The following is a 228,638-nucleotide window of genomic DNA, read 5'->3' on the forward strand; positions in this document are numbered from 1 at the left end:
GAAGATGAATTGCTGCGAAGTAATGAAGACAGCGTTTTCCGCAGGAGGATGGTAAGACGAAACCGGGTTTCACAGTGGTCTGGCAGACTTGTTTTTGTTCTGAGATCATTGTGAAAGCTGATTTTGTTAATAATTTCTGCATTTCGTTCGTCTAGTTAATGTGTCGAACTACGTTAAATAAAATTTCCGCACATCTGTCCTCGCCATTTCAACAGCGATAATTTAGACTTCTCATTCAACAGGTATTTTCAACGAGTTTTTTCTGTCTTTATATTTATTAACTTTAAAAAAAATTTACAATGTAAATGCAAGTTAATATTTAGTTAGTACTTAATACATTTTTTGACTTTTAATTTTTTACTACATTTGTTGCGTAAATCATGGCAGTAATGAAGTCTGGATTTAGATCATAGTTCTCATGGTACAAGTACGTTTGCTTTTTAGCCAGCAGATCGCAGCACCATTTGAAAACATCAGCTGTTACTTGTTAGTAAGCGAAAATGTAGGTTGTTACTTCGAAATGAGAGTAAGTATTAAACTACATTTTCTGAACTATGTTACTCATTACTGGTAATGAAATGATCTCTGTATTTTTATTTAAATGTCGATATGTTGACAGTATCTTAAATTTACTACCATTTCTTGAAAATTATTTTAATTGCTCATTTTCGAGGCTTTTTTTTACACCGAAATTGTGACGTTTTTGACTACTTCATGTCTATAAATTTTTGTTGACTTTATTACCTAAACAAATCTAAAATTGTTTTTTCAGTTCATAACTTTGCTTTAGATGATAAAATGTTAATTTATATAAAAGTATTTTAAGATTCTGTTTCATATAAGGCAGTCAATAGCTTGAATCCATGATAAATGATTTTCGTGTATTGTTTTTCGTCAGTAAATACACATGTGCTAATTACATTTTTTAATCAAAAAGTTGATATGTAATGTTTTAAGTGTTGTTGCATATCCTTAGTTCTACTTTTCTCTTATTTATTTTTCTTCTAATGTAACATACCTATTATCCTACCAAGATAATTTTTAAATTTTAATTTGCTTTCCTTATGAAATTAATAGAAAATTGTAATTTTTTACAATTTCTTCAAATTGTTGAATTCCTGTTGGAAGTGTACTGTGATTTTTTCGACTGAGTAAGCCAGTTTAATTTTTTAATAAGAGATATTTTTAGGTGTAGTTATTAACAACATTTTGATAAATATAAAATTACTACAAAAAATATTCAATAAAGCAGAGTGGAGTGGGTGATTCAGTATATTTTGTTTCTCTGTAAAATTAAATGAGTCTTAGAATTTCATAACAAAATGAAAACTAATTGCATAAGCAAGAGCAACCCTTTCATAATAAAAGCTATAAATTAAATTAAAAAGTTAAATATACATATATAAAATTAAATTGATAATAGATTTTAATTAATAATATCAGTTATTAAATATAATCATATACTGTTAGATAATGAAGTGTAATCAAACTTTGGATCTGTGTTACACATTATTTTGTTAGAATCCATGATGACATGGATTCAAATTATTTTGTGAAATCATTTTCTGAGAGTTAGTTGTGCAACTGTTACTTTGTTGATTATATTCCTATATGTATTAACCTTTCTGGTTGGTTCGCAAAAATATATTTGTATTTTATTTAATAAAAATGTATCTGTGTTGTTAAGATTTAAAATGTGTATTCGTTTTAATTTTATTTTCATTTTGATTTTGCAGCTTATATGAGATGATTTTTATGAACTTCCATGTATTCAAGAAGAAATTTCTCACAATTATTTTATTTATGATTAGATCTCATATCAGTAATAAGTAAGTAATGACATTTTTTTTACATTAATATTATTTTTCTGATATTTGTTTATGTACATAAGAACCTGTATATAAATTCATACATTCCTTTATACCAAGGATGAAAAAATGAATTATTTTAGGTTGTGATTGCCTAATTTTTTTATCTGCACTTTTTTAAACTTCTTGAAATGAACGTGCCTATGATAAAACTACGTATACCATAACTAATGTGAGTTGTGATTAATATTAATTTTTCTAAGTTTTTTCTGCTTGAAGATATCGCCATTTAAGCTTAAAGCATATGGAAATGGGATTTTGTAGCATATGAAAAAAATGCTGTGTCAGACCAGGATTCAAACCTGGGACCTCTGAATGAAAGGCCAGACGCTACCACTCTTCCCATGTAGATTAATCTCTTGATGCTTTATTTGTTGTCACAGAAGGCAATTTATGTGGGAAATTGTCTTTTTTAAATGATCTGATTAAGTTAAATTTATCCGTGAATGGAATACTTTTTGCCAATTTCTGTGTACACTGTACAATTAGCATGGTGCCGTTCATAATACCAGATGAAGCATTGAAGTTCCTTGATAGAGTGATAATTGTTCCCTACTTTTTTTGTTAAGTGTATGTGAAAGAAGGACAATGAGTCTTCTTACTAAAGCTATGTCAGTTATGTTTTTTATAGCCGTAGTGCAGTTTGTGATTTTATTATTTATTTTGGTGCTGTATACATTTTAAGCTTAGTGTATATAAATCGTGGTTAGCACGAATGTAATTGATTAAATTTAATTGTTTTGTTATTTATAAGCCTCTCTTCTGTTTAGCCTCCAAAACCACCATAAGGTGTTACTTCAGAAGATGAATGAGGATGATATGTATGAATGTAAATGAAGTGTAATCTTGTACAGTCTCAGGTCGACCGGGAATGGTCACTCATTTTCTGAAGTAATACCTTACAGTGGTTCCAGATGCTAATCAGAAAAAGAGGTCAACAATTTCTGAAATGTTGGTTAATTGTAACCCAATAACCTAACAACACTAGTATTCAAAGATTTTATAAGCCTGGTTTCATGATAATGTACTTTCGATTCAAAGAAAAAGTATTTACAATTAAATAAGTAATTATCATCACTAAGAGTGGGTTGCATGTTGTTATGTTGGCTGTAATTTAAAAATTTATTACATAAATGTAATAAAACCAATTTATTAGCGATAGCTCTGAAATGGTTTTTTTTCTAGAAGATGTACCTATGAAATAATATGTTATAAATGGCTATTAATAATTAAGTTTTTTAAATATAAATCTTATACGAGTGATTCAGGAGGAAAGGGAAATAATTTAGGAACTGATTCTAAAGTTTGAAACAAAGGAAAAAAGTTAATACAAACTTGTGTCTGAACACAATTTGTTACTGAGTTACAGCTACTGAAAAATAATAAAACATTGGGGATTACATTGTTTTTGACATAATTTTAATTGTATTTAATTATTTTTGAGAATCAAGTTATGTAGTGTTTTTGTGTTTATTGTACTCGAAAGTGCACCTACATTTTTCCAATCGAATCTAAAGTTAAAAAAAATGAAATTCTGCTTTGAATAATTTGTTTTGAAAAATATTGCGTCTCCTCGCTCATGCAGAATATGTTGGTATGATTTTTGTGTTCCAGGTGGGGTGGAAGAATTGAGACGTAGGTAACGTGGACAAGTAGATCCAAACCGTAAAGTATTTTATCGAATTTTTAGTAATCTTTGTGAGAATGGTATACTTCCCAGCACTTGTGTTTCTTATGAATGTCAACTGGTACGTTGATGAAAGGGAAAACATTCTTCAGGTATACTGCTTAGGCATACAGTAGCACATAAAAGAATTTCCACACAACTCAACATTCCACAAAGTACATTATGGAGGATATTACACACTCACAGACACAGTATCTTTTCATATTCAGAAAGTTTGACACCTCTGGCTTGATAACCATGCTAGACTGCTACAATTCTTATTAATAATACCACTAAATAATTAATATAATTACCACTAAATTCCGTTTATACTATTTTCAGATGAAGGAACTTGTACCTGTAAATAAATAAACAACACATGGAATTTATATTGGTGATCTAAAGAAAACTTATGTAGTTGAATCAAATTTACAGCAATGATTTCAGTGAACATTTGCTGTGACATGAGCAACAACCAATTAATAGGCCCTTTCATACTAGAAAAACTTATCATTAGGAGAATTTGTCTTAAATTTCTAAATAATGAATTTCTTAGTGCTTGAAAATTTCTCATTGGCGATACAAATTGTAATATACTATCAACTTTAATGGAACACAAACACATTTCACAAATGAAGTAAGGTAATTCTTAGATGAAAAATTTACTGGTAAATTGGTCCTCTAGATCACTGGGTTTCTTCCATATTACTATTTTAGATTACTGTTTATGGGGATGGATGAAATGGAAGGTATACAACCCAAAAGTAGACATGTGTGATGAACTGATAGCTTGCATTCTCGTTGCTGCTGCCCTCATGAAGAAACATGAAAATATAATTAGGTTGGTAACAGAAAATGTAAGGAAACGAGTTGAAAATTGTATTGATGTTAGTGGTGGAATTTTTGAACATTTATTGTAAATTAATACAGTATAAACCACAGAGCGTATTTTTTATTAAAGTAAATTAAAAGTATTTTAATTTTTCAGAGGTTACAATTTTACAAAAAACAGGTGTTTTTAATTTTTACATATTCACATCTTTGGTTAAGTTTTGCTTTTAATAATAAAAGTTAATTTTTTTTATAGACTTCTATTACATCAATTTTTCCAGAAGTAAATTCTCTACAAGTTTTGGTCATAAAACTTTTTACGCATTTATGAGTCATTTAACAAACTTTTTATACTTCGAACCTAAAAAAAAATATGTTTTTTGTCACCAAATTTTTCTGTTTTACGTTGGACATCATGAAAACTACAAATACAGATCTGGAACCTGTTTTGTTCGATTTTACAGATAAAAAAAATGTAAAACATTCAAGGTAAGGCCTTAAAAATTTCAGTGTGACTCATTTCACCGGGGTAGCTGAAATCTGGATGAAATTTTTGGCTGGCCATTACTCTATAACAAAGTGTTATCAAATGTACATTTTATGAATTTCTTTCTTCATTTCAAGCTCTGCAATCAGTTCACAAATTTTTCTTTTTCCCCTGAGTCAATCTGTATAATAGTGATTTTAAGATTAACCACCTCTATTATGTGTTTTTTCGTAGATATTTAGTTTAGGTTGAAGGAAATAGGTTGTGAAAAATGCAGTTTTCACATAGTTATTTTACATTGTTTTGCAGAAATTTGATGCAAATTACTAAAATGCTTGAAACTTTTATAAATAAAAGAATAAACATTATTATTTAGTTCATTATTATGGAAAATAAATTATTTCAAAAAATTAAGTACTTATTGGTTATCTGACTGCCATGTACAATCGTTTAACCTAGCCTAACATGTAAATTAATTACTACTTACTGATTGAAGCCGAAGTATAGTGTTCCATTTCAGCATTTCTCACCCACAGAAATGCAGTAGACATTCAGTTACAGAGGGTGGTTTTATAATGAATACTATTGCTTTCAGATATAGTAAGTCTAGAGCCTCAATTGCTTTACATGTATTACAGTCGTAAAAATAATTTAGGTAAATAGTGTAATGCAACAAATTAACGCAGTTCTGTCAAAAACATTACCCAATTGCCTTTACTTTATTGGAGAAGTCATCTTACTACATTGAAAATGTATTTAATGATAGTTTTGTCTTATTTATCTAATCTTTGTCGTAAGGTAATCTTATTTATTCTTTTAACTACTTTTTTTCTTGAAATGCCGTGAAAACCCAGCCATAACAAAATTTCAGACTATAGTAAGAATGCATGTTTCATATTTTACTGTCAGTAATTTTGTATTGGATTATTAAATTATTTGTTACAGTAAACATTGTAATGAAATTGCTGTTAAGAACTAAAAATTAATTGCACACAAGTAGTTTAACTGACAAAATCATATGTCTGAAATGTTGTACTCGCAACATTCTAAGATGCACCATATTGTGATGCCTCATTTTGATTGGAGGAACATAGTTAAAATTTGATAAAAGCCTTTTTTTTTTTTTTGTAATCATTAGATTGATTTTGTTATAACTTAGTCTTTGAATAGTAATTTAGGTTTAAGAAACAGTTGTTTTTTGTTTTTTTTTAGTACAACAGCATCCGATTTAATGTGAACACAGGGAATTTTTTGTTTATTTTTATTTTGTGGCCACACTGCTTGACCACACCCATTCTTTAAGCATCTGTAATGTGATATTATTGTTCTTTGATTATTTAGCAATTTTCATGTTATAAATAATTTTTTACGAAAACTTATTTCATATTTTATTACTAAAACATATTTTCATTTTTTTTTTCTGTGTGTCTTGAATATACTGGGTGGTGCACGAAATGGAAGACAAATGAAAACTGGTTTTTAAAATTTGCTGCACTGATCGCCTAGAAATCCCAAGTTGTGCTGCTGATTTTCTTGTTGATTTGATTGGGCTCCTCAACAGCATTGCTTGAACAGCTTCGACATTCTGTGGAGAATAAACATTGGCTGGCCATTTGCGCTTACTCTCAAATACTAAACTGTCATTGTTAAATTTTTCATAAAGACTATGTATTGTTTTAAATGAGGGCGACCACCAAGTTTCAAAATGTGCACAAAACAATCTTTGTGTAAGCATCACACTTTTCGTTATAAATCACAGTCTTTACATGCTGTTCAACAGTCAGACTTCCTTTGTCAGCCATCTTGGAACAATACACAAGCAGCACATTCAGAAACTAATATTCATGAACTCCTGTCACTTCTACCAACATAAAACACATTAATCATTATTAAGAAAACATATGTTGGATCATTTCGTGTGCCACTCTGTATAATAATGTACATAACACCAAGAGAGCTTTCAAAATTTGTTTCTCTACCAGAGAATACCAGTATGATACAATGACAAATAACTTGTACGTGTTATTGGACAAGGGACAATTTATGCTGTTTTAAAAGAATTTAAAGAAACTTGATCCTTTTTGCTTCAAAGGAAAGGTAAATGTGGCCATAAAAGAAAGAAAAACTACTCCAACACAGGATCAGTTATTGGGTACAAAAAGTAGTAAACTTGATCCAAACTTATCTGCTCTGAACTTAAATTGAGAATTAGCAGGCATTAAAACAGATTATGTGTGAAAACTGTTAGATGCTGACTTCTTGCAGTTGGACAGAAAGCTCATTAGCCAGCTATAAAGCAGCTTTTAACACCAGCAATGTGCAAAAAAAAGCTTCTTGTGGGCCAAAGCAAGTGCTAATTGAACCAAAGAAGAAAAAATGTTATGTTTTTTGACAAGTCATGTTTTTATGTTCAGGGGCAAAGGGTTCCGTGCATTAGAAAAGCATCAGTTGAAAATACATCACCAGCTGATATCCAACAATCAGTTAAACATCCCCAGAAAGAATGTTTTGGGATCGTTTCACATTTGAAGGCCCTTGTTTATTACTTCCAGTAGATGTTTTGTTGAAAAGTAATGGATATATCAAGATTCTGAAGGAAAGGGTTGTGACGCACAAGGCAAAATGGAGTGTTCCAAGATTTGGAGCCATGCTCTACTGCCAAAAAGGGAAAAATTTTTGTGTACTTGTTATTTGACAATGAATATTACACTAGTTTACAGTAATTTTTGAGTAGTGATGGTTTAGAAGCAGCAAATCTGTATATCATCAAAAGTAATCCATAATTTATAAAAATATTCTTAAAAAAAATAATTTTTAATACACCTGTATAAATAATTTTAATGATTTTTAATTATTTTGTGAACTAATTTAGCGTTGTTCTGAAAAAACTAAATTAATGTATTAAGCCGCTACTTTTCGTTTAATTTGGCTGTTTATTATTGTTTTATTTTATGTTGTGTTTAATAATAGTGTGAAAGTGCTGCTTCACTGTTTCAGATCAATAATGCATTAACTAATATTACATTATGTACTGAATTATAAAAATGTAATATTTCTTAGGGCAGCAAGTGTTATAACTCAATGGTAGAGCAATAAAAAATGGCCTGGCTTTTTTATTTTTGTAAAGTATCTATTTATTTTATAAAAAAAATTCATGTACTCAATATTTTTATTTATTACAAATTTTTTTATAATATTTATAAAAACATTTATTTACTTTGCATTGAAATGTTAGATTATATCTTTACTTACAGTTTATATATGTTTATTATTTGTTTACTTACAATACTCTAAAGACTAAAATTGAGTGAAAATGCTAATGCTGCATGCTTAAAACAAATGAAGAGATATCAAGTTCAGTTGAACTTAATTTTAAGTGCAAATTTGGATCAGGGTTCAGTTTATTATGAATTTTTCTTTTAATTATCATGATAGCAGTAAATACAGTTAGAAAAATATATGGCAGAAAATTGGATTAAAAATAATAATATTTGTTTGGAGAGTGATGGATATTAATTTTTAACCTTGAGCCAAAATTCATGCAATCTTAATTTTAGCAAATTCTTTTTCAAACCTCCATCACAAGATAATTCTACAAAGATCCTGTTTTGTTGTTAGTTAAGGTTACAGGATTGATATCTAGTATGAAATGGTTTTGTATCCATTGGAATTAAGAATAGTCATATTCTTTAAAATGTTCTTTGAAAGTTTCAGCAAGGATTAGGGAATGGTGTTAATGTTATTGATGAGATTGTCTTTCATTTCAGTTTTGTAAATGTCATAATATTTTCCAAATTTTGAAGACTTCAGGTTTTCATTTGAAACGCTTTTTTTTCTTCATTTTATATTTTTTTGATAATGGCTTTATTTTGTCATCTACTGAAAATTTGTTGTTTCACCTCCAAAATTAAATTTAAGTCATTGAGGTGATTGAAAATATCTGATAATTAGGCTAGCGTATGATTCACAGCTTGTCTGCCAATTGATGACACAGTTCAAAATCGTTATCCACTAGGAACCTGCACCTCTGAATGTAGGTCAAATAAGCTGCTTAGCATTTTTTCTTTAGAAAGCCATGTACCTCTGTGTGTAGCAGTAACTGGATGTGGTCACTGCCCATTTCAGAACAGTTTCGAAAATAAATGAAAGCTTAAAGCCTGAGATTTAATAAAACAACACCTTAGCAGCCTCCTGGAGAACATGGTTAAATTGTTAAGGTACCAATTTTATTACTAAAGCTTATCTGTGAATGCTGCATTGAGTATGCAAGTTAAAAATCACTATTTTTAAACTGAGCTATTAAATTCTTTTTAACTTTTAATGCCATGCTTTCAATTCTGTAGTGCATGGTATAATTTGATAATGGTATTGTATTTTGCTGTTTAGTTTAGCTGGCAATTCACCCAACATACAAGTCACCATATCTTTCACAGCAAGTTGTTACCTGCTGTGAAATTTAACAGCTGAAGTCAAAAATACAGTAGTGATTTTTTCACCATACAACTCAATGAGAGCACAGATACAAGAAATTATGCTCTAACTTATGGTTTATGTGCACTATTATTTTAAAATACAGTTAATGAGGATTATTTATTTTGATGAGCTACCAACATGAATTACCACTGACCCAAATATTCAAAAAGGTGGATGACTTCTTTGTAAAATATGAGGTCAACTGGAAACAGTGGCTTCTGGTCTGATGTTGCTTGAGCTGTAACAGGAAAATCTGGAGTTGTCACGAAAATAAAATCTGTTACAAAAAATTGTTAAGCTCACTAAGAAAGATGCTTCAACTGCTTTTTGAGTACTGCCTGTAACAGATAGTTTCCTATGTGTATTTTATCTCGTAACAATTGTTGAACAAAATAATCCTTCAATTTGTTTTCTAACATTGAATGTTTAGTACTAAGGTGCTATTTCTATAATGAGGTTTTATTTCTAGTTTGAAAATTCTCAAAGCAGATTACAGATTGAGGTCAAGGCTCAGTGTTTATATCTAAGGACAGTAAGCCCAATTTACTCAGGATCATATTTTATTACAACTTTTTGTCTTTTAGTAGGAAAAAGACATTGGTAACAATCTAAGTGATGTTGCCGGCAGCAAGACTGATAGCGATATCTTGTATTTGCAAATGGCTGCTCTGCCATGGCAGACTACTGGTACTGTGCAAACCAAAATTGTCGCATCCTTCTTTTTCTAATGACTTACTACTATCTAATCGATATGAAGACCTTCCGATGGAAGATATTACCGATGAAGTAAGTCAGAAAATGACTGAAGCCCCTGCCCATTGTTCTCTATGGCATTACTGACATACTAAAGCAATACAAGTTAATAGAAACAGTAGTAGCTTGTAGTGACTGTTGTGTATGACTTATTAATAACAAATGATTAGAAGTAATTTCAAAGGATGTTGATGATTACTAAAGGATATTTACATAGTCTGTAAGCATAATCTTATAGGCCAAACCTTTCTAAGAAAAGATGGAAGAGCATTTTGTATGGTACTGAAAAATTTGCATTACTTGATTCTGATGGAAGTAATTAAAGAAGAAATTGAGAGTTGCTAGCACAAAATCAGGAGCATAGTTGATGCCCATTTTTAGTGACAATGGAACCATTACCAACTTTTTTTATTAACATGTTCGCTGCAGTATGGCACATGTATATGCCATAATTGAGAGTTGGTGTGTGCTTGTCCTAGTTTGTGTAATTCCAGTACAGTGCGGAATGGAATGGAATACTTTTGACTTTAAATTTATTAATTTTAACTCCTGATGATGGCTTCCAAGTAAGCTGAAAGATCTAGAGTATATATCAACGTACTGGTAAGGTGGATTATATTAATTGTTAATTTATTAAATTTATATATGTATTACAGCTATAAATTTATTTATTTCAGGAGTGTAATCAAATTGGTTAACGGTCACACCAGGAAATAATAGAATTAAGGAGAAAGCCCGTTCTGTCATCAAAAAAGAAACTTTTTGTATTTTTTTAGTAGATATCATTAAAGACAACACAACATACTCTGTGCTAATGGCATCATACATTGCTTAAATGTATATGACCACAAAAGATTAATAAACATCCACCTAAAGGCAAAGGATAATAAATGACAGAATATGTAATGTGTAAATAATGCAGGATGCTGGAAATGCCCTCATTTCCAGCACAACGTAGCATGAACATGTATGTATGTTGTGAGAATGTAGCATATGGTAAAGATTTGAGTAGGAAAACAATTAAAGAGACTGCAGATATGAAAATTGATGTTTAAATAAGAGGATATAACTGGTTGGTATAGACTTTTTTTTTTTTGTTTGGGGGCGAAAAATGCCTGTGCGTTATCATCGCCCGGAATTTTCTTTAATAAAAAAGTAAAATAGCTCTAAAATAATAAAACTTACAAGGTTTAAAATTAATATAAATTATATAATAAAAATTTATTAAAACAAAAGTCAAAAAAGTGAAATAAAATTCAAAACTAATATCGCAGACAGAGTCATTAAAATATAAAAGCTAAAATAATTTAAAAAATAAACTATATAAAACTTACCTAATTCCGATAGGTTGTGCAAAAGGCTCCCTTCTCGGATAATAAAATTAAAGACGTAGAACCAAAAAAATCAAAATTGAAAGTAAAGGAAAAAATTATCAAAAACTCTTCTAGCATAAAAATATTAAATTTTTTGCAGTAACCTAGTACTATGCAAAAACAGAAACATCCGGTTCAAAATTTTGTTATTATTGTACGAGATGTTTCTGGGTAAATTAAATTTACGACGCAACGCCGCAAAACATATGCAGTCTATGAGAATGTGGTGCACAGTCATGTGGCAGTTGCATCGTGTGCAGAGGGGTGCACGTCCTCCTGACATTAGGTACTCGTGTGTGATCCTCGTATGTCCTATCCGTAATCAGCAGAGGACTACTTCCTCACGACATGATTTTCTGCAAGAGGAGTCCCATGGCAACACTGAATCTTTAATCCATCGTAGTTTATTATTGACAGTAGTCACCCAGTCACTTTGCCACCTTGCTCTCAGTGATTGTTTTACACGATTAATAAAATCAAAGGTAGTAACTCGGGTGGTGAAAGAAGGTTGAATACATACTTCTTTGGCAGCATAATCTGCTTGTTCATTACCTGGAATCCCTTCGTGGCTAGGGACCCAGCAAAAACTTACTCCTGTGTTGCGATTACTCAACTCAGCGATTGCATTGTAAATTTCAATGACGACAGGATGTTCGGAATAAAAGTTTTCTAACGCCTGGAGAGCACTACACGAGTCACTGCAAATAAGAATGTTTCTATATTTAGAATTAATGGTATTAAGAGCCTTATTTATAGCGAGTAGTTCAGCAGTGAACATGCTCGTAATACCGGGTAGGCCAAACATAAAAGTTCTTTCATTGACAACAATAGCACAACCAACGATATCGTCCTGTTTTGATCCAAGTATATATCATCGTGTCTGGTGAGAAACTCTGAAACATTTGCCGGAAAACAGTAGGTGGTGTTGATTGTTTTTTGTATGTCGTAAGGTCAAATGTAAAATTTACATGGTATAGAGATAGGGAAAGGAGAAGAGCACTGAACATCACACTCAAGAATCTGGAGTTGATCAAGGATAAAGGAATTCAGAAAAGAATATTATTGTTTACTTTCTCAAAATAAAATAAAATATGTTATTTTTTCAGTATGTACCGCCATGATCAGGATTTATGAAATGTGTTTTAAACAAGACTACTTAAAACGCTATATAATTTAATTTTTGTAGTTTGAAATTTTTCAATGAAATATTTGATTATGATTTAATCATAAAAAAAGTTAATTGCAAGTTAATCATAAAAAAAGTTTCAAAATTATAAACAGCGGAGTCTTGGTTTTTGATACTCAAAGAAATCCATTATATGTAAATGAAATTTTTTCCAAACTTTAATTGATAAAGTTCATTACTATCATATTAATCGCCGAATTTGCAAATGGATATCACATCTTAGTTTGAAGCTAAACAGTTTTATTGCCAATACTGTTGTTTCTTCAGTGTGGCCTAATAAGAACATGATATTTAAGCCATTATTATCAATTATAAGAAATGTTCACAAGTTTTCAAAAAAATTTTGAAAAAATAATGATTTAAAAGACTTGTTGAAAAGTTTTTAATTTTAATTATAATATTTGATATCATATATAAACTGCTAAAAGATTTAGAAATAGGCATTATGTGCAACAGTATGCCAGTATATAAGTAAAAAGGATTTTTTAATATTTTATTAGAAATATTTATTGGTTTTATATTATCCGCTGCAGAATGTATATATTGTAAATAGTGATCTAGGATGTATGAAATAATGAATGTTTTCTGATAGTGTTCGCTTGGTAACTGCTATGCAATAGTTCGTGATATTCCTTAATATGTTATGTTATGTAGTATAGGAAAACTTATAAATAATACTTGTTAGTTTAAGTATTATTTATTACATTTTAGATAATAATATGATGCAGTTTATCAATGTATATAGTGTTTAAAACTGTTTGACTAATATCTAAATTTTTAATTTAATTGTTGTTTTAATTTTTTTAGCTTTAATTCAGGAGGGATTTTTACACTTTCAAAAGTTATTAGTTTTTGTCATATTAGAAAGGGGATTAAGTGGCTTAGATTTATACTAAATAAACATCTTAGCTTCATGTTGACTTTTTTTAGTCACCTTACAGGATACAGAGTAAATATCCCTGAGTAGGTCTACAGGTATTGCTGGACAAATATGAAGGATACAGTAATTTATAATGGTTGCAATATAATATGGGTCAGTAATTTTGTTAAACACATGCTGCAAAAAACTGCTTTTCCTTACAATGTCACAGATCACCTAAGGTGATGATCAGGCTTACTGAAGGGTAGCCTTGTCCATCCTCAGAATTGTGTGGCATGTGGAAGTATTCAGTAAAATTATATCAGGTTAGCAACTTAAAACCAAACTGAGCAAGCTCAAACTGCAGTTATTTGAATGTCATTTTAAATGTTGCTGTTACTTATGAAACTATTGGTTGGGTATGTTACTATTCTTGTCTTTTTCGGAGATATTGTCGTAACCGTTCAAAAATTCCAGGAGTATTCCTAATTTCTTGAAATCCATTTTGGATTCTCAATGTTGAGTTGAATAAACAATAATATATAATCGTGGAACGATGCCAATGCGCCTACTTCAACCACGATCGAGTACCTCGTTTTAACTCCCTCTGCAGACCTACATACCACAAGGGCGCGAAGAAAACCAGTCGCTATGTACCACTCCTCGCGGATCATCCAGTTAATACAGATATCCAGAAAGGAATGTATTCTCTCAAGTTCCCTAACAGCTTGTGAATGTTCGACTTCATATCGGGGACAGACGTAGAGGACGTGGTCCACTGTATCATCAGTCTTGCAATCCGTGACTTGAATACACCAAACGAAACCTAGCCAAATTCGCCCGGAGAGAAATTATGTGTAATACTGATTGGGGGAGACCCATCTAATCGCACCTAAATCAGACAGTATAGGAAATATACCATGCGTGTAGCGGCCTGTGGGGAATTCGTGCCACTTGACCTGCTAAGACGCAAGGCCCCGGTCTTCAATCTCCTGCTTTCGTTCTGACGTCAATAAGTAATTTAACTTGGAAATATAGCATTTCTTATGTTCATTAGCCAAGATATCTATTGGTTTGACTGCGACTATAACAAAGACTGCCTCCCGTGAGACTGTTCTGTAATTGCCTATTACAGCCAGCAAGAGGAGTTGCTGGGATTTTATCAGACAAGCCCTCGAATGTGACAACTGCACACAGCGAGGTACGCACAGCCGGAGGCCTGATTGTCTTCTCGTCACTTTTCGCACCTCTTGCTGCTGCTGAATAGTTTATGCAAATGCAAGCAATTACAAAAACGCTGATTACAGTCCCCACTCTGAAAACAGCATATGCAGGACTTAGTCTTGCTAAGGCGATTAGTCCAGGTAGTACTTGGGCTAGCCAAGGTAAGGCTCGCTGCCCTACCTGGGCGAATCATTGCTTATTACAGGGTATTTACACAAGCATACATTGCCACTTCTTCTCCACGTGCGAAGAGGTTTTTGTAAAACTAAAACTCTATCGATTTACAAGACCATCTCTGAGGCAGATGCATGTCTAAATCAAATACCAGATATCAAGAAGGAACTCTCAAAAACGAACAAATCATGAACGCTCCATGCTTTTCATACAGATGCTGTTAAAGCCTTAGTCAAAATTCGAAACCGTGGAAGGAACCACTTGACATTGGTTTAAACAAACACCAAAGCAGATCCAAGTCACGGCTACAACTTTGATTATACACATCAGAAGGACCAAAGTGTAGGATAAGGTTGCGTCATTTTAATTCTCATTGCAAAATAATTCTTCATAAAAAAACTTCAGGTTATGTTAATCCTTGCCATATTCCAGCTATTAATATTCTTTACCATTTGTTTCAAAAATGGCCACAGTACATCTCAAGTAGTAGTATACTCTAATATAAAAACTTTTTTCTTTGATGCTTAATGATTGAAAAGTTATTTTTTTTAATGTTGCTCATGCTTTATTAACATATTTCTGATGTCTTTCATTTAAACCAAATGAAAGATACGCAATTTAAAAATAATTATACTGCACATTAATTATGAAGTAAACTATTTTCATTTCCTATTAATTTAAAAATATTGCCTTAGGACTGGTTAGGTTGAAATTAAATAAGGTGTATAACCTTGTATAACTTTTAGCCTGTGATCTGGATATTCAGTCATTTCTGAGAAAATATGATCTGCTTTTAAAAAAGGTACTAATAAATATAAATTTTTTACATTATAATTTTTATAATTAAGAGGATGAATATAAAGAAGAATGGAAGATAGAAATGAAATAAGAGCAGAGAATGTAAATTAGTACACTGAGAAAGTGAATAAAAATCGGTTATTATTTTTGCTAGCTTTCTTTTTTTAATTAAATTATTTGGTTTAAATTTGAATAAAAAAGCAAATATTATTTCAGTTTAATTCACTGGTATGTATTGAAATTACACTCATTTACTGATACTAATAAGCAAACTCAGAAATTTAGCTGAATAATAAGTTTTTTTTAGTTAAATTTGTCATTAATTACAAGGTCATTGTTCAATTTGTCGTGGAGTTGACGGATTTGAATACTAGATCGTGGATGTCGGTGTTCTTTGGTGGTTGGGTTTCAATTAACCACACATCTCAGGAATGGTCGAACTGAGAATGTACAGGACTACACTTCATTTACACTCATACATATCACCCTCATTCATCCTCTGAAGTATTATCTGAACGGTAGTTGCTGGAGGCTAAACAGGAAAAGAAAGAAGTCTTTTGACGGGACCCACCGGGTTGGTCTAGTGGTTTACGCGTCTTCCCAAATCAGCTGATTTGGAAGTCGAGACTCTTTTGACGGGACTTTCTAGCGATAACGAGATGGCTGCATGTTGTATGGAAACTTGTCTTTCTAAAATCATTTTAAATTCAGTCAAATTGAATGCTAATTGACTTACTTATAAATAAAGTATTATTTTAATAAATAAAATCTTCCAATATATAGTTATTAGCTGTAGTTTTACTATAACATTTAACGTATATTAAAGTATTACGGGCCGTATACTCGTCCGTTTGACTGTGATGAGATTCGGTGTCCAAGTTCATCCTTCGAACCCACCGGGTTGGTCTAGTGGTGAACGCGTCTTCCCAAATCAGCTGATTTGGAAGTTCCAGCGTTCAAGTCCTAGTAAAGTCAGTTATTTTTACACGGATTTGAATACTAGATCGTGGATACCGGTGTTCTTTGGTGGTTGGGTTTCAATTAACTACACTTCATTTACACTCATACATATCATACTCTGAAGAATTATCTAAACGGTAGTTACCGGAGGCTAAACAGGAAAATGAAAAAAAAAAAGGTTCATCGCTCGGCTCTACCCTGCGTTAATTGTTTTAATATACTTAATATTGTTTACTTTTATAAGACATTTTATTTTGCTTAAATTCGTATTAAATAAGTGATTTTATTGCATGATATAAAAGAATTGTAAAGAACAAATATGGCGGATGCAATACATTCGTAGTTTTGGTCTGTGTGGACAGCGATATTTTTATAGATATATATTTTTTAATTTTATTAATTTTCCTGGATTGTAATATGACGAGTTTTAATTTATTATTTTTTCGATTATTTAATTGTAATTAATGTAGTGAGATGGACCAAACGTAAATTTATTTTCTAGCCTAAAGCTATAAATTTAGTGCGAAGTGTTGTATTGAGTAAAAGTTTTATTTATTTTATTCTGTTAATTATAAACTTCGTGTACATTAAGTGTTTGGTGTTTCTGCCGGTGTATTGAGTCTTTACGTCTCAGTATTATTAGTTGTCAAGTTCGTTTATTCATTATTTATTTTGTTAAGCCCTGTTAGAAATTTATAAATCATTACTTGAAGCATAATACATTTATAAAGCAATAACTTGTAAAGAATTTATAATTTTATTACATTTTTATGTTTTGCAACTTATGTAATGTCATTTACATATACACGATTTTATGGTGAAATGATTTTACCTTGCCAGAGTAAAAAAAAAATTATTATATTTTAATTAAATTCATTCTTATTTTGTTGTAAGAATAATTCATGTTATATAGTGGTGTATGCCTACTTGCTGACATTGGGCTACAGTACCCATACGTAATGTTTTGTAGCAGTATGTATTTTATTTCTGTTATTTTTAATTCTTGAAAATTCCATTGAAAATTATTTTAATATTACATACTAGTTTCTTCTACAAATTTGACATATTCCCGAATTTGTGTTGACCATTGTGCCCTTCAACTTTAACATGTTAATTTTTACATATATGATAATGAAGAGGTAGGTTGTTTAGAAGTATAACAGACAATTATTTATATCTATGTAGAATATAAAATTTAATTTTTTCATGCTGTGTATATGTGTGCTTACGCAATCATTGTCAAAAATATAGTATAGATATAAATTTTAAGATATCTTAAAATCTTTTTTTCTCTCTTTTTTAAATATAAGTTTATGTATATTTTATTGTATTTAAATTATATATTTATTTATGTTTTCTATTTTACTTTATGTTGTAAACTCAAAATTAGTTATTAGTCAGATAGGAGTACACCTCGGACATTTTTTGTTGCCACTATATTTTTTTTAATAAAAAAGATTCTATTAGTTGAACATGAGTTACGGTTCACTTATAGACTTAAAAATTATTTGCTTGACTTTTTTTGTGGTGTGGTTGGTATAAATTTAATTGTTACTATTTATCTTCTTGATTTAAGTTAACATTACATTCGATTTTCTAATTTGTATGTATATATATCAGTTGAACTGATATATCATATGTTCTATAATCATATGATATGATATGATATCTATATCATATGATATAAGATGTGTTCTTTGTAAGGTGACATCAATCATTCAAATGACTAATAGCATAGAAAATGTAGTATAGGCTCTTTATAGTGACCATATTTCCATTTAAAAATAAATTCAGCCAAGTGTTATATGAATGCATTTAAGTATTGTCATACCTTGGTAATTTATCTCCAACCTCTCTTCAAAAAAGTGTAACCTTAACTCAACCTCTTGACAGAATGGATTAGCATCTGAGCATGTATCGATGATTCACAGAACTGGTTGCTGATTGGTTAGAACTGTGATAACACGCTCCTGACTTTAAAATTGCACAAGTCACCTGCTGGCCAAACCTGCTTTCCAACATTTTGATTTTTTTCTCCTGATACTAAGCATATTTCCTATGATATATTAAAGTATGAAAAGAATTAAATTGATCTAGTATTTGCGCAAAATTACTTAAAATAAACTTTCCATTCTAAATTCTAACGCATGTTGAATCATTAAAAATATAAATTTTCATTTAATAATAGTAGATGATTTTTAAAACAAAAGTATGTTTATAAAGTTTCTGCATTCAAAATAGAATAAATCAAAATATGTGTGCGTTTCTTGAAAATAAAAAGAAATATCGCGTTATAAGATAGATTAAAAATTTGTAAATAATAAATTACAGACTGAATATGAATAGAACCTGTCCCTTATTTTTTATGGTTTGTAATATATATTATTTAAAAAACAGTACATGTTACACCTTTTTGGGTCGAATGAATTGAGTCTTTTGATGGGATATTACACTTAATAACAAGTAAATATGAACTCCGTCAAAAGACGGGAACAGCACTCTAAGTGTTAAAGTACAATGATGTGTGATTTTTAGACATGATGGTGAGGAATAATTGTATTATTTAATAAATAGGGGCTGTTAATAATAAAATGGCCGCCACATATTTGTTTCTAGAAGTAACAGTTATTACTGATAATTAATATCAACTAATTAAAATACTATTACTAATAATAATAGTATCAGTGTTAATTAAGTATTTAAACATTTCACATATATAAACATACAAATGTTTAACTTGATCGGTAAGTTAAAGTATTTAATTATTATGTTTAATTAAATTTCCTGTTATACAAACATATTCAAACATTACATGTTTGAATTCAGTTGAATGGAAATTAGTTAATAGTGACAGGATTAAACTGGGGAAAATGCTTAGTTTTTCAACTACTAAAGTATTGTAGTTAATTTTTTCCCAAAGATGTTTTGTTTTCTTTACCTAAATAGAAGAAATATCTAAGTATTAAGAAATGAGATTTCTGGGATAAAATAGTATTTTTTCTTGGTGCTGCCCCAGGACACATAGTTTGGTAAATCAAATACATAAAGGTTGTAATATTTTGTTTCTGCTAAGCAAATGATCCCAGATATTTGGAGTCAGCATTAGTTTTGCAAGGTTAATTTTTTTGCTTTATGTCACCCTTTCTCTATGGCTTGTAATAGTTGATTAAAGATTAAAAAGTGAAATATTGATAGCAATTTTATTAGAAATTTTACAATTATGTTTCATTTAAGTTCTAAAATGAGCACATCGTTATTGTGTTACTTACATAAACAATTATTATTTTAAAATCAGTCTTAAAATAAATTTATTTAAAGAATATATCTCATATTTTTAATTTATAGTCAGGCTTAATTTATCCACTTGCAGACTGATAATATAAAATTAAAAAAAAGTATACCTTAAGCCTATACTAAAAACATGGCTTATCATAAAGATATCATATTAAAAATTATGATTTACAAAACTAAATAATAAATTACTATACATATGTAATAATTAGATCTAACTAACATTAAGTAAAATTTTTCTTTCTTTTATTTTTGTTTATATTTGTACGAATGATTAAATCTAAAATTCCTAAGGTTCATCTATAAATATACTTAAATAAAACTTAAAAAGTTATTTAATTTAATTAGATCTTAAACTCTATATGAGCAACATTCTCTAAATTATGTACGTTACTTATTTTTAATTTATTTGAGAATTATGGTACCTAAACACTAAATACTATGCGCACTGACTTATGATTTCTGCTGATTTTGTCTGACCATTTTGTTTAAATGATGGTGTTTGGTCAATGAAACTGTTTGCTGGTGGTGTTGTAGTAGCTGGTGGAGATGAATTAGGATCTGAATCTTTTATGAGATCATCTTTATCGATACTTAGTACTGGTATGGTATATTTTGCTGCCTTGTTAAATTTCTTTGGAAAAGAGGTATTTCTAGGCAGTGTATGTTTCTATTTGAACTCTCCATATGTGCCATAGGTTTGGGGTTCATGTCTAAGCAAGCTATAAATTTTGAAAATCTCTACCTATAAAGCAAGTTGTCGTGATTGACTGACTGACTGATAACTGATTTATCAATGCCCAACAAAAACTAGTGAAGATAAATTAATGAAAAATTGTATTCAAGTTTTTTTTATACTGTGTAAGTGCACATTAAGAAAGGATTTTTTTAAATTCTGGGTTTAAAGGGTTAAAATGGAGTACAATGAAATATACTATTTTTTTAATTTCTCAGTAACAAATGAAGTTATCAACTTCATTTTTGGCACGTGTGCTTATATGAGTGTGTGTGTGTAATAATCTTCATGTGAATATATAAAAACCAATTTTTAGATTTTTTGCAAAGGGATGAAGAAAGTTAAAAAATTTTGAAAAATGATTGCAAATTTTTCCCAATTCTGATTAGACAATATATTAAGTAGATTTGGGCTTGCAATTATTCTTCAGATAATTTCCAAAAGACCATTTTTGGTTTTTTTTTATTTTCGATTTTTTAAGGGATTTGTTCGTGTACTATTGGGATGCTATTGGTAGCTCAACCAATAGCCACGGTTACTGTAGTGCGACCCAGCTGGCTGCACCTGCCTCCAGTTACTTGACCAAAAAACACATAAGAAAAATAAGAAACAAAATATGATAACCTTCTAGTGGTGTTTGTAGGGTAACACTAAGAACCAGACTAAATATGGATTGATATAACTACTATTTTTAAGATGAAGGCTGACTATTTTGAAACCCACACTCTTCAAATCGCTCAGAGTTTTGGGTCCTGTACTGACTAAACTGTGCTTTGAAAAAATTTACCTACCATATAATGATATTTTTTGTAAACTGAACGAGGTTTAAGTTTTATTTATCAGTATTATTCTCACAAACATGAGGATATCGAAGCACATAGGGGGTCCTGGCTAGATGGTTGGGTAAGAAAAGTGAGCCCTGACCAGCTAGTTTTTTTTTTTTACAAAAAAGTAAATAATTGCAGTTAATTTATTCAGCCCAGTAAAAATGATGGTGTCTTTTCTTAATTTGAAGTTTTAGTCCAGTACCTTTGATTTCCTGCGTTAACTAATGTAAGAATTCAATTTTTATTTTAAGTACATTTTCATGAAATTCAGTAAATTTCAATCTACTGGTATAAAATATTTCTCCAGACTAAAGGAAATATTTATTAAATATAAGGGTTCATTATGAATTTGTGTAATTTTTAATTACTGATATGGTGATATGATCCAAATCTATTGCTTCTTAATGTTTAGAGACTATAACTGACTCTACTTCATTTTATAATGGTTATTTTTTTGTTTGGCATTTTTCTGGGTGAAAAATGCTTTGGCATTATCATCACCTGAATTTTATAATGATGAGTCGATTCTGTTCTCATATGCAATATTTTGATCAAGGACTTTAATATTTTTATAATATTAAGTACTATTTGTTGAAAGTTTTATGTAACTCACATCAAACTATGAAAAAACATCCCCTATTACCATCTTTCTCTATTTCACCATATTCTGTTTTCAAATAAAGTTTTGTTTTTATTAAACATTTTTGTAGCTGTAATTATTGTGATAGTTTCAGGAAAGACTTCTTACATTTCTGGCCTCAGAAAATATGCATTATCATATTTTTTTTGTGTAAATTTACCTTAATGTTTGGTTTTAAAGTAGCTGAATGATACATATTCAATATCCAGTGTTTATTTTCAGAAGTTTTATGACAAACCCGTGTCAATTACCACCAACAGTACGGTTAAGAAATTTATTCCCTCTTGGTTATATCAATCAAGAAATGTCAAGGCTAATCCACCCTTTGTTTTCTTCATTCATTGATCAGGGAAAGTCATCATACAAAATTTATTGTACCGATAATGTTCAATAAAAGTTATGTATATGAGAAATTTTGAAATCTAATGAATGAGATGACCTTCAAATTTCATCAGTAGTGATTTGTCTAACCTTATAAATTTCAGAGTTGGTTTCTTGCTTCAGTTCTTTAAATACAAGGAAAGATCATCCAAAACAATCTCTTTTCAGTCCGATAAATCTCAGTGTAGCTTTATTGAATATGTTTTATTAATTCTCACATTTTATTTATAAATATTCTTATCACCATATACTTTACCTATAAATTTTTATAGTGTGAATTTTTCTTGCGTTAAAATTTAATTATAATTCATATTTGGCCAATTTTTTTTATATTTTCATTAAATTTTAAACTCAAAGAAAAAAAGTAATAACATATTTAATCATAAAACTTCATGTTGAGCTAAACGGGAAGTAATTGAATTATTTCATTGGTGGAAGCATAACCAACAAGTGTAAATGCTATTTTCTTTCTAAACAGCTTTCATTTTATACAAAATGTCTAATTTCTCTCAGCTTAATTGTTTTTAATTATTCAAAATTGAATTTCTATGATTCTCACATTGCCTTTTATTCAGAGTGAAGACAAGTAATTCGTTAGTATTAAAATCCATATCAATCATCCATGTGAAGTTTTTGTTCTTAACTTTTTTAGAAACTTAGTTTATATACCATAATATACCACATAACCATATATATATATATTACCATAATATACCATATCTACCATATAAATCTTTAAGATGGGTAGTAGAGATCGGATTATATGCATTTGCACTTGCATATTAAGCCCATTTTCACCGGTTATTGCATATTTTCCTTAAAATCTAGTGATGTTGCATATTTTCACTATATTTACAATATTTTTCATTAAGGTACCTTGTTAATAAATGAAATCTTATGTTGTAGCTAGCCAAACCTATTAGCGACATACCTCTTAGAGCGCACTTAGCAGCTGCGAAACAATACCTCTGATTGTTTGTGTTTACAAAAGTAACAAAATATTAAATAATTGTTAATTATTGAATTTATCGATATGTTATTCAACTACTTACTAATTGTATGCTGATTTTGAAATAAAACTAAAAATTACTATTTTTTTTTATTATTTAAAGTTGCATATTTTGACACTTTTTATCCATATTTTAAGCATTTTTCATGCATATTTGCATGCATACTTCAAGCTTTTTATGTTGCATATAATCCGGTCTCTAGTAAAAACTAATCAGTCTGAAATCACTAACTAGCAAGATAAATACTGACACAACCTGCTGCAGGTAACTTATGGTATTTTAGGACTTCATGATCTGTAATAATTGTTAAAATTGGAGACAAAGAAATAATCTGAAATGATTCTTACTTTTACAAAATGATTTTGAATGAAGCTTAAGAAGTCCTTTGACTGACAGTCACAGGCCCAAGGATTGTTATATAAGGAAATTCGTTGTAATTGGTGTGCATTGCTTAAATATTTTATTGAGTCTGCTTCCAGGTATGTCATGTTGTTGTGGTCCAGTTCTAAGATCTATGAACAGAAAAAAAATAGTTTTTAATAAAATAATCATGTGATCAGTTGAAATATCAACTGATTGATGATTAATTCACCATTTAAACCCAAAACTTTTACACTGGGGTTTAAATTGGAAATTCTTCTTTCAGGTGAAAGGCTGAGATACTATAACTCCACCCCAGAGGTTCACGCACACACACACATATATATATATATAAAACAGGTATTTCAAAAAGGATCAATCCCCTTTGTCTGATGACATGAATTTATTACAAAGATATTAATGTTAATAAAATACTTATACATCAATATTCAAATTACCTTTAATAACTTTACAATAGATTTTCAAAATGATTTCCTGTGATCCCAATGCAGGTTCCTACACTTTTCATAACATTTGCACCCGCTTTTCGTAATGTTTGAAATTTCACTTTAAATATTAGCTTTCAATTTGTCAAGTGTATGAGGATATTTTTAAACTACACTTTTTAAATATTCCCAAAGAAAAACATCTGCTAGTGTAAGCTCTGGGAATCTTGGAGGCCATAACATTTAGACAATGCCCAAAAAATTCCCGTAACATATTCAGCATTTCATTAGCAGTATGACACGTTGCATTATCCTGCTGAAATCAACATTCTTGTTCGTGTAAATTTAATACGGCAATAAACATGATTTGTCGCTGAAATAAACACAGTCCAAAATTTCAATACCGTTGTCATCAATAAGAGAACGAAACCGACAATATTATAAACGTTTTCCACAGTATACTTCTTTCAGTTCTTAAATGACACCGATGCAATAAGTATGTAATTGTAATTTTTTAGTAGCACTGAAAGCTGTAAACAGTGATAGCCCAGTCAATGGAGATAACTTTCTGAGAGATCTTCTGGGTGAGCGAGTCAAACGTTCTTCCTAACCTTCCAGAACTTCTATTGTTAACAGTGATGGTTGACCCATACTTTTCCGATCATGTACACTTCTACTGTCATGAAATTTATTAATCAAACACGATATTGTCAACTTATTAGGAATTGAAGAGTTGGAAAATTTTATCTGAAACTCGTCTTTCACTCATTTGTAAGATTTATATGCACAATAAATCTCAAAAACACATATTTGTTCTTGGAAAACGACATAGTTAACATAATAGAGACAAACATATACCAGTGTAGCACTAGTGCATAAGAAAGACATTTCAACTGTTACAAGATTTCTACCTTGAATACGGTGTTGCCAGCTGTCGTATAGGGAGAAATAAAATTTACCTATGCATGACTTCTACTTTGTTAATTTTAGGGTTGCGTCCTTTTTGAAATATCAGTTACATAAGAAAGAACAAACTTTGAAAGGTATGGCTGAAAAGAGCTACTAATTGTACAAGAAACTCTCATGTGTTCAAAAAATAGTAAACTTCTAGTTTTGAAACTTTTTCATTATAAGATGTACTTTTTCTACCTTAAATAAATGTTAACATTCATTTTCTCATGAAATCTGAAGAAGTCCATAAAAAAATGGCGGTGCAATAACAAAGAAGTACCGTATTTTCCTTTTTTAAACAAATTAAATTTTTAAATATCACTAAAGAAAAATAAATAAATAAAGATATTTTCAAATATACAAGGTACTGCTGTTCTGCTTCAACTATTACAGGTGACAAACGTTTCCATAAATATTGTTGATGCCAAGGTGCTGACATAACTTTTAAAAATCGTTGTTCTTGATTATTAAATTATTTTTAAAACTCTGAGAAAATACAGTTAATATTATCTAATGAAATTTTCAATAAATATATTGGAACTAAGAGTTCACTTAATGAATTAAAAAATCCTTCTCAAGATGTTCATTAGAAGTAAATATTCCAACAGTATGGTATACGCCCAATAGTATAGTTAAAGATTTATTAATATTTAAACATTATTGTTGAGGCAGTTTTAGTCAGCAGAAAGATTAAAAATGTTTTTGAAATAAACCAGGTTGCTTCATATTTCTGAAAAGATGTTAATACAAACTTGTGAACACAACTAAAATTACACTTGTAGTTCTTAACGTAATCACTAACTTCTGTAAATGTAAAAGCATATTACGGTAGTGAAGATATTTTTGTTGGAGCTTGTTTGATCTCTCTCTTTCCCCCCTCTCACTGTGTATGTGTGTGTGGTGTGTGTGTATCCACAAATCTTCATTACTTAAAATAATTTTAGTACAATTTGTCTAATTATTGTATTTTATAATCAACAAATGTGAAAATCATTAAATAAAATATTTATTATTAAATGTGCAATCATTATGGCTACACTTAAAATAATTTATTCTGATACTTACTGTTATATTAGGCGATAAGCCAGTCAAAGTTATTTGTAAAATGTTATTTGAGGAGAGTGATAAAGTCGTGATATACTTAAAACTTCATCTAATTCTAGTGGCAGTGATGATAAATAATTTCTTGCTAAATATAGCTCAGTATGATTACAATTCTACACTAAATCGTATAAAAATGTTCCAAGAAGAAAGTTTTGAGGGAGAGCTTTTATCCTTAGTTCAGTGCAATCGATAATCAAGCCTTCATCTTGTGGACGGTAGAAACATTTACATTCTTTTGGACATATAGTACTATATTCGTTTATTATTTGACTTAATTCATATGTTAGAAGTTTTGATGGCACCGTATTCCAGTACAAACCTTCTAATTGCTTTGGTCCAGAACATGTTAGATTATTTGAAATGATATCAATCAAATAACTTCAAGATAACTTCTGTTGTTAGAGTTCCCTCAAAAAACTTTTTAAGGTGATAATTTCTAGTCGCATAATAATGGATTTCCAATCGGATTAATTCTAGCACTATCATTTTCTAATGTTTTGTAACGGTGTGAAGTTGATGAATTAGATTCATATTGTGCAAGTGCCAGTAATTCCATCGGCTGAAGATCAATCACTGAAATATTGTTGTATGATAAATCAACTGTTACATAATTCATCGAGCGAAAATGAAGATCATTAGCCTAAAAAAAAAAATCATAATTTAATGTAAATTTGTTAATTTATAAAAAAATAGTTTATTAATTTAAAAATATGACATAGAAAGACGTTCAGTCAGAGAAATATATTTATAATAGTAGTAACAACCACAACCTTATGAACGACCAGATTGTAATTAACACACAAGACTGTTAAATTGGAGCCATGAGAAAGCAAATAATGCCCTCTACAACACAGGAAGTATTTCAGTTCTCAAATCATCTTCATTAAATAATACTGATGTTATAACAAGTTACTATTGTTTAATTCTGAACCATACATTTTATAATATTTGGCTAAGAACACATTATCCTAAGTATTATAAGCGCTAATTACATTTTCAATTGAGTTGTTTTACTGAACGGTATTAAAATTGATAAATCGCTATTTAAATAAAAGATATTTACCAAGCTATATGCCTTTCCTCACACCAACAACCAACTCGATGATGTTTTAAGGAAAAATAATACTTTTTATATTGTGCCTACTTGTGTGCTCACAGATTGTTTTATCAAATTATCTATAAAGGATTATTTCTGTCCCTTAATTAGTAATGTCAATATTGCATTCAGTGTATATCTATTTTATTGCCAACTCTAATAAAAAATTCACTAGGCGATTCATAACTATCTCTGCTCATCTGTCATACCGTTATTCTTTAGCATTTTGATTTTATATTTTCTGTATACACAGTTGATTGTTTAATCTGTTCTAAAAATTTTAAGTATTAAGTTTGTTTTATCTTTTGTAATACTTATTTAATCGCTTATTTAAACATTGACATCCGGATAATTTATCTTTTAATTTAATTCACTTGATTAGTTAATAAAAGAAGTAGGGTTATGTTTTTAACTGACCAAGGCTTAGCTTTAAAGAAATTTAATAGTCTGCAGTATTTTTGGCATATTCAATTCCTTTATTCAGTTTATCGATAATGAAAACATCATTAATGTTATTTTTTTATGGATATAGCCCTTTATTTATTTATTTATAGAACTAGAATCTTTTCTACTGTTCGTATGATCTAAATGCTCAGGTTGTAATTTAAAACAAGGTTATAATATCTTATCTCTTTTACTTGTTAAAAACAAGAATTATTTTGACAATCGATTCAATCTGTAAAGCGGTTGAGACAGAAAAAAATATGAAAAATAAACTGCAGTTTTTTAATTTTATTACGTAACTCATAAGATTTAAATTTTCCTAGATCTAAACTAAGGTTCTCCTCATAAAACTGTTATATTCAGTTTCTGTACTGAATGAATATAATTCTTTATCTGGATGGTGAGCTTCATTCAAATATTCATATTTCCAATAAAACAATTTTTTGAAGTTCTTTTGTTAGAATAAATAATTATAATAATAATAATTTCTTAGATTTTTTTGAATCAAACAAATTGAATTTGGAATTTTCCTTAAGTTTTATCAAATTTGATTCCTTAATAAGGCTTTATTCTACATATATTATGTGTGTACATTTGTAATTTTTTTTTTAATGAAAAACATTAAAATAAAAATAAAAATGTAATAATGACCATATTAACTAATAAATTTTATTTTAAGTAAAGCACAACAAAGCATTTTAAAAGTTTGTAATAGTTCAAAATTATTTAATGACATTGTTATTTTTGGACCTTTGTATTCTCTTTCTCATTTTTTATCTTAAACTCCTTGTAACCTTCTCACCGCTCAAATACTTGTTTATACACACTGAAGTATGGGTTTCTAAAGTCACATGCTCAGAAGTGTATCTTGTTGCATCTATGAAAGATTTCTTCTTTTTAATCTGATTTACAAACTTAACAATGATAGGAATCAGGCCATTTTGTCCTGGTCACACCTTCAGACTGATATAGATATCAGTCATTTCAACCAAACTGGATCATCTACATTTTTACAATGTTCAAGAATTATGACAAAATTCTAATTTTTCTGTTCAAATATCTGATGTATTTCCAAAGTACTGAGTCGAGTGTATCGTTCAACATCTTCAACTTATTTCTGGGTCGTCTACTACCTTCAGTTTCAGTGTTACTATTCACTAACTAAATCATCAGTTTTATTTTAAAATTGGTCTCTTTTTTTATCATATGCTCTTTACGCATTTTTGTTTTATACCCTTTTTAATTAATGAAAGATTTTGATTGAGAAGCCCAAAACTCATTCCACCCTCTTATACTCGTATTTAAATAATCCAAAATAGCATTTAAATGATCCGAAATCATTAAATATAATGTCAAAAAACAAAAACATCCTTTTTTTTGCTGGTATTAATCCACTACATTTTCTGTTTTCCTGAGTATATTTTTCGTATCTCAAGTCTATATTTTCATTTTTTAAATATTCTAAACTATCTTTTTTCAACTTCTCAGATCGCATGGAGATTATCACTGCATCTTTGTTATAACAGGTGTTTGATATTTTGCAAAATAATATATAGATTGTTATTGACACCAGAAAGAAATTGCTACATACCAGAAATTTATTATTATTACCAAGGTTTTCTACCGGTTCTCTTTGTTCTGCCTAAGTTCGCTTCTGCCGATCTAAGAATTTCCTTTTTAACATTCTCCCATTCTTCTTCTACATGTTCTACTTATCTTTTTTATTCAGACCTCTTGCGATGTCCTCCTCACAAATCTTTTTTACTTCCTATACCTCAAGCCTCTCTAAATTTCACCGATTCATCTGACGCCTTTTCTTCTGGTTTTTAAACCCCTATCTACAGTTCAACACTAAATTATGGTCGCTATCGGTGTCTGCTGCAGGGTAAGTTTTGCAGTCAACTAGTTGATTTCTAAATCTTTGCTTAACCGTAATTATTAAAAAAAAATCTTTTTTAGTATTGACCCAAAATTATAAAAAAATACAGGTTTGAAAACTGTAAAAAATTTGAATATCAATTCTAAATAAATATAAAGCAATGAATAAATAATTTATATGTTTTTATATAGACATACACAGGGCCGCCCCTTGCTTTTGCGGGGCCCGGGGCAAATCTGAAATTGCAGGGCCCTTTCTAAAAATAAACGGTTTCAGTAAAAATAATAAGTAAAACAATTAACTTTTCAAAAATGTATTTAAACAAAATTGCGGATATTATAAAACAAAAAGTGTAAAAAACTTTTCTTAAAATTGTATCTTTGTTTTTATTTATTTTTATCTTAATTTTTTTTCAATGAACCTTTCGTTCGTACTATTTTATGAAATATTAATTTTGGCTTTTATTTCAGCAAAATCTTTTATAAAATCATAGCGATTTAATTTTTACCGTATTTCGTGCTCAATAGATAAAAGCGTCAGATTTGTTAGTCGTTCTTGTCTAAATTATTGTCAGTAAATAATTTTTAATCGATTTTAATTTAGAAAAATTTCGTTCTGCTGATGCCGTTTAAATCGGAATCGTTAACGATATTCTTAAACTAACGGCCAGATTTGGAAAAGAGTCGTGCGTATTTCTCAGCATATTCAAGCACTGTATTGGTGTTTCATTTTCATCATTAGTACAGACCGAACAAAAAATATTAATTTCTTCGTATAAATCGGTTCCATTTACATCACGATTTTTATCTGCCTTAATTTTAAAAATAAATCCACTCGAATCTTTTTAAGTCGGTCGTCTTTCATTGTTAATAATAGTGAAATATTATAAAGAAAACCGGAAAAATTAATATGATTTAACCAACTTTATCTGTTATAGTCAAGAAATAATTTACGTAGAAGTTTCTTTCATCCGCTCCTGCTCCTTCGTAATCAAATAAACGTCTACGGTTTTTTATTCGTTTGAAATGTTAATTTTTTGTAATAAATATTATTTGCTTTTTTTATATTTTAAAAAACCATTCTCCAAATTCTTTAAAAAATCTATCGACCCTTTTAAAAGATCGGTTACTAAACTTAAATCGCAATTACGTTTTTGTACAGTTCACTGTCAATAGTAATTCATACCAAATAACTGTAGATAAAACAAATTCAAAATTAACTGCGTGCTCAAGTAAGAAATCTGTTTTACTTTTCATAGTGGAATCCTCTGTCACGTCATTTAATTTTTCGTTAGATTCAGACAAGACTCGCTAACCAAGAAAATGTAATTTTTAAAACTATTTGAATGTAAGCATATCTAAATTTCAATTGAAGAAACATATTTTCTTCTTGAGGGGTTCATGATTTTTTTTTTGTAATTTCAAGTAATCCTCTGAGGATATTTGATGAAGTATATTTTAATTATAAATAATCTAAAACAGTATAATTTGATAAAGGGGAGATCGACTAGGAAACAAAATGTTTTACTAAGAAATTTGATTTTTTCCTCGATATACTTTCAATACTGCATAAATTTTATACTAAAAACGTCATTTGACAAAGGGGTTCAAATCTGACTCAAATTTTATTACTCGATATTTAAAAATTTTTTATATAAATAAAATATCATTTTTTATAGGAATAGAATAAAATAAGTGGACTGTGAATTTATTATTCTGTTAGCCATTATTGCTAATTCTGATGCACGGCTTACATACACAACTTAATTAAAAATATTTATTATTTTATTTAAATATGATATTTATTCGTTTACTTAATTGATTCTAACTAAAGCGCGCGCGCATACAGTATTTAATTCGCGCAGGTGTGACGGTACTAGCGGCAACAGTCGGCACTAACTAATGTAATTTCACAACTTGCACAGAACAAATTTCACTTATACCATCGGCAGATTGTTGTAGCTGTAAGGCTTAACGCACCGGGTACTGAATTAACCAAACGATCTAGTTCGAGACCCGGCCAGTTCGAATTACTTTTTTACACTTTAAATATTATTCATTTATTTAATTTTACCGCTCACCTGTGACGTCACAATATACTCTTATAGCAATAGTTTAGAGCATTTTTTGGGGTGGAGGTGCGATTTTGTTTTTATTTTTTTTTAAAGAAAAATACAATTTTAATTAGGTGAAATCTTGAGATAGGTGAGGGTGCTCTTGCTCTACAGCCTCGCCCCCTTCAGCTTTTAAGTTGAAAATTTAACGCATCAATGCCCCATATATAGAAGTAATCTGACCATGTTTGGTCAAAATCAGTCCAGTTGATCTGGTGATATAAGACGATTTGGAGGCCAACACCCCGAACTCACACACTCGTACATACGAACATTAACATTCGGAAAATTTCCATCCGGTTTTTTGGGTTCCGTAGATGCGAAAACGTCAAGATCCGGCGAAAACCGGATATTCCCAAATTGGACAGATTACGATACTTTTTCCTTCTAGAGCTACAGCTCTACTATAGCGTTATTTAGACGGGAAAGTAGAAGAACCGGTCAGGATTTTCCTGGATAGATCAAGGGATAAATACATAACCGTGATAAATTCATGAAAATGAGTGTCACAAAATATTTAATGAAATGAAAAAAAAATTAAAATCAGTTAAAAATTGTATTAATACTAAAAAAAAAAAAAAAAAAAAAAAAAAAAAAAAAAAAACAGGCGATTTAGTACAATTTATAACTCAGCATATAATTGTATTTACTATACATAACCTATCGGCAAAATGTTTTTATTTATTTATTTTAATTATTTGTTTAATTATTAGTGGAATAATTAAATCACATAGTCTGTTATACAACCATCATGTAACTAGGCTAAAAGGTAAATTACGTTAATGAAAATTAAGTTTGGTAACCTGATGTCTTGGCGGTAGCCTGTTATCGGAATTTCCTGGTAGGTTATTTCTATTTTCTATGGTTTGTCGAGCTTGTTGATTGATAACAAAGTAAGTATACTTTTATATTTTCAAAAAGAATTTGTTCATATTCTTAATAATTGTAATTTTTTGTTGACCATTATCTGTTTACTTGTGGGAGTTTGAAAATATTGGTAGATTAAATTTTGGAAAAGTATCACAGATTCACCTTTTTTTATTAATAATTTCATTGTTCAGTTAAGAGAGATTTATCTTAAATGTTATAGAGACGAGATGTAAATTAACAAAAAGAAATCACAATTTCATCTTTCTATAACCATTGTAGCATAGAAATAATAAAAAGTGACGCCAACATCGATTTAAAATTATGTAGTGTTATTTATCCAAACAATTTTATTATGTTAGCATTATTAAGTTGTAATGATTATTTTTATTGATTGTAGAACATATTGAGGCAACACAAATTTGTAGAATTAAATTAGTAATGTACTTAAAGTAGTCATTAATCTCTTATGTTCACCCAATGTAAAATTTTTCCTCAACTGAAAAAAACAAACAGTGTAACATAAACAATAACCTTTTGTTATTTTCAAAAATCAGTGCCACATTTCTGGGCTTTTCCCTGATGCTTTGAGATATACACAAGTGCCAATTTATTAGAAGGGTCTTCCTACTGATCCAGGCCTCTATTGGCTTGTAAGCGTAGTTCCTGGTTTGTACAGTGTGATCCAAGGTCTGATATCCAATAGGTTATTAGTCATTTCCCTTGACAAAAACCAAATTGATTTGGTTTATACTTAAAAGTATTAGACTGTGTTGTAAAATCAACTATTGGTGCTTTTGTAATAATAACAGTATGTGACCTTAGCAAGGCATTTGATGTAGTTTATTTCAGCCTTATTTTAAAGAAGTTCTGTTGTATCAATAGTAATTCATTGAAAGTCCCCCTGTCACTTCTAACCAACAGAAGGTTGGATGTCTGTGGGGATGGAACTCTAATGTTAAAAATACTGTTCTACAGCAGTTACTATTGCGTCTGTTTCACCATCATGTTACTGAAAATAAATTTTCATGTGTTCAACCATTACAGTTATAAGGAGATCAAGCCCATGAATTCGCAAATCCAATACAATCGAAATACAAAGAAATTTAAATATTAAAACAGTCATATTAATTGTAATCAGAAATAACTTCCAGGAAAGGATTATGGTCTCCAAGATGACATCTACATAAACTCACACATGTAACTGTTTACCATGTTCATGAATTCCAATGTGGTGCTGGTTTGTTCTTTTCGCTAAGCTCCATAGTCCTGCCATACATTGTATGTAAAAACCACTATTTGGATCAATGAAGTTGTGTAACTGATTTTACAGTTAAGTGAGTGTGGTTGCAGTTGGCATTTCTTATGCTGTTATATGCAGCCCACTGATCGGAATGGATAGTTGTTCCTGGCCTAATTTTTTCAACAATTATGGGTAGGAGAGTAGCTTCACTTGTGTCAGGAATGGCACACAGGAAGCATTTATTTGTTTCACTACATACGCCACCAAAAATCCATTGACTGAATTGTTGTTGCCCGCGGTTATATTAACTTTTTAAAAAGCGATTCATCTGTTAAAATATTCATGTTAGGATTACCAATTTCAGTTGGATTCCTAAGCAATTTCACCTCGCACACTTCGTAAAACATTATTCCAGTCCACCGCTGTTGTATGTGAAATGTGTTCAACTCCCTCTTACAAAAAGTAATTAATACTTGTCATTTTATAACTCACAATATATGAACAGCAATACAGCGGTGTAATCACAAGAAATGAAATTGCTACTAAACAACTTCCTCACTGACTGTAACTGAACTACTATCGTGATATCTGATTACCTAAATAGGATGTACTTATGTAGATAAGATAATGAGAGATAAATGTATTTATCAGTCAACAGCCCCTTCATTCTGACTGAATATCACTATCGCATAACTAATAAAGGTAAACTATAGTTTCAATAATAATAAAAACAAAATCTTGTGATGGGCATCTTCTGGAAAAGTACCCATAATGTTTAGATTGAGACTAGTGCAAAATTACCGAGTGAGACTAGACATCTAGATTTCTTTCTTAATCCCATTCTAACCTGGAAGTCTCTTGTGAAATATCTATGTATTAGTCACGCCATGTCTATATATCAGATTCTATTTTTTATTGAGAGTGTTGTGTGTGATCATGCTTAATCCCTTAAAGTATATTTCAATTTCAAATATATTTGAAATTATTAATTAATATATTTCAAATATAAGCTTATATTTCAACCTATTCCAGTGCCATATAATTTATGGAGCACATATTTCAGACATTCTTCCCTTGTTAAAACAAAAAAATTATTTTATACAAAAAAAAGTGATTAGAATTATGCCAAAAAAAATTGTATAAAGAATAATTGCAGATTTCTATTTGCATAGCTTAAATATTGACCATTGTTTGCTTTTTATGTGAAGGTGAATTCAGTTATATTTTCAGTTAGTTTATTCAGTTAATTCAGTTAAAACACATATGCTTGATACAAAGTACAGGGTTGGTCTTGATTTGTCAAAATTTCAGTTGGAAATCACTAAAATTAGTTGGTTTTGTGTTAGTATGGCTTTACTTAAACTGTGTGAGATTTTCAAGAACAACCTGGTTGTGCTTTTAAAAACAAATTGAGGACTACAATCATATTCTCCAGCATTTTTCTCCTGAGATTTACTATACTATATTCTGAAACAAATTGGATTTGAAGAGGATGAAGTTGTGTTGACCAAGTTTGGGCCACAACATACATTGAGGTTGGATTTCATATAAGACTAAAGCAATCTCCACTGACCTTTCTTATTCATATAACGTATTTGTAGGAAGAGCCTGTTGATCAAGCTGGTGCTTGATCGACCAGGTCAGCTATACCTAGTAGCGTCACATACCTAAAAATTTTCAGATTAAGTAATATGTTGAGATATACAGTTATTTGTTTTTATTTTTTAATTGTAGTAGTTACACAATTTATGTAATAGGCCCTAGGGCTCATTTCTCTCCCCATTGCTTTTTAATTTGTTTATTCATATAACTTATCACTGATGCTTTCAAGGAAGTTTGTTTATGCTAATGATATTTTTCTGGCCTATCAAAACTATGTACTCTTGAAGTAATAGAAAAAATACTTTCTCATGATACAGATTCTCCAAGATCTCTGTTCAAACTGCTACAATTCATTTCAGTTATATTATGAAACACTATTTTTGCATGAAATGTTTGGTTGCTGCTAGGCTAGACAGATTGATTCTTTTAAAAAAAACAGTGAGAAGACTGTAGCTAAGGTATGTGCAATAAATAAATTTAATTTTGGGGCTGTGAAACTAATAATGAATAATATTATTCTAAATACTTGTCCTAATAATGGGCATTAAAACAATAACTTTGTGAGCTTTCCTGAGGATTAAGTGATTGATTTTGATTCCCAAGATCCTTGAAGGGTTAAAAGATCTCCAGGTTGAACTTAGTTTAATTCTTCTTGATGAGTATTAACGTAACATGTGTTTGTTTTATTTATTTGGATAAATCATCTTTGTGTCAGATAAGGAATAATTATGTTAGAACATATGCGGTTGATAGTCTTATATCAAACAATTTTATATATATGTATAAAATAAACAGTTTTAAAAGTGTCTAAACAATTATATGTGTATATAAACAATTAAAGAAAAACACTTAATGTTTTCCCCCTTTTAAATTTCACAAATATTTATGCATTGCTTCATCCGTGAACAATTTTCTAATTTTGTAAATGAGCGTTATTTTTTATGTATGTGATCTGCATAATTAGATTTTGTTTTCCATATTGGTACTTATGTATTAACGCCACCGCAGCTAGAGCTTTATTTAAAAACAAGTAGTCATCGGATTTTGGTGGAAAATGGGCCGATATAGAGTTTAACATAGATTCAAAAAAGTCTCTTTATTAATTTTAATAAATGGTTATTTATATTTATATTTATTTTATAAATATAATTTAACCAAACTTAACTTACGCTCGCTAACCTTGACTAATTAACAGGAGTGTTTTGATTATTTAAATAATAAATAATTGCAATAATTACTGAATTTATTAAATAAATACTCAAAAATTACGGTGTTAATTAGTCAAGGTTAGCAAGCGAAGCAAGTGTAGGTTAAGTTTGGTTAAATTATATTTATAAAATAAATAACCATTTATTAAAATTAATAAAGACACTGTTCATTTTCCACCGAAATCCGATGACTACTTTGTTTTTAAATAAAGCTGTAGCTGTGGTGGCGTTAATACGTAAGTACCTTCATATTTATATGCATAAAAGTACTTGTTCTTGAAATTGCTTTTTAAATGAACTGTTAGTAATGCCTATGTAAAATTTATCTTACTTAACAGAACCGCATTTTATTTTATGTAAACCTGCCTTGTTATGAATGTTATTTGTTTCAGCTTTAAAATTATTTATCACTGTATTTAATTTTTTATTTCACGGTATGGGCTTGTACTGTACGTCATTTTGTAATTGTTTCAATATAGTGATTTTTTCATTTGGGTTTTTTGTTTAAATGTGATTTTTTTCTTATTCATGGGTTATTTTTTTCGTTATAGCCATTGTATTGTCTAAATATTTTAAAATTCTGTGAATTGTAACCCTGCAAGTTGAAATTTTTTGGTGATGTAGATGTATGGATTTCTATAGATTCTAACTTTAGTTTATTTTTATTCTTTTTTGTACTTAAATCTAGAAAAAGTATGATGTTATTGTTTTCTGTTTCTAGTGTATATGTATATGTATGTGTATATTTTTATGCAATCCATTTAATTTTTTTAAATTATATTGTATTCATAACCGATTTGTTTATTGTGTATTACTAAAACATAAACTGTGTATTGTATAAATAATTTTACTTTATGTGTATGTTTTATATTGTTAATTACTATATCATCCATGTTTTGAATGAATACTTCAACCATTATGCTACTTAATGGTGAACCTGTACGGAGACTTTTTTCTTTTGTGTAGTAATTATTAAAAGAAGAATAATTTTGATTTAAATTGTAAAAGAAAAATTGTTTGTTTAATAAGTAATTCATGCATTTTATTTTTTTAATTTCTTTAACTAAAATGCCATCTTTTATTATACAGACTTTTTAGTTATAAGTTTTCTTTTAATGGTACGGTTACAAATTTTGTATCAAGATGCATTTATGCAATTGACTAAAGGTCTTATTGGAAAAATATCTTTATAAATCTGAAAATGCTGCAGAAAATGGATTGTTATTTATTTATTCTTGAATTTATTTGCAGGGCCATATTTAACTTTGTTATAATTATCACTGTTTCAAAATGTTATTATTGCAATTTTATTATTGCATTCATCTTTTTTTGTGGTGACTGGAACATTTATTTGTCTGTATAATAATGGAATTAGTTTCTACATGTTTGTTTTGAATTATTGAATTTTAAGTTAAGTTTATTATCATCATCATTATCTTTTTGTCTTCTATTATTAATATTAATTTTTAAATTTTGTTTGCTTTGTCATTATGAAATAAATTCTTTTCATTTGGAAAAATATATAAATTATCTATATTTGTTCAATTTATATATATATATTCGTATAATAATTATGATTTAATCCTAATTTTAAAATATAATTATCATTTTTATTTAATGATATATTGATTAAATGCAAATAAGATTTGCCAAAATCATGTTTTATACATGATTGATATGGTTTGCTTTACAAAAATCGTTTGTTAATCACTTTTCAGCAACTGCAAAGCCAGGTATGTTGTGTAGACAAGTGCAATTACCGCTACCAGATTTTATTTTATTAGTCTATTTAAATTACTTATAATTATAATTTTAGCATGTTTATTTTTATTATTTCTATAACACAGAGTTTACTTAGTTAAAGTTAATTCAGTTTGTGAATTTTAAAAAGGAAAAAATCCGATGTGGATACCATATGACTTCTTTGTATGCTCATTAAATTACATATACACATTTTTTTAAAATGAAAAATACATAAAAGTTTATTTCGTTGAAACTTCTGATACTTTTTCATAATTTTTTTTTTACTTTTAAGGCTGCAAAGGACCACTTTAGTCAGAATAATTCAAGTCTTTTTTGCCGATCTTTTGGCCTTCAAGTTCTTAGCTTTTACTTACTCCCAATATTTAGTCGTTCTTAATGATCTTGCTTTACCAACCTCTTCTAAATAAATCCTTTTTGTATAATTTAAAGTTCTTACATTAAAGTTGGTATTCGGATCTTTAATAACAAATTTTAATTTTTCGGATTTATTAAGTAAATCTTCGTAAGTCAGATTTAATTCTTGCATATCTTCTTTAATTTCTTTGATCCGTAATGGCGGATTTTTTAAAGACCAAAATCGATCGATAATTCTCTTAGTAATGCTATCCTGCGGTAATCTTAACAAGTGTAAGCAGAAATAAATTCGCTTCTTTTTCATAGTATCGATTAAGGATTCCAAGTTTTCGTACAGAAATTTATTAGGTAATAATCTGTACTGATTTTCGTGTTTATATTTTTTGTTTATGCAGGTTCTAAGAATCCTGCGTTCAACTTTAAGCAAAGGTTCAGTCCTATTTTTCTGATTTAATCTAAATAAAGTCTCGCTCGCGTAAGTAATTACTGTTTAACCCCAGTTTTGTAATGTCTAATTTTAGTGTTAATCGAGAGCGATTTTTTGTTGCAAGTATTTTTGGTTACTTGTAGCACTTTAAATAATTTATTAAGTCCAATTTTGTTTTTCGTTACGATTACAAGTAATGATCTCTCCAAGATATTTAAATTTTTCTACAAGTTCTACTTTGTTTCCGTTAATATTCACTGAATTAATAACTAAAGGATCTATAGCCATCATTTTAATCTTTTCGTAAGTCCAATTTTATTCGCAAGTTCTTCTATACTAATTTGTTTTCTGGCTTCTGGGATACTATTAGCTAATAAAGCTAAGTCGTCGGCAAATCCTCGGAAATTTAAATTTAAGTTATTTCTTTTGTATCCTATGTGAATATTTTTTGGATTAATTTTAAACCATTCGCACATCAGAAATTCTAGTGCACAATTAAGGCGAAAGTCCGTCGCCTAGTCTCAATCCGGTTTTTATGTAAAAAGGTTCGGAAAATACGCCACGAAACTTCACTTTAGATTTTGTATTTGTCAATGTTAAACCGATCATATTTACCGATTTAGGATCCAATCCGAGATTTCTCAGAATTTTTAACATCGAAGGCCTATGTATACAATCTTACGCTTTTTTTGAAATCAATAAAAGAAATAATCTCCTGTTTTTGCTTCCTATTCTAAATATCTATAAGTAATTTGAAAGTAATAATTTGATCTGGACAACTGCGCCAAGGCCGAAAACCACCTTGGTAATCGCCTAGCTCGCTTTCTAGTTGGTCCGTAATTCTATTGTAAATAATTCTACATAAAATTTTATACGTACAATCCAATAACGAAATTCCACGATAATTGTCCGGATTTGTCTTGTCGTCTTTTTTGTGAAAAGGATGTGTAATAACTGTCGTCCAATGTTCTGGAAGTTTTTCGGATTCCCAAATTTTAATCTGAGAATTACGCAAAGATTTCTTAACTGATTCTCCTGCATTTTTCCAAATTTCTGCAACTGTTTGCTCTTCTCCGCTTGCTTTATTATTTTTAAGTTAAATTTTTTCATTTATATATATATTTTTTTATACAATTATTATTTATCATAAACATTTTTTTTGCAATAAGAGGTTAATAATTATTAATAAATCAATATATTTAAATTAAAAAAAAGGAGATGAAGTCCGATTCGAACTGACGTGCTTTCCCCTTGTAAGATCCAAATATTTCATTAATGAAAATGTTATTTGGCTATAACTCTGGAACCAATGAAAATAAATATTACTTATGATATATCGTTGAAACGCTCTCAACGAGGGCTTATTACTGCAGTTAAGAAAAAGTCCATAATCCAACTTTTTTGGGGTTTTGAACTTTTGTTAGACACTTTTGGTTCAGTCGATTGCAGTCAAAAGGGAAGTGCGTAACTAGATGTTACAACAATCCTAAATCCAAATTTCAACATCCTTCAGTTAAAAGTTTTTAAGTTATGCAAGATACATATGTACAGACTTCACACCAAAACTAGTCAAAATAGATTCAGGGATGGTCATAATTTGTTTTTTTTTATTCATCATCTAAGTAGATGTGCTGTTAGTATTATTTGTAAATGTTAAAACAAACTAATTTGTATTAAAATAACAATGCACAGATAAGTTGAAGAGGTCTATCTAAAAAGGGTGCATACAAGAAAACCATGTTTTTAGAAAACATGGTGTTAAGATTTGTAATGCTTTTAATTCATAATTACTGAATATTTGTTTTCTAGGCCCAAATGAGAGGTTGAAATTTACACATTTTTTAAATCATATATTGAAATTTACTTATTTTGATATAAAAAACTGCTGAAGAAAATTTATTTTCATAAACCTTTTTTTAGAGAAATGAACTTCTACCATGTTTTTATACACAGATGTTGTTTCTACATAGATGGCTACTTATATAGCACTCAACAATATTCGTTAACACAAAAAATAAGTACAGTATATATTATTATTATTAAGAAATATTTATGTTTATTCAGTATAAAATCAAATCATCAAAATATATATACATATACATTAAAAAAAAATTATCCTTGGTTGATAGACTGAAAAATGAAACAAATTTTCCTATAAAAAAAAGCAAAAACAGTAATTTAGCCTCTAACAATATAATCAATATTAAAATTATCTATACAATAATTTCATAATTTTCTACCATAGTTTCAACCACACTACATTCACATGAACCTTGAAACACTTGTTCAAACCAACTAATAGCTTGTGGTTCTAAAACCTTAACTTCTTGTAATACTTGTAACTTATAAACTTCTTATATTAGTCTCTTTTGATGCATTAATTTGAACTCTATCTTTCTCAGGTAACTGTTTGGGAATATCCATGACGATATATTTTTTCCTAAAGAATGTGAAATGCATAAATGTTCCGCTATAAGTTGTCACTACTACCAGTCCACCTGTGGGTGGAAAAGTCAACCTTGTGTATGACTGTACTTTAAAGACATAATCCTTCGCTGAAGGTTTTTTTTTCATTATGTTCTTAAATCTTTTTGACCATTTCTGTAATATTGGTGCACAATTTTTGACAACAAAGCACTTAGGGTTTTTCATGCAGCAGCAAGTAGTTTTACGTACTTGTCTAAGTTGTGAATTTTCTCTTCCTTTTTTTCTTTGAATCACAAAAACCAAAGTTGCAGTCACATCGGCAAAAAGAGTGCCTTCTAACAAACATATATGGGATTACTGTCACATTGAACTTCATTGACAACCAACTACAAAAGGAAGTGACCAAAAAAATTTTATTTTGTCCCCCTGCTCTATGAGAAAAGAGATGAATTTCTTTAAAAGAGTCACTGAATCTATCATTTACTGTGTTAAATAAAAATGGTAACACATGGTGTCAGAGTTTTTCTTTGTTTCAGTTTCCAAAAAGTAGTATAAGTTACTATCATCATTATGGCAATGTAAATTAAATAAGTACACCCACATCAGCCGTTTATCAAATTGTGATCTCATTAGTTTTAGGTAAAGGTAATTTTTGGGCAGTCAAACTCTAGCACAAATATCTGACTGTTATTCTCTTTACACTCTCCTATCAGCTCTTCCTTTTTTTTTTTTTGTAGGCATAATACTTTCTTAAATGTATTTCATATTGGACTTTACAAGTATCATTTGGGTTACTTAACAATTTAACTCTTGATTAGTTTTTTCTTTATAAAATTCTTTAAACATTTGGTACAAGTTTTTAGGATACATATAGAATTTTCAATATTTATTTCTTGAATAACGGGACTCTGTATTAGGAATAAGTGTTAAGTGTTCTTTAGCTAGATCCCAAACATTATTATCTATGAACAAGATCTATTTTGATGGGTTCCGTGTTTCTCTCCAAATGATTCATTATTTAGGATTTCTGCTGGATAATTTGTAACCTTTTCTCTGAAACTTGATAGAGACTATGTAAAACATTTTGACAGATAATTGTTTCTGAACCACTCATTTTTACACTGTACTTCCAAATATTTTCCCTTTTGCGTTTAGCACCTACATGATAAGTGAAAGAAGATTTACAGCGCATTAATCCAGCTAGTAGAACATCTTGCTGTTCTTTACATCCCTCACAAAAAAACTGATTGTACAGGATCTATTAGTTTTCAACATTTATTCTTTTACAGCATATTTCTTTACAATTGTCCAAAAGAACCTTAAATGGTGTGCCAGAATTTTTCTTATCAGAACAAGAAGTTCCTCACCTTAATATCTTTGTGTCGTCTTCGTGTTTTTTCGTAGACTAATTTTTACAGTTTTTTTTTTTCACTAATACCTACAATATCATTTTCATCTGATTCACCACTCATTTTTGAAAGAAACAATATCAAAATAAAAGCACAGTGAACTCCAACAATAAATATAAGTATAACCTCATAACCTACTACCTATAAGTAAACAGCATGTGGCACTGCTTACTTGATTTCATCATCCTAAAGTGAAATAAAAAGAAAATGGAATGAAACTTTACAGACAAACAAAGAAAGCCATGGAGAATCTAAAAATATGATGTCCTTAAAAAGGGAATATACTTGCATACATCCTTTTTACTAGACCTTCTCAATTATGGTTGAAGAACAGGTAATTATGCTGTTTATTGAAAATTTGTGATAATATTAAAACTGATTTTTTTTGCACTAAACTTTCTTCACATACTAATTTTATGATATGCTACAACAACTTTGACAGCATTATTGTAATTAATCTGCAGCAAAATAATTTATTATAATTATATGATATTGTTAAAAATTACGGTGAGAATTTAAGTTGGTGTTCAGAATTTAAAATTATTTTTTTACGCATCAACTACAGCTTGTAGTACTCTAGCATCTTGTAAGTGAATAAAAAAAAAATAATTTTTTCAAATAAATTAATTCAAAATAAAATATTTGATGAATGGGTAAATTATGATTGAAGAAAAAGATTGCAAATCATGGTGCAAGTAGTGGCAGTTATTCTAATTAGAACATGGAATTTTAAACATTTATCTGATAACAAGTTTAAATGAAGTTACTAGCTTGCAAATTCTGTCATTGATTATGGTTTATGCAATTTGTTCTTATCTGCAGTTTATTTGTCATTTTTAATTTGTTACTGTATGCGTTTTGTTTAGATATTTTATATTTATAAAAAATGTGATGTCTTTTTAAAATAATGTTCGATCAATAACACATCAACATAAAATTTGGAACTGAAAAGGGACTAGGTGTTCTACATAGTATTCTATATGCTTAATCTGAATATGTTTAAGGGTTTTTTTGTTTATAATAAGATATTTATATTATATCATCTAATTGACTAATTATCATATTACAAAAAATAAAAAAATAGATATACTATAATATATATATATTATATATAATAACATATTTATTTTAATATAATAACTTCTCCCTATAATATAATATTTTATTATATGTTAAAGTTTAATTAATAGATATGCTAATTAAAAAATTTGTTATATAACTATTACTTATTCTAGGTTATTTAAAGAAGGATATATTAAAATAAAATCTTTATTTATATGCAAACTGGTTTTTGTAAAAATAATCATACAAAATAAATTATTTAATTAAACGCATCAGTAATATAATTATAATTTAAAAAAAAAACTTAATTTAAATAAAATAATTATTTGGTAATGGGTTGATTTAAATATAACATCAATCAAATTAAATAATATTTGATTTATAATAATGTGTTATAATAAAAAAAGTTTTGTAATTTAATAAACCTTAGAAAGATAATAATATAATAATATTTCTATTTAAAAATATATAATTATTAAAAAAAAATCTCATGGTCTAAATTTTATTTATAAAAATAATTTTACAAATTTTTTTTTTGTTTAATTATCTATTTCTAAAGAATAAATTTATTGTTATATACTCTAACTATTTTCTTATTTATTTTAATTAGTTGAGCTTATTAGTTCCTTTTTATAGTAGTTATTGTTTAATTTCCGGTTGTGGGTTTTTACTATATTGAACCGTTTTGTTTTTTTTTTGCATTAAATTTGCATTTGAAGTTAGGGGTAGCTTCATTTGTCACTTAGGGAGGAAGACCTTTTTAAAATAATTATTATTTAAGTTTAGGAATTTTCTAAAGTTAATTTTAATTGAAGTTATATTTTTTAGAACTAAAAAATGTCCCTACATTTGCGGTTATACATCAGGTTCAAGTTAATTTTTTTTAGAAATTAGTTTTATTATATTTTTTATATTTTGTATTTAGGTGAAATTTATATAATAAATTTTTTTTTCTATTTAAATTTGTATTTAAACCAGAATTAGATACCCTGTTATTCTAAATTAATGTTGGTTTCTAAGGTATTTTATTGATTGAAATTTAATAGATCTGGCGATTTTAAATCTTTTTAGAGGAACCTGTGATTTAAATGATATTCCACGATTTTTTGTACCTTTTTTCTTGTATATCGCTGTCGTTGAGTGTAATGAAAATTTATTTTCTTTCTCTTTTTTTGGATTTATGTTAGGTCAAGATACACTTATAAGGAGGTTATTAAGGTGGTACATTAATTTTTATTTTTTATTTTTATTAATTTTTGAATTTTGGATTTAACAGTAATTTTTTTAAATTAATTTTTTGAATTTTGCTCTTAAATTATGTACATATCGCTCGTCACTCTCATAAATTGAGATAAGTTGTAACAAAGTAGATGTACTGGAAAGTGTATCTAGAAACGGATTTTGGTTTTTATTTATTTACAATAAGTATTTTTAACTGTTCAATTCAGTTAGGTCTGATAGTTTTTTTTTTTAGAAAAAATTTTTTGTTTCTTTTTTTAAAATTTAGTTAATTGTACTGTAAATGATAATTAAATTTTAATTTAGAATAATAATTATTTTAGTACCTTTTGTATCAGGGTTAAATAACTTTTTTAATTTATTTATTTTTCCTGAATAATGAAGATTTACTTTAAACTGTATTTTATTGTTGAACAATTACTTATAAGTTTTGGTTCGTTTTGAAATGAAATTCGTTTTTTTATCTAGTTATCTGGTAGTTTGGTTAATCAAGAATTTCTTTTTGCTTATTTATTTATATATTTCATTTTTTAAATTAAGTTCAAAAGTTACAACCCCTTAAATTTATTTGTTCCATCATTCGTGGAACAAACAATACAATTAAGTTAGTATGTCTACTTACATCTGATTTATATTGCAATGCATGTTGTAAACCTGTATTTGATACATTACAGTCAAATGATGTCATTTAATGTCAAATCAGACATGTCATTGAGTCAAGTAATAAGTAATTCAACATGATGAAATTTTCTTCAGTATGAGTTCAGCTCTTGGTATGACTTGCTGTATTCTTTATTTGTGGTAGTGGTTTTATCATAGAGACATATTATAAAGATTGTTTCATAAGTGATGCCATAAATTTAGGGAAAGATTTTTATGACAGAACAACTTTGGTATTATTTTATTGAAGATCAACCTGTTAAGTTTTGTGTGTGTTTTACACTATGTTTTATTGCACTCCTTGGTGAAACAATTTTATGAAGTATTTTAATTAAGTATTTTTAAAAACTTAATTAATTTTATAATTAAGTGTTTCTGTAATATTTCAGTTTACTTTCATTCATTAAAACATTTTGAATTTCACAATAAATAAAAATTGGGCTTGTAAAAATTCTCCAAATACTTTTTGTTAGTTTGCGGAGAATTCACGAAAAGTCAATGAAAACCAATATCGAATCTGCTGAAAACTGCTTACAAACATTATTTTGACTGTCCATTGGAAGACCAAGATAAATCCTGGGCTCCATCAAGTGCTATGTTAAACTAACCCTATGGTTAAAAGGAAAAAAATATTTGCCGTTTGGTATACCTATGATTTAGCGAGATCCTACTAACCATTATGATGATTGCTGTTTCAATTCAAACAATAAAAGCAGTATTGCATACCCAAATGTTCGTTCAACTATGAGACCAGTACTTCGTGGTGTTGATTTATCGATTCAGATTGTTTCAACTTTGTGGAAAGAAATGTCTGATTTCCCAGAAGGCTCAACCGATGAATCCTCACCTTCAATAGATATTAATTACATTTCAGAAGAATCAAATACTGAAAATCCCATCACACAAGCAGAACTTAGCGAATTAATTCGTGACTTGTATTTGTCAAAATGGCATGCAGAACTCCTAGGTTCATGTGTTAAAGAATGGAATTTATTAAACAAGGATACTAAAATTTCAGAAACAATTTATATAGAAATAGGAATTAAATTTTTCTGAAATACTTCAGAAGAGATTGTATAATTTGTTCCTGCCTTGATGTTAGGGACTAATGTCTGAACTGGACATTGAATATGTTATTCATGATTGTCGTTTATGTATATACTAATCAAAAAGAAGTTTAAGACTGTGAGTGTTGTTGCATAATTAGAATAAATTTTCTTCTATAATAGTAGCACATACTGTAAGAATAAAAGAAACATGTGAAAGTATGTCAAAAATTTTAAAAGCTATTAAGTGTGATGAATACTCATGGCGAATCACTGTTGACCTGAAAGCGATAGGGCTTCTTCTATCAGATAAACACTATGCAGTTAAAGACTAGTCAAAAAGAAATCACTTTACCCTAGTAAAGGAAAATGTTGTCAATATTCCCCTTGTCGAAGCAGGTCGTATTACTTTACCACCTCTACACTTAAAACTAGGCCTGATAAAGAATTTTGTAAAAATATGGACAGCTTTAAATATTTACCTGAGATTTTTTCACAATTAAGTGAAGCCAAGTAAAAAAAAAAGAGAATATTCATCTGGCCACAAATAAGAACATTAATTCATGAAAATATATTTTGTTATTTATTACCTTTGTTAAAGTAATTGTTATTGCAGCAATTTTTTTTTTTTTTAGTTATATTTTACAATTGGGTTTGATATATATAGTAAAATTCTATGTATGTGTATATTTTATGGCATGGAATGAAACAGTAAGATTGTTTGCTGTTTAGTTATGTTATTTATTCTCAGTTTTCATAAATAAAAGAAATTTATCACAGTTTTTTGTATTTTAATTTTTGATTTTAGGAACATGAGTGGAGGTAATTATTCTGTTCTATTACAAAAAATAAAAGAACGTGCCTTGGTGGAAAAGCTGAAAAAGTGTTCAATACAAAGTGGCACTACTCATAATGAAACTCATAATGATGAAACATCATTTTTTAAAGTTCCTCTATCTCCTCCACAATGGAGTTTTCACAACATTAGCAACCCAGTTTTGTTACAAAAATGTGACTCTTATAGAAAATATTTTAATTGGGCGCATGAAAAACTTAATGTGGTAAGGCTAATTTTAGAGAGAAAAAAAACATTTATTGTAATCTTCACTTTAGTGAAGATTACAATAAAATATAAATATATTTAAATAAATATGTTTAAATATGTTTTTTTTACTTCAAATAAAAGTATGTTTTATTCAGTTTCATCTTATCTCATTTTTAATTACAGATTTTATTTTTAGTGTTTAAAATATATTTAATATTCAAATATTATAGTTGAATTCTAGTGAATTTAGGTGCATTGAAGGTGATCCCTGTGTCTGAAAAGATAATAATGTTTGATCAATAATTAAAGATGTATTAAAGCATATTTTTCTAATTTGGAATTATGGGTCTTTTTTGTTTATAGATGAAGCTAAACTGTAATAATTCTAATTGTGCTTGATGAATTTAAAATTCATCAAGTTGGTTTTAAATATTAAAATCATGTAATGGATTATGATTCTAGACTCAAAAAGGTTTAAAGTGTTTAAATTAAACAAAACCTTTTTGTAATGGCTTTTTTATAATGGCTGTTCAGTCATTATACGCAGAAATAGTAAGTTATTATTTTACATAAAAGCTCATTGATTAACCCTTTATATGTAGCTGGTTGTGATGGGGTGGTGGTATCAAATTAATCTCCTAGAAATGAATTGCAATAATCTGTTATTAGAAGTACATTTCCCTCACTTATGTTTAGAATATGTCAAAGTAGAGATTTATAACTATTATGTTGTGTAACCTCAATGTTTTTCATTCTAAAATGAAAAGTAAAACATGTTTTATTTTATTATCTTCATAAAATGTGCTTTAAAATTATGTAAAACGCAAAGATTTAATCTTTTAAGAATGACAGAAAATAGACATGTAGAATCAATGTCTTTTACCCATTTACTGCAAATATCAAAAAATTTGTCTCTTAATTTCATAATATCTCCTCAAATTTTTTTATTGTACAATTAAGAATAATGTTTTTATATCAAAAAATTACATTATTTTGAAAAAAGCTGACAACACAGTTGTAGGATTTTCCCATCATGCAGCTTTTTTCTGATGCACAACTTACACACAACATAATTTAAAATATTTATTATTTTATTTAAATACAATTTTTTTTTTGATAATTTAATTCAATAATTCTAACTAAAGCGCGTGCATATTTCATTCACACGGGTGTGACAGCACAAGCGGCCACTTTAAATAAATTTTTATGCTTTAATTACTATTCATTTATGTAATTCTACCGCTTACCTGTGATGTCACAACTTAGCAGGTGACTACAGCATCTGTACATCAGTGTTACACTAGCACTCCTTGTGGTGAGAGGGTTACTAATGACGAAGTATACCCACTTAGCCATTGATTTATTTAGAGCAGCTTTTGGGGTGGGGGTCTGATTTTGCAAAATCTTTACTGGAAATACTTTGTTTTAATTTTTACCAATTGTGCCTAAGAAAAATAAGACCTTAATTAGGCGAAATTTCGACATGGAGATAAGTGTGGAAGTACCCCTGACCCATTAAAACTGGTTCATATAGTATTCCGCCTCTCCATGCCGCTGCTCTGCCCATGGGCTGACCAGAGGGATAGGCCTTGCTGTCAATCATTCTATTGTCTCTTGGTCCCAGGTCCCTTACCATGCGAGAAACGTGCAGTTCCTCTTTGGCGATGGTCTCCCAGTCTTTGCCTGTCCATCCCTCCTGCCGGCTGCCTGGCGCTCTTGCCAAAAGGGCACTGGGTATTATGCCGGTGACCACCAATATGGCAGGCTTGGAAACTGTTCGAACACAGAAGCGACTCCCAAGGTAGTGGTGCATTGCACCTGCACGAGCCGCTTTCAGTTTCAACAGGACAGAATACACCATGGACATCAATAATCACCGTCTGCTGGCCTTCGGTTCGTCGACATTTGCCACGAGCAGGCTGAGAGCGGTTATAGCTGTCACAGCTTTGTCAGCAGCTCCGAAACTGCTCAGCGAAGCTGAGTTTTCGGTCAGCCATCATACCGAGGTATTTTGCGGCCAGCTTGGTCTCTACAATCTTGTCCCCAACCCTCATGGGGGGGGGGGAGGATGTTGAAATGCTTCTTTGTTAGAACCATGATCTCTGTTTTGCTGAGGGCTAGACACTCCTGTTAAAGCCCATCAGGACTAGGAAGGGGGTGGTATAGTGACCAGAAGCATCATAAGGTGGGTGTCTTCCCCTATGGGGTTGGGATGAGGGTGAGAGACAACCCTTGGTCGTCCAGCCAGGCACTGACTGTGCATGGCCCAGCTGAGCCTCAGTTGGGCGCATTCTATGTTGTGGTTTGTGACAAGTAGTACAACGTGGTCAGCGTACCCAACCAAGGCCGATTCTTCAGGCATCTCCAGCCTCAGGAAACCATCATGGTGTTCCAAAGGGTGGGGCCAAAAATTGAACCCTGTGCTCCTGGTGTGATTGCGGTCCTACACCAGCCTGCCACGATCTCATAGATGAGACCACAATTCCTCAGCTAAGCATTCACCATTCTGAGGAAGTATCGAGCCACATGGAACAAAGTATCGAGCCACATGGAACAACTATTCCAGGGCCTGAATCATATTGATCCACCGTGCAGAATTGAATGTGTGTTTCACATCCAACGTAACAAGAAGGACCACACGGTGCAAAAAATTGTGGTGATTGTGGTCTTCTGCTCGCCGCCCTGCTTCAACAATCTCTTGGACTGCATCTAGGGTCGACCAACCCTACCAGAAACCATACTGGCTGGGTGATAAGCTACCTGCCTGATTCATTGCTGCAACCAGTCTTTTCTTTAACAGTTTCTCCAATACCTTCCTAAAGACTATGTTATTTTTTTGTTATTACTCAAAGAATAAAAAGTTGAGTCAGAAACCACATATACAAGCACGTCTAAAGTATGCTCTGCATGTTTCCTACTCAGGAAGCTGAAGTTGGCTGTAGATACAGCTTCACTCATCTCAGTTTTGTCTTTGTTCATTCCTTGTTTTCTTTTGATATTTTTCATAGGGAAATAAAGGATAAAATATTCAAATTATAAAAAATGTTATAAATTGTCATTTTAAAATACTCTAATTGTCTTCTATTTACTAGTATGATATAGATGTCAAGTGTAACCTGGATAAATTAAAATTGACTAAGTCTATATGATGACAATATAACATCACATTTTAAAAACTAATATTCTTGCCTTAACAAAAAGGAGCATATGAAATTGGCATTGAATTTTATAATCACTTGCCAGCTTTGCAATTTCAGAAACAAATTGTAAAAGCTTTGGACTAGGCTAAGATTAAGAGCTTTCTGTTTGTAATTTTTTATTTTTATTTAGTGGTGAAATTTGTGAATATAATAATAATCAGTACTGCACATCATTTATTTTCGGTTTCTATGTTTTTTGTGCCAGTATTTTAGTGTTACAATGAACCAAAAGTGTTGTTATATGTTACTGTTGAGACCAGCCCTGTCCAATCCAGGCCTGCAGGCGCCATGGTGCCCTTCGTTTCATCTTCTGACACCCGCACCCATTTGCCAATTTTTTATACTAATTCACAAAATAACATTATATTTTACATCTTAAAAATGATATAAAAAGTACATTTTAGCCGTTATATTTTCCAGTAGTTCAACAGAAGTAATTCTGCTGGCGACCTTTTTAATATGTGTTCATTTCTTTGTCATTGTTGTTGACAAATTCATTTCCTATATTTGTAATAGTATAAGTAGGTATAAAGAGATCCTCCTAGCAGGGGGTCTAGCTTGATAGAACAAGCTACCTAATTGTCACTCATCTGTTGGTCTGCCCTTCACTCAAGTCCTTAGCGTTCTTTGTAATAAATTTGAAACTGTCATATTTAAAACAGATGTTTTTTTTGTTTTTTTTTGAGCAAATGTTGCATTATTCACAAAGACACTGATATTTCAAACAGTTAGTTAAACTAATGAGAGTCATTTCTGGTCAGTTGTTAATAAATTTAAACCTAACAGTTTTAAAAGACAGTGAATTTTTTGTTAGGCTTGGTGCAAACATATTTCTAATAATTTGAAATTCCAATTACGTCAGGATTTGCAAGTATGTGAATATTTTTCACTGAAGATTGTTAAAAGTACTTACATGTCTGATGTTGCTGAATTGTGTGTACCTATTAGAATGGTTTTCTGTGGTTTTACAATAAAGGAAGAGTTTTTAAACTTGCCATTTCTTGGACAAACTAGGGGAGAAGACATGTTTAAATAGTGCGTTCTATAAACATGTTAAAATAGTAACTTTACATTTTCAAAGCTTGTTGGTACAAAAATGGATGGGACGCCTTCTATGCCTGGTAGGAATAATGGATTTCTATCTCTTTGTGCTAAGGATGAATCATTTCCAAAATTTATTTCTTTTTTTTTGTCTTCAGTCATTTGATTGGTTTGGTGCAACTCTCCAAGATTCCCTATATAATGCTAGTCGTTTCATTTCAGTATACCCCTCTACATCCTACATCCCTAACAGTTTGTTTTACATACTCCAAAAGTTGCCTGCCTGCACAATTTTTTCCTTTTACCTGTTCCTCCAATATTAAAGAGACTACTCCAGGAAGCCTTAATATGTGGCCGTAAGTCTGTCTCTTCTTATAACTATGTTTTTCCAAATGCTTCTTTCTTCATCAATTTGCTGCAACACCGCTTCATTTGTCACCTTATCCACCTATCTGATTTTTAACATTCTATAGCACCACATTTCAAAAGCTTCTAATCTTTTCTTCTCAGGTACTCCAATCATCCAAGTTTCACCTCCATATAAAGCGATGCTCCAAATGTATACTTTCAAAAATCTTTTCCTGACATTTAAATTAATTTTTGATGTAAACAAATTATATTTCTTACTGAAGGCTCGTTTCACTGTGCTATTTGGCATTTTATATTGCTCCTGCTTCGTCCATCTTTAGTAATTCTACTTCCCAAATAACAAAATTCTTCTACCTCCATAATCTTTTCTCTTCCTATTTTTACATTCAGTGGTCCATCTTCTACTACATTTCATTTTGTTCTTGTTTATTTTCATGCGGTAGTTCTTGTGTGGGACTTCATCCATACCATTCATTGTTTCTTCTAAATCTTTTTTTACTCTCTGCTAGAATTACTATATAATCAGCAAATCATAGCATCTTTGTCTTTTCACCTTGCACTGTTACTCTGGATCTAAATTGTTCTTTAACATCATTAACTGCCAGTTCTATGTAAAGATTAAAAAGTAATAGCGACAGGGAACATCCTCGTCGACTACCTTTCTTATTATGACTTCTTTCTTATATTCTTCAATTATTACATTTATTTCTTATCATTGCATTTTCCACCAGAAAGCTTTATGCGCCAAGGTTTTAAAGTTTGATCATGTCATGAAAGTTGTAACTCATGTGGTGAACTATATCAGATCATCTTTTACATGTCATCAATTGTTTTGAAATATTTTGAATATATCACATACTCAGTAAGATGATGTAATTATTCATCCAGATGTAAGATGGCTTAGTAGGGGTAAAACACTGGGAATGATTCTGTTGTTTGCTAGATGAAATAAGAGACTTTTCGAAATCTTCTCTCAGACCATATTAACGTGAACTTGATAATATAACATGGCTACTAGATTTACATTTCCTGGCAGATATCACCTCAAAATTAAACAAGTTAAATCTCAAATTTCAAGAGGAATATCATAATATTTCAGATATGATAAGTGTTATAAATGTGTTTGTAAAGAAAGTGAAGTTATGGATTACACATTTAAACAGAAATTCCCTTTCACACTTCCAAATTTCAAATAAATTCTAGAAACAGTCAGATCTTTCCTCTTATGCCAAGAATCTTGAAACTCTTGTGTTGGAGTTTGACAGTAGATTTAGCCAGTTTTCAGTACTTGAACCAGTGATAATTTTTCTCAATAATCCAATTACTTCCATTGACGTTAGTGAACTTGGAAATAGGTTGTGTAAAATATTCAGAAAGTATAAAATTGAAGAATTAGAAATGGAAATTTTAAATTTTCAAAAAGATCTTTCTTTAAAATCCTCATATGCAACATGTAGCAATATATGGACTCTGGTGGACAGAGAAAAATATCCTATTCTCCTTAGTGTTGTACTGAAAATGTATTCATGCTTTGGTTCAACATATCTTTGTGAAGTTGCATTTTCATCAATAAATATCATCAAAAACAAGTACTGATCATGCCTGATAAACTCCCATCTTGATGCTTTAAGAGCAGCTTGTTCCAGCTACACACCAAATTTTCCTCAATTTGCAGCAAGCGTGCAGTATCAAATTTCACATTAATTATGTGGTCAGTAAATATAATTAATTTCTGTTTCAAATGTTTTTGGTCGTTATTATAAATTACAATTATTGATTTTGTTAGTAGCAGCAGTAGTGTGGAGATAGTCAAAATTAATCATGGCACCCCCACAGCCTTTGTAATCATTCAGATGCACCCCTAGTTGTAAAAAGGTTGGACAGTGCTGGTTTAGACTAATCATAAACTTTAAGTATTGTAAATTCAAGCTACTTACATTTGAATTATTTAGGGTTAGAGTAAATATAATTGTAAAAATATTCTGAATCAGGGTTAGCTATATTGATGTTATCATTACAGTTTAATGATAACATCAAATTAAATTAATGATGCAAATTATTTCAGATATTGTGTTTATTGATTGAATTTTGTTTATACATTAAGCAGTCATTGATGGATTGGTAATCTTACTTTAATGTATTATTATAATTATCCATGCTTTCATTTTCTACACTCTTACTTATATAATGTTTCATTCATCTTGTCTTCCTCATTAAAATTTGTAACTAAATGACTAAAGTTGTATAGAAAATAAGGCCAAAGAGGTTTTCCTGATCATATCATTCAGTAGGTGCTGCTCTGCATGATCTGCACACAAAAATAATTCAACTAACCTCACACTTTTACTACTGTGAATAATCTCAGCCACTGGTTTTTCTACTTCTTACTAACTTAGAATGTTATTTTTCAGGGTACATTAGCTGCTTTGTATAGTGATCTGACAGAAGTAGTTTTTACATACTTATGATAATGATCACGTAAGTATATAATTTTTTTTAACATTTAGCATTTTATATTTTTATTATGACAGAAGTGCAATCTTATTTATGGATTTTATAGTGAAATTTCTGATAGAGTTTGTAGGTTCATTTATTTGAGGGTTAATAAAATTATAAAAACCATTAAATAACTTTCAAACAGTTCAAAATAAAAAAAAAATAATTTAGCAACTGCTCCTACCTTCAAAAACAATATTTTTTTTTTTTTTATGAAACTACAATAACTCAAGCTCTTATGGAAGGGAGCAACTCAAAACGTTTTAAATGGAATTAGAAGGGTTGTGACACAACCCTTTGTTGTAAAATGAAATTATTCATTAGAAAACAGTAATACGCATTTATTAAAGAAAGACAACATTACAGATTATTTATTACAAGAAACACATTAAAAGATTAAAATTGAATTATTGAACTTGAATGTTCATGAAATTACAAAAGAATTTTCTAGTTTTGCAAGAGATTTTTATGAACTTTTATAAATCTTTACTAGACATGCTTCATGCCTTCCTTGTGTACCCTGACAATGTACTAGATGGTTGTAAAAACTTAAAACTGCAGTTACCATTTCATTTTGTGGGATTTCATGAGCCTCTTGATAAATTTTGTCTTGAGGTTCATTAATATCATGAGGGACTGTTTTAATTACTTGATCTGCAATGTATTCCCCACATATGGAAAATTATCGTGGATCATTATCAGCTTTTCCATCATTAGGTCATAAAATTCAGTCAAAATAATTTCTGATTGACATAAAAATTTTATGGGATTTAAAATGGTTTTAATGCAATTCTTAATGAACTGATAATCAATTATTATCATGCTCCTGTGGACCTTCTCTTATAGATTTTTAACTTTTTGGATTTCACTTTTCAAAAAAAATTACTTCATGACTAGTGAAATTTCATCAGTAGCACTTTCAGGACTTACATATCTCTCTTTTTTCTGTTTCCTCTGGAACTAATGTAAGGTATTACTTTAGAGGATGAATAAGGATGATATGTATGAATGTAAATGAAGTGTAATCTTGTACAGTCTCAGGTTGACCATTCCTGAGATGTGTGGTATTCAAATACTGCCATGTGATGAGTGGTATTGATAGTGTTCAAATTCGTGTAAAAGTAACTGCCTTTACTAGGATATGAACCGTAAAACTCTCAACTTCAAAATCAGCTGATTTGCGATGATGAGTTAACCACTAGACCAGCCCGATGGGCTCAGGATTTCTACATCTGTTATCCTTTACTTTATTTTTTATTCTTTTATAGTTCTGCATACAGTTGATCTTATTGAAGTTCAAGTAGATAAATTATCATTAAATAAATTAGCAAGTGGTCTTGTGAGATCATCATTCCTTTACATACATGAAGTTGTTTGCTTGTATTCAGTAAGCTCCAATTTTCAAAGTTGCTAATAAAATTAAAAAATAATTGCGCCTGATACTTTCCAAATTACAAAAAAATACTTAGCAGACATTCAAATATGTGGGCATGAAGGCTAAACTGTTGGAAGTAAATAGATTATTTTTATACCTTATTTTGAAAAGTTCTTCTTAGCAACAGTAGTAGTGATGCAAAATCAATAGCAGTAAATATAAAAAAAGTATTACACATAAAAATAATAGAAAGATAATAACTTGTTGGCAACTATGTTCTTAATATGGGACAAGTGGCTATTTGGTGTTTTAACAATGCACAGTAACTAATTGCTGATACTTGTAAACTGTTGGCCAGTGTGCATGTAGACTAGTTATTGAAATCTTACTTTTTATATAACAGAGACAATGATACAACTATATACAATGGTACAAGATATGATAAAACAAATGAAATTTCCCTCCATTCATGATAGGTTTATCATCATTTCAAAACGTTTTTGATTATATGGTTTTTTATTTTTATTTTATTTTTAAAGTGATTGTTTTTAAATAATTAATTAAAAGATATTTGAATAAATAAATAAGTTTATTAAATAATTTTCGTTAGTTATAAACAAATGATTAAATATAAAAGAATTAACATTAATAAAAAAATTGTTAGTGCGTCAATAAGTAATAGTTCACATGGCTGGGTGCTTCCAATACTATTGAGGAGTTCTTATATATTCTTTCATGCTTTACAAATAAGTACATACCATGATCAGTTTTTATAAAAAAAAAGAAAAGATGCCATTGTATATAAACAATTTTGATGCTAGATGCACCATTTTAAAATGATATATTGTGAAGTTTACTAAGATAGACTTGAGGATTTTTTTAAGAGTCACAACATTACAGAATATTTAATTATGTTATAAAAATCCATGTCAAATGGTAATAGTAACGTAGCCACTGAATTTTGGGCAACAAGTTAACCATCATTTGGTTACAACCTATCAGGTTGCAGAATAAGTTAGACAGGACGCCAAGCTGGTCACATATTGTCTAACTAGCTTGGTGTGTGTGTATATACATATATATGCCAAGTATAAGCTGTATATATGTAAATATAAATAAAAATAAAGTTAGGTTGTTCATAATATGGGAATTGAAGAGATGAACACATATTTTTTAATTCATAAAACATCTCAAATTTGAATCATTCAAGATTAAAAATTACAGAAAGAAAAACAATAATGAAACATTTGAACATGATTTCTGGCTATATAAATTAAATTTAAATTATTAAAAATGCATAATTTTTATTTAAATATAGTTTCAGTGTTACTCTTTGGGTTGTAATAACAGAAAAGTAATTTATTTCAATGACCAACTAATAATATGTATCTACGATTTAATTATATTTTTAATTAATTTATTATTTAAAAGAAATTTCTTCTTGAACAAGCAGAAATCTCTATAAAAGTACTCAAAAATTAGGAGAATATTCTCCTAATAATTCCATTCCATTTATTCAAGTCTGAGTGAATATAATAAATATATATGTTCACTGTATTACTATGTACATATCTGCCAGGTTTCTAGTTTCCAGCTTTTCCATTTTTTATAGCTAAATCCACTTTTAATCCAAGTTTAATTTAAATTTCTTTATGGTTTTAATTTTTGCTTATTTTTCCTAAGGAGTCCCTTTGGAATAAATGTAAATTTCAGCTTTCTAGTTATCTTAGAAACAGTAATATCAGTAAATGATTTCACTTTGATGTGCTGACAAGTGTATATATTATATATTTAAGTGTATTTATTATAAATTTGTATATATTATAATATTTAATATATACCATGAATCTTCATGTTCAATATGTAATAAATAACTGTTTTTATTTTATTTCAGAGAATGCCTGATAGTACAATGCTGAACGGTAAGTTTTTAAGATTAATCCTTTTTTTTTTTAAGTTGCTAAATTAAATTAGCCATGCCATGTTCAGATTTGAACATCAGTTCAAATCCGATTTCATATACATATTTTCTTTTCTTTTTTTTAATGTAAATATATTGATTTATTAATAATTATTAACCTCCGATTGTAAAAATGTTTGAATTAAAATGAAACGTACTTAAAATTTTATTTCACTAATAACTTATGATTTTTTTTTTATTATTGAATTATTATTGTTAAAACATTTTTTTTACAATCAGGTTAATAATTATTAATAAATCAATATATTTAAGTTAAAAAAAAAGTTAAAAGAAATATATGTATATAAAGTCAGATTTGAACCGATGTGCCTTCTCCTTGTAAGATCCAGATATTTCATTAATTAAAATTTTATTTGGCTATAACTCTGGAAACAATGAAAATAAGTCCTGCTTATGATATATCATTGAAAAGCTCTCAACGAGGGCTTATTACTGCAGTTAAGAAAAAAATCCAAATCCAGATTGAAAACCCACTTTATTTAGAGGTCTGTCTGTGTAAACATTTTTGGCCCAGTCGATTGCAATCAAAAGTACAGGTGTACAACTAAATGTTACAACAGGCCTAAATACAAAATTGTAACATTCTATGTCTAATCATTTTTGAGTTATGCGAGATACATAAACATGTACAGATGTCACGCCAAAACTATTAAAATGGATTCAGAGATAGTCAAAATGGATATTTCTGTTGAAATCTGAAAACTGAAATTTTTCACGTTTACTACTTCCTTTACTTCATGCAAGGCAGTAAGAATAGGCTTTGTATCTTTATCTGTTTAATTTTTTTTTATATTAGTGTTAAGGTTGTTTATATTATTTTTTGGTCTACTGATGTACAGTTTGATTTTTACAGTTTTCCTGTGTGGTGTTAAGTTGCATGGGCTAGTAGGAGTTCTTTTTTTCTTGTTGACCAGTTTATTATACAAAATTAGTATTCAGAAAATTTGCATCCAAATTTACATATGTATAGTAATGTATGTTCATGTTGTCAAATAAAAGACATGACATTTTCAGATTAAGGAGTATGTCAGCTTGCTATAACAATAGCTTAGATCATTTATAAGTTTCTGAAGTCACGTTACAAAGAATTAAGGAAGGACAAATTCCATAATGTCAAGCTGTCTACTATACCTTAAAAATTTGTTGTTTCTTGAATGATTTGATGAGGATTCATGTAATTCCAGTTAGCATAATGGTTGCAGTTGACGTGCCCATTTAATTTTTGTCTCGTTATTGCCCCAACAATATTTATTTTAGAAATCACTTCTGTATTTTCTTTATGATATATAAGTAAAAGTCCTCATATAATTTCAAGTGTAGGTCTGAATCATTTTCTTGAAGAGTTCATAAAATCTTTGGTTTATGTGGTCTTAAATTTGTTTTAGAATTTTACAGTAGTTGTTATTCACTTCAAACTTTAGCTCTTTTCCTAGTTAATTGAATTTGTTTTTTCTTTAAAATTACTTGAACTGAAAGTTGTAAATATTTTTCATTACTACTATTGTTGGCCATTCAAGAAGTAATCAGCTAGTGAACCAGTTTGCTCCAAATCTTTTATATAAATTAATAGTATCTTGTGTGATGATACAGGAATCAAGAAAATGATTTATTAAATTACATTCACTTATGTTACGTTCTCAAAATGTTTATAAGCAAGCTTTATGCTGACCTCTGTGGCTTAATGTTAGCATCTCAGCCTTTCATGAGGAAACTTGTCCCAAGTTTGAATCCTGGTCTGACTTGTTTCATATAGTGCAAAATTTTCATCCCATTTTCTCATGCACAAGCTTTGAGCTTACATCTTGGTTTAGTCATGAAAAGAAACATGAATATGTTATTTTGTAATTCATTTTTGATTTGACTTTATTAACAAAGAACAGTTACAAAACATTTTGTTCACATCCTACACACTGCTGAATAACCGACGTTGTAAACTACACAAAAGGTTGTATGTAACTACAAGGTAAACGAGAAACTAGCTTGAGCCAAATAAAACTAGTCTTGTCAATTTTATTCTCAGCGAAATAAAAGATAATAGTACATCACATTTAAATATTTAGCTGCTGTTCGACTTTCTCCATACATTTAAAAGCAAAATAAATTTTATTCATTTATTCTCCGATAAAAAAAAGTAACAAAATTATGTTATTTTATAGAAATTCAGATTCTAATCTTTAATATTTTCTAACAATCATCACAATTCTCTGTAATATGTAACTTAATTTGTAGAAACAACTGTTATTTTAATTGTTTTGAGAAATAATACTTGTCTACATTACCTCTAAGACAGTATTAGTTCACAATACTCATAAAACTAGGCACCATTTGACAGCTGCTTGACTTAAAAATGTTGGTCTTTAAGCTCAATTAGAAATGAATAGAATTTGAATTATTATACATAGAATTTTTAAGGAAAAATAATCTTAGGAGTGTGTCAAAAAGTGAACATCATTTCTTACAAACTTTTATTACAAAAAACGTGTTTGCCTAGGTGCCTTGCGCATATTTTTTGAATAGGGAAGAGGAATTAGTGTATTCTCTGTCAGTTGGCACATATGGAAAAAAAAGTTTTTTTTTAACCTGTGTAGTCTTTGAGCTTCTTATTAAAGTTTCATTCAGAAATTTTTGTTTATAAAAAATTTATAAATTTAGGTAAATATTGTTACCTAACAGTATTAATATTATAATTATGTCTTTGTATTCAAATGATGGTGGTGATTTTCAAATTATTGTTTTCAAAAGATAGAGATGCTACCATGCTACAACAGGGATTTGGCAAATTGTTTCGTGTAACTGAATTTTTTTTAAGGTAGAAATACCATTTTAGTTTTGTTTGATATGAAATAAAATTAGATCCTTTTTACATTATTAAGATTCTGTTATTTATGTTAAAGACCCCCCCCCCCCCTTTAACCTTGGAAAAACTTTTCAACAGAAGGGATTATATAGTTTCAAAATGCATATTGCTGTAATTTTGGAGCTGTTCTATGATATTAATGTAAGCAAAACTGTTTCTATTGGCTTGTGTTCAGAAATCTTTTGTTTTCAAGTGATAACTAGTAAACATTATGCCCTTTTTTTCTACTCGCAAGTGTAAAATCATTCTAAGATTCTATGGACCCAAATTAAGCAGCAGATTTTATGGTTACTTATATCTTTTGAACTGAAAAACTGAATAAAACAGGCCTCAATAACTGTTAGGTTTTCATTAAATAACTTTGTTAAATTGCCAATAAGAAAATAAAAATTCTAACATTATAGAGAATTTAATTTTGAGAAAATCTGTGTAAATAAATTTAATAAAAAGCAAATAAAGTTTTAGAAATTCAACTTGTTCAAAAAAATTCAAATCAAAATGTGACAGAAAAACATTAGTTTTAAAGATAACAAAAACCTTCATAAAATTAAAAAAACTTGAATCTAAGTATTAAAATTTAAATATTCATCTCAAAATACATTAAACAAAATAAAAAAGTAATTTTTTATTTAATTTTTATTTAAAAAGTTTTGAAATGCTTATTTTTATGTACTGATGTACAGTCAAATTACAAAAAGTAGTTATTAAGGTTAGATAGTTTTCTTTTTAGTATCATCTTTGTTTTTAACTTGATGAATTAATTCACCACAGAAACTATGTGGGAATGTGGAAATTGAATTTTGTCGCATATGAAAAATATAAGGTCTAACCAGAATTTGAACCTGGGATCTCTGGATGAAAGGCAGAGATTTGTGGATTTTATTTATTATTTTTTTATGTTCATAAACAACATATATGATATTTTGCTGTGATTTGGCTGATGTAGAGTTACCTGATATAACAGAAGAGTTGTCAGCACAGGTAGTCAGAACATTCCAGAGAATTATGAAAAAGAGAGAATGGTATTGATGTACCTCCATGTTTGTTAGTTCTAACTTTTTCAAGTCCGATCATTCCTGACAGAATAAAAGTAGGTTACCTTTCTATTCGTGTACGATCATATATACCTAACCCCAGATTCTGCATCCAGTGTCAAGGTTTAGGTGGCAACAAAGGTGGTTGCACGAAAGAACAAGTTTGTGCATGTTGCAGTTGTAAGGGATATGACATCACATGCACTGAAGAAGAAACATGTGCAAATTGTAAAGTTCCACACTGTAAGGTCTTGAGAATGTCTCATTTACAAAGAAGAAAAATTTATTTTGAAGATCTGTACAGAACTGAAAGTTCCCTTTCCTGTGGCTCGTCGGGAATACAGAAAATCCATCTGCATGAGGAATCCTGTACAACCTGGTATTAGTTTTATATAGGTTCTCTCAAACAATATACAAAAAGAGAAAGAATGTGCATCGTGTAAAGAACTGACCAAATTGGTAGAAGCTTTGTCGTTACAAGTAAAGTCCCTTACATTATTATTGCAGCTTTGAGTACTGGCAAGAAGTAACTTTTGCCTGAAAGATTAATGGTGTTTTATCTAAAACCATGTCACTTGTTACACAATCACATAAATTTACTGCGGCAACAATTACTCAGCAAAAAACCAAGATCGCTATGTAGAGATCAATAAAAACATCACCTGGGATGGCATCTCTGTCCTCCCAGGCTTCGAAGTCCTCTCCACCATCTCAAAATCTCTATAACAATGTGGTGGCAGATGAAGGACGCTTCATCCATTTTAATTTTTTTCTTCAAAAAAAAAGTAAACATCTAAAAACCAAAGCTCATCCTAAGAGTTATGAAATCTCAAAAGAAAAACTGTATTGTATTTGATACATATGCTAAACAAAGATGCTATATATAACGAGAAAAATTATTTTTATGGCAAAAAATTTTCAGTGAAATGTCTTGTGGTCTTCATTCTTGCTGTGTGGCTATTGAAATCCTATTACAGGAAGAAAAATCCATTAACATGTATTACAGGAAAGATTAATACTTTGTCTGCAGAAGACTCACCTCTGCCCCATAATGAAGTGTCTTCGCAGCTATGTCTGCAAAAGATGCAACCATCGTACTGAGGGCAGAGGTCATGAGGGTGTACCTGTTTCCTACAGGAAATCATAGTAGCTCATGGATTCCGCTGGCCACAAATATCCCTGCAGTCTCACTAAAGATATTGGCATCATTTAACCTTCTCTCATCACAATGCTTCTTAGCCCTCCGCGAAAATATGTTGGTATCTGATTGCCTCCCTTCATAGTCTTATGCTACCTTCTTGTGAAAAAAATTTCAAAACATTACAGTATGTTAACGAGATTTAACAGATTCTGACAAAAAAAAAGTTACGATTGGATATTTTTATGCCTGTAACAACAAAAAAATTGAAACCGTACAAAAATTACGATAATTTAATTGCAGAATTTTTTTGCGCATTTCTACCGCGTTTTTTATTAGCGAATTTTTTTATTATTTGCGTTTATAAAACATAGTTTGCTGATTAAAAAAAAAAAATACTTTCAAGCAAATCGGTTGAAAGTTGGGCAAAATATGATGAAAAACCCGTGTCATAAATCACAGATTAATTAGCATATCAGTTTCGAGAAATTTTTATAGTTATTTATTTTTTCTTAGCGTTACATATAATGTAAAAAATTTTTTTTTAAATTATAAGACTTCCTAAGAGCATTTATTACGTGAAATTTTTTTTTTTACAACAGAATTTTTTTCTATTACACGCCGGGGGGGGGGGGGAATAAAGTTCATGAAACGCATAAATAATTACCCCAGTAATTACAAGCTCTTCGGTACAAACAACAGGTATTTTTTATGTTACTATGTATATAAAATCGTAATATATATTATATATAAAATAAGAAATTACGAGCGCGCACTAGTTTTTACCCCAACACATTAAAAAATCGCTATATGGGAGATTCCCCAAAAAAACAAAAGAATGAAATAGATGACACATAATAAATAACCTAAACAAATAAAATGAAGTAATAAATTTATAAATAAAAAGGACTTACTCCTAGTTGGTGATATTTTGGCGTGTGTGATACGTGAGAAAGCATCCGTACCTCACAAGCCACACACCTCCAGACTTATCTTACGCGAATGCCGTTTTCCGAGCACACAACGCATTGTCTAAAACTGTTTGTTCCCTCACGTTTAGGAAAATGTCTTGCTTCACAACTTTCAAGACGTTACAATTCACGATTTCTTACATAAGATCCACGTGCAGAAAATCCCGTAGGAAATGATGAAACAAGCCCTTTCAAAACCTCATTTCGAAACCATCTGAAGGATTGGTTCTTCTCCATCTTATTGACTGACTTGTAAGCCGTTTAAGCATTGACAAGGAGCATATCAAAAATGTAGAAAAAAAGTTTTTTCGTCCATTTTGTCATGCGCCTATGTAAGTAATAGCTTGAAGACAGACGATCAGATAGATCAACAGCCCCCATATAATTATTGTAGTCTACAAACATTACAGGTCTCACGACATTTTCTGTACCGCGAATTGTTACTCTGTATTTACCCTCTTCAGCAGGCCCATGAATAGAAGACAGAAGTGTTACCATTCGCTTGTCATTGAATAGAATAAAAGATATTCCATCCAGCGTCGTTCGACAGGCTAACCGGTGTCTGGTCAAACCTAATTGTTTACGTCTGTTTCGTGTGAATTCAGCTGGCATTCCAGCACGATTGGATCGAGCTGTTCCACAAGCTAGAATTCCCACATCTTTCAGTCGTCGATATAATTGCAGGGATGAAAAAAAATTGTCCATATACAAATGATATCCACAATTTTCATAACCTGCAATTAGATTGATAACTGTACGTTCAGTAATCGTTTAGTTTACATTTAGTTCCTCTCGTTGTCTCCCGAAATATACACTCATATCGAATGTGTACCCAGAATTATCGCAAAGTCTGTAAACCTTTATCCCAAAGCGCTTTCGTTTACTAGGTATATACTGCCGAAACAAGACTCCTCTACCCTTGTAGGCGCAGGCGCATAAAACCTCATCAACTACGATTTGTTGTCGTGGATTACAGAGTTCACGAGATTTCTGACGTGCAATTTCAAATATTTCGCGTACTCTCCAGAGACGGTCATAGTTACCAGTTTGCAGTTCTGATTCTATTGGTGGATCCAGGTTAGTGAAGTGTAAATACTTCAAAATATGTATTCCCAAACCAAGCGATATGGGAAACCTCGTCAGTTAACCAGTATTCTTGTAAAGTGTGTCTTACAGTATGACCCATTTCCAGGATGATTGCAAAGAAACGTTTCATCTGATCAAGACTAACGTCACCTTGAATTCTGTCCTTAGGTAATGGTCCATCAGGTCTACGGCTTTGAAAATACAAATTAGTTTGTAATGTTACTTTTTCAAGGATAGCCCCAAAAAACAACATAAATACGGCAAGCGGCGTCTGCCCATGAATACGGGGATCAGGAATATATTCAGGCATGTTCTGTAAATTCCTACGAAGCTTCTTAGGCCGACCTCTCTTACGAGGAGCGGATTTAGCCAAAAGGTCGGGATTCTTTACAAATGCACCTGGTTCCGGACCCGTAAAAGGCAAACTGTTTTGTGTGTCATATACACACTGTGTACCTATCAGTACAAACTAACCAGGGATTTCCAAGAACCGGCAGACGACCTTCTACCTCGAAACCTTCGTTATCTGTAACTGTTTCGTCATTTTGGGCCCGGTCAGTTGGATTTTCTTGTAACTCCGCCATGTCAAGTTCCTCATCTTGGAAAGGAAACTCAACAGCTGGTTGCATTTCAACATCCAACTGCACTGGAGAACGATAATGGATTTCATGAAATAGATTACCGTTCAGCAGGTGGATGTAGAACTGAACCAGCTACATTTATTTTCTGTTCCGTGTCAGTATCACTACTCGCTCGAATGACCTGGATCATCATCGTCGCTACTAAAATTCAGGAGATTTTTCCGAAAAATCGATACCCTTAATTTCAGTATTTTTGATGATGTCCAAGTCACTGTCAGTTTCGTCATAATCTGAAAGTCCTTCGTCAAGAGCAAACGTAATCTGTTCATCATTTATTGTCTGAATAAAAAAAAAATTCGCCAAATAAAAAAAAACGCCCAATATGTGAAAAAAATCGCACTGAATAAAAAAAACCCGATGTAATTTTGAAAAAAAAGAAGAAATAATATATTACCAACCGAACGATGGTATGCGGTAGTAAGAACTTACTGCAGTTGTACGCATGTAATAGTTGCGTGCACCCGTCCTCACACAATAAAGTAACATATGTTAACTGAAAGTAGATTCATAAACTACGTTTTATAAAAATTCCCACCACTTAAAAGGCTATTCAGATTGACAAAAAAACCATTTTTACTGTATACTGTTATTAATTACGAATCGTTATGTGTTTCATATTTGCCGATATCTTTTGTCAGAAAAGATATGTTAGACGTGAAATAAAAGTGACATATTTATGACCTCAATTTCCTTTTTTTTGTGTGTGCCATATAACATAATTTATAATGTGTTTCAATACATCGTTATGTTGCTAATAAAGGGTCCGCCACGGGAAACGTACGTTTTTTAAGTTGGTATTACGCATCCGGTAGGAGTTGGAGAGGGGAGCCAAGGCCAGCGCGTCACTCGTCTGACCTTGCAGTTTATGCTTGTTCATTGTTTAGTGTCCATCATGCCTCTTTGGAATGTAGAGCATCGCGTTTTCGTGTATGACAGTTTTGTGCGGAGCGGCGAATCAGTTACGGAAGTTATCGTCTCTTTCGTCGAAGGTTTAACGTTCCTCGGCATGGAGATATACCGAGCCGGAACACCATTTTGCGATGGGTTAATGCCCTTCGTAGTGGAGGTAGTTTAATGAAAAGGCAGCCACCGGGACCACGTCGCACAGTTCGAACTCCGGAGAACGTGGAACGTGTAAGACAGACTGTTTTAACTAGTCCAAGACGTTCAGTTTGTAGGCATTCAGCAGCAGTACGAATATCCAATAGTTCAGTGCGCCGAATTGTACACCGAGATTTAGGTTTTCACCCTTATAAAATGTCAGTTGTGCACAAGTTAACAGAGGGCGACTACCCACAACCTGCAGCTTTTGCTGAAGCGATGCTCCAAATTTTGGAAGATGAGCCCAATGCGATTTTGATAATGAGTGACGAGGCTCATTTTCATCTCAATGGTGTTGTGAATCGTCAAAACTTCCGATACTGGGCCTGTGAAAATCCACGCACTTTACACCATGAATTACCATTACACAGCCCCAAAGTTACGGTGTGGTGCGGCGTCGGGAAATTTGGTATCGTGGGGCCCTACTTTTTTGAGGAAAACGGGAATACTGTAACCGTAACAGCTGATCGTTACGTAAATATGGTGAAAACATTCTTGAGAACTGAGCTGAGACGACGACGAATCAATCTGCCAGATGTTTATTTTCAACAGGATGGAGCTACGGCCCATACTGCCCGAGTGTCGATGGCTGCTGTTAGACAAATGTTCCCTAATCGCGTTATCTCCAGATTCGGTGATTTGCATTGGCCCACTCGCTCACGAGACTTTACGATGTGTGATTTTTTTCTTGTGAGGGTATTTAAAGTCTTTGGTGTATGAAACCAAACCTCGTACATTGGCCGAACTGCGACAAGCGATAGAGCAGAACATCGCTCAGATCGATCGTCAACTTTGAGAGAGTGGAGGCTAACTTCAGAGAGCGTCTCCACATTTGTCAGCGTGAAAATGGACACCATCTTACGATATTATTTTTCGTATATAGGTAAGTCAAACTGCATATTCTCAGAAACTTATTTCTGCCAATAAATTATTTTTTAACCTAAAATAGTGGAGTGTCGTTAATTTGTAAAACGTCCGTTTCCCGTGGCGGACCCTATATAATAAGCAATTTTTGTAAATAATAAATAAATCCGTAACCGTCATAGCAATTATAATACACTAGTCACACACACACACACACACACACACAAGCACATTTCTGAGAAAAAAATGGTCATATTCTTTCTAGTCTAAATAATACATTTTACATCGTATAAACGTCGTTCAAATTTTATAATAAAACTGATTCCTTTCTGAATATAAAAAATAATAACCGACTTAGATCCCATATAAAATGATTTTGTAACAGCGTTTTAAAACTGACGCCGCACAGAGCCAGTTTAATGGCTACATGATCTGAAAAGGTTAATATGAATATGTGCAACTTATACCTTCCCCCAAATTCCAATATCAGTGAGGATGATCTCTCAATCTCTTTTCACAGATTCCTTTGCCATGCTTAATAATTGGCAATTTTAATACTCATCACTATTCATTGTGCTCACTAAAACCAATGGCATTCTTATTACCATGTTAATTGATGTGGCAAAGACATTTACGTAAATTTCACTAACATCATCTTACTGTCCTGAGTTTATGAGTTATAAGTTGCGGGTAGAAAGTTTGCCTTTTAATATCAGAGATTCTCAAAATTAAACATTCCTGTTTGATGATGAACTAAGGTATGCATTGAAAAATTCCAGTGACACTTCCCCCATAAATGATAATATCATGTTCATTATGCTATCTCACCTCCTGAATAGTGCATTATGACATCTTTTGTCTGTTTACAATAAAATATTCTCACCACGTGTTTCCACATTCCTGGTCAGAAGCACTGGCCATCCCCTTACTGAGACCTGTTAAAGATAAATCATACCCTTCCAGTTATCATCCTATATCCTTGACTAGTACGCTGTACAAGGTGGTATAACGAATGGTAAAACATTGTCTAGCATGGTACGTTGAGAAAAATACCCTAATTGCCCCTAAACAGTTTGGTTTCCACCAAGATAGATTGGTTATCGATCATGTAGTTGCTATTGAATCTGTCATTCAGAATGCCTTCCACTTCGTCCACGACTCATCGCTGTATTTTTCAATATTCAAAAGGTGTATGACAGCTTGGAGGAGAGGAATCCTAAATAAACTGCATCTGTTGGGTATACAAGGAGATCTAGCATTTATCAGGGTTTTGCTGAGCAGTCAGTTCTTTCAAGTTGAAGTTGTGGAGCAATGTTATCCAAATGTTTCACACTAGAAAACGGAATACCACAGGGAAGTGTCCTAAGCTTTACCCTATTTGCCATAGTCATAAGTAGTATAACAAACTACGTGCGAAAACCCATTATGTGTTTTTTATTTGAAGATGATTTTTCAGTTTACATACTCATAGTATCTAGAACTGTATGTATTGGTGAAAGGCTGCTCCAAAATACAGTAACCAATTTAGAATCATGTAAAATGACTGGTTTCATGTTTTCTCCAGAGAACACGAAATGCATCTGCTTTTCACAGTTCAGAGAACATGTTGCTCCTCAATTGTTCCTATATGGTGAACCAATTTAAGCATGCACGCAGGTTAGACTTTTAGGAATGTAGTTTTACCAATGACTAATGTGAGTAATAACACAGGAGTTGAAAGTGAAATATTTAACATGCTGAAAGTTTTATCTAATGCTTGGGGTGCTGATCGAATATGCATGTTGCACTTCTATCAAGCTCTGATCTGTTCCTGCTTAATCTATGAATGCATGTCTTATTAGTCTGCATGGGCTACCATTCTAAAGATGCTCAATGCAGCCCATCATTCATTTATCTGTCTCCCTACAGGCACGTTTTGCTCAAGCCCTGTGTTAAGTCTACTAGTGGACAATGGGGAGCCATCTCTTTGGAATAGATGGAACCAATTTATATACTCCCCCCGACGTGGAGTCTTATTCTTTAAGACTTTGGGGGTTGGCGTCCCCACGGGCCTAGCCTCTGCAGCTTTTCTTCCCACTATACAATGAGCTGCAGAACACTTTACATTATACACATATACTACACCAAGAACACTACATAAATTACAACATACACACTTACAATATTACACAACAACAACCTTTCTTTCTTTTTCCTGTTTAGCCCCCGGTAACTACCGATTAGATAATTCTTCAGAGGATGAATGAGGGTGATATGTATGAGTGTAAATGAAGTGTAGTCTTGTACATTCTCAGTTCGACCATTCCTGAGATGTGTGGTTAATTGAAACCCAACCACTAAAGAACACCGGTATCCACGATCTAGTATTCAAATCCGTGTAAAAATAACTGGCTTTACTAGGACTTGAACGCTGGAACTTTCGGCTTCCAAATCAGCTGATTTAGGAAGACGCGTTCACCACTAGACCAACCCGGTGGGTTACACAACAACAACCTACACTCATATTTCTTACATTTACACTCGGTGGTGTTGCGACATCTTACGAAACGCCAAGGTGGGAACAAATCGTGCCGATGGGTGAATGGCTCTACGTAATGAGTCTCGAACGATGTCCTCTGGGCACCAGGGCGAACCCAGTTGTATTTAGCTCTAGCTCCAGTACGCGTGCGTTCTGCTGGAGTGGTCCATTTTCCGCCGGTACTCGTTGGACCAAAATTTCAGTTCCAATAATAAACACAATGATGGTTGGTGGTTCATCTGAAAAAACCACCAAATCCAGTCTTGTGAAGAGACCTCGGGTCAGCTTTGTCTGACGAGGATAAAATTCCTACTGAAGAGAACCACAACTTGTTAGAATCGAATTATAAAAATATTAGATTCGTTGTTCTCAGAAAGAGTCAGGAAGGTGGCTCCCTTCAAAAGGTTTCACCTTTCTTAATAAACAAAACCATAACAGGTGCAAGTGGCTCCCCGAAGAATATCAGGAAATTACGTGACGGATCGATTCTGATCGAAACATTCAACAATGAACAGAGTCGATCTATCTTACGTCTCCGTAATATGGGTGGTATAAATATAAGTGCAGAAAGCCACAAAACGTTAAATACGAGCCGGGGTGTAATTTTTTGTGAGACCTCTTAGGTATATATATCTCTGAAATAGTTGATGAGCTTTACCAACAAGATGTTTTGAAGTGAAACGTATAATGAAACGGCAGAACTGAACAGAAGAACCGACACCGTCTCTTATACTAACATTCAATCTCCCTGTTCCACCAGAGAAGATTAAAGTGGGTTACCTCTCGGTTCGGGTACGAACATTCATACCCAACCCACGGCGATGTTTCAGATGCCAAGGTTTTGGTCACACTACAACATCTTGCACGAAAACTGAGATCTGTGCTCGATGTGGTAAAGAAGGTCACAACGACACTAACTGCGAAGAAAGTGCAAAATGTGCAAACTGCAGTGGTCCACATACAGCCCGCTCCCGAGATTGCCCAACTTTTAAAGAAGAAAAGGCAATTCTCAAAATCTGTACGGAGCAAAAACTATCTTTCCCGGCTGCACGTAGAAAATATAAAAAGATAAACAATTCACGGTACCTGGTTAAACCAGATGTATCTTTTGCCACCGCTACATCTAAACAAATTCCTACAAATGTTAATAATCAGCAGTGCGGATCCTGCAATGAGCTTAAAAAACTTGTTCAGATGCTTTCTGATAAAGTAGCTTCACTTACAGCCACTATCTCAGAGTTAACAAAAATGAATAAAAAGTCCTCCGTCGCAGTTAGTGAATCTAACAGTGTGATACATACGAAAGTTTCTGTTCCCAAAGTCGTACTGACACGAGTAGCGACTATCACAGCTGGCATTAAGCCACCTAATAAGCTCCCCGTAAAGGGAACCCACATAACTATCTCCTCTGGGATGTCAACTGCAGCATTCCATTCAAATAAATCTCCTCCACCATCACCTCATATACTTGAGGATATGGTTGAAGAACCACCCGACCCTAGGGTATCAGAGTTCCTTAAAATAAAAAATACAAAAAATAAAAACCGAATCACGTACAGCTAATTTTTATATAATTTCTGAAATTTAATTATTTAATTTTTTTACACTTATGAACATTATTCAGTGGAATGTTCGACGTATTCGGTCCCGCATTGAAGACATTAGAGTACTGGCGCACGCACATGATCCACTAATCATGAGTTTCCAAGAAACTCACCTTCTACAACATGACCCAATTACACTCAGAGGATACTTCTGTGAGAGATACGACTGCCTAGTAGACAGTAGGGAGAGTGGTGGAGTAACGATTTTCATGAAGAATGGGGTGTCTGCTACAAGAATTCAACTAACCACTGTCATTCCTGCTATTGCAGTAAAGGTCTCTATCCTCTTCAAATTGCATATCTGCAACTTGTATCTCTCACCGAACACTGAGTTCAGTGCTCTAGATGTCTCAAATTTCCTCACGCAAATACCATCTCCATCGTTAATAGTAGGAGACTTCAATGCCCATCATATTTCCTGGGGCTCAATCTTCTGCTCCACTCGAGGAAATATGATAAACAGAGTGAGACAAGACTTGGACCTTTGTCTACTGAATCATGGATCACACACATTCATGTCATCATCTGGTACTGTATCTAACATTGATCTCTCCATATGCTCGCCGAATTTACTCCCTCATTTTAATTGGTCTGTTTGTGATGACTTTGACGGCAGTGATCATAGGCCAATTATTATTGGTTTCGGTGTAGACTGCGAGATTAAAAGAACGCCACGGAGATGGATTGTTGAAAAGGCAGATTGGAGAGGATACCATAGAGCATTCCAATCGCAGTATGACGATGGAGCGAACATCCTCGACCAATATTCCTCTTTTACGTCCATGATACTTGAGAATGCCAACAGATATATCCCATAAACATCGGGTAATCCTAGACGTCCTTTCGTTCCATGGTGGAACGATGATTGTAAAAATGCTATTAGGAATCGACGGCAGGCACTATGCAAATTTATTCGTAGGCCTACAGCAGAACATCTAAATTTATACCGCAGGGCTAGAGCGGTGTGCCGTCGGGTATTCTTGAACGCTAAGAGGAATTCATGGACGAAGTACGTGAGCACTATCTCACGCACTACTCCCACGTCTACTGTATGGAAAAAAATTCGTGCAATTTTCGGATCACCGAAACAATCTATTGTCGGTCTTATTGATGAAGGAGAACTCCTTTCATCACCTTCGGCAGTGGCAAATAGTCTAGCAAAATCTTTCCGTTCGGTGTCTCTCACCTCATCATATAATAACGATTTTCAAAGGTACAAGATACAAATAGAAGTATTATCGTTAAACATTGGTGATTCGGTTGGTGAATTAAACACTCCATTCGTATTTGAGGAATTGTTACATGCACTTAAAAACTCACGGGACACTTCCCCTGGACCGGACAACATTCGCCTTTCACACCTTCCTAATTCGGCACTACAACAACTTGAATATTTTCAACGGTTTATTCTCCGAACAAGTCTTCCCAACCGTCTGGTCAGAAGCATTTATTATACCAGTACTAAAACCTGGTAAAGACAAAACCAACCCCTCAAGCTACCGCCCTATTTCATTAACAAGCGTTTTGTGTAAAATAACGGAGAGAATGGTAAACCGCAGGCTTACATGGTACTTGGAGAAACATGGCTTTCTATCGTCAGAACAGTGTGGTTTCCGACAAGGACGATCTTCCATTGACCATCTAGTGTCACTAGAAACAGCCATACAAAACACTTTCCTCAATCGCCAGCACCTCGTCGCTATCTTCTTCGATATAAAAAAGGTGTATGACACAGCCTGGCGACGTGGTATTCTTAACACTCTTAAATAATGGGGAATCAAGGGCAATATGCTTGCTTTTATCCGGGGATTCTTAAATCACCGAAAGGCTCGTGTTCGTGTGGATGATTCGCTCTTAGATAGAGTCATCTTGGAGAATGGAGTGCCTCAAGGTAGTGTATTAAGTGCCACCTTATTTTCTGTAGCCATAAACAGTATTACCAAATGTGTGCAGGCTCCTGTCTCATGTTCTCTATTTGCTGACGATTTTGCTATTTACATTGCAAGCCGTTCAACACCCACAGCAGAGAGACTACTGCAGAACACTATATCTCACCTTGAAGCTTGGTCCAGGATTACTGGTTTCACATTTTCAGCCGAAAAAACAAATTGTGTAGATTTTTCTCGGCTACGAAACGCTTCTATTCCGTAAGTTTTTCTGAACGGAGAGATTATTACTATCTCTACTTAGTCAAGTTTTTCGGTTTATTTTTTGATAGCCGTCTTACTTGGGTCAAACATTTAAAAGAATTGAAAACAAAATGTTCCAAACTTCTAGATATGATGCGAGTCCTTACTAACACCAACTGGGGAGCCGATAGGTCATGTATGATCCGTTTCTACTATTCCTTTGTTCGCTCCCGTTTAGATTATGGTTGTGTCGCCTACTCTTCAGCTCGTCAAACCGTGCTTAAAATGCTGGATAGTGTACATCATGCTTTTCTTCGGCTTGCCACAGGCGCGTTTAGATCAAGTCCTGTCGCAAGCTTACTTGTAGACTGTGGTGGACCATCACTTAAGGATAGACGAGACCAGCTTTTATTATGTTATTTTGCTTGTCTCAGAGGACAGCCAAATCACCCGGCTCTTGACTCAGTCTTTAGAAATCCTAATCTAGGAAAGTATGAGGACCATCCACGTCGTACTGCACTTGTAGGTGTCCGTATCCGGCGTCTGCTGCAGCATATAAATGTTGACACACCGTCATTCTTTCCTACGTATCCTTGCTCATATCCTCCGTGGAGAATAAACCTTACAAATTTTACTTTTGATCTTACGACATACAATAAACAATCAACACTACCTATTGTCGTACAGCAAATGTTTCCGTGTGTTCTCTCCAAGATGAAACCAGACGCGGTTGTATACACTGATGGATCGAAACAAAACAATACAGTTGGCTGTGCATTTGTTGTCAATGAAAGAACTTATATGTTTGGTCTACCCGGTATTACGAGTGTGTTTACCGCTGAACTATACGCTATAAATAAGGCTCTAAACATCATTAATCCTAAATATAGAAAAATTCTTATTTGCTGTGACTCGTGTAGTGCTGTCCAAGCCTTAAAAAACTTTTATTCCAAACATCCTATCGTCATTGAAATTTATAACGCAATCGCTGAGTTGAATAATCGCAACACAGAAGTAAGTTTTTGCTGGGTCCCTAGCCACGTAGGGATTCCAGGTAATGAACATGCAGATTCCGCTGCCAAAGAAGCATGTAACCAGCCTCCTTTCACCACCCGAATTGCTACTTCTGATTTCATTAACTATGTAAAACAATCACTAAGAGCAAGGTGGCAAGGTGACTAGACGGCTACCGTTGATAATAAACTCCGTCAGATTAAAGATTCTGTGTTACCATGGGACTCCTCATACAGAAAACCCTGGCGTGAGGAAGTAGTTCTCTGTCGATTGCGGATAGGACACACGAGTACCTGTTGACAAGAGGACAAGCACCTCTTTGCGCACGATGCAACAGCCGCGTGACTGTGCGCCACATACTCGTGGACTGCAAATGTTATGCGGGATTGCGTCGTATATTTAAACTACCCAGAAACATCCGTGGTATCTTGTGTAATGATAAAGAGGTTTTAAACCGGATGTTTCTGTTTTTGCGTATAGGGTTAATACAAAAATTTTAACATAACATAAAAATTTAATTACTTTAGTCCTATGTATTGTTTTTGTTATCCGAGTAGCGAGCATTTTACACTCCCTATCGGAATTTGTCAAATTTTATATATATATATATATTCTTATTTTTTTTTATGTTTTACAAATTCGTCTGTGATATTAGTTGTAAGATTTTTGTGATATTAGTTGTAAGACTTTAAACATAATAGTTTTAAGTTTTATCTCCTTTTTTAGTTTTAAGTTACATGTTAGTGTTTTTTTTTAGTGTTTTTGTTATCCAAGAATGGGCTTTTACACCCATTCCATATTTTGTTTCCTGTGATAGTAGTTTTAATTTTAATTTTAAGTTTTAATTTTATCTAACAGCTTTAATTACTTTTATTTATATATTTATTTAAAAAAAAATAAAATAAATAAAGAATAAAATGAAAATCCGGATGATGATAACGTTCAACCGTTTTTCGCCCTAAAAAAAAAAAACAAAAAAAAAACAAATGTATATACTCCTGTGTAGCTGGCAATAAGGTGCAACCAAATCATCCTACCTTTGATGCGGTATTCTCTAACTAGCATCTTAATGGACAGCAAGAACAGCCGAGACCATCCACTGCTCTGCTAGGCATCAGATGTCTGCACCTTTTCTTAGTTCTAGATATACAGTTACCTCCAGTTCTTACTGTTCTTGTTGTCCATGTTATTATCCCCTTGACGCCCTACTCTGGTTAATTACTGCTTTGGTTCTCGTCAGTATCATAAGAACACAAATCTGGTTATATAACGAAAAATTTATAATATTTTCAGTAGGGTGAATCCTAATATAGTTAGAACAAAAAACTTAGCCTTTAAACTTCATGCTAAAATTGACTTCCGGGTACCAATATGGATATGACAGGTATGTCTTTAAATTCAAATTGTGCTTGTGAATCTCAATTTCATAATGGAAAATCTGCAGAACTTGACACTAGAAACATCCAATCAAATTTGACTTTACAACATGATAGACTTCCCAGTAAGTGATATTGAATATTTTATGTAAAACAATAATTATGTTCTTATTTATTAATGGTATATTTCAAGTATTTGTGCAATTGATCATCTAGTTATTACAATTATTGGAATAGTGCTTCCCATCATTTTTTTTCTGGATGTCATTCTTTGCTGCTGTTATTACTATTCCACTATCAGAAAAAAATAGCAGTTGCTGTACTAGATATTAGTTTTTGTGGTTGATAATAGAACATGCATGTTTGGCCTTCCCACCATTTCCAGTGTTTCTTTGCGGAGTTGTATGCTATTAACAAGGCCTTAAATTACTCAACATTCCGACACGTACTTGTCTGTTCAGATCCCATGAGTGCCTTGCAGACGATTAGTGACATGATACACTGTTGTTGGTAATATATAGTCTGAAATAGTTATCAAAGACCAAATTAAATAATTAGTAGTAAGTAAAGTTCAAATTAAATTTTTAATTGGTAAGTCTGACAGTTATCTCTAAAATGACTCAATGTTACACAACTGTGAGCTTCTGGATCCCTAGTTATATTGGGAATTTCAGGCAATGAGTAGTGCACTGATCGTGTGGCAAGAGTTTTGTTTGCAGCTTCTTTTCACTAATTATGTTATTTCGGATGACTGTCTGTTTTCTGAAAAGGGTGATCCGTGATGAGTGGCAAAGTGAATAAAATGCTGCTATCAACAATCTTCTTCCAGTTATGAATACTAGGAAACATTGAGACGATGTTATCAAATGTTTTACAATTTCTTAAGGCTCTCCATTTATATTCAAATATTTGATTTTTACTACAGTTTGTTTCAGCTATCTACACCATTTCGCATTTGACAGATATTAATTTTATTGTTTTATGTAATATTTCATTGTGGTTTTATTTCTCTTTTAGCATACGCCATAGGCATTTTACATTTATGCTGTGTTATATTGCTGATCTTTACTTTTTAACTTAATAGTTAATTTTTAATATTTATTTATTTACTATATAAATATCGTGTCCGGGCACTGATGATGATATTTCTGTGCTTAGGAAAATAAAGGATCTGATTTTCTGTTACTGAAGCTTTATTTTTATGTATTTCTTGTTCTTTTAACTGTTATTGGGTCAATCCATTTGAAGTTGTAAGCAAGGGTGGTTGCTTGACCAATTAAAAAAAGTTAAAACTTACCCACTTGTTTCCTACATGTTTCAGGGCATTCAAAATTTTTTATTTATTTTTTATTCGTGCAGTTTACCTATAGCAGTCATTTTTGTTACGGTGCGCACTCTTTTTTTTTATGATTTTAAGGGCTTAACGAAAAACATCATAACTAACAAACTATTGGTCCTGGAAGGATGAAACAAAAAGTAATTTGTTCATACTTTCTCCAGGTAAAAGATTGGTTCAGTGGTTTATTTACTTATATCTCTTCTTTCTATAAGAAAATTACCAATAAAGTTGAACATAAAAAACTGTGAAATTTCACTTTGGTAATTTTCCAAGAGGCAGGGATGGCATATACAGTTTGAATTAATTTTTATATGTAGGTATATGTTAGTAGTTTTACCATAAATATTATTAATGGTGATATACTTACCCCTATATTTTTATGAATTTTTGAAAACTAATTTTTTTTTTTTAAAATTCAAATTTTGGCTTCAGATAACTGATAGAGCTGGTGATAAAATAGCCATATAAGAAGTGGAATTGTTGTGAACATAAAAAAGTGAATAAAATGTTATTTATATTTCATGGGCCCCATGAATGCTAAGGGTGGCCTTGCGAAACTGGCTGTATGCCAGAGAAGTGTGTGTTTTCATGTAAATGATTGGCCAGTTCTTTGCCACCCCCCTTAAATTCGTGGGGTTGCCCTGAAAAACTAGAATAAACCTCTCAAAATAAATATAAATGAAAAGAATCAAAATTGTAACATTTATCAGATTATTTTTGAATTATAATTTTATTATAATATTATAATTATAATAAAATTGTCCTGTACTTCATGAGTAGTATAGAATAAAAATCTGGGTGTAAAATAAGAGAATATGATAAAAAATTTACAGAAAACAGAAATTGCACAAAACATTAAAACAAAAGTGATAACAATCAGTATTTACAAAAATGTTATATAATGCTTCTTATCAAGATGAATGTATCAAACAACAATTTTCACCAAAATCAAAATAATATTTAATGAAATTGTATTTTTCTGACTTATATTTTGGCAAAATCTTTTATTAAATCATTGCCTAATTTTTCACATATTTAATTTTCAATGGACAGTAATGTTAAATTTGGGTAAATCCATTTGAAGTGTCTCAAAAAAACATAAGGTGGATGTTTGACCAATTCAAAAAAAAATGAAACTTACCCACTTATTTCCTACATATTTCAGGACTGTAAAAGTATATTTTTACTGTTTTACTTAAGCAGTTTACCTGTGGTGGCCATTTTTGTTACTGTGCGCACGCCTGTTTTTGTGTGCTGTTTTTTCCTGTTTATTTCTCAAGGTAAAAGATTAGTTCGGTGGTTTATTTACCTATCTCTCTTCTTTCTATGAGAAGATTACCAATAAAGTTGAACATGTAAAGGTGAAATTTTACTTTGGTAATTTTTTTCAAGAGGCAGGAATAGGATACTTAGTTTGAATTATTTTTTTTTATGTAGGTATATGTTAGTAGTTTTACCATAAATAACATTAATGGTGATATACTTATCCCTAAATTTTTATGAATTTTTGAAACCTAATTTGTTTTTAAAATCAGATTTTGGCTTCAAATAACTCTGACGGGGTTGTTAATAAAAATCTCAAATTTGCAGCAATGTAGTGTTTTTGTAGATGTTGATGGTAAAAAAAATGTTTCTTTGTATTGTACTAATAAAAAAGTTATAACCTCTCAAAATCATGAAAAACCTGTTAAAAGCAATACAATTTTGACTTACCAATCAAGTGCTCCAAGGGGATTTCTTGTCTTCTTTGCACTTTACATTTTTTTATATTTAGCCCCTTTAGTGTTGAAGTTGATGTTATCAATATTTTTAAAATGTTTTTTTTTTTTAATGGTAGGTCGTAATTTAATGATAACCAATACCAGTAACCTAATAGAATTTTGATTCAAAAATGCTTGTAAAACTTACCCAAACTGAGATATCAGTGGGTACCCTGCATTTTTTTTCAAGAATTCATTTTTATTTTTGTAAACACTATCGAAGAAAAAAAAAATTGTAGCAAAATTCTAATTATTCTTCATTGAAATAGGCTGTTTTTGTAGCAATGAAAGTTTATTATTTAGTGTGGTTAACCAACAACTGTGATATCTGATAATTCTTTTGAAATTGTGCAAGAACAATCTGTCATTGTAGTTAGTTAGTTAGTTAGTTGATGCAGGTGATACATCCAAAATGCTACAAACAGCATCCAATTGTTCAATGTTGTGATGTGGAGCAGTGTATTAATCTTGGTCTTTGCATTCATATAGTTATTTGTTCTGCTGAGAAAAAATACTGTTGAAACAGTTAACACAAAGAGAATTTCCAGGAACTAAATTTAAATTTGGGAAAATGTGTTCTTCAAGAGTATCTAATGTTATCTGAAGTATTTCAAAAATCATGCAAAATTGCCATGTCATTAGGTCTATGTTTAGGTTCGAACTCAGTCAGCAGCTATATGTTGTTTGTACCTTTTTATAAGATTTATTGTTTTATCAATTTATATACTAGTCACGATTCACAAGTAATTTTGTATACATCATAACCACTGTACTTATCTTTTTCATCAATATTTGTTAATTTTCATTTCTAAATTTGTTCTGCACTAATAGCAGACTGTAACACTATTTTGTTTTTTAATTTGAATTTAATAGGCTGGTTCCTACTGGATTCTGGGGTACGAAAGGATAAGACATCTTGATTAACAAATTGAGTGACATTTAATGACTAAAAAAATGAATTTGATTGTAGTTATTGAAAATGGATTATATACTTGCACGCATGTGCACACACACACACACACACACACACACAGCTCATGAATTCAACACTGCCCTTGTCTACAACGCTCACTAACTCCCTTCCAATCCACACCAACCTGCCCAATCTTCCCACTTCACACTAACCGAACACGCAATCACACTAACATACACATCCAAACGCATACACCCCAACATGCTGCCCACCTTGAATGCCATACCCTTAAACACACAAAATGAACAAAACAAATAATAATACATGATAAGATTCAAATAATTGTTTGTAATATTCTGGAATGGTAAAGGTTTAAATGTACGCCACTAAAACTTAACACTATGCCTTATCATCTTTAGGTAAAGGATATAGTTTGATGATAGCTCTCTTGATAATGCCTGTAGATGGCTATTCTAGCACACTTGTCATGTCTGTGATAAATCTGAAGAACTCTAGCCAATTGCCATTTGAGGGGGGGGGGGCAAATTTTTTTCTTTGACGATGACTAAATCCCCAGGGTTGAGATTGGGGGTATCTTGGTTCCACTTTGCACATTGTTGTAAGCTGGATAGGTATTCGGTAAACCACAGAGAACAAAAATGTTGTGCTCATTGCACCAGCTGCCATCTGGATAATTTGTTGATTGGCAAGTCTTGCAGACTGGGCTCCAGAAGGGCTGTAAGTAGAGTTACCTGTCAGGAAATGACTGGTGGAAGAAGGTCATTGGATGTAGGAGTAAGCAGACGGGAATTTAAACATGTCTCTATCTATGTAATAAATGTATCCACTTCACCAAAAGTAAATAATGCTGTGCCAACAATTCTCTTAAGATGATATTTAAGTGACTTAACAGCGGCCTCCCATAACCCACCGAAGTGAGGGGATCTGGGAGGAATGAAATGCCATGCAATTCCCTCACTAGAGACCAATTTCGCTAGTTTCTCTTGATGGTCTTTAGTCATGAAGAGCGTTCTTAGTTGAGTCAATTCATGGTTTGCACCAACAAAGTTTGTTGCATTGTCTGAATAAATACTTTCACATTTCCCTTGGCGAGAGATGAGGCGCTTTAATGCACCTAGAAACGCTTCTGTTGTCAGATCTTCAACTACCTCCAAATGCACAGTCTTCACGGAAAAGCAAACGAAAACTGCAATTTACCTTTATCGGGTTTGATCCAACGTTGCTGGATAGCACCTACATGAATAGGTCCACAGAAATCCACACTGCAGGTACTGAATGAACTACGAGGATTTAATCTTGACAGAGGCAGATCACCTATCAGTGGTATTGTTGCTTGTGGGTTTGCTCTAAAACATTTAACACATGACTGTATGATTTTACGGACCACGTTGCGTCTGTTTAAAGGCCAAAATTTCTTCCTTATGCAAGAAGTTGTGGTCCTGTATATAGTTGCTTAGTATGTTCTTGTTGTACAGTTAATTTTGTTAAGCGACCTCTTGCAGGTAGAAGGGTGCTTCTGTTCATAGTACAAATTTGAATTGCTAATTCTTCCTCCCACCTTGAGAAGTTGCTATTATCCACAAATGGATTTAACGATTTCATTCGACTGTTCTTGTTTACTTGCTTCATAGTTTGTAAATCATGTTACTCTGCTGAGAACGCATGTGTCTGAACAGTTTTAAGCAATACAATCAATGCATCCTCCAACTATTTCACTGACAAAAATGCTGATATTCTTCCATCAGATGATGTTCTGCAATTTCTGGCAAATCGGCGATAATATGCAGTAATTCTCAAATTTTTGATAAGTTGAAAATGATGTGATTAATTCTGGGGGTTCTGTTGATACTAGAACCGATTTGTTACACCTTTCAAGTGGTTCTTCCTTGTTGACAATCATTCTTTTAGGCCGCAAAGTTAAAGGTTCAAGCAACCAAGTTGGACCATTCCACTAAAGTTGGCTGTCTAAGATTTGGCTAAAACCCCTTCAAATTGAATCTGCTGGATTTTTCAACATGTCTCCATTGAAACTTTCTTGTTAAGTCATGGATCTGCACAACCCGATTCGCCACAAACGTTTTCCACTGAGTTGATGGCTATTTTATCCATGAAAGTGCTACAGTAGGGTCTGACTACAAACCACACTTTGTAAAATTATTTTGAAAAGTTGAAATTACCTTATGAATGAGTCGTGACAATAAAAGAGCTGCATATAGCTCGAGTCTTGGAAGACTAACTTTCTTAATAGGCACGACCCTAGACTTTGAACAGACTAGTTGTACCTTGATGTCTGAACCCTCACATAGGATGTAAACACACATATGCTGATTCGGAGGCATCACAGAACCCATGAATCTGGTATTCATGTTGTGAAATATTGTTTAATAAGCTCATTACAGAACTGAGTCCACTTTGTTTCGGGTGATGTTCGTTGGACTTCATCCTAACCAATCTTTAATGCCCACAAATGTTGCAACAATAGCTTCACTGACAGAATAACTGGCCCAATTAATCCAAGTGGACCAAAAATGGATGTGTTAATGGATAACACTTGCTGTTTTGTAATTTTTTCTGGTACCTTTATTGGTTTCACCAAAAAATGGAACTCATCTGCCGCTGGATTCCACAAAACCCGTAATGTTTTGATCATCTTCTGATCATTTGAATGAATTGTAGAGCCTGCATGTTGAAATTCCGTTGAACATTTTTTAGTAATTTGGCCTCATTTGTACACCACTTTTTCAATTCAAAATTTCCTCTGCTTAATAATTTAATTAGCTGTAATTGTAAAAGCGACACATCAGTCAGTGAGTCTCCTCCAGTGAGGATATATTCAACGTACCAGTCCTGTAGAACAACCTCTGAAGCTTCTGGAAATGCATCCTTCTCTTCTAATGCCAATTGTTTGGAGACATCGAGTGGCTAAAAACAGAGCTGAGGTTGTTCCATAAGTCACTGTTTTTAAACAGTATTTTGATTGGTTCTTCAGAACTTTTTCACCACAAAATCCATTGCAAGTTTGCATCTAATTTATGCACATTAATTTGTATATACATCTTTACGATCTCAGCTAAAATCACAAATCTGTGTTTTCCAAATCTGATTAAAATGGAAAATAGTTCTTGAACATTGGGTCCTACCATTAGGATCACATTAAGTGATAAACCACTTGACGACTTGCATGAACTGTCAAACACCACTCGCAATTTGGTTGTCGAACATGACTCATTAATAACACCTTGTTGTTGTAAATAGTAGACATCTTCACCTGGTTCATTTTCTTCTAAAACCTTCTCCATGTGTCCAAGTTGCTCATATTCATCCATGAAGTCTACGTAGGCCTGTTTCTTCACTGGATTCGTGCTCAGATTTCTTTCCTGCTGCTGCAGTCGTGTAGTAGCTGTGTCTAGAATTTCCTAGCACGTTTCTATTTTGTCTCAAAGGCAACCGGACAGTGAATCTGCCGGTATCGTCTCTGCTGAACATCTTCACACTGTTTAGCTTCTACTGATAGTGCTGGTTTGTTAGAACACTCTTCCACTTGTCAGAATGTTTGTAGTTGTTCATCAAGACTATCATCAACAGCCAAGTGACACACAGTCATCGATGATGATTCACAATTTTGTTTACGCTTTCCTGAAACTATCCATCCCCATTTGGTATTTTGCATACGTGCAGGATCCACTAATTTAAGTCTACCTTCACTTAACATTTCTAAGAATATTTCTGCTCCAATAAGCATGTCAACATTACTGGTTACATGAAACTCCAGATCTGCCAGCTCTATATTAGGTGGAAGTTGGAATTTTACTTTATCAATCTGTAGGAGGTAGTGGCTGAGTTATTTTAGGAAGAATAACAAAATTTAAGTTCTTGCAAAAATCACTAACTCTGGATTTAAATTTGCATGTAATAATGTACGATGCATTTGCAGGGATCTCACCAATACCAGTAATAAATGACTGAATTTTATGCTTCCTCAGCCCTAAAATGTTTGCCATTCTGTCAGTTACAAAATGACACTGTGAACCTGAATCTAATAAAACTCTACATAAATATGATTCTCCACGAGAACCGAAAGCTAATACCATGGCAGTTGACAAAATTACACTAGATGTTCTGTGTTGATCAGCTTTTTGATTGGATGCAGTGTATAGCTTGTTGGTTTTAAACAGACTTATTTTCTTGTTTTTTGTGCTAAGTATTGGGAGGTTCCTTGCTTTTTTGCTATAATACTCTTTTCTGTGTAGTGTAATAATGTGTTATGGGCAATAACTCTGACTCGCCTGGCACCCTCATGCCTGGACCCGTTGCATAAGACGACTCCTTTTCTTTTGTAGACAAAGAATTCTCATAACAATAACCGTTTTTTACTTTCTATGCACAATGTTTATGTACTTAACATGAAACTCACCAACATCCGGCACCGGTAGATAGACCATAAGTATGTTCAGCACTAATATTGGACTGTAACACTATTTTGCTTTTTAATTTGAATTTAATAGGCTGGTTCCTGCCAGATGATGGGGTACAAAATGATAAGACTCCTTGATTAAAAAATTGGGTGACATTTAATGACTAAAATAATCAATTTACTGAACACATTGAATTTGATTGTAATTATTGAAAATGGACTGTACATTTACACACACATAGCTCAAGAATTCAACACTGCCTTTGCCCACAACACTCACTAACTCCCTTCCAATCCACACCGTCCTGCCCAATCTCCCCACTCTAGTACTCTCTCTTCCACTGCACACTAACATACACATCCAAACGCATATGCTCCAACAAAATTATTACTAGTTTTATATGTTATTTGTGTACCAACTCCTTTTCTAAATAAATTTATGATTTTGTAAGTTTCAGGCCCTGTACAATTAAATAATATAAATTTTTTGCCCCTTTTATTAATATTCTGCGAACTTAAATCTGTACATTTATGCATAATTGATTATTCTTTTTTTTTGTGCATAGTTTGTCTACCATGTCTGCATTAACCATTAAATATTACTACTTTCTTTCTTTATTTAAGTTCAAATTCAAAATTTGTGCAGCTTATTGGTAATTTTAGTGCTCTATAGGCTGACAATTTTTGGCTTATCAGATTGTTTGATTTATTGTGTGTTGTTATATCCATGTTAGAAGGTTTCCTGTAAGTACTGAATTATAAGCTGTAACGATTTCTGGTTATTGTAAGGTCTAAATAATTAAGTATTTTCTTTTTCAAAAGTAAGCTCTTTATTTCTCTGCAAACTATTGGACTGTTCATATTATTAGGCTCATTATGTATATTTTTCTTATGTATTAACAAATACATCAGCATATTGAAAATGTACAACAACATTGTGATCTTTTCTCAAGATATTATTTATCTTTAAGTCCAATTCTTGCAAAAATATTTCAGATAATATATACTACTTTTTGGGTTCTCCATCATTGGTCCATTTTTTTGTTGGTAGATATTATTGAATCTAAAATAGCTTTGTTTTATGGTAATGTTTAACAGACTCATAATCTGTTTAATATAAGCCAAATTGAAATTATTGAATAACATACTAATGACTTCATCTGTAGGAAAGTTCATGTACATATTCTTTTTATCAAAGGAAATCATACACAATTTAAAATATAGTGATAATTGCATATTTAAAAAAAATTAAATCGGTATTACTTTTAACATTGAAGCTGCATTATAATCTCATATTTGATATCATTGTATTAGACCAAATTTAACATATTTATAAATTATTTAAACCTAATACAAAATTATAAAATTATTTGTCAAAAGATTTTAATAAAAGGAGGACTCTCAATTCAGTTAGTATATGTAATTATTTATTATTTCTTCAATCTCCCTCTATGAATCATGAGACTTTGCCGATGATGAGGGGGCTTAAGTGCCCAGTGATACAGACTAGCTGGACTGAAGGTGCAACCATATTGGATAGGTATCTGTTGAGAGTCAGACTAAGGAATGATTCCTGAAAGAGACCAGTAGTTGTTAAGGCCGCCAATCAAGAGGACTTAAACAGCCGTATCAACATCGCTCAATCTTCTGAGGACTGCACAGCTGAAAGCGATGGAAAACTACAAAGGCTTTTTTTCCAAGAAAATGTAACTCTGCATGTTCATGTAAAAAAGATGGAGGCGCCTTCCTTGGTAAAATATTCCAGAGGTAATCTAGTCCCTTGTTTGGATCTCCGAGTGGGGACTACTAACAAAGAGGACACTAGAAAATTAAAAAATGAAATTTTATGAGTCGGAGCGTGGAATGATAGAAGTCTAAAAAAAAGGTTGGTAGTGTAGAAAATTTAATAGAGGGAAATGGATAGATTAAATGTAGATGTAGAAGAAATAGCGAGGTTCAGTGGGAAGAGGAAAACAACTTTTGATCAGGAGATTGTAGAGTAATTAACTCAACTTCAAATAAAGGCAGGCAGGAGTAGGTTTCATAATAAACAAGAAGAGATGGAGGGAAGAGAGTACAGTATTTCAAAATGCAGAGTGATAAAATCATTGTAATAAGGGTAAAATCAAAACATAAGCCGACATTGATTGTCAACATCTATATGCCTACAAGTGCCAGTGATGATGAGGTAGAGAGTGTATACGAAGAAATTGACAGCGATTATTAAACACATAAAAGGGGACGAAAATTTAATAATAGTTTGAGATTGGAATGCAAGCATTGGAAAAGGGAAGGAAGGAAATATAATATGAAAGGAAAGGCCACTAGGCGGGTGGAATATATTGAAGAGTTATATGGAGGAAATGAATTAAAAGATGGTGTTATATAGGAAGAAGAGGAGGTTCAAGAGGATGAAAGGGGATAAACAATACTGAGATCTGAATGTAAGAGCATTAAAAGATTTGAATAGCAGAAAGACTCCTGGAATAGACGGAATACCTGCAGAACTACTGCACAGTGCAGGTGAAAAAGCAATAGATAGATTATACAAAATGTTGTGTAATATTTACAAAAAAGGGGAAGTTGTGTCAGATTTCAAAAAGAGTGTTATAGTCATGATACCAAAGAAAGCAGGAGGAGATAAATGTGAAGAATACAGAAGAATTAGCTTAACTAGTAATGCCTCAAAAATCTTTACAATTCTGTACAGAAGAAATGAAAGGAGAGCAGAAGTGTTAAGAGAAGACCAGTTTGGTTTCAGGAAAAGTATAGGGACAAGGGAAGCAATTTTAGGCCTCAGTTTAATATTAGAAGGATGATTAAAGAAAAACAAACTAAAATACTTGGCATTTATAGACCTAGAAAAGGCATTCAATAACATAGACTGCAATAAAATGTTCAGCATTTTTAGAAAATTAGAGTTCAAGTACAGAGATAGAAGAACAGTTGCTGACATTTACAGGAACCAAACAGCAACAATAATAATTGAAGAACATAAGAAAGAAGCCATAATAAAAAATGGAATCCGATAAGGATGTTTCCTACTACTGTTACTTTTTTAATCTTTACATAGAACTAGCAGTTAATGATGTTAAAAAACAATTTAGATCCGGATTAACAGTGAAGAGATAAAGATGCTACAATTTGCTGATGATATAGTAATTCTAGCTGAGAGTAAAAAAAGATTTAGAAGAAACAATGAACGGCATGGATGAAGTCCCACACAAGAACTATCGCATGAAAATAAACAAGAGCAAAATAAAAGTAATGAAATGTAGTTTCTACTACATTTCATTACTTTTTTACTACATTATTTCTACTACATTATTTCTATAATGTAGATGGACCACTGAATATAAAAATAGGAAGAGAAAAGATTATGAAGGTAGAAGAATTTTGTTATTTGGGAAGTAGAATTACTAAAGATGGACAAAGCAGGAGCGATATAAAATCCGAATAGCACAGGTGAAACGAGGCTTCAGTCAGAAATATAATTTGTTTATATCAAAAATTAATTTAAATGTCAGGAAAAGATTTTTGAAAGTATATGTTTCGAGCGTACCTTTATATGGAAGTGAAACTTGGATGATCGGAGTACCTGAGAAGAAAAGATTAGCAGCATGGTTTACAAAAAATGATTGAAAATACATAGGTGTAAATAAAAATTTAAAGAAAACTTTATGCATTTTGTTGTAAAACACTACTTGAATGCATTTGTATTGATTGTTTACTGGAATTTTTTCTGTTTTCATAATTTTTTTACAAGCAAAAATGAATATTACTTTCTTAAAAATTTTAAAAACTTTTTCAGCGAGTTATAATTTGTTTTATTTTATTTGTTGTAGATCCAAAAGATGCTGCTTCTAATTTTTCACTTTTGTTAGATTCTTATGCTAGGAATAATTATCTGAACAAAACTAAACAAATTTCTTCAACCGTTTCAGAAACAGCAAAATCACCATCTCCAGTGCATCCATTTTGTCGAGGGATATTTGCCAGTGAAGATGACCATGACCCTTTGAATGAATGTAGTAAAATTATTACAGAAGAGAGAAGAACAGATAGATCAGCCTCAAATAAAAATGAAATGGATAATCAAAATAATTCAGTTATGAGCAATACCAGGAATTTAAGGAAACGTAAACCAAAATTATCCTTCAGCCTATCACAATTAAATCGTTCTTCCTTAGATAAACTAAATTCCTGTAAGGAATTAAAAAATTGGTCAATACAAATTAAAAATACTAATCAACTTGAAGTACGTGGGCCAAATTTTGTTGTAAGTATTCATTTTTTAAATTTTATATCGTGAAATGTCACAAATTGCTTGCTGCACACTATCTCATTATGTTTTTCTTATAGTTCTGCTGTTATAAACCTCTTGAGGCACAAGAGGTGCCAGTCGATGTTTCTCTTATATGCTGTTTATTATACAGCATATACCAAATCCCTAGTGAACAGAGTGAAGGTGGCACCTTCTGTTGCTGAAATATCACCATTACTTCATCTGGGCTTTATATACCATATTGCAGCAGTAAGTCGGCTCAGTGTAGTAGACAACTGAAAATCACTTCACTCCTCACAATTCATAGTAACATGCATGACTTTTTAATTTTTGGGTGTTATTTCTAATAATATGCGACATTTTGTTTCATTGAAGGTGTGAGTCACCCATTTACTGGAATTCCTAGAATTATACTTTATACAAGATAATGAAATAAGTCAGCTGTAGTTGCTAATCTACTTCTCTTGATATTTTTCTTTTTACAACATTACTTTTTTTAAACTTATTTTAACCATCTTAAACTTTGAATTTCAATTTTCTGTTACTTAATTGAGTATTTATTAATTCTGGAATTTATAAATTGAATGAGAAAACATTTTTTCCTGGGCACACAACGAAGTATCATCATCAGTGCCAGATAAAATATTTACAAAGTCGATGTATATATTTAAAAGACACAATTAAAATTAATTAGACCTAAACAACAGTAATATAAAAACACAGATAAATGTATGTATACATAGATAGTATGATGGTTTATTTGGCATTTCTCCCACCACCACCCATTTGGTTGCCCTAAAGCATAAAATCGAATAATAGTGCCACAAACGGCTACTGAACCTTGAAACAGTTTAGCGGCTGGTGTCCTAACTAGCCTGCAGAGCTAAATGCTTAAAAGCATGAGCAGAATAAGCATGGAACCATACACCACTCGCTTACATTTCCCACTGCCCACTTGTCATATATCACTAAAATGGTCCAACAATGCAGCTTTCGCTGCTTGTGAGTGGTCAATTTTCCCCTAGACCTCTAAGTTCCAGGATGGCCTGAGTTCTGGCCTCCCCAAGAGCTGGGCAGTCGAACATCATGTGTTTATTCCACTGAACCATTCCGCAGATGTACAGCTCATCAGCTGCCAGGCAGAACAGACACAATTATTGGTTTAAATTTACATGGTTGGAGAGCACTTGGGCTCCCATTTTCCTTAAAAATGAAGGAGAAGCAAACTATCTCCCCCAGATTCTGTATAAATCTATACAAGGATCTTCCCATAATCATGGCATGCCATTCTTAATGCTACACTTCCATCATGAGGCTGTAAAGCCTCCTCTGCAGGCGGGAGATCGGCAACTGTTTGTAATTTAGAACCGGTACATTGAAATCATCATTCCGGTTTGGTACAGGCCAGGCTTGAAACTGCATCCCACCAAATGCCTCGGCCTCCCTGCCCCTTCGCAATTTCCACATGGCTGCTGAAACTTTTACTATTAAATCGATTGGAAGAGCCTTTACCAATATGGTGGTAGCCTCATAGGAGGTTGTTTTAAAAACACCAGTGCATACAATTAAGGCTCTGCGCTGGGCACTTTTTAAATTTTGAAAAAGTGTTTGATTTCTTTCCAACCTATGTGCCCAAACAGACACTGCATAAGAGGTCATACTTTCGAAGACATTTCGGTACATCATTTACAAATAACAGCTTGACAGTCCGTAATCCTTTCGAGCAATCTTCCTTGGCTTGTGCATCACAGGGACGGCGTCTGCTGCTACTTGCCAGTGTGGTTGCTAAACATAACTTCTTGTCAAACAAAACACCTAGGTACTTATGAACTCGAACTTGGCTGATTACAGAGCTTTTATACTCAATATGGGGATTACAACTATGATAATTTGTCTGCATCCTTGAGAAGCATAAACTTCATGAGCACAGAAATCTTTAAATTTGTAATGTCCATTCAGCCCTCTGTGGTTGACATTGCTGCCTGCGCTCGGTCTTCTAGATGCAGTCATGAGTTACCACGAACTAACAGGAGAAAGTCATTGGCGAAAGCCTGGGCCATGACCCCTCCAGGGAATGTCAGTCCCAAAAACCCATCAAATACTAGGTTCCACAGCAAGGGACCGAGAGTGGAGCCCTGATGGCTTCCCCTGATGATGGACTTTTCCACAAGTAGGTGCGCATCCTTAAACAGAGCTGTGCAATCAGACAGGCAGGCCATACTATGCCCTGCAGGGCTATGGGAATATTGTGGCGTTCTAACTCGTAGAGGACATAACATAAGGAAGGAAATGCTGCCTCTATGTCAATAAAAATTGCCAAAATATATTTACAGTTGGCACCTTCCACCTCAGCATGAGCATTTAAGATGTAATCCTCAGTGATAACCCTTTCATGAAGTACTGGCCTTGATTTAAAAGTGAGTTCATATCAATGTTTTGCCAGAGTCGTTCCACAACCAGCCTTTCAAGCAACTTGCTGATTGCCGACAAGAGACTGATGGTTCAATAACTGCAGCTCTCGCTCATCCTTTCGTGATTTTAAGAGCACCCTCACCAAAGCCACGTTCCAACAAGTCAAAAAGCAACCCCAGCTTAGGCATCCCAAGAACAGCCTGCCAAGCACCTCTCTTCTGACAGGCAGTAGATTATAGAAAATATCCGGGTCAAGTTGATCAGTCCCCGGTGCCTTTCTCAGGGCCATTCAAGAAACCATTTGATCTATATCTACAAGTTCCACAGCCTGTACGCCAGGGAATGGTGTCTCACTTGCCCTAATGCTGACTTCTGCCTCATCCTCCGGAGCTCCTGGAAACAGTATCGAGGAACGCCTGGTAAGTTGTCACAGGTGTTAAAGTGTGGTCACGACCACCAAACATACATCGAACACAGCACGTGCAATGGCTTTGGCCAGTAACATGACTTCGTGAGTGACTATTTGTTATTATACTCTAGTGTAGTGTAATAAGGAAAGTATTGTAATAAACAAAAGTTCATTCCTGGTTTTTCCGCAATTCTTGACATTTTGGCATTTTCGTGCAGGTGCAGTAGTTTAAGTGTTTTTAGGCATTATGTAATCACCACATTGCTGTCAGCGAGACTGTGTTAAAAATCATTGGGGTGTAGTTATAAATCCTGCCAATTGTGAAGTTCTATCAGTGATTTAATTTCTAAATGCAAGAGGACATAATGCTGCCGAAATTCACCTCAATTGTGTGAAACATATGGCCCGATCACAATGAGTTTAGGAAAAGTGCGGCACTGATATCGTTCAGTTTAAGACTGTTCAAATGTTCACAACGAACAGAGAAGTGTCAGGCCTAATGTCCAGACTGATGATCTTGTTGAACATATGAATGCAAAAATGAGAGAAAATTTTTGCTTTATGATTAATAATTTTTCTCTAGAATTTCCAAACGTTTTAAAGATAACATTGCTGAAAATCATGTCTGATACTCCAGGCTATCATAAACTGTTTGCACTATGACTGCTTCAAATGTTGAGAAGTGCTCACGAAGATCAAAGAATGATATCTGGATATGCTTTTCACGACTTTTTTTAACCATGAGGGATGAATATTTTTTCTCATATCGTCGCTGGTGACGATACCAGTTTCAACCAGAATCGATCCGTCGCGTAATTTCCTGATGTTCTTTGGGGAGCCACTTGCACCTGTTACAGTTTTATTTATTAGGAAAGGTGAAACCTTTTGGAGGGAGCCACCTTCCTGACTATTTCGAAGAACAACGAATCGAATATTTTTAGTGTTCAAGTCTAAAGATTTGTAGTTCTCTTCCATAGGACTTTTATCCTCGTCAGACAAAGCTGATCGAGGTCTCTTCAGGTCTATGCACAGAATACAAGTCTCTCTTTATTTTTATTCAGAGTAATTTTTATAGTATCCAACTTAATTTTTAGCTTATATTTTAAATCATTTGCTTTTTTTTGTACGAGTGTTTTGTAGGACTATCGGGGAGAGATTTCAGTCTAACAAAAAAAAATCTCAACGCGCTGTAGTTGCTACCTCTTGGGTGGTGTGGAAATGCAACAATAATATTATCATTATTTTTTTTTAACTAATATTTTTTTTTTTTTTTTTTTGCTGACTTACTAATATCCATCATCTAAGATTGCAAAATAAATAGACTACCGTATTGCGCGCCAGGGGTGACGTCACAAGATGGCGGCTGAACCACCGTCCGCCGCCGCCACCGCTGTCGTCGTCGACTGCGATTTATATACAACTTATTTCGCTTTATTCTGTAAACTTAATTGTGGGAGTATTATTGGTATTTTTAAATACTGTATTACACTCAGATATTTTTGTTCAATTACAATGATAAATTTGTTACTCACTTTCTGCAGTTGTAACTTTCTTAATTTGTTAATCTGTGTATGTATTTTATATATATATATTTTAATTAATCCAATTAATTTTTCAGAATTAATAAAATTACAAAAACTGTACAAAATTTGTCCTCATATTTTTTAAAATGCCATTTATTATCACTTCAAATAAAATTGTATTATAAGAAAAAATAAATAATATAATATACATAAATATAATTAAAATACATACATAAATATAATATAAATAAAATCTATTTAAAATAAAGAAATAATCTAAATAGATTATTTTTTTAATAATTATTATTATTATTAATTAGTTCTTTATTTCTTTGCTTTCTGTAAAGTCATTACAGAAAGCAAATAAATAAAATTTATAATATAAATTTGTAATATAATCTAAATAGATTATTTCTTTAATAATTATTATTATTATTAATTAGTTCTTTATTTCTTTGCTTTCTGTAAAGTCATTACAGAAAGCAAATAAATAAAATTTATAATATAAATTTGTAATATAATCTAAATAGATTATTTCTTTAATAATTATTATTATTATTAATTATTATTAAATATTATTTGCTTTCTGTAATGACTTTCATGCGATAGTGCTTGCGTAGGACTTCATCTATGCCGTTCATTGTTTCTTCTAAATCCTTTTTATTCTCGGCTAGAATTACTATATCATCAGCAAATCGTAGCATCTTTATCTTTTCACCTTGTACTGTTACTCCGAATCTAAATTGTTCTTTAACATCATTAACTGCTAGTTCCATGTAAAGATTAAAAAGTAACGGAGATAGAGAACATCCTTGTCGGACTCCCTTTCTTATTATGGCTTCTTTCTTATGTTCTTCAATTGCTACTGTTGCTGTTTGGTTCCTGTACATGTTAGCAATTGTTCTTCTATCTCTGTATTTGAACCCTAATTTTTTTAAAATGCTGAACATTTTATTCCAGTCTACGTTATCGAATGCCTTTTCTAGGTCTATAAACGCCAAGTATGTTGGTTTGTTTTTCTTTAATCTTCCTTCTACTATTAATCTGAGGCCTAAAATTGCTTCCCTTGTCCCTATACTTTTCCTGAAACCAAATTGGTCTTCTCCTAACACTTCCTCCACTGTCCTCTCAATTCTTCTGTATAGAATTCTAGTTAAGATTTTTGATGCATGACTAGTCAAACTAATTGTTCTGTATTCTTCACATTTATCTGCCCCTGATTTCTTTGGTATCATTACTATAACACTTTTTTTGAAGTCTGACGGAAATTCCCCTTTTTCATAAATATTACACACCAGTTTGTATAATCTATCAATCGCCTCCTCCCCTGCACTGCGCAGTAATTCTACAGGTATTCCGTCTATTCCAGGAGCCTTTCTGCCATTTAAATCTTTTAATGCTCTCTTAAATTCAGATCTCAGTATTGTTTCTCCCATTTCATCCTCCTCAACTTCCTCTTCTTCCTCTATAAAACCATTTTCTAATTCATTTCCTCCGTATAACTCTTCAATATATTCCACCCATCTATCGACTTTACCTTTCGTATTATATATAGGTGTACCATCTTTGTTTAACACATTATTAGATTTTAATTTATGTACCCCAAAATTTTCCTTAACTTTCCTGTATGCTCCGTCTATTTTACCAATGTTCATTTCTCTTTCCACTTCTGAACACTTTTCTTTAATCCACTCTTCTTTCGCCAGTTTGCACTTCCTGTTTATAGCATTTCTTAATTGCCGATAGTTCCTTTTACTTTCTTCATCACTAGCATTCTTATATTTTCTACGTTCATCCATCAGCTGCAATATATCGTCTGAAACCCAAGGTTTTCTACCAGTTCTCTTTATTCCGCCTAAGTTCGCTTCTGCTGATTTAAGAATTTCCTTTTTAACATTCTCCCATTCTTCTTCTACATTTTCTATCTTATCTTTTTTACTCAGACCTCTAGCGATGTCCTCCTCAAAAATCTTCTTTACCTCCTCTTCCTCAAGCTTCTCTAAATTCCACCGATTCATCTGACACCTTTTCTTCAGGTTTTTAAACCCCAATCTACATTTCATTATCACCAAATTATGGTCACTATCAATGTCTGCTCCAGGGTAAGTTTTGCAGTCAACGAGTTGATTTCTAAATCTTTGCTTAACCATGATATAATCTATCTGATACCTTCCAGTATCGCCTGGCTTTTTCCAAGTGTATATTCTTCTATTATGATTTTTAAATTGGGTGTTGGCAATTACTAAATTATACTTCGTGCAAAACTCTATAAGTCGGTCCCCTCTTTCATTCCTTTTGCCCAGCCCGTATTCACCCACTATATTTCCTTCCTTGCCTTTTCCAATGCTTGCATTCCAATCTCCAACTATTATTAAATTTTCATCTCCTTTTACGTGTTTAATTGCTTCATCAATCTCTTCGTATACACATTCTACCTCATCATCATCATGGGCGCTTGTAGGCATATAGACGTTAACAATCGTTGTCGGTTTAGGTTTTGAATTTATCCTTATTACAATGACTCTATCGCTATGCGTCTTGAAATACTCCACTCTCCTCCCTATTTTCTTGTTCATCACGAAACCTACTCCTGCCTGCCCATTATTTGACGCGAGTTAATTACTCTAAAGTCACCCGACCAAAAGTCGCCTTCCTCTTCCCACCGAACCTCACTAATTCCTACTATATCCACGTTTACCCTATCCATTTCCCTTTTTAAATTCTCTAGCCTACCAACCTTTTTTAAGCTTCTAACATTCCACGATCTGACTCGTAGAATGTTATTTTTTACTTTTCTGGTGACCCCTTCCTTAGTAGTCCCCACCCGGAGATCCAAACGGGGGACTATTTTACCTCCGGAATATTTTACCAAGGAAGGCGCCTCCATTATTGCTTTTGAAAATGCAGAGCCACATTTTCTTGGAAAAAAAAAACAGCTGTAGTTTTCCATTGCTTTCAGCTGCGCAGTACTCAGAGGACTGAGTGATGTTGATACGGCCGTTTAAGTCGTCCTGACTCACGCCCCTAACAACTACTGAAAGAGCTGCTGCCCTCTTTCAGGAATCATTCCTTAGTCTGGCTCTCAACAGATACCTCTCCGATATGGTTGCACCTTCGGTCCAGCTACTCTGTATCCCTGAGCACTCAAACCCCCTCGCCAACGGCAAGGTCTCATGATTCATAGAGGAGGTACTGTTGTTTAGGTCTAATTAATTTTAATTGTGTCTTTTAAATATATACATCGACTTTGTAAATATTTTATCTGGCACTGATGATGATACTTCGTTGTGTGCCCAGGAAAAAATGTTTTCTCATTCAATTTATAAATTCCAGAATTAATAAATACTCAATTAAGTAACAGAAAATTGAAATTCAAAGTTTAAGATGGTTAAAATAAGTTTAAAAAAAGTAATGTTGTAAAAAGAAAAATATCAAGAGAAGTAGATTAGCAACTACAGCTGACTTATTTCATTATCTTGTATAAAGTATAATTCTAGGAATTCCAGTAAATGGGTGACTCACACCTTCAATGAAACAAAATGTCGCATATTATTAGAAATAACACCCAAAAATTAAAAAGTCATGCATGTTACTATGAATTGTGAGGAGTGAAGTGATTTTCAGTTGTCTACTACACTGAGCCGACTTACTGCTGCAATATGGTATATAAAGCCCAGATGAAGTAATGGTGATATTTCAGCAACAGAAGGTGCCACCTTCACTCTGTTCACTAGGGATTTGGTATATGCTGTATAATAAACAGCATATAAGAGAAACATCGACTGGCACCTCTTGTGCCTCAAGAGGTTTATAACAGCAGAACTATAAGAAAGACATAATGAGATAGTGTGCAGCAAGCAATTTGTGACATTTCACGATATAAAATTTAAAAAATGAATACTTACAACAAAATTTGGCCCACGTACTTCAAGTTGATTAGTATTTTTAATTTGTATTGACCAATTTTTTAATTCCTTACAGGAATTTAGTTTATCTAAGGAAGAACGATTTAATTGTGATAGGCTGAAGGATAATTTTGGTTTACGTTTCCTTAAATTCCTGGTATTGCTCATAACTGAATTATTTTGATTATCCATTTCATTTTTATTTGAGGCTGATCTATCTGTTCTTCTCTCTTCTGTAATAATTTTACTACATTCATTCAAAGGGTCATGGTCATCTTCACTGGCAAATATCCCTCGACAAAATGGATGCACTGGAGATGGTGATTTTGCTGTTTCTGAAACGGTTGAAGAAATTTGTTTAGTTTTGTTCAGATAATTATTCCTAGCATAAGAATCTAACAAAAGTGAAAAATTAGAAGCAGCATCTTTTGGATCTACAACAAATAAAATAAAACAAATTATAACTCGCTGAAAAAGTTTTTAAAATTTTTAAGAAAGTAATATTCATTTTTGCTTGTAAAAAAATTATGAAAACAGAAAAAATTCCAGTAAACAATCAATACAAATGCATTCAAGTAGTGTTTTACAACAAAATGCATAAAGTTTTCTTTAAATTTTTATTTACACCTATGTATTTTCAATCATTTTTTGTAAACCATGCTGCTGTTTTACAAGGTAATTTTTTAAATAAAGTTATTGTTGGTAATTTCTTGGGTAGGGAGATATAAAAGTGTATGAGTCTACTTCTTGATCATTTAATGTATAGATATTATGAGTTTCTAATCATTTTCTCTCTAAGCATGCAGTCACCTGCCACAGACATCTAGTCTTAATATACCATTCCATGTTTCCATTATTAAGTACGGCTCCCTCATTTTTATTTTTATTTTCAACCTAAGCAATCAAAATTTTCTTCACTACATAGCTAAAAGAAAGACAAAAAATTACATTTGAGTTCATAATAGAATGAATTTTTTTCCATTATGCATTGCTAATCTTTTTTTTAAATGACAAATATTAAAACCGATTATTATTCTGCTGATTTCATGGTGGAGTGATAGCATTTTGCCCTTTCTCCTGAAGGTCTTGGGTTCGAATCCTAAGTCAAGCATGGGGTTTAAATTTCTCTGAACTCAAATGAGTAATTTGATATATAAATGCATTATACAATTAAGTAGCATCAAAAGCCAATTTCTTTCTTATGTAGTTTATATTATTAATTTCTTTGGTTTCTGGCTTTGTTGGTCTCTTGGAACTCTTCTTGACTTTAATTTAATATACGAATGACTTAATTATGAAAACTTTTACTATTTGTGTTGAACACTTAAATTTAAATAATTTATGTTTTATACAATTTTAATATTCATTTTTTTTGTGCTATTGCAAACTGTAATAATACTGAACTGTTTGTACCTTCCTGTTCAATTAGGAATAAACAGGCAATTTCATTATGAATCTGCAGAATTTCCAGAATGTTATAATACCAAGAAAATTAAAACATAATTTATTTAATACGGCATTATCATATATTGTTTTTAAACATATTTTTATGTAATTATATTATCTTATTTCTAAATAAAATTATATATTATTCTGATGTAAAATGGATTGAAATCAGTCCGTTCGGGAAGAAACTATGATATCAAATATTGAAGAAAATTTTTTTATTGTCTTCATTTGACTGGTTTGATGCAGCTCTACAAGATTCCCTATCTAGTGCTAGTCGTTTCATTTCGGTATACCCCCTACATCCTACAACCCTAACAATTTGTTTTACATATTCCAAACGTTGCCTGCCTGCACAAATTTTCCCTTCTATCTGTCCCTCCAATATTAAAGCGACTATTCCAGGATGCCTTATTATGTGGCCTATAAGTCTGTCTCTTCTTATAACTATGTTTTTCCCAGTGCTTCTTTCTTCATCAGTTTGCCACAACACCTATTCATTTGTCACTTTATCCACCCATCTGATTTTTAACATTCTCCTATAGCAGCACATTTCAAAAGCTAATCTTTTCTTCTCAGGTACTCCGATCATCCAAGTTTCACTTCCATATAAAGGTACGCTCGAAACATATACTTTCAAAAATCTTTTCCTGACATTTAAATTAATTTTTGATATAAACAAATTATATTTCTGACTGAAGCCTCGTTTCACCTGTGCTATTCGGATTTTATATCGCTCCTGCTTTGTCCATCTTTAGTAATTCTACTTCCCAAATAACAAAATTCTTCTACCTTCATAATCTTTTCTCTTCCTATTTTTATATTCAGTGGTCCATCTACATTATTTCTACTACATTTCATTACTTTTATTTTGCTCTTGTTTATTTTCATGCGATAGTTCTTGTGTGGGACTTCATCCATGCCGTTCATTGTTTCTTCTAAATCTTTTTTTACTCTCAGCTAGAATTACTATATCATCAGCAAATTGTAGCATCTTTATCTCTTCACTGTTAATCCGGATCTAAATTGTTTTTTAACATCATTAACTGCTAGTTCTATGTAAAGATTAAAAAAGTAACAGTAGTAGGAAACATCCTTATCGGATTTGGTCTATTACAGACAGTTTATTAAAGTAAATTCCATTTAAATGAATTCGTTTTATTTTTTTGTATTGTATAAGGATATATTACAGACAGTTTATTATATTCAGTTGAGGATATTAACGTCATACACCGCATATGGTGATAATTTATTTCTGTTATTTGCAACTGGTTATCAAATCGTTATATACACCACACACTATAATAACTTATTCCTTTAGTTACTCTGCACATAATAATAAACTAAATTTAAAGAAATAATTATTAAATAAATTAAAATTTTATACATCTGAAAATCGTCCGTCTTTCCTTATACAACTTATCAGCGGAAGTTGCAATCAAATAAAAATTAGTTGGAAAACAAGTTAATATTTTTTAAGAGATAAAGAATATTATTTTTGTAACAGATAAAAAAATATTATTCTAGACGTTATTCATTCTTGCGTTAACACTCAACCATAATGGAACGTTCATTTTATGATAGAGTACATACATTTTACAGGGTTACTAGACAGTAATAAAAAGATTTATACACCGTTATGGCCCCATATGAAAAACCCGTTACTTTCCCCCCTGATCCTAGCTATGCATGGGTTCAAGTACGAGGGTGTCGAGGATGTGGTCAGATGTGACTATTGTATACGCTTGTGGATGTGGGAATCAACGGACCATCAATATGTGGAACATAAACGGTGTATGCCATCTTGTCCGTTTTTCGGGTAACCGTCTAAAATCTAAAACGGTCCTTTTCAGGGCCACCCTAAACCCCCCGAATCGCTGCATATTAAATCTTTAACCGATCTATACATGTGCGAATCGATTATTTATTTATCATTGTTATCGATACGGCCGGTGCCAAGGCCGGGTTATAAGAGTGGTGAGGCGGGTAAAAAAACACTAAAGAAATAAAGATCCTTTTTATATTCCCTTCCATACAAATGAAATATATTTAGTATCACAATGAACACCGTTGTGACAACATCTAACGAGTACTACTCCATGAAATGGAGTTTACTTTTGTGTGTTACAATAACTTCATTACTAATTGCGGAATCTCGAAATCTAACATTCATCGAGACATATGGTGAATCTATAGGTTTCCCATGCAAAATCCCGCAAAAAAGGTCCATACCAACCATTAATATTTCAAAAGATTTAATGTCTCAAAGGTTTACATTCAGACCGATTTATGTCGTTTTACACCGATGTGATAAAGGCTCGGGATCTTGTCAACAATGTCAGGAAGTTAAATGTCAACCAGAAAAAGGCAGCGTTGAAAAAGTGACTTTAGAAATTCACATTACAGAAATGTTAATGAACAACAGCTTCATAACGTATTATAAAACCATTGTAGCCACCAATCATACTCGTTGTTCCTGTCAATCAATTGAGATCGCTATCCGATGAAATGTAAATAATAAATAAGGTGCATCTTACGATGGTTTTATCACTATAGCAATGAACGCCAAAGCGTCAATAGCTAAAGAGCTACACCGACAGGCTCGACGAAACTATCCTACAAGACGTGTGTCGAACTTAAGAATATCTCTGACCTTTTTCAAGCCGATCTTGTAGATATGGGATGGTACGCTAGATCAAACAAAGGCTATCGATACATATTGACGATGATAAATTGTTTTTCTAAACTAGCATTTGCCGTTGCGGTTAAAACCAAAACCGGTACGAAAATCGCTAAAGCTCTGAAACCCATTTTGGATAAACACAAGATGCGTCATTTTCAAACCGATTTAGGTAAAGAGTTTTACAATCCGTCGGTTAAACGGCTATTACAATCGTACAATATAAATCACTATTCCACACATTCGGATAAAAAGGCGTCAATAGTCGAACGATTTAATAGAACACTGGAAACGATGATGTGGAGAAAATTACCCGAACAAGGAACATACAAGTGGTTGGGATTACTACCGAAATTGATCACAAAATACAACAACACCAGTCATCGCACTATCGTAATGAAACCGAAAGATGTAAATAAGCGAAACCAAGCCGTCGTTTTACAACGATTAAATACTGTACTGTATCGAAACTCTACTTTACCAAAAGTCAATGTTGGCGATCGAGTGCGTATAAGCAAATTTAAAGACATTCGACAAGGGATATTTACCGAATTGGTCGAACGAAATATCTACATAAGGTACACGATAATACGCGTCCGTGTACTTACACGTTGATCGATGTTCACGGTGAGGTGGTGAGCGGTAAATTTTACGCTGAAGAGCTCACTAAAACTAACGTTACAAATAATGTGTATTTAGTCGAGAAAATCTTACAAAAAAAGGTGATAGGCTATTGTAAAGTGGCAAGGGTTCGATGGAAAACACAACAGTTGGATACATAAAGCGGATTTGGTGCGGTGAATCGATCAGTCATAAACATGAAGTTGGAACGTCAACAGGTCGGTAAAATTACGCTAGAAAACCTCGACGAATATACAGGAGCCGGGTGTGGAGAGGGAAAAATGACTCGTCATGGACCTCTTCTACCGAATACAATCAGATGTATTATCTGCGGACCGTCTAATTGCGGAAAAACAAATGTTCTATTCAACTTGCTGTTCTCGCCGGACGATTCAGAAATATTTACGTGTTTTCTAAATCGCTGTACCAATCGAAATATAAGTTTCTAGAACAAGTTGACCAGTGTTTCGGAGATCGGCTATTTTTCATTCACCGAAAACGATCATGTGATGGCACTCGACGAAGCGGAACCGAACTCGATAATGATTGTCGATGATGTAGCTTGCGAAAAGCAAAATAATATTTGCAAATACTTTGCGATGGGACGCCACAACATCGACAGCTTTTATTTGACACAGACATATTCCAGTGTTGGGAAGCACCTTGTGCGAGACAAAGCAAATCTCCTTCTTATATTCAAACAAGACGATCTCAACTTACGTCACATATATCAAGATCATGTAAATACCGATATGAAATTCGATCGATTTAAAAGTCTGTGCGGTGTTGCATGGACAAAGCGTCACGGATTTTTGGTTGTGGATAAGGAGAGCGATATCGACGGCGGACGATATAGAGTAGGCTTCGATGTTTTTGTAAAAGAGATCAGTCGATAACCGATAACAATGGCAAGCATTCACACCTACGAGAACGGTACGCCGTACGCTAACGCCATACGTTTTAGACAAAAACCGCAAAACAACTTGTGTGCCAAATATTTTAGCGACCGTCAGAAGTTTTGCGGCAACTACGTTTATGGTAAAGTGAACTACAGTGAAAATAAAGACCGACGATGTTGGCGTCATGTAAAAAGAATGAATCGTGACTATCCGTTGGTTGTTCTGTTGATGATTACTATCGAAGGCAAAATTTTCAATAAGCGTATATGGTTTAAATTTTTAGAAGAATGCGACAAGTATGAGATGCCTATCGAACTGGTGATCAACGATAAAAACATGTTCAACACAACGGTTCGACACGGATGGAACTTTATTTCAAGATTTAGACCCTCTCCGCTCGTGTACAAAAAGCCTTTATTGGAACTTCGGAACCGTCATGCATCTATGGACTACACAAACGTTTACATGCACATGTTGGAATACGGTAGTCGTCTAGAAGGAGCGAGATGTTGTATAGTGATCACGGAACGAACTATTCCGATCAGGTCACCCAAAACGATGTACCGCTTAGCGTTAACATACGGTAGAAAAGTTTTGTGGACACGGCTTACGGAGTACAATTTACCGATGAAGTACCGGAGACATTACCGGTAAGACGAGGAGGATTACCGTTCGACATCGTGAACAACAGGGCGCAGGCGCTCTTTTCCGGCGAGTTTCTAAACGAAGCGCTACCGACGTTGCGATTATACGCAACGATCGGATTGAGGTACAACGAACGACGCGAACTGTTTGAAATCCAAAACGATCTGCTGCGAAAATGTGGTGCGAATATGCAGGCGCGAAACCGGACGAATTTTGGTTGTTGAATAAGCTATCTGTTGCATTTACATTCGGAAGGTGACCGTCATCCGATCAGACGACTTTCCACACGGTACCTGACAAAGGTCCCACAACGCGATCACTCAACGGTTGTGGATATCGCGCTGTGGGTTGGAAATGTAAAAAGGGCTGTTGTCTTTAAAGACACAAGCACAAAACTGATGATACCGTCTATCGATCAGGGTGTGACGCAATATTACCGCGAATTGTGCAATACCAATCGCCGTCCGACGAGAATGAATGTTTCGTTAATCGATGTTATACGTTTTCTACGCAGAACCAAAAAACACGCAGTGTTCTTTAGATAGGTGGAACTAGGATGGTGATGTGTCGACTGTTTTCCGATCATTCGTAACCACGATGTCGAACAAGAACGAGGTCGATATGCCATCGTCGTCGTCGTCGTCTGCGATGTTGGTAATGGAAATCGATAGAATACGAGATTCGATTAAACGAAAACATCGCGCTATTACGCAAGGAATAACGGAATCGGAACAAGTTATGGAAAAGCAGTTTAAGCCTATTGTCGAACCGCCCGAGAACTTAATCAATCGTTTAAACAAAAGTACGATGTTAAAAAAGAACAAGAAGAGAATGCAAAGGGAGTGGGTGAAAAGGAGGAGGAGGAGGTGAAAGAGACACCGACGGTTATGAGAAGACTCTTTAAAACACCGCCGTCGGAAAAACAGTTCGTGAAACCTGTAGACCCATCGACACCGAAAACGTTGGGTTTTCGTGCAAAACAGTTCTTGGATCTTGCCGTAACGGATAAAGGTAAAAAAATAGACAACGTCTACGGAGTTAAAAACATTGACGATCAATGGATGATCGGAACAAAACCACTCCAGTGTAAAGGAAATACAATAGTTATCGACAACAAGATGTATAGCGGTTCCAAAGGTTTATATCAATTGATTTTTTTGAATGAACCTGTAGATTATACAACCAAAGATTTAAATAATTATAAGAAAATATTAGAAACTACTGAGGCGCATAAAAGTCAAAATACCGGTCGCATAATTTCCAGTCGATCGTTAAAGTACAAGAATATTATCAAAAGACTTTCCTCGAACGCATCTTTCGTCGGAAAGCGGTCATGACGACGAAAGTCCAATACCCGGATTGGGTCTGTTGATGAGAGCGAAGAAAACGGTTAGAACGGATTACGTTTACTGGGACGATCCGAATGAACTGTGTGATAGACTGCGACTTTTATTGGCTTCGAAGCGTGAGGGTCATACCGGTCATAATAACGAAATAGTTTCGATCATAGAAGAACTGCAAGAAGGCGGATACATAAAGGAGGGTAGTAGAGGAAACTTATTACTTTAAACAGTCTGAAGATGAGTATCGACAAGTTCGGACGTTCACGCGTTGGGAGTGCAACTACCCAACCACCAACTCGTATTGTTGAAACGTTCGAAAAAACCGCCGACGGAGATTTTGATATCAAAAAACGTCGTTTGTGCAACGTTGGTTCGCCTGTTGACGATGACGATGGTACAACATTTGGTTACGTTAAGAACAGTTCGTAAAAAAAAGCGAATTGAACAATAAATACTTACAATAACAATAAATCGACGGTTTCACCGATGGACAACAACGTACTCTCCTTTTCAAAGAGGCGATTGTGCGATATCGCCGATCCAATTGAAAAAAACAGACGTTGTAACTGTCGACTATTTACGGAAAAATCTTTTCGATAAAAACGAGATAATTAACGTGAGGATGCGTTATCGCAAATGCTGGTGTGCAAATTAATAGCACGGATCTCACTCCCAGGTCATACGTGGACAATGTTGGGTCAAAACAACGAAAATTATTGTATAAAGTGACAAATGGGATTTTAACGATTAAAAACGGTGTTTTGGATATCCAAAAAAGTGTTATAACAAACGCCATGCCGCCTCAAAAGTTGACCGACCTCGCGACTAAAGGATATGTCGATATAATGAGGGATGAATTGAAGGAAGAGTTGGCGGAAGAGTACGTAATGCATAGCGATCTAAATCATGTATTCTTAGCGAAGATTTTTAAAGACGATGACAACGCAGTCAGTTATCAACATAAGCGAATATGTGGTGACGGTGATCCTGTCGAAAAGACGGACGTCGTTACTCTCAACTATTTACGAACAAACCTTTTCGATGAAAAGAAAATAGTCGACGCTAGAGAATCTGTTATCACTAACGCTGGTATACCTAAGAATAGCACCGATCTCGCAACAAAGTCCTACGTGGACGTTATGGAATTACATATACAAAAATTGCTTACTACGACTAAGGGATATATCGATGACACACTATTTAGGTTTTACAAATTTATATTAAATTAACGACAACGCTAACAGAAACTTAAATCAACAAACGCTTATGAGTGTACTAACCGCTGACAATCATCACCAAAGCGATTCTGCAATCACAGATCTGAGTAGTAAAGATACAATGGAGGACGAGGATGTGACAAAAAATATGGTGCGTCCTCCGATCACTGATAAGACATTGAAGAATGAGGATGTGAATAAAAATATGGTACGATTGCCGAACACGGATCCAATGTAAGATGGTGGAATGTTGTTAACAAGTTCATTGTCTGTCCGACATGGCAAGAGTTAGGAGGTCAAAACGTTCTTCTTCTGTTCGAAAGGGTAAGGTGAGAAGATCTAAACGAATAGCCAGTCTTAAACGAGGCGGTGGACTGTTAACAACTCTAACAGCAGGATCTGCAGGAGCGTTGGGAACTTATATTGGCGATAAAGCATTAAAAAGTGTCAAAAAGATGGTGGGTACGGTTGTAAATAAAGGGATCTATTTATTACCGATAGAGTTATATATTCCGAGATATCATTAATGCGGACCGGGAACGAATTTAAAAAAACGATTAAAGAGAGGCGATCCCGGTGTAAACAAGTTGGACGCCGCTTGTAAAGAACACGATATCGCATATGCAACGTACAGCGATAACGAAAGAAGAGCGGCAGCAGATCGTAAATTAGCCGATAGCGCTTCGGAAAGAGTTAAAGCTAAGGATTCGAGTATCGCGGAAAAGGCTACGGCATTGGCGGTTACAAACGCGATGAAGTTAAAAGCAAAGTTCGGTGGCGGAAGAGTAAGAAGACTGACAAAAAAGAATAATATAAAACGTCTTGTTGAAATGATGAAACGAAAAGCGGGCACTGCAGGGCGAGGATTATACCTTAAGCCCTACCCTTTGACCGGATCGGGGATGGGTGGTAAAAAAAAATCGTCGCCGTCGTCTCCAATAAAGGGAATACCAGTGCGACCACTATCGAATATAGAACTCATGTTGTACGCGAGAAAGAAAAATATAGCCGATTTTCGAGGAGTCTTCATGTTAGACGCATTACCCACACAACCGAAGACCAACGAATCTGCGATAGTTAATCTTGACCGCAGTACCGGGCATGGAACACATTGAGTATGTTATAGAAAACATGGACGGATGGTGGACTATTTCGATAGTTTAGATAATTTGCGACCACCTAACGAATTGATGCGTTATTTTCCACTCGATTCGACTATAAATGTCAATTATAACGCCACACAGAGTATAAACACGGTTATCTGTAGACATTTATGTCTTGAATTTCTGAGTCGTGGTCCATCGGCCCACAGATAAACAACATGTTCTGCATAAGTGGAAATACGTCGTTATTACACGCTACATTCTTTCCGCCATTGGATTTGTCTGATGGTGATTGGGAATTGGCGTTGATAAATTTAACCACATACAACTCAACTCCAAATGTCGAAGAGGGAATCAACAACACATTTACTGTTGAACCAAAGAGACCTCAAGCCGATTAAGCTGACACTAGCAACCGGATCGTATGAAGTGGATGATATCGCTAAACGCTTGAGCGATGAACTCAAAGACAAAACCAAAATAGATTACTTATGCGTCTGAATAACAATACGTTAAAATGCGAACTTAAATGCAGTGCCGCGATCGATCTGACCTCAACGGATAGTTTGGCACCGCTGTTGGGGTTCGAGAAAACTAAACTGACGGCGAATATATGGCACGAGTCATCGAAGCCGGTCGCCATTAACAACGTGAACACCGTACGGGTCGAATGCAACCTTATACGAGGCTCCTATACGAACGGATCAGAGGGACACGTATTGCAGGAATTCACGCTAAGTGTACCGCCTAGTTTCACAATAATCGAATCGCCGAATATAATCTATCTACCGGTGAATACGAAGAGCTTAGACGAGATCGCTATAAAGTTTACCGATCAAGACGGAAAACCGATAAATTTCCGCGGTGAAACAATTACGGTGAGACTGCATCTACAAAGGAAAACGAAGTAAAAGGAAAGTCAATAAATGGGGTTAACCACATATTCGCTTATATTGATAACTGACTGCGTTGTCATCGTCTTTAAAAATCTTCGCTAAGAATACATGATTTAGATCGCTATGCATTACGTACTCTTCCGCCAACTCTTCCTTCAATTCATCCCTCATTATATCGACATATCCTTTAGTCGCGAGGTCGGTCAACTTTTGAGGCGGCATGGCGTTTGTTATAACACTTTTTTGGATATCCAAAACACCGTTTTTAATCGTTAAAATCCCATTTGTCACTTTATACAATAATTTTCGTTGTTTTGACCCAACATTGTCCACGTATGACCTGGGAGTGAGATCCGTGCTATTAATTTGCACACCAGCATTTGCGATAACGCATCCTCACGTTAATTATCTCGTTTTTATCGAAAAGATTTTTCCGTAAATAGTCGACAGTTACAACGTCTGTTTTTTTCAATTGGATCGGCGATATCGCACAATCGCCTCTTTGAAAAGGAGGAGTGTAATCGTCGTCTGTTATGTTCTCTCTTCTTAGCGTGCTGTAGAATGCCGTCTGCGGTGGAAGTTGGGTTTCGAAAAACTTGTTTACATGAGTCATGTATTCGTATGGGTAGACACCTTTTCGGATTAAGCAATCCCTTTTTGCTGGTAGCGGGAAGCAGGCGGTGAGTGTTTTAAAAACGATGTCTTTGTTCTGACAATCTTTTACTAAATTTTCTACAAGTTTTTCGAGGGACGACGAAAGGAATTGTAAAGAGTCCAAGAATCTCAATGGTCCGATGGGCAGTGACTGTAATCGCTCGGACGTGTTGGCGATACAGTTTATTTTGTGTTGGTCTTTGTATTTCCCCAAAGCTTGAACTATATGGTGACTATCGTATCCGCGGAGGTTATGGAAAAATACCGGAATATGCTGGGTGCGTTTACAATTTAAATTGCACTCGTTATGACATGCACCGAGAAACCGTCCTGTGGTATGTGAGTGATGACAACACGGTCGTCGTCGTTCAACTCACAATGACAAAGAAAACAATCGGTAGCCCTTTGAAATTTTTCAGTGTTTTCGGGAGTCATCACCATCGGTTTTTCGGTAATCATAATTTTGAGCAATCTATCGGCGTGTGAAACCAGTTCATCCAGCATCTTTCCAACGATATCTTCACCATCAGTTCTCGCACGGTAGACTACAGGATCTTCACAAATCTACCCTTCCTCATCGACGATTACATAGGCGTAACCGGACGGAAGATGATGGGGCTACCTTATCTGTGAAACTAGTGTTGGGTTTAGGGGTGGCTGTGCCCATCGGATGTACGAATGATTCAAAGTCTGCATACACCGTATACGGAACGTGAAGTGTGGACGAATAGTCGCTAAACTTCATTATGTATTCCTTTTGGTTGTACGGGTTGGGAAGCCTTACCCATTGTGCACCGTGTCGCTTACACTCGATCAGATGTTTCTCTAGATTTTGTACGGCAACACGTGGATTTAGTGAACTAAAGCGGTGCAAACAGTAAGGACAGTATTTACTAGCACAATGGGTCTTTGTGAGACCCGAAAGGAGTCGAGATAGTCCGTTTTTACCTGGTTTGGTATTAATCAGACAATAATGAAATTTTTCTCTAGTCTCCCCTGTAAGCAGCAATAGGTGTATGCAGTTGTCACGATCGTGATTTTCGGTAACGCGTACCGGATAGACACAATCGTTTTCCTCCTCATACCCGTAGACATTGACGCTTATTGAGGGATTTAACATCTCGAAGCGATCAATATCTTTTACTTTTACAGGGTATGATATCCCAGTCATATTAATATCACGCTCGTACCTAGCATACCACGTGTGACGGTAGTTACGACCTGTTTGGTCATGGAGGTATGCTAACACAGACCAGAGAAAACATTTCTGGTCATGTGGATTCTTTACGTTAATTATTGCCTCTCTTTTTAATATTTTGTTTGGAGTACATATAAAGGAGGAAGAAGCACCATATAGCGGACGGTAACGAACAATATTAAGGTCAAAAGAAATAATTTTATGCATTACCCATCCGCTACCGTTGTTGATGAAGTCATCGTCTCGACGATTTTTTCGATCCACTGTTCATCAACAACGTTGGTGTTCTCCACCATATTTACGATGGTTTTCGTACTTCCGTGCAAATAAACGTTGGTATATGACGTCTCTACTCCACCTTCGAGAGTCGTCTGCTTTATTAGTTCGACATTTACCGCAACGTACCTATAAAAAAAAAGGAAATACAAAAGTATTAGTATCTTTACAGTTGTAAAATAAAAACATATTGTTAATATATCAAACAGTAATTGATGATTGTAAATAGTTACATAATTACCATTTTACGTTGCCGTCGAAACATCTACCTTCTTCCTTCAAACGGTTTAGGATATGAGTCTTGTATCGTTGAAGTGTTGACAGAAGGTACATCTCATCGAACTCAGTTAGGTCCCATCGAAGACGGATGACATTATCATTAATTGCACGGACGACGACTGGATTAGGTTGCATTTTTGATGATACCTAATAAACAAAAAAAATATTTATAGTAACATATGTTTTTCTTTTAGACAAACTTAATAGTAATTTTTTTTTTTGTTTGTGTATTTCAGTGATGATGATTGGTGATGAAACATCATTTATTATTCAATTTTATATATATTCATTTTTTTTAATTTTATTATTTTTTTATTTATTCATATATATATTATTCAATTTTATTTCATTTATTATTTCTTTGTATTTATATTTATCTTTTTTTCAATTTTATTATTTTTATTTATTCATATATATATATATATATATATATATATATATATATATATATATATATATATACATACATTATTCAATTTTATTTCATTTATTATTCAATTTTATTATTTCTTTGTATTTATATTCATTTTTATTTAATTTTATTATTTTTTATATTAAATATTTCTTTTCTGTATTTGTTTTAATTTTTTTTATCATACCATGTCATATTTAAAAAAAAGAATTCTTATGTATTAAGACTTACCTTACCTAAACAGCACTCTTGCAAATAACACTCTTGTAAAGTAGTATTTTTCTTACAATAGATGTTCACTCTTCTAGATAACGATTTTGCAAATACTATTTTTTTTACAATCGACGTTCGCTCTTCAAAATACCGCTTTCACAAGCAAATAATACTTTTTTACATACGATGTTGACTATTCAACAGTTAATGAAAAAATGACTAAATGTTGCGAATGCTTTATATATATACACACGAACGGAACTGATTAAAAAAAAATATAACCGTTTTCTTTAATTATCCATTTCAATCCGACTCGGTTAATTTAAATTTGTAATAATGCTATTGTGAAATGCATAGTGGATTTATTCATTGAACGGCATGACAAAACTAAAGTTATTAATAATTGAGTTTCAGATTAATGTAATTTTTCTTCTAAGTCATGTGTAGCTAATTATTGGCTCCTTCCTGGAGTAAATAGGAATGAAACGGTAATTAGCTGCATAGGGCATTTTGGAAGATAGAGTCTCATTAGTCTGAAACTGGTTGTCAAACTTTATTTTACGCTGGTTCTCAACATATTTAGAAAATTATTTAAACTAGAATTCAGATTTTTAAAGGAAGAAAAAATTGAAGAGGTTAATGAATCAATTTTTTTTTCAAGGGAAATAATTGAAACAAATTTTAACTTTTCCCTTTTACAAAACAATTCAAAATTTATTTTTATTTGTGATTATAAGCTCAAGTTATGTCACTTAAACACTTCTCCAAAATTTTACTTATCTTTTGATCTCAATGTTTTTAATAAATACCTCATGTTAATTAATTCTTAACATTATATCTTCTCATATTTTTTATAGTAGATCATTCTTTCCATTACTAAATTATAATTAAGTAAGTGGAGGAAGGGAGGTTGGGTAAGATGATACCCTACCATCAACTCCTTACTGCTTGATGGCTTCACAACATAGTGCAGAGTAAGATCCTGAAAATTGAAGATTATAAAGTAAATGCTAATGGCCAAATGATGAAGGGCTTAACAAACCCCTGGCCAGACTTGTACAGTGAAAATATTCATGATGTTTCTTTAATATGTATGTTCTTTTAAACCATTGATTCTGAAACTTTTTCGCCCACCATCCACATTTAGAATAAAAAATTTTCTAGTGCCACCAAAATTTTAAACTTAGTATCTGTTAATAATTGCATAAGAGTGCATCTTAAAAACAGCAATTTCATAGTTGAAACTTAAATTTTAAGTAAGAGCAGTGAAAACAGATATTTAATCATATTTATTAGTATTTTTATTAAAATTGCTTTCAAAAAAATTACAGTTGTATCTATACAGTTTTTGTATAGATATAATTTGTATGTATAATTATATCTATACTAAATTACACGACAGTAAAGCAGTAATGACAGTAAGAGATGGTCTCTCACATCATTCAATTTTGCTCTGGAAAAATTAATTGAAGATTAGAATATGAAAATACAAATACTTGTAAAGAAAAAAAATGCAAAAGTAAGCATCTAAATGTTTACATTTTACCATTAGCTGATGACATGGTAACTTTGGATAAAACTTTAGATAGGAGAATGAAATTTCAAGAATCAGAAACGTGCAAACTAAATCAAGCTATAAATTTAATATAATGGGTTCGAATAATGAAAGTAGATGCAAACCATGAAAATTTCAGAAGAATCAAGAATACTTAGGTAAAGTCATTACTCTGAATGTTTAGAAAAAAAAGAAATAAACTGCAGAACACAAAAAAAGAAAAGTGGCTTTCATCTTAAAGAAACATAAAATAAAAAAATCCTTATTAAAAAACACATAAAACCATTGTTTTACCTAGTATGGAAGGCATACAGAACTTCTTAGGAAAAATCTAGTAATTGTTGAAATAATTATTTTAAGAAAGCTCTACTATGAAAACTCAAATATTTATAAAATAAGCAAATTTTGAAAAGTCATAGAATTAGAAGAAAAGTCATGGTAGAAAAAAACTCAAATTTTATGGTCACTTGAACGAAATGGATGAAACTAAATTAATAAAACAAATATGTAACTTTTTTTTAAAAAAGGGAAACCAAATAAGCAATTTCTCAATTGCTTATTTGGTTTCATCAATTGAAGTTCTCATCTTAAGATCTCAAATTATTAAATATTTCCAAAGAAATAATTTTTGATGAATTCTTTCAGAAAATTTGTGGGTGGAATCTACATTTCCAAAGAAACAGAAAATGAAACACGGTGACTGGACTAAAGAAAGGAAAGAAAAGTTTAGGGAAAAATGAAACAATTTGGAAAATAAAGAGCTCTGGACTATGCATGGGTGATCCTTTGAAGGTCTAATCGCAAACAAAAAAAAAATAAAAACAGGATACGTTATAACGTATGAAATTTAGTTGTAGCTTATCAAAACAAAACTGAATAAATCTGTTATAACACTCTTGACTATTGATTCTGTACATTATTTTATTTATTAGTTCACATCTTTTTGAATTGACAATTGGATTCACACATTTATACATTGAACTTCCCTAACCGAATGACTGTAATTACAAAATTTATTAGGAAAATCAAAATAAAAGATCTCAGGCAGATTCACTTTATAATTTCATCCAGCTTAAGAAGCCAAATTAAAATAACTTGATCAAAAAATCAACAATTTTTCTCATCTAAGACTTTAACTTTTTTAAAACTATAAAACTTTTTTTAAACAACAAAAGTAGCTTCTTCAAGACAAACAATATAGTACATTTATCTGAAAAAGTGTCTTCATGAAAATAATTTTATTTAAAAACATTTCATTACAACGAATAAACATTGAAAAGTATTTTTTTTTTTAATAATGATTGCCTTTACATAGTCATTTGCCGTTACTTTGGCTTAAGTTAATGTGTATTAACTTAAGCCAAAGTAACAGAACCACCCACGATCTTACCCACTCATGTTCCATTTACTTCAGCTGGTTTACATAATTCTATAACAGTAGTTTATGATAAAAAAATCATGAAGTGTTATTTATAAATATTATATTCACTAAAAAAAGTTTTCCCTGAAGTCTTATATTGTTAGAAAGCCTTATGGAATTTCTTAGGAAAAAATAATAAAAGTTGTAAATATACAAATATGTAAATACAGCATAGAAAGAAAAACAACAGGAAGTTTAGAAACTGGATTACAATGTTACAAATTAACGTTCAAGATTTTGTACCTAATTAAAAAAAAATTAGTTTAACATTCATTCTCAAAGTGGGTGATAATGCTCCCTTGTGAGCGCTGGAGGCATTCATGGGGCTCACATAAGATTGGGGGTGTGTTCAGGCGGTCAACAAAGGCAATGACATTAAAAAAAAGGAAAAAATTATGTTTTCCTGATACTTCAAACTAAAATTAAAAATACCTACTACGTACAAAAAATTTTTTAATTGAAAACTTTGTATAGATATAATTTGTATGTATCTACCGTTTGCCTGTGAGGAGGCGGATTGGCATATCGATGTGTCGATCACGTAACATATTCAAAGTCCTCAAGAAGGCAATTATAAGGGAAATCACTTTTTCTCTTTTTTCTGACTTCCTGTTCGTCCCAGACTAAAACCACTCAAGATCTCTACCGATCCGAGTTTCCGCCATCTCCTGACCGCAAATCCCAAAATATACTCCCCAAAAAAAATCTTCACCTAGCCAAATCCTTTTGTTTCTCGTTATTTTTTTGGATGGGGTATATTGTGACATGTGTCGGGTAGGTCATAAATGGTGTGAAAGCGACTAGAAACGGAAGGATTTGGCCTGGCGAAGATTTTTTTGTGGGGGGGTTTTTGATTTTGTGTTAAGGAGGTAGCGGAGGCCCGGATCGGTGGAGATCCGGGACAGAATTTGGTTTGGGACAAGCAGGAAGTGAGAAAAAGTGATCCCGCTTATAATTTTCTCTGTGAGGACAGCTGAAATTTTTCGTGTTCTAAACATCGATATACCGACTTGCCCCTCACCATCAAACGGCCTTTTAGAATCATCATCGTCGTCTTCTCCGAGCTAAACGACGTCTAATGTAGATAACTTTTTAAACAACATATGATGTTGCAACCAGACAACATCCAACCCCCTACGCATGGAGATCTAGCCAAGTTAAATCTGCGCAATATAAGCACCCTATGCATTATGCCGAATTTTAGCCTTCTAACGATATTCAATTGTAATAAATAACGACAGTCCCTTTATAGCACGCAAAATACTTACTATTTGCAGAGTGCTTACAGCACTTCCTAAGTGGTCTGCAGTTAACACAAGTCAGAAACACTGACTACGTAAGATACTGCTCTCGTCTATATCTTTATTCCTCAAAGTGGAAACACACTACCACCACCAGATTTTACACAGTTCAGCTGTGTGTCGAAAATGGCAGCACTTGTAAAAACGTTCAACATCTACAAATCCTTTGACCCTACACAAAGATAAGTCACTTGTTTTAACTAATTGTTTGGATTGACAGGCTAAATACTGACTAACACTAAACTCATTGTAAATTTTTTGAATGCTCCATCTGCTTGGTAATAAACTTAAAATATTAATTTTTTCCTGGGTTGATGTAACTGTTTCCATTTTATTGATTAATTCTTCATATTCCCTACCTAAATCTGCATGATTTTGTGGTACTAAACTGGTTTCTTCTGTAAAAATATTTAAATCAGAGGAATAATTTAATTTACTGGTAATTTACTTGGCTAATTTTAACTTTATTTTTTTAAATTTGTTCCATTGCACTGCTCAGTAATTTTTTAACCTTAATGGGGGAAATGCCAAGTGTGAACAAGCTTTATTCACCAACTCGACTATAACACATTGAGGCTCAAATATATCTTGGCATTCCAGTTTGGTTTCTGTATCATCTTGTAGTTTTTGTATTTTGTACTCAGTACTCTGCCTGGAATTAATGTTAAATTTGGATTGCTTGTTGGAAGTGTCAAAGATATTTCTAAAAGAGATTTCTTAACCGGTTTAGTGTGACAGCTAAATGGGTCAAGCAACTTTTCCCATTAATATGAAAATATTTAAATATTTGGTTTTAAATAATGTTTACAGATTTTTGTCACCTGTCCACATGTGGATTTTGGGGCCTAAAAATGAGACATTTTCAAAATCTTACAATTTGGCAGCCATTTTTTTTTTAGTGATAGCCATCACTATTTATTTTGGGCCCAAAATTTGAAAAAAAAAATTGTAAACATAAATTCAATAAAAATTACAAGATTTGGTTATGTAACAAAATGAATTTTGAGTACACTAAGATGAAGTTCTATTTTAATCTTTCCCAAAAGCCCTTTTTGACCTCTATGATGTAAATTAAGAATGCTACAGCTCGTGGAAAAAGTGATAAAAATGTCTGTTTTTATGTGTTGGCAAGTTAGAAAGTAGTTATTATTCAAGGAAAAAAATTGTTATAAACATAAAATAATATTTTTTGGCCACTACAAGGTGGGTAGTTATCATATACCAAATATCATCAAAATCAAAAATAGTGATGCAATAAATTTTTTTTGAATTAAAATGGAATACCCTGTTAATTATTGGGTTTTTTCTACCCCATTGTATTACCATTTTATACCCCATTGTATTACCCATTGTATTAGTGATGCTTTGAAAAGGTAGTAATACTTATGTAAGGAGAATGGTCTATCACTGTGCTCAAATTTTTGAAAATGGAGATTTATTCTCAAATTGAAATAGCTGACTACAATCTTACTAAAGTGTGCTGCTTGTAATACATAGTGTGTTTTTTAATCTAAGGTTTTTAATCTGCATGAAAAGTGTAGTTAAAATGGAAACTTTTCTCCTAGAATTCATGATTTAGTAAGCACAAGAATGCTGGAGTTGGATGTACAGATTTCAGGTTTTGTAATATATTTAAGAAAATCCAGTGGGCAATGCAAAAAGAATTGTGTTATGTGAAGAAGTTGATATTTCCTAGAGAACTTCTTAATAAATTATATGGATGATAGTGCACCACCACGCTTTAATATCAATAACTACCAATACTTGGATGATTACTTCCCTTAAAGATTTAAAATAAGATGTCATATTGTTTCGTTTTGTATCCAAATAAAATACCACGAATTGTATAAAAATTAAATTTCTCTGACATGAAACCTCAATTCTTTCTATTTCCCTTCATTTGTAAATTTCTCATACAAAATAAAATAAATTCTGTTAATTTTCTTATTCCTTGGCCTTCTCTATAACCAAAAAATGTATGTTAACTTTTAATAATACATATATAAGCTCTCTTACTAATGTATTTGACATGATTAATTTAGTTAAAGGTAGTTACAGTGCACTATGTTTTGTTTTTAGCATTGAACTGTAATTTTTTTTTTAAATTTAAATTCTGTTGTTACTCCTGAAAGGCTAGTCAAAATAAAAATAAATAAAATTAGGTAAATAAAAACACAAGTAAAAAAAACAGTAAAGTTATCAGGATATTTGTAGAAAATCACCTATAAAATTATGTCAACGTAAATGTCCTGTCAATTCGTTGATAGCCTGTCATTGACAGTTGAAACCACCAAATTGACAAGACATTGACATAATTTTATAACATATGATGACCAGCTGTTATGTTTTAAACAAATATCACAATTTTTTATAATTACATGTGAAGTTTTATAACTTAGCATCTAAAATACATCAAATCAAGCATAATTGCATATAATGCTTAATTGGGAATTTGGTGGTTCAATTTCAGGAAAGTTTCATCTTCTTTCTGTCATTTTTATCATAGATAAGAATGCTTTTTAGTGATATTAACATCACTAAATTCAGCTTGTTACCATCTTGTCTTCATATTTTGGATATTCATCATTAATATCACATAAATGTATTAAAGATATTGCGGCATATTAAGTTGTTTAATCCTGAGCAATATATAATATCACTTTATCATTTTCTTCAGAAACTGTTTTATGTTAATAAAATCGGCATTTCGAAACGAGTGTTTTATTGTTATAACTGCAAACAGTTCCAAGGCTTTTGAAGAATGTATATCGTTTGATTCAGGTTAAATGTTATTTTATCATCTTCTCTTGCTTCTCAGACACTTGCAACATTTTTCTTCTGTAATAGCCTTTAAGACATTTGGTAACACTTTGGTTCATCATTTACCATATACTTGTAGTGTTGGTAGGTAAAAAGACAATTTTAATTTGTATGAATCCTTGGGTGCCTAGAAATGCTGCAGAATTACCCAACAATAAAAAGACTTTTGTTTTTTTTTTTAATTTTTTATATTCACTATCCCATTCTTGAATTTCTTCTTTAAAATTGGGGCTGTCATCCAAGTAGATTTATAGTTAGTATTTCACAGGTAATGACCTAATATTTAAGTTCCCCATATTTTCCTATTGCTAATAATTACTATTTCTCAGTTCCCATCATATTGTCACTAAATAGAACAGGAATGTTATGCCTTGACAGTTTTCCACTTGTACTCCTTTTCATCTTTAAATTTTAATATCTGAAGCCTTAATCTTAAGCTTAATCATCAATTTTCACTTCAGATAAACTACTGCAACATACCTAAATTTCAGTAAAAATAGATTTAGTTTTGGAGATTTTTGAAAATTTTATACAAAGACCTATAAATAAATATAAAAGAAAACCCACAATTTAAGTGAATTGCATTTTGTAATTCTCGTAGCTCAAAATATAAAGAAAATTCGTTTCCCCCCCCCCCCCACTTAACAACATGCGACCAAAAGCAATACCATAGTTTTCCTAGAAAAGTCTGCAAAAAGTTTATATTTCATCAGCATAAAAATGTCTACTTCCTTACACATATTTTTCTAGGTAATGCACAGGTGACATTAACATCAACATCATTTGTTTTACCATTAATTTTGCCGAGTGTGAGGTTGTGATGTTCAAATCTGTGCAGCAGTCTGAAAAAGTTTCTATATGATTTTTTTAGTGTAAAATTTTATTTTAGTTTTTAGAAGCGAGCTATTAACCAGAAAATGTGAATTTAATTACTTCTGAAACTACTGAAAAACCGCCTCATTTAGATGATCGTAAACTGGTATTAATTTTCTTTTTTAATTATAGTTTTCATTGTGTTGTGGCGCACATTCAGTAATTTGTTCTACTGCACCACACTGTTTCTACCATGGAAGAAAACAAATTAAAAATCATCATACATCAACTTGTTTATTTTCCTTTTTGAATGTATAAATAATTAACAAATTTTCTATAGTAGAAAAATTTCACATTATTAGTCATAATCTCAATAAGATAATGTAAAGTATATGTGCTGTAAATGCTGAATTTACTGTTCTATTTTTACAATGCAAAAATACAGTAAAAACTGTATCTGAATCGTAGTACAATAGTAATGATAACGATAAAAGTAACAGTGAAAGTCAGATTGTACTCTGGTGTACTGCCCACTACTGTATATCACAGAGACTTAGTTCACTTGTCACAATACAATGATGAAAAATTACTTCACTGGCGAGAATTTTCAGTTGTAGATTATCTATGAAGTTATTAAACATGTTAAAAAATTCCATTTAACTAATAGCACGTAAAGGTTTGGAGGTTGGTGGTTCACTTTCTGAACATTTCTTCTTTTATACCTCCTTTTTATCATAGGCAAGAAGGCTTTCAATGACAATGTCATTAAATTAAGTAATTCAACATTTATGGCATGTGTGAAGAAATGGGAGGTGTAATGTGCTTCTGAGTTTCAACTTCCCCTTGTTTTGTAGCAAGTAAAGGAACTCATTTATAAAATTAATAGAAAGGAATAAACCAGCAGTTACAATCTAATGTTTTTATTCAGAGTTCAAATGCTTTTGTCATTAACACTTGAAAAACACCACTCCATTGATTCAAAAGTAGTTGTGGATATATATTTTTTGTTCATTACAGGAAAATTTGTCTTTTTCATTTGTACAAAAGAGCCTAAAATACATTGATTGATATCATAGTTATGAAGCGACTAGCTAGTTCTTTCATTATAAGGAAATCTTTTGTTAAGAAAAGTATCTTGTATAGAGAGAATTTTGCTACATTCGTAGTAGAAATAGTGTGGTGCAGTAGAACAAATTACTGAATGTGCGCCACAACACAATGGAAACTATAATTAAAAAAGAAAATTAATACCAGTTTACGATCATCTAAATGAGGCGGTTTTTCAGTAGTTTTAAAAGTAATGAAATTCACACTTTCTGGTTAATAGCTCGCTTCTAAAAACTAAAATAAAATCTTACACTAAAAAATCATATAGAAACTTTTAAAGATTCAGACTGCTGCACAGATTTGAACCTCACAACCTCACACTCGGCAAAATTAATGGTAAAACAAATGATGTTGATGTTAATGTCACCTGTGCATTACCTAGAAAAATATGTGTGAGATATAAGGAAGAAGTCATTTTTATGCTGATGAAACATAAACTTTTTACAGACTTTTCTAAGAAAACTATGGTATTGCTTTTGGTTGCATGTTGTTGGGAGTAGGGATGGGTGAAAACGAATTTTCTTTCACCGAACTGAGAAATAGTAATTATTAGCAATAGGAAAATATGGGGAGCTTAAATTGTTTTTAAATATAAGGTCATTACCTGTGAAATACTAACTATAAATCTACTTGGACGACAGCCCCAATTTTAAAGAAGAAATTCAAGAATGGGATAGTGAATATAAAAAATTAAAAAAAAAAACAAAAGTTTTTTTATTGTTGGGTAATTCTGCAGCATTTTGTAGACACTCAAGGATTCATACAAATTAAAATTGTCTTTTTACCTGCCAACACTACAAGTATATGGTAAATGATGAACCAAAGTGTTACCAAATGTCTTAAAGACTATTACACAAGAAAAATGCTGCAAGTGTCTGAGAAGCAAGAGAGGATGATAAAATAACATTTAACCTGAATCTAACCATATACATTCTTCAAAAGGCTTGGAACTGTTTACAGTTATAACAAACACATAATATTTAACACATAAAAACACATAAAAATTATAACATAACACAGTTATAATAAACACTCGTTTCGGCATGCTGATTTTAATACACATAAAACAGTTTCTGAAGAAAATGATAAAGTGATATTATATATTGCTCAGGATTAAACAACTTAATATGCCGCAATATCTTTAATACATTTATGTGATATTAATGATGAATATCCAAAATATGAAGACAAGATGGTAACAAGCTGAATTTAGTGATGTTAATATCACTAAAAAGCATTCTTATCTATGATAAAAATGACAGAAAGAAGATGAAACTTTCCTGAAATTGAACCACCAAATTCCCAATTAAGCATTATATGCAATTATGCTTGATTTGATGTATTTTAGATGCTAAGTTATAAAACTTCACATGTAATTATAAAAAATTGTGATATTTGTTTAAAACAAAACAGCTGGTCATCATATGTTATAAAATTATGTCAATGTCTTGTCAATTTGGTGGTTCCAACTGTCAATGGCAGGCTATCAACGAATTGACAGGACATTTACGTTGACATAATTTTATAAGTGATTTTCTACAAATATCCTGATAACTTTACTTTTTTTTATTTGTATTTTTATTTACCTAATTTTAATTATTTTTATTTTGACTAGCCTTTCAGGAGTAACAACAGTATTTAAATTAAAAAAAAAAATTACAGTTCAATGCTAAAAACAAAACATAGTACACTGTAACTACCTTTAACTAAATTAATCATGTCAAATACATTAGGAAGAGAGCTTATATATGTATTATTAAAAGTTAACATACACTTTTTGGTTATAGAAAAGGCCAAGGAATAAAAAAATTTACAGAATTTATTTTATTTTGTATGAGAAATTTACAAATGAAGGGAGATAGAAAGAATTGAGGTTTCATATTAGAGAAATTTAATTTTTATACAATTCGTGGTATTTTATTTGGATACAAAACAGAACAACAATATGACATCTTATTTTAAATCTTTAAGGGAAGTAATCATCTAAGTACTGGTAGATATTGATATTAAAGCGTGGTGGTGCACTATCATCCATACAATTTATTAAGAAGTTCTCTACGAAATATCAACTTCTTCACATAACACAATTCTTTTTGCATTGTCCACTGGATTTTCTTAAATATATTACAAAACCTGAAATCTGTACATCCAACTCCAGCAATCTTGTGCTTCCTAAAGCATGAATTCTAGGAGAAAAGTTTCCATTTTAAATATACTTTTCATGCAGATTAAAAACGTTAGATTAAAAAACACACTATGTATTTACAAGCAGCACACTTTAGTTCGATTGTAGTCAGCTATTTCAATTTGAAAATAAATCCCCATATTCAAAAATTTGAGCATAGTGAGAGACCATTCTCCTTACAAGTACTCCTTACAATTCTCCTTACAGTATTACTACCTACTCAAAACATTGTGATAGTACAATGGGGTAGAGAAAACCCAATAATTAACAGGGTATTCCATTTTAATTCAAAAAAATCTTATTGCATCACTATTTTTGATTTTGATGATATTTGGTACATGATAACTACCCACCTTGAAGTGGCCAAAAAATATTTTTTCATGTTTATAACAATTTTTTTCTTGAATAATAGACTACTTTCTAACTTGCCAACACATAAAAACAGCCATTTTCATCACTTTTTCCACGAGCTGTAGCATTCTTAATTTACATCATACAGAGATCAAAAAGGGCTTTTTGGAAAGAGTAAAAATAGAACTTCATCTTAGTGTACTCAAACTTAATTTTGATACATAACCAAATCTTGTAATTTTTACTGAAGTTATGTTTACAAATTTTTTTTTTCAAATTTCAGGCCCAAAATAAATAGTGAAGGGCTTAGGGTAACATGCCTGTTTTTTAAGTACTAGTAGAACTTATAAAAATGAAATTGGACTGTTACCGAGTGTCCTTCATTAAAAAAAATGGCTGCCAAATCGTAAGATTTTGAAAATGTGTCATTTTTAGGCCCCAAAATCCACATGTGGGACAGATGACAAAAATCTGAAATGTTTACAGCAATAAGTACTTTAAAACTATATAAAATTTATTTTGTTAACTCAAAAAGGTTGACAAGTAATGAAGCCATCAAAACCACTAAAAATACTGTTACTTCTAATTATGAACAATGTATCCAAAAAAATTCACAGCTTGTATTTATTCAGATAATAATGTAGACCTACTATACAAGATATTGCGATATGTCTGTAATGAGATAGTATATATTCTAGATAGTTTGTTACTTAAAGTATGACTTTAAGTAACATAACTCAAATTAAACACGAAATGCATGGACATGAATCTTTGCATAACCCTGAATGTAAACATTTTAGAAGGCTCAGTTACTGTTTTGATTTTAATGTATTTTGTTGTATTTTTGCTAGTGTAATACTGTGGTTAGGTAATGTACAACTGTTTATAAAGTGATTTTATTAGCAGTGAACTTCTCTTTTATGTGATATCTTTTATTTTTAATTTTATTAATTAGATTTTTATTTTAGCTGTAGAGAAACTGGGATAAGACAAAGTGAGGTACAATTGGTAGTTTTATAATTTATGCTAACTGTATTGTTATTGTAACAACCCTTGCATTTTATAAAAACGGATTATGGAATGTTCAATTGGCATTCACACTGAAACAGTATGTCACAAATTGACCTACAATAGAACTTCAATATTGCGTGATATTTTAGAGTTTACTGAACAGCAAATAACATTGATATCTTTTAAGGAGTGGATGTACTGAAACAAAAACTTATCTGTACTTTTCATAAAACTAAATATTTAGATAAATATTTTCATATTAATGGGAAAAGTTCCTCTGACCCATTTAGCTGTCACACTAAACCGGTTAAGAAATCTCTTTTAGAAATATCCAATAAGCAGTCCAAATTTAACATTAATTCCAGGCAGAGTACCGAGTACAAAATACAAAAACCACAAGATGATACAGAAACCAAACTGGAATGTCAAAATATATTTAAGCCTCAATGTGTTTTAGTCGAGTCGGTGAATAAAGCTTGTTCAGCACTTGGCATTTCCCTGATTAAGGTTAAAAAATTATTGAGCAGTGCAATGGAACAAATTTAAAAAAATAAAGTTAAATAAATAGCCAAGTAAATTAAATGATTCCTCTGATTTAAATATTTTTACAGAAGAAACCAGTCTAGTACCACAAAATTATGCAGATTTAGGTAAGGAATATGAAGGATTAATCATTAAAATAAAGGATAAAATGAAAACAGTTACATCAACCCAGGAAGAAATTAATATTTTAAGTTTATTACCAAGCAGCTGGAGCATTGAAAAAATTCACAATGAGTTTAGTGTTAGTCAGTATTTAGCCTGTCAATCCAAACAATTAGTTGAAACAAGTGGAATTTTGCCACGAATCGGCAAAAAGAAACCAAGTCACGTAACTGATGAAAATGTTATTAATGATGGATGTGTTGATTTACTGGCCGTATATGTTCCGCAGTATTGAAGAATACGACTGGTGGGAGCAAGATGAGGAAGTCATTTGACCTTCACCTGCAAGATGATTTCAATTCTGTTATAATATATTGTAAGGATAGTTTTACATAGTTCAACAAGAAAATGTAAACGTATGGTAAAAATATTTTATATAAATAACAGTATTTATAAAGAAAATTGAGACAAAATCAATCAACCAAAGTACGGTATAACTTTTTATATAAATAAGGAAATGCAACTGGATAAAAAAATTAGTGAAAGGAAATTTAAAATGGGTAAATTATAAATGAATTCTGAAGAAAAGTTAACCGCAATAAATCTAAGGAAAATAACAGGAAATGCTGACATTTTAAATGTTAACATGGGATGAAACATTAAATAATACTATGTCATCATTACACATCTTCCAATAATAAAAAAGGAAATTAATTCGTTTAGACTACTGATATATTAATGACTGTGAAAAATTAAAAATAATTATTGTTTATAATAAAGTTATGATTCACGATTACTAGTAAGGTGATAGAATTAATTAACACCTAATGGCAGAAAATGTCACAATGTAGTCAATCTTTACAAACTGGAAGCGAGTATTAGAGACTTTTGGTTAAGAGGATCCATCTTTGTAATATTATATTAATTATTGAATGGCAACATCAACAATAGGAAAAGCTGTAATTCACAACTTTGTAGATGTCAGATTTGATCTTTAATATTATTTTGAAAACAGAAGGCAATTTTGCTAATGTATTTCGTTCAGATCCATTGATTTAATGATTTATGAGTTTCTACCTGTTCTTTGTGGTGATCCATATCTACCTTTAAATGGGATATTAGCTTTATGTAATATTAAAAGAGAGTAACTTGTACTATCTTAAGCAAGAATAAGTTTTCGTAGAAATATCTGGCTGCAATTTAAAACTAATTATTTTCTGTTAAATATACAACAGAAAGTTATCCAATATAGCCATTGGTTTTAAGGGGGGGACAACTGCAGGAAATGTAAAGTGGTTTCACAAAGGTGTAACTTATCGCCTACAACACGGTTATAATCTTTGTTACAGACATCTTTGTCGACAGGCATGATGAAATATTATTTAACAGCTGTTAGTTAAATAAAATTTAATGAGTCTCATTACCCAAATTTGTAGAAAGTGATCGGTTAAATCTATTATCCAGTAAAAATAAAAGTTATTATCAATGACAGCGCTTTTGATGATTTTCATTAATTACAAAATTGTCTCATATGAAATCATTGTCATCCCTAAGTTGGGCAATCGGAACTGGTAATACCTATGAGTATTTTTTAAAACAATTTACAACACGGTAAATCCATTCTTAACATGTATAGTTCTGGATTTAAAAATTTTATCAGGAGATTACAAATGTTTTTATTCATAAAGTACATAACAGTTTTGCAGAATCTTAACATTTTGCGACAGGGACATAGATCTGAAATTGGTGAGTGCAATTTAAAGTTTTATTCTCTGTGATTGTCAGTTTACTTATCTGATGACTTAAAAAGACTGGTTACCACTACTGTGCCATCATTCAGTGGAAATGAAGAATCCTTTTCTTGGTATAAAGACTAACCATATTTTCTAGTTATATTTGAGAACGCCCAGTTTTATGTAATAGGTGTCAGTTATACTTATGCTGCTACCAGCATAAAACAAAACATAAGAGCATAGATTGGGGACAATAACTCAATATCCCTTCAAGGTGTCGAGCACCAATCCCTTGGGTTTGGGGTGCATTCTCATTGGTTCCTCTTTTTTCTCATTTTCGTTTTATTGATATTTCCTGAATTTTCAAGTTAAATTTATTAAATTAACTAACAGATTAAGGATATTGATATATTTTTGTAGCAAGTAATTAAACATAAATTGACCTACTCTTTCTAAAATAGTCTCTAGCTTGATCCCTTTCTTTTCTAATTTTTAATTTAAAACTTTTTTCTCTTTTAGTTTAGCTCAATCCCTTAATTTTTTTAGAAGACATCTTTAAAAGATTCTGAATTTTTCAGTTATTTTTTTCTGAGGAGGGAAAATTAAAAAAAAAACAGAAACCTGAAAATGAATTTTAGATGTAATAACTTAATAACTTGTTTAGAATAACACACAATTTTATATGACACTGCTTGCCTTGCGTTGATGTTCTTTCTGAAAATTAATTATTTTTTTAGGCAAGTTAAAGTCCATATCATTTCAATTCATCTATAAATTATTAATAATTTCAATGCACAAGATGCCAGAGTAAGGCTGACAATTCTTGGATTTATTTGCAATTGGAGATACATATTTAGTTTTAAAATAATTATACTTTTTTCTTTAAACCTGAGGGCACATGCTCACTGTCATAAATTAAAGCCTACCTGCGAATGAATACATCAATCTTAATGATATTATTATTGTTATTCCTACTACCTTCTTGCCTAAAATTTTAGAATCCTACCAAATTCTGATAATAAAATAGTATAATATAAAATAATCACTGCTTTCTTTTCCCATCAATATCTAAGCTAATTTTTCCATTTACTTTTGTGCAATAGTTTAAACTTCCTATTCTCTCAGCTTTCTTCTGCCTGTACTGGTTATATATATATATATATATATATATATTTATTTAGATAAATTAAAAATAATTTTTATTTTTTTACAGACTACATCTACAAAAGTAGTAATTTTTTAATACATTTCATTACTATTTCCTGCAATTAGTCTTTTCTTAGCTGTTCTGCAATTATTGTATTTTGTAAGTGCGTATAGTTTATCTTTGAGATCTTCTGCTTTCAGATAATTAATTCATTCATCCAGTAATTCCCATATACATTTATATGCATGGTTTTTAATTAACTTTTATTTTGCTACCACGTTACTTCATGTTTTAATTAAATTAAGATCTATAGTGTACTACTTTACTTTTTAAGAATGATTTCGTAATAACTTTTATTTGAAAAGTCATTTCTAAAGTAATAATTTCATTCTTATAAAACATACAGTCAGTAAAACGTAATGCACTCGCTTAGTCTCAGAGAAAGAAAAAACCCAAAATATGCAGCTGATTTGCTCATTACATTTGAATCTATCACCCAGATATTTCATAATAAGTAAATTTTGGTATACTCCATGACCACTTCATGTTACGTTTTACAGCCCATAATTTGATTCTGAGATTTGTTCCTTGTATTATACTCTTCTTTCACTTTACTTTGCCTTTACCACCAACAATATTTAGTCCTTTGCTGCATAGATAACATTTCAGTTCCCCCCTTCATATTGGATTTTTCAATACTTTGTTAAACTACTTGTTCTTTCCTCTCAAAAAAATTAACATGAGAATTGTTTTTCAAAATATTTTGCTGTACTGCTTGTGGTATGCTCATTCTAATTCAGTTGCCATATTTGCTGATAACTAAAAATTCTGCCTTCTTTCCATATTATAACTCAATCTCTAAACTACTCATTACTTTTTATTAAATTATCTAAGTGTATTCAACATTAATTATCACTTATGTGGGATCCTAGGAAAAGATGTTCTTTCTCCTTTCTCCATTTGTCATGGTCTACACCCATAACCTTACATTAGTCTTATATAGCTGAATTCTTATATACACTATTATTAACATATCTTTTTTACAGTCTAGCAACTTCATTGTTTTACTTTACCATTGTTTTACGATTTTACTTTTATCAACATACCTTTCACTTTTCTTTCTGAGAATATTCCACTATCTAGCCTACTACATTACTTCTAATAAGACCATCTTTTTTGGTTATCACTACTACAGGGACACCTTAATATTCTCATCTGTTGTTATCGATTTTCAATTTACAGTAGTTTTAACCACTGACGTTACTACCGGTCTCAGCACAGTTGAACAGACCCTTTTTTCAGGTGATACTTTACTATACACTGCAGTAGAGTAAAATATCATTTTGATATCATGGCAATTACATTTAAAAATTTTTTTAATCTACAACCATCAAAATTTTCTGAAACAATCAGGATCAAAATCCATTCATGTCAAATGCGGTTAGACTGATTCAGAACAAACTAATTTCAATGCAGATATCTAGTATTTACTAATATTTATTCAACCTTCTAGTTTCATAAATGTTTTCATCTGTTTTGCCATGTTGCAAGTACCTGATACAAATCCAAATAAATCTCTAGCTAGTTGGTTTTGAGATTTACGTAATCATCCTAAATTAGACTTGGAAGAATAGGTTCAAGTAATGGGACTATCTCAGAAAAAGCAAAGACCAACTATCAATTTGTAACAGACCTTTCAGCATGTTAAAATACAGACTACTTCAAAGAGTACAGATTTATTTTCTGGATTGTATTTGTTTGTCTGATCTTATTTATAGAAGTTTTATTTTGTAAATTAATTTAATTTGTATTTGACACTTACTACCAGATGATTAATAACACTATAGACAAAAAAACGTTTTTTTAATGTTTCTCTAAATATACATTTCTTGAATTGCTTTTTGCGTACATTACAGATCTGTAAATACAATTTTTCTATAACCCTTAGTTTTAAATTAATTACACTTCAAAAAAAATTAAGGAAAAATATAGTTAAAATTTTTTAAATTTATAATTTTGCATGGCCATCCCTGTTTAGAATGATTTCGCTGATGCTTTTCTTTTATAAATAGCCTCAGGCACATCCCGAAATAATGTCAAACAGTAATCGGCTAGCACGTTAGTATTCCATTTCCCATCACCGAAATGCCTTGATGGAAACGTTCACCATGTTCGTCACTTACATCTCTAAGGTTATCCGGAAAAAATCCAGATGTGAGTGGAGGAAATGTATTTTCAAAGACATATTACATCCCATAGCTGTGTATGAAGTAAGAAGTTGATTAGTAATATCGTGGTAATTGTCAGATTTTTGACAATCATATTTAAATGAAGCTCAAGCTGCACTTTCTACATTATTTAACATTGAGTTAAACACATCATCTTCGGTCAACTCTCTTATTTGAGGACCAATAAAATATTCCTTCTTTAATTTTAACTTCACTTACATTCAGAAATTTCTGCCTGATGTACAAAAACCCAGGACTATCCTTCATTGTTTTTACAAAATTTTTCATTAGTACTAGCTTGATGTGGAGAGGGGATAAAAATTTTTTTTTGGGTTCAACTAAGGGCTCACGAATAATATTTTTACAGTCATTTAAATATTGCTTAAAAATAACAATAAGAATATCAGTCATTTATATATTGCTTAAAAACAACAATGAGAATAGTTTTAATGCAGGTAATTTTATGCTTAGCAGGAACCATCTGGATGCAACAGTTCAAGCATAGGATTGATTTACTTCTGGTTTGGCTTTAAGAAAAACAAATACAAATGCAATCATCTTGTACTAAAAAAGCACTAAGAAAATGATTGTTTTTTCACAAACCATCAGTAGAAGGTTTCGTCACAGATAAGAAGAAAAGGAAGCTTGCATTATTTCATCTGCATTATTGATTTAAATAAACAGATCAGTTTTCATTAAATACAGCATCTACAAAAGCAAACTGACAATTATAGCCAAAATCAGAGAACGTCTTGAATTTATCAAAATAAAAGCAGAAATTTCTAGGTAAAAATAAATTTTAAGCCCATTAAATTCATGTCACTGAATCTATTCAAAGAGCATTGTATTTCAAATACAAGAAACATGCTATCTTGAAAGCAATGACAATTCAGTAATTCCTATTTCAATAATCGCTAGAGGTCAGCATACCTGTAAGATTCAAATGTTATATCATTATTTGCTGCAATAAACCACTTTCTGCGTTTCCCTATGGTCATTTACTTATGTTATAATGTTTTAAAATTAATAAGGCAATAAATGTGGTCTTTGACTGAAATTTTGATACACTTTTAAAGTTTTGAAACATGATTGCCTGAAAATTGTTAAAGCAATGAAAACTGTTACCTTCACTCAGAGGGAAAAACAATGAAAGCATACATAGAATCTGTTCATGTGCAAATTGATTGCTATGATATTTGGGATTGGTATGGTGTTTCATTGAATGACTTCATGCCAAAAAGAATAATAGTTATTGCACAACACTACTGAGAAGTGATGTAGAAGATGTATACTAAGTTATTCAAAATCAACAATAGGGGGCAACTGTGATATGTCATTTGCTAGAAAATTTTCAGTCTCCATCTGTTCAAATGTTAAAAGAATTTTTAATGATAACAAATTCACAAGTTAAAATAAACTGAAAGGTACTGTCAAGAAGTGAGTTAATGACTGATTAATTGAAAAGAAGTTGGTTGGTGATACTTTGAAACATACAGATTGCTGCTATACAAATACATCAGTATTTATTATGAGTATGTATTGGAGTAAGTTAAGCAATGTATTTTTACTTTAATTTTAAAATGTTATATTGAAAACGTTTGTAATGAAACAATCAAGTGCTTAAAATAACTTCATATTATTTCCCTTTCTGATGGAGGCAGTGTATATAAGTCAGTTATGTTACATAAATTTAACCATCAATGCAGTCTGTCTTGTACTAGTGATGTCATTAATGCACCTGAAGTGCCTTATCATAGTTGCCTTTCCTAAGTATAATAATTTAACATGCTGGTTACAGTAATTTAATGTGTAACAGGTGTTACTGCATACCTAACAATATGGCATATTAATATGAACTTGAAATACTAATTTGTTATTAGATTTTTATCAGTTGTACAGCAAAAGCAAATTTTAATATCAGTTATTTTTAAACTTACAAATATTTATATTTCATGGAAGATCATTTATTTTTTGTTAAAATTTTTTTTTAAGTGTGAGTTATTAAAAATATGTTATCTGTTTTTCATTTTCTTTTTCTTTTACAGGATTATGTACATTTCTATCTTCAGTATCAATAATGTTATTATTTGTAGTCCCTATACAAGAGTTTATGACAGCATTTCTTATAACTTTGATAGTATTATCAGGTGCAGCTATAGCTACTGTCAATACTGTAATGGTGGACCTCTTTCCAACTAATATGCGGTAATTAGCATTTATTAAATTAAAATCAATATTGTAATTCTAAAATGACTAAATAACCCTCAATCTCCAAGTTATGTTAGCCAATCAGTTTGATTCTTCTTCTCTCCTTCAACAATGAATTACAAAAATTCCAGATTGTTTTTGGTATATTTGCTTTGGCCTTGATTTTTTTCAGTTGTTCTCTCAACCATCATATTTTAATGATGAACTCTACGTTTTTATTATGCGAATTTAATCTCATAAGGATTATTCACATTTAGTGTTGCAGTATACATAACAAGAATGTCATCAACAAGTAGTACCTCCAAAATAATTTGTAAGTAATATCATGAACTATTGTGTTTTTAAAATTTTATATATCAGTTTCATTGATGTATATTATTTTATTGTATTATCTGAGTCCTCTGATAATACAATAATAAATTAAAAGTAATTTTGGTCACATATATCAAATTAGATTAATATTATATAATTTTTTTTTAATAGATCAAAATAACATAATACATTTTCTAGATATAACAAGAAAAAGTAAATACTACTACTGAAACTGAAATATATAGACGGTCATTCATTATCAATACTACCATTCATCAGAATTCAATTTCTAAGGTATTCAAATTAAATATATGTTACAACATTAGTAGAGCTTATGCCCATACAATAAAAATTATTGATTAAAAAATTAAAACATAAATAAACTGGTAAAGAAAATGGACAAATTGACCCTTTTAATGTTTAAAATTAAATAAATAAAAAAATGTTTAATTTTCCTGGCTTTACTCAGAAAGTTATGAAATTGCAGGTGGCACAACCAATCTTGATGTTTGGTGCCATGGTAGCGACAGCCGCACTTGGGATCATTCTTCCACTCTTTTAGCATAACGTTTGGCTTCATTACCTAACATCAAATGGGCCTGGGCCTTTGTAAAAGTATTGTGATGTTAATATTAAGATACATTTTTAAATTTAATTAAAATTTTTTAAATTAAATTTTTTTAATACATTTTTAAATTTAATTTTATTTAATTATTTATACCAGATGTGTAAATATGAAACTGAAATTTGCCCGTAGATGGCCCTACCTGTCAGTGTAGTTACTGTCAAACCGCATCATTGGCATTATTTTCTTTCTTTAACAGTTGACAAAGATTTTCAACTCACAACAATACAAGTTTCAAACAACAGCATAGTTTTAATTGGCGTTGAACAATTCGAGTTTTGTACCTATAAACTACGATTTGCGAACAATTTTCTGTTACCATTTAAAGAAAACTGCTGCAGAATTGCATCGAATGCTTGTTGAAACTTACAGTGAGAATGCTCTTGGTAAATCACAGTGCTTTGAGTGGCTTAAAAATTCAAAAGTGGCGATTTTGATGTGAGAAACGAAGAACGTGGAAGACCACCGAAAAAGTTTGAAGATAGCGAATTGCAAGCATTGTTGGATGAGGATGACGCTCAAATGTAACAACTTGCAGATCAATTAAATGTAACATGAGAAGCCGTCTCCATACATTTGAAAGCCATGTTAAAGATCCAGAAGATGGGAAAATGGGTTCCATATGAACTGAATGAAAGACAGCAAAAAAAACTGAAAAACCACTTGCAAAATGCTGCTTGCCAGGTACAAAAGAAAGTCATTTCTTCATCAAATTGTGACAGGTGATGAAAAGTGGTTTTATTTTAAGAATCCTAAGCATAAAAGATCATGGGTAATTCCAGGCAAACCATTGACATCGATTTCAAGGCGAAATCACAATAGAAAGAAGACAATGTTCTGAGTTTGGTGGAATCGGAAGGGTGTGATCGATTATGAGCTGCTAAAACCTGGCAAAACTGTTAATAGTAAATGCTACTAACAACAAATGATCTATTTCAAATGGACGAAAAATTACTTCAGTGTCTCCATACATAAATAAATTTATATATATATATATACATAAACATACATATATATATATATATATATATATATATATATATATGTGTATGTTTATGATTACGTATGCATTAGTTTCAATTTCTTTTTATGTGTTGCTTTATTGTTTTCTAGTTAGATTTTTAATTTATTTATTTATTGCCATTAAAAGTTTTAAGTTGTTTTTTACTTTCCCATCAAGATAGCGCTATAGCTCTAAAAGGGAAAGTATTATAATCGGTCCAATTTGAGTGTATGCAGTTTCCACTGGATCTTGACATTTTAACACCTAAGGAACCGAAAAACCAGATATTAATGGTCATATGTACGTATATTCTGTGTTGGCCTCTAAATTACTTGATATCTTCAAATCTACCTGACTGATTTTGACCAAACTTTGTTAGATTACGTCTATATATCAGACATTGATGCCATTAAATTTTCAACTTAAAAGGTCAAGGGGATGAGGCTGTAGAGCAAGGTCACCCTCAGTATGTCGAGATTTCACCTAATTAAGGTCATGTTTTTTTTAGGTACATTTGTTAAGAATTAAAATATAATGATATTAGAAAAAAAATTTGCAAAATTGCACCCCTCCTCCAAAAAATGCTGTTGTAGTCATCTGTTATGTTGTGACATCATAGGTGAGCAGCAGAATTAAATATAATAATAGTATTTAAAGTTTAAAAAAGTAACTGGGTCTCGAACTCGATTGTCTGGTTGACTCGGTATCTGGTACGTTAAGCCTCGCGACTACACAAGTCTGCTGACCATACAAGCAAAATGTTGTATGTAAGTTATGAAATTACATTAGTTTAGTTAGTGCCGACTGTCGCTGATAGTACCGCCTCAGACATGTGAATTAAATACAGTATGTGCCCGCGCTTTCGTTAGAATCATTGAATTAAATACTCTAAAAAAAATTATATTTAAATAAAATTGTAAATATTTTTAATTAACTTAGCTTGACAGCTAAAGCTACATTCCAGGAAAGTCCTATAACTGTGTTGTCAACTTTTTTACTGAATTTATTATTTCATTTATAGCTGTCATGATGTTTCTTATTGTTTTTATCTATTATATTTCACAGTTTACTATTATGTTATTTTTTGAGCCAGCATATGAATTTTCTTTACTGGTTTTAAATTTAATAATAAATTACTTTCTTTATTTGTAGTTTTGCAATTATAAATTTCTTTTCTTTATATATTTGTATTAATTAACATAATTGAATGTTTTCAATTAAATGCATATAAAAAATAAAATAAATATTTTTACAGAGCAATGGCAGGATGTTTATCATTGATGAGTTCAAGAGTAGGAACTGTAACAGCAAACATGATATCTGGAAGGGTTATTCATAACCACTGTTTGGTTTTACTCTCATTTACAGTTATATCACTTCTAGGTGAGAACATTACAAAATTATTTATTATGATTATCTTCTAACACTTAAAGAATAAATTCTTTACATTATCTATCACTGGCCAAACCACAGGTATAGCATTGTTAGTACTATACTGGAATCCTTTGATTACCACTGCTGATGAGGATTAAAAATAATTTGGATTCAGAAGAATGTATTAACTATATATAGTATATCTCCTTTAGAACGATATCCTTCTCTTTGCATTCTCTTAATCAAATTATACAAAACAATAATAAACAGAAGGGAGAGATTTATAGAAAATATCAATTGAAATGTTTCTTAAGACAGTGATGCAAATTAGGAATACTGTTTTGATTAAGTTTTGAACAGTCAACAGAATGTTCATAAAGCCTTTTCTCATAAATGTCAATAATAATAAAAAGTTACAACACTATTAAATGGTATGCCTGATATAACATGATTTAGAGTTGACTCCTATATTAACCTAATTAGTTCCTAGAAAGTGTGATCTTAAGTTAACACAGTTGTAAATTGAATTCTTAGCCTATAGCCATACTGTAGCACAGTGTTTCCCTACCACTAGCTGCAGATCCGCAGGGGGCTGTGAGAAATTGAAAGGGGTCCACGAGACATTCCATTTTCATTGAACTTTATTTTATCATGTGTCTCACACCTGGTATATTAGTAATGTACATTTCTCAAGGCTCTTGGTTTCAGTGAAATTTAACATGAATGTTGATACTGTTACTACTACCCTTGTGGGGAAGAGGTGAATAACCAACCCTTTGTGTAGATTTTTTCAAGTACATTTCCTTCTGGAAGGTCAATTCTATTTCAAACTCATGTCTGACCATTTATCTTATTCACTTCAGTGGCAAAGTGAACAAGCAGTATTATTTCTTGTAGTGAATTTTTATAATACTATACAATTAGTTTGTTTTTCTGCTTTTGATCAAATAATTGAGTTCGCAATGAAACTTGTGATTTTCAATCTTTTCACTATCTTATTTACATATGGATCAGAATTTAGTTAGGACATTGTGTGTGGAACAATAAATAAAAATGCTGAATTCAAGTCCCTCTTCTTATCTCTAAAAATGAGCAACCTAATACACTGGGGAAGATTTAATTTTACCTGCAATAACTTTAATTTATTGCAATAAAAGTAATAGCAAAGAACTTGTTTAGTGAAAAACATGCCTCATGACTTGAGGTGTATGATACCATAATTTGACATTTCTATGAAAAGAAAAATCGGATAAGATTGCTCAAAATATGAAAAATATTTTTCTAGATCGGTTACATAGTAGTGAATATTTTGCATTACAGTAGGGTGAAAGTCACAATATTTAAAATAATGCTAATCCGGTAGCTTTTGTGCGGTATACAGAATAAAGTAGCATATTATTGCTTTTGTATGATAATACAAAATTAAGATTTATGAACACTTTTTGTCCTGTGAATCAGTTCTCTTCATACAACTTGATAACTATGAATAAAGTTTCATGAGAAAAATCCCAGATCTACATCTGAAATTATTCAGTTTTGATTTGGATTCGTATGTCTGGACATACGGAAGTTGATGTCTGAATTCATAATATGTCTATCCAATATGATTATATTTTTCCAAATATCTCATTTATAACTAACTAATTGTATTATATTGTAAAATAGTAATTTGTAATGTCATTCTTATGATATATAAAATATATTTAAAAAAATTCATTTTTCATTTCATGGAGGTTGTGGAGAATTTAAGTGTTGCTACAGAGACATCAGAAAGGTTGGGAAACGCTGCTGTAGCAGACTCATTTGCCTACTTCTCTTTAATGTACTTTTTAGGTGAAATGAAATTACAGTTTTTAATGGAACATTTGTATCTGTATTGCCCAAGTTTACTATAAAGTAAGGTTTTGTGATATATTACAGCCTTAAAATAAGGCACACTTTTTTCTCTTCAGTCTGCAACAGCGTATATTTCTAGTAAAGACCTGTTTCTTTAACAATGAAAATCAAAATAGCTACTATTCAACTTTCTTCTCCATTTAGTTAATGTCTTAAAATAATTTTCAGCAGATAAAATTCCCATACTTGCATCTTCATCTAGTATTTTAACATTAAGCATTTAATTCATCTTTTAAACAGATCAAACTGCTGAAAAAAACATTTTTCTCGGTTTCACATCACTATTGCTTTATGGGAGAAACATTTAACACTATCTTTGAAAATGTAGCTTCCAGATGAATAAAAATAAAAGATGATTATATTTGATAATTAATTTTATTAAAAATTTGTAACAACTGTGTATGGTGAACTAAAAACTGTATGACACAATACAATGTAGAAGCACAGAAATCTTCAATTAAAAATGTTGGGGTAAGTAGTGCAAAAAGATTTATAGAACTGGTCAGGCAGCATTAGAAAATATATTTATTGTTTTCTAAATAATTTATCATTATTTTTATTTTAAGAAATTTGATATTTAACAAGATTAAAAATAAAATGATTAAAACAGTATTGGAATGCAATAAATACAGTTTGAATGAAGGGGAACTTTTGAATAAAGAGCTTCTGGTAATAAAATTATGTTGTAAATAAACAAGTCTATTCTTTGTGTGATCCATCATCTTTTTGTGTCACTCATAATTTTTTAATCAACAAAAAGGGGGTTATAGTGAGTGATCATAAAATCTTTACTTTTATTATCATTTAAAATTCAACTTCTCACCGAGCATAGTTTAACATTTCTTCACTGAAAATAGCTACATCTGTCATAATTACCCAGAGTTTTATTAATTTTATCTAATATAATGTATCTACATTGTTAAACTGATCCTATTTTTGACATTGCTTCATACAAAAAAGCCTCAACAGACTAAGTCCAGCAATCGCTATGATCAGAGTATTGTTATACCCAATTTATCTGTTCAAAAAATGATATATAGAATTCCTAGAACTATTAAAACTCAATGTAAGACAGTAAGCCACTTAGCTGGAAAATTATTCAGTTGAAATCATTCAGCTGAGATGCTGCAAAAGCTTCATGTCATATACTTCCTGGCTGTTGTGGAGAAAAAAATAAAAAGGAAAGATCTGATGACTCTTTTAGAGATTCCTTTCTTTTTTAATGATAAGAAGATTTTCTGAGCTTTATAGTTTACACAATTTATTATACTGGCTGTATAAATATGTATACATATATGTATACTGTATGTAGAATTTAGCCACATCTATAAATCATGGACTTTAAATAAAAATAATTTTTATCCCTGAGATTCAAAGTTAGTACAATGAAAGAGACCATCTGATTTCAAGGTTTCTTCTATCAAATTTCTTCTAGATTATATTTTATGTGGAACTAGAGGAGCAGCTTTATCAGACAGTCATCTATCAAGTCATAGTTTGATTTGTTCTGCACTCTCTTGTACTTTCAAATGTCTTAAATCAATTATAAGATCTAAAATGTCTGTAAAAATGGTCTAAATCCATAATTCTTCAAGACCAAATCTATGACACTTCTGTTAACATCCTATAAGCTGATATTTTAAAATTGTTCTTGTATACTTGTTTTACTCTTCTTGCCCTCTCTTGTTGAGCCTTGTTCACTAACAAGGCTGATTGTTCAATGCAAAAGATAGTGTTACCTCTCTTGTAAGCCATAATTTAAAAACAGCTGCCCTGCTAGCTAGTTAAAGGTGCCAACATGGCTTACAAAGGGAATCACAGTGGCAGCTGATCTGATTCACACATACAAGGAAGAAGAAATAAAGGATAAGAAAAGTAATGGGGAGGGTGAGAGAATGATCATCCTGCAGAAGGACTGTTTGGATTAGCATTTATCCATAATCGGAAACTGATTTCTTTTTGTTGTTTCTGATTAGTTTATTGTTTTGCCATGCACTCGATTGTGAACTAAAATTATAGATTTGGTCTTGTAGAATTATAGAATATTAGACCATTTCTTCAAACATTTAGATCTTATAATAACCAGCTATCTTATAATACCAGTTATGCTCTTACTTGCATTCATCTTAACAGTAAAAATTATAAAAACATTAAATAAATTACAGAAAAATATTTTATGTGTTTTTTAATAAATAAGTTACATTTTCACATATCCACTACCAATTGCTGTATAGATAAAAGTCTTTCTTATTTATAATATTTTTTAATTAATAAAATATACATTTTTTGTTTCAGGTGCTATTGTGCTAATATTACTTCTTCCATCCAAACCTCTTAATATAAGTGATAAAAAAGCTACTGAAACATCATAGAATTTATTAGCTGCTTCAAAACAGATTATCAGGACTAAATCACAGCTATATCTACGATTAATTTCACTGTTTGTTCATTTCCAATTTTTCTTGATGAAGGGCAGATGGTTTAAAAAATTTAAGTTTTTCTTAATTTAAATAAACAAGTACATTATCTCGTTTAATAATAATTATTGTGTAATATTGCAGCGCTCATTATTCTTCTAAATTTTAATTTTGAACAGTCAATAAAATCTGTTTGTGAATTAAAAAATGAAATTTTGTACTACAAAATTATGTATTACATTTATTATAATAAGAAATAATAAAAAAGTTAGAAATATTAAATTTGTTCAAATTCTTTATTTATCAAAAATTTTCTTTCAAGCAACCTTAGATGTAGTCGTTCAGAAACTGCATAACAACTGCTAGTAATGTGTGATTAATCTACTTAAAAGTTTGGATTGCAGGAGTGAGTCAAATGATTATGATTGAATGATTATTACTGCATAAAAAATGTAATTATCTTTGATTATTATTTTACAAGCTAGTGTCACATATGACAGTGAATGAAAGATTATACAAAAACAGGTAAACACGTAAACAAAGAAAATTTTTATTATAATACCTGTCTCTCCCAAAGGGTCAGTACTGTTATATCTATTATTAATTCTTTATTTTGTAACAAAATATGTACAATGAAAGGAGTCTCTGGAAATACATTACATTCCATTTTTTAGTTTTATTCATTTCAAGTAACTTTCTTCGCACTTTCAGCACTCAGTTGAAACTTGTAAACGTGTCGCATCTCAGTTACATTCCTCTTCTTTTTTTCAAAAAAATACTCTGTTTAAAAGTTATGTTTTCAAACAAAAAAACTTCATTCATTTACTGTTATCGAAAAATAAACATTTATGCCAGAAGCCAAAATTATCGGTAACTGAGCAATCAATAAGTAATAAATATCGATAAATCATGTATTCAAGATTGGCAAAAGAAAAAGGAATTACTGCTTGGTGCTTCTTCAGAAGATGATCGTTTTGTGGACCGAAATTAGGGAAATTTCCCGAATTAGAAAAAAGTATCTTCTTTTATTAAAGAAAACAGGGAAAAATGTCTTTCAGTTTTTCTGTGTCAATTCTGCGTCAAATCAACAAGTCTCACAACTTAACCATCGCCAATTTCAACAAAATTTACAGGATTGATCATATCTATAAAGTGCTTATAAAGTGCCTATAAAGTGCATATCTATAAACAGCTTCGGTTTCTCTATCGTTTTTTAAAATAAATATTTAAATATCAATCAGGTTTAAGGTAATTCTTGATTACAAATCAATGTTCAGCTGTTCTTCATGATTTTCTGGCACCATGAGATTATTAATATTAGTATAAACATGAGATTATAATCTACAAATTTTAGTTTAACTGTAAGTTTGCTCACAAAAAATGAATTACAAAACACATCTCACAGTTGGAAACAGCAATATCATCATGTCTTTCATCAATTGCTCCTTTACCAGTACTAAATAGAATGAAAAAGTGGTTGAACAAGTCATTACATTGTAAATTCCTGATCTGTGACTTCTGTACTATACAAGTCATGCGAGATAAAAGTGATACCATATAAAGTTGATTTCTTTAAATTTATGATGACACTATACAACCAGTCAATGTGATGAACAGAGTGAAAGGACCAATTTCAGGGCTGAATATCAGATATAGTTTAGTCAGCTTCATGCTGGTTTGCAATAATTTTTGTGGGAAAGGCATCGGGAAAACCATTAAAATATCCATTTTCCTCAGAAAACCTAACTATTGATGTTCAGTTTTTATTAAGATTGGCTCAGCATTTTTTTTGGAAATAGATATGTGTCATGTCAGGTTATCTGTTGAGTTATTACTCCTTCAGAGACATAAAAATATTAATTATTGTTATTATTGTGAACTAGATTCCTTGAGTTGATTGGAATCCCTTATTCCTCAAATAGATTCCATGAATATCGATTACATCTTTGAGCTTTGTCTTTATAAAATAATAAGGTAAAATTCTGGATTTATCTCTTAGGCTGAGACAATAGCTACTTTCTTAATGTCCCCTTAAAAGAGTGATATCTGTCTGTTTATGAAACTTATTTCCCAGGCAAATTATTATATTAAAAGCGCAACATACTAGACTTTGATATCTTGATGAATTAATTTACATTTCTTATAATTTAATTCACTGAATTTCTTCAGAACATAAAGCATAAAGATAGTTTTATAATTTATTTGTGAATTGAATTATGTGTGAACTTATCATTAAACAAATAATTATACTAATACTACTTGTAGACTTGTTTGTTATTTATTTGCAATAATTTAATAATGACTAAACTGGTAAGTTTTCTTTTTCAGCAATGTTAGAAGGAGTACTGATATGGAGGACATTTATCCCAGAATTTAATTCGAAATAGAATCTTCATTTTCATTAAATTAGATTGGAGAGGAAAGAGTAAATCGGTGAGTTTAATTTAATTATTATAATATATAAAATGTGCAACACAATAAATAAAAACCATTAAAAAATTAATGTAGAAAAATGGTAACATCAACGTACATTTAAGTGTCCAGCAGCTGTTAGAGAGGGGAAGACAGTTGTAACAAAAGATTAGAAGGGCTCTAAGAAAAAAAAAAATTCTAAAGGTTTTTTAAGTTCAAAGAAAATATTTAAAAGGATTACGAAAACTTGGGATTAATTCAACGCTTCTTGATTCTACAAATTTTTATTTATTTTATTATATTTAAAGGCTTAGCTCTATATCATAGTTTATAAATGTAATTAAATTACATTATATAAAAAAATTATTTGTCTTGAAGATCAATACAATATTAGTAATGAAGCGATTAATTTGGATAACATTGAAAGTTCCAAGTTGACTTCAAGTCTTTTAGATTACTTCATATAAGAGATGCAGCACATCCTGGTGGGTTTCAGTGTATCAAAGAGAGAAATGATCTGCTTAATTTTAAAGGGAAAATTTTTTAAGTTTTTTGGGATAAGAGTGACATTTACACTTACACTGTTGGGAAATTATATTTATAATCATCGATATTCTTTAGCAGAATTTACAAAATTTGCTGGAATATTATAATTTTCATATGATATAAAAATAACTTATAATATATAACTAATTAGTGTTAAGAGAATCAAGCTCATCAAATGAAAACACCTTTAAATCATTAATTCACTTTCAGGCATGATTTTTATTTGTAACTTACCTGTAAATTATGGTAATAAATAATTTACTTTTATCCGCTAAAAATGTCTGAACCTGCTGTTGTATGTAGAACCTGCTTTAACTTAGTTTAAAATTATATTTTAATAAATGATGTAATTTTGTCATTATAAAATTTTTAACAGTTAAGCCCAAAAATATAATTTTAATAGAACATATGAGATGAAGAAGTAATAATGATTTGAAAATGAATATAATCATCACAGTTTAATTATTAACTAGTAAAGAAAAATTCTATTTTAAACCAAACTTTTGGCATTTTGTAATGTTGTTCAGGACAGGTACAGTGGTGGGAAAATTTCTGTTATCACACCATAATTTCTAAAAAACAATGAAAACAAACCTTTCAGCTGCTGTTGATGTAACCTACCATCGACATAATCTGTCAGTTCCAATCTATTCTCGGCAGTCATATAAAATACACTTTCATGATTTATTATACCTTCAAATCTAACATTTTCTCTGAGATCATTCTGTTATTATGCAGCATTACTTTGTTCTTAGTAGTATATTAAATTCTTAATTTTACAAATATATTATTTTTCATTTTACCTTCAAATAACTTTCGTGAACAAAAAGAAAACAAAAACACAAAAAAAAAATAGGGATGTCGTGGTTGTAACTTTTATAATATTGTTACCATAAATTTATATGTAAATTACAGTACAATACTATTGTTAACAATAATTCCATTTTAGATTTTAATTAATTCTTCACTGTAGTTATTCTCTCTTTTTAGAGCTTAATTTATTGTTAAATTTATTACAAATGAAGCTTTATTTGTCACACAATTACTAGTTTATCAGAAAATGTAATAACTATATCAAATATCAAGAAACCTCATTAGAGAAATAATTTAAAAAATAACAAAAGTGGGACAGATAATATAGATAGATACATAGAACTTTTGATGGTAATAAATGAACTTTTATTCTGTTTTTCATATACTGAATCAGTTCTTAAAGTATGTTCTGCATTACCTACCCAAATGCTACTTGATCAGAGTAAGATGTGTATATTACGTACTTAAAATATCATACTCAAAAGCATAACTAAATGAAAGTGTATACTTATATTGCTATGTTTATTTTTGATAAATATTATTGTGCAGTGTACTGACGGGACAGCTTAACAGCAAGTGCACCATTATATTTATAAGGTAATCTAGTTTTTATATTTCCATTAGCAAACATGTCTTACAAGAGTAGTCATTTCCCAGTTTTTGGAAAATATTTTAAATTCTTTAAGATAAAAAAATTTCATTTTCAATTTTCTGAAATATTGGAAAACATTTATTTATACCAATAAAACAACTTAGTAGCTGTGGTATCAGTATCTGAAAAGAAAATTGCGTTTCAAGTCGTACCTTACAAATTGTATACAAGTAGTAGAAATTTTATCATTTACCAAAAATACACATGTAAATTTAGGTCCTCACTTCAAGATGTAGAGTATGGAGCGCCTCAGGGAAAATTTTTTGTTTTCTTTATTGTTTATTAATGATCTGCCGCAAAATCTTGAGCCATTCATTACAACTCTTTTCACAGATGACACAACTATATCTATTTCTAAAGATAATTAATAAAAATGGATTAAAACTTTCACAATTGCAGCTTTAAAAAATTTTCACTGGATGGATTGTAACAATGTAACTTAAAATAAGGATAAAACTGTCACATTGTGCTTCTTGGTTTAACATAACACTGCAGATTGTGTGGCCTGAATTCCCAATATATTGATAGTAATTTTGTTGTCCACAAAGCAAAACCTTTGGGTTTTTTAATTGATAAATTCTTGTGGGAACCAAAATGGAGTGAACAGATTTACTCTGAAGCATCTTTATAAAACACTAAGCTTATAATCATTATAGATTACTTTTATGCCTAAATATTTTCTCGTATAATATATAAAATCCAATTTGTGGGCTTTTTAAAAACATAACCTTTAGGATTAAAAAAAAGTGCTTTCAGATCATTATTGAGGCATACTTTATGAAAAAGGAAACTGTGTAATCAGTTACCCATCAGCTTATTTTACAATTAAAATATTTAGTTTTACAGAAACAACATTGTTCTGTTGATGAATTAAAAAAGGCAATTATATGATTTATCTGCGTCGACTTCTACAAAATAAAAATAAAATAATTTGTTATAAAAATCAACCTTACCAACAGTTTATATTATATCCCTATCGTTTTGGGTCATTTGAGCGTCATCAGGAGATAGTTTTTTTTTGTAATTAAAACTTTAAAATTTAAAACGTAAACAATAAGTAACAAAATATTATTAACAAAACAAGTCGTCATTGTACTAACTAGATAATCAAGTTAGGTGACTTGATAATTATTAATTTAAATAGAAAATCATCTTCAAATTTTATATGTCCCTTTATTAATTTATTGTTGTAGAAATATACATAATTTTTTTTTTGAGATTGCTGGTTTTATAAAAATCTTTGGAAAATCTAATATATAAATAAAATTATCCGAGCTGTAATTATGTATATTTTATAAAATGTGTTAGCATAATTAGATTTATCGAAACAGCCTTTCTTTATACTATTAATATGTTGTTTAGCTCTAATAGAACAAGAACAGTTGGTCATAACAATATATTGTAGACGGTCGTTTTTACGTTTTAAACTATACCCATCTTGTCTATCTAAGATATTTATTACATTATTTTATTAGAATCGCTATTGTGTATAAAATTTATATGTTTTAAAAAGATAACTTAAAAAGCAATAGAACTATAAATACATATATTTTTTTATATATTTTGTTTCTTTAAATTGAGATTATACCAACCGGGTTGGTAGTGATGAACGTGTCTTCGCAAATCAGCTTATTTCGTAGTCGCGAGTTAAAACTTTCAAATCATATTACTATATGATTTGTAATACTCAGTATTACTACTCATTATTTCAGAAGTAATACCCTCGGTGATTCACGGAGACTACAGAAAAAAAAATAGAAGTTAAGATCACGTTATATAGATTGTGTATATCAAAGTTTTTTCCGTGATTTTCATAACCTATTCTGCTTGTGAAATTAAAAAAATAAAATATTTTATTAAACAAGGCTAAAATGCTTCGTTTGTAAGTAACGGTTAATGAAAGATTTCGCTCGTGTTTCAGCAATCCCGGTGAAAGAGGTCGTACTGAAAATTTATAGGACAGTAATTAAGGGGCAGAATTAGTGATTTCTATGGGGTTTTTACCTTAAAAATTGAATAAAATAACTACCAAAACAGCATCTGCAATAGGTTTTAAGAAATCATGGATGAAAATCAATAATTTAGAGTAAAAAACCCTTTATTATGTTTCATCTAAAATAACTTTGTTAAATGGGTAATAAACACGTAAAACCTTTAAATAAAACTTTTAGAGAATGTAATTCTAAACATAGTGGTGCAAGATAAGTTGAATAAAACAAAGAAAGTTTAGAAAAATTAGAATTCAATTTAGAAACAATACAGTAGATCATACCTACCAGTTTATAACGAATATTCAAAACCAAGCCCACCAGTTTCAAAACCTCCCTTCTGTACTGCTTTTGTAGCTCTTTTTAGTACTTCAGGGCTATCCTTAAGTTTCTCAGCAGCATCTATAATGCAAACAATTAATTCCTCATGAGAATGTATTTTTGTTTTATATATGATATTTCTAATCTGTCCCTAAAGGTGTAAAAATCTAAAGGTGTTATATATCAAGTGTTCTTGGTGCCCTAAAATGTGGACCTCCACAACTGATCCATTTCTTAGTGAAATGAGTGATACATTATCCATTAGGTTTATTTATTTTATCAATTTTTTTTTAATGCAAGTATTTGAATGACTTTATATATCTTTGCAGATTTCATCAAATGTAGGATCGTCAAGACAGAGGGAGTACAAAATTTATAATTTAAGATCTGATCATCGGGTTCAGGAATTAAGGGGCAAAATTGTCCAATAACATCCATTTAGTTATTTCATATGGCAATCATAAACTTCATGATGATAAAATTCATAATTCAATTTTATGATGGCTGTGCCATTATATTGATCGATATTAATGTGAAGTTAATTAACAAACTTTAAAAATTAAAAGCGTCAAGTACCATAAAACAATAAAACTAAATGAAGTACAGTCACACTAAAAGAGAATGATGTGAAGTTAAAGCAAAATTAAGTAGGAACAAGTTTACAAGTTATTACAAAAGTAGATTCTATAGAAAGCCAAATGAATAAATTTAAAAGATAGAAATAATAAAGTCAATAGACTCCATATATTAGAAGGAACGTGAAAGACAAAGGATGCAGTGAACGGTATCAAGTTAAATACATTCATCAGAAACCAGCTAAGGAAGATCAATTGAAAGATACTGAGATATAGGAATGACAATAATTAAAGGAAACGGATGTAACCAGAAGTAAGGAAAATTTTAGAGAAAACAAACCTGAAATGAAATAGCAAAAGTGCATACGATAGCATTTAGGGTAGAAGAAACATAGCAAATGACTATACAGAGTGTATAGTGCTGGTAGAGAAAATAACCGATTTTTAAAAAAATATCAAAATTTGATTAAGCATTGAGAGACTTGAACGAGGAGCAAGAACTGAAATGTACAATCACAGTAACTATGTTGTGTACACAAAAGACATGATGAGACTTGTGTTGACAGTGTAAGATGAGTCTGCTGAAGTACCATCAAGAATTTCAATAAAGTGTTTTTTTTTCTATATAAAAGTAAAGAAACTTTACTTTTACTTTTACGAGAAACTGGTTTCTCGTTCTTTGTACAAGAAACCAGGAGCATCGGGATGTATAACAGTTTTAGTGATACCTAAAACTGTAGGTATTGTAAATACCTAATTAATATATAATTTTTGTCATCTGTATTTCTGTTTTTTTAACTTTTCTATCTGCTGTATAAAAACAGCTTCATTCCTGATGACTTAATATAATCGTATGAAAAATCATTAGGAAATCATTTAAATATAAAATTATTAGTAAATAATTATAAAATCAAATTGCAGAAAATCAATTTTTCAAGTAAAATGAAAAACACAATAATATATGTTTTTGAATCATGTTTTGTTTCATTATTAAGGGGCAGAATTTGTGATTTCTATGGGGTTTTTACCTTAAAAATTGAATAAAATAACTACCAAAACAGTATCTGCAATAGATTTTAAGAAATCATGGATGAAAATCAATAATTTAGAGTAAAAACCCTTTATTATGTTTGATCTACGACTTTGTTAAATGGGTAATGCAACTTTGTTAAAACATGTATTGTAATGTTTTAAATTCTTATTTGGAAATATTGTGTTGAAATTATTCATTAAGATTATAATATTTAGTTTTATATTATGTAAAATTAATTTTCTTTCGCCATTGAAAGTAATATTGTTAATTATTGCAAGTACAATATTTTTTCATATTTATTTGATTAATTTCTTTCGAATTTTGTTGTATGTTAAATTTATATTAAGAAATATTTTAAAAATATTTTATTACTGAAAAACATTTATTAACTTTTATATTCTTTATTTATGTAAATATGTTAATTGTTATTTCTTCTACAAAAGAAAAACTAAAAATATTTAAAGTGTTAATAACAAATATTTTGAAGAAACACTTTCACGTTGCCCAACAAATATATTTTAAGGAACTAAACCTTAATTTCTTGTACATCAAAACAATAAATATTCTTATTTATATTTTTAATCATAAATGTGTAAAGACAATTGTAAGATTGATGGCCACTAATGTAGTGGCCACTTCCTGACAAGAATATGTTCAAAAAATGAGATTTTTCTTTCTTAATTGATTTTATTTCAGAACATAATATAATTGGTAGAACTTAAATTATTTCTGATGGTAACGTTTATTTTTTTTTTTGTACAATCAATGTTTTAAAATATTTTTGATGTTCTGACCAAGGTTTTACCATGGTTTCCCTTGGTTGTAAGGCAAATGCCAGAACAGTTCATTTTGCTTTCATGGTTTGTGCTTAAATTTTTTTTGAGTGCATATTATAATTTAATCAGAATAATAAAACAATATTTGTTTTGTTATAACACAAATTTGTTCAAAAATATTTAATAATAATAATTAACATGTTATAAAACCATACAGGTAATTATTTAAGTCTATTTATTCGTCTTCACCTTGTATACATTTATTTATTTACAGCTTTTTTATTTGAGTAGGTACTCAAAATATAATATAGCACAAATAATTATACTTATCTTCATTGCCTACTACATCTAAAAGTAAATGAGGGGCAGAGCTTTCATCATTTGAACACTGTTGTGAGAACACCAAACAACTTTGTTTGACTTGCCATTGCATGTATAGTACAGTAGCGCTACATGAAAGATTAATGACTGTGTTGTTTACTTAAAATGTTACCGATAATTATCAATTCTCTAATCTTTTATCAATAATTGCTTTTTGTAGTAAGTAAACCAGGTTCATATACTATTCCTGTAGTTCAACCTTTATAGGCCCTAATGTGTTTTATTCCATAATATTAAAAAATTGATTGCGGTTAAGAAATGCATTTAAACCAAACCCAAATGAAAGAAATATCTTCATTTTGTAAGCTATATTGATTAAAATGAAAGTATTACAAAGGTAAATTTAATAAAAGTGAATTTATAATGTAGATGTTTATGTCACCAGAAGTATGCTGTATAAATTATGTTTTAAAATATTCACAACATTAATACTTAAATCGCTAGAAAATAAATTTTTTAACAACCCACTTATTATTTAATTTTTATCACAACTTCTAAATAAAAACAACTTCTCCAGCCACAATTATGAAAATGGATATTACAGCTAATAACTGATTTAGATGGTTTATTAACCCTACAATGCATGAATTTTCAAATTTAAAAAAAAAATGTGCAATTTATCGTAAAAATAGTTAAAAAATTAAAATTGGGTTTTTAAATTATTTAGAAATTTTTTTATATGGCTGACAAACGGCTCGCTACTTTATGCATTTTGAACCATCTATTAGGTTCTAAATTATTTATATGTTGTTTATACTGTTAAATTTCATTACAAAAATATTTTCTAATGGTAAATCATATAAAAAAACTATCATTTTCAGCAATGTAATTAAAAATATGCAATTTAATAAATTTGAAAAAATAAAAAACAAAACAAAAATGTTATTTATTTTTAATTATTTTTTCGTTTTTAACAGATTTTCGATGCCTATAATCAAAGACTTTAAGAAAAAACACTTTTAAAAAAATTAATACTCTATTTTTGATAAGCCACAAGCTAATTTTTTAAAATGATTTATATTGACATTTTTTAACATAATACTATCCATTAGCCAACACAATAATTATTCTCTAATCGCTTTACATTATCTTCACAAATAAACAATCTAATTATGTTCATCAGTACGACATTTCATAAAACAATTATTTTTGTTATTGAAGCACAAATAAAGTAAACACTGTGCACTTCACTCTTGTAAATCCTTTACAATTTGAAATTTTACATTTTTATTTTTTGATACGTACAGGCCAGTGTTCACATTTATCCAAACGAACATCAGCTGGAGTATCAATTGAAGATTTTAATCTTTTCTTTGCCGGAACTTCCTCTAGTCGATGTTGTATTTATACCAATTTTACATAATAATTAAGCTATCTCCAGACTGAAAGCAAATTATAACAGGGTTTTTTGTTTACTACTGGTACCTTTATTTTCTATAACTATCCTGTATAACAAAATATTTACAACAGTTATATCGATTGTATGATAGAACAAACTATAGTACCATTTTCTTGTTCTCTTTACAATTCATTAATTCCACTCCACTCGCGTGTTTATGTCACGATCACGTTTGGACAAGGTTTCGTGGGACTTTGTTTTTCTATTATAACGCACAACATTCTTCACAGGCTGGGTTCCAACAAATGATTAAAACATTGTGAAAACTTTATTATCTCTCCAATCTAAATTGGAGACTTCAGTTCCATCAACGCACCAACAAATTCAACAGTAGTTCCTCTTGGCTGTTTTTTCAGCTCTTTGAAGAATGCAGTTAGTTATCAGGTTACGATGCACCATGCCCAAGGATGGAATATCCCAAAATTTTTTAATTGAATTGTAGGGATTCTAAATAAAACATGATTATACATTGAATTTTTTACTCTTAAAAAGTAGAGTTTCTGAAAAATATAAAATACTTTGACGATCTGAAATAATAAATTTTAATTAATTGTAGGCTTCAATTGGAGAAGTCTCTTTACGTGTTTCACATCTGTGAAATTTTCAAAAATGTTGGGTGATAGAAAGAGTCTGAGTTCATATTCGTTTTCAGCATCAGAAAACAGATGAAAATCGTGTATCCCATGTTTGGAAACAAAAATTATGTTTATCAGTGTATTTAATATTAATATGTATACTCATATTTAAATGAATACTATTTATTCTAATATGCTATACACTAATGAGTGGTAAACATATTTTTGTGTGTGGGTATATATATATATATAATTTATTTATGAGCAAATTATTTATGAATGTATGCCTTTTTTAGAATTATTTTAACAGGCCTACCAATATTGAAATGAATCTTAAATCATTTAGCAGTTTAACAAAATATTTTCATGAAACACAGATTCAGAATTCACTGTTGCAACTAGAAATGATGAAAGCTGTCATAGAATTTATTCTTCCATTTCTTTTGTTTATCTAGACCGGTTTTTTATTCAAAGTATAATTTTTTTTCTACGATTTTGATAACGAATTTCAAATCCTTAAAATATAGATGAACCTTCTATTATGTTTCTTATGCTACTTATATATACTATCATTTCAACAGTTAGTGTAAAAGAATTCTAATTTTTCTTTTAAATGAATTTTTATAAATGCAGTAATTTTAGTGTATCGGTATTACTTGCATTTCATTTCTGGATAAAATTGAATCAAATGTTTTGTAAAACTTTTACGTTTGTTTTTTACCGTAACTTTTAGTAAGAAACTTGCGCAAACGTCCCTGCTATTGTGTACATATTGGTTTCAGCAAACTCTGTGTAATGAATATAGCCGGTCAATTAAAAGCAACTGACTCGCATATGTACAACCAAGATTGAAGTAAAAAATTCTGATATGAATAGATTGTGCAGTCTTCAGTAATTCATGTAGTTAACCGAGCAGTAATCAAAATAATATTTAAAGCACATGTTGGTATAAACTATGGGTGTAAGGAGTAGGATTAAGTAAAACTAAAAAAAAAAATATAACACACACACACACCTGCGTGCGCGCACCTAGATACGAAAACGCACATTTACATACCTTGGATTAGCGACAGAATTAAATATACTACATATTTTTGAAATTAAATATCATTTTTGTATAAATTAACCTTCACCTACATTAATAGTGTACATTTTTATTATTATAAGTTGTATTTAACTTTTTTTCGTTTTTTTCTTTTTATTTTAGAATACATTCATTACCTTAAATCTGAAATCATTTCAACCTCTGTGAGCAACGTACGTGTGTATGAAAACGAAAATAATTGACAATACTGTGTGTGTGTGTGTGTATATATATATATATAAATTTATTTTTCAGGTACACTGGTGAAGTACAAGTTCAAAAGATTGTGAACATGACTTTTTAAAAAAAATATTTGTTAGTAAACATTTGAATACTCGAATATTAAAAATATTTTAACATGTAAAATCAGTTTAACGAAAAAGGTATGCTAAATGTTTTATCGATATATTTTAATATATTTTATGATATATATATAATTTTATTTTATATATTTTAAGAAAGTAAATTAAATAAACAATATTGGATCGTGCCCTACCAGGAACTCGGAAGTCAAATACATTTTGAAATTTCTCAATAAAATATTTAGCATACTTTTTCGTTAAACTGATTTTACATGTTAAAATATTTTTAATATTTAAACATTCAAATGTTTATTAACAAATATTAAAAAAAAAGTCATGTTCACTCATCATTAGAATTTGTATTTCACCAGCGTACTTGAAAATTACATTTTCAAAATTAGAGTACTACAATCATATGCTTTATAAAGATGAAGGTACTGTTTTAAATTAACATTGAACAATATAAAAATTACTACTGTTTTTTACAATTATTAGTCATCTTGAGCAAATTTTACCGACAGTTCGGAGAAAAGTACTGTGTTACTTTCGATCGGTTGGTGAGTGTAAGGAATGAAAATAAATTTTCTTTACAGGTTAATGAGACAATTTGATGTTTGGTATGAAAAGTTTTGCCTTATGAGAAGAACAGTTATGAAAGGTACAAAAATATCATTCAATTAAATTGGGGTTTCCTTATATGTACGAGGTCTGTAAATAAAACAATGAGATCGGTTCAGAAAAACTTTTTATTTACAATCCACTTATACATGGACTCTTATCATCTTCTAAATAGATCCCCTGGGAAGCCTCGCATCGCTTCAAATGGTTTTCCCAATTCATAGCAGTGTAGGAACTCAAAAATCGGAATATCCTTCAAACGGTCGGTTAAATTGTTTATGTTTTCTACTCTTCCAAAATAGGGTGCTTTGAGGCGTTTTTTAAAGTCGGGAACAGTTAAAAGTTACAATAAGGGCTCAAGTCAGGTGAATAAGATGGTTGAGGAACTACAGGAATGTTTTTCTTTGTCAAAACTCAATAATTGAGAGTGCAATATCACAACAAGCACTGTGTTATGATGCAGCCAGCATCTTTGATTGCTGGTGTCACGCGGGCGACTCTTTTTCGCAGTCTTTCAAGAATTTCTCGGTAAACATGTTGATTTACAGTCTATCCTGTAGACAAAAACTCCTTATGGACAATGCTATTACTATCGAAGAAACAAATTAGCGTGGTTTTGATTTCTGATTTCCTCATTTTTTATTTTTTAGGACGTGGTGATTTTCAAGTGTGCCACTCCTTGTTCTGGCGTTTTGTTTCTGGGTCGTACTCAAATATAAAAGATTCATAACCAGCAAGATCGCATCACACTTCCACCCTATTTTTTTTTTTCAACATGAGGTTTTTTGGGACCGATTTTCCACAAACATTTTTCACGTCCAATTCGTTTGTCAAAATTTGATGGACTCTGGTACAGTTCAAATTCAATTGCTCTGCAATCATTCTGACAGTAATCGCCGATTGTACCGTGTCAAGTCTGTGATTCCCCTCAACATTGTCGTTACTTTTTGACGTTACCGGTCTTCCAGAGCGTGAATCGTCCGCAACTGATTTCCGGCCATCTGAAAATGCTTTAAACCACCCAACAATTTGGGCTAGTGACAGAGCGTCATCTCCATACGTCGTTTTCAATTTTGAAAAAGTCTCGGTAGCATTCTCACAGAGTTTAACACAAAACTTGATCGCACAACGATGCTCATAATTAGTATCACTCGGTTTTGTAACGCACAACAAAAACTCGTTTCACGAAAAGTTCACGTTTCACGTGGCAACAATAGACTAAAAATATTAATACCTAATATAAATCAGCTGTTCATATAAAAATATGTTTACTAGTAACTTTACAGTGGTTGCCACCTTGGCTGTCAAAAAAAACTAGTCTCATTACTTTATTTACAGTCGTTGTAAGGCTGAGGCTGCATTGGGTGTAATAACACAACATTTAAGTGATGTAAAAATCTATTGATTGAAGGTAATAGAGTAGATGAAAATGCTTGGACAATATTATTCAACATATAATTAAAGACGAAAAAAGCACGAGAAGCAGACAAAAGTTCAACAGACAGCAGCTTATCAGGTATTAAACAAACACCTTGAGGTAACAACTATTTTTTTTTTCGTTTTACTTGATGAAATTTTAATAAAGCAGTAACATATATTCTTAAAATTTTATTTTTAAAATAAATATATCATTTTATTACAATTTTCTAATCTTTGTATTGCAAATTATTTTTAATTCATTTTATGTTAAAACCAAAGAAAAGTGTTTTTTCTAGGATGGATTGTGCTGAATTAAATAAAATTAGAATCATCATACTGTAATGTTTTGGTATGCTGCACGCTTTTGTGAAACAAAATATAGACTGAATATCTTAAAATGAGGGCATAAAATAAAATTATCAATCTTTTGTAATTTGGTAGAATCAAATTCAACAGTCCCTAGCCTACTACTTTAACATATATTATTAGATTTCTTATTATCTTTGTTTAAATAAAATGAGTAAAATTATTTTATTTTAGTTATTTCACTTACTATCAAAAAGACATTTTCTTCAGAACATTATAAAACAATATACTTTTAAAAAATGTGTTGGTTCTTCATAATTCTAAATTTTTTCCCCAAACATTATCGTTTGGGAAATTACAATCTCAAAATAGCGACCCTGAAACCATCAATTGCATTTCTCTGTAAGACCTGATTTGATAAATTTTATTATACACAGTACCTCTACAGAATCCTGCATTCTGTTGGAAATCTCTATTTCAATCATTCTTTTGTTATTTTACATTTTGTATTAATTTTATTACTAAAAAAAAGGAAACACTAACAAAATTATAAACCAGGTTAAATGTATTGCTTCAAGTCCATGGTTATCAGCATAAATGCAGATTATTCGGAGAAATCTCTTAGATTTAGTTTATTGATTGCTGATTGCCAACAAATATCTTTTTGTAGGGGTGGGAGATTGATGATTATTTTATAGATTTACTGTGATAAATTAATCATCAACCTGGTTTGGGAGCTTGTGTGGGGGAATATGAGACAGAATTTTTGTAGGATGTGAAAAAATGAGCTACCTGACTGGAATTCAAACATGGGATCTTCCAGATGGAAATATTTAAAAAAAAAAAAGAAAGACACTATTACTCCATCATGAAGGTTGGTAATTAATTATGTGTTATTCAACTTGTAACTTATTGAAATTTAATCTTTTCGAAATGTTTTTTGGCATAGTTTTTTTAACAATTAGCTTAATGTACTGTAATTTTTATTTTGAAATCAGTACCCTAGTAACCAAACAACTGATTCTCATTTTATTTAAATAATTTTAATTCATTTAAACATGTTTTTCATTTACTTAAGGATAGTTAAAAATGCATACCATAAGATTAGTGAATTAACTATACAAATTTAATTAAAAATATTCTTGTGTAACTACAGATTAAAATGGAAATAATGTACACTCTCAGAACAAATTGAATTTCTACAAGAATGGTAAAAATCTACAAAATCAGAAATGCAATTAAAAAGAAAAAAGGATGAACAGTAAAACAATGTCAAGAATAAAAGAGAAATTTTCAGAACTACAATTACAATTAATATCCATAAGGAAAATTTCAGTATTATATCTTATTGAAGAGAAACTGGACAGATAAATAGATATTATTTTTAGTCTATATTAATAAGAATACAGAATAATAATATATAGTACTCTTAATTTTACTCAAAAACGTACAACAATATGGTAAGTTTTAAATTTTTTATATTTGTTCTGTATTTTACAAGATCTTTTAATCCATCCTTTGATACTAATGTAAGTAAAGATAATCATCTCATCTCATTTATTTTTTTATAACTGTAAAACTTTGTACAGTAAACTAATTAAAAATGAAAAATTTTACATCAGATTATAATGTGCAATCAGATAGTGTACAGCCTATTAAAGGATTAATCACACAGTTCCTTTAAATTTCCAAACCACTTTTGCAATGATAGATTGTAACATTTATCATATCTTAATTTTGATCATTTCTGGTTATTAGATGTGATTTTTTTTCATCAAAAGAAATTTGTTTGAAAAAAATTATAAAAAATAGATAATATATGATGCTAGATAATATGATGGAGAGATCTTTGAAATGGTATATGTATATATATTATGTATTGTTTTAACGTTTTGATTAAAAGTAAAGAGATAGATGGCTCCTCACATAGTAGTAAGGGCTCTTACTACTATGGGCTATTTAGGACTATTTAGTCCTATTTGAAAAAAAGGTAACTGAATAATAAAATAAATTGCATACCCAACATTTTTAAATATTTTCATTTTGCCTATATTGTAAAAAAATGTATCTAGGTAATTTTTATTTATTTTATATAATCGTAATTTTAATTACAGTTATAAATAATCTGTATTATTTTAATGTTTCTTAATTTTTTTGCAGATGAAAGAAGTATAACTGATGATCAATTAAACAAAAGACATATTTCTTCATTTAATAATAGAATTATCAATTTCATTGATAATACAGATTATTTAAAACGGTATGAATGAAAAGAAAAAAAAAAAAATATATATATATATATATATAAAGGTAATCACGATTTCTTAACAGACTATGTTCGCCTGAGAACTGGTAATGTTGTTAACTTATATTTGTTCCCATAAATCCATTCAATTACAATTAAATTTTATCAAACAAAGTTCATATATCTTATTAAATGTGTCGGGGACGTACATAATAAATTAATAATTACATGTGTTTTCTGTAATTTTCGTTTATATATATATGTTATTAAATCTAATACATATGCAGTATGAAATGTTAAAATACCATCGAAACAACTGAAACGTTTATTTAAAAATTAAGATTAACTTTTTATACAAAATGATAATGGAATACTGACCTTTTATGTTTTATTTTCAGAGGGTTTGGTCTTTTGGAGAGGACCCGACCCACCCGATAGGAGTTAGAAGACCCAATCAGGCGTACAGATGGGAGTTAGAAGACCTAACCCACCGGACGTGACCCACCGGACTTTATCCACCAAACTTGATCCTGCCGGACTTTATCCCCCGGACTTATCCACCGGTCTTTATCCACCGGTCTTGACCCACGGGACTTGACCCACGTGGACTAGGGCTTGTGGACACGACGATTGTGATGACTAGTTAGGCGTGCAGAGGATCCGATCCAACAGAGAAAATCTTTAATGTTAGTATCATTGTTAAAATTTTATTGTAATCTAAGGTTAATATTATTGTTGTTATTAGTATTATTATTATTCTCCACTATAGAGCTATTACACATTACCATCTTCAATTCACAAATATAGTATCATTAATACCTGAAAAAATGAAAACAAGTGATATGGGAAAATTAATCACACATTAGTTAAATCGTATTATAATTTATTTTGTATTAGAAAATTAAATTTAAAAAAAGGTAGCTGTATTTAAATTTTGATGGTATTTTAACATTAACAAGAATTCTCACTGAATACGTGTTTAAGAAAATTAATTTATTATGTACAAACCCTCAACACAATTAATAAAATAAAAATATACGTGAACAAAAAAAATACTATCAGCCTATAGATATAACAAAAAAAGAATTAAAAGTTTTTTTTTTAATTTCATGATAAATATTGTCTTTTCATTTTTAGTTTTACTGAAAATTTCTCTACATATATTATTCATAGAATTTAGTTTTTATTTTATTTTTGCTCTAAAACAGTGTATGTATATATATATCATATATATATATATCACAACAAATAAACATATATGTTATATATATATATTATATATGTTATGAATATAACATATATTATGTATGTTAGTATATAGATAATATTAATAAATAAATAAATACATATAGTGTTTAAAATGTGTTAAAAAAGATTGTAACATCACAGGCTGAAACAGTTATGCCCTTGTTAATAATAAATGAAGTAAGATCAAATCAGGATGAAAGTTTTTATTACATTGTTCTGCTCTTAGGGATAGTCTTCAGTTAACATAAATGTTTCAATAGCTGTTCAAAGAAACTCTTAAATGTACTAATTTTTCCTAATGTTCTTATTTAGTCACTACAATAATGTAAGTAGTTTTCATGATATGTCAGAGTTACAGTGGACTGCTCAACGTGATGTTTTATGTGCTAATTGCAATTGTATTTCGGCTTACACTCAAAGATTATGGAAATCTTAGTGCCACTTCCTTTAGGTCCCCTATTCTGCCTTGGATCTGTTACAAGGCCAAAGTAATATAACTAATTGTTAGGCCAGTAATATGCAGCTTATCATGAAATTGATTGTTGAGTAATTGAAATTGAAAAATCAGCTTTTAAACAAAAATTTAAATATATATTCAGAATCATTAGTAAGTAAGATAAAATCCACATTATCCATGTTGTGGTCACAGCTGGTTATAATAATATATATTCCTGCTTTAATGTGGGTAATTTTATCCTGGCATTTGGGAAAATCTTACTGTAAATGCTTTGTTATCACGATCTTATGCTAATTATTCTTGTTTTTGGATGGTTTTCAATATTTTGTATTTTGAAATTGTTAATTTTAATTAACAAACACGATAAAATATTCAATTTTTCAACTAGCTGCACAATTATAACGGTTTCGGTTTATTCAGAATGTAATTGTGCAAAAATAGGTAAAAAAATGTTGCTGTAGAAAATTAATGTAAATGAACCATATCCTTTATGAGGGAACTTCAGCTCCTCCCAATTGCTCTCAAAATGATCAAGTTACAGAGTCACATTTGCTAGAAAAGACTTGTATTTGTGACTGAAAATACTTAAGAGGATGAAGATTATGTACCATCTTAAATTGTAAACTCTGATTCAGAGAATGAAACACAAAACCTAAACCTAAAAGAAAGGTATTAATTAAAACAGTTATTGAACAGCAAGGTCGAAAATGACAGAGAAACATTGAACAGTAGACTTGTAATATTAGCAAACAGAAGTACTTAGCTGGTGAAAGCAATCAAATAAAAAGAGCAAAGAATTGGCTGCAAAAGAAATTAAGTCTCTGTATATGTGTAAAATGAACTGTTATCTAAAAATTACTGAGTTACAACGGAATTAAATTTTTAAGGCTTACTGGGTTTCAAGAAAGGATCACGAGTTAAAAACACAGTTCCTTACATCCTATATTGAAGTATGACTATAAGAAAGATGTATAGGTATGGATGGTACAAAACCAAAAGAAAATTCTTGTTATTATAGTTTAACATAAATGAAGTAAAAATAAGGGTGTGTAAAGTTATGTTTTTAAACATACTAGCTATATATAATACAGTCACTGTTAATGCAAGTAAAAAACAAGAACCTGGAGGAATTGTAGAAATAGACAAAAGAGGACGGCATACACCTGCTATGAAAACACCAGAGGAAATAATTCAAAATGTTATCCTGAAATATGAGATCCATTGTTCATGCTTGAAAACTAAGAAACTGTTAGAAACAATTAAACAATGTGAAACACAATTAAACAATTAAACACTGTTAGAAACTAAGAAACAATTATGTGCTAAAAATAAAAATAAGGTAGGTAGAGAAAAAGTATCAAAAAAATGGCTTTACATAAAGGGTGACTTAACTTGAGATGGTAAAAAAATTATTTAAGGTAATTATGAATTGCACCTTAAGGAATCATGGAAGTGTTTTGACCAAACAGTAAAGATACTCAAGATGCAAAGAACAGTAAATGTGTCGACAGCTGATTTACAAAAATGTTTATCAACACCACTGTTAACAAACATCTAAAAGTTTCTACTGCAGGACATGGTGGTAGTGAAATATCTTCTTGGATTCTAAGACAGACTGAACAAAACATTGCCAATTAAAAATCTGAAAAAGTAGTATTATGGTCAGACAATTGGTATGCCCAGAACAAAAATTTGGATATGTGTTTTATCTATATTTTCCGATATCCACAGATAAAGTTTATTAGTCATAAATTCTTGTTAAAAGGCTATATGCATATGGAAGCAGTAAATGTCCAAGCGCTGATAGAATGAAATAAGAAGAAATAATGAATTTTTACAGATACTGACACCTACGGATTGACAGCAGCTGGTTCGCCAATGTTCAAAAAAGTATCTTTGCAAAATGGAATTATATGATTTCAAGAATTTTAAATCATTGTACAGTAATACATTTCCATTTATTTACATGAAAATTTTCAATAAGCAGCCATTAAATTTCAGCAAGAAAATATTGTTGTATTAATTATAAATATGAAGATTTTGAGAAAGAATGACGTCAAGTTTCCAGATGTACTTGTTGTCATTAGTCGATCCGAAACCAATATCACAACTAAAATTATTTTTCTCAAGAATAAGAAATTTCTCATGTCTGGCTTACTAGGGAAAATTAATTATAAAATGGTGTTTCCAACTGTTTTTTTTATTAGGATATCAGTAAATATACTGTTGCATACCAGCTTGCCAAGCCAACATAATTTTTTTGGAGTTATTAATCAATTGGTTTGATGCTATTTTCTCTTTCATTTTGTTCTTTGCTGATTTTAAAACTGTAACTTAACTATGTTGATTCTTTAGAAAATTTAGCAAATCACATCCTCAATTATGTTTTATACATTGTAGTCTGACTTCTATGGCCTTTATCTTCTACGTTTCCCTGTATTGCTAAATTAATAGGCCAACCAACCGTCCTTGGTAGACTCTACAAGACTTTGCTGTAAACTTTTCTCTTCTCCAATTCACTCTTCATAAATTCACCACAATAAAGTGAATATTCAGATCTTAATAGTCTGTTCACCAGTGGGAATGGTTGCACAATGAGTATCATTATTCTCAAAGTAAGCAAATCTAATTATTATCTCACTTTGTAACATTTTTTCTGTGAAACAATGCCTGTTACATACTATCTCAACTCAGTGTAAGAAATAAAATAAATAAAAATCTCATGAAATAGACTAGAAGAATGAATATGTCATCACTTATAGATGGATTCAAATTATCACAACAAAACATGTACCAAAGTTCAAATACATTTCGCTGCGTTAAATGATTGCAGAAAAGAAGATATGCTTGGGATAAAGGAGGTTTTCATTCCATTTATGACAGGTGTACAAATAATTTCCATGTGTACCAGATCTGTAGCCTGGAGGTAAAGGACACCATTGCCATTGCCATTTTTGTCGAAAATGGGATGATTCATATAGTATTTTTGGCACTGTTTCCAGAGGTATACAACACTATTCCCAGTTGAGAATAATAAATGAGATATAGCTACTTTTAAAATGACTAAAAGTACAAATTTTACTGAGGTAAACACCAAGTGCAGATACACTGTATACCTGTTAGTCTTAAGTACATCATGTGCACATGGTGTTTTATATCTCTAACTTGTATCTATAATTTTGATGTGGCTAGTGTGAGATGAGATGAGTCACAAGGTGACATATGATAGAAGAATGAATTTCATAACACAATATTTATTTAAAGTAATTAATTTTAAGTCAATTATAATGGTATTCGTTTCATATTAGTTCCTTATCTAAACTTTCTAACATTCACAATTCTAATAATTTATACAAGTTTTTTTCTAAATAAATATTTCGTTATTATTATTTTTAATTTATTATTTATTAATAATAATAATAATAATAAATATTTATTCTCTTGAATGGGATATGTTTTGTTAAAATAATATTTATATTATATATGAGAGCCATTGTTCATTCTTGAAAACTAAGAAACTGTTTTTAAGTCCTGATTTAAATTTAGAGAAGTTGTATTTTAACAATTATGTACTGAAAATAAGGTAGGTAGAGAAAAAGTATCAAAAAAGTGGCTTTACATAGTCATATACTGTGATACCTATGATTTATACCTAGCAAAATTAAAGGTGAAGTAACTTCAGGTAGTAAAAAATTTACTTAAAGAAATTATGAATTGCACCTTAAGGAATCATGGAAGTGTTATGACCAAACAGTAAAGATACTCACGATGAAAAGAACAGTAAATGTGTTGACAGCTGATTTACAAAAATGTTTATCAAAATCACTGTTAACAAACATCTAAAAGTTTCTACTGGAGGAAGTTGCGGACATTAATTTCACAATTTATGACATGGTGGTAATGAAATATCTCCTTGGATTCTAAGATAGGCTGAACAAACGATTGCCAAATAAAAAACTGAAGGGTATTAAAAAAAAAAAAAAATTGCTATGCCCAGTACTAAAATTTGGGTATGTGTTTTATCTATACTTTACACCGAGGCTATATTCATATGGAAGCAGTAAATGTCTAAGTGCTGATAGAATGAAACAAGAAGAAATAATGAATTTTTACAGTTTCTGATACCTACGGATTGACAGCAGCTGGTTCGCCAATGTTCAAAAAAGTATCTTTGCAAAATGGAATCACATGATTTCAAGAATTTTAAATCACTGTACAGTAATACATTTCCATTTATTTACACGAAAGTTTTTAATAAGCAGCCAATAATCCTGTCATAATTTGTTGACATTAAAGTTCAGCAAGAAAATATTGAATTATTAAATATTTACCATCAGAGTGTCATCTGTTTTATCAAAACATAAGTAACTGCAGTGAAATAAATGATTTTCCTGAAGAAGAAAGTGATGAAGTAATTATTTATAATGAACAATTTAGTTGTACAGTAAATAATATTGCTATTGAGGAAATTATATTTTTTCTTTCTTTGTAAATTTTTCTTGAATGTCCTTAGCAATAATGTTGTATTACAACATTAAGACTAATAATAATTAGTCTTTTAAAATTACCTTTTTCTTTTCATTGCAACAGTGTTACAATATTTTACAATCTTTTTTAGAATCAGACTTCAAATTTCTTTAAATTTCCTTTTTTTAACTTTTTGTAATTTATTTTAACATTTTTTTTTTAATTTAAATATATTGATTTAATGTGATTGAAAAAAAATTTATTTATTCTGGAATTTCTGTTTAATTATATCTACTTTAAAAAGAAAAACATACACTGAAACATATATGCCCGAATTTTAATAAATTGCAAAAAATTCTTACCTTTTCATTACTACTCTCATGTTATCGGACAATATTTTCCCTAAATTGGAGTTGATCATTTTGTTTATTTGTTTTTGTCCCAATCATTTAATCGCTCTTTGGTTTGATATAATTCTTCTGATCTTAATTTGTGGACAAGTTCTCTAGTTTTCAAAACATCTATCATCCTCCCTTATTCTTTTTATTCTTTCCTTGGTCTTAATGATTTCTTCCTCTTCATATTTATAATCTTCTCTTAATTTTTATTTTTTCCTTGTTATTTTTTTTATTCTTCCCTTGTTCTTAACATTTTTTCCCTTCATTGCAATTTTTTGAGATTTCTTCGTGCTGTCTTCTTTCTTTTGTCAGTATTTTTACTGACAAATTTTTACTGACGGGATTTTTACTCTATCCTAATACTTTATGTAAGATTGCTGAATTAATAATTGAGTAAATATTCGATGTTAATAAACACTAATATTTCAGCAATTGTGTAACTGTCTACATTATTAAAGAACTGGAAAATTGTTTCCCACTTTCAAATGAAACAAGTTTAAATGAAGTGCAGTAAAAAATATGAATATAATTTAATAGGTTGTAACAAATTTTTTTTTGGGGTTTTTATTTTATTTTTTGTTGTTTTTAAAAGATTTGTGAAATAACTGATAAGCAACATTTCTGTTGATTCGTGAAAATTAATGAAACAAAAATTTAAGCGTATTAAAATCAGTATTAACTGTTGAAGGAAACATTTAAATTTTGAGTTGAGATTTGAACTCTCATTTAAAATCATTATCTGTTCATTAAATAATTTTTAAATTTCTAACTTGGTAGAAGGTTTATTCCTCTTTTAGTGATCAGTATTTTTTATAACCTTCTGAGAATACGTTGAAGTTTTAGGAAAGAATTTGAAACAAAATAAAACTATTCTTCTATGCACAAAGTCTTCTTCTATGCACCGTGGAAACTCCATGGACTTTGCCTTATAAAAATGTATTGGCTAAACAGTTTTTTTTATTTTATTAAGCTTTATTTACTTTTAAAATTCAAGAGATAAGAATGATAAATATTTTTAATAAAATAATTATTTTACATAATTAAGAAACATTTTAAAATGTTACTCCTCAATAATTAATTGAAGTAGGTAGTTAAAATAATTGTAACTTATTCAAAAACCACAGATGAATAACATTTTAATTCATTAACAAAAATGATATTTTATATTATTTGGGATAAAAATCGAAAATGAATTAAGTTTGATGATTATAAACAGTTTGATTTACACACAATAAATCTCTTTTTAAAAGTATGTGGGTCTACTTTTACTACCTTTGCGCGGTCTCCAATTCCTCCTATACTAAAATCAAAAATTTCAAGGCTGATCAAGGTTGTTCAAGAAACATTAATTCTGAGCTTCAAATGCTATTTTTCAATGTAATCCAAGCTGTTTTCTGTATTCTGCAATCTGATATATATTGGCTAATCCAGTTTTTGTATGTTTTTAACTACCTTGACCCATTCTGATTGCTATATTGTGTGACCATTATCATCCACTATATTGAACAGACTGATTAGGACATAGGATTATAAGATGATTTTTTTAGAACTGCTCAGATGGATACTCTATCCTCTTCTGTAACAGAGCACCTACCAAAAGTTTCCATACTACATTCAGCTTATTTTTCATTAGGGTAACTCCACATTTGAATTCTCTATCTGTATGGTGAAGTGTAAATTTACTCACCCATAAAAAGGTGTTGAGTAAGGTGTAAAGTATAGTAGGTCTTTGCTTTTTCTGAGATAGTCCCATTACTTGAACCTATTGTTCCAAGTCTAATTTAGGATGATTACATAAATCTCAAAACCAGCTAGCTAGAGATTTATTTGGATTTGTATCAGGTACTTGCAACATGGCAAAACAGATGAAAACATTTATGAAACTAGAAGGCTGAATAAATATTAGTAAATACTAGATGTCTGCATTGAAATTAGTTTGTTCTGAATCAGTCTAACCACATTTGACATGAGTGGATTTTGATCCTGATTGTTTCAGAAAATCTTGATGGTTGTAGATTAAAAAAATGTTTAAACGTACTTGCCATGATATCAAAATGATTTACTCTATTGCAGTGTACAGTAAAGTATCACCTGAAAAAAGGGTTTCTTCAACTGTGCTGAGACCGGTAGTAACGTCAGTGGTTAAAACTACTGTAAATTGAAAATCGATAACAACAGATGAGAATATTAAGGTGTCCCTGTAGTAGTGATAACCAAAAAAGATGGTCTTATTAGAAGTAATGTAGTAGGCTAGATAGTGGAGTATTCTCAGAAAGAAAAGTGAAAGGTATGTTGATAAAAGTAAAATCGTAAAACAATGGTAAATGTAAAACAATGAAGTTGCTAGACTGTAAAAAAGATATGTTAATAATAGTGTATATAAGAATTCAGCTATATAAGACTAATGTAAGGTTATGGGTGTAGACCATGACAAATGGAGAAAGGAGAAAGAACATCTTTTCCTAGGATCCCACATAAGTGATAATTAATGTTGAATACACTTAGATAATTTAATAAAAAGTAATGAGTAGTTTAGAGATTGAGTTATAATATGGAAAGAAGGCAGAATTTTTAGTTATCAGCAAATATGGCAACTGAATTAGAATGAGCATACCACAAGCAGTATAGCAAAATATTTTGAAAAACAATTCTCATGTTAATTTTTTTGAGAGGAAAGAACAAGTGGTTTAACAAAGTATTGAAAAATCCAATATGAAGTGGGGAACTGAAATGTTATCTATGCAACAAATGACTAAATATTGTTGGTGGTAAAGGTAAAGTAAAGTCAAAGAAGAGTATAGTACAAGGAACAAATTTCAGAATCAAATTATGGGCTTTAAAACGTAACCTGAAGTGGTCATGGAGTACACCAAACTTTACTTATTATGAAATATCTGGGTGATAGATTCAAATGTAATGAGCAAATCAGCTGCATATTTTGGGTTTTTTCTTTCTCTGAGACTAAGCGAGTGCATTACGTTTTACTGACTGTATGTTTTATAAGAATGAAATTATTACTTTAGAAATGACTTTTCAAATAAAAGTTATTAGGAAATCATTCTTAAAAAGTAAAGTAGTACACTATAGATCTTAATTTAATTAAAACATGAAGTAATTTTGGTAGCAAAATAAAAATTAATTAAAAACCATGGATATAAATGTATATGGGAATTGCTGGATGAATGAATTAATTATCTGAAAGCAGAAGATCTCAAAGATAAACTATACACACTTAAAAAATACAATAATTGCAGAGCAGCAAAGAAAAGACTAATTGCAGGAAATAGTAATGAAATGTATTAAAAAATTACTACTTTTGTAGATGTAGTCTGTAAAAAAATAAAAATTATTTTTAATTTATCTAAATAAATATATATATATATATATATATATATATATATATATATATATAACCAGTACAGGCAGAAGAAAGCTGAGAGAATAGGAAGTTTAAACTATTGCACAAAAGTAAATGGAAAAATTAGCTTAGAAATTGATGAGAAAAGAAAGCAGTGATTATTTTATATTATACTATTTATTAACAGAATTTGGTAGGATTCTAATATTTTAGGCAAGAAGGTAGTAGGAATAACAATAATATCACTAAGATTGATGTATTAATTCACAGCTAGGCTTTAATTTATGACAGTGAGCATGTGCCCTCAGGTTTAAAGAAAAAAGTATAATTATTTTTAAAATAATTAAATAATAAATAATAAAATTATTAAATTATAAACTAAATGTGTATCTCCAATTGCAAATAAATCCAAGAATTGTCAGCCTTACTCTGGCATCTTGTGCATTGAAATTATTAACTAAGATAATTTATAGATCAATTGAAATGAGATGGACTTTAACTAGCCTAAAAAAAGAATTAATTTTCAGAAAGAACATCAATGCAAGGCAAGCAGTGTCATATAAAATTGTGTGTTATTTAAAAAAAAAGTATTAAGTTATTATAATATCTAAAATTCATTTTCAGGTTTCTGTTTTTTTTTTTTAATTTTCCCTGTTCAGAAAAAAAACTGAAAAATTCAGAATCTTTTAAAGATGTCTTCTAAAAAAATTATCAACATCATGTAAAAAGAAAGGGATTGAGCTAGAGACTATTTTAGAAAGAACAGGCCAATTTATGTTTAATTGCTTGCTACAAAAATATATTTGTATAAGAATATTGATCTGTTAGTTAATTTAATTTAATAAATTTGACTTGAAAATTCAGGAAATATCATTAAAATGAAATATTACAAAAAAGAGGAACCAATGAGAATAAAACATTTCTGGAGGAGAAGATATCTTCTGATATGCATTTACATTAGTCAAAACGTTGACCATTAATATCCTTAATAAAACACCCCAAACTCCCTACAAATTCTAAAAGGGATTGGTGCTATACACCTTGAAGGGATCTTGAGTTATTGTCCCCAATTTTTTATGTTTTGTGTAATGCTGGTAGCAGCATAAGTATAATAACTGACACGTATAATAAAATAAGTATAATAAAATTGGGCGTTTTCAAATATAAATAGAAAATATGGTTAGTCTTTATACCAAGAAAAAGATTCTTTGTTTCCACTGAATGATGGCACAGTAGTGGTAATCAGTCGTTTTAAGTCACCAGATAAGTAAACTGACAATCACAGAGAATAAAACTTTAAACATTGCACTCACCAATTTCAGATCTATGTCTCTGTCGCAAAATGTTAAGATTCTGCAAAACTGTTATGTACTTTATGAATAAAAACAATTGTAATCTCCTGATAAAATTTTTAAATCCAGAACTATACATGTTAAGAATGGATTTACCGTGTTGTAAATGGTTTAAAAAAATACTGTTATTACCAGTTCCGATTGCCCAACTTAGGGATGACAATGATTTCATATGAGACAATTTTGTAATTAATGATAATCATCAAAAGGGCTGTCATTGATAATAACTTTTATTTTTACTGGATAATAGATTTAACTGATCACTTTCTACAAATTTGGGTAATGAGACTCATTAAATTTTATTTAACTAACAGCTGTTAAATAATATTTCATCATGCCTATCTACAAAGATGTCTGTAACAAAGATTATAACCGTGTTTGGTGAACTAGGAAAAGCTGTGTTTTCTGTTGAGGTTGTAGGCGATAAGTTACACCTTTGTGAAACCATTTTACATTTCCTGCAGTTATCCCCTTAAAACCAAAGGTCATATTGGATAAAACTTTCTGTTGTATATTTAACAGAAAATAATTGTTTTAAATTGCAATCAGATATTTCTACAAAAATTTACTCTTGCTTAAGACAGTACTAGTTACTATCTTTTAATATTACATAAAGTAAATATCCCATTTAAAGGTAGATATGGATCACCACAAAGAACAGGTAGAAACTCAGAATTAAATCACTGGATCTGAACGAAATACATTAGCAAAATTGCCTTCTGTTTTCAAAATAATATTAAAGATCAAATCTGACATCTACAAAGTTGTGAATTACAGCTTTTCCTATTGTTGATGTTGCCATTCAATAATTAATATAATATTACAAAGATGGATCCTCTTAACCAAAAGTCTCCAATACTCGCTTCCAGTTTGTAAAGATTGACTACATTGTGACATTTTCTGCCATTAGGTGTTAATTAATTTTATCACCTTATTTAGTTCCTTTTTTATTATTGGAAGATGTGTAATGATTACGTAGTATTACTTAATGTTTCATCCCATGTTTCTTTTAAAATGTCAGCATTTCCTCTTATTTTCCTTAGATTTATTGCGGTTAACTTTTCTTCAGAAATCATTTATAATTTACCCATTTTAAATTTCCTTTCATTAATTTTTTTAATCCAGTTGAATTTCCTTATTTATATAAAAAGTTAAACCATACTTTAGTTGATTGATTTTTGTCTGAATTTTCTTTATAAACACTGTTATTTATATAAAATTATTTTTACCCATATGTTTACATTTTCTTGTTGAAGTATGTATGCTTATACTTGCTTCCAGTTTGTAAAGATTGACTACATTGTGACATTTTCTGCCATTAGGTGCAAATTAATTTTATCACCTTACTAGTAATCGTGAATCATAACTTTATTATTTTTAATATGCTTATAATATTAGCTATGCTTATAATATATTATAACAGATTTGAACTCATCTTGCTCCCACCAGTCGTATTCTCCAACAGTGCGGAACATATACAGCCAGTAAATCAACACATCCAACATTAATAACATTTTCATCAGTTACATGACTGGGTTTCTTTTTGCCGATTTGTGGCAAAATTCCACTTGTTTTAGCTAATTGTTTGGATTGACAGGCTAAATACTGACTAACACTAAACTCATTGTGAATTTTTTTAATGCTGCAGCTGCTTGGTAATAAACTTAAAATATTAATTTTTTCCTGGGTTGATGTAACTGTTTTCATTTTATTGATTAATTTTTCATATTCCCTACCTAAATCTGCATGATTTTGTGGCACTAGACTGGTTTCTACTGTAAAAATATTTAAATCAGAGGAATCATTTAATTTACTTGGCTATTTTTTAACTTTATTTTTTAAAATTTGTTCCATTGCACTGCTCAATAATTTTTTAACCTTAATCAGGGAAATGCCAAGTGCTGAACAAGCTTTATTCACTGACTCGACTATAACACATTGAGGCTCAAATATATTTTGACATTCCAGTTTGGTTTCTGTATCATCTTGTGGTGTTTGTATTTTGTACTCGGTACTCTGCCTGGAATTAATGTTAAATTTGGGTTGCTTATTGGAATTGTCAAAGATATTTCTAAAAGAGATTTCTTAACCGGTTTAGTGTGACAGCTAAATGGGTCAGAGCAACGTTTCCCATTAATATGAAAATATTTATCTAAATATTTGGTTTTATGAATAGTATAGATAATTTTTTGTTTCAGTACATCCACTCCTTAAAAGATATCAATGTTATTTGCTGTTCAGTAAACTCTAAAATAACATGCAATATTGAAGTTCTATTGTAGGCCAATTTGTGACATACTGTTTCAGTGTGAATGCCAATTGAACATTCCATAATCTGTTTTTATAAAATGCAAGGGTTCTTACAATAACAATACAGTTAGTATAAATTATAAAACTACCAATTGCACCTCACTTTGTCTTATCCCAGTTTCTCTACAGCTAAACTAAAAATTTCTCTAATTAATAAAATTAAAAATAAAAGATATCGCATAAAAGAGAAGTTCACTGCTAATAAAATCACTTTATAAACAATTCTACATTACCTAACCACAGTATTAACACTAGCAAATATACAACAAATACATTAAAATGAAAACAGTAACTGAGCCTTCTAAAATGTTACATTCAGGGTTATGCAAAGATTCATGTCCATGCATGTCTATTCACTTTCGTGTTTAACTTGAGTTATGTTACTTAAAGACATACTTTAAGTAACAAACTATCTAGAATATATCCTATCTCATTACAGACATATCACAATAAAAATACAAGCTGTGAATTTTTTTGGATACATTGATCATGGTTAGAAGTAACAGTGTTTTTAGTGGTTTTGATGGCTTCATTACTTGTCAACCTCTTTGAGTTAACAAAATAAATTTTATATGGTTTTAAAGTACACAAAAAGTACTTACCGCTGTAAACATTTCAGATTTTTGTCATCTGTCTCACTTGTGGATTTTGGGGCCTAAAAATGACACATTTTCAAAATCTTACGTATTGGCAGCCATTTTTTTTAATAAAGGACACTTGGTAACAGTCCAATTTCATTTTTATAAGTACTACTAGTACTTAAAAAACAGGCATGTTACCCTAAGCCCTTCACTATTTATTTTGGGGCCGAAATTTGAAAAAAAAAATTTGTAAACATAACTTCAGTAAAAATTACAAAATTTGGTTATGTAACAAAAGAATTTTGATGAAGTTCTATTTTTACTCTTTCCAAAAAGCTCTTTTTGACCTCTATATGATGTAAATTAAGAATGCTACAGCTCGTGGAAAAAGTGATGAAAATGTCTGTTTTTATGTGTTGGCAAGTGAAAAAGTAGTTATTATTCAAGGAAAAAAATTTTTATAAACATAAAAAAATATTTTTTGGCCACTACAAGGTGGGTAGTTATATACCAAATATCATCAAAATCAAAAATAGTGATGCAATAAAATTTTTTTGAATTAAAATGGAATACCCTGTTAATTATTGGGTTTTTTCTACCCCATTGTACTACCACAATGTTTTGAGAAGGTAGTAATACCGTAAGGAGAATGTTCTCTCAATGTGCTCAAATTTTTAAAAATGGAGATTTATTCTCAAATTGAAATAGCTGACTACAATCGAACTAAAGTGTGTTGCTTGTAATACATAGTGTTTTTTAATCTGCATGAAAAGAATAGTTAAAATGGAAACTTTTCTCCTAGAATTCATGATTTAGGAAGCACAAGAATGCTGGAGTTGGATGTACAGATTTCAGGTTTTGTAATATATTAAGAAAATCCAGTGGGCAATGCAAAAAGAATTGTGTTATGTGAGGAAGTTGATATTTCCAAAAGAACTTTTTAATAAATTATATGGATGATAGTGCACCACCACGCTTAAACATCAATATCCACCATTACTTGGATGATTACTTCCTTTACATATTTAAAATAACATGTCATATTGTTGTTTTGCTTTGTATTCAAATAAAATACCATAAATTGTATAAAAATCAAATTTCTCTAACATGACCCTCAATTCTTTCTATATCCCTTCATTTGTAAATTTCTCATAGAAAATAAAATAAATTCTGTAAATTTTTTTATTCCTTGGCCTTTTCTATAACCAAAAAAGTATGTTAACTTTTAATACATATGTAAGCTCTCTTCCAAATGTATTTGACATGATTAATTTAGTTAAAGGTAGTTAGTGTATGATGTTTTGTTTTTAGCATTGAACTGTAATTTTTTTTTTTTTTAATTTAAATACTGTTGTAAAAATTATCAAAAAGCAAAAATTATCTTCCTAATTCTTATCATAATCGGGTATAAAATTCCAACCAATCGAATTCTTTGTGTTTTACCCAATCATAAGGTAAGAGCAATTCTTATCATTATCAGGCTCTAAATTCCAACCAATCGTATTCGTTCAATGGCATTCAACCTCCGTCAACGAGCATCGTTCGACCACAAAGAACCCATCGCCATCATAAGCCACATCAGCTGAGCAACCACAGCCGAAGAAGTGAATGAATTTCCACCACTCACAATAAGTGACTCAACACACTGCCCTGTTTGAAGAAATGATTGCTAAAATGCATCCTTTCATCAAACAGTACAGCAAGGTACTTCTGAACTTTTACTCAGCTGTTTACACAGGATTTACAGTTAAAATGGTGGGGTACAGCTCTATGATAATTTTTCTGCGCCCTTTGGAAACATACACTTCGTCTTGTGCACAGATTTCCCACCCCCGTGTATTACTTTAAAGCAGCAGCATCTACGGGCGATCATCAATCTGAAGACTTCAGGGTCAGGAACAGAGCTGCGAAAATTCCTCAGCACATGAAACTGGCTGCGAGAATATATCCCAGCCACTGGTAATGGACAGACGCCCAGACTGAGAATTCTAAATATACGAAAAATAAACTAGTTGTAGTTGCCAATAATTTAGAGGTAAAGTTATTTCTGACAAACTTGAAGTATGCAAAATTGACATGAAAGGAAGATGTGTCTTTAGGTCATCGTCCATGATATTGATGGACGTTTATTTGTGGAAGAGTTCATGAGGTATCAGTTAACTCAAATGGCAAAGGAGGCCTTCAAGATTGATTGTCAATTGTTATTCATGATGGCTAGGCGCAAGTCAGAGCGTTACAATGCTGTCTTCCAGGTCACTTTGAATCTTTGAGGTCCCGGGTTCGAATCCCAGTCAGGCATGGCATTTTCACACACGCTACAAATCATTCATCTCATCCTCTGAAGTAATGCTTAACTGTGGAGGTTAAACAAAAAAAAAAAAAAGGTCACTTTGAATCTACTTCATGGCGTCCATTTTGAGAACAGGTTGTGTACTTACTTATCTTCGTGTAGGATCAAAGAATTTTTAGATGTTGAACGTTCTTACAAGTGTTGCCATTTATCTCAAGTAGTGTTGTTAGTTATCAAGTTTAATATTAAACATAATAACAGTTAATAAATTTACTAAGTAAGGGTGTGGTTTCACACTTCAAAACTAGAGCAAAACAGATGGTCTAAACCTTATGCAAAACTGGAACTACATTTCAAAAAATTGTTTAGAACTACAGAAAATTTGTTTAGTTGCATTGTTCCTATATAAAGATCAGCTCTAACATTGTCTGAATACTGTATATAAAACTACCATGGATACCATACTTTATTATTATAACAAAATACTTAATTGGTTTACTTTAAACAAAAAAAAAAAAACACAAATTAAAAAATAAAAACAAATTTAATAAAAATTACATATTTAAAAAAAAATAAAAAGTTTTATCAATTAGAAATTAATAATAGATTTACTCTTTATAATATAATCTCACTTTTTAAGGATCTAATTATCCCACTAAGTTTACAATATAACAGTCATTATTAAGAAATTTTTAAGTAGTTGCACAGATTCTAAATCTAACAGAAAAAGTAACAATTTGTTTCCTTATGTTTTTGCTGTTTCCCATTTTCGACACACAGCTGAACTGTGTAAAATCTGGTGGTAGGGTGTTTCCACTTTGGGGAATAGACATAATTGAGAGCAGTATCCTAAGTAGTCGGTGGTTCCGACTTGTGTTAATTATATTGGTGATGAGCAAGTTTTGAGTCAAATAACAAGGTATTTACCGACTGAAAAGAATTTTAAATGCAATTATCATATGAAGAGTAGTAATATCAGATTCCAAATAAAAAAAATACCATCCTATATTAATATAGCATTTTTTAAACTGATGTAATAAATAGTAAAAATATCTATAGAAAAAATAGATATGTAACAGAATCTTGCAGTTAGTATTTATTTATATTATGCATCTATATTTATGTTCTGATGACACAAAACAATACGCAGTTGTAATCTTAAAAAAAAACCGATAATAAAATACTAAAAATGGCACGGTGTACAATATACTTTTTAGAATCTCCATCTTAATCTTAAGGAATTATTTATAGTTTTGTTATTATAGTAGGTACTACGCTTTTTTGCAGAGGCTATTTATATTTATGTATTTTAACTGCCTGTACTGAAAAATGTGTGTCTGTGTGTAGTACGACTAATAACCATCAGGTTATTAGTCGTACTACACAATTGTAATATTGATATATTACAATTTCACTGGCTTCAACAGTTCTAATCAAGCCAATGAAGTCAATGCTAAGAATATTATACCAAGGCTTATTTTTTAACTTTGAGATTGTTCAGTTTTTAACAATGTTTGTCTTTGTTTAACAAAGACAAACATCTGAGTTGTTTTTAACTTTTTTTAAATAAATTATTATGATGAACTTCTGTTTATAATTTATTTTGGTAGCCTGCTACTAGCACAGTGCTTTTTTTTATACTTTATAAATATTGATCAAAATGTTTCCCATAACTGCAATATGCTGTAATTATAATACGTACCCATCGTTTTATAAAAAATTATTAAATGTCAGTTATAAATTGTGTCGAAATATTCCATGAATTCTGTAGTGTTGTTGGTTATCAAGTTTAAGAGTTAATAAATTTACTAAGTAAGGGTGTGGCTTCATACTTCAAAACTAAAGCAAAACAGATGGTCTAAAGCTTATGCAAAACAAGAACTACATTTCATTCAATACAGAAAATTTGTTCAGTTACATTGTTCTTATATAAAGATCAGCTCTAACATTGTTTGAATACTGTATATAAAACCACCATGGATATCATACTTTATTATTATAACAAAATACTTAATTGGTTTACTTTAAATAAACAAAAAAACACAAATTAGAAAATAAAAACAAATTTAATAAAAATTACATATTTTTAAAAAAAATAACACAGTTTTATCAATCAGAAATTAATAATAGATTTACTCTTTATAATATAATCTCACTTCTTAAGGATCTAATTATTCCACTAAGTTTACAATATAACAATCATTATTAAGAAATTTTTAAGTAGTTGTACAGATTCTAAATCTAACAGAAAAAGTAAGAATTTGTTTCCTTATGTATTTGCTAAATTAAATACAAAGTAGGAAAAATGTAATTTAAATAGTTGTAAAACTTCATAAACAGAAAAATAAATTAAAAACATTCATAGAGTTTTATGGATTTTCCATTGAATATATTCAATAAATTCCCTGTCATAATGACAAAACTCATTTAAACCATCTAAGAATTCTTGCTTAGTTTCTTTATTAGTTATTCTTAAAATACTCATTACTGAAGATGGTGATCTTACCTGGCGTACATCAGTGTATGTTAAATATCCTGAATCTAATAAATATGAAAAATACAAATCATAATTAACATATCCATTCTTTGACTTACATTTTATAATAATATTCATCAATTCAATGAAATCATCACTAACTGAACCTCTACTACCGGCTTCGATATCTATAGTTTTATTAAGCAGTAAACTTTCAATTTGTTTTCTAATAATTTCAATTTTTAATGTATTTTTCAAATTTGGTATGTAACCAGTTTCATCCCAATAATATCCAATATCTTTGGTTTTTAAAAAATGTAAGATTGACCAAATATTATAGATATCTAAATTATCTACGCTTACATAACAATTGTATGTTAAGAGAGCTTGTTTAATTATTACTGGATCTAAATTAAACACAGTATTTTTTATAAGATTACTTACCTCTTGTCTTGTTAAACCATAAAACTCAACAAATTGATGTCTATCTAAAAATCTGTAAGATTTAATAATGTTTAGATCAAATACAACAGCATTAGCCGTATAAGATGTTCCAGTAATAAAACCACCGAGTATGTATGAAGTATTGTTTAAAAGACCTGACATAACATCTTGACTAAATTCAATAAAATCAAATAATATTTCTTTAGAATACTTTTTATACACGTTATAATATATAAATGTACATATCATAATTTTATCAAACTCATCTATCAAAAAATATACTTTCTTCTTTCCAAAATGCCTATACAACCATATCGATAAAAGTTTTAACCCCTGAGCGACATCATTTTCTTCTAAATCTTTATAAGATTTAGGACAACACCAAGTATTTAAAAGTCTCTTTTCCGTATAATTTAATCTTCTACTGTGTAATAAATATCTATGCTGTCTAAAAGATTCATGTAGAACATCTTGAAACAAATTAATTAACTTTTCAAAAGAATAATTTGGTATACCATCATTGAAATGTAAATGTATAACAGGATGTTTGCCAAAATGTTGTCGCATAATTTTCATATTATGTGTAATTTTTAAACCATGTTTAATAAATAAATTATAATTGTACGTATCTCTTATTGAATCCCTTGCATAATACGTTTGTGTTATTTTATTTCCAAACTCATCAACTTCAATTTCTAAAAATTTTTTGATCATATTTAAATTAGTACTTTTTCCAAATCGGCGTGGAGCTGTCACAAGTAAATAACGATGTTTTAGTACTTCCTGAATTAAAAGTGATTTGTCAACAAATGATGTAGTTTTTACAATATCAGTGAAATCACATGATGAAAAATTAAATACTGGTTTCTGTGGTGAGATCTATAAAATAAAACACTTCGGGTTAATTTTAAGCAGCATTAAACAAAACCGAAGATTATTTTTACACTTACAAAAAGTAAAGCATTCTAAGTTCATAGTTAAAAGCTGAAACTAATTACAATTGACAAACTTCTTATTTTTGTGTAAGAAATACATTTTGTAATGTATGAAAAAATGCCAAAAAGTTGACCACAATTTAAACCTACAACTTGCCTTTTCATTAGCACTTGCACTTATCCATGGGAGTTTGACATATTTTATTATAATATAGACTAGTAAAGCACCTGTAACAGTAACAGTTGCAGATGAGCTGACATGAAGATTATTTTTACACTTACAAAAAGTAAAGCATTCTAAGTTCATAGTTAAAAGCTGAAACTAATTACAATTGACAAACTTCTTATTTTTGTGTAAGAAATACATTTTGTAATGTATGAAAAAATGCCAAAAAGTTGACCACAATTTAAACCTACAACTTGCCTTTTCATTAGCACTTGCACTTATCCATGGGAGTTTGACATATTTTATTATAATATAGACTAGTAAAGCACCTGTAACAGTAACAGTTGCAGATGAGCTGACATGAATCATAAGTCACCCCAAAAATGACACCCATCTTAAGAGAAACAAATCGGTCCTTTCTCAAACTTACTAAATATCACATCAGCTTGCTAAGTTTACCAAAATGCAAGTGATAATCAGCACCAAGTGATACCTACACCAGTTTTCAATAGAGACTGGGTATATGATAACATCACTGCTCACAGAGTCAGCAACTCACTTGGCTGGTACCTTTTCTACCCCAATGCTTTACATGTGTCAATCATAAGAAAGAAGACAGATGTAAAGCAGCATCTCACAAATCAGTAAATGTAACAAAACTTGCTAAATATTCTTTTTTTACCCTTTTCATTGGTAGTGTAATTTTAATGTTCTAGAACTTAATTTAAAAAAAAAGAAGAAATAATAATAGCGATTCAATTTATTTAGAAACAGAGATTAATTTATTTAAAAATATTTTTGATGGTTGGATTCAATATCTCAACTATTAAAAAAAAAGCTATTTCAGCTGTTACTACAGATAAGATTTTTCTTAAACGACATAATTTTAATTCATAAAAGAATAGAAAAAAAGGTTGCAAAGGAATATGTTCTATTAAAAATGCTGCAAATCTAAGTTCTCTGTTAGAAAAGAGTAGTTGCTTTTATACGCAAACAAACACAAACTAATAGAAATCTCATATATATTTATTTCTGCAATTGTTTTACTGTCTGATTCTTGAAAACCAACCGTTTCACAGAGCTTTGGATGGCCAAGAATATCCACTATAAATTTTTGGAAAATCTTTGTAAACTTTTTTTGCAATTTCATTGTTAGATTAAAATAATGAAACTATAGGGAAATCATAAGAGTATTAAATGGTGGGTTGAAAAAGATTCCTATTTATTGAGGGCCAAGTAGTAATTTTATAAATTTTTATTTTTATTTAAAGAAGTAAAATTTGTTTTGTAATTTCTTAATGAAGTAATGTAACGATGAAATCGTACTATAAAGAAAACACAGGTTTTCATAATTCCAAAATGTTTTCTTTAAATAGACTGTAGCTTACAACATACAACAATAAAACTAAAGAACAAGTTGTAACATCTCATTAAACTGTTTGTATGACATATTTAAAAACTAAGCCTTTTCTTTCATGACAAACATTTTTTAGTACTGAACATTAATGGGCACCAGACTCAACCAATAATAGCACTAAATTCATCTGCTAAAAACTTATATAAACTGAATCATAAATTCTGCTTATAACAAGTTTTCTTATTAAAATTTTAAAATGGCTACTAGATAGGGCAATTCTATAAATAACCAATTTCAAAATCTTTTTAAATGCCATTTATAAAATCATCTGTAAATAGTACAGTATATCTGTAATAGTATATATCAAACAATTTTATTTATTTATACAAAAGGTTTATTATTATTATTCCTTTTTTAAAAAAATTTTAATAATAAACAAACTCAATGTTATAAAACAAATTATATATATAATTGTACTTACTGTACTATATATTGCACATACAGCACATTTTCTGTTATAAATTAATATGATCAAAGACAGAAATAATAATCTTACCATAATAATTATACACAGATTACACCAGTGTTATATAAATATATATATCATTAATTTTATTATTATTAGTTTTTTAACTCATTTATTCAGATTTAATTTTGTGATAATACAATTTTTTACTTTGCTAATAATCATCATATACAGTTTTTGTCTTCTAAAATATTTAACAATAATTGTAACTACATTAGTTCATCTCAATGTAAGATTAAATTAATAAAAATATAAACTTTTACAAAAAGATATCAGATTTTGAATTATATTTAATTTTAGCATATAGTTAGTTATATTACTTGATTAACAGTATACAGATAATCATAATCAGAAATCAATTAAATTGTATCACTTTCTAATATTAAATATAGCTTTTCATATTTTAATGATTTGTGAAAAAAAATAATCACACAATATTTGCAACTTTACCACAACAAAATTGAGATGATAATAAGCATTCAAAGTATATTTGTTGATATGTACATTATAGAAACAGAATGTTTAAATTTTGTAAACTCTTTTAATACTGTTGAAAAATAAAACTTATGAAAGAAGCAAAATATCGTTTTAATACATTTTTAAAAGGGAAAGTAACAGAATAAATTACTATTAATAAATTAATGCATTCAAGGCTTTTTAAACGTTTGTTTATTAAAGTAAAATTTAAAATAAACATTTGAGTCATGCAGCAGGTGATCATTTTACCATGCACATCATAACTATCAACTTAATATAGAAACAAAATGAAATAACAGAAATAGACATCAAATGACATGTTGGCTAAGTAAAAATGTCCACAATGTACTTAAAGGCATGTGTGAGCCCCCTCTTGTCCATGTTGAATGTCACCTTGACATACAAGTGTATGGTAGATGGACATAATCTCTCTTGTAATGTAGCGCTTCAAGTCACGCACATTACATGAATTCTGTCAGCATACAAAATACCTTTGAAATATATTTCCAGAGAAAGAAATCTATCTGCAATAAATCAGGTAACTGGAAAGGGCCACAAATCTTCTGATCAGGCCGTTACCAAATATTTCTCCCAGAAACTGGATGGTGTCACAAGAAATACAAAACGTGGCTCCATCTTTTGCAGGTAACAATAACATTCATCTGCTTCCAGAAAAGTAATAAATTGCATGATTAATGTCCTGGTACAATTTTGACTATTAAGGTACATGTCAAAAAATGTGGTCCCACTTTGGTATTGCTGCAAAAACCACACACCTCATTCAACTTTCATTGTGTGTAGTGGCATGTCATGTTACACATGCAGTTCTCTACCAACCAACATCTGTTTTTCTGATGGTTGACAAATCCATTAAGGTACAAAGATGCCTTATCGCTAAAAAATACTTTATCAAACAGGTTCATTAAGTCTACAGAGTAGGTAATCAGCTACAGTATACAATTTGAATGTCTGGTTATTTCAGTTTTTATACACAGTTATCAGAATACACAAATGCTACCCACACTTTTCTCCAATGTCCACTCTCTTCTTCTCAGTACTAAAGTCTTTCAGAATGGCTGACAATTCTCATAACTGTCAAATTGTTGGTCACAGGCATATCAAATTACTTTTGAGAAAATTGTTCCTTTACATGTATGTATAAATGTCTTTGAAAGTACACTTCTACAATAAATATCTGCTACACTATGGAAAATGACACATATAATGTCAATAATGAACTTGCAAAAACAGTATACTTCAAGCAGATTTGTGACTTAATTATAGCCTAGTAATAATCCAGATGTGATGTCAACTGGTACATTCCTGAACTACACCAGTTTATTTAACCATTTACAGCAAACAAATATTTACACATAAAATGCCAGATAAGCATGATAAAATGATTACCATGAAATAAACTGTAAGTAAAGATGTGGATTTAATTTGTTATCACAATATTTGTGCGCAAACATAACTTACTGATTAAATAGATTACTTATATTATTAATTTTTGAAAAAGATACTGAATTACTAAAAGCTATATTAATATACTAAATTAATTAATTATACTCAATATATAGAAGAATTATTAATCAGAACACATGAAATGAATAAATATTAATGCTATTTTATTATTACAGATAATATTATAAAGCATAAAAGCATAATTACAATCTAAATTCATCACAATTAAATATTGATAATTTTATAACTTTAAATAAATTTAAATCATTTCAATTTACGAAACATGTAATAATACTGAAATGTAACAGTTAAAGGTTAGTTACTGTACAAACATTATTAAAATTAGATTTTAATTTACCAGTGCAATATACATTATATGTATACATTAATAATATTTAGAAATAGCATAAACATAATAAAGTTAATTATTCATTTTTTATGCATAAATTGATTTAAATATCATTCATTAAAGAGAAGTAGAAATAATTCCCATTAAAAAACCATTTCTTAAGATTAAAATTACGCATTGCAATTACTTATAATAATGAATATAAATATTCTGTTTAATTATTTACAAACGATCAAATGTATAACACAAAATTCCACATTATGAAAAAATGATATGATCAGAAGTTTATAAATAAATCTTTATATGTAAAAATAAAGCCAATAAAATGTAAACCAGACCAAAAAACTGATATGAATACAAAGATAGCAATGGAAAAAGCAGAATTTAAAATAAAAGTTTAAATGAAAATATTAAAATGAACAGATTCTGTAAACGAAAAAGAAATTCTTGTGATGACAAATTAAAAGATTATTTGGTATGCTACAAGGAAATGGAGTAGAAAATATTAAAAAAAAAAATACTATAGAGAAAATATAGAGAGAAAACAATGTAATGAATAAAAACAGCCTATTTTTTTTAAAAAGAAATTTAGAACTAAAATCCTGTAAAGGAATAAACAGAAACATAACATCAAGGCAGATGTTTTAATGATGACTACTTTTATAATTTAAAATTCATTTTCCCAGCTATGTTTTCTTAATTATAAGTGATTTTTAGGCCTAATAAATTTTCTATGTATAACTTGCTAGATGTAATGCCTACATTATAACGACTATACGCTGTATGCTAATATTATATTTCTATTTTATGAACCGACTGCTAAATTGTAACTAATAATATAACTTGTTGCAATCACCACAGTCTTAAACCAAGATAAATATACAGCAGAACATAATTATATTTTTAAGACCAATCTCTTGATTATATAAGAATCAAGTTTTGTCAAGCAGTCATGGACATATTCCATACTTTATACTTATATACTATAAGTATGGAAGTATACTTATATACTTCCACATTTGCTATACACAAAAAATTTAATCAATGTTATTACTAATAAATAAATTAAATTTCTGTATAAAAGGTAGGTCGTTCAATTCTTAATATACGGAAGACTTTTGGTAATAAATAAAGTGTAATAAATCCTATCATTACATAAGTGAGATACTTAGAACATAAATCGATTGTTAACTTAACATTATCTTTTTCTAACTGTGTAGCAGTCATCGATTCATTTATATTATGATTGTCTTCCTCATTAGCTTCTCTGTTGGAATTTGAAGTTTTACTTGCTCTGTAATGAAGTACAGCATAATAAATTGATTTACACAGCGCACGAGTCCCAACAATACAACACATACCGATTACCGTTCTAAGAGCACCTAAACCTACAATAAAAATCAACAAACATATCACAAATATTTAAGTTACAATCAAGGAACATATTTTAGGGAAATTATCTTTTTGAGGGAAAATGGAAATGAGCCTTTCATTTATATACAAATCAGTCTAAATTACTATGTCCCCTAGTTTATTATATAATTCTTATTTTTTTAGAAAATGGTTATCAATAAGTTCATAAAACTTTCATACGTTTCATAGTTTCCCCTTTCTGAATCCCTTCTTAGATATAAGTGTTCTGTTGATGAAATTCTGTTGAAGTTATAAAAATGTAACAGATTGGTTTAATGGAAATTGTGTCATAATTTACTTACATTTAAACCTAACAGTGGCAAAATCATACCTGTGATGTTAGTAACTATGATTGTAGCAGCAATATTGCAACCACAGTGTTAATTTCAAGGTTTTATTCAGTCGCTTTTTTATCCTTTAATACTGCTTCCTTCTACAGAATACTCAACATTCTAATTTCCTTTTACAATAATCATACAAAACTTCTCTTTAAAAGAAAAAAAATATCCCTTTCATATGAAATATGTAAGTGTTTAATATTATAATATGACATAGAACATATTACAATATTATTGCCATATTGTAATATGGCAGAGAATAGTAATTTCATCTTAAACAGCATTTCTGTTTACATTTTGTATCCATTTGTAGAATGATAGGAATGGGGGGGGGGGGATGAAAGGAAATAGAAAAGAGAAATAACATGAGATATATTGAAAAGTGAAAACATACAAATAAGATAAAAGAAAATGGAGGAGATGAGTAAACACTGACTGATCAGTCACAGTGGCTCAGTCACTGTGTTCCGAGTCAGTGACTAGGAATGAGCCAGTTTAGTATAAATTTTAAACTATTAAAATAAAAGCTATTATACTACCAGACCTGGAAGTATGTGTATAGGCAAATGTTATTACTGCTATGGCTTACCAGGCTTGACATAGTTGCAGATGTAGTGTAATGTAAGTGTAAATGTACTGGTAAACATGGAGTCTGGAACAGACTCAGGTCTACCATTCCTGAGAGCAACTCCCTAACTAACTTAAAGATAATTAACTGATGACTTCCGTAGATTCTTAGCCCTGTAGAGGATGGTTGAGGAGATCTGTTGTCACGATGAGAATGGATGTGAGGAGAACAGTGTGACAGAGCTGTGACGTAGGCGTTGACCTTGCTCCTGAAAGCGAACTAGAGCAGAGAGAGATCGAGGTTGATTAAATTTATGAATCTGTTTCTTGATTTTTAAGTAAATCAAGAGGACTTTGATTAAATTGAATTGTAGGAAAAAATCGTCATTGCGATCAATACTTGTTTTGCTAGTATGAGGATCGTAGTTTTGGTGTTTAAAGACTCAATCAAGAAATGATCTTAGTGCATAGCCTAACTGAAGTTAGATATAGAAAGAGTTTTTGTGTGAAAACTTAGGTGTTAGAGGAAGGTGCAGGAATAATACTTCTGCAAATCTGTTAATATGATACTAGAGGATTTAAGTTATGGTAGGTGGTCGTGGTTGGAAGAGGACATAAAAAGGCAATATTAGGTTGTATAAATACACTGATAGAAATATCTGCCGAGGCATTTGCATCAGTGGCATTCTGACAGAGGCCAATAGATGATCAGAGGTTTAATAGATGACGTCTGGTCAAGTCCATCAATAGAGGGAGTGGTATCACTGGGTTCTAGGAATAGAGGGGGTGGTATCACTGGGTTCATCACCCGGCGAGTGTTTAAGGCAGATGTGTGTGGCCATCCTACTAAATAAAATATAGATTTTCCAAATTCACAAAATTACTTTTCTTTTTAAATACTTTCAGGTATCTGGATACAAAGACATTAAGAAAAAGAACTAATTGTTTTAGGTGATATAATTATTTTAACAGTTTTCTTAAATGAAAAGGTAATAAATAGATAAATTATACTAAGAGAGATAATAAACAGAAATAATATATAACTAAATAATTGTTTTCAGCTAAAATAACTACAGATAAAACAGTTTTAAGCCAGCTAACTTAAAAAAATTCCAAAAACAGCTAAAATCTATGTTTACATAAGATAAATTTTACATAACAAACAACTTTTACAACATTAAATAAAAACTCACCTATCATCCCATAAGAAGGCCAAATAACATTATATGGTGGTGGTAACGAAGGTTCATGCATCTCACCCAACTGATAATTGGTCCAAGCACCAATAATAACACCCACACAAACACTAATCACTAATGTTGTATCACCCCTAAAGTAACAAAAAAATGTAAAATTTAAGTTTAAATTTTATATAATCACAAGTCAAAATTTTTGCTGCAAAATAAAAAACTTCCCAACCTTCAAAAAAAAAACTGATGTGGACACCACATAACTATCTTGTACGCCTATTAAATTACATATACACATTTTTTTTAAATGAAGTACATAAAATTTTATTTCACTAATAACTTCAGATATTTTTTCTTTTTTTTTATTGTAATTATTGAATCATTATTTATTGTAAGTTTTTTTACAATCAGAGGTTAATAACACTGCCCAACAATGAAAATGTTCAGGCTCAAAAATAGCTTATTCTTAGGTATTTTCATCTGGAGAATTCAAAACACCATAAAAATGACCCATTAGGCCTTGTTTTGGAGCTACACTGACACGTCATTTTTTACCTATCTATGTTTTTGGTCTTGTCATACCAGTTACATATGACAAAACACAACGTTCTCCAGGTATTGTTTGTAGGTTGTAAACATTATTACTGTTGCTATGACTGTGAGTTTCATATTGTTTGTGTTGTAATTAGTGCAGAATTTCTGGTTTTCAGTGCTTTTGAAGGGAAAAATTTGTTAAATGAAAATGCCACAAAATTGTGTAAACTCAGTGAATAATTTTTGTTACATTTGTAGCAAAATAACATATTCATCACAGAAATGCAATCTGACACCTCTTGTGAAGAGTGCATATCAGCATTATTTTGATATGAAGGTAAAGGACCAGGTTAAGTAGTGATCGCTCTAGATATATGTTGCAAATCTTGTTCAGTTATACGAGAATGGCTGAAAAATATAAAAAAACAATATATGGCTTTTGTGCCCATAGTTTGGCAGGAACATACAAACCATATAGATAACTATTATTTTTGCTTGACTTCACCTATAAAGGCTGGATTGTCAATGAAGACAAGAGGAACAGTTCAATACCCTAATCTTCCATCTGCTATTCAATCTATTTCACATTCAGATAGTTTACCAATTCCTACTCCACCCTAAAATTATGAGCTTGAAGTAAAAAATGAACAGTGTAGAAGATGAAAAACCCAACAAGCCTTCCATATCCCATGATTCTGATTTTGATGAAAAAGATGTTTGAAAGATGTATTACTTTAAGAAGGAAGACAGTTGCCATAATGTCAACCATCTTCCTTCTATTCCTGATGGTCATGCAGTTCACATGAAGGAGACTTATGCAAACATGGCAATCCTCCTACACTCAATTAAATTTGCTAAACACAAGTGGAAAATCTGTGGTGATCTAAAAGTCATCGCTATACTCTTAGGAATGCAACTGGGGTACACTAAGTGAAACCTTAACTCTAGTGAGAAAAGTGTCGTTGCCAAGCCTCTCGTGGACCCAAAACGTATTCTTTTTCCACCCCTTCATATAAAGCTGGGTTTGGTGAAAAATTTTGTCAAAATGATGAACCGAGAAGGTCAGCCCTTTAAGTACTTAAGAAACAAATTTCACTCATTAAATGATGCAAAAGTTTAAGGAAGGTATTTTTGTTGGGCCACAAATTTGACAACTTGTAAAAGATCCTGTGTTTGACCAAATTTTGGATACTTTATTTCGTACAAGGAAGTAAAAAGAATGAAAAAAACATTTATCCAGTTGATAATTTGTATTTGCATACAGACTGAAATAACTGCCATGTTATTCAATGATCCAAGTAAATCTAAGAATTTTTTTTTTCACTCATAATAGGTTTTAAAGAAAGATATTAGAACAAAATTTCAAGTTCAAAAAAATTACTAATTAATATAATAATGTTGATTTCCCTCGCTTTCAATTGCTTAACTTTTTTATCTACCTGATTAATGGGATTCTATACATGTTTTTAAAGTGGAACTTTAAAAACCTATTTTCCAAATGAATTTACTTCTCATTTTAAAGGAATATTTACTGTTAGAGCAGTAGTAAAGTTCTAAGCCTATTAATTGATTTGTGTGCAGAAGATAATAATTGGGTGCTTGAAAAAGTAACAATATAAAATGTACAAGAAGTGATAAAAAAATGAGAATTTTATTTTGCATTGTTTTTTTGTTTGAATTAGTACTTTTCCCACATGATGACACTACTATCTATAATTATATCAATATTTTCACCCATATTAGATGCAGAGTTCAAATTTGGCAGCCTAATAATTAAGATATATTTTATTATGAGTTATTTTGTTTCAAAATTATCGAATAAAGAATTTAGATTAAATTTTGTGTTAAAAAGGAATAAACCGAATGAAATGGTGAGGCTGTTACGTCAATTCCAAGGGTTACAAGTGGTACAAATGGTTTTAAGAAGAATGCCATGAAGAAGTTGAAGATAACAAAAGGGCTGGACATCCGAATCAAATCAACGTATGAAAATATCAATGTAAAGGACATTGTGTCCAATAACCATTGAATCGCTATTAGAGAACTTCTGAAGAGGTGAGAATCTCTTAAGGCTCATGTAAAACAACTTTGGCTGACTTTTGGGTAGGAAATAAACTACTTTTGGGTAAGCAAATTTTGTTCCACAACTGTTGAAATCTTTAACAAAAACAATATCACAGAACTGTTAGCTGACATCGTTGATAACTCAGATTAATCCCAATGGAAGCTTTCTGAAGAATCAAATCCAAAAAAAAAGCATGCAGAGTTTCAATGAATGTTAAGGTTCTTCTGTTTTTTTTTTTATTACAAAGGCAATATCCGTTATTAATTCTCCCCACAAGATAGTATGGTCACTAAACAGTAGTTTTATGCAGTTTACGTAAGACAACCCAAAGATAATGAAGACAAATGTGGGCAAATCATTCTTGCATTTTGCACTACAATAATCCCGCAGTAATCACTTCACTATTAATTGGTGATTATTTAACCAAAGATTACACCATACTGATGCTCCAGCTTCTGTATTCTCCAGACATGGCTCCTGGCGACTTTTTTTGTTCCCACTAATTAGGAAACTTTAAAAGGATAACAATTTTCTATAAGAAATAAATTTTAAAAAATTCACTAAGTGAAATTAAGCTATATAAAAAAATGTTTTCTACAAATGTTATGAGGATAGGAAGACGTTTTGGTATAAGTTTGTTGCATATCTGAAGGGCTACTTTGAATGGGACAATATCAATATTGAATAATAAATTCATGTTACCTACTATAAATTACAAAGTAAATATTAAAACTAGGAAATATAAAAAAAGAGAATATATATACTTTGTATGGATGTTTTTATGGCTAGTTACTTAAATTTTAGTAATAAAAAATTAATTATAATTTATTTCAGGAGTGTTGGATGTTGGGTGTGGAAACATGTAAGACCTAACCCCTTGCACAAAAAGTTTAATTTTTTTATATCCTGGAGGAATTACATTGTTTTACATGAAGTGTACCTATAGTCACATTTTATATTAATAAAATTATATATATTCTTATAGTCCAATAAATAAAATAAAATAATTCAGACTATTCAGTTTATAAATTAAGTCAATGTCTTGAAATCTCAATTATTACTTTTTTTATAATAAATTTATGTGATATAAATATAACCACTTTCTTTTAAAAATTCACACATAATTTTACTTAGAAAATTAAAAAAATGCAGTTTATAAAACCAATTCACCATGAAGACAACTGGACAATACAAATATATTCATATTTGTATACACCTTTATGAATATAAAGGTATGCTCAATTGAGATTAAAAGTAATAAAGAATACATATCAACAATATCCATATATCATATCATATCAACCAACATGCTTCAGAACTTCTACGAACAGAAATATTTTTTAAATAAGTATTATTTTTTAAAAGGTACAATTTGAAACAAACCAAATCAGTTGAAAAACAAGTTGCTGTTTTTAGAGTTAAAAATAAATATTTATAAAAAAAATAGATGCAACAAAGGCTGGTTTAAAAAAGTAGAAAAAAATCTTAAAACTTTAAAAATCTCCAAAGAAACCTGTTTAAATAAAGACAAATTTAGAAAATTAATCAAAAATCTAAGTTTCCAAAGAAGAAGGTTAAGAGGAGTATAAGAAGAAAGTGGTACAAAAACAACAGAGAAAAAGAGAAAAAATATTGGGAAAACAAAAGAAATTCCAAACTACTATGCAAATGTGATCCTTAGTGGCCCAGACGAAAAAAGAAGGCAATACTATTTATTTTTATAATTTTGATCAGGTGTCTCTCACCTCCTTTCTTTTGATATAAAAATAGCTTTCTGCTGTTTCTTAATCTTTCTGAAGATTTTTGTAAGAATCAAAATTTTAAAAAGTTTTAATACATCAGGCAACATTTTGTACGACAAAATATCATCTTACAAACATCACAGTTGGCAGACAAGATAATAACTTGTAGTTAAGTTAGTTGGTAGTAATTTCTCAATTGCTAACTTACCAGCTTTGAACAGAATGGATGCTCAATTAGATTATAAATTTCTGGTGGTACCTCATTTTTACTGCGCTGCTATGACAACTGGTTTGTTTATAAAAGAAAACAATAAATTTAAAATCAGTTTTAGACTAGCATTTGTATAATAAAATAACAAAATGGATGTACTAGTTAACATTAATGTGTGCTCATTACAAATTTTTACAGTAAGATTAACCCAGATTCTGGATAAGATGTTAGCATCACTGGAGATCAGTTGTTATTACAACTGTTCTATAATACTGTATGATCCTAGTTCAAACCTAGTAATATATAATAGTTACTTTCAATGAATTTTTAATTCTGAGTGATTTATTGAGTATCATTTAACAGCAATGAAACAGGGATTAGTGTAAAACTGGATAACATATATATAGCAAACTGCAATAGGACTTGAGCTTACGGTGAGACAATATAAACAAAGAAATACCAAATGTACAAAAACAGTATCAGTGTTTTAATTTGTTAAAAGATCTCTTAGATAAGATGTACAGGGTTGATTTAAGACTACAATCAAAGAGAAGAAAGAATGTTTTAGATGTGCATGAAGCCATAAATTAATCCCTTACCTTTCCATTTGATAATGCCACTAGCAAAGATAACAACTGAACAGAAAACCTTCCTTGTTTTGTAGTTAGTTAAACGTGAATCTGTAGTTACAGTTCAACATGTATTCCATACAAAGTTTAATTGTGGTCCTCGGATTGATAACATTCATTGATCACACAATCAGTTTGAAATGACCAGATATCAGTATAAAGGGAAAAGAATGGGAAAACCAAGGGTTTCTGGGACACCCTTGTATAGTCGTAATTCCTGTATAGTCTTAATTAAAATATCTGTTAGGAAGGTCAGCTGAAAATTAGCAATTACAATGATGAAACGTATGTATCCATACCTTTTACAGCTGTTACAGGCTTTGAAGACTACGATGTGCATGCCAACTTTGCAATCAAAATGTTGTAGCATGATGATAAGTTTCTTGATCATAATGTATTTAGTGATGAGTTAACATTTCATCTTAGTAGAAAAATTAACAAACAATGTCTGTAACTGCAAATCCAAAAATCATGAACTCCTACAATGCAAAAGGGAGTCCCTAAAATTAAATGTTTTCTATTCAATATCCTGACAACAAATTTATGGGACTTTTTTTTACTGAAGCAAGCGGAACAGGAGAGTCTTAATTGGATATGCCATGTTTCTGGCTCTTTCCTCGGCTCAAAGGTAGACTAGAGAATTTTATGACAAGATGGTCCACCTCCTCATTACAGTACATCTGTTGAGGATTGGTTGAATAATATTTTCCCAGACTGCTGGATTGGTTGGTATGGAACCAATAACAGCTTGTTCGTGGTGACCTCCAAGGTCACCTGTTCTGGCCACATGTGATTTCTTCCTTTGGGCTTTTATGAAGGATCTTGTGTATGTCCCTCTGCCATCTACTGATTTACCCAATTTGAGGCAAAGGATTGAAACAGTTGTCACTTATATTACTCCAGATATGCTTGTTAAAGTATGGGATGACCTCAGACTTGTAGGGAAAACTGTAAGAGGTACCTTCCATTTTATTTGTGGTTCAATATTAAAATCAAGGTTAAGAGACATTAAATAACTTTAAAACCCCGATATTTTTTTTTTGCAGACCTATATATTTACTCTATGATTAAAATGAATACACAAGATAACAATACCTTGTTGGTGTCCAGCGGCCTTTCCCTTTTGGATAATAAGCAATAAGCAATATGCTGACAATAACAAGAACTAATGGTGTCCACTTGTTAGTTAATAATATGTGATCTAAACTATCAACCATAGGGACAAGTGGAATCATCAAAACTAGCGCCAGCAACAAACCAGCAACTACATCCTGTGTTAAAAATAAAACAAAAAACCAAATTTAATAGCTTAATGAATATCTCAATTAATTATAAACACCTTGTATTTTACATGGAATAAATAAAGTGTTCACTTAACATACATTGATTGACTATTTACTAAACAAAAATTTTTTTGTCATCAATCTTTATTTTCTATATTCTCTTATTTTCTTACAGTTAATATTTTGCAACTATACACTATTCAAATATTTTCAGCAATTTCTAATTTTAAGATCTACACCTGATAACAGATTTTTCTTCACAAAAGCTCTTTTTGTTCATATCGCTTTTGATACATTTCTTACTTTAAGTGTTTACAAATCCATCCTTTTTAATTTTACTACCTACATATTATTTTAGGTAGATTTCATAAGAAAGCTACCTAAATAATGGCTAATAATGGGTACCATGATTCAACTTTCGGAAAATTTCAAACATATCTTCACGTTTCACATCTCCCAGACCCCAAAACCACTGTCAGCTCAAAAGTTTACATATATATAAATTTATATATACATTTCATTTTCTTGTGGACACGATAACTGCTGTAATTTTGCATCGATCACTTTGAAATTATTCCTTAAAAATAATTTATCCAAAAATCTTGGTCGAGTTCATTAACAGCCAAAATCGGACCATGGGATGGAAATGGGGAGGCTTTTTCGGAAAAACAGAATAAAATCTATAACTTTTTTATTAAGTAAAATATCACATTCGTTTAAAGTTCCTACTATTCTTTGGATAAGAGTCTAAAACTTATTTCAGTAAAGGTTTTTGATATCACCAACCATTGGCCCAGCGGGTGGAAAAAATGCGGTTTCAAAGAAAAAAAATCTTACCTCCCTTAATTGGCACAGTATTGAATCGGTTTAAAGTGGTTGTTAATCCTCTAAACATTACCTAAAACTTTTCTCTGAAACAATTTTTATATGACCAACCCTTATGGCAAGGGATGACCAAAATACTGCTGGAATTGTAAGATGGGTGAAATCTACCTCTGCCTTCCAGCGTGCTAAAAGAGATTTTATTTTTTTATTTTTGGTATTAAGTTCTTTCACCTTAACATTCAATTAATATGATCTTCCTTTATGTAGTATTTTATTAATGTTGTTTTATTCTTATTTGTTTTCAAATTAATAACTTCCCTATCAATAAAACCACCTCACTCACAATTTTCTCATTTTTACTTTCTGTCAAAAGAATAGTGTCAGCGAATTTGAAATTTTTATTTTCTCTTCTCTATTTATTTATATTCTAATTTATTTTTTAATTCTCATAATGATTCTTCTGTGTAAAAGTTAAAACACACACTAGAGTTTTTTCTCTTTATCCTTCACTTAATCACAGCTGCCTAATCCTTCAATAGGCTGTAACTTATTCAACTTTCTTGTAAATGCATATCATATTTCTACATATAACTGTACTTATAAAGCAACTTGTCATGACTGACTGATTCATCAGTGCCCAGTAAAAACTACTGAAGATAAATCAATAAAAATCTGTATATATGTTGTTCTTATGGCGTAAGTGCGCACTAAGAAAGGAGTTTTTGAGATTCTGAGTTTAAAGGGTTAAAATTAACAATGAAATTTACTATTTTTTCCCCTCTCAGTAACAAATGAAGATAAGAACTTGATTTCTGGTATGTGCAATCTTTTTGTGATTATGTAAAAACCAATTTCTAGACTTTTTTGAAATTCAAGTATAAAAGGTTAAAATGGATTTTTGAATCTTTTTAAATCTGAATACTTTTTTAATTTCTCAGTAACAAATGAAGATATCAACTTGATTTTTGATGTTTTTAATTTTCATGTGAATATCCAAAAACTAATTTCTAAATGTTATGAAATTCTGAGTTTGAATAAGGGTTAAAATAAAGTTTGATTTTTTTTAAAAACTAGGCTTTTTTTAATTTCTTTGCACAAATGAAGATATCAACCTAATTTTTTATGTATGTAATATTCATGTGAATATCTAAAAACTACTTTCGGGTTTTTTTAATTTTGATTTTTTAAGGGTGTAACAGTGTGCGGTGCAGCAGCTCAACCAACCCAAATAAAACACTTCCTCTGTTACTACTGTAAGTGCAACATGACTGGCTACACTTGCCTCTGGTTACGTGACTAAAATACATAAACTTAAAAGAATTAAACACAGAAATAAGAAACAATTGTCAGATAATATTAAGAAGTGGGCAAAATACATTTTACCTGTATGAAGAATGGATAACCAGTTAGAAGAAATATGGAGGAAGACTATTATGAAACCCTCATTCTTAAGATCACTCAAAGTTTTGGGTCCTATACAAACCAAATTGTTGCTCTGAAGAAATTACAATATACTGATATTTTTTATAAATTGAACAGGCTTTAATTTTTATTTACCATAATTATTCTCACAGGCATGAGTTTATTAACATAGTATGGTCCAGTGGGCAGAGTCCTGTGGGTAGACACGAAGGGCAAACTTCGCTATTTACCAACTTATTTTTTTTTTAATTTGATACCTGAAATAACAATGTCTCATATAGGGAAAGAAAATCACTAAATATATTTGAACATAAATAGTTAATTTCCAAAAAACAATGAGTAACCCAATACAATAAACTGAAAAGTAATAAAAATAATAAAATTAAATGAAATAAAAACTTAAAAGCAAATAAGTACAACTAAAGAGATACTATTCAACATTTTTTTAAAATATTCATTTATATTAACAATGAGTATCACAAAAAATAACAAAATGTGGCAATGATTGTTTAAATTCTCTTTGAAGGAATAAATAAAGATTCTACCAACTGTATGCATCTATTTACATAATATTTTTAAAATATCAGTTTATACAAATAAGTTGACACAAGTTTATTTAAAAAAAAATATATATATAGATACATGATTTTAAAAATATAACAGAAACAATAAAAAATCTACATTTCTGGTACTTACTTACACAGACCTCGACTAACATATAATTATAATAAAAGAAAAACATATAATTTGAAATGTTTTAGATTTTAGAATGTATTATATTCACAAACCTTTTGTAGTACAGTCTGAAAACTGATTACTCATAAACACTAATTAAAATGTTGCCACCTGTGAAGAATGCATATTACCTTTATAATTTACTATGAAATACGATTTCTAATTACCCTTTACAATGGATCATTGATACTTTGAAGCAGACTAAAATTTTAGATCAGTCTTTACATGTTACACATGTGCTATTATTTTACATTATTGTTTGTTTTTTTTTTCATTTCCCCCTACATGATCTGTATTAGACTAGATTTTTCCCTTCTATTAATTTAGGAATTACCTAAAATATTACTTTAACAACTGCATGCCATAGTCCATAGGAATGGAAAAACAATTGAGATTACAATTTTTCTGTGATTACAGAATAATGAGAAGATATATGTTTTTACAATCTGGTTAATATGAACATGTAATGCAATTTTAAGACTTAAAAAATGTACAAATATAGATTGGCAAAATAAATAATATCCCTAAGGAGATGATATCTTTTTCAGTGTTTGTACTTTAATGACTGGTGATCTTGTTAAGGATGAGAACACTAACATATTTACAAGCTTATGTAATTATCCCAGTGATCTTAGAAATACGTAAAATTAATTGAATGATCTAATGGAATGATGTATAAAAGTGCACTTATAGAAGACTGCAGACAAGAGGTGGAATTCAGAATAAGCCCAGTAATTATTCATCTATTCATTAAAAAAAATGCAATTTAAATAAAAAAGAACTAAATCTATGCAAGTAAGTTAATATCCAAGAGCGATCCTTAACTAGATACAGACTAGAATCAACACACTTTTTCCAAAGGACTCAGCAAAATAATTTAAGCTACTAGTTTTTAAGAGCTGGAAAAATGATTTTTTTATAGAAATAGGGATTGAAACCTAGAATGATGTAAACTCCAATTAATATCTTGCCAAACTTTAATCAGCATTAGTTTGGTAGCTAAAAGCCACCTAGAAGGCAACAGCCTACAAAAATTAAAGAGTTTGACATGTTTAACAATTAGTAGTGTAATTAGTTTCTATACAACAATGGTACTGGAAGTGATATTTATAACTAAGTGATGTTTTATTCCTTATTTAATATCTCTTGATTATAAAGTTGCAAAAGGGTCTGAATCTCAATCCTCAAGAGGGCAAAAGAAGTATTGAGGACACTAGGAAAATTATGCAATATGACTATTTTTTATCATTTTTCAAAAAAACTCCACCACACATTATAAATTCTCCATCCTTCAAAACCAGTCTTAAAAGAAATCCTGCCATGTTTTATCAGAGATGGCTGGGCACACTCATCATCCGAAGCATCTAGGAGGTCATCATTGCTTACAAAACGTCTCCCTTTCAGTCTGTTCTTCAGCTGGGTGAACAGCAAAAGGTTACATGGAGCAAGGTCAGGACAATAGGGAGGGTGTTCTAACACTGGTGTGTCAGGGCACTGGTGTTCCAGTGCTGGTCAAATATTTAGAACAAACTTTGGGCTTCCATCCTTGAGTTTGGGTACAGTTTCTTGAGAGCTCTGACAATTCCTCATTTCTGCAACTGTCTTCCGAGTTTCCAACACAACTTGCTCTAAATCTCCTCTCACACTAAAAAACACAGCCACTATTTTCTTCTTCACTAATCTGGATTTTCAAAGAGCCTCAGGTTCTCCTCATCTTTGAATACCCAAACCTTCTCATCCCTTGGTTGTCATCTCATAACACTACAGCCAAGTTTCATCACCTATCAACATAGTGCCTATGTTGACAATACCATTCACATAGGAAAATTTCCCATTTTCAAACGTTTTCAGTATTTCACAGCACCATGAAACACTATACCTTCTGTTCGTTGGTCAAGTTATGCAGCACTTAAAGGGTTCAAAGCTTTCTAACTTGAAGATGATCTCCCAGAAAACATAACTACTGGTACACTAATGCCCAACGACACCAACAAGAATTTTTCATGCTGCAGCAATGTTTTCTTTAGTTACAGATGAAGAAGATTGACCTGACCAGGAGCATCCTCAAAGCCAAAATTTCCTCTTTCAAACTCTGAGTACCAGCTAAATATTTTGTACAATGAAAACAATCCTCTCCAAGTACAGGAGTCATTTCCTCTAAACACTGATCAACACTTTATCCACGCAGAAAATTTCCCGACATTCAGTTTTTGATCACGATGACTTCACTAACACAGCAGAAAAGCAAATGACAACTAAACAGTGCTTAGAGCAGTTACAGTGCAAGTTCAGACCTGTCTAAACATGCACTAACTTGTAACTGCATGTGATGATTTGTATTGTCATATTGCAAAACTTTCCTAATGCCCTTTGTATTATATCTTAGTGCCTACTGAAGTTAATGCCTTTAAACAATTTCTCACAATTTAATTTAAATCATGCCTTCATATTAATCTCTAGATTTATTAAATAATTAAATTTACTTATTATTAGAGAGGTTATTTATATTAAATGGTACACATTCTTTATTTTATAACTGTTCTTAATTCATAATATATAAAATCAATAACTAAAATTATACATTTTACATTTTGTAACAAATTACAAGACTTTAGTCTTTTTTCTTTTGTATCATGTACCAATTTAAACCACTTTTTAAAAAAAACAATCTCCAGTATTTAATTAATTTCTTAGTTAGCAGTTCAGATTACTTAGTTCAAAATACTTGTCTTATCAAATCATAAAATTAATTGGAAGAAAATTTTTATCTCATTTTTAATAAGATTCCTATATAAAAATACTTTTCAACAGATATAGTTTACAGATAACTTACAAACTGATATACTTAATGAATTTCAAAAAAATTTCCACCATTTCCTAAGAGAAAATGACATCATCTTATATTTTGTACACTTCAAATCCAAATACGTATCACTTGGACAATCAAAAGAAATCATACCTACCTACTTAATTGTTGCAGCGGTTGTAATGGCACATGGAGCTCAGAGAGGAGATGGAATTGGTGGCTGAAGAATATGGCTGGGTCATCAAGACTGGTGCAATAGGACCCTATGGCAGCCTCGGCCAATGGACGGATCCTTAGGTAGCGGCCAGTCCACTGATCAGGAAGTGCCTGTACCAGTCATGACAGCTGCTTCTGGGGAGCCGTCTGTTAAACACAGGCAGAAACCTGGGAAAAAGTGGTGGTCCTCTGACCTTATGTGCTACGCGCAGGAGTTAGATCCGCTAGGAGAAGAGAAGAAGATACCAGCGTCGCCCCCTAACAGGGATTATTGTTGATGACTTGTGCGCTGAGTGTCTGCAGATCTACTGGTGCGCCTGTAATGAGTATGTTCATGCCATCAAGGAAGCAAGACTCCATGTGTGAGTTGCAGTGCAACCCCTGGCGGCTCACAATATCATGTTACCGCCCAAAGCTATTGCACATGCTGTCCAGTGTTCGATGCAGGTTTGGTGGTTGTGACCACACTTTAACATCTGCGGCGACTTACCAGGCGTTCCTGGTTACTCTGCTTCCCGACTTGTTGGAAAGTGGCTTTGGTGAGGGTGCTCTTAAAACCAGGAAAGAATCCTAGTGAGGTCGGCAGTTATCAACCCATCAGCCTCTTGCCAGTAATCGGCAAGTAGCTTGAAAGACTGGTTGTGGAACGGCTCTGGGAAAGCATTGAGGTCAACTTTTTTTCTAAATCGGAGTCAGTATGGCATCACGAAAGGAGTTGGCACTGAGGATTGCATCTTAAATGCTCTTGCCGAGGTGGAAATCGCCGACTGTAAATATGTTTTGGCAATTTTTATAGATATAGAGGAAGCATTTTCTTCCTTGTGTTGGAGTTCTTTCCTCTATGAGTTGGAACACTGCAAAGTTCACATAGCCCTGCAGGCCTTAGTACGTGACTATTTGTCTAATCGTATAGCTCTGTTTAAAGATGTGCACTAGCAGTGGAAAAATCTGTCACCAGGAGAATCCCCAGGGTTCCATTCTCAGTCCCCTGCTGTGGAACCTGGTATTCGATGGGTTTCTGGGATTGACATTCCCAGAAGGGGTCATGACCCAGACTTTTTCCGATGACTATCTCTTTTTTTTTTGTCTTCAGTCATTTGACTGGTTTGATGCAGCTCTCCAAGATTCGCTATCTAGTGCTAGTCGTTTCATTTCAGTATACCCCCTACATCCTACATCCCTAACAATTTGTTTTACATATTCCAAATGTGGCCTGCCTACACAATTTTTTCCTTCTACCTGTCCTTCCAATATTAAAGCGACTATTCCTGGATGCCTTAGTATGTTTTTTTATAAGTCTGTCTCTTCTTTTAACTATATTTTTCCAAATGCTTCTTTCTTCATCTATTTGCCGCAATACCTCTTCATTTGTCACTTTATCCACCCATCTGATTTTTAACATTCTCTATAGCACCACATTTCAAAAGCTTCTAATCTTTTCTTCTCAGATACTCCGATTGTCCAAGTTTCACTTCCATATAAAGCGACACTCCAAACATATACTTTCAAAAATTTTTTCCTGACATTTAAATTAATTTTTGATGTAAACAAATTATATTTCTGACTGAAGGCTCGTTTCGCCTGTGCTATTCGGCATTTTATGTCGCTCTTGCTTCATCCATCTTTAGTAATTCAACTTCCCAAATAACAAAATTCTTCAACCTCCATAATCTTTTCTCCTCCTATTTTCATATTCATTGGTCCATCTTTGTTATTTCTAATACATTTCATTACTTTTGTTGGTATTTATTTATTTTCATGCGATAGTTCTTGCGTAGGACTTCATCTATGCCATTCATTGTTTCTTCTAAATCCTTTTTACTCTCGGCTAGAATTACTATATCATCAGCAAATCGTAGCATCTTTATCTTTTCACCTTGTACTGTTACTCCGAATCTAAATTGTTCTTTAACATCATTAACTGCTAGTTCCAAGTAAAGATTAAAAAGTAACGGGGATAGGGAACATCCTTGTCGGACTCCCTTTCTTATTACAGCTTCTTTCTTATGTTCTTCGATTATTACTGTTGCTGTTTGGTTCCTGTACATGTCTCCTTTTAGTTCGTGGTAATTCATGACCGCATCTGGAAGATCGAGCGCAAGCAGCCTTATCAACCGCAGAGGGCTGGATGGACATTCAAAATTTAAAGATTTCTGTGCCCAAGATGAAGTTTATTGCTTCTCAAGGATGCAGACAAATTATCGTACAGTCGAAACCCCCACATTAAGTATAAAGGCTGTGTAATCAGCCAAGTGAGAATTCATAAGTACCTAGGTGTTTTGTTTGATGAGAAATTGCTGTTTAGCAACCACATTAGGCAAGTAGCGGCAGACGCCATCTCAGTGATGCACAAACTTATGAGGATTGCTCGGAAGGACTATGGGTTGTCTGGCCATCAAATGTACATGTTGTACGGAGGTGTCTTCGAAAGCATGATCTCTTATGCAGCGCCTGTTTGGGTGCATAGGTTGGATATGAATAGAGCACTTGTTCAAAATTTAAGGAGTGCCCAGCGCAGAGCCTTAATTGCACTGGTGTTTTTAAAACAACCTCCTACGAGGCTATCATTGTATTGGGAAAGGTTCTCCCAATCGATTTAGTGGTGAAAGTTCGGGCAGTCATGTGGAGATAGTGAAGAAGCCGGGAGTCCAAGGTGTTTGGGATGTGGTTTCGAGCTGGGCCAGTACCGGAACAGAATGGTGATCACAATGCACTGGATCAAAATTTTGTTCAGTTGCCCATCTCCCGCCTGCGGAAGAGGCTGCAGAGCCTTGCAATGGAAGCATGGCAGCTGGAATGGGACACCATGACTAAGGGAAGATCCCTGTACAAGTTTATACGGGATCTGGAGGGATGGTAAGCCTCGAGATCGTTTTTAAGGGCAATGGGTACCCAGGTGCTCACCAATTATGTTAATCTGAAAAAATATCTGTTTCAGTTCCGCCTGGCAGCTGATGAGCTGTGCATCTGGGGGGGGGAGGTCCAACCAAATGAACACCTGATGTTTGACTGCCCTACTCTTGGGGGGGCCAGAGACCGAGCCACCCTGGAACTTAGTGTTCAAGGGGGAAAATGTGGCGAGAGCCGCATTGTTGGACCGTGTGAGAGTTCCTTGATGCAGTTGCTATGTTCAACCGACATCAGTAGTTTACTTAAGGAAAAAACTTGTAATGCATTGCTGTGGGAAGCTAACCTTGAGATATATGGCTGACCACCAGCCAATTAAGGCTCCATGTGCTTTAATATGGTGGACAGGTACTTGCTGGCATTCAGCGACTTAGGCATGGCAGCAAATTGCGGTCTTGAGAAAGTTAATTTTAATTAATGGATGTCATATATATTTTTAGTTGCTGATGGAGTGCGCCTACCCATTTTAGTAAATATTCAAATCACACAGGGATTCAATAAACATATCCAAATACTTTGCCCCCATCTAGAATTGTCAATTAATTAAAAAAATAATAAAATATGGAGAAAATTTAGAAATAAAAAATGCAAAACTGATGGATTAATGAAAATGAAATGAAAACTTGATTCATCCCATTTTTAGAATTACACAAGAAAAAAGGGATCCACAAACCATTTTAAAATATTAATAATTAGCATTCAATAATTGATTTAGCCCTAGCTGTGAACCTTAACAAAGCTTTTTAGTCAAAGATGTTTTGGTTTATTCTGTAGAATACAACTTTACCAGTTAATAAACAAATTATTAATTGTATTCTTTGATGGTTAAAGTAACTGATAAGTACTTAACTGTAAAACATTTTCTCCAGCAATTTCTCTACAGTTTTCTTATTATATCAAACAATGTTGTACTGGATAAATGAAACTAACCACCAGACTGATTATGTTTACACATAAATAACTGTTAAAATTATAATTAATAATATTACCAGAACTGAATGCATCCCAAGATAAAGTCTGCTGACACTCATAACAGCACACCATAATATAGCGATAAAAAGGCCAAAAAATAACGGATACTGCAACAAAAAATTATCTTTAATTAATGCAAGATTCATGATCACAACTATTCATGCTTTATAATATCTTCTACTTATCTATTAGTATTCAGGATATTATATAAGTTCTATTTTTCTTTTAAAACAAGTAGGGTTGAATATCAATTCAAGAAATTCTTAAAACTGTTCTAACTGAAACTATAATGTTTTTGTTTTTCCATAAAGATCGCATCATTATTGATTATATGAAAAATTAACAAAAATTTTAATGCGAATAAAAAATATCACAATATTTTAAATATCATAACATAATCATTACGTTTAATTTTTTTAAGTTATCAGTTACTAATGCCCTCATGAAACTGTGCACAAATGCAAGCAGTGTATAATTCCTTCAAATCACAGAATGCATTAATAAACAATACCACCCAACGTCAAATTTCTGAGAATACAATTAACATTACACAACCAAATTTTTAATGGTTCAAATAGAAAAAAATGAATTAATGAACAAGATGAAATAAATAAAAAATATATATATTAATATACACATACATACAATATATTGTTGCATGTTCTGTGGCTCATTCAGGATATTGAGAGGTTGACAATTTTGAATGTTTATACAATTACAGTTTATGGGTTTAAAATCTTCAAAATTACAGACAAATCAATAACAATAATAATGATGATAAATACAATAATGATAATAATATTAAATGGCAATAATAAACAGGATAATAGTACTAAAACAAATAATAGTAGTAGTAGTAAACAATAATAATGTTACATGTCAATAAAAACACATCAAACATAAAAATACATAACAAAGTAAGTATAATACCTACACGAATCCACACAACTTGCAGCCTTTCCTCACTGAACTCCACGCAGAACCGCCCTTGCAGGACCGATGCCGTAATGCCTTGCAGCCTCATTCTAATAGTATTCTTTCAAATCAACACGACTTGCAGCCTCTCCTTGCAGAATTGACGTAGTTACGTCTTGCAGAACAGAAGTGACTTTAGCTGGTCTTCCAGAGCTATTTATACTTCTAGCCTCATTACCTGTCAGACTGGACCCAAGTCGAAGCATGAGAACAGTCGCTTTGTTCCCATGAATTCCAAACCTGGTCTCTTCTCACTGTATAACAGGTGTTCATTGTGTGTCAGCAGACAGTATAACAAAAGGCAATTGTAAGACGAACCTATTCTTTACAAAAAGGATTCTCCTTTTTGTCCCTTTCTGGATTCTTCCAATTATTATACTTTATATTACTTTCATAATAATGGGTAGGAATCCGTTACTCAAACCCGCTACACCAGTCTTGTTACAATATATGATGATTCCCTTACAACTCGTCACCAAGTAAAGATTGAGTCATCGCTTGTATTGTCAAACAGTTATTATGTATTATAGCTTGTGTATATTTTTGTTGAAGTTATGGTTTTATAAGATTATAATTTGCAACGACAACCCTTTTTAATTAGATATGAGGAAAATAATTATTATTTATTGTAGGCCCATCCCAAAAAGAAATGGACAAACATGTTATCGTTATCCAACATGTATACTGTTATTTTATCTTTTTATTATTATTATTTATATTATATGAAGTTGATTACTTACAGAAATGATTATGAATCACTATTCTTGAAACTATCCATGGGAAAATAAATAAAATGCACATCTCATGTCCTAGTTTTGAGTAGGTCTATACTACATCTGCTATATTCTAAATAATATTTTTTCATTATTTGTTATGATTATGTTTTAATTATCCCTCGCAATTTTTTTAATCAAGAGCTCAATAGCAAAATCAAAATGTTAAACAAATTTTTTTTTTCTTCAGTCATTTGACTGGTTTGATGCAGCTCTCCAAGATTCCCTATCCAGTACCAGTCGTTTCATTTCGGTATACCCCCCACATCCTGCATCCCTAACAATTTGATTTATTTATTCCAAACGTTGCCTGCCTGCACAAATTTTTCCTTCTACCTGTCCCTCCAATATATAAATATTGTATATAATATATTATACATAAAAAATATATAAATGAAAAACTAATTTACATTAAGAATACATGCCATTAAGAGTAAATGCCAAAAATGTTAGATATTTGTTTGGTAAATATCAGTCTTCTGAAGTTTTCTTTTCCACGATTAACCTCAGTTAAGTTATTATTATGTTTCTAAACAAAAAAATATAACAGTTAAAAAAAAGCTTTTTTACATTTTCTGGGGCATTAATGTTTTTTGATTCTTCAAGTAGATTTGATCAAATTTTCTTTATGCGCCAAGTCTGTTCTTTGAAAAGAATTAGCACAATTTGAAAGGTTTTATAAAAACTCCGGGTATGGTTAGTATAATCACCTCTCTGACAATTGCTCGACATAGGTATCTTTCCCCAAATTAGAAGTAACTGTATGCTTTCTGGATATTTATTAATAAATTTGTTCATGACGAATATGCCAACTCTTTCTAACCCATTGTATATGATTTTGGTGATATCCTTCAACTCTTCATTAACCTTCAAGATGTCAATTAAATCACAAAATATATTTGCAGTGATCATCATTTTTTCTCTGGAGTTGTCATTGTTATGATGCAGGAATGTAATTGAATGCAAAATATTTTCAGTAACTGTGATTTCACCACTGTAGTAATTTTGTATTTAGTTTGCATACCTTCAAATAGCAGTTTTAGTAAATTGATACTCCTTTTTAATAAATATTCCTTGTTGAAAGGGTAAGAGACTCACTTTCAACAGACTCCCATCACCTTCATCGTTAACTATCAAACTAAATCACATATGCCAAAGTACTAGCTTATAAACTGCAGGTATACTACATAGTAACTGATAGCACAGGTAAGCAGTTTTCAGTGAGCAACATCACACGTCAGTGCTGAAAACAGTTTTCAACTGTGGAAGTATGTTATCCATATAATCATAGTATCATGAGACAAATATACTCTTGCATCACACATACAAAAGGCTAATTCTGTTTTACAGAACTAAGTGTAAAACAATACTAGATACAAAATATTAAAATAAAATGCATTCTCCATATCAAATCATTATTAATCATATCATTAAATCATTATCATTATATACACATAAAAGTGTACATATAAACTTAAAAAAATTATTTATAAAATTAATAATATATAACAATATTTAAACATTTTATAAAAAAAAATCCTTTTCATATACGAAAAGAAACTAATTGCAAATAAGCAGGATATTTAAACAACAAAAAATTAAAGAAAAAAGATACATTTATGTACAGTGAGTACAATGAAAATAAAAGCTTCAGGTGGAGATGATTGAGACTGCATTACTACCGAACCTGAAAACATTTACATCCATCTAATAGGACAACAATAATAATCAGTGAACTTTTATTTATGCAAAATTAATTTATTAGTGCTTTCATTATTCATTAGTTATAATCCATTATTATGTAATTGGTATTAATAATCCAATACATAAAGATTGCAAAAACAAAAATTTTAATTTACATGTATTTTTAAACTAAAAAAAATCTTAACTAGTAGTAGAATGTATATTGTATCTGCACTTATACAAAATTAGATGTACAATTATTATTGTACAATTCTTTTCTATATAATATTTAATTTTTTTTTATATAGAATTTTCATTTTTTTTCTAAGATTGTTTTCATTATTGATTGTACTATTATTATTATTACTAACACTTCATTTAAATTTTCATTATATGCCCAGTTCCTCTGCAAGTTCATCAACTTCTCTGTCTTCAGGTCATCAGAACAGTCACTTTCACTACCACTGTCAAAATGTATGATAAATTTATCTGTCATTTTGTCAATTAGCAGCTCCACATTCTTATACTTAGTTTCAGCTTTTTGTTACATATTTGCAATATGGTTTTCAAACATCCTTATTCATTTCATTAACTTTTCCTCAGATAATTTTTTAATATCTGACATTAAAAATGTTGTTATTACTACATATCTTTTCACAGCCGATCATACCATCTTGATCGGATTTAAATCAGGATGGCAACGTGGAAGACCCAGAACCTGATGCCCGTGTTTTAATACTTCATCAAAACAATGCTTTATTTTTGAATTTCTATGTGATTTAAAATATGACATACAATTGTGGTTTTAAGATTGCTATATTAAATGGAATATTGTTTTTTCTACCGAATTAATCATGCCACATTTCCTATCATTTGTATTTGTCTCTATAGGTGAATTGTGGTATGGTGCATTATCAATAACAACCACTGCCTGAGGGGGAAAGACCAGGAATTAATTTTTCTGATGGCCACTTCATGAAAATTTGTTGTTGATGCTGTCATGATAGTCACCACTTTTGAACTCATTTTCTAGGTTAGCATCGCGTTCGGAATGAACTCTATTTCTCCTCCAGTGTGAACTATGATTAACTGATCATCTTTATTAACTGGCAATTTTACTTTTGCACCACTGTCATTTGACCAAGATTTTGTTATTATAAGGGAAAATTAAAATATAATATTCATCCAAACAAACAATCCAAGATTTTCTTTTCTTAAATAGGTAATTTTTCTTAAATGTTCTGTCTGCTTCCAACGAATGGCTTTTTTTCTCAATCAAAAGTTTCCTATCAGTATCAGTTTTATACCACTTTAACCCTAATTCTTTCAGGATAGCTACTAATTTGGTTCTAAAATTGAATACTCTTTTAAAGTTCTTTATGTAATTTATTTAATGTAGGCAGTTAATTATGTTTTGTGTGAAATTCGTTACTTCGAAACTATTTTTCTTACAATGCCTTGATCAAAACTGTCTAATCCACTAACTGGTTTTGAATGATGTTTATACTTTTTTGGTGTACTGAACAGGCATGACTGCGATTTAGATTTAAGAAGAACCTGCTTTTCTTTTTGGAGTTTTTCAACATGTGATCTTTAAATCGCAAATGCCACAGCAATTCTTTCTTCATATTTTTGAATGTGTATTAAATTTTATAATCTTCTAATTTTTGTAACTTTATGGCTATTTCATGAACTTGACATGGAGCATTTTATTCTTGACTATGAATTTAAATTCTGCCATTGCAAAAAAAAAATTCACTAACAAATAATGCAAAAAACTACAAATTCATTAATACACACAAACAACTATCTAATACGCCACACATTACAGACAGAAACAAGTGTAACTATTCATAAAATAATTACACACACAATAATTGAACTTCGTCAGTTAATTGAAAATGAAAAGTAAAAATATTAATATTGGTCAACAATGTGAAAAAAAATTACTTAACTATTCTATAAATATATATAAAATGACAAAGCTGTTAATAAATTAATATAATTTGTAGGGTGCAGGCCTATTATTTAATGATAATGCTTATTACTATTTTTGCTATTTATGAAATAGTTATTTAACTATTTCATAAACACTGTATTACAGAATACTGTGTTTATGAATAAGCGTATGTTACAAGAAAAGAATAATATAATGCCCCGCACAGCTACTTCCTGCCTCATGCAAGCAAGCTTTTATTTTCATCGTACAAACAATTAAAAACCAACAGTTACAAGAGCTTCCTTCAAAATTGGGTCAAATTATTCAGATACTCTCAAAAAAAAAAAATGTAGGCCATTATCAAGATTATTTTAATTATATGTTAATATACCCTGAATAAAACAGTAAGCTTGAACTTAATCTGCAGTGTGTACTTGAATATATTCATGTAGGATAAGGTAGACAAAGACGCAAACATTGTGTGCATCTTTGTCTACCTGTGTGCAGGTAGTCTGTGGTAGACTGTGAGATGCAAATTAATTCTCTTACATATCAGACTCTCGCTAGATTCCATCTGGTATTTGAGAGAAAATTTCATATCCCCGTTTTGTAAAAATGTAATCATGACTATCTCCACTGATTAGCCCGACTGGAAGAATTCAAAGAGAGTATAATAGTATCCTTGATGTGGCTGAGCTTGTTATCAATGGTAGCATTCATTTATCACAAAGAAGTTGCTTTAAAAAATGTTGTAAGTCAAATGCTGAGATATGATTTGGAAACACTGACTAAGAACAGAGGGGGTGGTGTAGCGACCTGACATGCTACGAGGCGGGATCTTCTCCCTTCGGGGGAAATTGAGATGTAAACACTTACTGAATGTGGGCTTCTTTGGGCGAGTGACACTAAATTACCCACTGGGATTGTATATAGAGGATACTTGTAACTGTGAAAATAGCCACTTGAGAACAAAATTTCGTAATTTGGATGTTCTGGTGAGTTTAGATTCAGGCTGCACGGAATGTTAATAACTCCTGCATCGGTATCTAAGTGATGTCTCACCACCATTATGATTGCCACAGAACTTAAATGAAAGGTACCCGCAGCAAGACAAAGGAAGAGTACACTGTCAAACAATCTTTAATGTGAATTTCTTGTTGAAGAGTATACTGCACAACTATAATCTACGAGATGTGTGGTTATTTGAAACCCAACCACCAAAGAACACCAGTACCCATGATCTAGTATTCAAATTCATACAAAAGTAACTGCCTTTACTAGGATTTGAACCTTAGAACTCACTATTTCGAAATCAGCTGATTTGCGATGATGAGATCAACACTACATTAACCCAGTGGAGGTTAATGCCCACTTAAACTGTTTAAAATGCCTGGTTCAATAATAAAACATTCATGTAAATACATTCCTATTATTAACCCCTAAAATGCACTAAATAATTTATAATCTCCCCCATAACATAATACAAAACAAATTATTTTTCAAACACAACGTGATGGCCCGAAAATTAACATTTGGTGCACTTGATTGCTTATGAAGTGATTGGAACATTCTTCTTCACCAGGCCAATGGTTACTAGCACTTGTTATCTTGACATGTTAACAGGAGCAAATGAAGTACATGAACAATTTCCTCAACATTGGATAAGCCATAATGGACCAATTCCCTGGCATTACACCAATCAATTCCCGGAAGTTTGTCAAAGAGAGGGTATATACAACGAAGGTTGTCAACATTGATATACTAAAAAGAAGAATCGAAGGTGTAATTAATGGAAAAACTTTAAATATTCTTTGTAATGTGGGGCATGAAACTGAATATCATCTAGATATTTTACGCATCACAAAGAGTGCTCGTGTGAAACTTGTTTGAAATATTGTAAACAAAACGGTTTGAAATGTCCTAATCAACATGGATGAAAATACATTGCTTTGTTATTTTGTTATTAAACCTACAATGGGCTGAATAATTTGTGATCATCCTATGTAATAGATGGTTAGTTTTTAACATTACTTTAACTTATGATATAAATGATTAAAAAAAGTACAGAAAAACTAATTAATTCATTAATCTTTGGTAAATTTTTATTTTACAAGCAAATGTTTTATCATTAATATATTATTAGTATTTATCAGTAAGCAAGTCAGTTTACAGATAGGTTTTAATTTTTCATTTTACTTAAAATTTAAAGGAATCAATTTATAACAAATATTTATATAAACAACAGGAAAATAATTAACTTCTAAATTGCCTTATAAATAAAATCACTAAACTGGGAACGGAAATTTCAAAACAATAAGAAAACTGTTAGGTTTTCCCAGACTAAATAATAAAAATATACCAAATTATAAAATATTACAGGAAAATAATTTAAACAATTAGGCAAATATTTTCTTGTAAAGATAGATTTTTTTATATGTACTCCTATTTTTAATTATTTTGTTAAATTTATGGGTAAAATAATTAATGTAAGAAAGAAAAATAATCATTTTATCCTTACATATCGCAACCTAATTAACATCATTATATCATAAACATACAATACAAAATCATTAAATTATATTTTCAAGGTTAACGTGAAACATAACATCATAATTAAGACTTTTTATAGCTTACGAATTCACATTTCTAGAAATATAATTTATAATTTTAATAAAAAAATTATATATATTTCTTTCCAAAATACACTCATTTTCCAAATATATAGCAATATGTTTCCACGTATTTTTAAAGCTAATTTATACACAATTTACAATTTACATTACAAGAAAATCTTTGCTGAATTGTTTAAATTATTTTCCTGTAATATTTTTTAATTTGGTATATTTTTATTATTTAGTCTGGGAAAACCTAACAATTTTCTTATTGTTTTGAAATCTCAATTCCCAGTTAAGTGATTTTATTTATAAGGCAATTTAGAAGTTAATTATTTTCCTGTTGTTTATATAAATATTTGTAATAAATTGATACCTTTAAATTTTAAGTAAAATGAAAAATTGAAAACCTATCTGTAAACTGACTTGCTTACTGATATATACCAATAATATATTAATGATAAAACGTTTTTTTGTAAAATTAAAATTTACCAAAGATTAATGAAATAATAAGTTTTTCTGTACTTTTTTGAATCGCTTATACCATAAGTTAAAGTAATGTTAAAAACAAACCATCTATTATGTAGAATGATCACAAATTATTCAGCGCAGTGTAGGTGTTAATAAAAAAATAACAAAGCAATGTATTTTCATCCATGTTTTATTGTTGATTAGGGCATTTCAAACCATCTTGTTTACAATACTTCAAACAAGTTTCACATGAGTACTCTTTGTGATGCGTAAAATTTGTGACTTGAATTCTTGTACAGAGTTTATTATTTTGAAGCTGACCAAAAACCACGTACCAAACTGAGACACTTTTAATCACTCTCTTCCTAAATATTTCTTTGTAGAGCCCATATCCTTGAGATTCCATGGCATCCTGCTTAGCGTTTCTTATTTCCTGCAGTCCCATAATGATAATTTTGTACTGGTCTATTAGGCTGGTTATTACTTTTAGTTTACCAATCTGCAAGAGTGAGTTTATATTGCGTGTGGAAATGTATGTGATTTGCTTCAATTTTATTTTGGATTTTGTATTGTTCTGTTTGTGCGTGCACGTATGGTGTTAGGGCATTCCAATGCTTTAGATCACATGTTTCTTCTAAGTGGCAGCCAACCATATCAGAGTGCTGTCTTCTCTGAATTGTGGTGTTCTTGGTTCAGCCAGTGGAGTATTCCTAAAAAGACCTTTCGTGGTTGGCTGTCAAGGGGTCACCTGTGATGGGACTAAGTCTCAAGTTACAACTCTAGATGTGAAGTAGTGAGGTGATAGTGTAGTATGACTTGATGATAGATGGAACTAGGCTTGATCGTTTTGTTAAAGTTGTTACTTTGGAGAAAAGTTAAAAAGTCCGATCCTCAACATTAAGCCTGAAAAATCTTTTAATTTTATGGTTTAGCTAACATAAAATTTCCAATTTTATTTAATGAGCAACCAAGACATATGAAATAGATCTTTTTAACTGCTATCATTATAAAAAACTTAATAAAGATATAATTGTAGCAAAGCTTACAAACTTGGCTGTTTAAAAAATGGAAACAAAATAAAACTAATTAATACTCTAAAATTAATTCTAATGAATTGTCTTTTCTCATCATTGTATTAAAATAAGGACTGCTCCAACACTCATCTTAATACCTTAATCAAAACTCTATATAACTAAAATACTAACTGTATGGAAATCTATTAAGATACTAAACTTTCTTATACGAGGTCTGTTTAGAAAATAATCATACATTTTTAATTATGCACCAACGAAGATATTTAGTGATGTGCAGTTGGCAGCACATCACTAAATATCAAATGGTTTTCATGATTTAAAGGTGGTCGTCAGTCAACTGAAGATGACCCTCGACCAGGAAGGCATTTGACTTCAACTAATTACACCCACATTCAAAAAATCAATGATCTGGTATGTACAAACTGCCGAATAACTGTTAGAGAACTAGCAGAAGAGGTTAGTATCTCAACTGGATCATGCCATAACATTTTGACTGAAAAATTGAACATGCATAGAGTTACAGCAAAGTTTGTTCCTTGAACATTGAGTGGACATTTGTCAGCAACTTGTTGAACAAGCCAATGACGATGAAACATTCTTGAAAAGAAATGTAATGGGAGACAAAAGCTGGGTTTACGGCTATGACCTCGCAACAAAAGTTCATCATCACAATGAATGCAAAGGATCTTCACGCCCCAAGAAAGCACCCTTTTTTCCTCATTTAGAAAAAAATATGTACACTGAATATGTTATTTATAAGTTACACCCTGATATCTCAGAGAAAAAATAGCAGAGAAGGATTCAAACCAATAGATTACAACCATCTTAGATTACAAAGATTTTATATATATATATATATATAATTTATATTAGGGGGGAAGGTTAGATACTGAAATATAAAACTTGACTATTTCATTTTTAATACTTCTTTTTCAGAAGAATTGAATTTAGTAATTCTGTACATAAGAATTGAGAGGAGAGTGGAAGCGTTAGGAGAAGACCAATTTGGTTTCAGGAAAAGTACAGGGACAAGGGAAACGATTAGAAGCTTTTGAAATGTGGTGCTATAGGAGAATGTTAAAATCAGATGGATGGATAAAGTAACAAATGAAGAGGTGTTATGACAAATAATGAAGAAGTATTTGGAAAAATACAGCTAAAAGAAGAGACAGACTTACAGGCCACATCTTACGGCATCCTGGAATAGTCACTTTGATGTTGGAGGGACATGTAGAGGGGAAAAATTGTGCACGCAGGCAATGTTTGGAATATGTAAAACAAATTTTTAGGGATGTAGGGGGTATAACAAAATGAAACAACTGGCACTGTATAGGGAATTTTGGAGAGCTGCATCAAACCAGTCAAATGATTTAAGACAGAAAAAAATTCTTTTCCTTATGAATTTCTCTTTAATGTGTAAACTTAATGTAAAAATATTAAGTGATTTTATCATCCAGTTTAATTTTTGCATTTCTTTCTTTTAAAATATCCATTTTGAAGAAGACCTTTGTAGAAATGTTTTTCTTTTTTATTATTATTTCCAAAGGGATAAACGGATCACACTCAGAGGGTCTACCAAAAAGCTAGTGCTTTTTGGTAAACCCCCTGATTGTGATAAAAAGCAAAATATCAAGCTTAGTAATGGCAAACTCATACTTGATAGAGAACAACTGTCTGATTCAGTTCTAATAGAGTTGAACAATAAATTATTATAGATTAACCATTAAAAGAAATTATTCTGTACAAATTATAAATCTGATGTACAAGCTATTTATTTTCATCCTAAAAAACTTAATGACATTCCACAACATTGTATCTGCTAATGAAAAAAAGTAATGCAAATTCAGGCATGCACTATTTTCTGCCCAGAAATATAATAAATCTCAACATTTTTACACTTCTGATATTGTAATGACATAAAAAAATAATAAAACTTTGACATTAATTAATTTTTTTTAAATCTTCATAAAATAATTCATTTTTAAAAAGGGGCAATGATTTAATATTTCCTAGACACACTCTGTAAATTATTCACTGTGAACAGTCTAAAGTTTAACATCAAATTATATCAGTATTTAAAAACTGTATAATTAAATCGTACATGTACTTATAACTCTCCTACACTGAAAAAGCAAGCAAGAATGGTGACTATTTTTTATTGCCATTTATCTTTTTTTTAGACAGCATTAAATTCTGTAATTTTTTTAGGAATTTCACAAAAATATGTTTATGCAATATTAAAATTTTTTAAAAGAAATTTGGAATACATTTACACAAGATGAAGATTGTGTTAAATTTTAACAATGACTGATGAAAACTGTACCAATTTGCAATTTCAATCTGTTTATGTTCCATTAATCATGTAATGAGTTTATTAATTACAACTACAATGAAATTAAATAAATTACTTGCCATAAATCAAATTTTAAGAGTAAATCAAATTACGTTTATGTTCCATTAATCGTGTAATGACCTTATTAATTACACCTACAATGAAATAAAATAAATTGTCATAAATCAAATGTTAACAATACTGAATATGTTTACAGCATAATATCATAAAATAAAAACTATAAATGGAAAGGTTAAATGCAAAATGCACACATGAATGTTTTTTAAATTGATGGTTGCAAAACTACTAAATATTTATATTTTTCAGCTACATAGTCAAAATAAGAAAAACAGAGAAAACCATTCAGACAATTTTTAAAATTTATTTACTGAAATAAAAGTTGACACAAAACAAACAGAAATCTGACATTCAGCCTAAGTGGGGGCAAAAGAATATTGTAAAATAGAAAAAAATCTTAAAAATTAAACTTAATGGCAAGACTAAAGCAGTGATATCTAAAAATTTCTTTCAGGGTCTTTAATCTTAAGCATAATTTAGTAGAATCTTGTCACTTAGATTCTGAACTGCATTCATTTTAACTTCCCACAGCCTGAATATATCATATCTGACACACACAATATCCAAAACTGCTAAAAGTACTAACACACACACACACACACACACACACACACATATATATAAATATATATATATATATATATACACACACACACACACCAAATAACATAAAATACAGAAAAGTACAAGTGAATCTTAACAACATACAACTCTTCTAATACAGGACATATGGAACATAAATGGCAATCCATAAAGAGGTTTGCTTCTATTGGATTCTCAAGACCAATCAATAAACCTAAAGGAAAGAAATAATACATATTTTACATATAAAAAAGATATTAATAAGAAGACTACCATAAAGAAGTTGGCTTTCATGCAGAAAAGACTATTACATCAGCAAACACAAATTCAGAAATAGAAAGAAATTAATAAAAATATTTCAACATACTACAAAACTGCACAGTTAATACAAAAACTATAAAGAAAATATTGAATGAAGAGATTTTTAAGTGAGTTACAAATGAAGTTTGCATCATGATTTTGCTAAAAGAAGAAATAGGTTTCCACCAGCAATGTATAAATTTAACACATATCCCACAAAAATATAATCTCATTTTCATTACAATAAATCTATATTTTATATATATATATATATATATATAAACCATCTCCATAGCAGAGTGATAGTGTCTGGGCCTTTCATCCAGCGGTTGGGGTTCGAATCCTGTTCAGGCATGGCATTTTTCATATGCTCAAAATTCCATTTCCATATCTCAAGCACAAGCTTGTAGGCTTAGGTGGCAATATCAAGCAAAACAAAATAAACTATATTGATTATACACATTATTCATAAAATAAAATGGGCATATGAGTATTGTGCAAAATAAAAACAAAGAAATAACGTAAAATCTGAACTATTGGGGTTAATGAATGGCATAAATCATTTTATGCCATTCATTAACCTTATTTAATTTTAATTTCAATCTGACTTATGCTATAAATTTATTTATAGGAACAAAAGGTATTATACTAGTGTATAAGCAGCTCATTAGTGTGCTCATATTTCTAACAAATGCAATAATCTACAATATCAAAAAGGTAATGAACATGAAACAAACATTATGAAATAAAATTTGCCATAATTTAATAACTAAAATAGAGACTTTATTTTATATTACTAATAGACAAATAAACTATTAACATGATTACCTGATATCTATTAAAAGTGTATAAAACTACTGAAAATGGAATGGATACACCAACCATAGCATGTGTTGAAGGCATTCCATATTCTTGTTCCCATTTTTTCTGCAATCTGAACACAGGTGGACTAGCAGGACGTGGCCAACATACAACATCTTTGATTCCTTGACCTAAATTACAAATAATCATTAATTCAACAATTTGATTTGTTTAAAATCATAAATCTAATAAGTGAAGTTACAATTATCAACTTCACCATGTACATATGGTGATCACTCTGAAAGCTCGTTCAGTACGTAGCACATATATCAACAGGATAGTTAGTAAATATTGATAAAGAAATAGAGTGGGAATACAAAGTCTGTCTTCATCCAGTATGCACTTCTGTCACAAGTTCAGCTTTGTTGGTCACAAAGACAGGCTAATTAAGATAAAAAATGTCAAGAGTAAGAAGCAGAAAACAGAAACTTTGCACAACTCCATAGGTTCACCTAACAGTTACCCCTCAAAATACTACAATAAAGAAGCAGCCACCCTGTTTGCATGATGTTAAAAATAGAATCAAGATAATTGGCTAACTCCCAATGCAGTTATCTACGACAAAAAAAAAGGATAAGAAAAGGGAAGTTAAGAGGATTGGGCAATCAACTCACAGAAGAACTACAATGATTGGAATGGTTTATCATCTTGTCCAGGGTCAAAAAATTAATTATTAAGTCCAGTTATAGGCCTGGACTACACAGAACTTTCTTTACCTATACTAAGAGGTAAAATACACAGAGTTTTAGGGTACCAGCCACTTCCTTAAAAAATATCTGACAACTAATTTAATGATTGATATGTTTGATCAATATATCTTTAATGCAAAACATCATTTGGTCAGTAAATTAAAAACTCTGTTGTAAATACAAGTATGTAATAATATAAATTAAAAACAGATAATCAAAATCAGGTGGTGTGCAAGCACTGACAAAAGAAATAAGAAATATTTAGGTTCTCCCAAAATAACAGCCTTAGGGAATAATTATGCTGGTGTTTCATAAAATTACTTCTAGGAGTGCATTCACAGATTTAGACTTCCACAGCCCCAATTCAAAAAAAAAAATTGGCAGGTAAGAAAATAAAAGCTTTACATTTTAAGTTAAGTAGGTATATTAACACAAAATGGTGGGGTATTTTTATTACTACTATACATCATTTTTGAAAATTAATTTAGCTTATTTATAAAGACCAATTTTTCTATTAAAACTGATTTTATTATGTTTTGTTTTAATCAATGCAAACATAACATATTTTGCCACTCACAGAATCTGAATAAAAAATGACAACTAGTTTTTTCATTCTTCAAACAAAAATATCTGCAATGAATGCACACGGAAAATCATAAAAATACAATTTTTTGTCAATTTTGGACACTGCCTAACTTCCTCTTATCCTGCTTAATACCTTCTTATCCTTAAAATTCAATAAAAATGGTTATGATAACAAACTAATGCATTTCACTCTGGTGCAGCACAAGAAACATTTCTGAATTCTGTAAAACATTAGTTAATATGGTAAGTTAGTTGGTTATATTTTATCAATGCTGATTTTAATGATAAATAATAACACAGCTTAAAAAATTCATAAAACTACTAGAGAAAGAATTATTTATGTAATCGTAGATAAAAACTACCATCAGGTACAGAAATATTTGTTACGTAAAATTAACTACATTCATAATGAAGCCTTAAAAAATTATGAATTTTGTAAACAAGTAACTAGGTTATGTGAGCTGACAATAATTAAATTATGAACTTACGACTTAAGGCAGATGTAAGAGAGATTAGTGGTGTCTGAAATATTTTTTAAAATTGTAATTTTTTACGAAATACAAAAACCTGAGTACTAACCTACGTACATAATAATCGTCCACACCATAACGATGCGTCTCCCGACTGCCCCGTCAATATTCCAAAACCAAAACGGAATAAAGGTTGCATAGAATATTTCATCACCCAATTCCGTACCGAAAAAAAACACGTAATACCAAAACCAGTTTGTTATAACATAACTTTTAGTTTCAGTTTCGGATTCGGACGAAACTAAATCCTCATGATCACTTGCACATACTTTATTCGATCTCAAAACAACACCATTCTGATTATGTTTTGTCACTTTACTGAAGTCGGTTTTCAAACAAGACAATTTCTGGTCACATATCCTGTCTCTTAAAACAGAATAATTTATATTGCTTTTACTAACACAATTTTCCTCGTGCTCTGAAGGTTCGGCACGATGAATTCCATAAAACTTCTGTATTTTAACAACTAAATACGGGTCTTTCAAGTATTCTATACAATTCCACATTTTTTCTACAAAACATGTGCTAATACCGCTATAATATAATAACAAACATCCGGGAAAATAACTATTTTAGGCCTTCACGTTTACAATCAGACATACAAAACGAACATCACGCCGGGCTAAAGCTGATCAGCTGTTCTCTCGCATAAGTCTACAGTTGCAGAAGTATGAATCCAAGAAGTACATGTTTTGTGTTATTGTACCCACCAGCGGGAATAGGCAGAACTAATAAATTACCTCTAGCGTTCAGTTTTAACAACATGTAAGATATAAAATATTTAAACAAGCCGTAAATATTCGGCTCATAATAACCTAATTGGCTAAATTACTTGTTATATGGTTAAATATGCAATGCAAAAATAAATATTTCATCAAATGTTTGGCTCATAAAACCCTAATTGGCTACGTCACTTGTTATGTGGTTAAAATACACGATGCATAAGTAAATGGATTAAATAAATATATTATATGATCAGTATCAATCAACCAACACATGACAATTAATATTGTAAATGGTAGGGCAAATAAATAGTAATGTTATAACTGTTTTTAAAATTTGGACTGTGTTTTTAAACTTTACACTATGTTGAAAAAAATAAAACTTCAAACAGTTTATGCAACATAATCCTTTTAAGTCACCAGTAGAAATTGTTAAAATGTAAACATTACATTTAAGTAAAAATTTAATTAGTAAACAAAAAAAGTAAACAATAATACATACATGAATAAATGTATGAAGCTATTTAAAATTTAGATGATTTCCAATAATATATATCATCTTAACAAAAGATTAATTTTAAAATAAATCTTAAACAAGTTTAATAAAATATTACATTTGTAATATCACTTTTTTAATTTAATTATTTTGGTTTACGAAATCTCTTTGATAAAGCTCTAAAAATATTTAACATTTTAATTTAAAGAAAAACAAATGTTTTACTATATTAAAATTAAGCTGAATAACAAGAAAAAACTGTCAAAAATCACAACACACTAATAGAGTAAGAAGATGTACAATAATAAAAAGGCAGTTAATATCAATAAATGTAAAAAGGTGCAGAGCGTAGACTGAAATTAAAAATTTTATATTACTGCATTAATGGGGCTGTTGTCTGCAGGATAAAAAATAAAAAATTTCAAGGTAGAGTAGCATCAATCTGTTAATGATATTAATGTTTTCATAAGAAAAACAGCACAGTTGACTGTGGTTGTTTATCATACGATAAACAATGTAATTTTTTTTTTTTTTATTAATAAATAATAACTAAACACAAAAATAATTTATTTAGTCAAAAAATTATGAATAAGTATGGATTTGACATGATTTTGAGGGAAGCAGTCTGATGGTAAGAATTTCAAAATGTTGTCTGTTTAATAGATGTTTGTTCACAGAGATATCATTAAATTAGTAGAATTTTAGCAACATTTGTTCAAGTGAGAGAATTTCTAGTTTTGTCAGAATATAATTTTTTTCAGTAGAAATTGAACAGAATTGTTTGCCTGTGACCTACCTGCGTAAACTGGTAATCTAGTTTATACAAAATATTTAGTAAAACTGTAATGAAGTAACTTAAAAAAAACTATTAAATAAACAGTTTATATGATTATAAAGTTATAAAATTATACATAGATAATCATTTGAAAATAAAAGCTAATTAAATAAGCTAAGTATTAATAAATGATAATTATAGGAAACTGAATTGTTTTATCAAGAAAAAAATTACAAAAGGATAAAATATAACAGATTTCCCTTTAGACTTTACAAAGTTTTGTTCTCCAAAATGATTAACAGTAAATATTTCATAATTAACATTGACAAACTAAACCAAATTTAGAATGTAATGTAATGTAATTCATCTCCTCTTCCCCTTTTTAAGCAATGACTTTTTCAAGCATCTCCTCCATAAGGTTTCTAACTTTTCTCTGTATTTTTATGACATTTATTTATTATTTAAAATTAAATGTGTTCACCACTTTTTTTTTCTAAATACAAATTTTATTTGTAATGATAGTAAACTTTCTAGCTGACTGTCCTAAAAAAATTTGTAGATTTCTCTACAGTTTCTTACCACTTTTAGATAACTTTGTACAGTTTTCAACCAATGCTTTTCTTATTCTATACAATCAATTTTTGTTAATGGATGCACTCTATCAGTAATTACACATTCATGACAGTTTAAAAATGAACATATTTGTCCCTCTACAAGTAACAAAATTCATAAGATTAAATATAAATGAGCTTGTGATCTATGATGACTGTTGATTAAATTTTACATTAAAAAAAATATTTGTTTCATGGATTATATTACTGAAAACTGAATTGTAATTAAGCAACATGTTAAATTTTACTTTTATATTAATGAAAAACTAGAAAAAGGCTATTATATAATTTTAAGTAATTATTATTTTAATTAATTTTTTTTCCAGTAAAAACAAATACACCATTAATAACGGTGAAAAAATTATATATCTTCAATTTAAAAGCTTTCTAATGGTTAAAATAAAAAATTATTTTTAAAAAATAAAAGAATAAGGGTAATTCATAGACAGGTTAAAGTTAAAACTTTATTACTAAAAACCAATGGTAAACATACAAATAACGTAACAATATGACAGCATTTAGAAATGGAATTAAAAATTTACTCCCAGATTCAAATGGCAAGGTAAGTTAAAAAATATTACAGTTTTTTTTTATGTTAAAACTTTTGTATAAGCCAAGATGCATAATGATTTAAAGAATTTAATTTTTTTATTTTAACAAATTTTTCTTTTTTTCGTATACATTAAATAATAATTTTGTTGTAAAGTGGCACCATCCCTGCTAATTTCATTTTTTGTACCTTGAGGAGGGCTTATATCTTGATGTTCTCATCATTATGCCATAACAGCTCTTCGACAAAGAACCTGAATTTCTAATCCCTTTGTGTTATTTCTTATTTTTTTACACCTTCTTTAAATTTGTTTATTAATTTAATTTTTACTTAACTATTTATGGGCATACAAAAAAAGTTGCCTGAATGTAAAAAAAATTACCACAAAATAAAAGGCAAACTTCCATCTTGATGGAAATATGACAAGGATGTAACATAAAGATTGCTGTAAAATATGAATTCTACGGCTCTTTGAAATTTTTAAATACATTATTTTTTAACTAATTTTCTAGATTTTCTGTATGAAATTAATTTGAATTATCTGCAACACTTACTTCAATAGCATTAATTTTAATTCAGCAACAAAATAGATATTTAATTCAACAACATAAGGTTTATCTTAAGGATAATTGCAAAATTTAATATTTAAGCAAGGCTAAAATTTACATACATTTGTAAAATAATACATATGGGAATGTGCATATACAAAAACTAGTGAAAATTTTATTACATTCATTTTAACAGATACTTTGTCATTAAAGGTTTAGATTTATTTGCTACTGGTACATGAAAGAATAAATAATTTACTAAAGAATAAATAATTGGCTAATTTACTTCATTCTGATATTGAGGCATATCTTTATATTCTGATGGTCATAAAGGATTAATTCAGATAAATAGGTCACTAAATTAAAATAGACATTTTGATGTAATCAAAATACTTTACCTTTTTCCTAATTCAGATTTAAATATGTGAAATTCATCAAGAAGGCTTCTTTAATGGATGGTAAAATTGTGTAGCCTATATTGTTATTTTTATTCTTGCCTCTTTTCTCACTCCTCTTAAAACAATTAACAAAATGAATACATTCCCTTCACTTATTTTTAATTTCTTCAACACAAAACTAAATTTAAAAAAAATCGGATAGGGCTGTGTTGGGGCGCGTTAAACGTTAAACTTTGGATGAAATTCCGAGCTCCGAGCTACAGACCGACAAACTTATCTGTAGAGTTAAATGGGAGAGCCACCATCGCATTTTTTGAAGAAAAAATTTGTTTTTTCCATCGGAGACATAAGGAAAATTTTAATTCCTTCATTTGACCAACTCGACAGATAAACTGGTCAGTCTGTATGTCAGCGAGATACAGATAATAAAAACAAGTTATTGACTGCGTACTAAATTTAATTTTAACATGGTACAGGATATTTACTTCGATTGATACTAGACAATTTTGATCAACATGGGTTTGTGATATGAAGAATAAGACATATGCTTAATATCAACATCAATGTGCCTGGTGAACGTACAATCGATAATTGTGTTGTTGATTCTGTGGGCACGTAGTTGAGGTCAAATCCATTCTTAATGTAGTCAACGAGGGAGCGTTGTACCGTGGATCGTTATTGAAATCGCCACAGAGAATGATCGGAGTTTCAAAGTCTGTTCGCTGAATATGGCAGGAGGGATTGATAAAGACATAGCTTAACATTTTCCACCGACCCTTTGTGAAGTATATATACGGCACCGAGGATAAACAGCGGATGATCTTAGACTTTCACATCCAACAGACATATGTCGCCGATGTTATGTTTTCTAAGAAGAGTTGCCGCACAGACTGATAGCATCGACGATGATTTTCTCTGCAGCTTGCGAAGCTTTGTAGGTTTCTGTAGATTGCAGAACCTTCGGCTGCAGAAACTCGTGCTATAGACGGTTCGGACGAGGTAGATGGACGATCTCTACGATATTCAAGCACGGTGATATTCGAAGTCGTTGAGCTTCACAGTGTTGGTGTAATCCATCCAAGTCTCGCTAACTGCCATGTAGTCGGAATGTTTGAGTATGCTGCCGTTTTCAGTGTTACTGCGTGAGCCACCAAACTTTGTGAACTGAAAGCAGAGACGATCAAAACTAGTTGCCGTCGTCGAGGTACGTCGTTCCCGTCTTCATCGACTTCGACTTTCTTGCAGAAGTTTCTTGCTCGCATCCGATGTTTGGCCATCCGCTCGTATTTCTTTCGCCGTTAGCGCCTCGCTGCCTTGTCCGTGATAAAATTTAAAATCGTTTGTATCGTTGGTGAGATACAGAGCGTTGATTTTATGTGACTCTACTGAGCGCAACGAACACAAGCTGGATCTGTTGCGACTTGTCGTAGTTGCAGACGCCTTCGTTGAATGTGCCACCTTGGGATTAGTGAATGGTGATCGCGCTCGCGCTTGGTAACACAATCTGGAACTGGTTACGTCTACACTGTACAGTTCCGCTCAATGGGATGTTGGCGACTCTAGTCATGATGGATGTCCACTTCAAATATAACACATCATGCTTACACATAACATGCGGTTTCGCTTTCACTCTGCATAGTTGGCCCATGCTTGGGTTTAGAAACGCTAAACAAAAACTGACTCTTCAGATTCCAGTTGAGGTTAACGGCTGAGGTTCATTATCTACTTCTACCGTTTCGCAGTTTACCGCTTGCTCGTCGTAGGTGAGGTGTTCTATGTACTTAATCGTGCCGATCGCACCATTCACGAGACCGTCTACAACATTTCTAGGTTCCTGGTAATCATATATGGATATATGGACGTTTTCGATGGATGATGGGTATTATCTACACTCATTATGTCCATTATTTCGGGTACAGGTCCTCGCGCCGTCGGCTCGTTCACTGAGCGCTCCAGTTGTTCGCGACGCTCCCGAAAGTCTCGCTCGCTCGGCACCAGACATTGGGGATACCTGTGCGTGGCCCATAACTTCCCCTTTTTAACGATATGTTTAATTTATATATCCAGCTGGCTTTTTGTGCGGACTGAGGCTGACATATTGAATTGTTATATTTTTTACACATAAATATTGTTCAAAATGCACTTATTATTACTTAAATCGATTTATCTCTACAAACTCTAAACACAAACACACAAATGACCACGCTATCAGATTTAAGTCGTGAGCTACACTTAATGGAAATGAGCGAGAGCGCCAATTTTGGCCGAACTACGCTGTGCTATCTCCAATCGGCTGATCTCCTCCCCACCAGTGACGCAAACTCAGTCGTATCGGCGAGCTGACATGTTAAGTAATAAAATGACACCACATTTTTTACGCCTCTGAGACAAATAGTTAGAGAGTTAAGACAGCACAACATAGACCTTTTCTTATGATACCCGTATGTTTCGGTATGATTTTAAAGACGTTTCACATCAAAATTGTGGTATTCTTTCAACCACCATATAAAAGGGTTCTGGTGAAGTATGGTTTGGATACATGTTCTTCTTAAGGTGCTGGTGCACACTAAGAAAGAATGTTTTGAAATTCAGAGTTTAAAGGATTAAAATGGAGTACAATGAAATTACTATTTTAATTTCTCTGTAATGAATGAGGATGGATATCAACTTGATTTTGGGTCTGTGTAATTTTCATGTAAATATCTAAACACCAATTTCTAATTTGTCCTTAAAAGGGGGGTGAAGAAAGTTGACATTTTTATCCATTTCCATCTTTACCAAAAAGGATATTCACTTGATTGGGGCTTGCACAAATACTCTTCAGATAAATATCTAAAAACTGGTTTTTTTTTTTAGTTGGTGTGTGGTGTGGTAGGCTCAACAAACACTGCCACTGCCACTGTCACAGTATGTGTGATGCTGCATATGTTTAACTGCAACTGTCTCTGGTTACTTGACTAAAAAACATGAAATAAAAATATTAAAGAATTTTTAAAAAAAATTAAGAAACAAAAGTACAGTCACCTCCAGTTGGTTAATGCCTAAGAACCGGGAAAATACATTTTTATCATTACAAAGTATGGGTAACCAGTTATAACTAATATTTTTAAAATTGAGGCAGACTGTTTTGAAATTCACATTCTTAGATCTATCAAAGTTTTGGGTCTTGTACTGACCAAACTGTTGCTTAGAAGAAATTACAAAAGACTGATAAATTTTATAAATTGAACAGGCATTAATTTTTATTTATCAATATTATTCTTACAAGCTTGTGTTTAATGAACACGGCGGGGTTCTCTGGGCAGATGGAAAGGGCAAGCGAAGCTAGCAGAAACCATATAGTGTGGGCAAAGTTGGTAGGCACTGTCTTAAGACAGTCTCTCACAATTTTATGTGACTTGCTATAAAGCACTGATTCTCAAACTGCAGTGATTGTATTAAACTGCAGACATGGATGGATGAAGTGTACAAACACGAGCAATCTACAGGTTCCAACTTCATGTACTTGCTCTTTGGTCTGCTTGCATATCATTGACTGTGAGAGCATCACATTCAAATTTGCATATGATACATCTAAGCATGTGCTTTAAGAAGTGTAAAAGAAGCATGTAAGGGATTGCAAAATGTTGATTTATTTTCATTGAAAATAGAGGTTTTTTAGTGTGTGATCAAACAGTGTAACTTGTTTTTTTTTCTAATTACATTCTTAGGCAAACTGGAGTCTTATGTTGTAAGATATGAACATGATAGGGTCAGATCAATAAAAGAAAATATGTTAGTTTTGCAAATCAGTACATGGTCATGTAACAGGACAATGTCTTTGATGTTTTTTATGAAGATAATAAAAACTGTAATATAGTGGGCAAAATATATTGCAGTATTTAGTAGTGATGGTGCAAAATAACAGGACAGGAAAAATTTTAAACATCTTATATCAAATGTGAATGTTTACACCTGCTTCCTGCTTCCGGCATGTCCTGCTTCAGACATGCCTTGTCACAAAAAAAATGCCAGAAAATTAAAAAATATTCTTTGTAAAGCTGTAAAAAATGGTTAATTTTATCATTACAGAATAGACAATTTGCTAAACTATGTAATGAAATTGGCAAAAAGATGCCAATAAAAGATCTATATCTTTTCCATACAAAAGATATAGATGGTTATTGCGGGGAAAGTGTTAATCCGGAATACTGGATTAATACTGGAATTGCGAGATGTTTTTACAGAAGGAGTATATTACTGTTGGCTTATTTAGCTGATGCATTTTGCTTTTAAATGATTTGAATGTGATTTACAAAGACGTGATATTTTGGATGAAGAAGATACTGTTATTCATCAAATTTTGGGTAGCATGAGATTCATTTGCGTGAGCTAAAAATTTAGTTGGGAGAGTATTTCCCGAAAGATAAGATTTCTCAGAGATTGGTAGTAAATCCATTTAGTGAAAACAATGTTGTAGCTGCTAAGTTATCTGTTAAGATTCATAAACAGCTCATTGAAATGTCTGCCAGTAAAATGTTACAACTACAATTCACATCTGCAGATTGATAACGTTTCGACTTGCTCATCAAAGTGAATATGGAAATGTGTATAACAGACAGAAGCTTTAAAAATATTAATCCCTTCTACCATGTTTTACCTCTATATGAAAAGGGTTTTTTGTCTATGGTTGTGTTAAAAACTAAATATAGGAATCTTCTTTTATCACTTTTCAATTTGCTTTTATGCGTTTCTAACATAGAGCCACATATGGAGAAACGTTTAGATAAACGCAATTATCTTACACATTTACATGTGTATTTATTAAGTGTAAATAAAATTTTTTTCTCATAAAATGATTACATTTATGTAAATATGTACTTGTACATGCAAAAATATACACTTACAATGTATATTTACATGCAAGTTGTAGGCTAATTTTGCAACCCCCATAGGCTGTCACAGTGACCAGGTTGAGAAACTCTGCTCTAGAGTAAGTTCCCCCTGCAGCTTATTCATTCTAGCACCACAAAAAAGGCAAAATTTCCATTAAATACTGCAACAGGAATTTAATGAAAATCTAAAAACAATATTCTTGATAAGTCTGTTATTAAAAAAATATTGTGAGCAAAGTATCATTGAAATCGTGGGAGTAAACACTGTGTATATATATATATATATATATATATATAAAATGTGTAGGTATGTGTGGTGTGTGTATTGATCCTTAAATATTAAATCATCTACCCAAAGTTAACACTGAATATATGTAAATGACTTATTCAATTAATACTAATTTTTAAAAAAAAAGTGTAAATATAATTTATTTTTCAGTTTTTAAAAAACATCATTCTTCCGATTAACAGAGATGAGAGTAAACCACTGTATGAATTTAATAATTGCAGAAATCCAGGTTTAACAGAAGAATTTACTAAAAGACAAAGAAGTTTATCACCGAAGCAATCTGATGATCAGGAAGAAAAAGAATGTATAGACAAATCAGAAGGAAAAAAAGAACAGCAAAAAAGTATTATTCAAACAATAAAAGATGCTGCAAGAAAGTTAGAAGATTTAATATTGAAACAAATAAATAAAGATGCTTATAATAATGAAAATCAAACTTGTTTAATAACAAATATGAAAAAACATATTCCATCATTAGCAATAAAAAACTCTATTATATCAATAAAAGAATTATCTCCAAACAATATATTTATACCATTCAGCACAGAAGAAATATCTATGAATGAATGCAAAAATAAAAAATTAAAATCATCAAATTTATCAATAAAAAAATCTTCACTTCAAAGACTAAAAAATAAATTACAAAAAAGATATTTATTTATGAAGAAAAAAAACCTTCTTCCACTACAAACATATAACTCTAATAAAGCTGATGAAAGTGACAGTCAAATATACAAATTTGTTTCAATTTCATCACAGCCGAAATTAATACAAAGAAAAAATATTTCAAAAATGAATACATTACAATTTAATAGAAAAATATTACAAAAAAACAACATTAAAGGATGTTTCACTTATACATCAAAAAGAGAATTTCATAATCTCAACAACAAAAGTAATACAACTAATAACAATGACAATAATAAATTTAAACATGAAAACAATGAAGAATCTATCAAAACAGATGAAATTATTGATAAATCAAGTACTAATGAAAATGAATTCATTAAAAATATCAATTTTGAAAAATCCACTGAAAATGAATTTGTATTATGTAAATCACAAGAAAATAAATGTGATAAAAAAAATAAACAATTATTGCCTGTTCGTTTAACAAAAGAAATTAAATTAATTTACACCGCATCACCAGTACTTCATGCAAATAGTACTGCCAACAAGGTAAATAATCTAATTACAAATTTTTCTGATGTTTCACTAAACAGTAAAGTTTATAAACAACGTTATTTGTTTAATTTTGATAAAAAGTGTCAACCACTAACATCTTCAATGAATGTAATTAACAGTAATAGTAATTTATATATGCAGCACCATTCAAACGGATGTATTTCACTAGTCAGTTCATATTATAAATCAACAAAACCATTTGAAGAAATGCGTAAAGAATATAGTACAGTAAACATTCATTGTAATTCAAAAATTAATAAAGGAATACCAAATGAAGTCATACACAGTGTATTAATGGAATATTTTAAAGATCCTGATAGCTTAACAAATAAATCAAATGATGAAAGTAGAAATATTTACAAAGCATTGAAAAGTAATCAAGAAGATAATGATTATCTACAATTGCAAACAAATAAAACTAACAATATAAACCTCACAAATGAAAAATGCAAAGATAAAATTAAAAACTATGTACTTGCATCTAATATTATTAATGACAATGATAAGATTAAAGGATCAATAAAAAATATTACAGTTTTAAAAAACGATGCAAAATATGTATCTGATTCTTTAAAAAATGTTCATATTTTAAAAGTAACTATAAATGTAAGCGACAAGAAAAATGTTTCTATAACACCGAAACAAAATGTTAAATTTTATTCGCTTAAATATTCACAAGAAAACGATAAAAGTAAAAAT

At 30.8% G+C, this 228,638-nt stretch overlaps 3 protein-coding genes across 6 annotated transcripts; 1 reads left to right on the forward strand and 2 right to left on the reverse strand.

Annotated features, from left to right (window-relative positions):
- The first annotated feature begins 474 nt into the window (after window positions 1–474).
- Window positions 475–140,340, forward strand: LOC142327027 (uncharacterized). 4 transcript variants are annotated; one of them, XM_075369787.1, is made up of 6 exons: window positions 475–526; window positions 1,737–1,829; window positions 48,047–48,299; window positions 55,305–55,371; window positions 58,659–58,686; window positions 132,303–132,410. In XM_075369787.1, exons 2-4 carry the CDS (start codon window positions 1,747–1,749, stop codon window positions 55,359–55,361), a joined length of 393 nt encoding a protein of 130 aa, XP_075225902.1. In that variant the 5' UTR covers window positions 475–526; window positions 1,737–1,746; the 3' UTR covers window positions 55,362–55,371; window positions 58,659–58,686; window positions 132,303–132,410. The 4 variants fall into 4 exon arrangements, with proteins under 4 accessions (XP_075225902.1, XP_075225904.1, XP_075225903.1 ...); XM_075369789.1 differs by lacking the exon at window positions 132,303–132,410 and adding an exon at window positions 114,142–114,321; XM_075369788.1 differs by lacking the exon at window positions 132,303–132,410 and adding an exon at window positions 89,470–89,794.
- A 35,711-nt stretch (window positions 140,341–176,051) lies between these two features.
- On the reverse strand, window positions 176,052–180,057 carry LOC142327029 (uncharacterized). Its single transcript, XM_075369791.1, has 2 exons — window positions 179,858–180,057; window positions 176,052–177,797 (listed from the first exon to the last, which is right to left on the reverse strand). The coding sequence occupies exons 1-2, from the start codon at window positions 179,933–179,935 to the stop codon at window positions 176,358–176,360; spliced, it is 1,518 nt and encodes a 505-aa protein (XP_075225906.1). The 5' UTR covers window positions 179,936–180,057; the 3' UTR covers window positions 176,052–176,357.
- A 2,686-nt stretch (window positions 180,058–182,743) lies between these two features.
- On the reverse strand, window positions 182,744–218,179 carry LOC142327030 (sphingosine-1-phosphate phosphatase 2-like). Its single transcript, XM_075369792.1, has 6 exons — window positions 217,541–218,179; window positions 215,655–215,818; window positions 202,065–202,154; window positions 191,977–192,152; window positions 185,704–185,840; window positions 182,744–183,580 (listed from the first exon to the last, which is right to left on the reverse strand). Exons 1-6 carry the CDS (start codon window positions 217,995–217,997, stop codon window positions 183,258–183,260), a joined length of 1,347 nt encoding a protein of 448 aa, XP_075225907.1. The 5' UTR covers window positions 217,998–218,179; the 3' UTR covers window positions 182,744–183,257.
- Window positions 218,180–228,638: the final 10,459 nt, after the last annotated feature.

The sequence above is a fragment of the Lycorma delicatula genome, chromosome 6 (genome assembly GCF_047948215.1).
Source record: "Lycorma delicatula isolate Av1 chromosome 6, ASM4794821v1, whole genome shotgun sequence".
Taxonomy (NCBI): Eukaryota; Metazoa; Arthropoda; class Insecta; order Hemiptera; family Fulgoridae; genus Lycorma; species Lycorma delicatula.

Coding starts and splice junctions, on each gene's coding strand:
- LOC142327027 (XM_075369787.1), top strand. CDS start 1,747: ATGATTTTTATGAACTTCCATGTATTCAAGAAGAAATTTCTCACAATT. Junction 1,830..48,046: donor AGATCTCATATCAGTAATAA/GTAAGTAATGAC, acceptor TTTTGATTTTAG/GAACATGAGTGGAGGTAATT. Junction 48,300..55,304: donor CGCATGAAAAACTTAATGTG/GTAAGGCTAATT, acceptor GTTATTTTTCAG/GGTACATTAGCTGCTTTGTA.
- LOC142327029 (XM_075369791.1), bottom strand. CDS start 179,935: ATGGTAAGATTATTATTTCTGTCTTTGATCATATTAATTTATAACAGA. Junction 177,798..179,857: donor TATGTGCAATATATAGTACA/GTAAGTACAATT, acceptor TTTATTTTATAG/ATCTCACCACAGAAACCAGT.
- LOC142327030 (XM_075369792.1), bottom strand. CDS start 217,997: ATGTGGAATTGTATAGAATACTTGAAAGACCCGTATTTAGTTGTTAAA. Junction 202,155..215,654: donor ACACTTTTAATAGATATCAG/GTAATCATGTTA, acceptor TTTTTGTTGCAG/TATCCGTTATTTTTTGGCCT. Junction 183,581..185,703: donor GCCTTCTTATGGGATGATAG/GTGAGTTTTTAT, acceptor TTTTTATTGTAG/GTTTAGGTGCTCTTAGAACG.